General features: G+C 41.1%; 9 protein-coding genes across 20 annotated transcripts; 4 read left to right on the top strand and 5 right to left on the bottom strand.

Annotated features, from left to right (window-relative positions):
- Window positions 1–9,928: 9,928 nt before the first annotated feature.
- slc6a1a (solute carrier family 6 member 1a) lies at window positions 9,929–20,359 on the top strand. The gene is made up of 15 exons (XM_044038590.1): window positions 9,929–10,285; window positions 11,288–11,670; window positions 11,771–11,902; window positions 12,005–12,105; window positions 12,213–12,322; window positions 12,532–12,664; window positions 13,335–13,469; window positions 13,555–13,658; window positions 14,612–14,736; window positions 14,952–15,064; window positions 16,187–16,318; window positions 16,422–16,524; window positions 16,743–16,843; window positions 17,013–17,180; window positions 17,970–20,359. The coding sequence occupies exons 2-15, from the start codon at window positions 11,436–11,438 to the stop codon at window positions 18,402–18,404; spliced, it is 2,127 nt and encodes a 708-aa protein (XP_043894525.1). The 5' UTR covers window positions 9,929–10,285; window positions 11,288–11,435; the 3' UTR covers window positions 18,405–20,359.
- A 17,508-nt stretch (window positions 20,360–37,867) lies between these two features.
- vgll4a (vestigial-like family member 4a) lies at window positions 37,868–44,448 on the bottom strand. Its single transcript, XM_044038794.1, has 6 exons — window positions 44,366–44,448; window positions 43,713–43,863; window positions 41,952–42,114; window positions 41,409–41,631; window positions 40,972–41,086; window positions 37,868–40,089 (listed from the first exon to the last, which is right to left on the bottom strand). The coding sequence occupies exons 2-6, from the start codon at window positions 43,792–43,794 to the stop codon at window positions 39,890–39,892; spliced, it is 783 nt and encodes a 260-aa protein (XP_043894729.1). The 5' UTR covers window positions 43,795–43,863; window positions 44,366–44,448; the 3' UTR covers window positions 37,868–39,889.
- A 3,096-nt stretch (window positions 44,449–47,544) lies between these two features.
- On the top strand, window positions 47,545–66,082 carry syn2a (synapsin IIa). The gene is made up of 11 exons (XM_044039239.1): window positions 47,545–48,021; window positions 58,919–58,976; window positions 59,077–59,168; window positions 59,403–59,559; window positions 59,651–59,740; window positions 59,868–59,930; window positions 60,903–61,045; window positions 61,131–61,205; window positions 62,216–62,318; window positions 62,417–62,563; window positions 63,986–66,082. Exons 1-11 carry the CDS (start codon window positions 47,666–47,668, stop codon window positions 64,118–64,120), a joined length of 1,419 nt encoding a protein of 472 aa, XP_043895174.1. The 5' UTR covers window positions 47,545–47,665; the 3' UTR covers window positions 64,121–66,082.
- Window positions 66,083–72,633: 6,551 nt separating this feature from the next.
- On the bottom strand, window positions 72,634–88,934 carry raf1a (Raf-1 proto-oncogene, serine/threonine kinase a). 3 transcript variants are annotated; one of them, XM_044037496.1, is made up of 17 exons: window positions 88,631–88,934; window positions 82,422–82,648; window positions 82,230–82,342; window positions 82,012–82,114; window positions 81,765–81,922; window positions 81,273–81,362; window positions 78,969–79,122; window positions 78,186–78,210; window positions 77,544–77,659; window positions 77,323–77,440; window positions 76,793–76,877; window positions 76,489–76,665; window positions 76,360–76,406; window positions 76,134–76,252; window positions 75,859–75,990; window positions 73,944–74,078; window positions 72,634–73,837 (listed from the first exon to the last, which is right to left on the bottom strand). In XM_044037496.1, the coding sequence occupies exons 2-17, from the start codon at window positions 82,620–82,622 to the stop codon at window positions 73,697–73,699; spliced, it is 1,914 nt and encodes a 637-aa protein (XP_043893431.1). In that variant the 5' UTR covers window positions 82,623–82,648; window positions 88,631–88,934; the 3' UTR covers window positions 72,634–73,696. The 3 variants fall into 3 exon arrangements, with proteins under 3 accessions (XP_043893431.1, XP_043893430.1, XP_043893432.1); XM_044037495.1 differs by lacking the exon at window positions 88,631–88,934 and adding an exon at window positions 86,292–87,077; XM_044037497.1 differs by lacking the exon at window positions 88,631–88,934 and adding an exon at window positions 78,374–78,493 and having other exon boundaries at window positions 82,422–82,637.
- Window positions 88,935–91,133: 2,199 nt separating this feature from the next.
- On the top strand, window positions 91,134–95,675 carry cnbpa (CCHC-type zinc finger, nucleic acid binding protein a). 2 transcript variants are annotated; one of them, XM_044037499.1, is made up of 6 exons: window positions 91,151–91,214; window positions 92,220–92,280; window positions 93,742–93,880; window positions 94,093–94,158; window positions 94,371–94,569; window positions 94,688–95,675. In XM_044037499.1, the coding sequence occupies exons 3-6, from the start codon at window positions 93,745–93,747 to the stop codon at window positions 94,809–94,811; spliced, it is 525 nt and encodes a 174-aa protein (XP_043893434.1). In that variant the 5' UTR covers window positions 91,151–91,214; window positions 92,220–92,280; window positions 93,742–93,744; the 3' UTR covers window positions 94,812–95,675. The 2 variants fall into 2 exon arrangements, with proteins under 2 accessions (XP_043893433.1, XP_043893434.1); XM_044037498.1 differs by lacking the exon at window positions 92,220–92,280 and having other exon boundaries at window positions 91,134–91,214.
- Window positions 95,676–97,608: 1,933 nt separating this feature from the next.
- On the top strand, window positions 97,609–105,148 carry LOC122777377 (haloacid dehalogenase-like hydrolase domain-containing 5). Its single transcript, XM_044038580.1, has 8 exons — window positions 97,609–97,866; window positions 99,758–99,961; window positions 100,616–100,728; window positions 100,818–100,911; window positions 101,007–101,040; window positions 101,152–101,326; window positions 102,203–102,391; window positions 103,629–105,148. Exons 1-8 carry the CDS (start codon window positions 97,759–97,761, stop codon window positions 104,023–104,025), a joined length of 1,314 nt encoding a protein of 437 aa, XP_043894515.1. The 5' UTR covers window positions 97,609–97,758; the 3' UTR covers window positions 104,026–105,148.
- On the bottom strand, window positions 104,708–107,600 carry gp9 (glycoprotein IX (platelet)). The gene is made up of 2 exons (XM_044038581.1): window positions 106,910–107,600; window positions 104,708–106,265 (listed from the first exon to the last, which is right to left on the bottom strand). Exon 2 carries the CDS (start codon window positions 106,241–106,243, stop codon window positions 105,500–105,502), a length of 744 nt encoding a protein of 247 aa, XP_043894516.1. The 5' UTR covers window positions 106,244–106,265; window positions 106,910–107,600; the 3' UTR covers window positions 104,708–105,499.
- A 1,173-nt stretch (window positions 107,601–108,773) lies between these two features.
- On the bottom strand, window positions 108,774–228,167 carry LOC122777375 (IQ motif and SEC7 domain-containing protein 1-like). Of its 9 annotated transcripts, XM_044038570.1 has the most exons (16): window positions 227,868–228,167; window positions 207,305–207,334; window positions 194,984–195,091; window positions 127,946–128,225; window positions 125,998–127,280; window positions 124,470–124,631; window positions 124,064–124,186; window positions 122,933–123,099; window positions 122,133–122,272; window positions 120,092–120,121; window positions 119,565–119,690; window positions 119,256–119,355; window positions 118,850–119,011; window positions 117,230–117,406; window positions 115,360–115,409; window positions 108,774–113,084 (listed from the first exon to the last, which is right to left on the bottom strand). In XM_044038570.1, the coding sequence occupies exons 1-16, from the start codon at window positions 228,128–228,130 to the stop codon at window positions 112,548–112,550; spliced, it is 3,738 nt and encodes a 1,245-aa protein (XP_043894505.1). In that variant the 5' UTR covers window positions 228,131–228,167; the 3' UTR covers window positions 108,774–112,547. The 9 variants fall into 9 exon arrangements, with proteins under 9 accessions (XP_043894505.1, XP_043894506.1, XP_043894507.1 ...); XM_044038571.1 differs by lacking the exon at window positions 207,305–207,334; XM_044038577.1 differs by lacking the exon at window positions 115,360–115,409 and having other exon boundaries at window positions 112,883–113,084.
- Window positions 228,168–241,046: 12,879 nt separating this feature from the next.
- On the bottom strand, window positions 241,047–274,040 carry nup210 (nucleoporin 210). Its single transcript, XM_044038811.1, has 40 exons — window positions 273,414–274,040; window positions 270,412–270,551; window positions 267,981–268,112; window positions 267,253–267,349; window positions 266,844–266,994; window positions 266,340–266,472; window positions 265,639–265,797; window positions 264,758–264,826; window positions 264,554–264,660; window positions 263,976–264,116; window positions 263,739–263,876; window positions 263,425–263,580; window positions 262,773–262,971; window positions 261,752–261,897; window positions 260,478–260,690; window positions 260,210–260,383; window positions 259,416–259,608; window positions 259,042–259,148; window positions 258,756–258,860; window positions 258,262–258,363; window positions 257,978–258,106; window positions 257,587–257,714; window positions 257,357–257,492; window positions 257,203–257,265; window positions 256,317–256,496; window positions 256,145–256,225; window positions 255,500–255,631; window positions 255,093–255,251; window positions 254,649–254,740; window positions 254,314–254,488; window positions 253,204–253,379; window positions 251,516–251,736; window positions 249,614–249,750; window positions 248,793–248,907; window positions 247,811–247,957; window positions 246,143–246,393; window positions 245,849–246,053; window positions 244,363–244,482; window positions 243,850–243,930; window positions 241,047–242,255 (listed from the first exon to the last, which is right to left on the bottom strand). Exons 1-40 carry the CDS (start codon window positions 273,566–273,568, stop codon window positions 242,152–242,154), a joined length of 5,649 nt encoding a protein of 1,882 aa, XP_043894746.1. The 5' UTR covers window positions 273,569–274,040; the 3' UTR covers window positions 241,047–242,151.
- Window positions 274,041–281,188: the final 7,148 nt, after the last annotated feature.

Raw genomic sequence — 281,188 nt, 5'->3', positions numbered from 1 at the left:
ATAGGTTAGTATGTCGTCCAAAATTAGACAAAAATGTCATAGGTTAGTATGTCTTCCAAAATGTGACAAAAATGTCATAGGTTAGTATGTCGTCCAAAATTTGACAAAAATGTCATAGGTTAGTAGTAGTAACTTGCTTGCACAAGTTAAACTCCTGGAGTAGTTTTTCCCTTGGAATAATTTGACTTCATTAGACTATAAAGTAATCTATGAACTTCTTCAACTTTCAAAGTAAAAATTAATTTATTAGGTATTACACTGATGATGTGTTTTTGTCTGAATTGAGAAGGAAATTGTAGGTTAAGAAATGATTACAGTTTGGTCTTGATGTGAAAATGGATCTAGATTCAGGATTTATTTATTGTTTTAAACAACTGCTAAACATGTGAGATATAAACTACGAAGCTTAGATTCTGTACAATATTGAAAATTATCTTAGGGAACAATGGCTCATATTTTAAGCACTGGATTTATCAGTTTTTTATAAATTATTTTAAAAGTTTTCATCATTTTAGAACATCTTTAAATGGCCTATTATCATGGGTTATTATTTCACCTGATGTATATTTTCTTCTTAGTTCTTTCTTTCATATTTGAGTGTGTGAAAGGAATAAATAAAGTCCTGACTACAGAAGTTTGGACACCAGTGTTTAATTTCAACCCATTTTTTGTTAGAAACATGCTATATTTAAAATGTGTCTGAGTGATGTGATTTTTCCATTTTAATTGTGTGTGTAATGAGTTGATTACTGAAGAGTTCTGCTGGGCCACAGACTCTGGGACCCAAGGGCCCGTGAAGCCCAAGAGGCAGCAGCTCCTCCTCATATCATCGATGTTTCTCAGTGAAAAGTAGAGAATTCCATTTAATATGAATAACTTCAGTGTTTAGATTAGATTCTACTTTATTGTCATTGCACATGTCACAGGTACGAGGCAACGAACCAGAAGTGCATAAGCAGCAACAGAATAAATATAATATACACAGAAAGTGCAGGTATATACTATAATATGTCGCACATGAATGTCTATTATATACAGTGGGCTGTAACTATATGGTATGTAAAGATGGAAAGTAATGAGTATTATTGGATGAGGAGTTCATAGGAAGCCACCAAGTTTAGATTTTAAAGCTGTAATGTGTAACTTTAGTATAAATGAATGTCTATTACAACAGACTGCCGGCCACTGATTGGTCAGAGAGTGTTGTCACTGGAGGAGTCATGAGCACGACGTCTGAAACAAGATCAATCAGGAACTGTAGATCAGTTAAAAAGACTTAAAAAAATCCTGAAAACGTGCGTTAATCTCCAACATTTAGCAAGGACATTTCTAAAATCACAATATGTAGGAGATCTGGGAGTCTGGCGTATTTAGCGACAGCTCTGCTGAAAGCCGTTGTTGTAATGGAACAAAGTACAAATACTTTGTTACTGTACTTAAGTACAAAATTCACGTATCTGTACTTGTTATTTATATTTCTAGCAACTTTTACTTTTACTCTTCTTAGTTACTCGTTACTACCAAATAAAATCAGAAGAAGAATCGTTGGTATTATGATCTGTATTTATATAGAGCTTTTCTAGTCTCGATGAGCTGCTTTACACTACAGTTTTCACCCATTCACACGCTTCAATGTGGGGTTAAGTGTCTTGCTCAAGGACACATATAGACTAGCAGAGCCAGGAATTGAAGTCAGAACCTTCAGTTGAAAGACAACTCACCCTTCCACTTTTTTAACGCCTCACTTTTTTAATACTTTTACTTCTAAAAGTTAAGTACATTTTATATCAGAATATGACTTTGGTTACTTAAGTACAGTAAATGTCATATACTTTAAGACTTTTACTTCAATAATATTATAAAAAAGAAGCGACTTCAAGGTCTACCAAATTCATTTTCTGGTAACATACTTGTATTTTTACTTAAGTATTATTTTGAATTAACTGATTCTCATGATTCAGTTCACTGAAAACAACTGCTTTGCTCGTGTACGTCGCATATAAAACAACATCACGGCACTTTCGTTCAGCCTTGTACTACAGTAATGGAAAACCGTGCTATTAGTATCTCAGTCTTGCAGTGTCTTCTGGTGGTTTTGTGTCTCTGGTTTTACGTCACAAGATGGAAAACAGCAGTGGACTTTAGGTTAAGGTATTAACCCTGGTTCTCTGAAACATGAGTGAGGTAGTGCGATACTGAAACAAATCACTCTTTATCAGGAATCCTTCGTACCAAATACAGTGGCCAGTGAGCGTATCTGGGCATTATTGATTAATAATTCCATAATAACTGTTATTGGAGTATTATTCCACCCCCGGTGGAAAGAATGCTCAACCAGTATTGGCAACAATTTCCCTTTGCTACATTGCAATTTAAAAAAAAATAGAGTTGCACAGAAACATAATAGCATTTGTGTTGCGCCTCAGGACATCTGTGGCATTATGAGGAAAATCTGTCAGTAGAATTGATCCCAGAACACTCGACTAAGGCCACAGGTCCTTCATTATTGCGGCTGCTATAATAAACACGTTGTAAATGTTATGTAATTGTCATAGATTAAAGAAACATTATTGTTTTTTCACGTCAACCTCATCATCAAGCCTCCGTTTCTTTTAGAGTTGTACAGACGAGTGTTCTCAGGATAACCTTTTTTTTACTGTTTGTTATGAGACGGATATGAGGTTATTTGATTTGAAAATGAGTGATGCCACACACAGTTCCATCAGGGTCAAGTTTGAGACAGAAACGCACCCAGGCAGGTAATTCATGTCATGGCCATCATGCTTTTGGTCTTTTGATGAATAGATGTAAGATGTCAGCAGCAACACGCGAGACAAAAAACCCCATAGATGAATGTTTATGACAAGGCTTGTTTCCCTGGTTTATATCAGAAGGCTTAAGCCGACTCTCCAGAGATGCATGTTCGTACATTCTTCATTTTCACTTCTCTGTGGTTCAGGTTCCCGACGGACAGGGTTCTGATTCAATTTCAGTCCACCAGTGTTAGCACTGACCGGACTGAAGGTGCTGTGATTGCAACCTTTATTTTCCCAGTAATTAGTAATTACTGGAGCTCTTCTTCCGAGATGTTGAGAGGAGGGGGGTCGGAGAAGAACGTTTTTCGGGACGGATTAAAGGCTGACGTCAACGGCAAATGCAAATATGCTTCTCCAAGCTTTCTATAAAAGCTCTGAACTGGGAGCTTAGTTGGGGGGAAATTTGTCCACGCGCTACAGGCCATTCTTGTCAGAGCTGGAAGGATCGCGCGGGCCTCACTGATGGTTTGGACGACCGGCTCCCTCCGCTTTGAAGCTGATAAACCTTTTAAATCCATGACAGATATTCTCCTGCAATTTTGCCAGAGGGAAAGGAAAGTAGGTAGCAGGCACAGGGATGTGGAAATTTGCTCTGTCTAGCTCAAACTCACTTCCTTTTTAAGGACTGAGTGCCACTACAAGCTTAGGTAAGAGCTTATTCAACGGTCAATATACACTTCCATGCGGAGCGACTACTGTCTTTATCCCAGTGTGCAAATAGAAGCAGAGTTATGTTGTTAACTTCACATAGTTTGGCGATTTGCCTCCTTTCACCGCGTTAGTATTAGGTCTTTTCTGGTTTTCTTCCACCCTCTTGGAGTAGCTGGTGCTTGACTACTATTTATACAAATGTAAGACTATAAATTGCATTTATTGTAGTTGTGTCGTTTACACCAAACCAGTGTCACTGTCACTTTTAACCTAAGGCGCCATGGTATTCATTTGCACTAGCATATTCAAAGTGATGTGCAGATGTGCACATGTGCATTAATGGAGCAGTCTTCAACCACAAAATAAACCCAAATCACTTAAGTTCAACATTATTTAGATATCTAAATATACCAAAAGATATCTGTTTGTTTCCAGTTAATGTACAGTATCATAATACACATATGCATGCCTTTAATCCTCTAAAATACTTTTAATACTTGTTTTTTTTTAAATATTCACACAGTGTCTCCCACAGAGTATGTGCTGTGTAATTCTAGTTGTCAAGTCAAGTCAATTTTATTTATACAGCCCAACATCACAAACACAATTTGCTGAAGGGCTTTACATTCTGTCTGTACAGCAAGTGACATGTCCTTACAGCCTCTGTCCTTAGACTCTCTGCCCCTAGACCGTCTGTCCTCAGCCCTTCTGTCCTTAGACCTTCTGTCCTCAGACCTTAGACCATCTGTCCTTAGACCCTCTGTCCTCAGACCTTCTGTCCTTAGACCCTCTGTCCCTAGACCCTCTGTCCTTAGACATTCTGTCCTTAGACCCTGTGTCCCTTGACCCTCTGTCCTTAGACCCCGTTGTACAGGGGGAAAATGCCTCAGAAAGAGCCACAGAAGAGAGACAAACGTGCAGTTGCGATGCTATAGAAGATTTTCTGTCACAGCTATAAAAGTTTTCAGATTAAGATTCTGATTCTGCCACAGACCAAAACAGCTGTAGCTGGTGGTGAGTTAGCCCTATGTCAAATACCATTCCATGTCTTCCAATCATCCATTAAATAAAGAAATAAAAATTATTTAAGCTGACAGAGCATACATTTGGTCTCGTTGTCAGTTTCAAAATGGATTTTGTCATGTTTTTCTTGCTGCTGTACCAGTTTCTTCTATTATTTCCACGTCAAAGCCTGAGAACAAGAACATTTTTGATCCAGTTGAACATATACGTGTTATTTTAAACGCCAAACCTCATTATCAAGTTTCAGTTCTAACACAATGCAGTGATATGTGAACATTGTCTCTTTCAGGTTTCAAAATAAGCCATTAATGATTCTGCATCAGCATACAGCAGCTAATGACATCCAATAATGTCACAGCACGGGGGGGCTGGCTGCACAGTGGGACAGTGGAACAGTGATCAGGCAGCATTTTACTGCACAACCTCCGTGTCAGTGGCGGACATAGCTGTGTGGTACAGGTTACGCAGCAAGGGCGAGATATCCAGTCAGTTTCCATAGTGATGTGGTTGAATAGAAGGGATTAACAGGGGCAGTGTGTTGAGAAAGGTTCCTGTCAAAGCTTGCATTTAAATAGCTTCTTGCCGCGGCTCCATCCTTTTCGGTGAGGATGATGATGGTGGACTCTTCATCTACCTTCAGTCCCAGACAATGGATTGTGTGCAGTCTTTTGTGTGCCGATTCCTCAGGTATAAAATAAATATAGTTTACGGCAACATACAGTGCAAACCTCAGGGTCAGAATCTGTCAGAATAAATATTTAATATATAATATATATATAATATAAATACCCTCAACCAAGGAGGTTACGTTTTCAGCTTTATTTGTCTGTCTGTGAGCAGCAGAATTGAACAGTAAAAGATTAATTTAAATTACATTTCCTGGGTGGCCAGAGCTAGAAATGATGAGATATAGGTGGTGATCTGGCTGGAATTGTTGCCAAAAGGCAATGAAATAATCCACCAAAAACAAACTTTCCTAAGTTGATATATCAAATCAAATTTTACTTCTCTCGCTCCAAACTGCAACATATACAATTTCAAAGCTTTTTACATACTGAGACAAACACATTTATGTTGGAAAACCACATGCAATTGCTCTAAATTGCTCATTCTGAGAATCAAACATCAGGTCACCAGTTTGTGTACCATCCACATAAAAACATATAAATATTTACAGTCATCGTTTAAAGCTGTTATTGCTGTTACAACCAGATGCATATATGTATATATATATAAATATATATATGTGTGTGGGGTCATTCATTTCAAAGGCCCTATTAGTCTCTGACATCCATTTGTACGTTGGTGCAGATTTGTGCGGCGCCTCCGTGTGCCTTTTAACCCCCGTGCACCTAATCTGCACCATTAATGGACTTTTTTGTTGAAGTTAATTAACCACTTTCAGTGATAGCGGCACAGCAATCCCAGCAGAGAGCCATATAAGGAGGGGGAGACGGAGCCCGATTATGCTGTTGCCTAGCAACACGTGTACAAAATTTGAAGCGATTTAGTCCCCACTGGTTATCATGGAGGTCATATGTTTACTAAACCCACAGCGTGTGCTGGCTGTCACACACCACCGTCAACAGATCAACACAACGTACCTGACACTGACGCAGTGATGCTAAAATGTCTCCTAATGCCATGGATTTTGTGGGAACTGGGTGGCAAATGCTACATCACAACACAACACGGGGAAGCTGGTGTTTTGCAGATGTGGGATTTAACTTCTTTGCATAGTTGATCCCTCCAGGAAGGAGGAGGGAAAAAAAAGGAGAAAAGAAACAGAGCATGCTCCTGATTTTTGGCTGATGATTCACTCAGTCTGCCTGAAATATCATTGGCCAGCTCACCTCACTGATTCCCACATCCCACAATACTTCACTACGCATGTAGATATCTGGCAGAAGACGCTGATTTCTTTTTTTAAAAACTGTCCACTCAGCTCGTCTAAATTGTATGTGTGCATGTGAGCGAGAGAATGAAAGGAAAGGAGAGTTCTTCACAGAGACAGAGGGAGGGAGGCGAGACAGAGCTGCTGAGGCACTCACTTCGCAGCAATTTAGGTCATGCTAAACAAAATGCTACACACTAAAGAAGCGCAGACAAATGGGAGCATCATTGAGCCTTTAGGTGATGTCAGTATAAGCTACAGTAGATCCCAACGTATAGTGACGGGGAAATGTGTGTGTACATGATGTAAACGTCTCAGGTGTCTCTCTGCGTTCAGGTGTGTGTGGACGAAATCCCATCCATCAAGCAAGGAGGGAAGTGGATCACACAGATACAGTATATCAAGTGAAAGATTATTAGGTTACATGTTACTTTCCCCCGGTGAAATACGAGTGTTTCCAATGCCTCCATCACAAAAGACACACAAGTGGTGCCACGCACTCTCTACACTCTCTGTGCTTATAAGTCGAGGAGGAAAAGGAATGTACAGCAGCAGCAGCAGCAGCAGCAGCAGCAGCAGCAGCAGCAGCAATCACGGTGAGAGGCTGATGAAAACAAAGAGCAGGCGACAGCGGAGCAGAAGCTGCACATCCACCGTGACAGTACGACTCTGTTTGAGCCTAATGTTTAATGTTTCCATGGTGAAAACAGCCGTGCTGTCACAACCGGGGGTTTTAAAGCATATTTGCACTTTGCAGATTTACACAGCACATTTGAACCACAACAACATTTAACTACTTTTAGTCTTCCAAGGGAAAATGCGCCACATGGTTAAATCACCAGGTTGACTTGCATGTTTACAATAAAAAAAAAAATAGAACAGGATGTGTACACAAGTCTGAAAAAACAAGTCTGGCGACAATATGAATAAAATATGTGAATTGCCTGTGATTAGCATACTAATGACTAATCAACATGCTAATCAGTTCACTTTCGTGTCCTCAAATTGCAGACAGGGCATGGAGGGATATGAGTATGTGGAATTTTTAAAAAAAAAATAAATAAATAAAGAAAGAAACTGTCTGTGGAGAAAATTGGACAAAGACAGATTTACCAAACATTACTAAAATTACACAGGGGGCAAAAATAGAGGGCAAATGAGTGCAGAGTGAAGGTGATTTGTTTAATTTGATGTAAAATATCACAATATAACGACAAACTATTGTATGAATAAAATGTTTTATCAACAATTTGTAGTTTGATAAATCAACCTATATGTTTTTAATGTACCCTGTCTGTATTCTATGTATTTTACTTTGTGATTCCATATCTGTATTCCTCATCTGTGTCCATATAAGCCGATAATGAACCTGTCATCATGGAATGAATTGTAATCCTGTGCATACAAAAAAACCCCTCTCAAACAATAAGATGATTTCACAGCCAATGGTCCAGTAAAGAGGGGGAAATGCAAGATTCAATCAAAGTCACACACTCTCACAAAGCTACTGCAGGAATAAAAGAGTATTCCCAGCCTCATGGAGCACGTACAGGATCCATGAGGAGCCCAAACACAAAGCTCACACGCTGAAATCAAGAAGAAAGATCAGTGATCTGCATCAAACCAAAGCCGCGGGGTCAGGAGGTCACGTGCAGCCCGCACGCATCCGTGTCACCAGCAGCACGTTTGGACACGGCCGCATACACAATCAGCAGGTGTATAAATATGTGTCATGTTTCACACTCCATGTCCGCGGGGACGGCGACCCAGATGGGATTTTAAATGCCTGCATTTCATGTGGTATCATTTAGTGGGTTAGTTCACCCCTCATTGCTCTGCCATCTGGTGCCCTCTCTCAGCCCGCGATAGGAGCATTCACACCAGAGCTTAAATGATCCTGATTCTCCTTCTGCCTGAGCATCTCCAGCAGTTTCACACACACACACACACACACACACTTCTCAACTTCTCTTCATTTACCTGCTCTCTCCAACTGACACGTGGAGGTTCAAAACAAAACCACAACAAGAAAGATGGAGAAAAACTACAAAGCCTTTTTTTAAATGAAGAGGAAACACAGTGTCATACACATATTTATATCATGTGTGTGTGTGTGTGTGTGAATGATAATATTTCTTATTATTTCAATGAACAGAAACAGCTAAAGCTAAAGTTGCCAATTTCCCTCAAAATTATTAGAAGTTGTGTTAATTCAGGGTTTTTAAAAGACATGTGACATGCATTGATTTTGGAAGTATGACTTTGTTATGGTTACTGTCTCGAATGTATTACTCCATTTTTGTTCCATTGAATTACAATTTTTTTTTATAAAAGACAAATCGGCACCCATGCAAGTATTTGGTGCATATGTGTGATCAACAGCATCACTTGTCAATTAAAAGTGAGTCATTTTCCCCAAAGATGACCCATCTGTGCAATAACTTGTCTTGTAGGCCTGTTAAACATCTTCACAAGTGGTTATTGGAATATTAATTTAGTAACTAATAAATATGTCACAACAGCTTCCCCTGGAGCCCCTGAGCCCTGAAATGTGTGCACACGCCAGTGCAGTGCAAGTGGGGGAAAATCACAGTTGCCCTGAAGAAAAGAAACTTTCACATATTCAGGCACATACAGTATATATGGGCCTATTTAAAGACACTTACCTTCCACTTCAAATTCACAAACTTCTCCTTAAATAAATGAGAGTTTTGGTTCCACGTTGCTTCATGTCCTCTGCGGGAAAAATAACAAAAAATATGTACAATTTAAAAACAAATCCAGGTCTGACCGCACGTCACTGAGTCTCTGAAACATTTGTTTTCATCAGTCCTCACAGTTTTTTTTCTGCAGTCCACGAGTTTATTCCTCTCATTTATGGAAGACGTTGGGCTTTGGACGATTAAAGGCAGGACTTAAAGACAAGCAGCCAAATGTTCCCTCCCTTTATTGATGGCCGGGCTCTCTTTATCACAGTTTGGCAGACAGACAGACAGACAGACAGACAGAGAGACACACTGACGTCTTTTCAAAAGCACAATATTGTGCCGTTTTGGAGCAATACAATAAATACAATAAATTACCCAATAACTCCACTCCTCCTTATGTTTCCATATTCTACCTCCACAATACATTTTATAAACAGTGAGGAGGAGGAGAAGAAGAAGAGGGGGGTGTATTTTTTTTCTTTCTTCCTGTTTTTAGGGGTGGGGTTGATGGAGCAACACAACACTGTTAAAAGAGTTGACTCAAATCAATATTTATCACTTTTTTTTCCCTCATTATGTGATTAAAAAAAGAAACTTATGCAGGAGATGATGACAACATACAAGCGTTACTTGTTACAGTGGAGAGTGGGTGAAAAAGAACAATTGGGAATTATGTTTTTTAAAAAACAACAACAACAACAAACACGTTGGCAAGTGTGATTTCAGTGCAGCCTTTCGATGAAGGGGTGAGGAGGAGGAGGGAGAGGAGGAGAGGAGAGGAGAGGAGGGGAGGACGACTTTGAGATGACATTGAGGCTGTTTCTGTGTGGATGGGAGTTGACTCTCTTGGTTGTTGATGTTAGACAGTCGCACAAGGCGAAGCGGCTGCTGCTGCCCGTGTTGATTCAGCCTCCTCCTCCTCTTCTTCCACCACCACCACCACCACCACCTCCTCCTCTTCCTCTTCCTCCTCCTCCTGGTCTTCAGCACTGGACAGCTCCTGCTCGGACTCCTCTGACGCCGCGTGGTCCCCGAAAGTCTTTTAATGGAAGTAAAATCTGTTTGTGTTCCACGAAATATTGGGAGTTTACAACTTCGCCCACTGGAGGAATCCACGGATACCTCTCTTGGAGGAGATTTGTGGCAGCCGGCAGCAGCGCATCCTCCTCGGCGGAGCAGAGCACACATTCACTGTGAGTAAAACTGGGTTGTTGTTTTGTTTTTTTGCAGGCTGTGAATGTGTGCGCGGCGTCCGCACTTTCACACCGACGAGTTTGCTTAATGCACGAATCCTCGAATTGTTTTTTTTTCTCTGTCTCATCCGTGTCTTCGCAGCGACAGTGTGCTTGTGATTAAATTGTGAATGAGCCCATCGATACGTCGCTGCATCGGCGCGATGAGCTCTGCGCCTCGCACGCTCCAGCCAATTAAACGTGGGATTGATTACTGTTTGCTGTATAGTCTATTATTGGACGGCACAATATGTGGAGAGCCGTTCTAATGCGTTCAGTGACGCCTTCGGTTCTCACAGGATCGAGTGGCTGTTGGCGCAGACCGGTGCGTAATGCTTTTACGCATTTGGATGTCCCCCCCTTTGTCTCCACTGTGCGTTTTTCTGTCTTCCAGTTTAATTTGAGACCTCTCTGTGTCCCCGCTGCGTCCGTCCCTGTGTTTGGAGAATCTGCAGGTGGTGACTGGTGTGGACTCCACTTTGTTATGCATAATTCTCAAAGGGCTATTTTGCTTTTTCTGCGGCGCGTCTTGCGCGTCAAGTGCACGGTTTGGATCCAGAAATGTGTCTGTTAAAGTTTTCACATTTTGTGTTCATGTCCATTTCCCATTTTATGAATATTATTTGTGTCTTTTCCATTTGGTAAACAGCGCAGACTTTGTATTGGCTGTCGTGTGCGTGTTTGCGTGTGTCTGTGGTTTCATTTGTGCGCAATCTGCTTTGGTTTTGGGATCAAGTCCAGCATGAGCTCGTTGGTCTGATATGAATGAAAATATTTGTCCCAGGGCCAAAATGTTCATGTGACGCTTTGGTGTGACTTGCATTTAAGGAATAATGTGGTTTGGGCAGAATGTGCATGTAGAGCAAAAAAATAATAATAATATTAAATGTGTCCATGACCACATCCTGTGCGTCTCCAGGGAGGAAAAAAAAAATCGACCAATTGCTCTATTCACGATTCCAGGTTAAGGCCGTGTGCGCGCACAGGCTTCATCTCCAGACATTTTGGTCCAAAGGTTAGGGTCTAAAAACCAACCGCGAAGCTGCTGTCTACGTGGACCGGTGCTGAAGCCTCCCGTCCGACTGTCAGGACCTCTGCCAAACCCAGAGACATGGCGACGAACGGCACCAAAGCGGACGGACAAGTCACAGAACTGAACGAGGTGGCCACTAACAATGACAAACCCAAGTCACTGGACGTGAAAGGCGAAAAGAAGCAGAAAAAGGAGGTCCCTGACAGGGAAACATGGGGAGGAAAATTTGATTTCCTCCTGTCGTGTGTTGGTTATGCAATTGGACTGGGGAACGTTTGGAGATTTCCATATCTGTGTGGAAAAAATGGTGGAGGTAAACATGATTTTTTTCTCCGTTTTGTTTTTGCTGATTGTGTGGATGATGTGATGTTTGTGCAATCCGTGTATAATCTGATCTACCTCTGTCCATGCAGGAGCCTTCTTGATTCCTTATTTTTTGACCCTCATATTTGCTGGGGTCCCCTTGTTTCTACTGGAATGCTCTCTTGGTCAGTACACCTCCATTGGAGGGCTTGGTGTGTGGAAGCTGGCTCCTATGTTTAAAGGTATTGGAATTGTGTTAAGTTTATTAAGCTCAAACACGTGCAGGCCACACCACTGATGCTCTCTCTTTTTACTACGCTGCCTAAATCATTTCTGTGTGATAGGTGTGGGCCTTGCAGCAGCTGTCCTGTCCTTCTGGCTCAACATTTACTACATTGTGATCATTTCCTGGGCCATTTACTACCTATACAACTCATTCACCAGTGTAAGTATGACACAGTGTCAGTGATTCACAATAAAGTAGGAAAAACAGGGTTGTTGCAGCCTGTGCAAAATTAAATAAATAAAACTTGTTTTGTGTGTTTTTTTTAGGACCTTCCATGGAGCTCATGTGACAATCCATGGAACACAGACAAATGTTACACAAACTACTCCATTGCAGACACCACCAACCTCACCAGTTCAGTGCTGGAGTTTTGGGAGTAAGATATCGACCTGCTATCTCTTATACATATAAGTACATATATACATATATATATATATATATACATATATATATATATATATGTATATATATACCTATATATTCTATTCATATATATATATATATGAATAGAATATATAGGTATATATCCTTTGGCTGCCAGCCTGCGTGTATAATAGACTTACTGTTGCTCACTCTGACTTGTAGGCGCAACATGCATGAAATGACCGATGGTTTGGGAAAACCAGGCCAGCTTCGAGTGCCACTGGCAATAACACTGGCCATCGCCTGGGTCCTCGTGTACTTCTGTATCTGGAAAGGCGTTAGCTGGACAGGGAAGGTAAGCGAGGCCAACAAGGATCGGTGTGTGACAGCGATGCAATATTCATCAGTCTAATATCACCTCATCAATCATTCACATCGCAGTCAACATTGTCCAGATGGATTTTTAAGATAAGGAAGAGACGACGTCAAGGCGCTCATGGCGGCTAATCTGACTCTCTGACACATTTGCTCACACCGAAGTGTGGATTCATAAGAGGAGGAGCAGCCAACCCAGCACATGCCTCAGTCATGTGGTTTTGTCCCCTCCTCTCCTCACACCATTCGGAGCTTCTAAGCCCCCCTCCCTCGCTTGTGGTGCCACATTTGAAAAAGTCGACTGCATCATGTGACCGTGGCAAATAAAATTGGTCTTGGTCACAAAAACGCCCACCCCACCCCCCATCCCCCCCCCTGCACGTTTGGCTTGCACACGGCTGTCATAAATGAACGGCGAGGAGAGCTGATTCAAAATGTAGTTGTGCTGCTGCTCCATATTTGGTGTCTTCCATCTGCTTTTTCTGGAAGATACCATTCGTGGTCAGCGTGTCTTTGAACTGTGGCCCTCAGGCAGACGTTAGGTCAGCCAGAAAGTAAGAGAGTAATCTGTACATTAAACAGAAACATACAATAAATATCCCTATCATCCTGCTACCCAGCTGATAACTGCCTCACATGTTCTTTTATAGGTCGTTTACTTCTCAGCCACATATCCTTACTTCATGCTGTTCATCCTCTTCATCCGCGGGGTGACTCTGCCCGGAGCTGGGGACGGGATTCTGTTCTACATTACCCCCAACTTTGAGAAACTCAAAGAGTCTGAGGTAATGACATATTATTACATGAATCACGGCGACCTGAGTGAGCACAGCTCGGTCTCACGCAGGTAAAAATGCTTTCTTTTGGCAGGTGTGGCTGGACGCAGCTACGCAGATCTTTTTCTCCTACGGATTGGGACTGGGCTCCCTTATAGCTCTGGGCAGTTATAACCCATTCAATAATAATGTGTACAGGTAAGTGTGGTGACGATTCATGGACAGAGAAAGTCATATATATCTGTGTAAGAGGAGCGTAAACTATAACTATATTAAAGACGTTATTCATGAAAACACTGAAAGAACCATTCAAGGGTCTTTGTATTGTCAATTCCCGGATGAAATAATAATAATAACATTAACAATACAAGAGGAATGCTGACATTTTCATAGTTCTAGGTAGGGCTGAATGATTGGTGTTAATATCTAACTGCAATTTCATTGCAGATATTGCAATTTGATTTACGAGATCATTTTCAAGGGTCAAGGTTCAGGTCAATATTCCCTGTAGATTTAAGATGTGACAGAGCATTAGCACATGACACAATAAAAATATGAACTACTCTGTAATTCTTTTGCAAGGCTATGGAAGAGTATTAGGGCCATGTGTAAAAAAAAGTCAGATGTTTTTTTTATCAGAAATCTGACTTTTTTTGGGCCACAAAGAAAACAGCATTAATTCTGAGATTAAAGTGAGAATTTTCAATCTGACTTTAATCTCAGAATTCATGCTGGTTTATTATTCTTACTGTCTTTCTTCTTTTTTTTTTTACATTTGTCGCTAATACTCTTCCGTACAAGGCAGATAATTTAAAGATGCAGATTGTAATTGTATGAGTTAATTTCACAAAAATAAATGAATTGTTCGGCCCTCGTTCTAGGTCACATGAACAATTATTCTTTTAATAAAAAAAAATAGATACATTTTGTCTGTACCACCAATGCAACATCTCTGATAAGAAGTTTGTTTATGCCGGTCATAAACAAAGAAAAAAATGGCTTTCCACCAAACGTTTGTTGATCAAAAGGAAGAAAAATTGCAGCTCATAGTTCTTCTTCTGTTCGGGGGAAAGTCGATACGGGGGGGGTTAAAAAATGCAAGTCAAATGAATTCTTTTACAACAGGCCTATTTTATATTTCCTCTCCCCAGAGACTCCATCATAGTGTGCTGCATCAACTCATGTACCAGCATGTTTGCTGGCTTTGTCATCTTCTCTATTGTTGGCTTCATGGCACATGTGACAAAGAAAGACATTGCCGATGTAGCAGCTTCAGGTAACGGCACATCACATTTGTGTCATTTTCCCCTTCTGTAATTGTTCTTCCCTCTACACACACACACACACACACACACACACACACACACACACAAAAGGTGCTCTGTCATTCATTGCTGGCTGACTGCTTCTGAACAGCTTTTGTCATCACCTCAGAGTGTGTGTGAGGAAAAGAGAGAGAGAATAATTCTGAGAAAATATGATTTTTTTCAGGTCCTGGATTAGCTTTCCTTGCCTACCCGGAGGCAGTAACCCAGTTGCCTATGTCTCCTCTCTGGGCCGTTCTGTTCTTCTCCATGCTGCTCATGCTGGGGATCGACAGCCAGGTAAGGGGCTCGGGAGATGATACGCTCATGGGCTGACCTAAATATTTAAATGCCGCTGCACATATCATGCAGCTCGCCCCTGCTCCCTGCATGATAAGCATGCAATTTGCTCCTTTTTGGACAGATATGTAGCAGAGCTTTGACATCAACTGTCAAGTCTCTTTAACGCAACTTTAACACCTCCGTGTGCCCGCTGGTGCCACTGCCTGTGTTTCTCGAGGTCATTTGTGTTTAAATAAGGCAAACACAAACAGTCACACATACTGTAGGTCATTATTGCCACAAACAGTGAACATTATAACGCTATTTATGGCTTTATAATCATACTGCAGTGTCTCGTTTACGTGTTGGAGCCAAGATGGCCTTCTTTCTCATTTTGTCCCATGGTTTTAAGGCACAACACAATTGTACGACGGAGTATTAGGGCCAAACTGAATTATGAGATTATTTTATCATTATTTAACTAAAAGTATTATGATTATTAAATAGCAACAGAATGCCTTGCAGTCGACCACTAGCAGACATTTAATCCTCCCCAAAACGAGATGATTTCCTCCAAGTCTGAGTGATTCTTTCTTCAAAAAAGACTCAGGTCCTATTCTGTTTCTATTTGTGCGGCAATATAACAAAGCATAAACATAACAGCTTCCACGTGAGCCTGAGAGTTGAGTTAGGATGAAAGTCAGGGGTCAAGTCTAAATCAATCCTTCTCTGATTATTTAAGACACACTTGAATAAATAGATTCTCAAGTGACGTCTCTCTCCTCTTTGTCCAAAGAAAACCTTGCTACAACTTTGTACAGAACCGAAATAAAACAGAATTCCTCATCTGGACACATCTGAGATTTAGCTTGAATAATAATTACGAATTTATTCTCATAATATTACGAAAAAAAAAACTTCAGTTTGGCCCTATGCTCCTAATACTGTCATTAATATGAAGCTTTTCCAGGAGATACAACATTTAACCAAATATTCAACCTGGTAGAGTAAAACGAAACAAAAATACTGAACATATCTACACACACATGCAGCATCTATATAAACAGCAAGGTGCATTGACAGCGCAGATGTCCGTATTTCCTCCCTAATGTTGTTTTTCCCTGTGGTTGTGTCCCTCAGTTCTGCACGGTTGAAGGCTTCATCACTGCTCTGGTGGACGAGTTTCCCAGAGCTCTTAGAGGTAGACGAGAGATCTTCATTGCAGCTGTCTGTCTGGTCTCGTATGTGATCGGACTCTCAAACATCACACAGGTAATAACGCGGGCAGTTCTTGTTACTTTGAAAATGAAAAATAGGATGTTTTGCATCTGTGTTTCATCTGCACATTGTCCTTGTTCCTGTTTCCTGTAACCAGGGTGGAATCTACGTGTTCAAACTGTTCGACTACTACTCCGCCAGTGGGATGTGTCTGCTGTTCTTGGTCTTCTTTGAGTGTATCTCCATATCCTGGTTCTACGGTGTGTATACAAAATTATCCTTAAAGATTAAGAAAAAAACGTGGTGAAATGCAAAGGTGAGAAAGTGTCACGTCTACACAGAGACAAAAACACCGTCAAGGTCACGGGCGCTCGTGCGTTCCACCTCGACGCCCTCGTCGCCATGCATGGCAAACCAGCCGCAAATTGAAATCAATTGGACGTGAATATTTCTGACCGTGGACTCATTTGTGCCGCAGGTGTGAACAAGTTCTACGACAACATCGAGGAGATGATCGGCTACAAGCCGTGTATATGGTGGAAGATGTGCTGGGTCGTGTTCACCCCTCTCATCGTCGGCGTGAGTATCCTCGCACTAATGCAACCGTGCGTCCGTCTAAAGTCAGGACATGAACAAATGAAACAATAAATAAAGTCAATATTAGGTGCCCGCAGGCACGTCAGGCGGAACGAATGCTGCCCCTAGTGAGCGCTGTCAGGATGCATAAAGCGTCTCATGTCTCCCACAGGGGGTGTTCCTGTTCAGCGCCATACAAATGGTTCCTCTCAAAATGGGAGACTATGTGTTCCCACGCTGGGGTCAGGGAGTGGGCTGGCTCATGGCATTGTCCTCCATGGTTCTCATTCCGGGATACATGATCTACATGTATCTTGGACTCAAGGGCACCTACAAAGAGGTAAGACGTTCACGGTGTGTGTGAAGCTGAAGCGCTTCTTTTCTTACAGTGCAGTTTGTCAGTCTTTGACGCTGGACTCTCGCAGATCTTGAGAAAAAAGGATCGACTTGACTTCTGGCTAATCAAATCACATTCATGTGTTTAAGCTCAAACAACACACACCATCCAAATCACAGACTGTATAAGAAATGGACGTAGCTTTCTGATTTCAAAAGTGCCTAGGTGATAGAACAGAGGTAGTGGCTCGCCACCAGAGGGCAAATACTTAATCAGCAGTAAATGAAAGGAATGGAAGTCAAAGATGTGTCTTCTCACTTGATTTCTAACATCATTACACTTTTTTTCTGAGGTGTTAAAGGTCTCAATCACTAGTCTCAGGTCTTTTTCAATTGAACATGATGTCCATCCATCTCCGACAGCACTGGTGCCAATCCTAGCTGACATAGGGTGAAAGATGCTAGTCCATAATAGGGCCACATAGAGACAAACAACCATCCACTCTCACACCAACGGTCAATTTAGAGTTTGCCTAATCCCCAAATCTAGAAGATTCTAGAGGATTAGAAAACCGAAGAACCCAGAGAAAGCCCACATACACACATACAGTACAAGGGGGGAACATGCAAACTTTTGACGGACAGAGTGCATCTATCAACTGCAGAAACAGCAGACAACAGAAACACTTAGTGTTCTGCTAACTTACAAGCACCCGGCATGTCCACTGTTGTAGTCGTGTAGCCAGATTCCAAATCTCATGCTGCAATTCTTTTGTTCTCCTTCCCTCAAAAGCGACTGCGGATAATGCTTCAGCCCCCTGCTGTCATCAGGCGATGTCAGGAGAACGGACCTGAGCAGGTGGAGACCAACACCGCCAACTTGTCCAGCCCTGCTAACCCAGCTCCCGCCAACGCCGCCAGCCCCACCAATCCAGCTCCGGTCAACTCAACCAGCCCCGTGAGCACCATTAACCCTCCTCCTCCTCCTGCTGTGCCAGCTAACCCGGCCACTACCGCTAACCCGGCGAACCCAGCGACTAGTCCCACGACCACCACCTCCACGATGGCCAGTCCAGTTAACCCCATCACCACCACCACAACCACCACCACCTCAACTGTGAGTCCAACCAGCCCACCTCCCAACCCAGCGAGCCCATCGGAGCCCGTTAACCCCCCTAACCCAACAAGCCCGACCTCTACCCTGACCAATGCCGAGGCCAACGTGTAGACAACAAAGAAACCCTCATGGAGCATGTAGACAAAAGAGAACATTACAAAGGACTTCCAAGATTTTAATTGATCCACCTACCTCCTGGGGCAATATGTAATCAAAACAGATTTTCAAAACCATGTTTAATTTTTTTTCTGCATTTGTAAAAAAAAAAGAAAAAAACCAAGCCAGTGTTGGTTTGCATTGTGGAAAAACAATGTCAAAGACTGTTAGTCACGAAAACAACCATAAATCCGAGTAAAAAAAAAAAAAGAAGAAAAAGAAAAAGAAGAAATGTAAACACTGTGTAATACTGTGAGAAAAGAAGAAAACATAGAGATCTAGGTTAGAAATTTGTTGAATATCTTCATGAATCAAGTAAAAATACCGTGTGAATATAGTAGATGAAGTAGTGAACAAACTTGACATCGTTGAAGAATTGCAAAAAGGGATGGCATCAATTTCTATTGTGGATGTTTACTAATCCTCACACAGTTGTCTATTTTCCAAATGTTGCACTCTGTGAGGTGAACCACGGGCCGCGAGGTGAACGGGAAGCTCTGAGAAAGCACAATGCCAATAGGAAGTTCACGACTATAGGAGCTTCTGGAGAAAAATAAGATATCGTGTGTGTGTGTGTGTGTGTGAGAGAGACTGTTACTTTTTGTTCCTTCTTTTTTCAGACAAGAGAAAACTTTTATGTGATCAAAACATTTTTAGAATTATTTTTAGGGATGTTTTATACTATATGTGTCGTGATGGAGGACCAAAATCAAAAAGGCAGACAAAAGCAAAAACTATGCCATTTATTGTTCGGTTGGCAAAGCACAGGGTACGAAGAAGTACATAAAAAAAAAGAAGAAGAAGAAGAAGAAGAAGAAAAAGAAAAAGCACAGGGTTAGAAAAGTGATTTACAAACATCGACTATCCCTTAATGCTGACAGTCAGTCCTGTTTACGTTTTGCATGCATTCCTCAGGAACATCAGTGAAAAACTATGTCTCCTGACAAACAAAGAGAAAACAAAAGAATAACGGGGGAAAAGGCCTTAAGCCAGAGCACCAATTCCAACTTAAGCCTTAAGTCTGTTTACACGACTAGGCCCGGACACAGAAACACCACGTTTTTACACGAGCACAAAACCCTGGACCAACTCTGTGTCGAAAAACACACTAATCGCTAATCTTTTCTTCACGTGTAAATGATCTGTTGTAGTTTGACCAATATGTATTCAGCAATACATATGTAGACGTATAAGTGCGGGCCAATAAGCAAGCGGCCCGTTTGTGTCGTCTTTGGTTTCACCACCGAAAAGCACAAAGCTTTAATTTCCCCTTCCCCCCCCCCGCCCCCAGACTTTTGCCATCCATGGTGTGTTAGGACAAGGTTAGTTTGCTTCTATGGCAGCTACTGTGAGAAAAAAAACAACAACAACAACAACAAAAAGGCATCTGGTCGAAAACAAGAAAATGTTTACCTTGAAAAGCAAAACAGCTGAGCGACAAATGTGAAATGGCTACAGTTCATGTCCTGTGAATTTTGTATAAAAGTTAACTCTACCACAGTTTTTCTCTGGAACTTTGTCGTAAAAAACCGTACCGTGTGAAACATGTAACTGTGAACGTCTGTACTACATTGGAAGTTCTATGTCTAAGTGTTTGAAAAAAAAAAAAATGGAGTTGCTGTTTTCTGCAATAATATTTTGATCACAGAAGCTAAAGCACATATCTTTACAGAAGTATACGAACGACGACGATGACAATGAAGATACCGACCGTTATATTGAAAAGATAGAAACTATGTCTAGTAAAAAAAAAAACAACGATTATATTGTTTTGTATATTTTTAACTGTCTCACTGCCTAATGTAAAACATATAAACATGTATCTAAATGGTGTCACATTATAAAGCACGATTGTTATGTTATACAAAGAGAAAAAGACTGAAAAAAATAAAGAGTTATAGAAAATATAAGTACAACACACGTCTGGCATACGTCCCTTATGTGTTTAAAGTAGCAGCCCTGAGAAATTAGGTCAAGCCCAGCTAACTGATGAAAGGATGAATCCAAAGATGCAGTCATTATCTATAACCCGCTCTTTCTTTTACATTACATTACATGTCATTTAGCAGGCGCTTTTATCCAAAGCGACTTACAATTGAATTGAGTACAATCAGCCAGGGGTGGAATCGAACTTGCGACCATTGCGACTATGATGAACTCTTAATAAACTCTGTTGAATAACAGGGTTTATTAAGAGTATTAGGATCACATGTAATAAAAATAAAGTCAGAATTCTGAGAAAAAAAGTCAAGAATTATGAGATTAAAGTCAGATTTCTGAGAAAAATGTGTGAATTATGAATTCAAATCAGAATTATGAGGAAAAAAGTCTGAATTAAGAGATTGAAGTCAGAATTCTGAGATTTAAATCACAATTCTGAGGGAAAAAAAAGTCAAGAATTCTGAGATTAAAGTCAGAATTCTGAGATTAAAGTCTGAATTATGAGATTAAAAACAGAATTATGAGGTAAAAAAAAAGGTCAGATGAGATTAAAGTCAAAATAGATTAATGTCTGAATTGAATTAAATCCTCAGAATTTATGCTGGTTTATTTTTTTTCTATCTATTTTTTTACATGTGGCCATAATACTCCTCCATAATAAAACTATAAACAGGGATAAAAAAAAAAATTAAGTTTTTTTTTCATTCATTCATTCATTCTTGTTTGGTTAGAACGAGGTCCAGGTGGGACATCTACTATAAAATAAATAAAAGTATATCCTCTTTGGGTTCAGGACAAAGACGACATCCAGCGTACCATGGAGGGCGGTATAACTATAAACGGAAGAAAACACAAGTGTGGATAAAAAAAAACACATTAAAAGGGAAGGAGAGAAAAGCGTCTGAAGCCTTTTCTTTGTGGTTTATGGAGTGTCAGAAACACAAGCTGATAGAGAGAGGAGAGAGGCCTCAGCAAACAAGAAAAAACATCACCACAAAACAGCTCTGGCCCCGGGGCCTGATGTGCCCACCCGCCCCATCTCCATCTCCCCTGCCTCTTATGGCTCTGTGTGTGTGTGTGTGTGTGTGTGTGTGTGCCTGAATCTTCTTCTCCCCCCACCTCCTGCAGTTGCTGCTTCCATTAGCTTCCAGTGTGATAAAAGAGACAGCACCAGCTGACACCACCACAATGACTCGCTGCGGACAAAAGAATGAGATGTCCCCTGTGAACTGTGCATGTGTACGTGAGAGAGAGACAGTAAGAGACGAGGAGGTTAGAGACAGAAAGCTATGTGTTTGCGTGAACTGGGGTCTGAATAATGCCCCTAATGGCAGGTCATATCAACTAGCCCCTGATGGATGACTTACTAGCCTCCGTTATTCCCAGTAGTGCAATTTAGCATCATTACCTACGAAAACCAGTCGCCACAGAGACAACCCAAACTGATGTGCTGCGTCCACGAGCGCGATAGATCATCATTTTCGGCAGGGGAGGACAGGATAAGGAAGCTCTTTATTAGCTGTGAGCAATCTAGCAAAACACAATTAGTCTCAGTTCAGAGCCAGATGTTTTCAGCAGCTTCAGCACTAATAGATTTTTCTTTTTTTGTGTTTTGCATACGTTGCATCGCTGGGTTTTTGTGGGATAAATAATAGTTTCTATTCATTTTAGTCATTTGCGGTCAGGTCATATACAGGTCAGCCTGGCTGCTCTATCTTTTTCCCGTGGCGGTGTCTTTCTAAATCTAAATCTTCTGAGTCCAAGTCAAGTCAAGTACCAGAGTCCAATTCCAAGTCATCAAGGGTTGAGTCTGTCAAAATCAGCTCCATTGCTCCACGAAACTCAGCATAAACTGTACAATTTAAACCCTTTTCTGACCCGTTTTTCATTCATTTTCAGCTTCATCAGTTGTACTTTGTTGTGCGGTGCACATGGGGAGGACACATCACTTGCTCCCAAGTGGACGTCCATGCATAGCTGGCATGGTAGAAATTTTGATTTGGCTAAAGTCAGACTCTCGCACAGTTGATGCAGAGCCACCACGGAGACACAAGACACTGGACGGACACAGAGTGCCGAATCAGCGTTGCTGTCTGTCAGCGAGAGGGATCGCTGTGATTAGGAACAAAAAGAATGAGATGTGACACGGAAGCGGCTTAACAAGCAAATACCAACAGAAAGATGGCACACACACACACACACACCAACGGGCTCATACTGTGTAGATGAATCTCCTTCTATATGTTCATTATTTCATTTGAATGCAAACACCAGCGTCGTTTCCATCTTCTGCTTCAGAGGCAATATAAATGTGATGTTTCACAAGTCTGTGCGATGACAGAGAGACAAGATAATCAAACACTGCAGCTGATGTGCGCCACTGCCAAATAGGTCTTCCAGCTTCCATTTTTCAATGACAGATTCAGACCACCGCCAAACACAATGATAAATACAGACTATCTGCTGCTAGGGAAAATAATTTCCTCTCATGCGGACACACATGAGGGGAAACTACACTCAGTTTAACATTCAGACGCCTGTTGTTCCTAATCTCTCGTTGAAGGGAGATGATTAGGTGCAGAAACTGTGCGCTATTCAAGGTTGACTCCACAGAAATCAGAGCTTTAGATACTGGTGGAGCCAAAATGAGGACATTTAATGGAGTTTTTCCATTTTACGAGCATGACTCAGCTTGACTCTACTCTTTTATTGTTTTGCTTTTCCATTAGGGATAGTACCTGGTAGGGCTGCACGATAAATAGTTAAAAAATCTCAATTCACAACTACACATGATCTCATTTCTACATGACAAGGATTCGTCTGCATTTTATTTCATGAGCTGCATCACAAATAAACAATCCTATGTTCCTCCAGTTTCTCACCTCGAACGCAGCCGTGTCGCTGCCTTCTCTCTCAACACATGAAGCGCCTGTGCATCACGTGGTTCAGTGGAGGCGGACGCCCATCGGCAGTTCAGAGTTTACAAGCAGCGGCGTCGAGTGAGAGCGACACACAACATAGTGTGTGCTAAGGAGAAATAAATACAAAATGGATGGTGATGAAAACCCAGGTGGTAGAAACGGGAATCACACAACCACCCGACCCGAGCTTGTGCTCGCGATCGCAGGCTCTCAGCAGCTAAATACGCCTTTGTTAAATGATGAGATTTTAGACATTTCCTTTGCTAAATGTTGGATTTTTAGTCTTTTTAACTGACTGGTTCATGAGTGCAATGAACATTTTGATTTGTGAAAAAATCGTGCCAGAGAATCATGATCTCAATCCTAAGCAAAAAAATAAAAAATTCCCAGAATCATGCAGCCCTAGCACCTGGTACCTGCTGCTTTTGTTTTTTGGTACCTGCTCTGGTGAGGTTCCAAGCGAGCTGAGTTGATGTGACTGCCGGCCACTGAGTGTCGTCAACAGAAGAGCCGTTGATGAGCACGACGTCCAACACAGGAGTCAAAACTAGACAATGCCAAACTGTAGATCAGTTAAAACGACTTAAAATCCTGAAAACATACCTCACACACATGCGACTGCCAGCTACTGATTGGTAGGAGAGTGTTGTCACTGGAAGAGTCCCGAGCGCGACATCCAACGCAAGAATCTAACCCGACATTCTTTTAAAAACCAGCAAGAGCGTTACAGCGATCAACCATGGCTGCAAAAAATACACAGTGCACCGTCGCCGCCATGTTTGTGTCACATATAAAGGCATTTTCACGCCTATGTTGATGAGGTACTATGAAGTAATGGAAAACGACATGCCTGATACCCAAGCCGAGCAGAGTCGAGTAAATTCTATATCACTGCCAGCTATTGAAAGTTATTCTGGAAAACATTTTCTGGCCCTTTTATGGTTCAAATAAGCTTCGGTGTTCAAGGGTTTTAAGCTTTGGTAACAGACAAACTCCTCAACAGCACAGAGAAATGTGGGCTCGTGGCTCGTCGGCTTTGGTGGATGAATTCTCTGTATGTGAGTGCAACATGTCAATCTGACTGTCTTTGCATGACCGATGTGCTGCAGGTAGACCAGGGAATGACTGGCTGGGTTTGTCACGGACACACATTTGTCTTACTGATGGCGATCTGGACACGAGGAGGATAAATTACAGATCCTCGCTTTAATGGCAGCGGTGACGATGGTGGCCTGGTTGGCGCAGCCTGTATTTTCACTCCTGCTCTCTGTGTCTCTCTCTCTGTTTCTGTCTCACTCTCTCTCTCTCTCTCTCTGCTCTGTATAATTGAGTTCTCATTCTGTCAGCCCATGTTCATCAGACAATTTGCCCTTTTTTTTGCCTTAATGGGAAAATAAAGGGACCAATCCACTGAGGTGTGGCTCGTGTCATTTTCATTTCCTGTCTCGTTACGTGGATGATACATAGGTCTGTGACTGTGTCTGACCATTCACTGACACCAGCACTGTACCAGCTGACTCATTAATTAAAAATACATGAATATGGCATTAATCTTCGTGGTAATGCCCCCCCAGAGTCTCAGCTCCATTTTGTGGCCACATCAGACCAACGGGAGGCTGTTTGGTGTGAAGCATTTCTTGGCACTTCGGTGTGGCGAGCCTATTTTTAAAGTTAAAAAAGTCCTTGCAGTGTGGCCGCGAGAGAGGACACTGAGGAGGGAAGCTGGTGATCCGTGATGCTTTTATGAAAGGATGACAGAACAACCACAGCTTAGGAACTCACACAGGCTGCAATGATTAATCCTCAAAGCCCAGTTAGCGCAAGAAAGACTAATTCTGCTGTGAAGATGAAAAGGCCGATAATTATGTGCGATATGTACTCGCTCTCTCTCTCTCTGTTTTTAACCCCAGGATTTTTCATAATCATTGGGTTTGTGCTGTTGTGGGTCAGCGGACCTGCATATTTTTGTGATCATTTGTGACATTTGTTGTTGTTGTTGTTGTTGTTGTTTCCCTGTGATGCATTCAGTTTGCCCCAGACTTTCTGTCTGAGGTACACTCACCCGAGGATTCAAAGCAAATACATTAATGAATAACTAATCTTTGCAGATGCATGAATCTACATATCAATGTAATCAGAGGATGTTGTGAGCTTGGCTATTTCCAGCAGAGGGGCTGAGAGGATGTCAAGCATGCAAAGCCTCTCTGCATATATGCTAATCGGGCCCCATTTTCCAATCCGAATGTGAACCTTGCTGAAATGAACTTGTTTACCGGTTCACTTTTAAAGCTACCAGCGTCGTCTACCTCTCACATGCACACACACACACGCTGCACTGCTGCTGACATGTCAAGCACATGCACTCTGTGCACGCTGGGACAATGTCAGGGAAAGAAAAACAGACAGATTCAGCAGTGATTTTGCTGTTTGATAGTGTGACACAGCAAATACTGCAGTTATTCCAGGCAGCGAGGCTTGCAGGCAAGCGGAGTGAGTGTATGATTTCAGCAAATATATGCTGAAGAGGTCGTCCTGTCACAAATCATCAGGGTTTATCTCACTCCCTGCGCTGAATATCTGTGTTTGAATTAACAAACCTCTCTTCTTTAGGAAATTATACAGACCCTTCAAAGGGGGCTCTCATTTACATTACAGTTCCCTTCCCCCCACCCTGTCTCTTTCAACCTACAATAACTTGAATCTGTACGTGGTTAAAAAAAAAAATGTTTTTAATAAAAATAAGGGAAAAAAAACTGTGAATATAATGAATCTGTGTGAGAGTCAATCAGAGAACAATTGTAGCTCACCAGGGCACTCTGTGACCGTGCTACTTTCAGTTTGCACGCGCGCTTCATCTTCGTCTTTTTGTCAAAACTCATAACAATCTCGCCAGTATGCCAGAGGCTTATCGGGGAGTCGCTGTAGATTATAGCACTTAATGCAAATTAGGCTGAGGTAACAGGCAAAGTCAAACACTCAGTACATTTCCATGTACAGGTGAGCTGCTTCAGTACAGTTGTACTGTAGACTGTGCTTGTCCCAACTAGTCGAGTATCGGCGGGGGATCGATTTATTGAATGAAGTGTGTCCACCGTGAAGTCGTTCAGCATCTTCCTACCATCAATGAACATTCAATTCTTTAAGCTGACAAAGCATAAAATGGGTCTCCTCATCCGTCCAACAAATCGACTGACCTGATTATCACCATGATTTAGTTGCTGTCTTATGTCTGTGTAACATCCTCTTCCTTTTGATGAGTGATAGTTTGCTTTTCCTGAGAGAACATCAGGTTGGATCTCAAACTACTGAAGAAATCCACCGGGAAGATAGCCGCAGCAGCCAAGACCAGATCCATGTGGTTGTGGCTTTCGACTGACCGCAGTTGGAACCTTTTGGAGGGTGAATATCTGGTCTTCCCTGCCCTACTCAGGCGAGGTGTTCAGACTTAAGGGGTGACACACCTGGGACCCTAAGATATCTTCTGAAGATGTGGAAGGGTTCCTGTCAGTGCACTTGCTCATACCTTCTCACCGGAGAAAGATCTCACGGTGCTACATCCCAAGTTGCTCCTGCAGGATCTGCTTGTGACAAAGCATCTTTGAAGCCATGAGTGGGAACTGCCAAACTCAGCTTCAGTCGAAGCTGGACTCCCAGAGGCATAATCTGGGTGTGTTAGTCCGACTTTGAGAAATTTGATTTAGTACCGTTTCTGTAAGACTAACATGTTTACATGTGTTATAAAAGTCCAGTTTTAGTCTGACTAAGGGCACATTCACAGCAGGATAGTCCAGGGAACTAGATTGGGCAGAGATTGTCGAAAATGTTCACTCCTTATATGTAAGCAAACCAAACCACCCGGACAACATCACACAGTTATAACAGCTGCTTGTTTGGGGCGAGTACTAACCAGGGAGTAAAAAAACATGCAGAAGTAGAAAACCTGGCTCATCGATTGGCCAGGACTGATAGTGGAACTCCATCGCCTTCAGCCGGCTTGTTCATCACAAAAACAAACAATGGAACAACACATGTATGCAGTCTAGGGGGTTCTGTTTTTACTTTGGTGTTCAAACCTCCTCATCTCATCTCTTTGGTTCTCTGAATTGCCCATTTGCATTTCCCACAGTAAGCTAACCGCACCAGGGTTCAAGTGAGACCCACGTCTTCAGGTGGACCGGAGTTCTGAGGAGCTTTCACACCCGTCCAAACGAAGCAGACAATCCAAGGAAACAAACTCTGGTGTGAAAGCACTAATCCTTTTTTATTTTTCTAAGGTCATGTATTGAAAAAGGAATCAGGGATCAGCAAATATCCAGAAAATAAAGAGCAATCTCTTGTTCATCCTTCATATTATCTCATGCAGTAGATGCGTGTGACTATTTTAGAATATCTGAGCAAATACATCCTATTATTCAACCAGGTGCAACAGCAGCTATGTCTGAATTGCTCAAACCAAACTTCTTCCATGGAGAGAAACTCTCCATGTTACACGCTGCCTGCATGTCATGTAGAGTGGGTGATCATGGATGATCTTGTGCCCTGATGTGACGCCAGTGGGAGGAAGGGTGAGTTCTCCAGTGAAGCTCCTCTAATAGCTTCCTCCTGGATCTGCAGCCCAAAGGGTTTCAGCATGCAGGGTCTTTGCTCTAATCTGGGCTTCGTCTTATGTTGGGGTTAAGTCTCTGGGACTTTGATAATAGCTGGAAATCTCTGTTGACATCAAATGGAGTTATTTGTTTGCCTGTTCTTACGCACAAATGACAACAGAAAAATGCCTGTTTCACTGTATAATAATAATAACCCACATGGACTCTCAGTTCTTTATATTCAAGCACCTGCATGTTAAATAAAGTTAAAATGTATTTCTAAAAACAACCTCTGTTGTTCAGAGTGATGTACAAAAATGACAATATCAGAAATTAAAAGTAACCTGTGTATGCATAATAAAAACCAAGGTATCTGAGCTGAAAGCCAGCGAGAAGAGAGAAGTCGTCGTCTATAGTTTCACAGCTATGGGGACGCCTCGGGAAAAAAGGGTTCCTCCGCCTCTGTTTTTTTTTAGCCGTGATCTTGACATGAGCGAGAGTAATTGGACGTACTGTACTCAGTACTCTGCCTGGAGTGTGGGGCTTTACGAGCTCTGTCAAATAAAATGGCACCATGTTATTAAGACTTAAAGAAACAAATGCTACAAATGCTAAAATGAGTTCTAAAATAAACACAAAGCCAGGTGAGTACTCTTCTCACATTTCCAACACAGTCGCCTTTTTAAAGGTTCAGTGAGTTCACTTCCAGGTACACTTGTAAAAAAAGAAATGAAGAACAATTATTTTATGTTTAATTTCTAGCAAATTAAAATAATCCCCCCTACATTTTACCTTCTGTGGCTAAACATCTACTTTTATTTTATTACTGCATTGAACTCACCCTCTACTAGAATCCTTCCTAGAATTCAGAACAGTGTTCAGCCACAGAGCAGTGCCCACTGAGAGATGGGGGATGGGTACCTTGCTCAGGGGTAAACCAGTCTTTCAACCTGGTGGGGACTCGAACTGGCAACCGTCCATTTAAAAGCCAAGTTCCCTTTCCACTTGGCCGTGGGCTGCCCAGGAAGCTCTCCCCATAAAGTGCAAACACCCAAACAATGCAACAAGACAATAATTCCCATGATCCCACACTGCTTCCAGATGTCACCAAACTAGGACTTTTGTTATCGTTTTGACTGAGACGCGCGACATTCACACATACTGTGATTTCAACCTGTAGGTGATGGAGAGACGACTGCTCCAGACCATCATACAGAGAATTGCAATAGTTTAAGAGGTAATAAAGGCATGTGTGTGTGTGTAAGTGTACATAAAAAGGATGTTTTGTGCACACAGATTTGCATAAATGCTTGTGTTAACATGGGCATGGATTTACTGTGTCTGTGTGTGTGTGTGTGTGTGTGTGTGTGTACAAGTGCTCTCTCTCCGAGTGCAAAGACAGGAGCAGCTGCTCCAGGCACGGCTTTAGTAAAGATCTGCATTCTAAATAAGTTCTGTCAGATTACGCCGGCACATACTTGGCACTTTACTCCTCTGGATGTTTGCTGAGTCTCGTCCAATTTGTAACAACAGCAAAACGTAGGTAATGTGGGAAAAGTGGCGAGCGAGCGAGCGAGTGATGAACAAGGAAGCTGAGGATCCTCAAACTGTTGTCAGTTTCATTTCAAAATAAACACGACAAATGATCACCAGTCTGTGATCGCTTGTGTGTTAAAACAGATCGGATTATTTTTGGCACACAGTTCTATGCAAATGTGACCGAGTGACCTCCACGCGTGTTTGCATGAATTATCGCTGCTGTTGCACGACGAGTGACGCCCTTGACTGTGCAGAATAAGACACCGATATTGAAGGTGACCCACATACACAAACACTGACATCCAACAAAAACAAACTGGAAACTGAGACGACACACACACACAGAGGATGCACGCGGCGCTGTGTCCTGAATGTGTCCTGTTGAGACTCTTTCTGACTCGCTGAAAACATATAGAGAAATGAATATGCATTCATTCACACATTCCAGAACACACACACACACACACACAGTGATTAAGAGGTCTTAGGGCCTTCAGGACATGCTTGGACTTGGGGCTGCGATGACTCATATCTGTGATGTGCAATGCTTTCTATTCTGATCTGTCAGTGAGGTTTGGGAACTGTGCTCACTGATGAGTGAGGCAGAGCAGGTCAGGCCACAGTGGCCTGTCCAGCCTGTCCAGTCTGTCCTTCGTCCTCCTCCTCCTCCTCGTTCAGGCACTGACTGAACAGCCTGCATGGAGCAAGAGGTCAGTAATATCAAGATGGAGGAAGTGGAAGAAACTGAAGATTGTCACTGGTGTAACCTCAGTGAGACACACATGGAAGACAGCACATATGTCAAGTGCTCCAAAAAAGATCAATAAGAGTTTATGGCTCAAACTCACGTCCCATTAGGTCTTTTATTTTGAAATATATCACTTGCATCCTCTCTCAAGGTTTGACAATTGAGCATAAATCAAAGTTATGAATCAAATGCTTTTTTTTTCTAGTGATTTATTCACATTACACAATGACATAATCATGGGATGTCTAACGTATTCTATTGTTAATTGGAAGAAAAGGTATCTACTCTGACTTCAGGCCAGAATTTGATTTCAACTGGTTAATGTTTTGTTTTTCTTCTTCTTTTGGAAGGGAAAGTAAGAGCATGTAACACGTTTATATATGATAACACTTCGTCCTGTCAGTGCTAACAATGTTTGGTGAAATCAGAGTAAACAAAAGTCTCCTAAACACATTTTTGTGTGTGTAGATGCAATTTTTTAAAAACTAACGTTTGTGTGTGGTGTTTAGGTGTGTGACTGGGGGAGGAGGAGGAAACTAGGTCAAAACTGCAGTGTTGGGGTAATTACTCACAGGTCCACAGGGGGCAATAGAGGTTCCGCACTGGAATTTTTAAAACAAAGCATCTCGTCCAACAACACTTACTTTTCTTTTTGCCTAATAACCAGTATCATTTTACGGTTATTTTTGACTAAAGTTTGAAAATATGGCTGTTTCTTTTTACGTCACATTGCTAATATCCTCTAATGCGGATGGAAGGTGGTGAAGCCTTGTATATGCTGGACTGAAGTTTGTGTGCCGTGTCAAACACGTCCTCGAGGCAGCAACACCTAATGTGGCACGTGACACGCCACAGCCGATCACTCTGCCTCACAGACGACCAGCCGCTTACGTATGCCGTGTGCACCACTGGACACCGAACCAGACACTGTCAGGTGTGATAACAGCTTGAGCGCCGAACCTACTCTGAAGCCGTGCCCTCTCCCATTCCCCTTACGATTCATTTAATGCCGTGGCCACAACGTCGCTTCTGCACCACTGAATGCATGTGCCCATGTCCTAAAGATGCTTTCATTTTTGGTTCACCTGCACATGCTCCTCTCAGGCTGAGGGCCAGCGATAACGCTGCCTCTCTGGGGTTAACACAGATAAGGATGCTGCTGCTGATCCCAGCTCTTTGGAGGGAATCATGGCAGCCAGAGACAGTGCACAGCACATCATACATGTACAGTATAGCCAACATGCAACTATTATGACTTATGTCACGGTGCTTTAACAGCAAGATTATTTTTCTCCAATGGCAATCAAACAAATCGTTAATATATATCGATAGAGTTTATGTCTTGAAACTGCCATTTGCCCCCAGAAGTGGAACAGTGTGATTCTTGCAAGAATCAAGCAAAGTTTAAATCAAGCAAGTTACAAGTCTGAATATAGAAAATGAAGATGACTTCTGAGATATTTTGCATTAAAACGTGCTAAAAAAAAAGACAGTAATTTTGAACTGCTATAGTTTTATGCTGCACGGTTCCAAGCCTTAGTCAAGGCCTGAAATTTCCTCCACCTCTGATAATAGCATGTCGAAATTTGCAACGTCCAGCATCAGCTCCAGCGTCAGCCAATCAAATCATGTTTAACTTCAACTCAAACACCACACAGCCCTAACAGCTCTTTCATACAAGGTTGTTCCACCTCTTCCTGCTGGTTTTTGTTGGTCAAAGGGAACTGAACAAAGGCAAACATGGCAGACATCACATCACCTTCAACAGAACTGATATTATACTGTAGCTAACAGGTCCCTCCAGCACCAAGACGGCCATCTTGTGCCATCATATTTCCACAGTAGCCCGTTTTTGCATTTTAAAGTGCAGCTTACATCACAAACAAAGACCAACATCCTTCCTGTGTCTGTGAAGGCCACGGTGGTTCTCTGACGTGCTTGGGAAAGGGAATACATTTCATCTTTGATAACTACGCACTAAAAGCTTGAAAAGCTTTTTTTTATTTGCCGTAGTTTGTCATTTGTGCCCTTGGGTTGCAAAATACACTGCCTGCCCTTGGCATTGGAGGTAAATCTTCTCCCAGCACACACTCATTATTTCAATTCTCATGAGGATGTGGACAGGCCCCGGCCTCTCTGACAGCATTCGATGCCGTTTTCTCTTTCTTTCCATCTCTATCTCTGTGTCACTATTTCCTACACGTAACAAAGACCATTGTTTTTTTTTAGTGAATGAGTCAAGCTTTTTTACAACTCATTAAATTGTAGCTAATGATATATGTGAATTTATTTTTGGTTGCACATTATAAAGAATAAAGCATAACAATTCATGTGAATAAGCAGACAACATTCCACACAATATAGTCCAATACAACCACTAACCCAACAAAATGGAATAGGTTTTTGCTTCTCTTATACAATCTATTACAAATCGCAAAATATCAGCAATATGACAGAGAAAAACTGCACGTTTGCACAAAGAGAATTCTGCAAAAAGGCTGACAAAGCTGAAACTAATGGAACTTCGTTGCTGTTTTTCTGTGAAAACGCTCAGTTTTTCCTACACGTTCTTGTATTTTTTTTTCCATTTATTTTATTCCTGACGGGGCTAAACTTGAATTCCTTGCATGTGTGAGGTACAAAGCAAGGTAAATGAAAGAGAGCACATCATAAAAAAAAAAAAAACGGTGTTAGCTTCTGAAACCTGAACATATTTCTTTATTCCTTTTTCTGTAAATTTCATTTCAACACGCGTCACCTCTGATCATTCCCGCTGTTTGTTCGCACCGTTTGGTTTTTCCGACATGAAGGGGAATACTGAAGCAGATAATAATGCAGCAGTCTACTGTATACAGCCTCTCGCTACTGAAGTCGGATAAAGCAACGTGATGGCGGAGAAGAAGAATAGGAGGAAGAAGAAGAAGACCACGGCGATGGAGGGGGGAAAACAGCAAGGAGCAATTTTTCTGTGCTGGTTTGTTCTCTTTGATCTGGAGTGCCGTGAAAGGAGGGAATTATGTAACGTCTTCAGCACACACATGGCTGACTGTGTGACTGCCAAACACACAGGGGGGGGGGGAGTGATGGTGGAGGGTGAGAGGGTGAGGGAGGGGGGGTGGGGTTGCTGTGGCAAAAAAAAGGGGGGGAGGCAGACAGACAAGTGAAAAGAGGTAGAGGCCACAGAAGAGTGTAGTAGTAGTAGTGCACTGTCGAGAGAGGAGAAGCATCGCCGCTCACGTTGGTGTTGGGTCACTTTCCTTATTAAGGCCGCTCGGTCATGCAGCTGTAACATCAGCCCTAACAAGCCTCATTATGAGACACGAGAATGCCCGTTAGTGAAGGTTCAAACATTTATCTGCTGCTCGGCTACTCTTCTAAATCAACATCCTGTGGTTACGAGAGGGAAAAGTGAAACGTCATGTTGGGGTCCTGATAGTACTGTGCAAAAGTCTCAGGGCTCCAGTGCCAGCTTTGTTGTTTTTATGTCTGTCAAAGGACCTTTTTCACAGCAGATATATGCTGACACAGATTAGATACAGGGTTCTGGGGTTTTACTTGACACAAACTACAGGTTTGTTTCCGAAAAATGTGTTATTTTCTGGATATGTTCCAATGAAGTGATTGATAATTATACTGTAAGGTCATTTCAGCATTGCTAAAGCAACACATCTAATGATTTTTGCATAGTACTGTAACTAACAGTGTGTATGTGTGTGCCCTAATTGGAACCGATTCATTATCTTGAAGGGGGACAACACAACGGCAGCACAGTCGCTCAGCTGTGCAAGCAGATGGCCCTTTAAATCAATCATTTACAAATCAATCAATAATATATTTAAGTATCAAACCCAAGTCAACTGTATTGGAAATGGCTGGCCGTGTTAAAGGGCCATACGGCCGGGCAGCAAAAAGCCAAGAGCGCACGGCAAGACCTTGGTGGAGCTGAGACAGAAAGCAACATAAAAGGAGAAGTGGAAGGGTGAGTGTGTAAGTGACATCTAATGGCGAGACTGTAGATTGTAACAAAGGGACAAACTCTACATCTGGGAACTATAGTTGCCTTTGCACACCATAAAATATGGTTAATTTAGTAAGATTTTTCAAAATGTGAAAACGCTTGTTTGTCAGTCAGTGTCACACTGAAGTTTAAATGTAGCAGACATTTGTTTTTTACCAAAAAAACAAAAGCAACAAAGCTTTATGGCTACGAAAATGTATCTTTAATACAAACATGGTTATAAACCCTGCTAAGTGTTACACACCGGATCTTTAACAGGCTATTGCCAAATTAGAGAATAACTTACAAACCACACAAGAGGGCCTTATCAAGACAGGGCTGTTTTCACACTGTCAGAGGGAGGACGTAAGGATAAGGCAAATAGCAATTGGTGAGTGAGTGAGTGAGTGAGTGTGTGTGTGTGTGTGGTGGTGGTATGCAGCTGAGCACTGATGCTGAGACGGCCTGACAGGGTCTGTTTCTGTTCATTGCAAGACTGTGATCCAGAGTGACCGTGTTGTCTTCCCTTCCCCTGCACAGAGGTTGTGCCATTGCCAGCAGTCTACATGACACAATGGATGAGCCACTGTTGGCTTGAGCGAGAGACGCTCATCAGGTCGGTCTCAAAAGTAGCAGCAACCTTGCTCTCCATCCATGCCTATAAGTTCAAGAGTCAAGCGTTACAGGCTAAATCGGCATCAAATCTCAATTTTTCCCCCCGTCTCTCGTTTGTTTGTGACCTATAATGATGCCGTGGATGCATTTTAAAAATGACATGCTTGGTAATCGGGTGTGTTGGCCTGTCAGCTCAGGGTGCATGATCCTGCCAGCATGACTCAAGTCTGCCCGTGAGCTGCTTCCTGTGCCTGTGCATCTACTCCACTTGCTTGTATGATCTATTTTAGATTATTTTGCCCAAGGATGTGTGTGCATTCTCACAGCAGAGAGCCCACAGAAGAAGAAAAAAACACGAGAGGGGAATAGACAATGTTCAAATAATCTACAGGCAATCATGCAAATTCCCCAGACGTTGTGCACCCGGGGATGCTCAAAGATATGAGTGAAGCCTTACATCTTGTTTCGGCACAACAAATTTGGGATTATGCAAACAAAAAACCACGAGATGTAGGTGATATGTGAGCTGATACGCGGGACTTTCTAATTTAGCCTACAGTAAGTCATCCAATTACACTTATTAACCATGGCTTCCAGAGTGCACCGTGTTAAAACGCCACCATTGGTTCATTCTTTTTACGTAACACAGAGAGGGAAATCAAAGAGGACAGTGCTTGACAAATGTGTATCTTGACCATGTCAGAAAGCAACAGAGTCGTCAACGGTGCAGACCAGTCCGCCACAGCGAGTGCAGATGTCATGCTCCTCGTGGCCTTCACACACTGAAGGAAGAGGCTGAGCTGAATTTGGCGTGACCCTGATGTGTCATCCTGATTTCGAGCACTAATTTCACATCGGCCACGATATATGTGCTGTGTATGAATGCTAGTGTGTGGATATTGCAATTGGTTTTTACAGAAAGAAAAAACGTGGACCTCCTCTCCATAATCCCACAAGAGCAGGCAGGCAGGCAGGCATGGTGCAGCAGAAGCAAGGGGGCATTGTTGTTGGTCAATAGCTGGATCTAATCTTGTGGAGGCAGTGGTCTGTTGGAGAGGCTTTTGGAGCCTGAGGGGTGATAATAACAACCAAACTAAATAAATAAAATAAAAGATTCAAATTAGCCAAACTGAAGTGGAGGTATGTACTCATCATGTATATTTTCATTTGGCCTATAAGGATTGGAACCATGTTGAATAACGTGTGATAATAATAATAATAATAATAATAACAATAATATACAAGTTAAGTCTTACCTTTTCACGTGACTAAAAAAACAAACTGAAGAAATGCTGCATCCATAATCAATCTTCCCAGGATGACTCAAGTCTTTGTTTGATCTCCAGGGACAATCTGAGGGCGCTCGTATGATGGTTTCATAGCGCCATCTGCTGGTTCAGACAGAGAAGAGAGCTGGTCTCTGAAAAAAAAAAAAATCACATGCTCCTCATAAGAATTATAAACCGTTTTAATCCCATTACCGCTCTATCACAATAACACGTGTTGAAATGCTTTCCAGGTCAACGCCAAGATGTGCGTCAAATTGCCCTCACTGCTGACTCATCGATCATATGTTTCTATTTTCTCACTTTAAAAATAATGGATTTTTCCAGCAGCAATTTTTCTAGTCTTTTGTTACCATGACACCGAATCAACCAAACACTGTCTACAGCCAAGTAAGTCCAAAGAGGTTTGAGCAGTTAATGTCTGAGTAAGGACATCAGCTGCTCCTCAAGAACACAGTGACTCAGCTCTAGAAATGTCCTCATCTGTTCCTGTCATAACCCCTTATCTTAACCTTGACCACCACAACTTGACACCTAACATTAAACCTTACAGTTGCCCAAACACTAAATTCAAATTTGAACCCTCAAAGGCAGTACCCACAGAGATCTCAATTTTACATCGCCATGGTGACACAAGTCTCAAGGTGAGGGACAATCACATGTGCAGATGGATGATTAAATCAAAGAAAAGCAGTAATGCAACATTTCTGATGACATCCCCTTAGAGCCATTATTTGTATAATTACTTCTAAATAAAAACTGTAAGCCTGTTATATGCACTTCAGGAAAGGACCTTGCCTCGCAGAGGCCACCATCTCGTGCTGCCGTGTTTCCAGAGCAGTCCGAGGAGACTGGTAGTGTATATACACATCCACTCTGATCCCATACGTATAGATGTATAGATGGATGGATAGATATATACATATGGGATCAGAGTGGATTAAGTATATCTGAGATAGAGGATGATGAAACAGCAAATTATCTTATTGGGAATAAATCTGCCACCTGTGAAAAGTCTCTCGTCGACTTTACTTACACCACAGTATTTTAACATTGGCGATAATGGTTTTACTTTGAGAGCTCAATATTTTCTCAGGTGGTACTTGGTTTGAGAACCACTGCACTACACCATAAAGTACATAATGAAAGATGTTAAACACTGATGTTAAAACTGAACCTGCAAATGGGAAGTCGACACAAGGACATTATAAAGCAGTGCAACACAGTTTCTAGACTTTTCCCTCCTACAGTGTGAAGTTTACTTTAGATCTCAGCAGACCAGAGTATCCCTTAAAGGTGTGCATTTGATATTCAAACATCAACATAATCATCAGACAACCAAGAGAGACGTCGAACAGCCAGAGAAATTTGTTAAAGAGCAAATAAGAACACCCAAACCAAAGGGATGAAGGAACCAAAGTTGATTCAGGAAACTATTCAGCATCATTTTCCAACCTGACGATCTAATTTTAAAGGACATTTTCCAGCCCTTGTTGCTCCAAGCCTAAGTGGTCTGGCTAATGTGCTAACAAATCACTTCATTTTGTTGCTATGGCAGCAAATGTCCAGTAAAACAGAGACTCTACAGTGAGCACTGATTGTTCGACCTTCTGTCTCAAGAGTCTGCAACACTGAAAGGAATAAAATGTTTCACAACATAACACACGCACACACAAAACAAACTGTTGCACAATCTGCGATAAGACACACAAACTCTGGACAGTTCACAAAGAAACACGCTGCCGTTCACATTCTATTTGGTGGAAAAAGACGAGGAACACAGCGTAAACTGTTGTATGTTTATTTGGAAGAAGTTAAGTACAAACAGTGGCATTTTCTTCCAGAGAAGTAAGAACAAAAGTGAACATACAGTATGTTTTCCATTTTGGAAGACACCTGGAGCAGGTCCTTTCATCTAACAGCCTTTGAGATACAGCTTGTCTAAATACAACAATTAAATAACAACGGACTAATAGTACTTAGAAAAATCCACTTGTGTCAAACAAGCAGATCCCATAATAATCCCTAAATTCCACTATGGTACACAGAGTCACTCCTTAAACTTGTTAGTGTAGAGGTCTCGCTGACACTGCACTGAGAAAAGTCTTTGATCTAAAGACTGTTGTGTTCCTGCACTTTAATCGTCTGATAAATGTGTAATCAACGTTTAGAAAAGAAGACAGAACGCATGGTGGAAAAGATAATGTGCGTCCATGTGACACGAGTACACTACTCTGAATAGAAAACAAAATATCTATAATCATTCCGCGCGGCGCAATGATAGTCTTACATGGGTAAAATAAAATATAAAGACAGGAAAGTGTATGTAACAACAAAGAAAGTGTAAAAATATTAATATAAATGTATATGTTTTCACAGACGAGTTAATCGACAATAGAAAAGTCTGAATTTACAATACTCTATCTTAATCAGTGTTGACCAATAGGTTATGCTACTACAAGTAGACAATTTTCAGGAGGGAAAGAAATTAATTTTAAACAAAACTCAACTGCATATAAAAAAAAAAGAAAAATCTGATTTTTATGGCTCTCCCCATGATAAATTCATAATCACATGACAAGAGTCATGCTTGTAACAGTATTTGATAAACTCGTTTGAAAACGTGTGCCAGGCAGTCGTGGTGGAATGTTGACACCAGAATTACTTCTGGGTTCAAAATTAAAGGGACATTAAATTGTCACTGAAGCAAAGTAAGAATTCTGTTGTCAATATATAAATGTGCTGAGAATAAATAAAGCCACTGCGAACAGACTGCACTACAGTCTCACTACAGAGGGTGAGAATTTGCTGCATTCAGCCGTGTGTGAAGCATACAGCACTGCAGAATAACAAAGCAACCGGACGCTTTTTTTTTTCTTATTAAACTGCGTTCAGACAACCTGTCCAGAGGCTGCGGTGTGTAGATGGATACGACGGAACTACATATAGTCATGAAAACCAGATACAAAAAAATATATTGAGTACAACTGTACCAGCAGTGAGTATTTCTAAAAACGTTACAGATAAAAAATAAATTCAGAGTAAATATATTCATAGTATAAAATAAAGGATTGTAATAGAAACCAGCTATTTGAAAACATGCTTTCTAGTTAGCAATATGTACTATGATTGATATTAGTTTTACTAAGTAATTAGCCTCAGTGAGTGTATAGACAGGAAAAATAAAACTTAGGTGTTTACTTTTTTTTCTTCTTCTTATAAATCGACAGTGGATACGTCCAGTTCGGGATTCGGCCTTAGACGCGTTTGTGATAATTCCAATACAACGTGAACTTGAACGGGTCACCAACTACCTCACCGGTCAGAAACGCAATAGTGCAAATGAGACCTGGCTGTCACTTTCAAGTAATACAGACGGGATAGCAGTGAACGTGATATGAGAATGACAATCATGAAATCCAGATCTATGGCTTATTTGTTGATATAAAAAAGGCAGGGGATTTCTTTGGCTAGTAAGGCAAGTGAAAAGCAGGTAGAAAATAGAACCTAGACTAACCAACCACCTGCTTTGAGAAATGTCGTCATTAATGCAAAATAAAAACTATGATTGTATAATTTCCACAAACGACGCTGCCGGTCCAAAGACGGCATCTAATATTTACTTTTTTTTTCCTTCTTCAGTTTAGAGACTTTCAGAATTTTAAAGACTTTTCTACAAACAAGTCAACCTCAGTGTCCAGATGTGAACAGCCGTGGAGCACCAGAGTATTTGTCTTTCATTGTTCTTGGCTAAGGGAAATTGATGCTAGGCTAAGAAGGTGATTGTATCGTTTACTCCCCTCTGCTTCATGAATCCGCCTCCGGTGTCTGATGACCGCCACCCTTGGCCTTGATTTGGAGCCAGGCGTCTCCCAGTGCCTTGGCAAAGTGGTCATCCACCGAGCCCGTGATGGACACCGAGTTGGACACAGGCTCCGCCTCTTTGTAGTTTTTCCCCAGGCTGCGACGGAAGTGCTCCTCGATAACAGGGTCACATACGGTATTAGCTAAAGTAAAGTTGCGTGTGGAGGGAGGAGATCAAAAATGATTACCATGCATGTGAACGTTGTCAGAATATCATAAATCATGGATATACCCTGTTAAATTTACTGTAATATGTATGTATGTATGTATAATGGGATATTTAAAAAAAATTCAAAAACAAACACTCGAAATAAAACAGGGTTAAACATGGTGTAGCTACACATTACATGGTTGTGGGTATTGCTGATGACCATTTGTATCCCTTTGCAGCCATGTTTAAAGGCTACTTCCAACATGGTAGCATGCCAATATAACCTGAGATGGAGCTAATTCCCCCAAAGGAGAGGAGGAAGAGTGTTGGAGTTTTGTTTCAAGAGGTTGGTGCGTGTTTAATGAATGCTGAGAGCATCTAAAGTGACTTAATAAATTTAATTAAACACTTGATAGCACATGGAATAAATATGAGAGCAGAAAGAAAGTTGCTCCATGTTTGACTTAAAAACAGATTTCATAAAATTGGTATTTGAAAAAAAAAAAAGCCCTAGTTCAGTGTACTGGTGATCTCTTCACTCCAATGCAACTCCTATGGAATGACAATGACATAATGAATGTGCAGCTGGTAAATTATGTGATGCAGAATCTTAGAAGTTTGTTTTAAATATATTGTGCTTTGCAAAGCAAAGGGAAGCTCCACTGACTATTAGTTTGGTGTTATTTATGAAGTTGAAAGTCAGATGCAACCATTGTTTTAAATTAAAGAGTACTTAAGATAACACAACAAGAGATATAGTATGCAGCTATTTCTTCCCTTAGCTTTGATTTCCACCTGACAACATTAGAAAAAGAGAAGAATCCTGTGCACGGGTTTGGACTGCACATTGTGTGTGTTGTAATTACAGGCTTACCATTGGCCTTCCTCTGATCAGCAGGTGGGCTGGGAGAGGAGCCATTCATGTGGCAGTGAGAGAGATTACAATTGCGGTTGCTCGCCGGGGCACAGATAATAACGGAGGGACGATTCTATAGGTGGGAGAAATTACATAAGCTCAGCTAACAGACAAGTAACACCATTATCTTGAGGTTTACAGCTCTAACAGATCTCCTCCACAGAGACTTGATATATAACAACATTTAGAGAAGCACAGCTAGTGTTTATTTCTACAGGCTATGAGCTTTCACTTGAAGATAACATCTACTTATAATGTATATTTAAAATCGAAAATCCAAACTTAAAAATGTTGGTGTAACAATAATAATGTGACTGCAATGCATTATGTAGTACATACTTTTTTAGAAAATAAACAACACTTGAATTACTAAAATATCTCCTACGCAGACATACCTGCTGCCGCTCAACAGTTCCACTTATGACAGACTTCTCTCTGCCACCAACTCCACCAACATCGTGGCTGCTTTTGGTCAGAGGCACAGGCTGATCCACAGCATAGTCAGAAATGGAAGCAAACATTTGAGTCCCATGGAGACCATTAGAGGAGGATGTGACATGGTCCACAGGACTGTGGCTCCAGTGCTCAGTACTGTTGTCTCCAGCAGAGGGACGGGCCCTTAATTCAGAAAGTACACATAACATACAATATAAACTACTTAAAGCTTCACCTTTTAATGCATCATGCCATGGGTGTTTAAGGCAAATAAAGTACCACCCTTATCAAATGTCACAAGAAGATAAAGACATACAAACATTCAGATGTGTTGGTACTGATTGAAAACTATACACGCAGTGTTAATTTATTTAAGAGAAAGAAAATACTCAAAGCTGTCAATGAAAATAAATTTGAGCAATCCATATTTGGCACATCATATAGCACAAAATATAGTAATCAATGCCATTAATGCTACTTTCAACTAAGTGACATATACTTACAGCTGAGTGGCAAACAATCTGCTCATTTTGGTCATGTGGTCATCATCACAGTTGATTCGGTCATCCATATGTTCTTCACCATATTTTCGCTTGCTTGGACAGTGTGGAGGGGGCCCGGTTATGTTAGACATAGCAGTGGACAGGGAGGGTGTCCTGGACTCACCTGTAGAGAAGAATCAGCAGTGCAAGTTACGTAGTTGTATTTAAATTCAACCTAAATGCAAATTCCACAAGTTTAAATCCCAAATAATAAGTCATGATGCACACTTAAACCACATAATGCCATTTACATGTTATATGGCTACCGTGAAGATTAAACCCAGCTAAAATATATTCTGTTAGCTTTTAATTAATATTTTCTGCAACTTGACTGGATATAGATTGGATAACAGGATTGTGGGAAATGAAGTGTGCAGCTGCTAAATTAGTTAATTCAGGGAATTGATTTGTGGCAAAGCATTCAAATGACATACTTTTATAACCTTTGGCCTTTAAGGCATCAAGTATTTTTAAATCGAAGGGCTCCAGTCAAAGTGAAGTCAAGAGTCATTTGTGTCCAAGTCTAAATCGAGTTGCATGTCCTTTTGTGGATTGACAAATTCAAGTCGGGCTGAGTCCAAGAGTTTTTGTAACATCAGGATGTGATTTACATGCAGTTTACAAGTATTCAAATGTAGATGTTTCATTGTAAGGACACACAATGAAATTACATCTTTATTTATACCAATGGTTATCTTAAGAAAAAAAGTTTTTAATATAATTGTTTTGACATTTTAAAACTTAAACATGTATAGCCTTCTGTCTACACATGTGCTGGTCAGAAACCTTTTAACAAGATCCTAAAAAATAAACCACAAAAATTTGTGGAAACTAAGAAGTTAGTGAGTTAGAAAGGATTTTCAAGTCACTCACGTGAAATGTTAACGTTTATCTCCAGTCACAATTATCACAATAATAGAAATTCCCCACAAGTAACTTATTGGTAGTGCTTTTTATCACAATGACCTATAATATCCTCTATTAGTGGTGATTCTGGGTCATTCATTGTCACTCTAGTTATGGTAGTTAACAATAAGTCATACACCATTTGTATAGCACCTTTCATACACATCACATCCCCACACACACACACACACACATTAATACATACAACAAACACATTAAATGTACACATTCAAAGTCCAGAATAACTCATTAACCAACGATTTGGCTGAGGAGACACCAGAGGCAAAGTTATCATTAAGTACTTAATATAATGTTGTAATGGATACACCAAATAATAATAATGTGTCATTCAGACATAAAAACAAAAAAGTGAGGATGTGTAACAATGTCCTTGCTTTCCTAACATGTCTTCAAACGGTGTGATATCCTAATAGAATTTGGTCATAGCAATCTACTTTCCATTCATGTGTACATACTGTTTATTTTTGTACATGATCTACAACTCATATTTATCTTTTTTATACTCTAGTTTAGAGCATGTCTTTACAACAGAAATAGACAAAGTTGTCTTGAGAAAGAGAGAAAGACAGAGATCTCCACATATTCCACAATCACCAATATCCCTTTAATAGGCCACTGTGTATATTTGAGGTGTTGACTCTCGCCATAACCTAGATACAAGTTCAACGAAAATCACAAACCAAAAACTTACTCAAAGTGGTTATGGGGTGATAAGGGAAACACAGAGAGTATAAATACTTCCACAAAACAAGTCAATTAACCAAGCCATGTCGAGACACCTTGGGACAAACTAACCGTCGTAGTGCAGTCTCCCGATGTTATTGTTCATCTTGTCCAGGAACTGAGAGTTCAACAGGTCCATTCTAGTGAAGAGCATTTACGCGAACAAGCTAGTTGCTAACATCGACGTTAGCAGGAAACACCAGCGAAGACAGCAGGCCAGATTCTATGTTGAAGAAAAGAACCAAGTTAATTAAAAGAACACTAATTTATTGATAATAGTTGACGGCGCGAGTCAAATATTAGCAGCTATGTGAGCTAAATACGCTCAGCTAGGCTAAGCACTAGGCTAACTTCAGCTAGCTGGGTTCCACTGCCTTTAAAGTTAAGGCAAAAACAACATATTCACCACAATTAAAGCAACATATGGCACAACAATAGACGCCAATATACACAATATAACTGCTGTTAGCTCCCCCTCGATGTTCACTTGTTTACAGTAGCCACGACAGTCGCTAGTTAACTTTAGCTACTTTGTCTACATGGCACAAGCTAACGTTAGCATCGCCAACTTTGGAGTAAGTTTGACAATTCGGTGACTAAATGTCGAATAAACGCCGTCCTGAGACACACTTTAATGACAACCTGTTGTTGGGTTACGTTCAATGACTTTACGTCCGTCCACAAAGCGTCACAGCAGTGAAACGTCAAAGTCAAGAGTTACTCACTCCATCGACAAAAGTTAGCTTCTCCTCCACAACAACACCATGGCCCACTTTGACTGTCTTCACTTTCTCACCACAGACAAAAGAGAGGAGTGCGGCCCCTAGCGGTGACAAGGCGAATGGAAACTAAGTTAGTAGTTAGGCATGCGACGATACAAACATTTCCCACCACAATTATCCCGACCAGAATAATTGCGATTTACCATATTATTGCTATGACTGAAAATAAAAGGTTTTAATATATTCTTTTTAGATTCTTAAACTGTATGAGCTGCAGCAGCGAAGTGACAGATATGAAGATATCATTGAGATACAAGATCTCTTCCAGGGAGTCCTAGCGGCAGACATAGTACAAATAGTTGCAGAAACAAGACAATTTCAGATATAAAACCCACAACAGAATATAAAAGCTAAAAGGAGGTAACTAAAAGAGTAAATAAAGAGAGATATAATACAGTTAAGTGCAGACGTATACAGGCAATATACATCACCAATAAGATCCTTAATCCGGACCCCTCTAAAAGGTTATGTTAAAGAACAACATGCCTTTGATTGTGTTTAAAGAAGGCAGTGTCTGTAGTGAAATACTGTGGGTGCTGCAGTCTTCCTTCAGCACAGAAGTGTTGTGTGTGGGGTGAGAGGAGTTGTCCATCACTCACTTCCTGTGTGAGGTCCACAGACTGAGCTGGCTCTCATCACCAGCTTATGGTCTGTGCCTGTCCCTCACAGTGAATCCACTCCCCCAACAGACAATGGCGTAAAAAAACACTGCTGACGCCACCATTGTGTCATAAAAGGTTCCAGCACACTCTGAAGGACCGCAGTCTCCTCGGCAGTTTATCGTTAAGGTCAACACCCAGGTATCTGTAATCCCCAATGAATTCACTGTTCAACACCTGGTAGTTAACACTGAAATTAATTACTTAAACTCTATTTGTATAGCACCTTTCATGCACATCACAGCCACACGCACTTATGCACTTATGCTGGTGAGAAACGTTGCAGATGGGATACATTATTTTTTCTAATTAATTAGATCATAATAAGTCACAAGGAAAGATTTGTCTCCCCATTGTGGTACATAAAAAAAATTGATTGTATGTTCGCAATTTATAAAGCATTTTCAAGTCACTAACATGAAATATTAATGTTTACCTCCAGTCATGATTATCACAATTACCACAATTAACTTACTGTGAGTTATTTTTTATCACGATGAGCGATAATATCCTCTATCAGTAGTGTGTCTGTGTCATTCATAGTCACGGTGGATACGGTACTTAACATTACAATCAATCAAACTCTATTTATATAGCACCTTTCATACACTTCACATCCACGCACTCACTCTCACATTAATATACACTAAACGTACACATGCAAAGGTCAGAATATATCATTAAACATCGATTTAGCTGTTGAGAAAACAGAGACACAGTTATCATGAAGTAAATAAATGTAAAAATTAAACACTAAGGAAATTACCAAACTAATAATTACCATAGATACTTAATATAATAATACTATGAAAAAGGGGAATTAAAATGACATGGAATAAATAAACATAAATATAAAGAAATAAAAGAGAGTAAATAATAGCAAACAAAATACAATTTTATATATATATATATATATATATTTATGTGTCACTTTAAGCTACATGATTGTTTAGAATGAAAGGTGTTTGAATTCTTTTTTGCTTTGCATCCCATACGTGTGTGTGTGCCAGACTTAAAGCATCAGACTTTGATTTGTTGTGACCTCTGAACAGCAAAGCTTAGGGTTAGCTTATTGATTTATTGATGCGTTTCCTGGCTCTTTTGAAAACATCCATTTACTACCTTCGTTGGAGACACGGTGGTCTTCAATCCTCCCCATATTACACCATATTCTAACATTATTAAGCTCATTTGGCAAATCAGTTGGACCACAGACAGTGAGATGTAAGAGAGCAAAATGAGGAATAAGAAAAAGCTTCTACTGCATTTCATATTGTTTACATGTGTCATATCAATATATATATAGCACCATTTGTACATAAAAAGCAGCTGAATCAACATTTAAACAAAGATAATTGAACACAGAAAAAAGGTAAGAAAGCAGAGACAGAGCTAAATATAAAACATGCACTAAAAGGCAGATGAGGTGAGATAGAATTTGTACGTATGAAGTAGCTGCACATTTGCTCAAAGCAGTTTTTTCCATTTATTTTTACTAAAACGGGAGTGAAGGGCACTTTTAACTTGTGTTCATTTAATTAAAACATATTGGAGTTGCTAATAGCAGAGGCGATTTGTCATATAGATTATTTCTTAATGAAATGTCTAGTGCATAAGATTTAAGAGAAATTATTTTTCATTTTAGCAAGTGGAAAATAAAAAAATTGCACTTATAATAATTATTATTATTATTATTAATAATAATAATAATAATAATAATAATAATAATATTAAATTGTAATTTAATCACTTGTCAGTTTGGACCACCATGTTTTTACAAAAGCCCACAATGGACAAACTTAACATCTTTTGAGTTTTGATGCTACTGAAGGCACCTTTAAGATGAAAGTATGCATTTAGTCATAATTAATGTAAATAACAGGCTTGTAACAGCATTTAAAAATCTGTTTTTATTTATAAATGATTATAAATTAGTTTATAATAAAAATACTGAGGTGAATTGTGCCTGTAGTGTCTGCTGCTTGCTGAGCTGCTGCTGCTGCAGCCGACACTACCTCTCATTCAGCATTGCCCACCACTACTAACAGCCATTTTAGATTTCATGGCTGCATAATACACACAGACAAGTGCTCTGCATGGACACCGGACTGAGAAAAACACACAGGACAGACAGGGGCAAAGAGGCGAGAGAGAGGCATTTATGATGCACTGTTCGGTATAACCTCATGCACTTGCACTGGAAACCCCTGTATTTACAATGCTGTGGATCAAAAAGAGCATGACGCCTGTGAGGCAGGAGAAAATGGGGGAGGGGTGAGGGAAGGAAGGCAGGCAGGCAAGTGAGTGAGGGTGGAGAGAGGAGAGAGGAGAGAGGAGGAAAAGGAGGAGAGGCATGGCTCAAGCATCGTTTGCAATGATGCAGGAGTGCAAGGGGATTGGTTGAGACGGAGGAGCGTGTCACTGCCCATGAGGGGGAGCTCTGAGGATGCTCTGATGAGCTGGGAGGGAATACAGTCGCTGAGACTTTGCATTGGGAGCTCAGCCATTATCAGCTAAGAGAAGAGACTCTGCTGCAGAATCGTTTTCCACACCCAGCAATCGTTGCCTCTGCCAGCGTCCAGCCATGAATTACCTGCGCCGCCGTCTCTCGGACAGCACGTTCATCTCCAACCTTCCCAATGGCTACATGACAGACCTCCAGAGGCCTGACCCTGCTCAGCCTCCTCCATCTGCTTCCTCCAACACCACCACGACCCCCACAGCCAAGTCTCCCACAAGCGGGCCTGCACCTGCAGCCACTTCCCCTGCACCGGAGAGGAAACCCCAGCAGTCTCAGTCCACGGGAGCGGGCTTCTTCAGCTCCATCACCAACGTTGTGAAGCAGACCGCTGCCTCAGCGGGGCTTGTGGAGCAGACCCAAGTCACGACACCAAAGAAGTTCAAGATCCTCCTGGTCATCGACGAGCCTCAACAGGAGTGGTAAGATGATATGTTGCTCCATCATATGAGTAATATGTATACATACATATATATACACATATATATATATATATATATATATATATATATATATATATATATATATATATATATATATATATATATATATATATATATATATATATACATGTGTGCTTTATGTTGGTTTATTTCATTTTTGGTGCTGATTTGTCTCATCCCTCATGATTCCTGTGTGTGCAGTGGTTACAGAGCCACTGGAAGCAACATCTGTATGAAGCACCCTGCAGAGGTGAATGGGCACTGCTGCTGTGGTTTGATGGCACAACATGCCTCAGTTATAGACATACACAAAAGGCAGCCAGTACTTAACACACACGCGGTCCATCGATTCTCAGCAGTGATGACATTACACCAAGATGGAGGATTTTTGTCCTCTCTTCCCTCTGTTTCTGAATTATCTTGAATATAGTGTATGTAGATAATTAAAGAACAGAACAGAACATACAACTTGGTTACTAATTACTAAAAAAAAACAAAAAACATTTTTAGTGTTATCCTGTAATGTTGCATTTTACCGTTATTCAAATGAGAGTTCCACAGGTTGTGCAGGATTGGGGTACACAGAGGGACTGCAGTGTTTTCCCTCCATCAGTGGGATTTCCCTGTTGCACAGTGGTAGAGTGGTCACGTGACATGCTATGCACATGAAACAGGAATGATTAATGTAATTTACTGCAGAGAAAAGTGCACGGGTCTCAGTCATGTGCAGGGACGGACGTGCTGGAGAAAGATTACTCAGCCTGCTCGGTGAAATAGACACCATCTCATCAGTGATGTCAAGCGAGGGCTGAGAAGAAGGAAGCGTTTAGGGAATTACAGAGAGTCAATGCCCCAGAGAGTGGGGGCAGCTTATAGCAAGCGTGTTTGTCAGTCTACTGTGGTAAAGAAGAAGAAGAGACAAGTGTTATACGCCAAAATCTATCTATCACCTCTTCATGATTAACATTTGTTTACCCAGCTGCCGGTAGATTTTTTTCCACTGCAATATGAACTGGAGCTGTGCTGCTGTATTGTGGATAACTCACATTATTTTGCACACTATGTTGTGTCTCTTGTGGTACATTATTATTACCCTTTATGGTTAAACCTCAACCCTGCGATGCTTTAAGCACAGAGGGATTACTGGGGCTGACTTGGTACCAACAGTGACTTTTATTTGAGGAAATTCAAACATTGGTAACTCATTATAGGACAGATATGAAAGAGCACAATCAGGAATAAGAATAAGCCTGAAACAAAAAAGCCTTCACAACTGGCATTTAACTCTGCAGTCTGTTGTGTTGTTTGCATGAGTTTTATATCAGGATTAACAACGTTAATAAAAAAGAATTGTAAACCTTTATGTACAAAGCACCTTTCATACATAAAATGTCGCTGCAACATTTTAAGACAATAGACACGGAAATAAGATCAATAGTAATATAGAGATAGTGCAAAATATAAAACACATTTTAAAGCATAAAGTATATGTAATGTTTTGTTATTTAATTGGATGCAAAAATCAGGAAAGCTGAGAAATGATGATGATGAAAAAGGTTTTTGGCTTCGATTGAATTTGCACGTCTGGTGTAGCGAGGCAGGGTCTTACAGTTTCCGGGCCCAGCAGCTAAAAACAGTTTCTCGTGGGCAACGTTGGAACCGGTTCAAAAACAGGCACAGCCAAACAAACAGGCTCTCACTGAAGGACCTTCAAAATTGATTCTTAAAAAAAGGGAGTCAGTGTGCTCCAGCTGGAAGAAAATATTGAGCTCTCAAAGTCAAAGGTGTTATACAGTAGCCGGGCAAATTAAAGCTACAGTCTTTTCACAGGAGGCAGATTTATTTATTCCCAATAAGATAATTTGCTCTCTCATCATCCTCCTCTTCCTCACATATACTGCACACACAGGTATAGATAGAACATACAGATAGAACAGTATTTCTGAAGTGCCATCAGAGGATGCTTTTGTACCTCAGGTGGTACAAAAAAATTGAGAACCATGGAGTTAGATTAGGATTCAAAATGCAGGATTTTAGGAATTATTGACAATGAAATTAAAAGAAATGAAAGACTAATACACCATATCACATTATATTATATAAGGATATTGCATACTTCAGACAGCCTGTCTTATGTAATTGTGCGGGACTGGCTTTTTTTCCATTCAATAGAAACTTTGATTCTCTTTAATGAGATTAGCCTCTCGTCAGTGGGATGGATGCCAGCCTTAAGAGGTTGGTAATTCTAAGAGGAAAGGAAGTGGCTTGTTTGGGGAATGGAGATCACAGCGTGACGTGCCAGTACACCGACACACACAATGCCCTTCAGTTCTGGCAGAGAAAACACAATATAGTTCATTAAACTAAAAAGCACGTCAATCATCAAAGGCTCGTTCTAACTGGTATGGGAATAAGATAGTGTTTCACACTCATCTGATATGAAGTAGTTTCTTAATATTTGATTAAAAAATGTCAAGTGATTTCCTGTTCTGGTGCCTTATGCAGGTCTTATCTTCGTTGTATTCGTGATCCTTGCAGACTGTTATTGTTCTGGTGGTTTCTAGCGTCACATATCCAGCACACACACACACACACACACACTTGGGAGATCAGGCTTTCTATGTCCGACTGCTCCATGTATTTTTAATGACTGCTCAATATCACTGAGACGGCAGCCGTTGTTGTTTGTGTTTGCTTGTAAATTGCAAAACCTTTGACCAGGTCGCAGCCGCTCCTGACGTCACAAATGGAGGTTCAGAGGCATCACCAGGGCACTGACTGGACAATACTAGCTGTCAGTGTCCTCTCATCTGTGCCAGGGTTTTTGTCCTCTAAATAAAGGAAGGAAAGGGAAGGATCTTTACTGTCATTATACCACTGAAATTGCAAGGTCAGATGGAGGCTTGATGAGACCAAAGGAACCCGTAGGAGACCCATGCAAGCAGACACTGGGAGAACATGCACAGAGAAAGGTCCCAAGACATTCATCATCTCTGATCCTATTAAATGATATCTTAGAGAACAATACGTATCTGCATCTATCTGCGACGTCTCTGACCACAGACAGAAGGCTGCATCTGTTTAAGAATCTAAAAAATAATAATATCATAAATGGTAATTATTTTGTGATAGTTGTGATGTAAAATTTGTAAAAAATAAAAAAATCTCCCCATGCCTAACTGACATAATCTATCAATTAAGAAGCAAGTTCTTTTTGTAACTAGCGGAGATGCCCCCTGGTGGCGAGTCAATTTATTATTACTTCTGCATTGGCTTCACGGAGTAAAAAGAAAGAATATATGTATATTTTTATTTATTATGGCTCTGACCCAGCAGTTCTTAGTTACAACAGGAGAATTCAGTCTGTGTTTACTCTGTGGAGTGTGGGCCCGTTTGTCTCCTGTAGCTTGTAGGTGTAGGTTAAATATGCCAAAAAGAAACTACACTGAGACTGACTCAGAGAGGAGGGAAGACACTAATGGGTTTGAAATACTGAGTGTTTTGTCTTCAGCTCTCAGAACCAAAACCCATTAAAAAAAAATAAATATAGCTGTTGGCAAACTCCAAGACTCTGAGCCTTCTCTCTATTTCAGTGCAACTTTTTTCAGGGGACCCATTGTTCTCTGTAATGTTGGCACACTTTTGCTTCTGAGGGGTTTGTTTATGTGCCGTATCTCATTTCACAATAATCTGATTTGAGACATTTTTTTATCGGCCCACTGCTGAAAACTGAAACCGGCTTGACGAGCGCTGCAAGCCGCCAAAAAATACGCAGGAAAATAAAAAGAGTCTTTCAGACACACAGCGTCAGCTCTCAGTGCCAAAATATGTAGAAGAACAGGCCTAAATATTATGCAAATATTTAAAGAAAATACATATTTACCACCAGTTAATATTAATTTGTTGTAATATTAATATTACAACAAAATAACAATATGGCAATAACTTTGTAATGAGTAATACTATGGTAATACCACCGTATTTATATAGTAATCACCAAGTAATATCATGGTAATAATAATGAAAACATTTATGTGGGATATTAGGGGATGCATCTCAACTGTATAATATGAAAATGTCCTGTTTTTATTTATAAATATTTTAATGTGAAGGTATTGCACTGATCGTAGTCTGTAGTAACTCTCATTACTTTCAAAATAACATTGTATTAATGTAATATTATCTCCTAATTACTACACTATTACATTTGTTAAACAACAATAAAAATATTAAATATTTACATTTAGGGCGGTTTATTGGCAGAGATTGAACATATTCCACATAAGTACACTCGGGTAAGAATATAGAATATATGTAGTCACTTTAAAATAAAAACTATTTGGATTATGTAGATATGTAGGTGAGGATTTTTTTAATTTGCCATACGGAGGTTACCATCTGGTGCCACCATGTTTCTACAGTAGCCCAAGTGGACAAACCAGCTACTGTGTGCGATTTCTTTTTTTTTATTTTGAAGCTGAAACTGTTATCTTTTTCGGTACGGAGCAGAGGAGTCCTTTCTACCTTTCCATTTCTATCTTGTCGCACCATCTCACCATTAAGTACGGTGGCCGAGAGGGCCAACCCACTGCAACGACCCAAAACACATGCAGGAGGAGAAACGAGCTGCATATTCACTAATGCTGCAGAGTCAGAAACACACACAAACCCCAAAACGCACGCAGGACAGAAAACACACACAAATCCCAAAACACAAGCAAAAACGAAACACCAGCATCTTCAATAATGGAAGTGGGTCTGTGGGAGTGCTCGTTTTCGTGCAGCTCTACGACCAGCCGTAATTCTTACTTTATTAAAGGACCTTTATTAAGAGGTTATCGTCCTTGAACAAGCAGTTTTTATGATCAGTGCCTCAATTTTCGTATTAAAAGAGCGAATCAGACTCTTGCAGATGCTTATGTCCGATTAATAGGTCTCTGACACATAGCTACGAGGAGAGGTGCTTTCAAACGTGTACACAGATACTGAATGTTTTATTTTGAAAACCAAATGTCGATGTCCTTAAAAATCAGCTTGACTGCAGGCTTTTTACCAAAAACAAGCGCTCCCGCAGACCCGCTTCCGTTATTGAATATGCTGGTGTTTTCGTTTCTGCGTGTGTTTTGGCATTTGTGTGTGTGTGTTTTCACTTCTGCGTTTTGAATCTGCAGCATTTGTGAATATGCAGCTTGTTTCTCCGCCTACATGCGTTTTAGGTCACTGCAGTGCGTTCGCCCTGGTCGGCCACTGTAATTAAGGCCTATTTATGGAGGGAGACGGACAGAGCCTTTCATTTCGTCCGTCACTGTGAGCCGACGGTCAATTTAGAGTGTCCAATTTGCCTAATCCCTGAATCTGCAGGTTTCTGAACTGTGGGAAGAAACTGAAGAAGAAACCCCACACACACACACACAGGGAAACATGCAAACTCTGTGCAGAAAGGCCCCTAAAAGCAGAATTTATACTGTCTGCTGTGTGTTAAAAGAGCACATAATGGGTTATTTTAAATATTTAAATAGATAGCTGATTAATACACTTCATAATTCATAAATTTCAACTAAAAGTGCATGTGGTGGTGGCTCAATACCACGTTTGAGTCTAATACCGATATCAAAACCCTTAAATTCCTACTGATGCTCCTACTGTTGATAGATCCATTTACAAGTACAACAGGTCACATGACACTGGTGGTGGACATCTCTCTTTACAGCACGTTTAGGGTTTACATATCGTATTTTTCTTTTTTCTTTTTACGATATCCACGGCTGCTTGTTTTCCCGGGGCATGGCGCGTAACTATAAAACTTCATGTGGAAGACCAGACTAGACAAAGTGACAAGACAACAGTTGGTCAGGATCTGATCTGAGTCTGATCGGAAAAATCCGTTTTGAGGCGAAGTCTAAATGAGACCTAATCGTCACAAACACACTGGGCCTTTAAGCTTAATATACCAGAGTAAGAGAAAGTACTTGAAAAACTGCAGACGGTCACATTCTGTAATAAAGCCGGTGTTTTTACTTGATAGACGAGGCTGGCGTTCATCCACAGAGGGTTTGTTTTATACCAGGAATGCTTCGCTATAAATTGCTCCGGTGACAGGAGGAGCAGATGGTTCATGGTTTTACTTATCAGACTAATGACAGAGCGCTACTGCCTCAGTCTTCTCCACCCCATAACACAGCTGAAGTGCAGAAGCACAGAGGCAGGTAGACTGTTCATTTTCATTTCATTCAAATTGTTTACATTTTTATTTAGAGCTTCTGAAGTGTGTTCTTAAATAAATCAGAGACTTGAGCCGTTATCACTCAAATTATGTTTGTATGAGCCGAGTCTGACCTAATTAAAAATTATACCCACACATGAGATTGAATGCTAAGCAGGCTAAAGAATGATGAGACATTAAAATTCAACTCCAGCTGCTGGAGCTCACTGTGCCCACGGGTGAATCCTTTGAACGATAAACTCTTTTATGTCAATATTTACATTTCACTATAACAATAGAGCAACATATTTTTCATCTTATTGTTGTTACTGTAAAGATTTTATTATGAAACACTGCTGCATTACAATATTAAAAACAACAAAACTAATGTTATTGTTTCACTGGCCAAAATGTTTCCAATCCTGTTCTAATCCAAATTGTACATATTCAATTTAGTGGATCATTAGATCGCGAACCCGGGTCTCAGGAGTGCTGACCAGTAACACCAACCATGTTATTTCATTTTATTTTGTATATTTGTCACTGTGGAAAACAATACCCATGATCCCACGCTGCTTCCTTGTTGTTGTTTTGACTGAGAGGCAGAAATAACAATAACCCAGTGATGGACAGGTGACCTGTCTGCCCCGCCTTTCGCCCTATGTCAGCTGGGATTGGTACCAGTGCCCCCTGCGACCCTCATGCGGAGGATAAAGTGGTAAACAAAGGATGGATGGAGTTTAAATAATTCAATAAGAGAAGCTGTAATGCTAATTATTAATGAATGATTCAGGTAAATACTGTATCTCCTCTTGTATTCCCCCCTCTCTCTCTCTCGGTGGGCCAACATGAGCATGAGTGCTCAGTAATTAACTCACACATGAGACTTCTTTTTTTTTTTTTGCTCTTTCCTAAAACACTGGAGCAGATTTCTTGAAATATTGACATTCTGAAAAGGACAAAAGGACTCTAGGGGTGGGTCAAAATATCAATTTGGTCATATATCATCGCGCAATACGATAATCGCACGCCAGGGTAAATATTGATATTCTAAATCACAAATGAAGGCGCTCTAAAGTAAACAGTCCCTGCCAGTTTCACTCGCCGACGTTAAGAGATGCCCCATCCACGTTCAATATATAGACTTTAAATGCACTTTGTTCTCTATGTTGTGAATAAATAGAGAGATCCTGCACTTTTCACGGGCATGTTTTCTTCAGTTAAGACAGATATCGTGATGTATCGCTAAACGATGATTATCACAGAATCGTTGTATCGTGATATTATTGGTATCGTTGACCATGTTGATCACGTATCGTATTGTATTGTGAGGTAACTGCACTGGAGGGGTCAACCAAAACACTTCCCATTCACGTTGAATTGTGGGTCACTGCATTGTGGGTCTGGAGATTCGCTTTGCTAACATTGAGTGCGACAAATGTATATACAGTATAACAGACACAGACGCTATTTAAATCATGCTAATACGCTCCAGCCTCACACGGCTTAATCTCCTTGCTGCCAAAGTTGTTTGTAGGACAAAGTGTGCCCAACAATGGCAGACACGGTGGACATCACGTCTCTTTAGCAACTCTATATTTCATAGTCGCCCATGACAGACTCTGCTCTGCTAACCTCTGCTAGCCACCGGGCATTAGCCCAACTACTGTCAGGTATTCAAGTGGAACATACATGTAAATCCAGCATAATTTATTTTATTTAGTGGCATAATTCTGGTACCAGTGGTACGTGAGCTTCCTCTGGTGGTACAGAAATACTGTTCTACAAAAACAAAATAATAAATAAAATCTAAATGATGATAATTAGAGTCCCCTTATCTCTCGCTATCGAGGAAGATGATGACAGCAAATGATTTTACTGGGATTAAATAAATCTGCCTCCTGTGAAAAGGAGGCAGATGTATTTTTAATTTTGCTGATAACGTTTGTTGATTCGAGAGCTCAATTTTCAATTTTCACAGGTGATAAAAAGTTGGAGAACCACTGAATTAGAGAGGACACGGCTGCTTTGAACACATATTCATGCATGTTCTTGACAGATGTTGGTGAACAGACTACAGGGAGATGTCCTTTTTGAATGAATCGTACTCGTTGGTGTTTTTACAGCAGTTGATAACCATAATATCGCAGTATGCTGTCCTTCTCACTTATTCTTATCTCCATTTCCTTCAATGTACTTAGATTTCCACAGCACAGAGTGGTTTACCGTCGCATGGATCGATGGAACAATGCTATATTCCCTCCATAAAGCTATTCCTCATGTCAGATACATTTTTTAAAATACTAAGAGTGAAAGCGAGGGTCTGTTTTTTCCCTGCCTTGTCTCATCAGCTCGGATCTGCTCTCGATGGAGGGAGGGGCTGTGTTTTGCAAACACACATCTCTCATACTGTATTCATGTCATTCATCACGGAGCTCAGCGAGCTTTTCATTTTCACAGCAATGGGGAGCGGTGATTCATATTTCAATGTCTGTTTTCCTCCACAGCCAAATAGGCCCTCTTGTGGTAATTAGATTGAGGGTGAATTATTCATCTTATACCTCCTCGCTAAATAGACGGGGAATAAGAAGGGGTGAGAACTTGAAAACATGTAGTGACAAAAACAAGCAATGCACACTCATATTGAAAGTGTCAATTTCTCAGTATCTTCATGTTGCACCGTCACGGCCAAACTAACAATATACAAACATGCTCATTCGACAAAATCCATTTAGATAAAGAGTTTGTTATGTTACGCTCTGCAGCAGTTTCCCTCCCTTGCACTGCAGTAGACTGTTTTGTGCTATTGTTGTTGCTCGAGTGTGGAACTGCAAAGTGGAATGGTTCCTCAGTGGCTACTAAAGGAAACAGAAGTGAAAGGTTCCCTGTTAACATTGATTTACAGTAGATGACCCTCTTCCAGAGTTGAAACCTCGGGGTGTTGCCTCTGTCAAAGCCTATGTTGCCAAGCCAAGTCCCTTTAATCTCTGCGCGCTGTCACTTTCCAGACACTGATCCATCTTAATCTGAATCCCATCGGACAAGATTTACTCTTGGTTCAGGAGGAAAAGATGTTTAAGGACATGCAGCAGGTGGACTTTTTATTCAGGCAGGAAGAAGAAGAAGAAGAAGAAGAGACGGGTATTAAAAAAGCGCTGAATCAGCGGTGCTGATGAAATCTGGAGCAATTTTCTGCAATTGTGAATTGAGTGTAATATTACCTCACCTCATCAGTCCCCCGGCATAGTACTACAAATGGATCAAGCACCAGGAAATCATTAATAGCACTTGTATAATGTGACCTGACTTTAAAAAGTCAGACTTTAAATTATTTTTTATTATTATTATTATTATTACTATATGTTTTTCTATTGCTGTTGCTCTATGTTGTTATTCTGATTATCCCTGGTTAGCATGTTGATGCCTGAAACGTTATGTATATTTTTACATCTTTATTTATCAGTAGTCTGAGGAAGAGCCTGATGTGTTTTTATTTTTTTTTGGGGGGGAGGAGTTGCTTGTCCTTTTTCTACTTAGACTCAATCACTCTTTGACTTGGGTGTGAAACAACTTGTAGCCATATCTCCGAATTCTACATTAAAATCTTAATTTAACTGGCAGATAAAGATAGCAGAGCACAAAGTTCATTACCACCTATGATTTTAAGATAATGACCAGCCTAAAACTATAAAACTAAAACCCTATTGGCTACAGGAAACACTCTAGGGCTTAATCGAGGGCCTATAATGATAATGGGCAAAACATCTTCTGGATTCTGGGTTACACCAATGATGACGATGTCTCCATGAAATGTATACGATAAAACCTTCTTCTAATAAAATATGCTGATCATGAAACTAGTAAATAAATATTTAAATGAGTATATAAATTGGCGACACATTTGGTGTTGTGGTTAGCACTATTAACTTATCGGTGGACAGGATACTAACTACCAATATCTGTGACTGAAATACAGTTTCAGACACGTGCATTTGAGTTTTTACTAGTCAAAGTGACTTCACCTTTGACATACTTGTGTATCGGGGGGTTGTCATTGTCGATATCTCTAATTCCAGTTTCAGATATCTACAAACTCATTACGACGAGTCACAATTCAAGTTCAAGATAGCTTTTATTAATATCCTCATTTGAACATAGATCAAATAAAGGATGAACGTAGATCCTCATTTGAAGATCTACGTTGTCCTTTCTAGATATCAAGGGTTCAGCTGCAGATAATGATGTTGTAGACGATAAACCCCATACACATGAATGGCAAAGGTGACATCATTCTGACTAGTAAAAATTGAATTGCAGATATATTTAACTGTAGTTCTGACGAGTCAAAATGACATCACTGATTTCTGTAATGATAAATCCAGATAGTCAAACTTGGCGACTGAAAGCTTGCCATAACCCGGCCTTTCTCCCTACATCAGCTGTTTTATGTTTTAAAAACGTATAATATTATCACTGTCCTTAGGAGAACTATAAGAAAGACTCACTGCATTTCTGCAAGTGGGTGTTTGTGCAGCTTGTGAGAAATAATTGGTGGTTTAGACTTCACTTTATTTCCCAAGTTCTTGCAAAGTGACAGTAGCTTTTCTCTCGGGGTCGGGAGTTTCTGAATTGACATTCAAAGTTCACACAAGTCTGTGTCTCTGTTTCAACCAGGCCCAAATTATTCAAAGGAAAGAAAATATACGGGGACTATGACATCAAAGTGGAGCAGGTACGTTTGATTTCCATTTTGAAGAGCTTGTGTGACACAGAATAAAGATAAAGATAAAGCTTATTCTGTTCTTGTATTCGTTTCAACCTAAACTCCTCAGGCTGAATTCAATGAGATCAATGTTGTGGCTCACGCCAACGGCTCCTGCATTGTCAACATGCAGGTTTGGAGGAACAGTACCAAGGTTGTCAGGTGAGAAACATACACACACACACACACACACACTTTCACACAAGAGAATTTATACCTCAGTGTTATTACAGCTGTAAAAAAATAACTGCTTTCATCAGTAAAATCCGACATAAAAACAGCTACAGTGCTGATTCATAACTTCTAACGCTCAGAATTTGCCGCCGGTTGCAGTTTTTCTGGTTAGATTTTTATTTTTTTTTATTTATTTATGTCGGCTATAACTTTATCTTCTAGGTCATTCAAGCCAGACTTTGTCCTCATTCGTCAACACGCCTTCAGTATGACCCAGAACGAGGATTTTCGCAACCTAATCATCGGTCTGCAGTACGGAGGCGTCCCGAGCATCAATTCCCTCGAGTCGATCTATAACCTGTGTGACAAGCCCTGGGCGGTAGGGAGAACGTCACTGGATTTTATCCTCCAGCTAACACTAATTTATAAACTGCCATATATCTGATTTATTCATCTCTTTGTGTGTCCAGTTTGCTCAACTAATAAACACGCACAGGAAACTGGGTGCTGAGAAGTTCCCTCTGATTGAGCAGACCTTTTACCCAAACTACAAGGAGATGGTGAGATTGTGAAAAAAACAACTATATATTATATATGTATAAATTCCTGGAGGTTTGAAAATGCAAAATTAAAAGCACGGAGAAGAATAAAAGGCAATTACTCACCCCGCGTGTTTTCATATTGTAGGTAAGCATGCCGTCATTTCCTGTTGTCGTGAAGATTGGACACGCCCACTCCGGTATCGGAAAGGTAAAATGAAAAGAGTACACATTTTTTGTTTAGTTGCGATGAATAAACACAACATGGACAAAAGTATTTGGACACCTGAGTATTTATACACAGTACTTTGATATGGAATTGTTGAACAGCTTCCACTCTTCTTTGAAGAGTTTCCACAAGATTTTGAAGTGTTTCTATGTGAATTTGTGCCCAGTTATTCTGTAGAGCATTGATGAGGTCAGGCACTGACGTTGGACGTGAAGGCCTGCCTCACAATCTCTGTTCCAGTTCCCCCTAAAAGGTGCTCGATGGGGTTGAGGGTCAGGGCTCTATGCGGACCAGTCAAGTTCTTCCACACCAGTCAAACCACGTCTTTAAATAAGAGACCAAAGCCTGAATAAAACTTGAAACTCAATACTTTACAGGTGTGGCCAAGCACTTTTGTCTCAAGTCTTGTGTCTCCGGGAGTTTACAAGCTTCAGTTTCCAGATTAAAAAGGTTGTCTGGTGGTGAGACAAAATATAATGATATTGTAGACCTAAGCAAACTTGGATTCCTTTTTAGATTAGTTTTTTGAAGTGGCTAAAATCCATGTTGTACCTGCTGACAGCTACAGCAGTTAAACTGTTGGTTCTGTTGGTTCTACTTTATTATTCTTCTTTATTCTTCTTATTTGCTGGGCCGACCGGGTTCTGGAGAGACTGATTTTCGTTCTGACCTCATGTCTAATGTGTGTTGGTATGACAATAAAGAATTCTTGAATCTTGAATCTTGAATCTTGAATCAGTATGTTCTCAAAAGCAAGTAAGTGTCCTGGTGCCAGGAAAAAAGGTTTCTAGTCAAGTTAATCTAGCCAATTTACAAAAACGTCCTCGTCTTCAACCTTTGATGCCGTTGTCCCAGTCCGAGTTGAGACATGAGCCCCAAAAGCTCTGGTTTAAGACCAGTATAAACAGATATGACCAGAATGAGTTAATTCAGTTGTATTTTCTCCGTGTCCAGGTGAAGGCGGACAATCACAGTAAGTTCCAGGACATAGCAAGTGTCGTGGCTCTCACCCAGACATACACCACCACAGAACCTCTCATCGACTCCAAGTACGACATCCGAATCCAGAAGATCGGCACCGACTACAAAGCCTACATGTACGTGTAACTGCACGATGTCTGATGTACAGCACGAATGAACTACAGCAAGTAAACGTTAAACTGTGTGCTCTACATACTTCAGGAGAACATCTATTTCTGGTAACTGGAAGACAAACACGGGCTCAGCCATGCTTGAACAGGTGGCCATGACCGACAGGTAGGATCTTTTGTTTATAAACTTTAGAATGTCATTTTTTTTTAACTTTTGAATATGAACAAATGTTTGTTAGATTCTAACAAGGATGATTAAGCCCATCAGCTCCACACAATCCCAACCCTGTGCTGCTGGGCTCCCTCAGTCAGGTCTGATAGTATTGCCTGACAGAGCCCATCCTCAGACGAAGGAAGCAGAACACAAATAATGTTGCATTGTTTCTGTTCACAAAGAGGCAAGAGCTGTTGTGACAGTGTGTTTACATCCTTTCTGGTATGTGGAGGCCACACTGTTTCCCTGGTGAGCTTGGTAAAGTACTCTGCAGTCTCACCATTAGGCCTGGGTCATATTTGCTGCATTCACATTTCCTCCTGTGTGTACACACATGGCCACAGTTGGATCATAAAAAGGCCTCTGTGGACACGTGGCTGTGGAAAATATGACTCGACCTAACAAGTAACAAGTACCCAATCCCCATTGCTCATTGCTAATTGGCTGCTTTAAATTGACCCCAGCCACAGGGGGACCACATCTAGTGGATCTAGCCTTTTTAGCAAGAAGACCCGGGTTTGCGACCCGGTCGGAACAAGGGTCTTGGTTCATATGGGTTTTTCCAGGTTCTCTGGTCCTCACGCAGCCCAAAAAAAGCAGAAATTGTACACTCTATTAAACATTACATGTCATTTAGCAGACGCTTTTATCCAAAGCGACTTACAATGGAATCAAGTACAATTAGCCAGGGGTGGAATCGAACTTGCAACCATGATGTCTTTGGTACACAAGGTAGGGTCTTAACCACTGAGCCATTCCACCCCCAAACACACTCTCAAACACAAGTGTGAGAGTGGATGGTTGTTTGTCTCTATGTCTCTACCCTGTAATGGACTGGCGACCTGTCCAGGGTGTACCCCGCGTCTCGCCCTGTGTCCACTGGGATTGGCACCAGCGACCCTCATGTGGAGGATAAAGCAGTAGAAGATGAATAAAAAGAATGTGTTGATTGCTGTGTTTAGGTATAAGCTGTGGGTTGACACTTGCTCAGAGATTTTCGGGGGCCTGGACATTTGTGCAGTTAAAGCCATCCACGGAAAAGACGGCAGAGACTACATCACGGAGGTACGAGTCTGTGATTATACCCTTTTTGCAGGAATCAACACGCAGAATTACAAATGCGTGACTGTTAACTATCCGTACAATTACAAACTGTCCGTCAGGTGGCAGGCTCCTCCATGCCTCTGGTGGGGGAGCACCAGGCTGAGGACAGGCAGCTCATTGCTGACATGGCGCTGGCAAGAATGAACCAGTTAGCAGAGATCGAAGCTAACGCTCCACAGAGACCCACCACCACACAGCCATCCCAGGTACAGTCACGCACACGTCACATGACCAAATACAATCAGATCTCAGAGCTGAGAAACGAGAAGCTGCGTCTTGGGATTATTTAGATCAGAGACAAGATCTCTGGACCCACATATGGGATGGGAGAGATTTGTTTTGAGGGGTTGCCAAACATAATTTGAAGAGTTTTTGTGTGTATGTTTTAAATAATATACAAAAAATGAAACTGTAAATTATACAGAGGCTGTTAATCACAATCTTATCTCTTGGAACATCTTCAATGTCCAAAGAAAGGAATCTTAAATAAACAATCTTAAATAAACAAAAGTTGTCAATGTTCTACATACAGTTCAATATTCTAATCCTTCTGAGCAAACACATTAGTATTAATAAAATACTCTAGATGAACGATGAATCGATTATTAATCGATGACTAAATGTGAATATTTTCTTCATTTCTTTGCTCTGGATAACAAAGAAATCATTAAAAGTGAATCATTTTGGTTTGTGGACAAAACAAATCATTTGAGCACATCATCATGTCCAGGTTTGACGAACACTGATCAACATTTCTTTAAGGTTTTCTGATATTCTGAACACCAAATGATTCATCGAGACAATAATCAACAGATTAATCAATTATGAAATAGTTGCAGGTCTAAAATACTCGCAACAAAAATTCGAAAAGAGTTGGATTACATTTATATATATATATTTAAGTTTGTCCTGGAGAGACAAACCTAAATTAAAAAATATACCAAACAGCACAAATGACATTTACCCAAGACTAAATGTATTGAATTCTGTTCCATTTCTCTCCCAGAAACATTGGCCAACATCTAAATTCTTTGATTTATTTGCACGAAATGTCTTATTTACCTATTTAATATAACACTAGGTGTTACAGAACTGGCAGTAAATTAGTCCGAAATGTTACGTTATTGTGAATTTGGTCTCGGTCCCAGGATATAAAGTTTGTGAACACTGATTTATCCCCCAATTTAGCGAATGCAAACAAATTAGAAAGCTACAAACGCAAACACAGGACATCGACATCGTTTATGTGATTTAACGAGACGATAGAGGTAAATACAACAAGACTAAACCAGGCAGAACAAAGCGGGGGTCATTAAAATAGAAATAAACAAAAAGAAAAGAAGCAGTCTATAGGGAGTTTGGTGCGTTTGGGTTTGCATTTAAGTCGAGTACGGCTTGATTCACACTGCTTATTATAATTTTATTTGATTTACTTTTAATATTTATATATTCGTGTCACGTTTTATTGTGAATTGGATCAAAAAAGTTTTTTATCTTCCAAAAATGGGGCCCCTGTGAAAAGCAGTGTGGGAAACACTGATTTATATCTTTGTATATATGATTATATTTCTGTATGTGTTGTTATTTTGAGTTTATAGTCGTCTTTTTATCCCCTCTGTCTTTCGTAGGGAGCCGGTCAGAAGGGAGAGATCGTTGGCGAACCCACCAAGAACGGAGCTGGGCGTCCGCCTCAAGGTTGCCTGCAGTACATTCTCGACTGCAATGGCGTGGCCGTGGGTCCAAAACCGGTCCAGGCAAACTGAGTCACCCGGCAGAGCCGAGGATTCAAATCTCAAGAGTCTAGATCACGACGACGTGACCTTGGACGGAACACGAGCGCAGACGTGTGTGTGTGTGTGTGTGTGTGTGGATGCTGATAGCTGTAGAATTGGATGTTGGTGACATGGAGCTCGGTGCTGCCCGAGTTCTGGCCTGGACTGTGTTTAACTCTATGCAGTGTCAAACATGTACTGTCTTACTCGTTGACCTGTTGATTTGTGTGCTTGTATAGGTCACCTATGTTTCAGTAGCTGTGTTTGTTTTTTTTCCTTTGGGGCTGTTGTCGATGACGTAAAAAGCAGATTGTGCCTACACTGATATCAGTGCTGCTCTGTGCTCTCCCCCCCAGCTGTGACTCCTTCACTTTCTGTTTTCTATTTAAGTGTGTAGATATTGTTCAAACTGTGGACTATTGTGCAGTTTGGACACACTTTGTGTGTATCTCAATATGTATACAGTGTGTGTGTGTGTGTGTGTGTATGACTGTGGTGTAGTGGTGATTATTTTTCACATTTTTTACTAATAGATATTTTTTATTTTGTTTGGGTTTTGCATGATTGATACAAACGCAGGTGTACGTCAAGTTCTAAGTGTCTGATGAAGTGAGATCGCTGTTTTAACCCCTCGACCTTGAGGTCACTTACTTATTCACTACCAAACATTAACCATCACACAGCGACGGTGTGCGCGCGCGCGTGTGTGTACGTGTGTACACGTACAACACAGAAAATGCAGTATGTTGCCTTCCATGACGTTCAATCCCTCATTTCACAGTGTTACAAAAAAAAAAGATATTATGCTCATTAATAGACAGAAATATAAAGAATAACATATGTATTAAAGATATTTATGATGTAGGATCAGGAAAGAAGAGTTATAGAATCTTGAACCAAAGAGTAAATGATTTACTTGGAGTGAAGGTCTAATGTAAATATCAGCGGAGAATATAATATATACAATAATCTGTGGCAGTGACCCGTCGTTTTTGCTATTCCGTCGCGTGGAGAGCGGACTACATGATAGGATAATGAAAGAGTGTATAATGTATAATCTAGTCCATCCCACCCCCCCCCCACAACCCCATCCCCACGGTGCTGCCATGGCAACAAAGGGAAACGCTCGGTGGTTCAGTGTGCGCTCACGTTACTGCCATGTTCGCCATGATCACACTCTTCCAGTGAGCAGGTGGAAAGTGCAATATCATTTTTTTTCCTCCAATAATTTATGAAAAACATTTCTTATGACTTATTTGATTTGAAATCAGATCTTCCATCAAATTCAAAAACAATTCTAAAAATAAAAAGAACTATATTCCTACATTCATTCATGTTTTAATCCAACACCCGACAGGTGAAGCAGCTAAAGAGCAACCAAAATCAACTGTCAAAAACAAAAAAACGGAAAAAACTAAGAAGAAAAACACCCCATCTTCCAACAAAACCTGTTTGTTTCTCTAGTGTAAAATATGTTCAGCAAGCTCTGTGTGCAGTTATTTTCTAAGCTGTGTTAAAGTGCCATTGTATCTGTGGACGTATCCTCGTACAAAGCCATGCCTGAGGCTTTTATGGACGTGTTGTTCTCTTCACTATAGGAAAAACGCCATGACATTGATCACCAAGGCAGGAAGAGTCTCAGTATAGCTGCATGGTTACACACACCTGGGGGGTCAGTGATTGTGATTGAATATTTGATCGGTTGTACCTGGGCGTGTTCATTTGGCCATCGTGTTGAGGTGAAACCTATATCTTCAGACCTTCAGGACTGTAATTATTAAAGGGCAAAACGGTAACTTGCTAAATATATATGTACATTTAAAAAAGGAAAAAGAAAAAAAAAAAAAACCCGGTGTTGGACTGTTCAAGATCAGAACACGATATGATGTGGAAAACATTCCGGTCTGGATATTTCCCCTCTTTCACTGGCAATAAAGCTTCATTTGCAATATACTATATTTGGTCTTTTATTATTGTGTTGTTATTCTGTACATTTATGCTCGACCAGGTCACGTGACACTGAATATCCTTCATCCTTCCCTTCCAAGTGAGTTGGAGAACCTATGTGGCCGTCATTCATTCATTCATCCATTCATCCATTCATCTTCTACCACTTTATCCTCCACATGTGGGTCACTGGTGCCAATTCCAGGTCACCAGTCCATCACAGGAACACATATAGACAAACAACCATTCACTCTCACACCTACAGTCAGTTTAGAGCCGGGGTGTCAAACGTACGGCCCGTGGAACAGTACCGGCACACCACAGGGTCCAATCTGGCCCGCAGGATGAATTTGTATACATTTAAAGACTATATTATTAGTTTCAGATAGCTGTGGCTAAATGTGTTTTGCCTTTGTAGATCCACTGTGATCTGTATTAAACTAATATTAATAACGATTATTGTTGAAATGGCATTTATTTGTCTCAAGAAATGTCAGGTTCTTCATAATATATGTAAAACAAAGGGAAAACTTTGGAGTCCTCGTTGTTTTTAGGTTATTAAACTATTATTATAGCATTATTTTACTGTTCCAGCTCACTTGAGATCAATGTATGTGGCTCCTGAACAAAAATGAGTTTGACAGCCCTGGTTCAGAGTGTCGTTGTCGTCATATTTTCTAACATGTTCAATGCAGCTATGTATTATTTTATTCAAATATTTTAGGTTCTTTCCATCTTGTGTATGTAAATGTGTGAGTGGGCCTCTTTATACTGTGTTAAAAAAAGATGAGTCTCTTAAAAAAAGGAAACAAACGTTGCCACTGACCTGTGAAGTACCTGCGTCACTCTCAGGCCAAGCAGGAGCCGACAGCCCACACACACACACACACACACGCACGCACACAAACACACAAACACACACACACACACACACACAGCACCACACGAGGAAATTAACAACCGCCGTCTCTGCTGGACAATTAAACCCCTGCGGAAAAAAACACAGGCATGTCAGCACAATTCTCTTAACACCTCTGGATAAAAAGCAGTGCAGCAGCAGCAGCAGCAGCAGCAGCTTTAAAGGTAAAATCGAAATAAATGACTGAACAACAACAACAACAACAACAATCTTTAGTATTTAAAAAAAAACCTTACTGCAATCCCAGTTCAATAACTTGTGCTTCAGCCAAATGAATGAATCTGGATAAAGTATATTCGGCGATGAGATCTCAGAGTCATATTATAAGATTAGAGGAAGCAGCAAATTATATCGTGGCTCATAAAGTCCAGGGAATCAAATGTGATTAACCTTTCACTGACAAACACAAACGTAATAACTGACATGTTTTATTAAAAATAATTTGTACATCCTGATGCGGAGCACAGTCATCCAGACTAGTCCGTGTTGTTTGGTTTAACATTTAGGTTTGTTTGATTTTGAGTTTGTTGTTTTGTACTTTTGCGTCATTTTCACTATTTAATATATTCCTTTTTGTCTGAGTTGTTGTTAATATGTTACTTTATCTATTTATCGTCTGTCTTCATTGTTTCTGTTGCAGATTGATGAGATTAATTGACGCCTTATCCTCAGTTTGTGTTTTATTTTGTGAGCGGAGTCTCTGCTTCTTATGTGAAGCACTTTGATTTACGTCACATTGCATGATTGATTCGTCATTAGTTTATTAAATCCTTCACGTTCGGTGTTTAGTAATCTCTTCACGCTGCTGCCACGATGATGAGAGAGTATCGAGGAAAATTGCTGCCAAATGCCGTCGTGGTGTCTTTTTCCTATTACTATGAATCTTCTGCTTCAGTGGTTCAACTGTGTCCGCTCAGAGGAGACGGAGATCAGTAATGTGCAGCCAGATTTTCATTTTGTCACCTCTGACACTCTCTGTAGCAGCCAAACACGTCGCTCTGTACACAAACTATAGTCTCAGAGAGAGGCGGCACAATAGGACAGGAATCATCCTCTCACATGTTCAGTGAAACGCTGGAGTTTCTGTTCTCTCTCAATGAGGTGACGAAAGAGTGATAAGAGGAAAACTGATCTGACAGAAGAGGAAAAGTGTCTGCAAGAGCAGGAGGTTTTCCTTTTTTAAATGTGATACATATTCACTCATCACGCACACGGCAAAACACATGGGGTATTTCTGTTTTCTTCCTATTAGAATACAGAGATGTGTTTTTGAGAAAAAAACAGCATCGGGTGCTTATCAAAACGTCAAGATTTATAGTAAAGACTGTCCTTTTGAGTTTAAGGGAGAGTACACAAAGTATACATGGCTTTAAAAATAAAAAATAAAAACCAGCTACAAACCAACATGTTTCCACTGAACAGTAAAAAGTGGACACACAGCAGGTGGCTAAACAAGGTAGGTACAGCAGGTGTGGGATCAATAAAGTCTAATCTAATCTAATCTGATCTACCCTGCTAGAAAAACCCTCACAGCTGGTATGCTGGACCAACATCCCATGCTAGACCGGCACCAAAACAACAACATATAAATGGTTTTTATTTATATAGCACTTTTCTAGTCTTGATGACCCCTCACAGCTGCGAACATATGCTAGCGACCAGCTCTTCTGATATGTTGCTTGATTTTCTGGCAGGGTAATATAATCTAATCCAATCCAACCTGCTAGAAAAAACAGCATATCTGGAATGCTGGACCAAAATCCCATGCTAAACCAGCACTAAAACACAACATATGCTGGTGCCAACTCTGCTGAGCTATGACTGTTTTTCTAGCAGGGTAATCTAATCTAATCTAATCTAATCTAATCTAATCTAATGCAATCTAATCTAATCTAATGTAATCTCATCTAATCTACCCTGCTAGAAAAACCAGCGTATCTGGAATGCTGGACCAAATTTCCATGCTAGACAGCAATAAAACACAACATATGCATCAGCACTGCTGATGTATGTTGTATTTCTAGTAGGGTCATCTAATTTAATTTAATTTAATTTAATTTAATTTAATTTAATTTAATTTAATTTAATTTAATGCTTAAAAAGTAATACATTAAATCCATAATGCATGAAAAATGTATCCTATAGCTGTTCCATGCCAGAATATTGGGGGGTCAGAAGTCGGAACAGCATAGCAACAGAACTATGTGCATGACTGACTTAATTCTAACAAATAAGACAGACGTACTAGTCCTATGCCAGGGATTATGAGGTTGGTAATCCGACTACAGCTGGAACACAGCTCATTCCTCTCAAAAGTCCTTGCGACGCCTTCAGACGTAAACTTCACTGATTCATACCACAAAGGGCCAGTCAAGTCAGCAGCTGTCAGAGCTGGCACTTTCTTCCCGCGGAGGCCAATCTGTGTCATAGCAGGAGCAAAAGACGAGTGTCATATATCACAGCTACTTGGCTGCGAATCAAGACAATCACATCTGTTATTTGTCCTCGAAAAACACGGGATTCGTCGGGCGGATTTGCGTCGTTTGCTTGAACAAATATCAGCAAACGTCTCCCGCCGATGGAAATGTGTTCAACACTGGAGCACCGACCTGCTTCCAGATGGTGCCGATGTTACTCTCAACCCCATCGTAACAAACTCGCTGACCAGGCCTGGTGAAAGTAAAAATACGCTGAAGAACTCAGAGTAATGGCACTTTTGGCAGCTGAGGACCTGACGTCTAGACTCCACCCAGCTGTCTGCCAAGCTGCCGCACTGCACCGCCCATCTGCTGAAGACACCTAACTCTACATCCACGACAACTCAACAGCAGAGGACATTTATTTAAATCACCCAGTTCTGTTCCATCAAAGGATGTTTAGAGTTTAATGGTATTCGAGAAATGCAGCAACGGTATAATAACATTAAAACAGTTGTAGCACAGCTTGGCTTCACTCGAGTCTCACTCTTCTTTCCAAGCGAGCTGAGCCGATACTAAAATGTGACATCGACAGACTGCCGGCCACTGATTGGTCAAAGCGTGACGTCACTAGAAGAGTCATGAGCGCGATGTCCGACAGAAGAATCAAACCAAACAATGTTTTTGGACTAAAGGTTAGGTTTGAAAAGAAGTTTTGGTTTGTTATTTTTGGCATTGAGCCTCTCCGAAGATTAATAAAACTGCCACACTTTTGAACAGACTTTGGATTTATTTTGGCTTTCTTTGGAAAGACCAAAGGCGAGCCGAGGCGCTACGTGCATGTTACACAGTTCCCGTCCCCCGGGCTGTGATACAGAAATAATAGAAAAAGCAAGAAAAACATGGTGAAATCCAGACCAATGATGAGGAGGCAGAATTTATGCTTTGTCACCTAAATAATTAAATATTCCTGAAGTTAGTTTGAACAGCTTAAGTTGTTTTGGTAATGGTCAAACTGTAGAAAGCTACAGTTTTGCCATTCACACTTTCATACAGCACATCTGCTATCACACATCTTTCATACCCACTCACACACTGCACACAACACAGCAGCAGAGGGGGGTTAAGTGTCTTGCCTGGGGACACATCAGTTTGTAGATGAGCAGAGCTGGGAATCCAACACACAACCTTCCAGTTAAAGGAATACTTCACCGATTTGCATTTAGCTTTGTATGACTAGAATAGGGGTAGTATTCGTATCACTGGTGGGCACGTAACAAAAATACTACCCCGTTCTAGTCATACAAAGCTAAATGCAAATGAAGTATGCCTTAAGACGACTCACTCAAATTAAGCTACCGTCACCCACCTATGATGTAATAGAGGAACTAAACAGGGGCATATTACCATCTTGCATATTGGAGACAGACACCATTCAACAAACTGACAATAGTCCAATTAAATGGCATAGGACTGTGCATGGAATCATAGTCTTGATAATATGTCAATACCTCATACAACCACACTTCAATGATGCTTGAAAATAATACCTACATATTATCTTTTCCAGTTTTGATGGTTTCAGTTACATCACTGCATTAATGACTGCAGTGGCGGGACACAGCAGACGTGCAGTAAAGTCCACGTCTCCGTCCTTGTTGCCATCTGGTGGCCACAGCGAGGAATAAGAGGCGTGAATGCAGTGTCTGTGCTTCTGTGGTTACATAATCTGCAAGTGAAGCAGCATGAGTGAGCATTTAATCTCAAATATAGGCATTTTATTAACAAGACAAATATTTACAAATAGCCAAAATGTGTAAATATGTATGTACACTTTCACTTATGAAAACATTCCATGGCTATAATCTGGTAAATCTGCATTTTAATGTTGACTAATCGACTAAATAATTAACAAATAAACACCTTTATTCTGTGCAATATGATTGATAAAGTTACCATTTCCTGACCAACACAGGAAATTCTGCTTTATTAGGTACACCCATTTAACTAAATCTATCAAATGGCAGCAACTCATTGCGTTTATACTGGTAGACATGGACAGGACGGGCTGCAAAAAAAAAGCTCAGTCTTTCAGAAACTGCTGATCTGCTGGGATTTTCACACACTACCATTTCTGGGTTTCTACAGAATGGTCTGGGAAAAAAAGGACAAAAGGAAAATCCAGTATGTGGCAGTTCTCTGGAGGGAGATAATGTTTTGTTGATGCCAGATGTCTCAGGAGAATGAGCAGACTGGTTTGAAATGATAGAAAAGACAGTAGTTACTCAACCAAGGTACACAGACTGAACTACAGCAGCAGACCACACTGTGTACCTAATAAAGAGACCAATTAAGTGTATATGTGATATATAATAGGATATGTCTTACATTTTAAAGTCTATATTCTTCTGTTTGTCATTACGCAGGACTTACTTGGAGGCACAGCCACCAGGTGGAGCTACTGTAGGCCAAGGGAAGGGAGGATGTCTCTGGCCTCTGATGATTTCATCTTGGCAAGGCGTGTGTGGCTTGTCAGAATGCAGAAATAGAACAGATAAACACACAAGGCAAAAAAAGGTTATAAAAATAGAAAACTAGTGGTCAGCCGATGGCTTCACTCTTTAATGTGCTGCTCCGCTTTTGATGACCGGGCCCATTTTACCCTGGGACAGGGCTGGTCTCAAAGACATGTGATTCAAATGCAAGACAGTGCATAAAAAAAAAAAAGCTTCCATCATGTTTCTCGCCTTGGGCTGAGTCATCCATACAATATAAATCCTGTCACTTATATTTAGATCACAGTGTATTTTCCCCATACATATGCTGGAAGTTGCACTTGGGACTGAACCTAGTGGTGCGGTCCTGCCAAGCAGGAAAAGCACGTTGTATGTTTACACTAAAACAAAATATAACTGTCCTCTCTCTTCCCACCGTGTCCCTCCCTTGCTGAATGACGGTTGTTCCACCGAGCGTGCCAGTGGCTGTGCCGCGCTCGGTGGCATCAGCCAATGGTGGAATCCCCTGGTTGCGTGTCTGTACTGGATCCCCTGTGAGCTTACACCACGTTGCCACTGCTACAGCAAACATCACACCCCGCCACAAAGTCTCGCACGTGTGTGGGATTTCACTGTTCACAGAAGCAGCATAATCTGGCATCAGCTGCCCGTCTTACCTGCACACATTAGTGTATTTTTAGAAAAAAAAAATTTGACCAAAACAACTTTTCTGGCAAAGAAAATTAACTTAATTTTATTAAAATATTGAATAGACACCTTTCTCACCAAGTTCACAATAAAAATGTTTAACCTCCTCTGAAAGAGACACGATAAACCAAAACAAAAATTAGTTTCCAAATAATTTTAAATATTTAAGACAACCGCCAAATGTCCAGCTCATGATAACAAAGCCATGGAAGGACTGATGAGAATGTGTGGATATCTTACGGTTTGCTTCACTCGGACGTATGAAACCATTATTTAGACTGCTAAAACAAAACCATTGCTTTTTGCTACAATGTGCAAAGTTTTCCATCATCACTCATGCTCGCTGTCTGACAGGCTAATTCCTCAAAAAACAAAAGACCCAAATAAAGTAAAGACGATAAACAACAATGACAACAAAAAAAAAGGACAACAAATTTCCCATATCTACTCCATTATCGTGTAAGACAATGTAAAAATCAACTACTACTGTGCAACTACATCCAACGGCTTTGTTTTGTGATAACTAGAGGAAATGAAGTTGTGCAGGATCCGAGTCCAGGCTTAGTTTCCTCTTAAGGCAGGTAAGCTTTAAAAAAGGTCCTCTTCATCGTCAGAGACGAGGACGACCGGGCGGAAGAGTGTGCTTCACAAAACCCCAAAAAAAATCATGTGTCCTTCTCTTGAGTTTCCTTCAAAGTCCATTTTTCACCGTCTTAAGTAGGTGTTTGTGTGTGTGTGCGCACGTATTTACAATTTATCCAAACGCACCGACACCACGGAGCCTCAGCGTACTTCAGCGGAAAGCAAGGCACCACCTCCCGTATTACATCTCATGCCAACCTCTTCATGTGTACATGCCACTCACTATCATCCTGAGATAAATCTCAGATGTGCTTCTCTCCTCATATCTTATTGATTAGCATTGGTTTACGATTGATTGCATGTACTGTACATTTGTTTTATGTCTTATATTGGCATCTCCGGGTGGAGAATTTGGTTGTACTGAGTATTTGGACGATTGCAAAGAGGAAGAGGTGGGGACACGTAATAAGAGGAGGAGGGGGCGGTGCTGTGTGGGCCTCTAGAATACAGGCAGTCTGGTGGAAGTGAGAGTGCAGACATTGATGTCCTCAGTGTGAGAGGCTCTGTGCAGGGACGGTTCTGAGGTACTGCGGTTTATCTTAGGGAGGGCATGCTGCAGAAGTTCAATGGAGGACAAAATCTAGAAAAGTGCATAAATGAGAAGAAAAGTGCACATTAGTTTGCTTTTTTTGAAGCACTCATAATTCAACTTGATCCCTAAAATTACAGGGAGAGAAATAGTTCACCTGCGGGAAGAGCGGCCTCTCATCCTTGGACTTCTTAATGCAGTCAGCGACCAGCCGCTTCATGGCTTTGGGGCAGCTCTTGTAGAGTTTACTGAGGTCCGGGGACAAATAGCCTCTTCCCACCATAAAGATTATCTGGGGGTCAGAACAGATCAGATGAGACTACAGCTACATCCACATTACACTCCGCTGTATATCTGCTTCACAACAAGCTGTCACACCACATTGTTACACTCCATTTTGTTGAAAAAAGGGTCATGAGCAACATTCTGTACTGTTGTGTGTAATGTGCTATTATTTTCATATATTTGAGATTAAATTAAAGAAAGGACATCTGTGAAAATTCTTGTGTGCAATGCAACAGAGAATATACTGTACACCGTCTGAGGCAAGCTTCAGACAGTGTATATATGAAATAATGTAGAGTTAAATTACTGAGTCAGGTTAGTGCGACAGTGGGAGACACCTGATCAATCCTTGGCGAGCTCAGAAATACTTTATAAATATGGCCAGTGAGTCTAAGGTGACAAGCATTTAAAACACTGGAGTTATTATATCGGCATGAGAGCATGATGCTGCGGAGATAAAGGATGATAGGAGAACTCTCTGTGCTTGCCAGGTCAGCTGAGTACAAAGTCATTCTACAGTATCAAGACCAGGGGTACAGCAACTGGATCATAACAGTAGTCACAGGCACATTTTTTATAGCAACTTAAGCCTGTTTCAAAACAGACCCTAAACTGAACTGAACTGAACAAGGAGCCAGGCACGATCCAAAGCACTTCTTGTGGTGTGTAAGAGGATGAAAAACCACGGACCACATACGCATAACCATGCACCCCTTTTCTCACACACACATACAGGGTTGTGTTACGGGGTCTAAAATTAGGCCACTGGCTCCAGGGCGTCCGCCTCTGTTCCATGGTGGGCCTTAGGCCAGCTCCACAACCCCCTTCAGACAGCGACCCAGTGTCTTTCCACCACCTTCTGCCCTGGGTTTCTAAACCGACAGCGGGACCAAGGCGAGGATCATAGCTCAGACACGCAGTACATTTCCATGCACAATTAATTCCAGCTACGACCACAGCTCGACTTAACTGTGCATAAAAACGTCAAACTGTCCTTGTTCCAGTATACAAGCACTAGCAGCGAATTGATTTTTAAAAAAAAAAAATTTAAGTCAAAGTGTCTGACTCCATTATGTTGTTGCCTCCCAGAACAAGAAGGTTGCAGGTTCTGTCCCGGTTTCGACTAAGGGCCTTTCTTTTGGAGTTTGTACGTCGTCTCCAGCTGTGTGTGGGTTTTCTCGGGGTACTCCATGACACAACGATACAGAGGTTAATTGGACATCCTAAATTGACTTGTTGGCACTGCAATGGACTGGTGACCTGTCCAGGGTATGACTCCACCTATTTCCCTTGGTCAGCTGGGATTGGCTCCAGTGCCCCGTGACCCTCGTGTAGAGGATAAAGCGGTAGACAACAAACGAATGAATGACTCCGCTATGCAAGGTGCTTTCTGGTTGACCAAAATAACTTCAGCTGACAGCTAGCTGGTACCGTGTCATGTGCCATTACACATCTTCACGCCTTAAATTGTTTAAGCAAAGAGTATAAATTTGATCTAGCTAGTTACAAATTTGTTTCTTCAGTGTACTGGCTTCTTCGATTATTACTGCATGCGCCAAGTGCTTGAACAGCTTAGGTCCAATTAGGTTTGGAACAACTTTGACAAATTAGATTTTGTACAACAGTCCAACTAACATGTTTACATGTATTTTAACAGCTGGGTTTTGGTCACACTACTGATACACTGACTGCTATGACAAAATCAAGCAAGGTAGAAAAACTTGTTCTTATTATAGCCTGTAAGAATTAATATACTGTTTGAGCTGTGTAAATGATAAAGATTTTACCTGATCTCTAATTGCTATCTGGGAATACGGGAGCTCTCCCGTCATGAGCTCAAAGAGAACAATTCCATAGGAATAGACATCCGACTGGAAGCTGTAGGGATTCTTATCCTGCATTCGGATAACCTCAGGAGCCTGTGGACATAGAGGCGGAAAAAAACATCAGCACAAAATGACATTCTCTGGTTTATTATACCTCTTTTGTTTCTGCCTTTTTCTTGATTTTACATGACTCAAATTTCTTATTGCTTCAGTGAAATTAAAGCCGCGTTACTGACCATCCAGAGAATGGATCCAGAAGGCTGCTCCACCTGATGAGAGCCGCTCCACCTCGTCTTCACTGTAGCAAGACCAAAATCCCCAATTTTGACAGTCAGCCCTTCATGCAAGAAGATGTCTGCACCACTGTCAAGGAATTTAAAGCTTCAACACATAAACTAACTGTACATTTAGTGCACGCAGAACAAGTACAAACGCTAAAGACCGCTGACGAAAAAAGGATACTGTTGGACTTCATGTCACGATGAATGATGTTCTTTGCATGCAGGTAACTGAAAATGAGACAGAAATCACATAAGGTTAATATTTTCTAATTTGTTTGTCGTTAAAAAGTATCAAAACTTAGGGACTTACTCCATGCCCTGTGCCGTCTGCCTGGCAATGTCTATGAGGTGGATCATCTTAAAGTTTGTCTCCAGGACATGAATGTGTTTGTAAAGGCTGCTTCCCTCGCACCACTGGGTCACAATGGCTAGGTTGTCCTTTGTCATGTAACCCATGAACAACAGGATGTTGACATGCCGTGTTTTCCTGCGACAGCATCAGAGGGGAGGAAGAAATCACCACCAAAACAAAGATAGAAGTTTGCAATGAATAAATGAACGATCAAACTTCAGCTGTTAGATAAACAAACACTGCAGCCATGCTTGACTCTTACCTCAACACAGCCACCTCATTCCTGAATGCCTGGAACTGTTCTGGTGTTGGATCAGTCACCTTTAAAATCTTCACTGCTACATCACCTACAACAAAAAATACTCTATTGTAAGCAAACATTAAAACCTAAACACACACTTATCTTCCTCACCATTCAATGTGTCAATTAGAACAAGTAGTTTGGGCAGGTTTCACCTATTATTAACATGAGCCAATTTTATTGTGAAAAGGTGTGTAGCACCAACAAATGCATGGCTTCAGACTGAAGAGTCCCTGCATTTAGTTTAGTTTAGAGGAGTATTTAAATGTATCATTTTCAAACATAGCAGACACTCCCACAGCAGCTCCGCGGCAAGCGAGCAAGAAGACACACGTGGTGTTGAATAACAGATACACGCGAAACACGGCAGATCAGCGCTGCTGCCGTCACACACATCCAGTGTGAAACCGGCTTTAGGTATAGTTTGGGAATGTGAAAGTGTTAGTGGTTACACCTGAAAGTGCCCTGCCTCGTCTAAAATGCATTCCTACCATGCCATTTCCCTTTGTACACAGTTCCAAAGGAGCCTGAGCCGATGCAGGAGTTCAGGTACACTTCACTGGCCTCAATCTCCCAGTAGTAACTTGAGTCCCGTTTGTCCCGGGGCCTCTGTATCAAAAACGTGCAAATTATGTAAATGATGTGAGAGGCGCTTAAAACTGATACGTGTGTTTTAAACCAATATTCTTACAATTATTCAAGAGTGACTTACAATTTTATTCTTTTCGTGCGTGTTGAAGGAAGGTGCCCTCTCTCGCTTATCTGGTGCAGGGGCTTTTGATTGAGACTGGGTCCAGCCTGTGGGGCTTTGATTGGGGGAACTTCCCGCTTTAGGAACACAAAGAGTAAAAGAAGGAAAGGATTCAGGATGGATGTTTTTGGTTGTATCCATTATCATTTGCTGTATAAATGAAAAGAAAATCACACTAGAAGACTACAGTATAATGTGTTCAATTATTATTATTTTTTTTTTACCATCTGTGCTGTACTATAGTACATTTTGTACTACTTTTTAGGGTGATTCTTAGTGGACATCACATTAAATGATTCAAAAGCAACGGAAATGGGGGGAAAAGATTGATAATAAAAGACTGCAGGGCATTTTTTAATGGCCCATCACATCTTTAATAATCTCACTTTATTACTACTCTCCACTACAGCAACAGATTTTAATGCCCATTATGTAATGGGTGGACCTCACAGTGAACTGCTGTGAGGGTGGGGGTGGTTATACCATCAAATCACAAGTTTGAATAAAAAAAACATAAAACTTTGCACTTCATTATTCAAATTCAATGATAATCTTTATGGGGTGAGGGTGAAGTGAAGAATTTGTAATCATGCAGGTACCTACCTGAATCATGATCACGCATTGCATCCTAGAATGACAAAAACACACAAACAGCTTGTCAGTTTGTTTTCACAATCAATCATATGCAGTGCTGTCACTCATGTTAAGCCTTCAAAACTAGGATGTGAATGCAGATAGCCTGTGTGCGAGGCATGCCATTCAGACCAAACACAGACAATCTGCTCTCTAACCTTTTCTGGTCTCTCAGGTGAGGCCTCAACAAAAGACTGGGAGAAGTGCACAATACCTACTTTCCTCTTCAGCCAGAATCTATGGCACCAGGAGCTCGGGAAGGTATTCGGGCATTCTAGCTACTCCCCAACAGGGTACAATACAACAGGCCAGTGGGGAAAGGAGGGAAAGGGACAGAGTAGAGTAAAGTGAGGAAGGAACAATGACAAGAGTGATGCTCAGGTTTCTACCAGCTCAGAAAATATGGGAAATATTCTTTGAAACATGCAAACCTAGTGACCTAGTTGTGCAAATAAAGTCGCAATGAAAAAGCAGAAACTACAACTCAACAGGAGGAAGTTAAGAGTGGGACAGTTTAAAAAAATTGCTACAATATAATACAGTCGGGGTAATAATCAAAAAAACAAACTGTCCATTTGTGGATTATTTAACACAGATTTAGGTAAGAGACATGAAGAATAATGCATGATGCAGAAAAAAGGAATGCTTGAGATGTGTGAGGGAGAGAAAGATCACTCTCAGGCAGGAGATATTTTAGGAGTGGCTGCCTGAACCTACAGAAGAACCCAAGGGGCCCATATGGTGTGTAGTTACCTCAATCATGCTGCTGTCTACAGGCAGGGTAGTGCTAACCATGTGGACGTTGGGCGTGGAAGTGGAGCGCTGTCTCTGGGAGAGGCCGACGCCTGTGGGTGGGTAGGGTGTGGTGTAGTTGAAGGCATGAGGGGTGGAATAGCGGTGGGCTGAGCTGCAAGGGTGAACAAGTACCGAATATTAAGATTGAGCAGCGATAGTTTGGCACTGCGTCAAAATGGCACACGGCACTGACATTTCACAGAAAAACAGATGCTGAATTCAGTGACTTCTTTAAAAGTGGGCCGCTGTGTGGGTGTGGTGCTGGTGGTTGGCACGGGGGTTTTCTGGTTTCATTTCTGTCATTTTCTCTCACTTTCCTCATTTAATTTATGTTGTACATAGAAAAGCTACTTGCACACATGCAATTTGAAAGTAAGACAAAGTGGTTATGTGCCAATTTTATTGTGGTGTTGCCCTTATTTCAAGCACTGGCTCAGCTGAAGGGCACCACGCTTACCAGGAATGCATATTAATAACCAAACAATCCAAGTATTGACCTATGACATTCACTTTTACAAGCACACACACTTTCATTTCGACAAGATTAAATATTCAAAATAATTTTGCACAAGAACCATGTATCTGTACTGGGCTGGTTAAAATGGGGACAGTGGGGATCAAGCTGAACAGGGTAAACACAGATCATATTACATCACACTTATGACTGCACTCCTGGAGAACAATCCCCTTTTGCCAACACAGAACTTTTAAGCATTTAAGCAACTTGATACTTTCTGAGTGCTAATTTGGCAGCTCTGTGTGCTTTTAACTATTTGAAGGGCTCTTGAAACAACAGACTCTTTTCACGCCTCTCCTTACATCAGCTTGCTGATTGGTAAGCCCCCATAATGACGCTGATGACGTTATTAAAAGCAGGATTTAATTCAATTAAGATTAAAGGTTCTTTAGAAATGAGATCATGACTGCGAGAGAAAAAAATTGCACAGGGTTGTGTTCCTTCTTGACCACAGTATTCCTCCGTCAAACACTATTTGGCATTCACATCCCTACTCGCAGGACAATTTCAGTCCAGACTGCGCTTGTTTGTGGTTCGCCTATGGCGGAACAAGTCACCAGACATTACCAGAGCAGACGTGTCCCTCTCTATCTCCAAGAATCTCTCGGAGATGCACTTCTGCCTCCTCACAAATCAGCACTCCCCAAATTTAGTTCTTACAGCAAAGTATCCCACTGTGCCCAAACTTGAGTATCTCCAAGTCTACACATGGTTCACCCACCCGCACTTGTAAATGAATTTATACATACATACACACACATATACATACATACATATATATATATATATATATATATATATATATATATATATATATATATATATATATATATATATATATATATATATATATACATACACATATATATATATACACACACATATACACACACACATACATATATATATATATATACACACATACATATACATATATATATTAGTGCTGGGCCGTTAACGGCGTTAACGTGCTGCGTTAACGCGAGACTCTTATCGCGCGATAAGAAAATTATCGCCGTTAATCTATTCTCAAAGTTGGGTCTGGGACCTGGGTCCACATAGTGAGCAAGCTATGAATTTCACTTTGATATGTTAGCGCGGATGTATACCTGGCCCAGAAGGCTCTGACCTGGCTGAGCGCGGATGTAGGTAACGTTACGTTATGTAATTTATTGTCATTTTTTGTTTTATAACGGTCTATGTAATTTACCACGGTGAAAATGGTTTCAGGTTGGATATCCAACCGTCGCGTCCGACAACTGTCTGAATGAATATCCAACCTGAAACTAACTTCACGCGGTATAGCTTTAGCTAACGTTATCAACGTTTTGCTGATTAGTTGCTGATAGTTGCCTACTACTACTAGCAATCTTACTCTGATATACTTTTTCTGTCCTACTCCTAATGTTAGGTGTGATGAAAACAGAGGAGCGCCACTTAGCAGAAGAAGAATTCAAATGAGCCATTTTAATCTAGATTAATCTAGATTAACTCCAAGATTGCAGTGAGATTAATCTAGATTAAAAAAATTAATCTAGCTGCCTAATATATATATATATATATATATATATATATATATATATATATATATATACATATACATATACATATACATACATATATACACACACATATATATATATATATACACACACATACACATATATATATATACACACATACATATATATAAAAACACACACACACACACTTGTAAGATAGAGCACAACGTTATGTCATGTCACCTTGGAAACCGTGTTAGGGATTCTCTCATTCGCCGGGATGTAAGCGGTGGCAATGATGGGCCACTGCCGTCGCCAGGTGTTGGACATAGCCTGAAAAGAGGAATAGAGAGATTAGGGTTTGGGTTTGGGTTTGTGTGTGTGTGTGTGTGTGTGTGTGCATGCATGGCTGCTTAACTCAAATAACTGTCATTATCACTGACTACTGACCACTATGAATAAATGAAAAATAACAGTACAGGTACACAAGATCATACACTATATGAAGAAGCTTTAACTAAATCAGAGGGCTGTGTTATCATCAGAATCTGTTTTTTTTTTCCCTTTAATATCTTAAAAGCACAATTTCTGGTGCACTATCAGTTAATTTTCACATTTAATTAGCCGATGAACGTGCTAAACGGGGTTAAAATGTGAAAATAAAAGATACTATATGATATACATGTTTGATAGCCCTTTTACATGATGCTTGCATATCAACCTGAAGGCACTTACAGGAGTTGTCTGATATTACTCCAGTCCACACACATCGTGGGCACTTTGGTGCTACAGTGCTCATGGAATTTGTAACCGCATGTTTGGCAGCGGAAACCATTCAAAAGGAACTTCTGGCAGATATCACAGAAAGCCAGCTTCAGATATGTTTTCCGAACCTGAAAATAAGAGGAAAAGAAAGACTTTTAATTCTTTGGGGAGGCTCTCTTTGGGTACCGAGGGTATCGTAAGTGCTTCAGGTACTTACAAAATTGTGTGTTGTCAGAGGAACATGATCTAAAACCTCCACCAGCAGCTCTTCCCCGATCATAGAGGTGGAGTCAGTATTCCAATCCATCCGGAATTTTTTACTGTCACAAAAACAGACAAAAGATTCTCATGAAAGGATATCAGAGTGACTCAAGCAATTAAGAGTATGATCATTGTGGATCTCTGGTTTCAAACCCATAACAGTAGTGAGCTCACCTCCTCTGTCCTGGAAGCAGCCTGAAGACAGCACAGCACTGAGGCTGCAGCCCTCGAACTTTTAATGCTTTAATCAGGCAACTGTGCAAAGTCATACCTGGTCGCACATTTACCTGACAAATGACAAAACAAAGATGTAAGCAGCTCTATAACAATAGGGCTAAATTCTACCTGAAGTGGAAATCAACTCACCACGGTGCGTTGCTGGTTCGGGAGGTAGACTCGAATAGTGCTGCTCGTCTTGGAGTCGGGCATTTTGCTGTCATCTGAGGAGCGGCGCTGGCAGGAAAAGCCCTGCACCATGGTCGGTGAAAGTAACGGGCCCTCGAACGCAGAGTCCTTCATTCCGAAGCCGTTGCTCAGAGTCTTCCACGCTCCCTGGAGGTGCTCCATTAGTAAGGCCAAGTGCTCTCAGTGGTCTGAAAAAAAGGCACACATACACAAACAGTATTAGTGCTCAGAAGGCTTGAAAGCACATATCACCATTTGAATCCTTAATTAATATTACATAAGATCTCTTTCTGCTTTGTATGGATATTCATGTTGTGCAGAACCAGTACAAAAGTGTAAATCAAATATATGGTAAATGTTTTCCAAGTCCACTCTCACCAATCTTTGAGTGTTGAAAATAATTACCAGAAATGAAATGAAATCTGATGTAAAAGTCAAAATTTTGCAGGAGGGGGAAAAAAAAGCAGTGGAATAAATGAAGGTTTGGTTAAAGGGAAATTTCTATAATTTCATTTTTTTTTTTAAGTGTGGCTCTATGAGATAGTGATACATTATCAACACTGACTTTGCCGATTGGCTGCTGTTTTCATGAACCGGCCTAAGACCAGGACACTCCCTCTCAATGAAAACATAACAACCTACAGGGGCAGAAAGAAAAACAGCTTTTCAGAAACTTAGCAAAAGGCTAACATGCTTGGGTCTACAAAATCTTAAGAATATGTCTGCCACTTTAACTCACTATTAAGACAGCCTTTTGTGGCTAAAAACATAAGTCTATAAACTGTTCACTCACCAAATATTTCAAACACCATAGTCAAAAAACAACTAATTTTCTCTATGGCCTTTGGTGCAGGGAGTGAGCAGATTACAAGCTTGGAAAAGGCTGACTTCGACAAGCAGTATTCTTAAAATATCATGGATTTAGGCAGGTGTAGATTTTATTATGTGGGCCTTGTGGCATTAATCGGTTTTCCCTTCTGTCCCTGCAGGCAGTCACATTCTCAGTGACATTGAGTGTTTGGGCCCCAGGGTCAGAGTTGAAAATGTGACAATACCAGAATAAATCACCCTTTAAAAAAAACTTGAGACAGTGAACTTTTTGGATGCAATCTCCAAAGAGAATCTCAATATGGAGGATGACGTGATTGCAGCCATTCTCTGGATCAAGAACATGTTGACGTTTTGATCCAGTTAGTAGTCTTGTGCATAGCAGTTTATAAAAATTAGTTTTATGTGGAAATTATATCCCGATAACTAGACTGCGGCAACATTTCTTTCATCTTCCACTCCATTTAAAAAGCAGCAGCAATGCAGACAAACTAATCCACTCAGACAAAGAAATTCTCAGACCAACAATGGGGTCAGTCGTGTTATTTACAGACTATTTGTTCTGTGTGGTCAGCAATTAAAACACACCAGTTTATAACACACAAGGGAGGATCACAAAGTCCCCAAACAATGTCTGATTAAATAAAGAAATATACATATGAAGAACACTCCACAGGGAGAAAAAACATTTGAATAAATGGAGTAGTTGCCTAAGGGGAAAAAAGGTTTAGCTGTTACAAAGCAAGCTGCACCTACCCATTACAAACACTATCCTCCTCTTGTGGTTTGTTTTCAATACAAACTGAAAAACTACACACACAAGTTTCCCTTCTTGGTGTTCACTTTCAATGTGTTTAAGTTTCCCCAGCTTAACACTCATTTGTCTCAACTAAGAGATGCTACCACTGAAGAAATGATAACTGCAGATTATGGTTAGGTGTCACAGCATACACATACCCGTCTGTCACAACTACAAAGAAACTGGAACCTGAAGGACTGTAGGTCTGCCAGCCTTCACACACCATGCAACAAGGACTGTGTTCAAAACAAGAGCCGCGATCCGTCCAGAAAAGGGTATCAACAGAAGAAACAAGAACTACACAATAAGTATTAGACTTTAGTCCATTCTGCTAAGACGTGACTCCCAGTTGGTCCCTCTAAATACCACTGTTTGTAGAGACTACACTTAAGTGTTTGGAGTCGGAAATGTAATTGAGGTCAGTGTTTGTTGCAGGTTAGCATATTTTGGCACAGCACAGCTCCGAGACTTGTAGGGCTGAATGATTTGAGGAAAATATGCAACTGTGATTTTTCTGACAGATATCACGATTGCTTTATGAAAATATCTCAGTTTAAAATTCACGTTTAAAAACATCAAAATATCAACTACTAGTAGCATGTTTATATCCTTGCTTATATAGGATGACAATCTATTAAGCAATTAAAGTCAACAATTTATATTATATAATATAATATATATATATATATATAGATATACACACACACACATACACATATATACAAATAAATAAAACATATGCTTACTATAAAGGACATACATACTAGTAGTAGTTAATATTTTCATCAAATTGGTCAGTTTTCAGACGCATTTTGTGGAAACTTTGATTTTTACAAACACCTTCTAAAAACTTGTGGAAGTTGCAGAAAGACTAAAAAAAATGTTACATAATAGTATGGCATTACAAAACCTTCTTGCAAAGAAGGCACATATTGTTGAGCATTAACATAAAGTGCAAAAAACAGAAATCTTAAATTAGATCATTATGCATCATGAGGTCCAAGAATGACTGGTAAGGTGCAGGCTCCACTTTATGAAACTTACTAAATAAATCAGCAGGAACTAGAGTCAGCAAATTTGATTATTATCCACTATTATCCTACTACATTTGCAACAATATCTTTTAAAAAAGGCACAAAAATAGGTAATATCATCTGGAGACCTGGTCCTTGGAAATAACATTAAGGTCCCTGTTATATTTTACACGGCCAATTAAAACATTACAAAAAACAATACATATCTAACTTGTGCCAAGAATCATTGACACTGAGCAACTCTAGCACAAACCCTGCCACTTCACTGCTACTGTTGTTTTTGTGCAAAAAAAATATCTACAATTAATTTCCAAAACATTTAAAATCCCAATATTTTACGTATACAATGCATTTAGAGTCTAACTCTGTAGACAATATGTCACCTTTTACAGCAGAATGAGCCCATGCTGCCAAAGTCACTTCAAATTGGTCATCTTTCAGGAGCATTTTTCATAATCTGGAAGCTTTTAGATTTACAATACACCTTCTAAAAGCTTGTGCAAGTTCCAAAAATAGTACAATGTTACAAAAACTTCTTCCAAGAACACATATTTTGTTGAACTTTTTCAACATTTAAATGAGATCATTTAAACATCATGAGGTCCAGGAAAGACTGCCAAGTTTCAGGCTCCACTTTGGGAAACTTACAAACTTAAGTCGGCGAATTAGACAACATTTTTCAAATCACTCGCGTGGAATTTTGACCGATTTCCCACCATTCACAATTATCCTAATAAAGAAACTTCAACGCGGCCAACTTACTGTGTGTGCTTCGTTTTTTAAAAAATAAAAAAAAATAAAGAAAAAATCGTGATGTACGATGATATCGCTTAACCGCTAACACGGCTACTGCTTATAGAAATGCACCATTAGCACAACTGTAGGAAATATTGGTAGCTACGCACATTTCATTAAGGCCCGGTAGTGCCAGATATTACAGTGAAATTGTGGCTGTAGGCCCAAACAGAGGCCAGCTATATGGTTAAACTCCCCAAGTACGCGGCTCTATTTACCCTCCGTTCACGTCTCACTCGTTCAAACGATACCTTATCTCGGTCGTGTGCCTTATGGGGCAGCTGTGTTAGCCGCTGTAATTAGCATTAAACGCATAACCGGGATAGCAGCCATGCTAAACGCCGCGTAGCCTTGTGTGTGTGTGTGTGAGCTTACCAAGAGAAGTTACAGAAGTTGTGCTCCGCCATAACTTCAGGAAAAAGTGGCGTCGGTGACATCATCATATCTGCAACGCATTCAAAGAAGAAAAAAAAGGAAAGAGAGAAAAAAGTTGCCAAAGGGAGAGGGGAAAAAAACGCTGAAAATTCTGTGAACTACTGTTGTCGCCGGTGAGTGAAAGCAGTTGCAGTGGGACGTCGACGTCGTAGGCGTGTTGAGTTTTAGTGGCCACTTAAAATAATAATGGAGGAAAAGTTTGTATCTTCCAGACGTGCTGCTGTGCTGAATACGGGAGGAAGAAAAAAAATCCGCCGGACCCTCAAAAGTGACACGACGAGCGATACTCGCTTTAAATCTCGTGAGGCGACTTTCAAAGTAAAACTCCCACAAGTGCCTCCACAACAACGCTGCGCTCTCCTGGCCGATATTTACGTTGTCGGTGGAGAAGGTGAGAAGGTTTGAGTGGTTTGAGTCGTGCGTCCGTCTGACGCCACTGATTGAAACAGGAGCTTACAGTCATAACATGAGTTACAAGCATCACGCGCACGAGCGCGCGCACACACACTGACTGAGCAAAGCCCTCCCACTGCAATGTTACTGCTGTTAAAGCTGATAAAATTATATATAATTAATTTCAAATTAGTTGCACATGTCCGTGAATAATAATGTCTTATCAGTATATAATGCATTTAAATTCTTGAGGGAGGATGAGCTCATATAAGTGAACGTTTTAGCAAAGATATTGATAAATATTAATATAAAGTTTATTTTTCTTTTCTTAAAGCACTGATTTTGCAATAATATCTTTTGGAAAAAGAAAAAAGGAAAAAAAAGGTCACTACCGGTTTGGAGTCGAAGATGATTGACTCCAAGTGCACCATCATCTGGAGACATGGGAACAGTGCAACACACACAGAGAGAGAGTCCTTGGCAATAATCCTGATCGTATTAACAGCAATGTTAATGGGTTTTTTTTATAGAGGAAAAATACAATAAATGAGCACAAACTGTTACTGCTTACAAAAATAGACACTTGATTTCCAAATTCTTTTACATGAGAACATTGAACATACTGTATAAGACACATCTCAAGTCTACTTCAGTCTACTACTACTTATGTAGCTTACGTATACATATATATAATTGTGTATATATATATATATATATATATTTATATATATATACATATATACACACATATACATATACACATATATCTATATATATATATATAGATATAGATATACATACATATACACACACACACACAGTATAGATTTTCTTAAAAGTTTAGATTGCAACAATATTGTTTTTTTTTGTTTGTTTGTTTTTAAAAAGCAAATAAATAGGCCTACTACCAGCTTGGAATAAAACACTACTGATGAAGTACAAATTTGACTCCTGCCTCTTCACTGTTACTACTTACAAAAATATACAATTGATTTCCAAATTGTTTACATGTCATTATGTGATAACATTTTACGTATATGAAGACATCTACTTCTGTAGCTTATATGTCACAGTTTGGGGGAGAATTACGCCATACTGCCAGCAAATGAAGCAGTACATGTTTAAATATATGTATATATACATCGTTTCAGCATATAAAGTATGGCTGCAATGATTATCATTTAATTAATTAACTGACTAAGAATCAATTATTAAATTAACCATCAACTTTAAAAAAAAAAAATTAAAATAGCTTTAATTGTGAATATTTCCTGGTTTTCTTTCCTCCTTTCTTTGTGGACAAAACACGATATTAGAGCACATTTGGGAAACAATGAATTTAAATTCTTCAACATTTTCTAACATTAAAGAACCCAAACTATTTATAAAATAATTGCAAAAAAATAATAATAACAGATTACTCAATTATGAAAATAAATGTTAGCTTAAATTTAAAGGCATGCCCAAGCAAAAAATACTGCTAGATTTATTTCTTTTGAAAAGCAAAAAGTGGGCCCTCTATAGGTTTGGAGTAAAAGATTATTCACTCCAAGTGCACCATCATCTGGAGACATGGGCACAGTGCAACAATGAATCTTCTGAAGACTTCCTCATTGTTAAACCAGCAATGTTAGGTTTTCACACGAGATGAAAAAGACAATACATATCCAATGTATGATAAAATACAAAAAGGATATATTATGCAGGATAGAAAGTCAAAGATAACAAAAAGTTGCACATAAAGTTCATGTAAAACTGACTATTAATTTACATGGATTTGAAATGTTTCCATTGTGTCAAAAATCAGGTTTGGACAAACACTGTCAGGGTCTTCATCGTCAAACTCTGAACCAGTCACCGTGTGAACCTGTAACCTCCACACTCACCATGTGTTCACCATCTTTGTAGCATCCTAGTCTGGGTCCCCTGAGGTCCCCGAATCACAGATGGCTCATAGCTCCTCTCAGCAAGCTGTATAGGTGACACCGTCTGAGAATAAAAAAACAGCCTCACAAACAAGGCAGCAGAGCCAGCAAATGTCAGATAAAGATCTGATCCATAAAACCATTGTCGGTACTTATTATTTGACAGCAAACTGTATTTCCAGCCTTCAAACACAGCGTCACCATTTCCCCCTACATTTACAAAAATAAGTATTTTTACAGTAGATACAGTCGTCTAACAGATAACATAAATACTGCTTCTGTGAGGATGAGGGCAGGGCTTTGTCATCGTGGAGCTTTTTAAGGTACTCCGCCCCAAATGCAACTCTTCCATTGTATTTCATCCACAGTGGGATGTTATGTTCATGCATCTGTCAATCCTTTCAGGTAATTTCCCCCCTGCTTTGCATTTAACAGTTGTGACGTACAAAAACGGTAATCGCAGGAGTGAGAAATCACTGTGTTCAGAGCTTTGTACAAAAATCCACCTTAAGAGTGAGACGTATGCTGCTTCCCCACTTATTGATCTGACTGAGCACTCAGGCCAGTTAGCTGAGACACAGGTCCCATGGATTTCTGTCTGTATCGGTCCTGTACTGCATCTGTATATGTTTTCCACCAGGACGACAAGAATCTGCACCAGGATTATGTGTAATAATCATTTTAAACAAATACATAGTATGTTCACCATGTCTTTTTCTCTCTTTTTTGAGTTACACACTCTGTTATTGATTTGCCAAAGTTTGGACAAACATTCTGCAATCAATAATAATAATGATAATAAAAATGCGATAAGACAGAACACAAGATAGCTATTGGAAATTTGATTAAAATTAGTTGTTTTTTTTTAAAAGTGTTTGTTTCCTAATGGTAGATGAAGCTGTGAGTTTGGTACAGACATTAAGTAAATAAAATAAAACTACTGCCTATAAATATATACTGTAAATGTTGTTTATTATGTATAGTAATTGTATTCCCTTTTCTTATTCAACCCAAGTGATCAGGTAAAGAGCATGGAAAAAAGATGAATTTCATTGCAGAGATAACAGGTTATTTTTCCTTAAAAAAATAAATATATGGAAAATAAAGCTTTTGAATCCTTTGAAGCCCTTTGAATCCTTACCAAGGCTGTATGATGTGGGTAAAATATCCAGTCACGATTTTTACTTGTTTCTGAGATACCTTTAAAATATGACTACTACAGTCTAATGCAAGGATAATAACTTGAAGATATAAATTGTTTTTTTTAACACATACATGCTGTGTTTTTAAACTGGCAAAGGAAATAGAACAATCTAAAAAGAAAGATTGCGATTTCATGATTTTCAACTGAAGTTCAACCCAGAGACATTTTGTGTTTATTTACTTGCACTAACACTTTTAATTTTATTTTGAATGTATATTTATTATGATTGGTGTTTTTACCATGTCTCATATTGTTTGCTGGAGGTCAGAAAATAAGTAATTCATTGAATTGGGTGACGTTGCCAATAATACACATGACAATAAAGTTGAAAGTTGAAATCACACTGCTAATTAAAAACTCAGCCAAGGACTTGTTTGTATGTTGAGCAGGTGAAATTCTGCAGCCTTGGCACTTTTCTCTGAGGCAACTGCCAACATTAATTGTCACATGAAAGCATTTGATAACCTTTGACCTTGTTTATATTCAACTTTCATGATATACAGTGCTAAACATCATTTATTAGACCATCACTCCAAAGCCACATCTGCCCTAAATGAACAGCATTGGCAATTATAAATACCAAATCGTTATGTTTCTGTAATGGTTAATACACATGTAGGTTGAAGCTAATAATTATTATTGCTATCCAGGAATGATCAAATTTAGTGTTGTACAAAAAACAAAACAGAAAAAATAGCAAAGCACATTATTATTTCTCTATTAAGATGTCAAATTAGTTATTTATTTGCATTCCTGAAGAGAACAATTAGTTTTAGTGGTTGAATGTTATGCTTTTGATTATTTTTGACTTCTCAGAGAAGATCTCAGTGAGTCGACTCAAAATGGGTATAAAAATGTGAATTCAGTTCAGTTCAGTTATTTGCTAGATAAGTTTTTCAAAGATTTCTAAAAAACATAAAACCGATAGACCCCCTGTTATTTTACATTTTTTAAGCACTGTATATCTACATATTTTCCTTATCTTTTGCATGTATAAATGTAATTTGTTGTCTATTATTAGCTTATGCGTAGCTACTGTTACGTCTCAGTAGCGTCAGTACTGTCGCTTTTAATGTTTGTATACATCACCCGATATCTGTGTTATGTTTTTATGTTAAAAATTCAAGGGGAGAAAAAAAGAAGAAGCTAATTTCACTACCATGATTGGCTGATTCGCAGAGGCGGTGTCCAGGCACGCTCGCGTCTGATTAGCTGTTCGAAGAATAGGTGGCCAATGACAGCGCAGCTTTTTAGTGAATGACAATTCAGGAACTCCTGCTCCCACCGCATGTAGCGCAAAGAAGGAGGCGTAAACACTGATATTGCTAACTATCCAGCGAGGTAAGCAAATAAAACCGCACTGTGATCTATTTGTTCGTAAGATGTTGTATATTTGCAAAGTTTGACGCTACGACGCGTCCCAGACACCTTTAGTGTCAAACGCGAGGTTTGCTCGGTTTTCCTTTGTGTGAACACACCGCTTTGGTTCGCTCACGTTAATGGAGCCGTGGCTCCGCTGTGCGGCCTGCTAAAGTTAGCCCGTCAACGACTTTGATGTTTGCGTTCTGCGCGGGAGATTTTGTTTTCGTGCCGTATTCGCTAGATTACTCGTCAAAACCCATCTACGTTCAGCATTTACTATCATGAGCGTCGTTTGCCCAATTTTCTTGGCAGAGAAAGGGAGCGATCGTCGACTGAAACGTGCTTCTTGGTTGCGTTCGCTTGATGGTACGCTAGCATATGCTACCTAGCCAGCTAGTCCACGGGTCTCGCGAGTGCGCAGTGAAATCAACGTGACTAGGCCAACGCTAGCGTAGCCTCAACCTATGGCATTTGAGTCCGTTTAGTAGGAATAATTCTTTTTAGGCAGTATATGTAGCACATGATGAGCCTTTTGAAAACTAATCTCTTGGTTTGAATTATTACTTTACCCGATGCCCGTGGTTCGGAGGAGGTTTGGTCTACATGGCACGAGGATGCGTGCCTATCCCCTCGAGTTAGCTTTCTAAGTTAGCACAAGAACCACGACATGCTCTCATGTCCATTCCTGTAGCAGTCAACGGCGTGTAGCTTCACGTGGAAGGAAAAGTCAGTTCGCTCGGGCAGACTTTCAATACTTGGGTGAAAACGAGCTGTTGTGAGGCTCGTGGGGCGTATTTTGTTTTCAATTTTTTGATATTACATAAGCTACGACTTCAGATTCCAAAGTGTTACTTCTACTGCAAATAAATACAAGCAACAAGTTAGCCCAATTACCATCACCCAAAGCCTGGAGTTGTCATCTTTTGAGTACATGGGGCTTGATTACTGATTAACTCTCATTCTCATTGGCTTAATTGTCCTCAGCACCATCAGCAAACAGAAGTTTGGCCTGTGGTGATCTCAGCATGATACCACTGAAGAAATTGTAAGTTAGTTAGATGCCCCCAAATAATACACCCTACAGCTGTTTTAAAATGTCCCTATACTGTAGATTAGACCCCCCTCTGGTAGTCACCATGTTTGGCTGTCCCTTCAAACATTGATGTGAGTTGTGTGCTTTAATTTGCCTCAGACACAAGACTAGAAGTAGAAGAATTGATTGTATTGAAGTTTGTAAAACATAATCTGTATTATACTATAAACTGAAAATGCAAACTGCAGATTAATTGTCAATAAATGTTTAATTCAAGCAGTCTTCTTTATCTTTGTTATCATTTTACTGTTATATTGTATGAGTTGGCAAAGATTTGCATTGGCTGTAGAAAAACCCAACATAAGTCTCCACAAAAACTGCTAACACGATTTAAAAGCAAAACAAGTCAAATGGTTCTCAGGATGATTTGTTAATCTTGTTTAAAAAAGCTTCATTAGTTATCTCTCAATCAGGTCAGTCTTGATGGCACAGTGTTCATTCCAGCAAAGTAAAAATACACACCATTGGCATGTCAGCTGTTGTCAGTTTCAGTTGTAAACAGTTGCATCACTTAAATGTTATATGTATATATCAAAGGAGAAATTTCCTTTAATGTATTCAGTCCTTTTAATGTCAGTGATTCGGCATACTTTATGAACAATGCCACATTGCAGGTGCAGTTTGTCATAAAAAGGGACGCTATAGATAAACTAGCAAAAGAGTACAGGGGGCATGTACAGTTATCGTTCTCCAAACCGTATGGTGAGTTATTGTGAGTCTATGTGTGGCAGTTACACCCACAACGTCTGGAGATGCAGCTAGGTTTTATACTTAACAGCGAGCTTGTGTCAAAACTTTGCATACAGACTTGCAGGCCATTGACAAACCGGCTACAGCACTTTGTAAAAGAAAAGGGAAACTGTCTCTGAGTAGAAACCACTGTCACACATTCGGGTGGATGTGTCATGTCATTCAAGATGAGCGTCTTCACAACAACGACAAGTTGGATGCGCATAAAAGGCACTGTAGTCTGAACAGGTTTAACCACCAGTGGCAAAATGAATGTGCTATTTTAATGTTATATGGTTTTAACCCTGTGCTGAAAAGGTTGACACTATGAGACACTACTTTCTACAATTTAGGGTCAGGGTTTAGCTGGTATGTCAGTGATTACTTATATTTGTGTGCACTAGAAATTCAACATCACACAAATGCCATGTAATGTCTTCCACCAATTTCATTGCAAATCATTCAGCAAGAGGGTTGCGGTTGAAATAAGTCAGCACAAAGACCTTTCAATTAGTTATGGCAATTTATGTTGGGAAAAATACAGATTTTGTTTGTTTTTAGTGAATAATCCTGGAGGTGTGTCTGTTGCACTGCACACAATGTAACAGTTCATATGAGCATTAACGGAAAGAATAGAGAACAATTCACTGATATTCATTGTATTTTTTTGTTTATGTTGCTTAGGTCATGGAGATGAACGTCAACAGTGAGTGTTTTGGATGTGGCCGTTCTGGGCATTGGGTCAAGAACTGTCCCCAGGGCCGCGGTGGTGGTGGTGGTGGTGGCGCACGTGTAGGTAGCAGGGGCCGGGGCCGATCCAAGGGTAATTACACGCTACACGGGCCATACCTTCTACTAGATAAATATTGCAAAAATATCTGTGCTCCACGTTATTCTATTTAACTTCAGTTTGTGTGCTCATTATTTGTAGGTTTGGGACTACAGGCAGGATTCTAGCACTTGAATGGCTCAGTGCCATTTATTTTTGAAATCTTGTAGTCCTCTTTTCACACTGATCTGCCCCTGTCATTTCAGAGATGTTCTGCTATCGTTGTGGAGACCAGGGACACATGGCCAGGGATTGTTGTCACTCTGAGGATGGTGAGCATTGCTTTTCTTTTATATAATTAATTTCCTTCTACTTGTTGTGGAGTGGTACTTAATAAGGCAGTTGTAAAGGTAATTCATCAAGAGTTCAATTTCAGTGGTGGATGAATCTTTAAAATACAAATGCATTTTTATAGCAAAACAATTTTCATGTGTAGAACACCACATGATGTTTTGTTAATAATTTTCCCCTCCCTTCTTAACAGCGTGCTATAACTGCCACAGGATTGGGCATATTTCCCGGGACTGCAAGGAGCCCAAAAAGGAGAGGGAGCAGCTTTGCTACAACTGTGGCAAAGCTGGTCACGTGGCCCGCGATTGTGAACATGCCAACGAGCAGAAGTGCTACTGCTGCGGTGGGTTTGGTCACATCCAGAAACTTTGCGACAAGGTGAAATGTTACAGGTGAGTGAGTTTTCATGTTGTTTTTTTTTAAGTTTTGAGCTAAATGGGGGGCAGCACAAGACGGTGCTTAATTAAATATTGTCTTTCTAAAGAAACTTGTGTCTCTGGTCTCTTTCAGGTGTGGCGAGATTGGTCACGTTGCTGTGCGTTGCAGTAGATCCCAGGCCACTGAGACTAACTGCTACAAATGTGGAAAGGCAGGCCACATGGCAAAAGACTGCTCCATTGAAGCCACCGCATAATCAGTGCCCTCTGTTGCCCCTCCTTTTTTTCAGATTGATGGTTGGTTGTATTATTTTCTCTGAATCCTCTTCACTGGCCAAAGGTCGGCTAACAGAGGCTAGTCCCAGGCCAGTGAGCCTCTCGACATGTAATACAAAGAAAGGGGTGAAAAATATCTTCTGCATTCAATACAAAAATGTTTTAGTTTGGTAGCGGTGTTATGTATAATGCTTTGTTTAAGAACCCCCCCTTTCCAAGCCACTGGTGATCAGAGATGAATAAATGGGACAACACATATGGGCATCTATAGGACCTCTGAGCTTATGGACGTGAGTCTCAGTAAAATGAGATAGCAGAAGGGAGTAAATAGAAACCGAACTTCCATGTATTGGTTATTTTGGTTCGTTTTAGTGGAATGAGTTGGCCAAGAGAGTATGACATGGAAACATTTCATAACATGATGCATTTCAGCCCTACAAGCAGCAAAGAGGGTGATGACAAACTACATGTTATATTGCTAAGATATAAATTTTCTTTTGGAGGTAAAAGAGACATGTTCTTTTATAGAAATCTGTTTACAATTTAAATATAATAGTCCAAGGTAGACTTTTCCTTTTCAAAATGGCTTTGGAATTTTTGTTTTTTTACCTTGGCAAAATTGAACATCAAGAACAGTTGTTGGAACAGCAGAATTAGGAGTTATTTGGGAATGAAAAATGTTTTCACAGAAATCAAAATGTTATTTTTGTACAATATCACTTAGACTACTGTATAAATACCATTTGCTTGTACTCAGTTTTTAAGTCGGAAGGAAAGTGCAACTGAAGTCCTAGAAAATAGAAATGTAATTTTAAACTATCAATAAAGCTGGAGGAGCACGGGGATGACATTTTGTCTGATTTGAGTCCATACGTTTTTATTTACAGGTGTTTGCTCTCAAGTGATTCATTCACGTTTTATGAAGAAAGATCATTTTGTTCTTCACTTGGGTTTATGGATGACTGGGTGTACAATTATGTTTTAGGGTAACAGCTTACAAAGTGGACCCTGCTTTCTTTGTAGACATTTTCTGGCTTTGTCCTGTGTTTACCTTGGCAGGACACCTGCAGAATCTGCATGGCTGATTTAACCAGATTAAGACAATAGTTTGAAGTGGAAACTGTCACTTAAAGAGTATTTTTCTGATGAGTTTAAACTGAATAAGGTTATCTCAAGTTTTATTATGTATACATGTTTATCAAATTGTGTCCCATTGGAGTTAAAACAGTCATGGACATAATGGTATTAGTGAGTATTGACTTTTGATCCCAAATTAGTGAATTATGGTTATAGTAGCAGTCACACACTATATATAATACAGAGTTCAGGCAAAATGAATGTTAGTATGAGAACTCGACCCACAGCTGTACAGGAACTAGGAACATTTTAGAATGACAAAGCTTGTGCAGGGAATAAAATATGTCTATAAAAGGATAAATCCAATCTATGCTAATTGATATTTACATAGTAAAGGCTAGAGTATGTTACCTCATGTAAATATAGTCCTAGTTATGTCTCAGAATAAACTCACTAGTGTATTGGTGTGTTTTTAGCCACCTCCGTGCATGCTTTGAGGATTCATTTTCAGAGAATGCTGTTTAAACCTGGCAGGGTGTCACATTTCTCATGTCAAATTCCCGAAGGTTTCTTGCTGCACAGAATCTCGCCGCGAGGCACACACGAGTCACTGGACTGCACAGCAAACCAGCAGTGCACTAAAGATAGAATGGTGGAGGAGGAGGAGGAGGGGGTTTGAAATGGGACAGCTAAATATGAAGTCATCCACCAGGATCCATGTTGTGCCTTCTTGCCTGCGAATAAGTGACTCGTGGGTGGAAATGGAACACCTTCACGGGAAGCTGCAGTGATCGGTGAAACATATTGATGATGAACACGATGGTCATTTAAACGCATGAAGGCGAGTCACTGAAACGCAGAACCCGTGCTATGCCATGCTGTGCCGTACTACAATGTTTGTGTTTACAGTTTTCACCTCGGTGTCTAAAATGGCAGCAGGGGTTTTCTCTGCTGCTCCGCTCCGCAGCTGCACGGCTCCTTCCGGCGGAGCTGCAGCAGGAGACCCCCCACCCCCCCCCCGCTCCATTTTAAAATAACTTTATTGAAAACTGTTGTCACGTACAAGAATAGGCAATAAATAAAAATTTGTAGCAATAAATAAAAATAGTAGTAATAATAATAGTAACATACAGAGTAATTAAAAATATATATTAAATACATAGGCCTATGTATTTATACATACAAACATTAACATAATTGAGAGTTTTAACCAAAGCAGTAAAATCAGGGAACCTTTTTGATAAAATTGTATTTGTGTATGTGCCATGATTTGCCATACAAAATCAATATATTGACGACAGAATCTTTCTCGTGCTTCCCATGTGAAAAGAACATGATAAAACATTTAGTTGTTTTAGTTGTTTGTCATTTCAAGAGTAACTGGCTGCAGCAATTTATTTATGTTTAAACCGAGGTTTAACACACTAACATTAATGCATGTGATTTTACCCACTTGTAAAATTTGAATGTATTAATAAAAAATATGTCTTATCTTCAAAATACATTTTCACATTTAATATTTTCCATAGATTCACACGAGCGTAGCAATTATACGCATCTGTAAAATCGACGTGGTTCAGTTTCTCTTTCTCATTTTAATACAAATAAAAAAATTAAACATATTTATTTTATTTTTTAATACTCTGGCGGGCTTGTGTTTCCGCCTCCTCATATGACGTCATCACGTCTCGCCCAGTGAAAATTCAGGCGAGAAAACAACCGAAAACAAGCGGAGAGGAGCCGGAGTGAGCCGGCTTGTGCCTTTACGAGGGGGTCGCGGTGGTTCCTTTTATTATTTATTTATATTTTTTTTTATACAGCTCTTTTTCGTCCGGCGATGAATAAAAGGAGATGAGGGGACTCGTGTCGCTTTACCGGGGCTTAGGCACCCTGAGTAACCGCCAAGCCGGACGAAAAACCGGGATTTGGGGTTCTCGGTGCGGGTTTTGCGGAACTCAGGTACGGCTCATACCGCAGCTGCTGCTGCTGTTTATCTCGACTCAGATAAACAATGCGCTGCTGTTGACACAGTCAATACTTTCTCAGTGTGTTTCACCTGTTTAGTGTAGCAGTGTGAAACAAATGGACGTCGCATTTGAAACTTAGTCAGATGTGAATGTGTTGGAACATCACATTGGAACATATTGGAACAGCGACCAAGGGCAGCAAAACAACCAGTCTTTGTTTTGTTTTAGCCTCAGTTACAGGGAAATAAAATGCACAAATACCATAAAGTATATTTGTGATAAAGGCTTTAGTGTTATATGTTTTTTTTTTCTCACAAAAAATATACATATAACTGCTAGTCTTACACCTGGATGGATAGATTGAGGATTTCTTTGTAACTGTGAGGGGACAAGTTGTTTTTTTTTTTTTACATGAAATAAAAATATTTAATAAAAATATGTTGAAACATAAAATAATGGACTACTGTTCCAAAGTAAATTTCACATTAATTACAGTATATATTCTCTCTCACAAGTAACTGTTTTAAATGCAACTTTCAGCTTTCTTTTTTAATTTTACATTTATACTATTCTTCTGTATTGTATTGCTGTTCTGTACCACTATTTTCTTGTATATTATATAATAATTCACAATTGTCTACCTTGTCTATGCTGTTTCTGTAATTTTTAGTCAACACTGAGCACAAAGAATTTTCTTTTATTATCTTGTTTTTAAAATGTAGCACTTTGAGGTTTGTTGTTCAAATGTAAAGTGCAATACAAATAAAATCTACTATTATTATTATTATTATTATTGTTATTATTAATAATAATAATAATAATAATAATTTCATCACTAATAATAATGTTGGATTGTTACTTGTTACATGACAGTGAAGGATCTTGAATCTATAGGCTACCTGCAAAAGAACATAAACAAAAACATTTTTTTTGTCAATCTCAAAGCAGGTAAAACGGCAATGCTTGTAAGCACAGATTGTAAGAAAAAGGGGAGGTACTAGATTGTAAACATGAATCCAAGACTAGACTAGAATATTTAGAAGTACCAGAAATAATTAGCATAGAATAATATATAAAGTGTAAACAGACTTACAACATACTTTATGTTCAGAGTGAACAGTGTCATGAGTGACGTTCAGTCAAAATCAACAGGAAGAGCTGTTATCAACTCTCACATAGATTAGACAGGAAGAAACTGAGGGGGCCAAAACCCCTCGTGCCTCCTCGTGACACTGGAGCCTCTATGTACGGCTGTGTCACCATCCAATCCAACTTTATAAGACTAAATATATGAAAGACACAAAAGTTCACACAAGGTGATAAAATATATCTAAAGAAACAACAACTACAATAAATTAAAAGACATACAACGTGAGTAAAAGAAACAGCCGCACAATAAAACCAAAAATAAAATACATATCAACAGCTTAAATAATGGCACATAAATCTGACGATCATTTGCATAACAGTGGAATGAAATGCTGTGCCTCCTAAAAATAGAGACAAGTGGGAAGAGAAGAGGGTCTAGAACTGAGCCTTGAGGGACACCAAATGCTTTCCACTGTGGGCTCACTTATAATAAAGGATCCATATTGTCCCAAACTGAGAAGTTTAAATCACAACACACAGATGATCCTGTAAAATTGCAGTCTGCATTCACAGTGTGCTCAGACTAATCCTATTTGCTCCTCTATCATTATGAGCCACATCAAAAGCCCAGTGAGTCATGTTTTCACTCTTATTTTAATCCCCTTTCAACCACACATGTTTCAAATCATTCTCTACCTGCATTAAAAAAAGGGAAATTGTGCTGTTTGGGTTAGTTTGTTTGTGGTTCAACCAGTTTAACTCTAACATGCCTGTGCTTCTGTCTACGTCTACAGCCACAGCCAAGCTTTGGGCTGTTGTTCGACATTGATGGCGTGCTGATCCGGGGAAGGTTGCCAATCCCTGCTGCAAAAAGGGCTTTTGAGAAGCTGGTCGACTCTCAGGGACAATTTGTGGTGCCAGTTGTTTTTGTCACAAATGCAGGGAACTGCCTCCGACAAACAAAAGCAGATCAGCTCTCTCACATCCTGGGAGTTCCCGTGAGTTCTCAAACACGAATATGCACAGTTTTTCAGGTATAAAACTGCAGTGCGTCACTTTTAAACATTAACAAATGTCCATTACATTGGCAGCCTTGTCAAATGAGTTCACACAATAGTGATTGAGCCCATCAGCTCCACAGGGCTCTCTTCGTCTTTTTCAGTGTAGCGGTGTTAAGATCTCGTATCGCATATGTTCTCGCGCTGCACACAGGAAGTGACTTGTTTTATATATAAGACAGGCAACGTTGTGCTAATAAAGAAAGATGCCCGCAAACATTTTGGAGTATGACTGAAAAGGCAAAGCTTTCAGTTTAAGAAGTGAATTCTGCTCCAAAAAAAATCTGGTCATTCTGCAGTTTGATGGGGGAAAACTGTTCTTGCCCGTGCACGTGCACACACACACACACACACACACACACACGCACACACACACACACACACACACACACCCGCTGTCAGGTCTGATCATTCTGCTTGACAGAGCATGTTTTCAGATGAACGATGCAGCACACAAATAATGTTGCACAGTTCTGTCAACAAAGACTAAACAGAGGCACAAACAAAATAAATCACTAAAAGTGACGCACTGCAGCTTTAATCTCCCTGTCACATCTCGTATAAAACACTCACTAACACTTGACCTGCTTTCAGATTACACAAGATCAAGTCATCATGTCACACAGTCCCTTAAGGATGTTCAAGAAATTCCACGATAAGTGTGTGCTGGTGTCAGGACAAGGACCAGTCCTGGAAATTGCTCATAAGTATTTTGGAATCTTGTTATTTTCACGTTTTCATATCTATTACTTATTTAAAATTAAACATGGGTAAAGCTCTTGTGTTTCTCTTTCAGTTTGGGGTTTAAGAATGTTGTTAGTATTGATATGCTGAGGGAGTCATACCCACTGCTGGACATGGTGGACCACAACAGAAGACCCACACTGCTGGTGAGATGTTGTCACAAATTACACACACATTGCAGAAATGTAAGCATATTTAAGTCTTACTCTGCAGCACGTGTTCATTTTTACTTTCATTTCAGTCCAGTCCTGTTGCAAACTACCCTAAGGTTGAAGGTATGAATATGTAACTCTTATTTTAACTCAAATGTTTTACAGTTGGCCTCGAGTTACTTGTCAGATTTTCTCTAATATACAATATTTTCCCCTGTATAATTTCTCATACAGCTGTGGTTCTGTTTGGGGAGCCAGTTCGATGGGAGACAAACCTGCAACTGATAATCGACGTCTTGTTGACCAACGGTAACCTCAGCAGTATTCACCAAACCCAGAAGAAGCCCCACCTTCCCCTGCTCGCCTGCAACATGGACCTCATGTGGATGGCCGAGGCACATTCTCCACGGTAAGCTATAAAAAGATAACTGCCGTCACAGATAATATACAATTATACGTCAACATAACTAACTAGAGCACGGTCGGGGAAGCTGACGCACACACTCACAGACTTTGAGGGTCAGTCAGTCAGGAGTTATTTCCAAAGTCCAATGCAATATGTAAACCAGATGTAAACAGATGTCTTATCAACAGTATTTATATCAGTATCAGACACAAAAAAGTGGTATTAAACCACCACTAAATGCACTTTTAGTTAAAGTTTATTAATGATAAAGTCTATTAATCACCATTTATTAATTTTTTTTTAAAAATAGCCCCTTATGTCCTTTTTAAACACAGAGTAGCTTTCAGGGGTTTCAGTTAAAACAGGAACAAAAGACTTAGTTTGATGATGTCAAAAAGAAGCATGGGATTATGGGAATAGTTGGAATAGTATTTTTTTGCTTCACACAATGAAATAAAAACAAAAGCAAAAGACAAAACTCTTTCCTCAATTACAGGGGGTTTGCAGCTGAACTTATAGCAGAGATGGTGTGAAGCGGATGACGATCAAAACAAAATGGTCCATTACTTTAAATAGAAATACAGACTTCAGTTGATTCAAAGCTTATTGGACTCTCCTCAACAAAATATGTACAATTAGTCTTATTTTGTTAGACATTTTAATGCTCAAATGTTACATATTGTGTCTTTAAATCAACTGAAAATAACAAAATAAAGTCCCCAAATCACCAAATTAAATTTTGGTTGTCATCAAGGTGAATTAATAAAGCATGTCTGTGTATATTATTTACAGCCAAGTCTGGGAGAGTTGAGGGCTTAAATGTTCAGCGGGGACATTTGGTTTGGGCCTAACAGTGTATGTCTCTGTTTTTTACCACAGGTTTGGCCACGGAACATTTATGGTCTGCTTAGAGAACATCTATAAGAAGATAACAGGTGAAGATCTAAAGTATGAGGCTCTCATGGGGAAGCCCAGTGAGCTCACCTACCATTTTGCAGAATACCTCATCCGAAGCCAGACCATGCAGCGCCAATGGAAACTTCCCATTACTTCTCTTTACGCCATAGGGTAAGACACCAAGTTTCTCCCTGTCTTGCAAATGTAGATAATGTCGGTGATGGGAAACATTAGGTCTAAATGATCAGCATGTTTTAAAAATGAGGCTGTGAGCTGCAGACTAATATTATTGAGATGTAAGAAAGAAAAGTATGTGTGGAAAAAATGGAATCTTTCCCTTTCAGCTGCCCGTAAGTATGAGAGTGAACGCATCACACTTTCATTTCAGACCTTGAATGTTTCACTTCAACTTTTTTCTTTTTTTCCATTACAATTATGCTGCTGTCGTGCTGTCACAGCTGTTGTGTGTTGTCCTGCTGGCTCTTCCTCATCTGTGAAGACGCACCCTGCAGCAGAAAATGCAAACTTTCTCACGCATATGAACAGACGTAGGTCTGGTGTGGTTGTTTTAAAGTGCTGACACACAGTGGCTGTCTTACTGACTGAGCTGTGTGCATTCCTAGAAATCCACAAGAGAGAGGCAGGTATGTGCTCAGTGAAAACATGGCTGCCAGTGTGGACACCGGGAAATACAGATTACTCACCTGTGCCAGCTTAAGTGTACACTTTTTTTACCACACTGGGACACTGGGGTTGTTGCTTCATTTGGTAAGTTTGTGTTACTTAGATAAATCAAAGGATTTTAAACACCAAGGTTACAAAATAACAGCTTTGAACGTATTGATGGAGGCAGCAGTGGATCAACAACTCGTGTGTCGTGATGTAAAATCACTGATTTTCTCTCTGGACTCTGGTGCAGGGGTTTACAAAGCAACACAAACTTTGTTTTCCAGTTGGAAAAGGTTGCCAAAGATTAAGTGTTCTTCAAACATTGTATACCGCAGGTGGTTTAGATTTTGGGTTCGATTCTGGTTTTTAGCACTGCAAAAGATGCCTCTAAAAAACAAGAAAATATAACCACGATTAGGGGAAAAATTACTTGTTTCAAGCAGAATTATGTGGCACTTGTTAAGTTTTCTTGCAACAAGAAAAAATACCTTTTATCTTATACCAATTATCTTAAGTATCTTCAGCCTTAATAAGTAAATAAGTCCAAAAATGATTAGATGAATTTAAGTCAATTACATTTTTTTGCAGTATACTGAGCACACACGTGCCTCTGTCCTGTTGTAGTCACAGAGTGCAGTGAGCTTTGTATGGGATAATATCTATACGTGAGTGCCTCATACAGCCACGCTGAATTATCACTTTAATATCTTGCCTAAGCTCTCTCCTCCTGCATTCTCAGGGACAACCTCATGACTGATATCTACGGCGCCAATCTATACAACCGCTACCTGGAGGAAAGAGTTGCTAGAAAGAACCCCAAAGCTGTTGCTAAGATGGTGGCGGCCACAGGATCCACTGCTGCAGTGTCCCAGGACGAGGAGATGGACAACCTGTGGGAGAGCGAGCTGGCTCTGCCCTCTGCGACCTCCTGTAAGTCTGTCCTCGTCTGCACTGGGGTCTACAACCCCAAAGCAGAGGTCCCCTCCGACGCTAACCACTGCATCAAGGAGACCGTGTTTCACGGGCACCGCGACTTCCGATTCGACCCGGCGCTGGTGGAACCAGGCCACATCGTGCAGGACGTGGCCGAAGCTGTGGACCTCATCTTTGAGCAGGAGAAGTTTGTGCCTCAGTAGAGTTTTAAAGTGACATACAGGACAGTAAGTCATCACGCAGGCTCTAGCAGAGAAGGTGTGGAGCATTGTTCCACTTCACGCATAAGGCACGGGTCATACTTTTACGCATTCCATGTGTCCGCTCAGGTCCACGTGACGTAATTTCCATGGTGGTCCACATGAAACCTACTCAGTCATTGGTGAGTCATGGCCTTTAAGCACTGACTGTACACTGCTCCCTGTAGCACAACACTTTCCGGTCCAGTTGATCGAATGCTCTTGTTTTGATCTACACAACCCAGTTGTCAAAGAATATGAGGACAAACAAATGCCAGCGTGACACAGAACTGTGGGCACATGCACGAGCATGTGGAAATGCGATGCTACACAGACACAGTGCGAAAAGTGTGACCCAGGCCTAAACCTGTAGGAGCCTAACACTGTGCACTATGTTTTATCACCTGACATTTACAGCATTTACAGAATAAAGGTCATCATCTAAACCTTCAACACTAAAAAAAACGGAGGAGAAATGAATTGGGAATCTGTTACTAACCTTACCGCTACCTTTTTTTAAAAATAGTCTTAAACAACCTATTTGTCGTTAAGGAAAAGTGTAAAAAAAACAAAAAAAAAACAGCCTTATTTTACCCCTAGTAAATATTTTTTATTATCTAACTAACGTTTAGATTATTACAAATCCTGAAATCCTCTTATATTTATTATGACAATTTACAAATGTTTTACAATTCCCATGACATTTTAGTTTTGTCACTTGTAATGGAAAATCTATGCATGGATGTGAGAGTGATACTGTACAAAAACAACACTTAGGTGTGCAATACTGTCCTCTAATAGTACTGTCTGTCTGTCTGTCTGTCTGTATTGTGTCCAGCTGTGAGAGCCTTGAACAGTATTTGCACAAATCAGAGACTGCCATGTTTGTCACGTGTTACCATGTCGTCCAGCCATAACCCATCCATGATGATGATGATGATGTTGTAGAACATTTTAAATCCAGGAGTAAAATTTTATCAGATTTTATCAGTTTATTTAGATACGAGGACGATGCAAGGACAAAACCTTTCACTGCTCCACGTTTGTAATAGTCCACTCGTTGTAAATACAGGAACAGATACTTGCAGACTGTGTTGTGTGTGTTTGTGTTTTTTATTTTAGTCAGCAATGATCCATATCCTGTTGGAGATTGTCAAAATATGAATTGTCTCCATGTAACTCAAAGTAAATGCTCAGTCCTGTCGTGAGAACATGAACAAAAGAGTCGGAATGGTGTCTGTTTTTTCCCCCTCGGTCAGTTGGGGGACGAGCCCCAGCTCCCTCCCGTGATGACCCATAGGTTTGTTTGTTGTCTCCATGTGTACGTTGGTCCTCCTGCCACACGCCACAGACACAGAGCTTCAAACAGCCTTCTGTTGGTCACCTGCGATGTTTTATTAAAACCTAGTCCCTGCACCAGACAGCAAGGTCTAGTCCATTAGGTAGCCTTTATCTTTATATTGTGCTTCCTATGCAACACATCAATAACTTGAGGCAGTAACTCCATGTTGAGTGCAAGTGGCCTTTCCAGGTCCTCCGCACCATTGATGTCCAGGTCCACACTGGCTTCAGACTGCACCGTGTTCAGCCTCCTCCGGTACCTCGGCTTCAGTGACTGCAAAGAGCCGGCCTCAATCCCAGTGTGTCTCTTCTCTATGGACAGGGTGAAGGTGGACATTTTGGCCAGTTTCAAGCTCCACAGAAGCAGCACGATGACGCAGCACAGCATCGCCGCCATCACAGTGTTGTAAGTGGCGCCGGTGCAGCTCGCCACGACGCATGAGGTGAAGTGGTCGTCTGTGAGGTCAGCGATGGCTCTCTGGGCCACAGAGCTCGGGCTGGCACAGGTGGGCTCCTTCAGCACCATCTCTCTGTTCTTCAGCAGCCAGTTCCTCAGGTACTGGATCCCGCAGTCACAGTGGAAGGGGTTCCCATGAAGGGAGACCCTTTTAAGACTGACCAGTCTCTCGAACAGGCCCGGGGACACCGAGGTGAGACGATTGTCCTGGATGTGGAGCTCGGTGGCGCCGGAGGACAGATGAGGCACTTCCACGAGGTTCAGCGAGCTGCAGTTCACTTGCAGAGACGCATTCTGGACTGAACAGAGACATGACGGACCCACTGCATGTGCACATGATGTGGTGAGGAGGAGGAAGACCGCTGAGACTACACCTGGGGGCATCCTGCAAGGTCAGGAGAGGATGCTGCAGCAAAATAGAATAAGGTTTGTCCGTGAAGACACTGATAACCTTGGCTGTGTACTTTAATCTGTTTAAATAGGATTCAACTGATTTAACAAATGACAGTTTTTATTGCATTTTTAAAATGCAGAAAGTATTCTATACATTCTGTGTACCACAGTTTGAGAACCATGGCACTATAGCATCATTACTCCCTGGACGCATCACTGCAACGCTCTTTCACAACTCAATGCTTCACCTTTCCACATTTATAGAAATAATCCATCGTTTAATCTACAACAAAAATTCTGCCACTACTTCAGTTTCACACTTTAAACCGTCATTAATACTGTTGAAGATATATAGATATCATTCATGTGACACGCCATATTGCTCATTTGTGCTTGATCGTCTTGTTTTCTGGATTGTTATGTGTATTCGTTTTTATGAGCTGCTGTAAATCACTTTTAATCTCTTCCAGTAAAATAATAACATGAAATCATATTTTTAAAAAAAAACAAAAAAAAACTGACATGTTAAATTAAGACTAAGTGCAGAATGTGGTTTTAATGTAGAGTTGCTGAGCTGCTGATAAGAAGGAAACAAACACATCTCAGTATATTTAAATAAATAAATAAAATAAAATAAAATAAAATAAAAACACACACCTTTAAGAGTGAATCCAACCTGGCCGTTACCTCATCCTCACAATCTCAATACGGCTTCACTGCTCATCAAACAATGTCGCTTTAAGAACATTTCTGAACGTTTTCCTGACCTCAAGGTTTCCCTTCATTTTGTACCAGCCGTGGCAGAATAATCACACACCCAGTGCAGAGCGGCGTCAGTCTGAAGAAAGCACCAATGACACTGCACGGTTATGGCGCAGTTGACATGAGGGAAATCCATCTGCTGTCAGGAGATAAGAGCATATCACTTTCATGACCGTCGTCCACTGCAGTGCTGCAAAACACAGCTGGGAGCGTGTTCTGTGCAGCTCTATGTGGGGACTTGATTGTACCTCTGAGATCTTGAATAATGAATAAGATCAAGAGAAATGTGGCGCTGCAAAGCAGCAGAATGGACGCGGACGTGAGACAAAGTCAAGAAACGGCTTTCACGCAGAAAGGTAAGTGTGTATGAATTCACACTGTTGTCATGGCGATGCACTGACACAGTGTGCAGCATTCTCACCCACAGGTGGTGTAACGACACTGATTTTCATTTTTCATTTTTCTAGAATGCCCTCTGGTGGAATTGCTGCTGCAACACTAGAAGAAATGACTGGAGAAACATGGAAGATGAAGACTGGTGGCTGGCAAGTTTATATCTTCCTCACAGATATTTCTTTTTTTAATAGTAACTAATTGTGTAACAATTAGTTACACAATTGTTTCAGGTATTTTCTATCTGCATTTTCTACCTTTTAACAACACAATGCATGACAAAGACAGTACACCATAGGACACAGGCAAAATAAGCAAAATATACCGTCTTTTAATGTTTTTCAGCTTCTATTTATGTTTGTTTTGTACTGATTTTGAACCAGGACAAATTTAATTGCCTTTTTTGCATTCATTATAACGACCGTCCTTTCGACCGCATCAGAAAAATCTAAGAATCCTTTTTCGTCTTTTTTTAAATCCGTGTTAAACATGAGAGCTTATCACTGGATGAGTGTATTTAGACGCTTTTCTGCCCTTGTACTCTTTCACAGGTTTAAACTCAGATGCTTTTCTTTCAGACTGTTTCTTGTACACTACGCTCTCCCCTAACTTTGATTTCTCTTGATATTTCGTGACCACAGGCAGCACTCTCCTTTCCTGTATTTCTGCACAAGAAAATAACAACAACAACAACAACATCAGCATGGAGACTAGAAGAGTAGGGAATCAAACCTGCAACCTTCAAGTTGAAGGGCAACTCACTATACCACTGTGCTACCACCATCGTCCGTTCTACTGCAAATCTTTATTCACCCCACTGGGACCACTTCATTTTGAACAGCACTCAAAAAAACAACAATACAAGACACAAGGGATCAGTGTAGAATCTGCATTTACTGGCCACTTTATTAGGGACGGCTCTTTGAATGAGCCAGTCCCCATAATGGCAACATGATTGAACGGTGATTTACGCGGCTTTGAACGTGGCGCAGTTATAAGAGCTGGTGACAGGCTGGTGTGATTATCCACACAGATTTTCACACTCAACCATCTCCAAAAAATGAGAAAATATCTAATGAGCAGCAGCTCTCCGGGGCGAAAGTGCCTTGTTGATGCCAGATTGGAAATAAAAAGAAAGGAAGAAATAACGGTGACTCAAATAACCACTCGTCACAACTAAGGTATGAAAATCTTCTCCAAACACACAACACGTGGCGTCTTGAAACAGATGAAAACCACATCTCGTGCCCCTTTTATTAGGTGTCCTGTGTGCCTAATAAAGTGACCAGGGAGCGTATAAGAACAGAAGTGATCACAGTATGAGCTAAACGCTTTCCTATCATGGAGAGAAAAGAAAGCACACGTGTACCATAAGTCATATATTTGTTTATTTTGCGTTCTCAACATTGTCACAGTTGAAGTTTTACAATAACTGGGGTCTTTACTGACTCACTACTCACTGTACAAACAGAATGCACATATAAATGAGGCCATTCTTGACTTTCTCCTTTTTGTTTTTAAAAATGTGTCTCACGCCACACTGAACAGCTCGCAGCAGGATGTGTGTGTGCGTGTGTGTGTACGTTTCACTGCGTGTACAGTATGTGTGTGTGGGTTTTTTTTGCATGTGTGAAAACAGAGGTGAGTGTGAATGGCAGCGGACTTTCTAACAGTCTTGTGTTTTTTTTGTTTTTTATTCTACAACAAATGTCAGTTCATGACAGCCGGAGGCTGAGACAATCGATATGTTCACACGTCCATCTATGAGGCGACGTATATACATCCTGATGTTGACTGCTGATATCAGAATAGAGAGCGCTGATCGTATACACAGTATGTACAGCTCCTTCAAAACCCCCCCCTTGGTCCCTTTACAGCTTCCTTCCTTCCTTCCTTCCACACATTTTGATCAGTTCACACATCGAAGTCCTGTATTTACACGATGAAAGCCCTCAGCAACAAGAAGTGCAACGCTCTCCACGTTTTTTTTTTGTAATTTACACGATGGCTTCTGTGGGTGAAATGCATGCTGAGCTTCGACGACAACGACCAGCCTGACATGGAACAACAAGGACGACACGTCAACAACAAGGAAGTGACAAAAAAACAAAAAAAACAAAACAACAACAAAACAAAAATCTAAATTTACAGGCTGATTTTTTTTTTCTTTTTCTTTTTTCCTCTTCAATCAGCTCACAGTGAAAAGGATACGTGATGCATCAGATCCATGCAGTGCATTGTTGGGGTACTAAAAATAGACGTTGGAAGCACTACAACACACACACGCGCACGCGCACACACACACACACAAATAAAAATGACATAAACAGACTCCTTGGTTTTTACATTGTCCCGAGATTCCGGGAAGGTAGAAAAAGAAAAGAAACTAAAGATGTGGAATGGACAGAAAGACACATTCATCTGAGCGTTACTGTGATATGTCTGCTCTCGTGAACCCTCTTTGTTAATCCACACCGAGCAGATTGAAAGCCTGACGTATGATGGCGATGATGAGGTTTGTTTTTTGTTTTTTTTGTCCTCCGTGAATGTTAAAATACATGTACAACCTGAATACTGGGACGAACAGATTACTGCCACTAATTTTACACACTTAGAATAGACTCTTATTTGTAGAATGTAGAAAGTTAAATCTTTACACAGACCCAGTTCTTGTTCAGTTTGCATTATCGTAGTATTATTATTATTATAATATATATATATAACTGCATTTCCTGAAGAAAATTGAAAGTGTTTCTTTCATTATGTGCTTATCCAGCAAAATATTTTTGTCTCAGCCCTAGGAGAAGCGTTTCTTTGTTTTTTTATTATTAAAATATATACACACATTCCTCTTTCCATGGTTTATTGTATTTAAGTATTTATATATTCCCTAAATGAAAAAAAGAAAAAGAGAAAGATATATATATATGTGTGTATATATATATATGTATATACACATATATATATTTTATTTTTTTTCACCTGAATCTCATCCTGGACAAGACGACAGACTTACTTCCACTTTCAGTACAAGTCTGGATTTTTCTGAACATGATTGCACTTTAACTTGCCATGGTAACACTGATTCTGTTATACAATGTGCAGAGGATAGCCTCACATCAATAACATTACATGCAAAAAAGAAAAAAAGAAATTTGCTTCGACATTCCACCGAGCTCCGAGTCTGTCCCTCTCGCGAGGCGGCGAGGACAGGCCGCGAGGACAGGCCGCGCGCTCATTTTTTAACGAAAGACTCTTAAGACAGGGCTTCAAAAAAACAGCGGAAAAAACCCTAAAATAAATAAATTATTATTACATGAAAAAGAAAACGCGGGGACACCTTGCTCTCTCTCGCTCGTTCTTAAATGTAGAAAATCAGTACAAAGATATTGCACACGTGATAGAAAAAGGATGAAAAAAAATACTTCACTATGTAAGAATTGATTTTTTTTTTTACGTCTTTCCCACTCACCAAAGTGTGTCGGTGAAGTAAAGAAACATAAACAAGGCAAAAGAGGATTTTTCTTAAAAAAAAGAAAAGAAAAAAAAAGTATTTCTCTTTTTTGATGTCGGTTTTAACGCTGGATTCACACGTACGATGTTTCGGAGGGTTAGTGAACGCCATTGTTGGTGCACTTCTATGTTCTTCTGTTCTATAAAAGCAGAAAACGGGGGGAACAACCTTTTCCAGAAGACTCGGGTTCGCGACCCGGTTGGAAAACAAGGGCCTTTCTGCATGGAGTTTGCATGGTTCTCCTCGTGTGTGCGTTTAGGTAAATCGGACACTCTAAATTGACTGTGGGTGTGAGAGTGGATGGTTGTTTGTCCCTGTGATGGACTGGCAGACCTGTGTCAGCTAAGATTGGCACCAGCGACCCCCGCGACCCTCACGTGGAGGATAAAGCGGTAGACGATGGATGACTGGCTGCGTTATTTGCATAAGGTGTTTTGACTGGCTGACAATCAGACAGTTGAACGTTTCTCGACTTCTGTCACATGCAGACGCTGAGAAAGGTGAACGCGACGCAAGAGACCTCCGCCGCGTACGCGTGAGTCCAGCGTAAGAGTCGAGAGCAGCTGTTGTATATGATAAAGGCAAAAAAGGTTTCCTCCGTGACATGTAACATGAACCCGCACACGCGTGTGTGTGTGTTCTCAGACACGGCGCGCAAAGTAAACCGAGATTCAAACAAACCAATCAGCTTCAGGGAAAACATATGCAACAGCTGCCGTCCAGAGGCTCCTCCCTCTGATCCATTTTTAAAAGGCAAATCATCCAGAATGAATTCTAGGCCGGACTGAAGGGGAGTTCAATCCTTTCAGGTCTACATGCCGTTACCACAGAGTCAGTATAATACTGATAAAATTCATTTTTGCTGATAATAATAATAATAATAATAATAACTGTAAGTATAATCTTACAAATTACTTTACGCACAATATACTGTACATGAAGTCTGGACTAAATAGATTATGCATTAATAGTTGGCACATTTAATTATGAGAGCTAGGAGACAACACGTACAGCTGTCAGCTACAGTAAATACAGCACTAGAACTACTATGACTGAAATGGTCGCCTCGCTCGTTCACCTGCCCCTTGACTCGTGTCGGCGTGAGATGTTTGTACCCAAGGTTTTCTATCAGCGTCCACATGACGGAGGGAAATCAAAGAATCGAGAAGTCGCCTTCTGTGCACAAGGAATGACGCCATTCTTCCTCACGCCTTCCCACCTGATTATGTGAACTTAAAGACAGGCCATTGGGAGGAGGGGCGGGGGTGAAGCAGTGGGGAGCCACGGCCCGGCGGTGTGTGTTTAAAATATAGAGCGTCGTCCTGTATAGAATCCAACCCCCCCACACACACACACACACAAGACCCTGATAGGGCCAAGCCCACAAGCCCACTATCATCAGGCAAACTATTAAAGGCCCCTTAGTGGATGATTTGAGTCCCGTTTCCATCCTGCATATTAGTTGGACCTGGAGGTGAAAAAAAGGTGACCGCGTGTGATCGGCTTCCATCACAGCAGCAGTAAAAACACAGTGGACAGGCCATAGAGTTCTGCTGTCAGTCCCTTTGGTGTAAGCAATTGTCCCTTTCCTTCACTGAGTTCCCTCCTCTCGGTTGTTTGAGAGCATCACACTACGGTGCTGATGCCACTGTGTTTGGGTTTGGGTCCGCCGGGAGCCGAACCCGCCTGCTGACTGTGGTGGTGAGTCGCCGCGTGCTGGGAGTGCGAGGAGTGGGAGTGGGAATGCTGGCTGTAGTGGCTGTGCTGCGGGTGGGCGTGCGGTTGGTGTGCGTGCGAGGCGTAGGCCGGGTGCTGGTGGTACTGCGTGTGGGGCGGGGGGTGGTAGTGGTGGTGGTGGTGGTACGGCGGTGGGTTCTGGGGGACCTGGCAGTACTGCGGGTGGTGACCTTGGAGCTGGGTGTGCACCACCTGCGCCGTGTGGTGCAGGTTGGTTGGGTGGGGCTTGTGGGATATGAGGGTCGGGTGACCGCCCTGCGGGTAAGGCGGGTGACTCTGGGCGGGCGGTTTGCCTCGCTTGCTGCCAAAGAGCGACCCGAGGATGGAAGTCGATGCGGAGTTAGGGACGGGGGCTTGGCCGCGGGGCGCGCCCTCACGTGGCGTGGTGGCCCTCCGTCGCGTGTGCGGGCTGCTAATGATGGACCCCTGCAGGAAGGATACAAAAGACACGTAACAGCACTGAGCAAGTGCTACTGCACGACACACACCTGCACTACAGCTGCAAGGCACCAGCAGGACTGAGTGTTTCCCCTACATTCATTCAGCAGCTAAATTACTGAGCACCATCAACGTGATCCTCACTCCAAAACCAACTGAAGTGACGACCAACCTGCTGCAACTTAAAGGGGCTGTACGTAAGTTCCAAAGACGCATCTCTGTCGCGCTCACTGGGCGTCACAACCGTAGATATATTATTAGATGCTGCATTGCCTGTTAAAATAAAATAAAACAAGGAAACTCTGAATTTTTTTCAGAATAAAAGACACTGACGTTGACATTTAACTGATTTTGATAGATTGCTTTTATATTTAATGATTTATACTAAAAAGAAAATGTAAATGTGTAAATGTTTTCAGCACAAGAGTAATAGTCAGTGCCACTCCTAAGATGGTGGCAACCCTGACACAGTCTCCATCAGTCAATGCAGAGATGACTCATTTATTTAATTTTATTATTATTATTATTATAACAGCCACAAGTGAACATCCTGAGCTAAGCTGCACACTGATGAATTAACACTCTCACTCTTCATCTGTCACTTTCCTGTGTGGCATGACATGACTTGGAGTCTGTGTTGTGCTTCTTGATTTAAGCAGACTGTTCCGACGCAAACTACAATTGACTCACTGCTTCAGTAACAGTGGGCGGACGCTAACCACTGATGTTTACCTGAGGCGTGCGGGTGAGTGCGTCCAAATCCAATTCCTAAGAGTCAGAGTGTAAGCAATGATTTGTTCATTCACCAGAATAATATTACATACAGCCCCTTTAAGACAGAAAAGACCAAACATTAATCTACAATCCCAACTAGTGTAGTATTGTTTTCTACTATTTTTATTATTATTGTTATAATAATAATAATTATTATAGTTAAAAATCTATTTTGACTTAAATGAGTACGGGCCATCACGGGTACAACAGAAACGCTGCTGAAAAACATGTCAGGAGAAACACTGGGACGGTGTCGCTGTCGTCTTACTTCAGATAAACAAGTAGCAAAATGTTACAGGGCATGCAAATGAGAAACTAAAGATGTTTTCATGATAGGCAGCAGCAACATTACAAATCATTCAGCTGGGAAAGTAAAAAAAAAAACACTTCATGATGAAAGGATCCTACACTGATGTCGAGAAACTGTAAATCTGTAACAGGAGTCGTTACGTAAAATCATAACAAACAATAACAATTACAGGAGCAGGAAAAGACAACGTTACTTCATCTCCATCGTCAGTCAGTGTGCCGGAAAACCCTCTGAGAGTCACTCATGCAACATGTGAAACTCAACGGAGGCACAGTTTCCACATGCAGAGGATGTGACAGGCAAAACTCGTCATCCACACGTGAGCATTCAATTAGGAATCAGAAGGCAGGAGGAGCTAAAGCTCGTGTGTGCGGACGTCACACCTTCACCCTACTCACTCGCTATCGGCAAAGAAGACGATGATCAAAACCGCGTCACAACTTTTAATAAAAAAAGAAGCAGAGTGGTGACATTTCCAGGCTCCCAGACCAACGCGTGACCTCATGAGCACATGAAATGAGTGGAAAAAAATGAATGAATGAAATCCACATCTTTATTAAGACTCGACTGAAACGGACCAGCAGAGCTCTGACTGGGAAAAATCTACACTGAAGAGAAGCTGTGGATACGAGAGGAAAAAAAAGAATAAAAAAAAAAAGACCCGGACAGGAAGAGGAGAGTGAAGGAGGCGGACTGTTTTTCCTAGAGTCTTACACATCTACCACCCTGACACAGAGGAGAGGAAGAACCAAATGAAAACGGACGTGATTGAATGAAAGACAGAGGACAGGCGACAAAGGAGGGAGGGATTAGTACAGTCATGCTTGTCTGAAGGTAAAAGAAGTGTATCGCGGTCAGATCACATGACCAAAACAGGAGATCTGTGGCTTTCCAAAAAAGGGGGAGGAGGAGGAGGAGGGGGCACGATCAGAGGCAAGGCAACCCATGCATGCACACTAACTGAGGCAGGCAGGTTATATAAGGCATCATCCCAGGAAGGAAAAATAAATAAATAAATAAATAAATAAATGATCCAAACACATGAGCTGAGTCTATGAAGCAAAAAAAAAAAAGTGTAAGACCATAAAAAATAAATAAATAAATAAATAAATGGGTGTGTTTTCACAGTGCACATCATCACATAGAGAGTAGCTTGGGTACCAGCTGCTTCAAACTTACTTCCATATTGCTGTCTAGTGATCCTGCACTGCTGCGACGCCCCCGCTTGCCTGCCCGAGACATGCAATACCACAGATTAGAGATCGACAGCACTCCTGGATCGACTACACACGTGTTTGGTTTGCCCCGCCCACCCGTCCCGTAGGGGGCAGTGTAACGGGATTGTGACTGTGAGTTAAGTCCAAATAAGGGTGGTGGGGGGGCGAAGAGGGGGGATTGGGGGGGAGAGAGGACTTCCAGGTCCCGGGAGTGTGGTGGGTGACAGGTGGTTAAAAACTAAAGCTCGACTGAGATTTCAGTGAGTGAAATGTTTTAAGACACTCTTCAAACTGGATGCTCATTCAAGGAGTATTTAGTTTTCATTATTCGACACTTTTATTTCCACCTACCAACACTTTCCCTATGAAACATAAGCTTTAATACTTTTTAATCAAACAAGTTCAGCCTCGTCTTTCTGCCAACTTTGCAAAATTGTGCATTTGATTCAAGGTAAATGATGATTAATAAAATGAGTCCATTCAGCGGATTTTTGAGGCTTCCTGTTCGGCTTTTGTCTTCAAATAAATGCAGCCTTTCTTCAGCTCATCATTAAGCTTCGTGTTATCTACACCAAGTTTTTTTCCGTTTATTTTCTGTATTCATATGAATCTCAGTCATTCATAACTGCACTTTCTAGGTCAGATTGTCTTTTAAAATAAATGTAGTCTTAATGAGCATCAGGTTTGAAAGGCCAAAATACTGCGGGAAACGTTGTTTACACTTTTTCTCCCCAGATTTTTGTCCAGATAAAATAAGAACTCAGTCGTTGCCACAAGATGTGGATGTTGACACGTTGGTCATGTGTTGGCAAAAAGGTCCGTCTCAGTGAGAGTCACAGAGGAGGAGACACATCAAAAGCAGTACAGTGGTTGTTTTGGCACATGGGATGTTACAGGCATATTCAAGTCTGAGGGCTTCTGCCGTTGTTAGGCACACTCAGCCAATGATACATGACCGATAATCACACATAAACAGGAGAGTACCTGATGTGTATGGGAGGGAAAAAAACACAGTAAATACACATGAAATGGAGAATGACTGGAAAAACAAAGAGAAAAAACACTGACCCCACTAACATGCCACATCCTGCGTCCAATCCAACAAAAGAAAATACAAAATAAAAAAGCGACACAGGAGACAGGAGGGCGGAGGGAATGCTACCGACACTGTCTGACCGTTTCCCCTCTCATCATCGTAAGAACACAGCGTCAGCAGCGACGCAGAACCCTGACTGGATTTCATTTTGTAATCCGGTTAAATCACCCGATTACTTCCCATAGCTGTTATTCTTGTGATGTAATGAAACGTGTCCGCGCTTCAGAGACACAGGCGGCGGCGGCGGCGGCGGCCGCGCCGAACACTGGCGCTGTCGCCGACGTGAAAATGACAGAAAATAAGCTGCTGTGGAATGGTGAGCATTCGTCGGGCTGGGATTCGGTTCACAGATATACACGTGAGAGGAAATGACAACGTGGGTTAATTGTGAATTAAAAAAAGGAAAAAAAAAAAAAAAAGAGGAGATTTTCATGAAATGTCACAAATAACTGGGAGTGGAAATATAACGCTAAGTAGAAAAAAAATGATAATGATAAAAAAAATATCATTAAAATGGGAAATAGGCTAAAAAAAAAAGCTCATTAACCTCATTCACCTGAAATCCCTGAAACTCCATCAAACTGTCCAATCATGAATGATTAGATATTGGATGTAAACTCACAAATCATCGCGTGGTGCCGTGAAATAACACTTTGCTATTTTTATCTCACTCTCTTTCTTTCTTTCCCGCGGAGGAGAAGGCGGCCGGTGGAAACACAGGCGTTTAAGGCTGTACCTGCTTCGGAGAGGTCTCGCAGCGAGCTGCTGAGGGCGCTCCTCTTCAGGCCCTCGCCCATGGCGTAGGTGTCGTCCAGGCTGGCGCGGTTCATGCTGCCGTTGCCAGCTTCCTTCTTCAGACCGGAGCTCTGCGACATGCTGGGCCTCACCACCCCCTTCTGCTTCTCCAGCTCAGCTGTGGGGGGGGGGGAAGAGTGAGGTAAGTAGACAGTGGCAGACTTTAACAAAAAAAAAAGAAAAAAAAGTGAAACACGGGCTTGTGCCAGACCTGGTTTTAACATCTGTCCTGAGTGATCCTACACATGCAGACAGCTTTAAGTAGTTAGACTGTTCCCCTGGCATTAAGATGAGTCCTGGATGCAGTCTCATGAAACGTTAAAAACTAATAATGTCTCTACAATAACTTTGTTTTCTGTATGATTCCAATAAGTTTGATAATCAACGTCTCTGAATTGTCTCGGTTGCTGTCTCTCTGTATGTCCCAGACAGGTTTATTATACACCCGGACTTTCCACAGTCTGGCTATTATCTTTAATGAGCGCGTGTGACATATTTAGACATAAAATCGCAGTGAAAAGACACAAGCTGAGGCGGACAGTACCTCCCCGCACTGAAAGGGGGCGCAACATGTGGTTGTCGCTGCTGTTCTCTGAGGGCGCAGAGTGCTCTCTTTCTCGAGGTGGCAAGGACAAGAGCAGAGTTAGTTCTGGCCAGGACTCCGCGAGAAACTCAAGTGCAGGGAATGACAACATTAACCACGCCCACTTCACATTTCTGGCCAATAGCACAACAGTTGTCGGACACCACACGAGAAAAAAAAGATCTGCCCGGGTGATAAGTCAAGAATAAGCTGCAAAAAAAACTCCCATGAACCTCAACACACTGATCACTGATCTCCTGTGATCACATGATCAGACCGGACGTCCCCGGGGACCTAAAACTGTTTATACAGTCACATTATGGGGACTTGTCTTCCTTGTGGGGACTTAAATGACTACATTTTAAGGTGAAGATATGTTTAAAGGTTAGGTTGAGGTTAGGGTTAGGGTCTTCTCATGCTGCTGTAACATGAATTAAGATTTTAAGCCACCACGTCAGTGTTGATATGTTCTACATATTAATCAACACATGAGCAGGGATTAGTGTGAAATACAGCATCTGCTCAGAGGACTGACCTGTAAGTAATCTAATGTGTCCTGAGGACAGATTACGTTCATGCATGCTCAGGAATGTGGCCACATGAGTCCTTAAACCACCTCCAAATGTGGGTTCTGTGTTCAGATCTGAGGACACATTCAGGATGAAGTAGGTAGCGACTGATGTTAAAAGCAGGTCTGAATAAGGCCTCTTAACTCATTAAAGTCCCAGTATTGATTTTCCTTTATATCCGACATCCTGCTCTTGTGCGTTGCAGCAGGAAGAAACGCTTTGCCTTCTGTTTGCCATCATGTGAACTCTGTAAACACTCTCCCTCATAAACTGCTGCAGTTGAGGAATGAGAAGCAGGCCCTGTTTCTACTTTACACAGCCTGAGGTAGAGGGAGGAAGAGGGGGGATGGGAGGGGAGAAGGAGAAGGAGAAGGAGGAGAAGAAAAAAAAAAAAAAAAAGGCAACTCACACTCTATTCTGTATTTCTCCATTTCCTGGACCTCGGCGATGGACTCTCGCAGGTCATCTGTGAACTTTTTGCGGTCCTGGGGATTGGGAGCGTTAAAGTTGATGAGGACTTTGATGTCTGCACCTGGTATCGCTGATGTGAGCCGGATTCCATTTGGGTAATCTGGGGCGACACCAAGAAAAAAAAAAAAAAGAGGAGAAGAGAACTTCACTCGAGGGCCCATCCATCAAACCCACGTTAAAACACATTGAACGAATCTGTGTGAAGTTCGGAGAGAATAAACAACGTCACAGGCCGTCGCTTTGGCGTCCCATCTCTGCTCAATCAAAGCCTGCGATGTAAACACTGTCAGCGAACGCGCCGCAGACGGAGAAGGAAGAGAAAAAAAGCGCCCAGTGCCACTTACACTGATTTTCAAACAGCATGACTTGCATCCCATAGAGAGAGAACGACTGCCTGAAGCTGTACGTCACCGAGTTCTTCTTCTTCTGGAAGATCTTGGTTACCTGAAATAAAGGAGATGAGATGTTGGTTTTTGGAGAGGAGAGGAGAGGAGAGGAGAGGAGAGGAGAGGAGAGAGAGAGAGGGAGAGGGAGGGAGGGAGAGAGGAGGAGGGAGAGGGAGGGAGGCGAGGAGGAGGAGGGAGGAGGAGAGGAGAGAGAGGAGAGCGAGAGGAGGGAGGAGAGGAGAGGAGAGGAGAGGAGAGGCCTCTTACCACTAAGAGGTCATTGAACAGAAAGATCTCCCGCTGGTGCAGGCCCAACTTCTGGAGCTTGTTGGGATCTGGCACTTCAAACAGACGACAGTAACAGACCAGTCGGCGATGGGGAAGCGACAGAACCTACAACAAAAAAAAACCCCGTCACAAGACTTGAAGTGAGGCCACTCTCTGCCGATGTCACATCTGATGCCAAGAATCTCAGAAACCTTCATATAAAATGTAATAAATGTAATAAATCAAGCTCATATTTTTCAAATAATCTGGAATCGCTTTCACTTCTTCCTGCTTGGATGATCACTGTGCATTTGCCGTCTAGATTAACGCCGCAGCTGATTACATATTTAAGCCGTAATACCTGATGATATCTTGCACAAAAGCAGTAAAAAAGGATTTTCATCCCATAAATGTCTGGGAATGACACTGAAAACCCACTTTAGAAATCCCTTTAAATGTAATATCCAGTAAGATAAATGAACAATGCTTAAATATGAGTGTGACTTCTGGATATTTATTCTACTTACACATCCCAGGCCGTGATGGAGCGATCCAATCTAAAAGAGGAGACAAAGTGAATGTTTTAGCTTCTAAAGAACCTCATAACGTCCATACACAAGAAGGTGGTCTTTCTTCTGGACTCGTGGGAGTGTGTAATAATGTTGGAATACAAAAAAACACTCTCTGGAAAATTCCTCCCATGGAAGCCAACACTGTGCAGCATTATTATTATTATTATTACATGGGAGAATTCCTGTGTGGTTTCTCTGCTGCAGCGTTTTAATCAAATGTCCTCGTGGGCTTTTAATGCTACAGCTAAACGGTGACAACAGATCCTTTTTCAGTATATTCAATTAACGCTGGCAGAACAGAAGATTCCAGCTGACTGGAAATGGACTGAAACCAAGTCCTCAGAACGAGGCTGCATGGGTTAATCCCACTTTTTATCGTTCACACATGAAAGCAACGTCATCACCTGCAGAACAATGCGGGGATTCTGTTTCCCTGTTGCCGAGGGGCTGGAGCAGAACTACATTTAATATTGGCTCTGTTTTCATTTTATTAATCAAAAAAACACAGCTGTGTGCCGCCGTCAAACAGTCAAACTGCCGTTTTAATTTTTAGACTCAAACCATAGAGAACACATGCAGGAAAGATTACAGGTATTTAATTACAGTGCGAAGTGTATGGTTTGATGTGTCCTAAATGGATTTATCTCAATGATTATCTCATGATTTTTGGAGCTTTGTTGTTCTTATCGACCGTATTAATGTGCAACTTCAGTACAGTAACAATATGTTGTATTGTTTGTTGTTGTTGTTCTTCTTCTTCTTCTGATGTACAGCCCTTTGTTTCAGCTCTTGCCGTTTTTATAAATAAAGTTGGATTGGCGTCGATCAGTGTTTGTCAAACGTGGAAATACCGATGTTCTCAAATGTCTTGTTCAGTTTTAATGATTTCTATTCACATTTATGGAGCTGAAAAATCAGAAAACTGGTTTTAATTCTTCAAAAAAAAAAACACCGCTCAGACCAATTAGTCAATTGTGAAAAAATAGTTGACGATTAACTAAGTCATTATTTCAGCCCTAAAGCAGATTATTAAGTGTCACACGTTCAGAATCCAAAATGAACCAAATGTAAAATAGGATTACAATTTACCTTTAAATTTTCCGAGTTATGGTGTTAAAAAAATCAATAATAATCAACTAAAGGTGCTCACTTAACCCTAACCCTGATAATATATACATAATATAACACAATACAATCAAAACTATAATAAAAGGCTGCAACTAACAATTATTTTCATCATTGATTCATCTGTCGAAAACTTGTTTGTGCCATAAAATGTCAGAAAATGTTGAAAACCTGGAAATGACGACGTTCTCAAATGTCTTGTTTTGTCCACAATCCCAATATTTTCAGTTTAAATTATTTCTTGGTCAAATGGAGCGATGGAATCACAAAGAACTGACATTTAGGAAGCTGTAAAATCTTGAAAACTTGATTTAATTATTGAAAAAAAAAAAAGAAAAGAATAGAATTGAATAGAATAGAATCGGTCTGTTATATTTTTAAAGGCTGGTTTAACAGAGAACCCTGATTCTACTGCAACATTTACCCTCCCACCAGAATCTAATCAGCTGGTTCTAGCGACGACACAACTGTCTATTAACTGAAGAATCTATAGCATCCTCGAGTGTAACGTATCTATTAAAGACTCGCAGAACTGCTGCATTTAATCAGTGCAACAGCTACACCAATAAAAGCTCGGCGTGTGGACAGCTATTGTACTTAAGTGGCACCGAGGGCCCATTTTTCATGAGACTGCAGCAGCGCCGGGTGACTTTGGTTAGTGTTAAAAGTCTAAGTCCAGGAGTGAATACCCATCTGAACGTCCCTCTCTATTCCTATGTTTTGAGGTTGTTGTTGTTGTTTATACAGAGTGACTCTGGGAGGATAAAGCTGTGAGAACATGGAGTGCATATTCAGAGGTTAAACTCGTGCGTTGTCAGGAAAACGCTGCAGCATCTTCAGAAGTCAAACACATATACAAAGTGTTACTCACCGGTTTCTTTCCCACAATCAGCTTCTCCACCTTCTGCACCTGGGAGACATGGTCTTCATTGGTCTTCAGCTCTCGCTTACGGATCCTCTCATAGATGCCAACCAGAGTCTCCCTGGGTATGTCCTCACCATCGTCCACACCTGGACCACGGGGAGACAATAACAACCACATTTATAACAATTGTATTGCTGGAGCTGGAAAAATCATGCGTCTTCTAATGAGGAGACAAGAACTTCATAACCTTATTCATTCAAGTGACAAAAATCCAATAAATGGAGAGAAATTTACACGTGTGTGCAAATATTATATGACATTTTCATCACGGTGAGATATCTGCAGAATCACAAAATCTGTCATGAAACAATTTCGTCTTATTTGATGAAATAATAATAATGATATTCATTCATAGAAGCAATTTTCATTACAAATTGTCATAATAGTATTCACAAATAACCAGAAAGTCAGTAAATAATATTAATAAGAGGTATATAACATAATATTATTATATTCTATGTCCATTTACACATTTGTATTTATATTAACGCATAAAAAGCAACTTAAATATGATTTAAACCATATTATTTGAATTTGTGTCACTCATTTTAAGCAAAAACTAAATTAACAAAACAAAAAAAACAGTGTAAACAGTTTTAATGTGTGATATAAATCAGTTTTTTCCACTCCTGCAATAATAAGACTGATACATATTTATGTACAAATAAATAGTCCAGTATAATGTTAAACACATCCTAGAATAAAGGTACAGTCAAAAATACCACATATAAAACGTCAGTATTCACCTCTTAAATTCTTGATGAAGTCCTCCAGCTTCATCTTCCTCTCAGGCTTGACGTTGGGACTGTACATGTCGGTGTTGAGGAGGATGATGGCAAACGCCAGGATGAAGATGGTGTCAGGGTTCCGGAACTGACGCACAACTGTGGGGTTGCAGATGCAGTAACGCTGGCTACAGACACAACAGAGAGAGAGAGACAGAGGGAGAGAGACAGGGAGAGAGAGAGACATGTTCACAGTGAGGATAACACAACGCTGAAAACAACAAAAACTGTGTTTTCCCGGCAAGTTCTGGATCAGCAACTTTCAGGCAACAGATGTAGAAATGAGCATGACATCATAATCATTCACTTTCTGCCTGAGTGAGTGAGTGAGTGAGTGAGTGAGTGAGTGTCTCTCTGTGTAACTATCACTCTGTCCTCAACATGTTAAAGGGACAGTTCAGGTTTTGTGAGGTGTGGTTGTATGGTACCGACATATCACCAGCCTGGGATGCACGTTATTATCTGCACAATATCAGCATCAGTATCAGCAGATATTGGCTTTAAAATGGTTTTATCGGACACCAATATCTGCAGATATGACTAATAATGACTACAACACGTTTATTTATTTTACTCAATGAAGTACATTTGCGACAAGAGCAAAATAGGATGTTAATTCCACTACAGAAAAGGCTAAATGACCTCTGCATTTGGGTGCAGGGAAAACCGTGTATATAATCGACATCGTGTAGGTTATCGGCCCAAGCACGACCGATATATCGGCATATCGGATATCGGCAACATCCCTATCACCAACACTCACTCTGTCGTGTCAGTGATGGATACTCACTACTAACAGAAGGAACAACACAACACTTAACAAAAGGCTGACTGAATAAAATATTACCTCGCTTAAGTTAATGAAATCTTAGGTTTATAAACCACTGACTCTCCTGCACCAAAGTCCAGAGCTCAAAAGGTCACAAGACTTGAGTGTAGAGTGAGCGGTTTACAAACTTCAGCTCTCTAACAGTGGGAAAAAGCAGCAGGTGTAGATTTGAATGTTTCTTCCTTCTAACAACAGTCACAGTCACATCAGTGAGGGTGAGAGAGTGATATGATGAACACATGTGTGTGACCGGGCGACCTCACCTGAAAGCTTCGATGAGTCGCTCCACCTTCTGGGCTTCGCCCTGGACACGGATGTGGTTCTGAAATTTCCTGAGGGCCTCGTCCAGCTCCATGCTCTGGAAGTCCATTTCATCAACCACACAGCTGATGCACAGAAGAGAGAGAAAGTGAAACAAAAGACTTCCATGTCAGTCGGAGCTCAGTGGATGTAGATTATATCATTACAACACTTTTATCTTTTTCCTCAGATCACATTTTGCTAAAGCAATAGCGCTGATGTTTTGGGTACATTCTGTTTCTCTTTGTTTTGGAACATGCACACAAGCAAGGACATTATTTACTCAAACTCTTATTTTAATCGCTTCCTCTCGTTGCTTTTTATCTAACAGCTCAGGAAACCAGGAGGGAAGAAAATAAACACACTTACTCTAGAACATCTCTGTTGAACTGTTTTTGTCGATTCCCCAGAAATTCTCCAATCATCTGCCTGCTCAGGCCCTTCCTCTGCAGCAGGAAGTGAGCCACACCCACTGGTGTGTCGGGGATGAATCCTCTCTCAGTCAGGTACTGGATGCCTTTTTCTGGCTTCCTGGAAAATCCAATATGAACAACATGGTTAAGTCGGGAAAATGTGGTATTTTGAGAAGACAAATAGTAATATTTTCAATACTAATGTCATTAAAGCTCAACTAACACACATTTATATGACAGATGTATGTAGACATGTAAATGTCACTGATGTGCTGAACAGCTGACAGAGCTATTCTCATACTACGGCCAAACAAGTAGGTCAAACAGATTGTGAAATGACCTTTGAACATCCATGACACAGATAAAGCTCCTGAATCAGTTGGGGAAATTCTCCGTATTTGCTTCAGCTTTGAAGGACAAGATATCAACGGCGAGGGAAATGACAGTTTGAAAAGTTATAGTGAAGGCAACAGTAGCAACTTCACATTTGTCTCAACAGCTCCTGGGGTTTGGTTGCTAAGTAACAACAGATCAACACCTTGGTCACAAACACCTCATGTGAACACGTCCACAAACAGCTACTATATAAGTCATTGTTATTATATGAATAACTGAGCGACACTGCGTCATATTTTGGATAAATGTTATTATTCATCTACTAACATAGGTCGGGGTGGGAATCACATGGTAGCTCACGATACAATACATGGGCCACGATACCAATAATATCACGATACGATGATTCTGTCATGATCAATCTACTGCAAGACAATCATACAGCGATACATCACGTAACTAAGTCCTGTTCAAAGTGCAGGATTTCTCTGTTTATTCACAACATAGAGAACAAAGTGCATAAAGTCTCCAGCTAGAGCTAAAACAATTACTTTATTAACCGATTACTAAAGTAATCGTCAATTTTGTTTTGATAACCGATGAGTTGATTAATCGGTTTGAAGCTTTGTTCATTATTAAAACAAGATCTCTGAATAGTTTCTTCTTTTCTTTGCACCATATAACAAAGAAATCCTTAAAACTCAATCATTTTGGTTGTGGACAAAAACAAGACATCATCAGAACGTCATCATTTCCAGGTTTGACAAACGCAGATCGACATTTTTTTAATGTTTTCTGACATTTCATGGACCAAACGATTACTCGATTCATAGTAAAAATAATCGACAGATTCATCGATTATGAAGATAATCGCTAGTTTGTTAATTAGATTATCGATATTTGCCCCGGCGTATCGATTATCGTATAGAACGATGAAGGACGACTATATATCAATAATGACAGATAACTCTACATGTGCATTAAATGATGTTCCTAATTTCCTCTTCTGTGCAAAAATAATCCTTCAAAATGCAATTAATCACAGCTCATTACAGTTTCCTACTGCAACACTGAGTGAATGAATGACTAACATCTTGTTCATTAATTGGGACATTAATCATTGCGAAGCACCTGCTTCCACCACTTACTTGTTGAAGAGGTTCAGGCCGATGCGGTAGTGTCTCTTGCGAATGACGTCGTTGCTGAAGATGGGCGAGTCCCAGCTGTTGCGAGTCTCCTTGTGGTACGTCTGCTTGCTGAGCGTCTGCTCCCGCAGGCTGTCCCGCGACGACGACTCGGAGCTGCAGTTGATGGTGTCGTTGGAGTTGGACGTGCTGTTGATGCTGTCGTTGTCCCCGTCGGAGAAGTCGGACTCAGACTTGCTCTGCCGGTTAGCCGAGCCGTTAATGGCCAGGTGGCTCTCCAGCTGGCGGTGCCGGTGGCGCAGAGGTGCGTCGTCGTCGCGGGACGGCGCCCGCGGCGGGGGGCCGTGGGAAATGTGTTTGGGGCTCGCTTGGGACGATGTAACAATGTGGCCGTGCGGCGGCTCGTACACAGGCGGCCGCTTGACAGAGCCGCGGTCAGAGCGGTCGCTGAGCTCCACAGAGCTGTCACTAGGAGGTTCAATGGTCAGCAAGGGAAGATGGTCCATTCTAAGACGCTGCTCTTGGCACTCCAGGGAGGGAGTGCTGCGGCAGCTTGTGTCAGTGTCACGACCCTCATCCTTAGGGTCAAGAGGCCAGTAATCCTGGGAGGAGTTGACTGACCGCAATCGCAAGTCTGATTCTGTGCTGGAAGGCTGCTCCCCCGACCTGGACAGAGCAAGAGAGGGGGACATGTCCTCCTCATCTATGAACAGAGTAACATCGCTATATGACGCCATTGTTTCATCGTGCATGCGTCCAGCTCCCCTGCGGTGGGCCTTCACCTGATAGGGAATCACCCTCTCCACCTCGGAGCAGCCCATGCTGTCCGGGTCGGGGCCTTCGTCCCCCTGAAGGCTGCGACAGTTCAGCGCGTCATCTATCGACTCCGCCAGAGACTTGACCTGCCGGGAGAAGGCGTCCTCCAGCTCCGTGATGGTGTCGGTCAGGTCGCCCTGCGGAGGCGGGTGAGCCGCCATGTTGGCCTGTTGGTGGACCTCGATATCGCCGCACCCGGACTGCACCATGGACAGCGGGGAGCCGTCCTCTGTCATGGACACCTGCCGCCCTTCAAAGTAGGAGCTGTGCACTTTCTCCGGGCCTTCAAACGACAGCTGCATCCTCATGTTGGACAGAACGATGCGCCTGGACATGCGGTTCTCAGACATGGAGCTCCGGAGACGTTCAAAGTTCTTGTTCATCTGATACTGGCGGAAGGCTGTCTGGATGGTGCGCGCTGCATGCCGAGTTATGAATCGTCCGCCATATTTGCGCTCCAGCATCTCCACCTACCGAGAAGATGGAGTGGATTAATTCGGACGCGTAGACACCACTGGGGAACAACCAGGAATCTTTGTTTATAGATGTGGGTGTGCGAGTAAATCGTGCTTCCAAAGAATTGGTCCAGAAGATCACTTCTGTGACACGTTCTACGTTATGTTTTCACCAATAAATGAAATCCACTGTCTCGCTCACAGCAGTAAATGTGAGTCAGAGCAAGAGGAAAATCCTCGGATGTGGTAATAATACAGCGTGGTGTAGTGTCTGAGGTTTTATCAATGGACACATCACAACCACTAATTTCAGGCATCGACACTCACAGGCATTCTCCCACCGTGGGCATAGAGTCACAACACCCACAGAAACACCAGCAGTCTCCGCAGCTTCACATCTTTGCAGCAGCTGCTGCTGCCCCACATCCACTCTTCAATTTGTAGACGCTATTATTCAGACGTGATAATAAAATAAAAAAAAAGTAATAAAAAAAAGCAAATACATCTAGACTCCAAAGTCCTCTCTCCAACTCTCTCCAAGAGAATTGAATCCATTTACTGGTGAAAAACAAGCTTTTCAGTGGAACATAAGGTAGAATGAAGTATCGTTCACGATATATTCACTAAATCTGTGAATCCTCTATGTGTAGACGGTCTACATGTTCAGTGCTGAGGTGTACCTGTTTGTCCTGAAGGTCAGCAGAGAGCTCATAGCTCTCAGAGAGCGAGCGCGACCGTTTGATGGCCTCCTCCTCAGCCTGCTTCCGGAGGATGGACTGCGAGTGCTGGAGCTTGGGCCGCCGGGGCCTCTGAGGCCCGGGCTGGACCCCGTGGCTGTAGAGAGGACTGTCGAATCGGTCGGGGCTGATGGCCGAGCCGTGAGTCACCGGACCCTGACCATAGCTGGCTCCGCTGTCCAGGGAATGGCCACCGTCATTGGACCGTCCATCCCCTTCGACACTGCAGAGAGAGAGAGAGAGAGAGAGAGAGATGATTAGAATTTTCATCTTCTTGTTAAGAAAGTCAGATGGAGATAATTCCATTTTTGAGTCAGGATTCAGGTGAGGAAGAATAATCAGGTTAATTGCAGCTGTCGCCCTCATCCATCATTTAGAATGTCAGAGAAAAATGAGCTGATCTTCAAGAACTTTCATCTCTATAATTAAAAAACTAAATAGGGAGAGAAACAAGTGAAGTGCAGCTTCAGGATTCAGCTGTGACACAAATATGACATGAAATGAATGTCTGATTGGCACATATTATTGTTTTTATTCATCTTCATTCATTTTTCTTGTTGTATCTCTGTGGTCATGTCCTTTCAGTCAACTGCTTGTTATCTTTTAACCAGTTTTAGTACTTCTTGTGTGAAAGATTTGGGTAAAATATCCATTTAGATCATTTCTTCTTTTTTTTTGACATATAATGCGATGGCAAAATGACCTGCAAAAACAATGTCAACATTCCCTCCAATAGTTACTCTAAAACAAGTTGAAAAGTATTTACTATTGTACTGTATAATGCAAAGCAAAGAACATTAACACAAATCAAAATAGAAGAAACTGCAGCCTTTTCCGTTGCGTCGAATTGCGATTTGATTTGAAAAGTCTTCAGATCCAAATACTGCAAACGTCCAGTTGTGTGAAGTCGGCGTTTAATTCCCTCTCACACAATTTATATACAACCAAAAGTTTACTCACTCCCTCTCGCACTCTGCCGCTTTACAGGGCGACTGCTTACTGCGGAAAGACCGTCTGTTTTCTATGAAATGCCAACTCTTCCTCCATATCTTGTCCACCATACTTTCAGGCGAGTCACGAGTCCAGAGTGCACGGTCTCCTCCAGGAAACACAAGCCTCTGCCACGTTATGAGCCAATCAGTGACCGCCGGGTTGCGTCATGTTTGCCAGAGTGACGACGCGCTGCTGCTGCTGCTGCTGCTGCTGCGATGCAAAGTCCAGAGTGACCGAGCAAACACGGCACGAGTGGACGTTCAGAGGAACGCACCCGTGGGTGTGAGCGGTGCCAACACCTCAGTTAACTGACTTCACACTCACTGTGGTGCGTTCACTGCACACCGACTGGCAGACTAATGTGTTTGAACTGTGACTCGACACACCCGTGCAGTGTACACAATCCACTTCCTTCACGAAGGCAGCCGCCAAACAACATCCAGTGATGGAAGCGTGCCAGAAAACAGAAAACAGAAAATAGAAAACAGCACTGGGTGAAGAAGAGGAACTGAATGTGGTCAAGACAAGTGGAGACTTATTATTATTATTATTTTTTTTAGTGTTTGTCAGCACCAGCTTTTTTGTTTTTATGTGTGTCGAATGATGTCATCATTGGAATGAGTGAAAGTTGGTCTTACGACATAAGTGAAAAAAATCACATATGTGTACTTTACTTTGTTATTTATATTTCTGGCAACATTTACTTTTACTCCACTACATTTCCTAAATAAATCATCTCATGTGGTGATGCTCATCTTGTCACAGTAAATATTGGGGGTGAATCCTGACTTCGCAATATGTAAAAGAAAAAAATCTTTCAGCTCTATTGCTTTAAAAGAAGTACTAAAACAAAGTGAATGAAGAAGAATAAAAACAGAACGTGGGGCCCTTGTGTCTTGTTCAAGGACTAGTGAGCAGGGAAGTGAACCCACAACCTCCTCGATTTTTTAACACTTTTACTTGTAAAACTTACGTACATTTCATATCAGAAAATGAAAATAAGGGACTTCAACTTCTACCAAAGTCATTTCCTGCGTAAGATACTTCTATAAGATACAAGGCGAAATAATATTCATATATATATATATATATATAGGTCACACTACACACTTGACACGTTAACCTGTAGAAGCTTTTTCTTGTGAAAACATTGTTATTTTAAAACTACATGCACGTTTCCTGTATTTTCTGAGTGTGTTCCAACAAAGCCATTGAGAAATAACTACTCTGTCGTTATAGCGTTACGGAAACAACTGATGAAAAAGAGACTTGCACAGTGTTATAGATTTACTGATGAGGAAGCACAAATCTGCACAGCATGACAATGCAATGTTTACGGAACACATCAATACAAGACTCTCTTTGGTCTTTGAATTCTAAAAGCCTCCAGCATAAATAATACTCTGCTGCAATGATTCACACATTATGTGAATCCTATGACTTATTACAATGCGGGATGTGATTTAGGTGACGCATGTTTGTTTGTCTGTTTGTCTCAGACTGGATTCCTTGAAACTTGAGGAGGAGGAAGAAGACGAAGCCGTTACATGTTTGAGAACATCTGATGAAGGGGGTGGATACAAGAAGAATTCTGAGACAGGGATATTTATGAAAACAGGAAAAGTGCACACTGGTGCTAGTATCTCTAAAAAAGGGAAACTCTGGTGTGCATCTGGACAAAAGCCTGTATTTTAATGTTGGCAGAGTTCAGTGTACTCGGAGAACTTCCCAGTTCACAGTCTGCAACTTGGCGAGTAGAGGCCAGAGGAAGAATCAATTCAGATTTTGGATCTGATAAAAGGACATGGCTGCGGGACTATTGTTTCACTTTCTTTAACGTTTTAAGATGGAGCCGTTTTTGTGTAATTCCAAATAAATGATGCAGATATCATGTGAAGAGTGATAATATCTCTGATCTGGTTAAATTTGATGTGGATCCGGATTGAGATTCACATTTTAGTGCTAAAGATGCAGGTTCTGCGACTTTTTTTCTGTTCTGCCATATTTTAAACTGTAGTATTGTAGTGTATTGTAAGTAATTCACTTACACGTGACTCTTGTGTGAACCACTTTGCTTTAAACTGATCCGTTTCTAACACAAAAATCCTTTTTTTGACCTTAAAAAAAAAGGACACTGCTGTTTTTCAAACAAATATTGGAAAACATATCACAATATGAGCCAAAACTTGCATCCAGACTGCCAACGGTTGTTGGTTCCAACATCCGGGACAGTCAAATGTTAATATTATTACTTAAACCCTGTCAAACTAAAAATACAGAGGAACTGGAAATGGGAAGTATGTTATTCACATGTTACAAACGCTTAAATCATTTGAATTGCATCTAAATATTTAACATTTGTTCTAATACAATAAACAGGCTTTTGTTTTTCTTTGCCTCCGACGCCAAATAAGTCGCGTGTGTTGATTCTACACAACCATTTATGCCGCAGTGTTTATCATTTTCAAACACCGCCTCACAAACCCGCCGAGCATTTAATCCATTATGTCACGTTGATTTGTTGTTCCGTTGTGTAATTACGGACTATTCCGTTTGCGTTGTTCTGCATTAACGCTCGCGATTATTTCACAAACAGACGTCAATTAGAATGTAAAGGTTTACGCCGTTATTGACAAGACAACCACGAGTGCTGAATCACTGAGAGCACAACGAACTACGAGCTGCTTTCAGTAGATACCGCGTACGACAGTCGGTCCTCTGCGGTCTCCAAAAAAACACATTCAGTGTACACAGTAATGACAGAGACCCAGAGCAGCATCTTTCCCTCCATTTTGTCTATTCTGCTGCTCTTTTCCACCGACTGTGTGAGTAATAGTGGACGTCCAGCTGGAGTAATTGCTGCAGTACTTTCTGCTCTGAGGTCAGTGAAACAGACAGAGTCAGGAAAAAAGCAGCGTTTTAAGTGCTGTAAGGATTTTAAAGGGGGGAAAAAAAACCAGAGGGAGTGAACGAGCCGAGCCGAGCCGAGCCGAGCCGAGCGGGATGTTACAAGACAGGACTCACAACCAAAGCCAGAACTGAGTCATGCTATCATTCATATCAAGACATTGCTGCTGTTGTTGTTGGAGTCGAAAGACGAGGTTGTCCGAGGATAGCAACGGCACCCTCGCTTGAAATGCGATATTAGCAACAGCTACCTAATATTGTCTGTCGCTCCGTCTGGGTCTTTATCCAGCGGGAGCCCGCATTGGTTCGGATGCAGGCATGGATAAGTATGTTAGCTCAGCTGGCAGTGATTTTCAGCCATGAGATCCAGGGATTTGCGGGTCGGGGGTGTGAGGTGGGGAGAGAGAGAGAGAGAGAGAGAGCATCTCGCTTATTCTTCTCTCTGAACACATCCTGAACAAACAGGCCCAGGCCCCTGTCCAGGCCTCAACCCATTCCATGAGTCGGACCTGAGGGAGAGACATTCCTCCATCCCGGAAAAGAGGAGTCACATCTACAGGGAATAGAACAAGGCTAATGAAGTGCAGGCTGGAGTCACGGAGGAAGAGAAAGCCACAGTGTGGAACCGACGTAACTCCCAAACCAAGTCGCAGAGCAGACAATTCATTTCAAACTCCTGTTTTGGGATTTTTTTGCTTGTTCTTGTTCTCCCAAGTTTTAGAGACGTTAACAGTTGAATGGGACGTGACAGTAAGCTGGTAACTTAATTTAAAACATTAATGTCAACTTAAAATTAAATCGCCTTTCTTGGGTTAATGAAAATAAGACATAAAATGCACAAAGTCTTGGGGTCGGGTTGGTTCACACTACTTCTTACTTGATTTTTAACACCAATGGAACTTTTTCCTGATGGGTTTATGGTCTGAATCACTAGTTTACATTAGTAAATTATTATTATTATTATCATTTTGAGTGAAACAGACTCTTGTGTCTACTTTTCCATCAAAAATCAAAAAAAGCCACATCGGTTGCTGCTGACAGGTTTGTACACAAAGTTCCAAAATATGTATTCCTTCCATTCCGCAAATTTACTCCAACCCAAAACAATTATTCTGTCAAAATATAATACAACAAACCATTAAGCAACAACCGCTGAATGGAGCACATCCTCCTGCTAAGTGGGAGGTTCCAAGAACTATGAAAATGGTTTAAGATGTGGCTACAGGTGGACAAGCCCTCAGTCAGGCACACCCCCACCTCTTCCAGGTATCTGTTTCCAATCAAATCAAAGATGGCAGTGGCCAACGTACGAAGCTTCAAAATGGCCGTTCTCAAAAGACAACTTATCTGTCTTCTTCTTGTGTTGCTGTTTGTGTACTTGAACATATCCGGAGAACAGACTCTTGTGATCGAATCAAACAGAACATCCCTGATCTCACCCCACATGCACTGACAGTGTCGGCGCCAAACCCAACAAAAGCAGATGTTTGCTCAGAGAGCTCATAAATACAGATGTGTTCACCAGCCTCTGCAACACAGACGCAGGTGAGACTGGACCACACGGTAACGAGTTAAAAGGTAAACAAAACCTGCCAGATGCGTCGGCCACTTCGGCTGCGACGAAATGGATCATTTTGTGTAAAGGCTATAAAAAGAAAGCGAGGAGCAGGTCGGGGATTTTAGCGTCTGACACAGCTGCGAGCTGGAAAGCTTCACTGGCCGACAGACGGACAGAGTCACTCCTGAGAGTCTGCAGCAGGCGAGACACAGTCGACTGGAGCCTCGTAAGACTCGTGGACGTGGAGGCGCGGCGACTACTGGAAGTCGTACACTTGAGGTGCAGAAGTGTGCGACTTGAAACTGTCATCGTGGAGACACACGAGTTATCAAAGTGACGCCACACATCAGAGCTCTAACCTTTCCCCGTATTATTACATTCTGAATAAAAGTTGAATAATTAGTAAATACAAAATGCTTTTCTGGTCTTGAGGAGTACTTATAGTTTGGATTTCCATATGCTGACACATACGGAACACCTAAAATTATACATCTACACTTTAGCATCCAGGGATCATACATGCAGCCTTCCTTTTGGTGAGAAGACAACCTAATGTTTGTGATTGGGTGTACTAATGATTCCCTAAAGCCTTGTTTCCACCAAGCAGTAGACTTTGGTTTAGTTTGGTACATTAAGCAATTATTTGAGTTTCCATGACTTGTGTTATTTTGGTGCCCACTGAGTAACGTAGCGTTTTTTCGCACCCTTCCATTGGTCCAGCTCCTGGATGCTGGAGCTTGAAACACTTTCCAGGACTCAATTCCATCTTGCAGCAGGTTAAACACAACAGTATATTGCGTCACAGAGAGCAACAAAAGCCATTCTTGGACATTTTTGAGAGGAATATTGCATTCTTCTTCTTCTTCTTCATTGAAATGTGAAACACACCTGCAGTGGAAATGTCAGCAAGTTCAGGACGTACCTTTCCAAACTAGAGATGGGAAGATACAGTACCACGTTTTTGTGTCCGATACTGAAATCACAAACTCTGACATTTTAGACCATTTATGAACTATGAAGCACATTTGTATTGTTCTCCCAAAACAGAAGAAATAAACAGCCCAAATATGACTCTGCTTAACAATGTTGTTGTCTACATCTTTACAGGATTGTATTGTATCGGCTCTGTCCAATATCCAGTGATTTTGACCAGTATCGGACCGATACAGATACTGACCGATACCGATGCTGAGCTGAACTGTATTTTACTGCTTGGTGGGAAAGTAGCTTAAGTTAAGCTTTGTAAACTGACACCGTCATGTGGATTGATTATTATTTATAGATGATTTATAAAGAGCCTCATTATCGACCTTAGATGTGCAAAGGCTTGATTCAAAATTCCAATGTTACCTTTTGGCTGCTTTAAAAAAGAACGACTCCAGTCTGTGTGGAAATACTTGATCCTGCATTCTTGTGAGCTTTAAAGTCATTACAGGTCTTAAAGGTCTACATTTTGGGTTGCAGTATGGTTGCAGTCGAGCCACATCTGCCCGTCAGGTTTCATCCTAACGTTCTGATTAATGAATGAAGGAATGAATGAAAGCTGGCGGAGAGTTCACCATGTTCATGAGCGCCGATCTTTACAAGAACAAACACGAGCCATATTTGCGAAGCACAGACGCCGCAAATTAAAACCCACGCGCTTCACTTCAGTGCGAGTGTGAGGAGTCTCTGACGGATGTTCCGCGGATTACTTCCACACATTTACTCAAAGTAATCGGAAATCAATACAATTCCCCCGGTGACTGCCAGGCCTCTTTCTGTCTGAATCAAAGCATTCCTGCTGTCAAGACTCTCATCAACAACAACAACAACAACAACAACAACTACTACTACTTTGTTATTTATTATGTCTCCATAATGAATAATTAAACTCTGACACAGTACACTCAGCACCTGGCTTTGAAATTTCATGTGAAATCAACACACACAAAGTCACAGCCAGTAAGCGGGAGGGCCACGAAACACCACAGGAATGCCCTTCAACTGAGCTGTGGTGGTGGTGGTGGTGGGGGGGGTGAGGGGACCCAGCTCACAGATGGATTCTGTACAGTAAGACTAAACACACCATGATATCGCTCTCTCTCTCACACACACACACACACTCATACAGTGACTCAGAGAGGGGACGTGATCTGTTTTCCATTGAAAAGGAGTCACAGTTGAAATGGCAAAACCTCCTGCTTCATGATCTTAGTGACTTCACTCACATTAATCCCGTCATAATTCCAGTGTGGATTATGTAAAGCCGTCTCAGCCTGGTGTAACCTCACTCACAATGACAAAATGCACTCAAACACACACACACACACACACACACACACATTTCCCACTCTCCCACTATTCCTCTTACCAGCCGTTGAGCTCCAGCTCCAGCAGTGACTGCGTCTTCTCTGAGTTACACTGCAAACACCACATGCTGGCCGGCACTCGTACAGACGGTGGAGTCCAAACATCAGTGTTCCCACTCACCGGTCCCCATTACTGCCTACAAGGTTTTCCTCTCACAGACACACAGACCTCAGAAGTGTCATCTCCCTCCTGCAGCTCGTGGCTCTCCGCTCCTCACAAACATTCCCATTTCCTTTGCTTCCTAAGGACGGCCGGCGAGCATGGTGAGTGAGTGAATGAGTGAGTGAGTGAATGAGTGGCAGTCTGCAGTGTCTGACAGACAAGTCAAGCTCTTTTTCTTTTTCCTCTTTCTTCCTCTCTGTCGTCGGTGTGCCGGGCTAGTGGGAGTATAAGGGGGGGCGGAGGCTGGGAGACTGGAGTGAGGGTTTCTGCTGCCAGGCCGTGAGCAGTATGGAAGGGGGGCGGGGTGCAGGGGAGAGTGTGTGAGTGTTGTAGCTGGGTAGAAGGAGGAAGAAGGGGATGAAATGCCTCCTGAACACGGTTCGTAATATGAATTGTGCAAGGGAGGGAGACTCGTATGACCCTGCGGGGGGGGGGGTTTGACACAGAAATGAAAATCACATTTTCAGACATCAGGGAATGGGAACAACATGTAAAAAGAAGATGGCGAGGGAATGAGAGAAAGACATTTTAAGGCGTTAAAAGCAATGAGAGGATGTAGAGGGGAAGAATAAATATATTCTATTTAACTTGACTGTTGTCGTTGTCCTACGACACGAGCACTAGTGGAGAATCTAAAATTTGACACCCTCATCAGTCCAAAAATGCACTGGTCTCGATTTCAGGATGCTTTTCCTCGCTGCTGTCTTCTGTGTACCAGTTTTCTTCTGTTATTGCCGGTTCAAAGCCCAGGAGCGGGAACCTGGGCCAGTTTGTGTCCATTTCGAACGTATACAACTGCATTATACGAGTGCGTCAGTCTGACTTTGAGAAACTCGATTTAGTGCAATCTCACTCAGGCGAGCATGTACCCGATTTAGTATCCAGGTACAGGATGTGACATAGACGTGAGGTGGAAACACGTAAAAGGACCAAGCGTGGGAACAAGTGTGGCACAAGGAGAGATAGTTGTAGAGGAAACTGAGTTTGGGAGTGTTCAAATGTCAAATGCCTTTTGTTGGCATTTCTGTTCCACACACAGGAGACAGCACCTCTAATAATAGAGTCTTTTATGGCTGAGAAGTGACTGTAAAATGGTCTCTAAGAAAAGCACCACCGAGGATTCTGCCGCTGAAAGTCACACTAATGAAGAGGTTTTTCCTCCTACCGCCCTTTGATTTTCAACCTCCTCCAAATCGGCTTTCTTTAATTCCGACGCATAATGTTATACCGTTTAAAAAGAAATGCCACCCATACGATGCCACGGCGGCTAAACTCGCCCGGCAGTTCCTTGCATCCAACTTTACGAATGCAGCCGACTGAGCCTTGTCTCTGTTTCGACAGGCCGGAGACTAATCACCCCTTTGAGAGGAGGGGGTTGGGGTAAACTGCCCTCCAGTCAAAGGTATTTTCTATCTAATGACAACAGGCACAGGAAACAGAGGAGAATGGCTCCCACATGGAGCCAGTTTACAGGGACACCAATCATCTCCACACACACACAGAGAGTCTCTGGAAGGAGATGTTGATATCCTCTAATTACAGACGTGAACCTCTAAAATGATCACCTTCCCTGGACTGTTTTCATCTGAGCCTTCAAACGAGCGATGCAGAGAGAAGGACAAAGCAAAAGAAAGAGTTGCTCAGTGAGGGGAAAAACTTGCGTACAGTATCTCCACATGTGCCATGAATCAGAACAGGGACTCGCTTGCCATATGTGACTCAGGCAGAATCATTATGAGCACACAGGCAGACAGGCGGACAGACAGACAGACAGACAGACAGTCCATGACCGGGCCAACTGGTCTATTTCAGTTTGAGACCTTGGCGCTGGACTCTGGTGACTACAGCTGCTAATGTGTTGTGGAGCTGCTGACACTTGTCTTTACTTACAGAGACTCAACTATCACGCAAACCTCTCCACTCTGACTAAAAGCCATTTCTTCCTGACTGTCAGGATATGATGCAAACCATGCTGTTTTAAATTATACATGCTTCAGTTAAATTAAGTGTTAAAGGTTTAATTACTGCAGAATCTCCACACTTCTGCGGTTTGAGGAGTAGACTTCACTTCAGAAACGTTGTATGGCTACTTCTTTGTGTTTTTTATGTCATACTCCAACCTCTTTGAAGTTGCCTCGCTTTACTTGCGCAATTTTGCTCTTGCCTCCATCTGTCTTGACATAAAACAAATCACTTCCTGTGTGCAGAGCAGAAGTGTCTCCAGGCGACACAAGATCGAAAACGCAGAGCCAGTTGTGTGGAGGTGATGGGCTTAATCAGCGTTGTGTGACAACAGTTTCAATGTCACGGAAATATCTTAAATTTATCTAAATGTTACGGACTGCGGCTTTAAGACAACCCTTTAATAAAACTTGCACCCATATTGTTCTGCCCCCTTTATTACTACCAGAGCAGGCTTTGGTTTTTTTTTATGGTGGCAGACCTCAGGGAGTGTCTAACAAGAGTTTATTGTTTGGGAGTCAGATATGAAGTAATATCTTGGTCTCATTTTGAAAATTAGCATGCAAAGCTTATTAAACCCCAAGCAATGTGATTGTTTCAGTATGAGGCTCGAGGGCAGCATCGGCATTTTAGCATCTAGGAGAGCTCTGCTGAAAATGTTGAAATTCGCTGAACTCCAGATAAAGCAGAGCTGTAAAGTGTGTAAAGTTTTTTTTTTTTTTACAAACTTTAAGACACTTAAAGAAGCCTGTGTAATTATCTCTGTCTGCCTGCCTCACAGTCTCGCTATTCCTCCTCTAGTGTTACGATCCAGTGCAGTCGTCCCGGCTGAGTGAAGGCCCACTCCATCTCCCGAGCCCTGGCTGCACAACGCTCAGCTACAGAATGATGTCATTGAGAATTCCAAGCAGAGGCCCACTCTCCGCTCATAAAATGCCATTTCTTCAACTCAATGCATATGTTTTCTCTATGTGTTTCGGCTCCTACTTCACCGCAAAAGCCCCTCCCTCCTGAGTTTAGCTTCTTTTTCCTCTTCGCCTCTTGAGTTAGCGTAAAGAAAGTCAGATACATTACACATTGGAGGGAGGCCAAAGAGGCATCCGCGGGTCAGCGGCACACTTTATCAGGTGCATTCCCACAACTGTACGGTCGTATGGGAATATTATCAGAAGAACAGGAAAACTTACATTTTCCCCTTGTAGAGAGAATGAAACAAGACAGAGCATAAGGGATGACAGGGGTGGGGGGTGGGGGTGGGGTGATAGCTTCCTGGAAAGTTGGTCACAAGTTTTTGGCGCCATGTGCTCCCATCAACATGACATCATGCACCGTTTCTCATTATCTGCTTATGCGGGATGCTGAGCAACTAAGACCTGCGCTAAGAAATGGAAAATAAAACAAAAACTCAGTCCATGCCTGGTCTGGAAACAATTACACCCGGGGCTGATGTCATAGTTTGATACTGCAGCATACTAAATGAGATGTAGTGGCCCGTTTTAGCTTTGTGAACACAGAGGACCTTGTGTGGGAAGAAAACAAAAAACAAAACACATCTTTCCCCCGGTAAATTCTCAGGAACAAATAATATCTGCGCACTAAATGGATCTGGCAGGACGATTTATAAATAGAGTCGACAGAAGAGTAATTAAAGGGATATGCGGCCTCTTCATCTCATGACATCCTGGCAGCAAAGCTGGAGCTAATGTGTTGCTGTTGGGATCCAATGGGAATGATCAAAGACCATCAGTAGCAAGTGATGTCTGAGAGGGTTTTTTTTCTCTCCTGTTCATAACCAAGGAACCCAATTGAGATCCAAACAATCTGTTTTTCCAGTCATATGGAAAATGAAAGAATCAAGTGGAGGAAATGACCAGTTTTTGTTGCCTCAAAACACAACTTAAACGACACTACCAGGTAGTACTGCAGGTAGAGCACTTTGTGTATGAAAGCTGCATTTACACTATATGGACAAAAGCATTTGGCCACATCTGGTAAGCGTTGAATTAAGGTGTGTCAATCTGGCTGTAGGACAAGCTCCAGACATACATAGGGCAGTTTGGACAATGCTACGCTTCCAACTTTCCCTTTTCTATTCCAACACGACCTTTGTGCCCCAGTGCACAAAGCAAGGACTGACCCCAACCCCGTCGAGCACCTTTGGGATGAACTGGAACAGAGATTGTGAGCCAGACCTTCTCGTCCAACATCAGTGCTCTACAGAATGAATGGACACAAAGTCACATAGAAACACTTCCAAGAAGAGTGGAAGCTGTTATAGCTGCAAAAGTGAGACCAACTCCATATTAGAGTACTGCATATGTCTTTGTATACGTCATTACTGTCCCTGTTGGAGTAATGGACAGGCGTCCAAATACTTTTGTCCATATAGTGTATAATTCCAAGTGAAATGGACTTCTGCATCTGGAAACACTGTTTCCAACCTTGGGTGAACCAATCAGAGGGAATTTGACAAAAGCCCCCATTTCCACCAAGTTTGGTACGTCAGGCAATTAGTGTACCAAAAATAACCAACCCATACTAACTTGTGTTGGGTTGGGAAGCTAAACAAACTGCAGTTCCTTCACAGGTCGACAGAGAATCATGAGTCTTATGTGTTACAGTAGGGAAAAGCAGCTGTGTTCTGTCTTCTTTGCAGCCTGCAGCCTTCTCTCAAACAAAGCCCGTCTTCTTCTTGCGATAAACAGCCACATGCCAAGAAGAAGAAACAACACAGAAATGCTGGATGCCCTCCGCCGTTTGCTCTCTGTGTTGTGTTCTTCATTTCTCTTCTGGTGTGACCTTACCCTATTTGTGTAGCTGACACATACAACGTAAATAGAGCTACGTAATTTGCGTATCCGGCACTCGCGCGCCCCGCGGTGGAAACGCGGGTCAGATCAGAGTATCCGGTTCCAAACCGTACTGTGGCGAGTGAAACTGCGCTGTGCTGCGGTGCTTGGTGGAAATGAGGCTAAAGCAGCTTCAAGTGCTCATGAGGTATCATGAGGCATCAATATCAGAAGAGCTTTATAAAAAAATCTCTCATATACAAAGTACGTGCCTCCGTCTGTGTTCATCTAGTGGGAGACGCTCAGGACGAATGTTAGCATTTAATGACACGGAGAAGAGATTTAACCAACTCTGCCTACTACTACAGTTTTTTAACTCCATTATCTTTTCTTTTTTTTGGTGCAGAGTGAAAAGTGTTTGCAGCTCAATGCATTGAAAACTGTGAAATGGCAGAAATTGGTTCTGAATGACTGGTTACGACTGAGGAGCTGTAAACGTCTTTCAAAGTATAGTTTGACATTTGGAAAATTACAGTAATTTACTTTCCTGTCAGGAGTTGGAGGAGAAGATGGATAGCCCTCTCATGTGTGTATAGGCTGCACTAAATATGGAGCTGCAGCCAGAAGACGGATCGCTTAAGCTACAATAAAAAAATGGGACAGCAGTCCAGGAAGTCCCCGTCGTCCAAAAACAGTGTCGACAACTGCGTTACAGCTGATCATGTTATGATTTTGTAATAATTGTAAAATATTGCTGATGTTTTCTGTACTGACGTTACGTTAAATTAAGGAAAACATGTATACATTTATTTAGTGAACATTCCTAATTATATAATTATAAATCATGAGAAAAGGGAAATTTTAAAGTTCCCTCATGTGGAACTTTAAAATTAAAAAATCTAGTTGTGAACTATAAAAGATGACTATGATAAGGATGACTGAGAACCTTCACAGACACTTTATTGTGATGTGTGATATTATCATATACTGGACATTCCTTCACGCAACTCTCTTGGTCGTTGCCCACTGAGGTTGCCTCTGGCTCATGGGGATAAATGGAAACATTCACTGTCCTGTTAAGTATGTGTTTGCTATCAAAACAACAACCAGTATTTAAGAAGCACCTGAGTAACTGTCACACAAAGAACAATTCAGGTCCAGGTTCTTGTCTTTTCTGGGTGGAGTTTTCGACTGTTCCTTCTTGTGTTTGCGTGGGTTTTCTTCTGGTTTCCGCTCACATTCCAAACACATATGCGAGTCAGGTGGGGCGGAGACTCTAAACTGCCCCAAAATATGAACGTGGGCATCCAGTGACTTCGTTCCTGGGCATTTTTTTTTTGTTTTTTTTTGCCCCGTCCTAGCCAGAGAAAATGCATGGAAATACAATAACACCCTTAGGGTGGAAACCGACGGAGACAAACCTTTACTTTACAACTGAACCGCAAGATTTCTGTGTAAGCAACTGTGAAAAAATACATTTCATGAGACAGTGGCATACGCAAGAATTTAAAGGCACAGTTCTCGCTCTCAGATAGAGGTCATACAATTTTAACATAATATTTTCCTCTCTATTACCAGGTACCATTATATTCTCTGAAGCTTTTCAGCACAGCTCCTCCCAGACTCGAGCACAGATCTCTTCTGCTAAAAATAGAACCATGTGAGGTGACACACTCTGGTAAACACTCACACAAAGACAGCTGAACAATACTGGAAAGAACAAAGAGACAGAATTGACATTAAGATGAAAAACAGCCACTGATTTCATCTCATTATCCGCTCCTTTGTGGCAGATTGGTGTGCCGCTCGAGTCTTTCAGTGACACAGTGAAATATGGAGGCCAGCAGGAAAATGGCAGAAGAATTAGGACCGTGTGTCTGTGGTGGTTTTGGTCTCAAAAGAAGCTCAGACAGTAAATGTGACAAAGACCACAGTGAGTATAAATACTCGTGGTCGTCACGATGGTCACAGGATCATGACGCCACGGCCTGGACTCACAAAACAGAGAGACCGTAAATGAAGAGAGCCAGTACACTGTGTGTACACTGTGCTTTCAGACGGACACTGCCACCCACTGGTGAGGCATAATACTACACGGCGGGGGTGGGGGGGGGTCAGACATGTGACACTGATGTCATTCAGGATGACTGAGGTCAGATGTTTGTGACCAGGATGCAACAAACCAGTCTGATCTGGTTTAGGGGGAGGGAGGACCGCTGCAAGAGTCTATTTGAGGCCGTGGCAGACGACTCACACCTGTCTCAAGTCACACAACGACACAGCACGTCTGTCTGTCTGTCATCACTCAACTTCAGTTCCAATAATAATAATAACAGACGTTATAAATGATTTGGTTTAATGCAAAAAATAAATAAATTCACTTTATTAGGTACACATATGTAACTGCTTGTTAATCACATGGCAGCATCTCAATGCGTTCAGGCATGTAGTTCATATACCTGAGTGTCCCGTTTGTTAGTCAACGTTTGAGACAAAGGATTCCAATCGAACACTCTGTTCATTTATTCTCTTTGTCCTTTGTGTTCAATTCAATGCATTTAACAAACAAAAAAATCAATCACTTGACGATGTACCGACTATCACAAAAACTGTTTTGCTTTGCGGGCGGAACAGCTGCCCAAGGTTTAGTTTTACTTTTTATAACCTCTTTCAATTCACCTGCTGAAGTTCAAACGGAGCATCAACAATGAGGAAAAAAGGTGATTTTAAGTGACTTTTAAATGCCGCATGGCTGCTGGTGCCAGACGATGAGCCGATCTATTGGGCTTTGCATATCTTGATTTACAGAGAATGGACTGAAAAAAAGAAGAAAATAGTGAGTTTTGCCCGGCAAAAATGGTGTGTAGATGTCAGAGGTCAGAGGAACAAGATCAGACTGGTGTGAAATTATAAAAAAGCAACAGCATCTCCCCCCAAAAAACACTTGTTACAATCAAGGTACAAAGAAGATCATGTCTAAATCCACAACACATCAAACCTTGAAGCAAACAGCAGCAGCAGACCACAGCGAGTGACACTTCCGCCACTTTAAAGCGACTTGAGAGTGTATATGGAAATGCATATACAATTAATGAATGCAAAAGCCGTTTATGCAAATTAAATGTTCTAATCAATGGAGCACATAATCATATAACACGTCACCTTACAATATAAACATTACAGATTAAATCTCCTCAACATTCTCTACCTAACAACACAACAGTGGCCAATCAATCACTTTGTAAAACATTTACCAAACACTACACACACACACACACACCACTCAAACCATGTGACCTAAACCAGACACACTCCTAAAATAATTATAGAAACATGCATATATGAGTGTGTGTGTGTGTGTGTGTGTGTGTGTGTGTGTGCAGGCGTATGCTTATCAATGCAGTCACTTTGGAGCCACAAGGCTAAATGACACCATTGAACTGAGTAAAGTGACTGGAAGGCTCACAGTGATAATCAATGCTGTTTCAATCAGATTCCATTCACCGACGACTGCATCAGTGATCAGAGACTGAAAAAACTGCCAATGATATTGAACTAATCCATGTGATGCTCCAACGTCCAAATCACTCCCCGGATTTCATTAGCAGCTCCAGCTAATCATTATACGGTGTCATGCTGCTGATAAAGAGCTGGATGTTGTAACTCCGAGGCACTTAAACACTCTGAACCTATTTTAGTTTGAATTAATCTGCGTTGGTTGTCTGACAGAGACAGAGGCTGAGAGTGAAGGTGTCTCTGCAGCAGCAGATAATTATCACGTGAAGACAAGGCAGTAAGAACAAAGTGTAAAAACATTACATGTGTAAAATGTCCACCAACAAAGTGCATGAGTGAGGGGTAGACGGGGAGTGTTGCTTTACTGTGTGGAAAGAAAATCATCCACAGCTGCATCTGTCTTCAACTTCCTCTCTGCTTTCACTCGTCTTCTCCTCTGGTAGAGACTTTTTTGAGAGGGGTAGTGAGGCTTTTTGGGTCTTTCTTCTTTCCTGCATCTAGGTGCTCTCTGGTGGCAATCTGTGCGTCACAGTGCACCAAGCTGCATTATTGGGTGGCTGGCAGTGGGCGGCGCAACAGACCAAAATAAAAAGATAATAAATATTAATTTGCAGTCAAATTTTCCATTTGTGCTTTTCCATGATGCAGTTCTAGCACTACACGTCTGGCACGTCGTATTCCATTACTATAGCCACCTCCCATGTGGGCGGGGTCGTTGACGTTGTTTTATAAGCGACACAAACACACAAACTAGAATCAAATTAGAATCAGTTCAGACTCCATCTGACACAGTCACAGCAGTGCTGTCGCTAAACACACCAGACTCCTCTGTTAAATATTGAGTGTTTAGACATTTCCTTTGCTAAATGTTGAAGGTTAACACACGTTTTCAGCATTTTTAAGTCTTTTTATCTGATCTACAGTTTGGCATTGTCCGGTTTGATTCCTGTCGGACGTCGCGCTCATGACTCCTCCAGGGACGACAGTCTGGCAGTCGGTCAACGTCACATTTCAGCTCAGTCGGAAACCTCACCAGAGCAGGAACCAAAAAAAGCACCAGATACCAGGTACTATCACTAATGGAAACGCAAAAACATGAGAATCGTCAAGTCGAGAGTTTTCACAAAGATGCACCAGCCTAAATTAGTTTCTCAGCAACACCTTGTCTATACAACAGAACCATATTTAATGTGCTGCCAGGGGAGATTACACTTGAGGGGAAACAGATAAAGGGAGGAAACACACATCAGAAATGCCACATTCCTACAATACTCAAACTGCAACGGCTTGCATAATAACACCATCACTCACCTCTCCACACACAGCTGTCTAATCAAGAGTGCACGCTTTGCTTTCCTTCAGCGCCTTCACTCCGCAGCCCGGACTCCAGTTACTAGCTGTGCTTTGCTGCCCTTCACTGGCAAAGCCAGCGGTGCCGCCGTGGAATCCGAGGGCCCACAGCACAAACACTGCGGCTATTGAGCCCTGAAGGGAGCCTCCCAGCTCGGCTGTCTACACTGGCACAGACCATTGTTTGCGTTGGCACCGTGCATAAAAGGCTGCATTTCTCATGTCTGCCGTTTCAGAGTTGGATTTGAGGCGCGTCAAACATGTCAGACTCAGAGCAAAGTTTTTATTTGTTGCTTTCTTGATGGGACGCACAGACACGTGGCCCATAAACCCCCGAGGCCTGTCGCAGTGTGCGTTCAGCATCATAAAGAACACTGAAGTTTTCTTTCAGTTTCTGCTCCACATGGACGTGAACGCGTATTTCATTTTAATGGCCCTCATTAGTCCGACAGTGACAGAATCATTCAGGAAACGTTATGTTATTTTGGGGAGAAAGCGCCTTCAAGTCGTGGATCACGGAAAAATGTAGTAAAAGTGGGGAAAAAAAAAACGACAACATTTTCACAAGAAATGTAATATTTCATTTAAACGTACATTCCACTTATATTCTGGTGATCATGCCGGAGCTGGAGCCAGTTACAGCTGATGCTCACAAGGTTATTCACACATTCAGACCGCCTACTAAGATCCATCCTGAGTGAATAAATCGAGTTCATCCTGTATTCATCCTCAAATCCAATCACAGGAACCACATTCAATTCAGAGGTGGTTCAGAGGAAACATGTGGAAACATTCCTGCACATGCATGAACACAATTAGAGACCACCTCGTCAGCTGAAGATTCTCTGTGTTTTTTATACGCTGTGTGGCCACTGATATAATATTGACACGGATCACCGGGGCTGCAACTAATGACTATTTTCATAATCGACTAATCTGTCGAAAACCTTCTCATTTTTTGCTCCGTAAAATGTCAAAAAACGTTTGAAAATCCTTAATGTTCTTTGTCCACAAAGCAAAATCAATGACTTTTAATGATTTATTTGTTCTATGGAGCAAAGAAACCGGAAAATGTTCACATTTAAGAAGCTGAAAAAACAGAAAGCTTGTTTTAATTCTTTAAAAAAAAAACAATTCATCAATGATCAAAACAGTTGACAATTATTGTAGTAATGGATTAATCACATAATTGTTGCAGCCTAACTGATCACCATGTGATTTATTCATATTTCATGTTACACAGCGCAAGGGACTTTGATTTTGAACGAATAGCTAATTATGTGGACTGAATTTGTGATTGCAATATGAGAGGGAACGGTCATTTTTACATAATTATGCTCATTTTTATTTGAAAAACATATTTGAAATGATTACGGTGTGATATGTGCGCAGATCTGTGAGAAACAAAGATGTTTTCTTCTGTCTGTAGAATATGACGTGTAAACACGTCAGTACAACATCAGACTCATTCATAATTTTGCTGTTGGGAACACACACACACACACACATGTGTATTTGAATACAGGGCGTGAGGAGCCACATCCAGTGTCATGTGGTCACAGGAGATGCATCGAGGACACATTTCACTGCCAGGTGTGAACAGCCGCACTTCGCACTATACACATGCAATCAGATTCCAGAAGACACATGCTAGTAGCACCAGATCTAAAAACCACTCTGACTGTGAGGCACCAGGGTTAACCACTGCACCACTGAGTGTGAACCCAGTATACACAGGCTTACAAGGCACCATGTAACAAATAATAATATAACATCAGATTATCCTTTATTAAGTCGATTAAATGGGACATTTATAGTATAGTATGTCATTTGTTATGTGCCACACAGTGTTTCAGTAACAGACATGGGAAAAAGTAAAGGAAATAAATTGTCAGCATACATTAAAAACACCAGGAAATGTTGAAAAAATCAGTATCTGGGTGAAACTGCTGCATCAGGTTCCCATGTGTCAAAGGAAATACTGCGTGTTTCCCCCTTTTTGTTTTTTATCAAAACCTCACATTCGAGCAAAAAACAACATCCTCTCTGAATCTCTCACCAACTCCCCAAAGAAGCGAGAGAAGAAAACTTGGATTGGCTTCCATGTCACGAGAACTTCTGCCCGCGCTGCAAATAAAAAAAACCCCGATCGTTTGCATTTAAATATTAATTGGAAAAAGCCACAGCTGGCCGAACCTAAACAACGAGAGCAGAATGAAAAAAGAAATAATTCATGATTCCCATCGCTCTTGTTTATGTCCTCACTGCTGACGGTGACCCGGGATGCATTGTGAGGACGTGAGGGGGAAACCAAGACGTTCACCAGAAAATATAAGGAAGCAATCAATCACAGAACAAAAGCGCGCCGCCGCCATACAATGTGATCTACATTCCTCTTCCTCGGGAAGCTGAGGGAGCGTTTTGTGCAGGTCACGGCAGAGCTGAGAAACGGCTTCGGGTTGACATATTCCAATGGAACGAGATATCCTGAGTGTGCAGGTTCCAATCGTACCACATTTCCCCGAGACCTGCTAAGGTGCAAGTCAGCAGATCTTGTATTTCAACATTTGCCCCCGTTCAGGAGGGTGAGTCAGGACACGGAGCCGGAGCTTTAAAACAAGCGGACTCAAATTCATTATATTCACCACTGGAACAAGGGGTTTACACAACAGCGCCGTCCGTGTTTATTGTTTCATTCCACTCAGTGACTCCCGCTTGAGAAGATGCCAGGGTATTAACGCGGAGGAATTTGGAGTCAGTTACCATCTCTATGACCAACTACTGAACAGCAGCGAATGCTGTTTGGCTTCCATTTCATATTCACACTTCCAACAGCTCACTGGAAGAAAACTCAGCACAGACAAGAACCAGCAACCAGCGTGACACGACATTAACATTTAAAACGTACGTCTGAGCTCATTAGAAATCGATTATTCTTCAGTATTCTCAAAAGCACAGTGTGCCATGTCTGCCACTAGGGGTCTCTAAATCAAAACAGTCACAGAAGTAAATTAAGTCATTAAAAGGTGACTAAACTGAATCTGTCCATTACCATGAATAGAAATACTGATTTCTATGGATTTAAAGATGGTTGGAAACACAAATCACATTAATTGTGCCACTTTTTTATATCAACATCCTTAAATATGAATATTCTCTGTTTTTTTTTTTAATAGTAATGGTTCAATACCACTTTTTAAAACGTTTAAAACATCACAGCCTTGCGTATCAACTGATACGGCCCATGTACAAAATTACACTTGTCACATGATTCACACTGTGCTTATAATATCGTAAATGTTAGATGTCGTTAAATGCGATATCTCATAGGTTTTCCTTTTACAAATATCCCATCTGGCGATTGTGGACCAGTACTGGACGAGTACTGATACTGAATATTGTATCTGCTCATCCTCAGAAAAACAAATTATCTTTGGTTTGTAAAACACAGATTTACATTTTTCACTATTTTCTGGACCAAAAAACAACAACAAAAGAAGACGAGTCGTTAGCTGCTGCCCTACTTACAACACACACACACACGCACACACCAGACGTGATTAAAAAGAATAACATTAATACAAACAAATAAATGAATCAGTGCAGAGAATGGACGTTAACTCTGCTGCCCTGTATCCTCTCTGCAGTTTGATGTATGCTCCATAACAGGGAGACTTTTATTGACTGACTGCAGGTCTCTGCAGGCTGCAGGGTCCATTGATCTTTAGTCCTGCAGTAACTTATTAGAGGAGCCTGTCGCAGCAACCTGAGAACACGCGATAACGCCACTGCTCCTTTATGCAGCCGGTTCTGCGTATCACACACACACACACACAAGCAGGGGCTCGTCATACAAGTCATGGGATTGATGATTTAATATGTCTTCTTTTCATATTTCTTATAAAAGTAAACACGGATGCACCTTGTGAAGAAGAAGGGATGGTTGAGTCCATTTTTGACTGCCACCTTTTTACACCAAATTCCACCAAAGTCGGTTTAAAACTGTTCCCACAGACGTGATGTGATGTTGTTTGTAAGTTTGACTGTTGTTGTACGCCTTCAGCTTCATTTGTCTACATTTAAACCACAGAAGAAGAAGAAGCAACAGCCAGATGACATCACTGAAAGACTTCCAGCGTCCCTTCACACTGCAGTATAGTATAAATTATGGTAATACCATTTTATTTCTAAAGCAAATTTCATCGCAATGGTAATAGTGGAACAATAGAAATGTGTGAAAGTTATTCCAGTAATGATATTTCCTAAGCAAATCCAGGTAATAGCATGGTAATGAGAATTACTGTGGACTACTATCAGTGTATCACCTCCACACGCACTTTTTATTGTTATTACTTGGCGATTACTGTACAGATAAAACCCATAATACACAATATTACAAACTGATGACCACAGTGCTACTGTTGTACTGTGACGTTAAGCAAATAATGAATGGAAATGAAGCGGAAACCGCGACGTTTCTGCTTCATCCAGACGTTTTTGTGAAGTTTAATGAATCTATTAAACAAAATAGTTAAATAATAAATAAGTGTGTAAGTCGGTCCGTTTTTAACAAGCACAGAGTTTCCATCAGTGTGAGAAACACAGCAGACGGTGAACACTGATACTTTACTTTATTGGTTTTTCTCTGCGTCCGCTTCCAAAATAAATGGGCTTGGTTGAGGATGTGGAAATATCAGAGGGCAGAGCGAGGATGTTTGTCTACCCGCCCATTTTCTGAGGTTCCTACAAATTTGCCTGAGAAGATGAAGATGTCGCCAGAAGACTGATGTGTGTGTGTGTGTGTGTGTGTGTGTGTTCTTAACAGGGTGGGTTTGGGCTCCTTTGATTGAACAAATCCCGTCCAAATTCTGTCGTTTTAATCACGCGAGACTTCCTCACAGCCTCAGGTATCAATAAAAAGCAGGAGGGAGTAATTCTCACACCCTCATGGTAAACTATGACTTCATTTGGCGGCGGTCGTTTCCTGCGGCCGCGTCTTTAGTGAAGTTACAGTTTGATTTCTGGGAGTTCTCTCGGGGTGAAGATAGAAACAACAGTTGGAGGATAAAGAGCCGTCATCTGCTCTACTGTAGGTGTCAACGTTATTCTCAATTTAAGGTGACACCACTGAATTCACGCTGAGCCCAGGAATTAAGACAAACAGTCTTCTGTTTATCTAACAGTCTGTGTCTGTGTCTCCCATCCGAGCATCGCACCTGAAACATTAATAAACTGTACAACATAAAACACAGATGTAGAGTGAAATGGCTCTGGTTCCAGAAGTCAATTTCCTATTCATTTCCTCCACTGATGCTTCAAAAAAAGTCCTTATAAAAAGTCCTTAAGACGGAGCAGCTGCGGAATGAATCTCAGCCATGAAACATTTGATTTGAAGCAACGAAAGTATTGGAAAAATAAAAAAGTACAAGTTGGATGGAGTACATAATTACTTCAACCATAAATAATTATTCTACGCTTGAAGAAACTACAGTTTTACAGCACGTAGCGCGGAGTGATCTGATCAAAGCAGACGTGATTTTTGCAGCTGTGGTTAGAGCGAGCGTCTACCAAACCGATGTCACGATTTCACTTCAGGGTTGAGGGTAGCTTCATATTCTTCATGACAATGTGACTAAAACACATTTTTCCTAATTTAATACGGACGTCCAGCTTCTACAAGAGCATTTACATGCAAAATATTAAGAAAAATATTGTGATAAATGGGGATAATGTCTTCTAATGAACCCGCTTTGGGTTCACTGCTAACATAGACATGAACAAATGTAATGCACCATTTCATCTCCAATAACATGGTTTGATAAGGGGAAAAATTGACATCTTAATTGATTTCCTCCATTTTCACAGCAAAACCTTCCTTCTTGTTTTTCTGATGCACAAGTGCGCCCTCTGCTGGACCATCCAGCAATGACTGCAAATGCTGTGATGAACTTCCAGGCTGTGTATTTTGAACTCAAAACATCTATTAAACATGACTTCATTTATCATAGCTGGAGCCGTCTTTTTCCAGATATCGCATGCCGACCTGGAACAGCTTCGTGATCTCCAGGCTTGCGGCGCGTCCACCTCGCGAGGCAACAATCTTACGGGTGATGATCACAAACCACAGCTGGGAGGAGCAGTTTCAGAGGGAGGAACGTGGAAAGTCAGCGACACAGCACAGTCACGTCCTAAAAAACAGCCCTGATAATAGGATGAGATCATTTTCCCCCTCGTACAATCCGTCCATGTGTTTGGAGCTAAAGTGGGGCCAGTGGTTGAGTGTGACAGGTCCACTTTATCGTCCGCCTCCTGTTCAACCCGCGTAAACATCTGTTCCAAATAAGGCGAGGGCGCTTTCGTTTTCCTCAGCGTCGCTTAAACACAGCTCCGAGACCTTACTTCAACTGTGGGCCGTATGGACACATGGCAGACTGATGAAACACTGAGGAATTCTTTGTAATAAATAATTCGTTTATAAAAAAGCTGTTGCACTGTGCTCAATTCTCCCCAGACGGAAATGTTTTATTTGTCACCACAAAACGTAACTTGGCAACGTCCTCCTGCACCAGGACAACAAGGTAGCATGTGACTTGATGGGAGTGTAACACAGGACACAGAGAGAGAGAGGGAGAGAGGGAGGGAGGACACGGACGAAGGGAGGGAAGGACAAAGAAGAAAGGGTGAGTTGCATGTGATGAGAGCAGATTGTGGATGCGTCCAGCACAGAGCGCCTCTGTATTCTCACGTATACACGATGACTGATCAGGGAGATGCCGCCTCACGCGCCGCGCGGTCTCATCGGCTCTAATGACGGCCTCGCTGAGCTAACAGGTCTAATGAGAGCAGGTCCACACACACACACACACACACACACTCAGAGCTCTTCATGAACTGACACGTCGTTAATCAGATGAGCCGGACAATCGGGAGGAATGTGCCGTGGACCACGGGCCAGGGTTTGGAAAACGGGAGGCTCGGCCCGGTTCAGACGCACAATAAATGATAAATGTGTATTTTGACTCCAACTGTAAGTCGCTCTCTCTCGTGTCTTGTTTCACAGCAACAGTGACATTGGTAACTCATCATTACGTCATCACCAACAGCGTACTGTCACACACTTTCCATGCAAAAACTACAACTGGAATAAAGTTTGGTGTATTATATGAAGACAAAGATGTCAAATAAAGAGCCCACAGGCCAAAATGTCGAGTTTTTTTTCACATAAAACCACTCAAAAGTGGTTACTAATCATCATTTTATAATCAAACTGTAGCTTGATAAATTACATCGAGAGGGCAGCAATAATTAATCGATTTGTAATCAGTTACTAAATTCATTTTAGAGTTTGTGTTCTCTGATTTCAGATTCTTAAATGTGAATTATATCTTTGCTCTTCTATGACAGTAAACTGAATATTTAAGAACAGGGCCTTTTATGGAGCAAACAACTAACATTTAGATTAGATTTGATTCAATTAGACTTTTTAGTGAATGACAAATAGGAATAGAATAAGAACAGAATATAAAAATAGATGTTTTTCTTTCACAGACAGAGACAGGATGATTATAAGTATAGATTGTCAGCTGCAGCTCTAGACATAACATTTTTCAATTCTATATAACTCAACATATCATAACATAATGTTTGTTGTTGCTGGTTTTTTAGGTTCTTTATGAGACTGGATCACATTATTAACTTCTAATGCAAGGATGAAAACAGGAATCGTGAAGTCAAGTAAAAAAACATACAACAGAACAATTAAATGGCAGCGTTTGCAGTGGAAACCAATTACTGTTCAGCTCTACTCTCTCTCTCACACACACACACACACACACACGCAGCACCTGTAGTGTCCGACCATGTAAACAGCAGCTGTAAACTAAAGAGATTACACACACACACACACACACACACATCCTCAGTCGAGACCACCTACCTGCTCACATCTGTCCGCGGTCTGGCCCGGCCAGAATAAAACCCCAGATCTGGTCTCTCCTGCTTGTTACACAGAGGTGCTGTGACCGTGTGCTTACTGGAGAGCGTCAACCTCCATCTGACTGATTTACTGTCTCCACTAATCAGCACATTCCTCTGAACATCAATGAAAAGAGGAGGCTCTCGTCACACACACACACACACAGCCCTCTCCCTGCACGGCCTCGCTCTACCTTTCAACCTCTTTCTCTCTTTCATTCTTTTCTTTCCTGTTTCACGACCAGCTGACACTCAGTCGCTCAGTCCCGACACGCCTCCGCACTCGTCCGCGCTCATTTATTCACCTGCAGTGTTGGTGTCTGTGGTTCAATGTGGGGAAACATGCGGCGCCTGCATGTTGTAGCTCTGCAAGGTCACCAGTCTTTCCTTCTTTCCTTTTTTTTCTTCAGGAAACATGGAGAGATCCTCACACACACAAACTCACAATAGATCAACACATCTGACAGAGAGCATACGGATTAATAATATGTCCGTGCAACTCCGAGTACTCAAGAAGGATAAGAAAGAAACAATAGGATAATAATAAATACGATATATGTTATTTTCATAATCGGTTAATCTGTCGATTATTTTCTCGATTCATCGTTTGGTCAGAAAACCTTAAAAAATGTTGATCAGTGTTCGTCAAACATGATGTTCTCAAATGTCTTGTTTTGTCCACAAACCAAACTGATTCACTTTTGATGATTTATTTGTTATCCAGCGCAAAGAAATGAAGAAAATACTCACATTTAAGAAGCTTAAACAACCGCGAACCGATTATCAAAATAGTTTTTGATGTATTTAGCAATCGATTCATTGTTTCAGCTCGAGTGTCACAAGATGCCATAAAATAGCCATAAATCATTCCTTACCCTAACCCCGGTCAAAATGTCCTCACAAAGACAGGTTTGACAGGAGACACGTACGCATTAGTGAGGACCAAAGCAGCCGAGCGTCGCTGTTCTTATTAAAGTAAACACTAAACGATATCACAGCACTTGTTTTACAGACGTGAAGAGAAGCAACATTTTGACCATTTTGATCAACAACACAGAGCTGGTTTAACTACAGTCCTGCTCTCTGTCTCCCTCTTTCTCTCTGTCAGGGGTACTGCAGCCTCACAGCAGGAGTCTTTCTCTTTCTTTTAAATGAAGTGGCAGAGCTTTTTGCATCGAGTGAAGACACATTTTCAGGACAAAGACGCAAACCAAAGGCAGTAATGTAGGAGCAGGTGCAGTGGCTCACGATTAAAGCGCTGATTAAGCGTGCTGAGAAGTTTTATATCATTCAGCATTAGGAGAAGGGAAATGCTAACGATAGCCCTGGTTCGTCATCGTGTCATATTTTTAGACATGCCTAAAAAAGACAATCTTTACTATTCACTCCATTTATAGTTGTTTTTTTTGCTTTAGTGTATTCTACAGGGCTACGTCTCTTTAAATATGAAGAGCAATGACAATCTATTATCACATTATTACACATAATTTATAGCATTTTATCTCATAAAATCCACCTGATTCAGTAAATAAGCCATTTATTTTATTCTGAGGAATAAAATAACCTTCCCACCTTCACCTCTCTGTGTTTGCTTTGCTTCTGTGTCCTGCTCAGACCACTTCAGACCAGTTCAGACCAGTTCACCATCGCTGACAAAAACATGCGTGACACGTAGTGGTATCCTTCTGAGGCAGATACTTTTGTATTCTGTGTATTTTGCACCTGACAAAACTCAAAACTCCACATCAAATGTCATGATTATATTAAACGTTGGCAGCAAATGTCCACAGCAGAGAATATGTGAGAGAATAGACAGACACAAGAGTCAACATCTGTCCCCGTTTGTCTCCTCTCTACACTCACCACGAGTGGAATTCAAGGCTTCTTATTTATTGGACATGAAAAGTCTCCCATTGTTTCATTTCTGAGCTCTCTGCCCTGGACTTTGGACTCATTTGGCCGTAAGAAGACAGAGACAACGTTTAATGGGTGACGTCTTCAGTTCCTTTATGGAGAAATTTAGCCAAAGCCACAGTGGGAGGTTGATTGATGTAAGACCTCTATCAAGTGGTCTCAGGAGATTTTCTCAGACCTTGAGGCTGCTCTCTGCCCTGAAGGCTCTTTGCCAACAGATGGCAGTGGTGCACAAATCCAAACACTCCCACATGTCTGTTTCAAGAGTGGAACTGGATGTAAAGTGGAGCAGAAGTGGGAGGGATATTGTTTTTTTTATTTTTAAAAAAAGGGGGAAAATATGAAAGACAGAGAGGGAGTGGAACTTTAATCTGTGTTTCCTTCCTGTGGGAGCTCATTTACACTGAAGGAGGACATGTTCAGGGTCTTTAAGATGTGACAGGCTTCATCACTTAGTCTCATCTGGCCCAAGACGGAGACGCCGCTTCAGTTGGTGCCTTGAGCGGCTCTCACTCTGAAAGACGACTGTCAAGTTCTGACAGCGACGGCACGTCTATCGCACACGATTTCTTTTTTCACCACCTCCAGAGCGATGATAATTATCAATAATTCAACTTGTGTGCACCGCCGATTAATTTCCTACACTGAGATGAATTACAGTGCTGGAAACACGAGAACCTGACTAATAGAGAGGCCTTACATGCGTCTCTGCGGACAGCACCTCATAGACCGGGAGCAGGATCTATCACAATTGCACGCACGTGCACGCATCTCCGAGGCCAGTTGTCAAGGCAACAGTGACTGTGGTTGGCTGAGAAAAATATTGTTATGTGTCTGTATCATGAGAGGATATACATACAGAAAAAACTACTCGCAGCCTGGAGCAATTAATCCACTCAGGATAAACATTTCACTTTAATGACTGTTTACCAGCTTCACAACATGGTTATTTCCCTCGTGTTGGGACATGAGCTTATTTCACAAGTCGTCTGCGAGCGCGACGCTCACAAAACAAACTAGGTCACGATCAAATATTTACTGATGAGATGATGACTCGTGCTTTTAATCTGCCTTGAAGAGAGCGCTAAGGACACACAGACGCTCGCTGATAACAAGGCTCACCTGTCGTATTAACCCTTTATCACCTAAGACTGTCCCGCGAGTGAGCGCCTTTGCCCATTTTTACAGAATAACTTTCAATATCTGGCAGTTATTTACAATTTACCTCACGTTAACATGGTGTAGTAAGAATTTAAAAAGAAACTGAAAGTTTTAGTGAACAGTACTAAACATATTTCAAATAACATTTGTTTGTACAGGTGTTTTTCTAACTCTCTCCTCTCTGGCTTTGAGAAAAAACAATCTCTCGCTGCACCAAAGTCCAAAGAGAAAAATGAGCAGCAAGTTCCAATCAGAGACACAAACGTTCCACATGAGGCAGCAGTAAACCAGCACCTCCTGTGTCCACATGGGCTAAAAACGCTGATTTTCTCTATGTCCAGCTGAAAAAGGCTCGTCTTACAGTGAGACAAAAATGGCAAACACACTCTTAAGATATGAGCAGCTGTCGGTTTTTATTAGGTGAGCTGAAACCTGTTGTGCCATCTGGAAAGTGAGTGTTTATCATCTGAGTCTCACGGCACAGAGACAGCGCTGTTCCAACGTTTCTGCCAACAGCACTATTCTATCCACTTATTCACCTGTTAATTGTGGACCGAGATGGAGCTTAAACGCTCTGTTGTGCCATTATCAACGCTCCCATCATTTGACCTCATCTCATCTCGCTAATTTACAGCATGAATCGACACACGCTGTGGACAAACGAGGTTCCGGTTTGTCACAGAAAGGGAGTGAGCGGACACTTGAGACGGCTCAGCTTGTTCACAGCTGAGCGCCTCCACAGCAACCCAGGTCCAGTGCAGGACGCGTTCAAAAGCAAAGAGAGAGAGAGAGAGATTTACGGTAGAGACGAGAGGGCACGCACGCCCGTCTCCAGATTCTGCAGCAGAATTAAAAAGCTGCTCTTTCTCATTCTGCGGTGCAGCTGGACGTGAACGAATCGGCGAGCCACATTACTGCACACGAACGTCACATGTGCATGCATCTGTGCACATGGCAGAAATGTCCACAAGGTGCAGAGCATGTGTGCAAGAGCTGCAGTGCACCAGCATGAGCTCATCCACTCTTCTCTTGGCTCCCCCTCCTCCCCATCACGGCCCCACCGTCCCACCCCTCCTCTACTCTCACTCGCTACCATTACATAAGTTAATGCAGCACACACACACTCATTATTCTCCAGGCAGGCGCTGCAAAGAGAAGCAAAGGAATATGTCATCAAAAAAAGAAAAGAGAAAGAAACGCCTGTTTCCCTCTGAGCTTTTAACACAACACATTATCTGGCTCTGCTACATAAATACAATCACTCAGATGATACAGAGAGATATATTATGGACTAACATATGGACTTTTACGTGAACTACTGAAGACGATTACGACCTGGATGACCTGGATTTCTGCATGTGAGGATTTTCCTCATCAAACACACGGAACATGAAAAGCAGGCGCTCTGCGGGGTGACATTCTCCAGCATGAGCGTAAACAAACCGCCGTCTTCACATCTACAGAAACTGTGCTGTGTGTAACGTGAGCGCAGCAGAGCCGGGTCTCTTGCACACACACACATTCACACATGATGTTGCAACTCTGTGCAGCCACAGTTAAAGGTTTCAGTGTGTAAAATCATTTCCATTTTAACAGAAGGTAAAATAATAACATAGGACAACTACACTACACAGATCGACCCGATTCAGCTCGGCTTGGCTCGACTATACCCGGGATAGTACCAGGTACCTGGTGTGATGTGGTTCCAAGCGAGCTGAGCCGATACTAAAACGTGCCGTCAACAGACTGCCGGTCACTGATTGTCGTCACTGGAAGAGTCACGATAGCGCGACGTCCGGCACTAGAGTCAAACCGAACAATTACGAACTGTAGATGAGTTGAAAAAGATTTAAAAATCCTGAAAACATGCGTTCACCTCCAACATTTAGCAAAGGGAATATCTAAAATCTAAAGTCTGGTGTATTTGGCGACAGCAATGCTGAAAGCCGGCGATCGCGAGCCGAATCACAACCCGTTCAGACAGAGTCCGCACCGAACTCATCTTTATGATTCATTGATTCGACTGCTTTGTTTGTGTCACGTATAAAATGACATCCTGGCAGTTTCCTGCAGCCGTGCTATGACGACCTTGCCCTCGTCAACAGTAGTTGAGGTATATGCAGCTGTAACACGCAGCTTCACAACATCGATGTTGCTGAATTTCACACAGTGTAAGTCCCAGAACAAAAAAATCAGCTTAAAAATGGTCTTTTCATAAGTTCAAAAACGCACCGGTCAAGATTTTTTTGCCATGTTTTTCTCTATTATTTCCAGGTCAAAGCAAACATGCACAGAGCGCCTAGGCCAGTGTGGGTGTGACTGAACGCACACACGCAACAGTAACGTGACTCCCTACTGCATTATCTGGGTGTGTTAGTCCGTCTTTGAGAAATTTGATTCCAGACCAACAAGTAAATTTTTTGTCAAACTAACAAAATAATTCATTTTTCCTCCAACATACTGATGATTGATCCATTGGTTACGATCATATTTCCTCTAAAAAAACAAACAAACAGCCAAACTACTGTATAAAAGAGACAGATCTTATCACAATGTAGAGAAGAAACATCCTCTGTGTGTCCATCTGGAAGAAACACGGCCATAAATTATTCAGTGTGAGTGTGGACTCTGACTGCAACTTAAGCACGGATCATAAAAAGCCAGCAACGCTTTACATGTCACTTCAGCCTCCGATGCACCGGGCTCTTTTTTCAAGTCATGGACACTAAAATAATAATAATAATAAAAAAAATAATCCATAATGATATATCATCCCATGCAAAAGCCAGACCACGGAAAAAATCCAGAGGATTCCGAATGTTACAGTATAAACCCACTTTCCACTGGACAAGCACGAGTGCCAGAAAACCCCAAAAATGTACGAGTCAGTGAGTGAGCAGAGATATGTTGACTCATAATTGGAAAAAGTAACTGTCATATATTTGAATCGACTTTGGAAACCAGAAAACAAGTTGTTAGGATGAACTGTAACACGAGAACCACACAACAGCCTCTTCACATTTCCATCATCTGGACGTTTCTGACCAGAATTACTGCTTCTGTCCTAGACACGTCTAAGCTTTTCCACCCTTTTTTTTCTTTACTTTTCTCACTCACCACAGTGGAACTGCAAGGTCGTTTTTGGCAGGACGCTACTGTTCCATTGCAAGTAGTTAATTCATACCCGTTCTCACAGAAAGTCTTGCTTGACATACAGCCAGCGTACCAAAACACTGGCCCAACAGAGAGGTCAGACCCTCGTCTCATTTAATCTGCATCTCCCTGGGCGCAGCCATAACAGCCTTAAATCATGTTGGAGCGTTTACCTCTATCACGACGCAGCGCAGCTCTGTCAGGAGGAGTTTAATACGCCACTTCTGTCAGATGGAGTTGTCCAGCTCTTCCCACGTACCCGAGGATTTCCACTGCGGGTGACGAGCTCCACGGACTCACACTTTAAATAAGTAATGCTCCTGTCCTCGTGCTCTCTGAGCCAGAACCAGTGTTGGATCAAATGTAACCCAATGTCTAAGGTGTCACTGCTAAAGGATGCCTGACATATGCCCACTGGCCACTTTATTAGGCACACAGGACACCCAGTAAACGGCACACAGTCTCTCCGTGTGCCATCTGCTGCACGATTCACACGTCGTGCGATATTGTAGTTTAAAGACTAACTTAAAGATAACATGTATGAGCGACATTTTCAGTAAGGTTCACTTTTTTTAACTTTTTTTTAAGGACATAATCAAATCACCAACTAACCTGCATGGGTTGCCATAGAAACAATTGTACGTGCACAAACGACAGTCACTTTACTCGGGCTGCAAACGCACTGTATTTTTAAGAAAAAAAGGTTCCTCTGAAGCCAAATATGAAGGGAAAATATAAGTAAGAGCCTCCAGGGGGCGACTCTGCTGATTGCAAAAAGGGTCTATGGGAAAAGTGTGGTCCTGTTTAGCAGCACGTGATGTCAGTTTTGTAAATTATTTTCACATTTGAGACATTATGAGTGGACGCCAGTGTGATTGACAGCTGGTATCGTCCAACGGGTCGTCAAGTTCAAGCCTCTGAACTTCCGATTGCTAAAACTGTGATGGCCAAATTGCGAATCTGGAGGCTTGAAAATAAGAGTTCAGATTCTTCTGAGTGACGTCATAACAAACGGTTGCCTCTGACTCATTTGACACTTTGATATGCGAGCGTTCACACCAGGATCTAATTTGAAATCTAATTTCAAACCATCTCCAAGTGTGGTTTCACTTCTAGCATTAATACTTTTTTACATTTGGACTTTATAAACTCTGGACACAATCTGCATAACAGCGTCTACTGCGCGCAGATTGCTATCAGCCTCAAACATGTTTACAACATCCTCGTAAAGAACATTGTAAGTAGTGTATATACTGTATGTTTCGGGTATGCGGACAACATAATGACTATGAACCTCCCTGATTGCTTATTTGCTTTGCCTGGCAGTGAAAAAAGTAAAATAATTTGGCCCCAGAAAAAGAAAAACAAACCAAAAAGGAGTCTAAAAAAAAGCAGTTAATAGGAGAAAGAGACATACGGTATTATATAAAGTGTGTAGTATGTGTTTGAACATGTCTACATAGTGTGAGGTACAGTTTAAATGGTACATGGAGCAGAGAGATACAATGGAAGGAACTGAAATGAGCAGGTCTATGGGATTTAAAAGGAATAATCTTTTTTTTGTGCATAACAGATTTAAAGACCTTCCTGCTGTAGCTGTTCATGGGAAGACAAAGATAAAAAGCTAATAAGGCTTAAAGGATGAATGAAAAGACTCTATTTCCTTAAAAAACGTGTCCCTGATTAAGTACACCGCCTCGGAAGACCTTGAAAATGACTTAACTGTTGCCCGTTCAGCTGTGCACTACAGTGATAATATATTTCCATGGTTCCTGAAGGGAAACCGCCAAGCTTGTGCATATAGACAGGAATGTTATTTGATCAGTCAAGACGTCAGAAATATCTGCACAGGCTGCTGCGGTCAGTCAGGGAAAAAGACAACCACCACTTACACGGCAGGCCACTGCTCTCCACAGTGGTCTCCACGCCAGATGCTCTCCTACCTTATAGTTCGGCTGGTAATGCAGTACTTCCACATGGCATTCCACACGGCAGTGACATCACCGGAGGCATGGGACATGCCCGAAAAAAATGTGCATGGCACCAGAGGGAAGTTTAAAAAAAAAAAAAAGTGAAGAGTTTTAAAAACACAAAACTGCAGTAATTTCCCCAGAAGAAGTACAGTCTGTGCTCACTCCCTTCTCAACCACAAATTACACCCCACATCCTTTACTTTCCATCGAAAACCCACAACGAAGCTCATTCTTTTGCTGCTAAAGTTACTTTGTCTGTTCTCCCTAACCCTGGTTTATGTTGGGCTCGGGTTTGCTGCTGCTCTAGCGAGCTGCCTGATGACCAAGTAAGGTAAAGGCCCAGTCAGTCAGTATGTACTCTATAGCAGAAGAAAAATCATCGCTCTTCTGAACAAAAGCTCTCCACCCACAATGAACCACAACTCCAGTCCTCTTTCTCCTCTCTCCAGACAGACACCCCTTCTTTTTTCTTTTTTTTTTGGTGCCGTCCAATACAATCTTTCACTCATCTGGTTCTCCCTTGATGTGAGCTCCCCAAAGCCTATGGGCAGGGCTTGTGTTGTGTGTTTGATCTGCCTATATTTATGTCAAGGTGACAAAAGCTGTTAGTTAGTTAGTTCTTGCATTCGTTACCTTAAGACCTTTTCTGGTATTAACACTGACCTTGTCAGGACCAGTCGTCCTCGTAAATTTCTGAGGAACTCGATGAGTTTAAAACTAACATTTTGAATTGTGGTGAGGTTAAGTTTAGGGCTAGACATTAACTGGTTGTGGGTGAGGTCAGTGTAGCATGTGTGTGTGTGTGTGTGTGTGTGTCTGGCCCGCGTCCAAAAGTCATGCTGCTCTGGATGGGAAGGCCACGCGGGAGGGAAGGTGAACCCCAGTTCAGCAGCTGGGAGAGGTTGTTTTGAGTTACTACACTAACCTTGTTGCAACAACACGCGCTCAGTCCTTCCCGGGATACAAAGTGAGTATGTTACAGTGTAGCCAAAGAAATGTAATGAGTTACACCCAATGACCGGCATGTTCCAGTAAATGAGGGACAAGTAATGAGCTGTTCATGGGAATGCGGAGGGGAAAAAAGAAGAAGAGAAAATCACCATGTGTCCGAAAGAAAATGTGAAAACAGAGGAACCAGTTTATCAGTGAACGAACGTTTGTGAAGTTGACGAAGTTAATCACTGATTACGCCGATTACTAATCTGTTCACCCATTCATTTTTTTAAGCCCTAGAGGAGCTCTGGCCTTAAAATAGCAATGAATGTAAAAAAAAGCAGAAATATTCACATTTAAGAAGCTGTCATGTATATATATATATATATATATATATATATATATATGTACATACACATGTATCTTTATATATATATACATACATAATATAATAATAACTTTCCATCGCACCTTTCACGACACCCAAGGCCGCAGTGTTGTCACGTACACTGTCCTTCTGCGATTAATTTAGCAGTTGCAAACTTTAGCTTCCTCTTCCCAATAGCAGTGAAAAATATTAAAATTATTATTTAAAAAAAACAAAAAAAAAAACAATAGATGATCAAGTTGTCGGTTTACTAGTCCTAAAATTATGAATACAGTACCATTTTACTATTATGGGCTACTGTACAGTGGATATATCATCACTATAGTATGATACCGTTATAATGAGGAATGAGGACGCACCAACTGGGATGGGAACTCCCTGAAGCTTACGTTCAAAGAGGAGTTGCCAGCTAAATATGTGATGCATTATTAATGAATCATAGTGGGGGCTCACCTTCAGAATCCCCATTAGCATAATAGAGCTGTGCCAGGAGGCAGGTGCCTCCAAGTTCTTCCACAGGTCCACACTTTTGACTCAACCCTAGTAATGTAGTGAGGTTTTCATGTTGTAGGAGGAAACTAACGGATGGAAATACTGGTAAAAGAAAAGAAAAATATGGTGTATGACAATTCTGAAATACACGTGTGAGGTCATGCACGTGGTAAATAAACAACATCCAAACATTGGCATCCACTCTGAATGTCTAACAACGCTTGTGTAATGAATGTGGAGCATCACACTTATCATATCTGTGTTTTGAAGGCAGTAAAACACATAAGGGAGCAATAAAACAGAGCGAGGGGGGGGTGGGATGGGTGGACGACTCCTTTACACAGTGCACCTTCTTTACATACCTGAAGGCTGCGAATAAAAAGGAACGAGGTATTCAAACATATGGAAACGTGATCGCTCAGCAGTGACACGTTCTAATTGGCGTCCTTCTTTGATTTCCCGCGATTATTTCTACACGCCACATTAAACGCGGCGCGTCGCACTGACACATTACGGATTCGTAAACTCATAAACTTGACGTGAGCTGTGAAGCTGCAGCACTCGGTAATGAGGCATAGATTATGCAGTGGGTGAAAGGTGAACGAGGAAAAAGGTCCCAGCGGGACGGAGATGAATGAATGTTTCAGGAGCACCAAAACATACACAAATGAGATATTTCCAAGTGCAGAGCCCACTGAGTAATGTTTCCTCCACACAAGCCTGTATGTCAGCAACACACACACACACACACTGCCGAGCACCACAACAGTTCCTCCATCAATCCGTCGTCCCTGTGTCTGTGTCGTTTTAAAAACATCACCGATTGCTTAATGCGCTGGAGTACGACTACTGCAGCAACACAGGAAGCTGCGTCGCTGCGTCGCTGAGCTGACAGCACTCAAGAACGTACAACAAATGAGCCCAGTCGGGCCCTTTTGCGATGCTTTCGGTGTGACGTACCTCTTGTAGAAGTTGTTGTGCGGGTGCAAACACAGCACGTGCCAGTAATCGAGGCAGAAAGCTTTGAACTTCCACATCCTCAGCTCCAAAAACAGAAAGTCGACGGGGAAGAAGAAGAGGAGCAGCGAAATACGGCGGAGTTAAAAGGCACCATGGCACCACGAGCTCGGGAGCCTGCTCATTTCTGTTTTTCCAGCTAGTGAATCCCTCCCTGACGTGTCCTCCTCCTCCTCCTCCTCCTCCAGCTCCGGCCCTGTCACACTGACACAGTGACAGCCCGCGTTGATGAATTAATGAGAACCTGAGTTTAACCCGCCCAGAACAACCACATCACCTCCTGGACCTGCCACAGTCATCACCATCCAGGGCCTGTCAGCGCAGGAACCCTCTGTGGGACTGATTTGGATCCAGTATTAGCGCTCAGGATCCACCTCCTCCCAAAAGCTCCACATTGGCTGCTTTGGCTCTGCTTTAGCTCGTATCCAGGTCAGTCTGTCAGTCCGTCCTCTGTGGCCAGTCCCTCTCCACACACACACACACACACAGTATGTCAGCCCAGGATCCTCTGAGACATCACGGCTACATCCGAAGCTCTGCACCTCTCCAGCCGGCACAGGTAGAAGAATGAGTGACAGCACAGAGAAATCCTCCAAAACTCACTCATGTCCGTTTGAACAGAGATCATCCGCCTCATCTCCTCCTCTTTCCTGAGAACAAACTTTCAGATAAGTCTTTTCTCGATTTACTTTATGAATGCAGCTCAGCTTCCATCCTCCTCCTCCTCCTCCTCCTCCACAGAAACCCTGAGCCTCCTCTCCTCCTTCCTATCTCTGTCCCCTTCTCCCCGATCCTCTCACTCTCACTCTCACTCTCGCTCGCGCTCTCTCATTCTGATTCTCTCTCTTACGGCTGCTGCCATCCACGCAGGACCTCCCAGAAATGTGCTGATTCCGGTTGCCGGGCAACACTACCACACGAGTGAAGCTTCAAATGGAAGCCTCGCAGAGCAGCCCTGCTGCGATTGGTCTGCCTTTCCTGTGGGGAGGGGCTGCTGCAAAATGTTGTATGACCACATGGGTTTATACACACAAGATGTGTTCAAATAAATACAAGCTTCAAGCGCTCTCGTTAATAAAAACAAAAAAAAAGGGTGAGGAAATTGAGCTTTATTTGACTCAACAAGGTCGTAGAAAAATATAAAAGCACCTAAAGTGCTTTAGTATATTCAGGTAATGGTCAATAAAGTGATTTATTCATGAATGGAGACTGTAGGGAAATTCTATTTCTGTGCAAAGGATCTAAATCTGGATGAAGGGAGAGTTCTGCAGTGCTTCAGTAAAACCAACCATACGACTCGTATATGCACACAAGCTGCTGCTGAATAAGAAGCAGGGTGTAGAGCGTCTGAACACAGTGCTGCTCTTTCTCTGCCTGGAGGTACAGCAGTGCCACTCCGCAGTGCCACCCAGTCCCGGCAGCCGTGGGAAAATGCGGCGCGGACGGGGGGGAGGGGGGTGTCTCAGGGGTGATGGTGCTCTCATCAATATTCAGCCTCTGTCAGTGTCCAAACACGACTTAATCCGGCAGATTTTACACAGACGAGCAAACAAACAAACAAACAAACATGCATATTTACAGGATAATTAGTGGAGTTAGATGGGATTCGTGTGACAGTTCATCTCCACATGAGTCTTTCCAGTGCAGCTCATGGCACAACATGCATTTCCTGTGTTTTCTTAAAGCCAGTGATATAGAAAAGACACAAAGGCTGATACTGTGTGTGTGTGTGTGTGTGTGTGTGGATCAAACTACACGCCATTCATCAGCCTTTTGTCTCAACTCAGGCCTCCTGATTTAAAGAAAATGACCTCACGCTCAAAGAGGCTTTTATCTCAGCACTTCATCTCAGTTTTGCCTCTAATGAAAAAAAAAAATCACTTTCCGCAGGTTAATAATTTTACATTCCCACTAACAAGTGTAATTATGTGATTATGTTAAACATTCAGTTTAGTTTCAAGTCACTGGGGAGACGCGCAGACAGATTGTTATCAGAGTTGAACAATGAGGGGAAAATACCTGATTGTGTTTCTGCTGATGGATTTTACAATTTGATTTTTTTTTTTTTAAAGTCAACATTCAGTTTAATATTCATTCACTGTGTAATAGAATAAAAGTGTGATGCAGTACTTCCAATTAAATTAAGAAAATGTATAATAACAAAATAAAACAGTTCCATTAAGAGATACATAATGAGATCTTTCTTTATTAAAAAAAATACATCTAATAAAAAATAGGATTCAATAAAGGGACAAAATAAATGTATTTGAATTGAAATAAAAAAAATAATTATAAATATACTATACTATGCAATAGGAGCTTTCTGTATAAAAATTAAAAATCAATAACACTAATGGAAATATAGTTCCACTGAGGGATACACTGTATAATAGGACAAAATCTCTGATATTGAATATAACAAAAGCAGCTCATTCACCAGGATTAACGGATGTCGTCAGTAATGTATAAATGATGTTGTTTTAAACTGTTTATTGTTCCGTACTTTTATGATCAGAAAATATTTAAGGGCAGAAAATTCATTTCATGTCTCGTTCTGATTCTCTCTGTGAGCAGAACGTGCTGAAGAGAAACGACTGTTTTTTAATGCAGATTCAAGCTCACATGACGGACAATGGTTACTTGTTGTTGTTTGTTTGTTGGATAAAGAGCTGCGAGAGTGTTAACACACAAACTCAACAGGATATGTCTTCATGAGCAGATGGTCAAACTTGGACTGGAGCAGTAACTGGATTGGACTGGATGGAGCTGAAGATGAAGGTATTTTAAGTTTATTCTTTAAACAAAGAAACTATATAACCTTGGCATATGATATTTAAATATTTCTCGTTATGTTGCAATAATGCTGCAATATTGTGATATTAATGATGCAACACTTGCCTGCAGCCTCAAATTGATTCCTTGCATACACAGATTTATTAATTTATTATTATTATTATTATTGTTGTTATAATAATAACAACAGCAATAATAATAATGATAATAATAATAATAATACTAATAAACAAACATATTTAACCAGGATAAGAATCTCTCGTGGCCAAGACAGACAGCAGCACAATTTACAAGTTACACCCATTAACAACAACATTGCAACAGCACCATAATCATCGTACTTGTAATAAATAAATAAATAAACCGTAAATAGATTCAAGTACAAGTGCTCAACAAATGTAATTAAAACCATTAAAACCATCGACAGCCAGAGGTTTGTGCCTCCAAGTCGTTCAGTGACATCATCAAACTCCAGTCACGCAGCAAATAAATGCTATGACAGTGACAACTGTGCCGTTTGTATTTACTGTCAACCGTTTTGTGTTTATTGTTATTAGGTGACGGGAAGTATGGTTACGCTTTAAAGCTGCACAGCAACGCTGCGCATGAAGTCCAGTGATTTGAAACAGTTAACCCTGATCTGTTTTGCAATTCCACAGCAGATAATTCAAAATATTCTGCTGTTTCTTGTTGTTGTCCTTGTATTTTTCTTTTAATCACACTGGGTACTGTACTGTACAATGATAATAAAGTATTTCTGGTTCTGATTAAAAAGACACACAAAGTGCTTGAAATCTTCTCTCTGTTGTAACGCACCGCACGCGATGATCCCATCAACAAATGAATGAACCGCAGTGTCATTAGCTCCACCCTTTAGTGACCAGACAACTGTGCTATCTCTACCAGAACTTCTCACAATAGAAGAGCAAATCATTGTAGCCTAGATTCATGAGAACCACACTGAGTTGACCATGTAATGTCTGCAGAGGTCACAGTGAAGGTCATTTATCGAGTGGAAACACAACAAAGCATGTGTTAGTTTGGCAAAGTCAGTGTGAAAACCTACAGCAAGGACATAAAAAGAAAAATATGATATGACATTTCTTCCTTTCTTGCTGAGAGGAAAAAGCTCATTGCACGGCACGTGGATCGATATCAATCCGCCCTCCGTGGTCATCAAAAGACCGTAAAAATGCAGACAATCACATCTGCCCCGCCGTAAATCTGAATGAATGACCTGATGTGAAAAGCCTAGTGGCGAGCTCTCATTGTCTGTGCTGCTGCTGCATCAGAGTGCAGCACAGTGAGACTTGCACATACTAAGCATTACTCTCTCCTGCCACTGACCCAGTCAATCACGGATAAGCTGCCCTGAGGATTTCACTGTGACCTGCTCTGAGTGGGAGATGTGCAGTCGATAAACACTGGCCCGCTGCAGAAAGAGCGCTACGACAGTGGGAAATGGAGCGTGGACGGGGAGGGGAGTCCAATTCAGCTACACAGATATCAACGTGTAAAATTCATGAGAGAAAAGAAACAAGTGAACCGTTTTAAAGTATTTCATCCCTTCAGACTAAGACTTCCTCTACAATGTGGTCACATATGTGCTGTGTTGTATTTACATTTCATTCGTTCATTAGAACGTGTCACTAGTCCGTTCAGAATCAGCCGTTTATCGCGCATGACGGATCGTCTTACGTTATTTCCGTATTCCCGTAGCAGCCTCCGCATTAAAACCACTTAAAGCTCATGTTCAACTGTTCTCTATGTGACGACACGGCGTAGGCTTTCTTTCACTGCGGTGAACTCGACGATGATTGCGGCAAAAATGTCACTTCCGCGGATGCTCAGCTTCTCCGGGAGTCAATGGAGCAGTGGGCGGGGCGTGGACGCTGGGCTTCTGCATGATGATTGGAGCAAATGTCTGAAAGGCTTGGCGATATAGACCATTTCCATTTGTATATGTACACTGTAAATAAAAACATCATTTTCGCATTTCCTTGTTCTAGTTGTTTGTTTGGAGAATTTATGTATAAATAAATAACTGGTCCTGAAATGAGCTTCCCCTGTTTTAGCGACTGCCACTGCTTTTAAAGGTCCAGTGCGTAAAAGAGTTAGTGACATTTAATAATGACGAGGTTACGGTAGCTTTGCATACCAGAAAAAAAAAAGGATGTCATTCTTCTACATTTGCATGGTAAAAATGTACCGTCTGGATGGTTTGTCCATTCAGAGCCTTGACTTAAGTACATACAGTATATGAGGGTTTATTCTAAGGCTACAAAAATCAAACAGTTTATATTTTAAAGGAAAAAAAACACAAATTCAATCTGGCATATTTATGAAATAGCCCGTACTACTGGGGCAAATTAAAAACCATATTTTTTGGCCGTACCACTGAGACAAATTCGCTATCTTCAGTCACTAAAAACTACGTTTGTTACTCTTTAATTCAACTATTAATTAAATTAGTAAAAAAAATAGCCCAATTAAAATGATAACATTAATAAAAAGAAATGACATTTGGACATAGAGCAAGAATGTAAAACACTGTGCAGACTAACACTAACATTTATAGATTGACCTTAAAATCAACAGTAACTCTGATAACTTTGATCTAGGCCATAAAAAGCTGTATTAACCCAAGATAAAGGAATGACATGAGAACATGAGCTCCTATTGTCATAGTGTGTGAAGGACGGCCTGTCTGACAGGATGTGTTGGAAGAGTTCCCCCCCTGGTGGCAGTTTGGAGTAACTTCGACCTCCTCAGCTTCTCAGCCAACGAGCTGATGTGATTTAGGGAGGGAAACGAGGAGGTCTGACAGCCGTGTTGATTCACTCCCAACACAATACATAATGAAAATCCATTTATTTCTAATCCATACCACATCAGAGAGGCATTCAATAAACGCCAGACCTCAGATCTCCAGAGGCAAATTCAGACATGAATACACAAAAGGCATTTTTGATCCTGAACCGCAGTTTATGACCAGCAAATGGAAAAGAGATTGATTTATATGGTCAAACATATACACTTAGTGCATATTTGTCATTTGTGTTTGGTGTGAGAATGAAAAAATCATGCAGTCAGCAGGACGTTACAGAGCTGCGGTCGCTGATGTCATGCAATCCCATCAATTCAGACATAAACAGTATATCGGGCAGCACGTGTACATGTGTCTTGAAGATGGTGGACGGCTGTCGTGCACCTGGATACAAAAACCAGCCGGGGTCGAGCAAAGGGAGAGGATTTTTACAATGGATTCCGCTCGTCGAGTGATCACTTCATAGAATGAATGGATCAATATCTTTGCTTTTATTGCCATATGCAAGCGTTTGCTCAGGGCAGCGTAAACAAACCGAGTCACGTGACGTCTACTGCACAAACCGAGGGAGGCGCAGTCACACTGACAAAGCTAACTAGATAATATGGTTTCACAGAGGACCTCTGCGGAGATCGCCTTACATGAAAGTTAGGCTCGAGCGAGCGCGAGCTCTCGTGTCACACAGACTGTACAGCTGTTTAGTCGTCAGCCTCAGGGCGACCATGCAGAGGATGAAATGGGAGAGAATAAAAAGAAGACTGAGGCGAAGTAAAAGACCAGGAGGACGGGGAGAAGAAGAGCAGACGACTCCCTCCTCCAGCTTTTGGCTTTTGTGTTCGAGCACAGGCAGGGACAAACAGTGCGGCGGAGTAAAGCGAACAAAGGAACAGAGAAAAGAAACATTTCTGTGGCTGGTTGGAGGTGGATCCCATCGTCTTCAGCCGCTGTCAGCGACTTTGAGGCCTTTTCATAACCCAGAGGGCAGAACTGTCGATTAAAAGCCGCCTCCGTGACAGAGAGGGAACCGCCGGCGCCGCGCGCCTGGTGAAACACAGCAGGAAGGTTTTGTCAGACGCACAGCGGACCGAAGTCACCTGTGTGCTGGATCCTCCTGTTGAACAATGTGTGCAGACTTTCTGTACGACTGTTAACACACTGACTGCTGATGATTCACCGCCGCTGAGAATCCCTGGTAGGATGCACAGGCAAGAAAAACACACAGAAAGTCCAAAGTCATGAAAGCGGGGGAAAAACACACACACACACACATATGCATGAGTCATGCCATACGCCAGACAGCATGTTCAAACGACAGTATATTCTGGTATGCGTGTTATATAACACCATTTGCTCAGAAACATAACCTCATATCAGTGTATATTTCTGCCAGAGGAACAAAATGTTCTGTACATGCACCCAGCTCTCCTCTGTGCTGTCGCCTCTCATGCCGCTGTTGGCAAAGGCAGGGGGATTATTATGGGCTGCTTCAAACCGCAGATGCATCAGCACTGTGTGGCCACTCACCCCTTAAATAAAAAACTGAGCTCCCTGAGATGTGCCCATGGGAGCCCAGGCAGCTCCCGCAGGAGGATGATCCGTGCGCACGGCTGACACGATTACGTTGGTGCCAGCCTGCAGACGGACAGATGCTGACGCTCCCGCGTGCTAATGACAGCCTTGGCGTCGATCGAGCTCGGCCGTAGCCCGCACTAGCTTTGGCACACACACAAAGTGTCTTCTGCTGCCCAATAGTGGGGAAACGGTGCAGCTGTTGGAGCTATTTTTATAGCTGCACCATAGACTGTATACAAAAACACACATGCATGGTATCCAGGGTCAAAAAGTGAAGCCAATGCAGAAGTGCATGAAACCTGTATTTGCTTCAATGGCCATAAAGGGGCACCTACAAGTAAATGACTCTACTGTTCACTCATTCATTCATGAGGAGTTTCTTCTTTAATGTAACAATATCATTAACCCTTGAACACCTAGGCTTCAAAATGTCCGTCTGGACTTTTTTTTTGCTTATTTTAACCATAAAAGGGCCAGAAAATGTCCTGTAACTAAGTGCTTTTGCCCATTTTTTGTCATCTGTGGTACACTCGGTGTTAAAGGGTTAACAATAAGAAAAAGTAAGTATATGGCACAATAAACAGGAGTGTTCTTTACAGCTGCGATCGTTCAGTCGGACCCTGAATTTCCGTTTGCAAAACGTCAATACGGCACCGACCAAGTCACAAAATCTCATGGCATCAAAACGGGAGTTCACATTCTCATGTTTGACGTCACGATCGGTTGCCACTTGGAACAGACGCTGCTCTGTGCATTAAAGCAGGGTCAAATAAATGATGATAAAGGCATAATGGCATGTCCACTATAGGTGCATGATTGCAGGTTGGGCTGTCGTGGTTCTGATTTTGCTCTTACAGCAATAATAGTCGCTGTGCAGTGTGTGAAGTATAAGCTGCACTGCTCATTTTCTCAGGCATCTGCGGTGTAAATAACACACGCTGAGAGAAAACAGAAAGCCCAGTCAGTGTGACCGAGTCTGAACCAGATCCTTTTCATCTCAAAATAATCAGCCATTTCTCTCTGTCACTCTGTGATCAGCTGTTTTGGCTGCGGCACAGGTAATTGGACGCGTCACGTTCTATACTCGTGTGTTCTTAAAACTGAGAAAACTGAAGGAACAGCTATTTACCGTGGGTGATCAAGGGAACTTCAATCTCCTTTTAAAGTAAAAATATAATGTGTCTATTTTAATATGAGATATGACAATGAAGTGCATGTAACAAGATGGACGACAGGCGAGTGAGTGACAAAGTCATTTAAAAAAGGATCAATAAATGCAATAAAAACATACAGTTCTTGGTATAAAAGCTGAAATGATGGCGCGCTAATGACTGTTATTATGTCCGTTTACACGCTGACAGCAGTCAATTTATAACGGAGGGCGGCTACTAAGCCAAGGGGTTACTTTCATGACAGACCTGTACATACAGTACATACTTTATGTGTCACGCAACGTCCGTGAATCACTGCCTGATCCGGAGCTTTGTGCCCTCATCCTCACTGATGCTAACTGAACTGACAGCATCTTGTATTGCAGCCAGTGTGCTGGCACTGCCATGCATTGTGTGCCACTCTTATGTAACAGCAGCTGTGTTTGTAACTGCGGGCTGAGTCCACGAGCCGAGGCAAACACAGAGATGTGCAAGCGGGTCGTCTTTGTCCCCGTCTCAAAGTGGAGGAATGTGCCGTCAGTGTTGTGTTTTTTTTTACAGCTCTGGTGGTGACGCACGCTGTTTTTTTGTTTTTTTATCATCAGCACCTGCGTCACTTGAACAGGAGCATCGCATCAAACCACCTCTCGGCCAATAGCGGAACACGGGCATTCCTGCTGTAACAGCTCCGCGTCACCAATGCCCTCTGAGAGCGCGTGACACGGACTCAACGGTGAAGCCCACTGATGCGTCTCGCCACCTTGTCCACGCAGCATTATGCGTGACAGACGAGTAGAGAAACGTGGGAAATAATCCATGCACAAATATCGAACCTCCTACAGTACACGGGAATGTCATGGACAACAGGATTACCAAGCATCTGGTTTAAAAAAAACAAAAAAAAACTCAAATCCAGTCAAAACACTGCTTATTTCCAGATCAGGTAACATAACACAACAGTGACAGAACAACAGACGCACTAAAGTTGTGCAGATACATGTCACAATGTGGACATCACTGTCCTCTGTGCCACACACACTAGTTTAATTGCCCCTGCTACAACATAAAATCATCTCTACTGCTTCTATTCAAGGACCATGTGGCTGCAGCATTAAAGCTGCAGTAAGTAAGATCACTTCAGATTTCTACGATTTAGGATGTTATTAATAATAATCATCATAATAATAATAATCATAATAATAATAAATACTTCATGCAACTTTACACAATTTGTTCTCATAAAATTAAAAAAATTCTGCACTAAATCTTTGACAAAAACAAAGTTTGAGTTTTTTTATGTTCTCCTGTTTCATGGATTTCACATTAAAGTAATTTACTGAAAAAAGAAAATGGTTGAGAAACCTATAAACAGCAGGCATGAATTAAGTTAACAAGTTATATGTGTCATATAATGTGCTAATTCCATTTAATTTGGGTGTTGCCCACTGTTTTCTTCTTCTTCTTTTTTTCTTTTTACAGTGTATGAATCAGGAACACAATCAGGAAGTGAATGTGGGTAACGTGAACGTGCGTCATCGTTTCTGGTTTTTGCACCCTGGAGTTTTCACACTAAAACGGAGCCAGCAGCATTTTCAATCTTCTCAGTTTTCTGGCTAAGAAATGCCAGCGTGACATTGATGTGTAAGTAAGTAAGTAAGTAAGTGTCAATGTAGCCAAAATGATTTTTCGAGTCCTTTTCCTGTCATTTTTCTTCATTTTAGCTTCATTTTCCAAGCTGCACACAAAGCACACGCCCACATTAGCACAACAACCTGCAGGGTTTGACTAAAATGTGTCCACAACAACCAAATCTCCTTAACGTATGACTGCACATTAACAGATATGGTTAATAACAAACAAAAAATATAAATTTTTCTTTACTGCATGAAATAGTCATTCTGCATACACTGTTGTATCCTAACCCAGAGTAACCTCTGCATCCCTCGAGGTTTAGAGGAGTTGAAGCATCTTTAAAGGCCAAGGAAGCCTTCAGTCAGACTCAGGATGTCCTGCTCTCGGCCTTCCACTGTTGACGGCACATCATTAGCATTCAGAAGGAACCGGCAGCTGCCAGTGATAATGAAATGACATTTTAAAACAAGAAAATGCTCGTCCCGCTCCAGAGGCTAATCAGACATTGGAGGGACCAGAAAATGCAAAACACGACTGCAGCAATGTGCAGCACGACACCTCTTAGTGGCTGTTTTTTATAAAACAACAGCAAATTTCACCACTTTAACCTTCGCTGCTCGACTCAAGTCACGTGACTTTCCCTGTGGTTAACGCTGCAACGAGACGGGGTGGAAATAAATCAGCTCCACACTCACGGACGGAAATGTTACACAACAACAAAACCAGGACCGATCGCGCGATGCTATTAGAATTATCGGTACGGGGAGGTAACACGAGTGGATCGGAGGGATGCATTTTGTGCAGCAGCTTGTGGAAATAAGGCAGAGAGAGTGGAAGAGGCTGCACGCCTTTGAAGGACTCAGTGGAGACCCGTGAAGGTCTCACATTCATTAAGACGAATGATCGCCGTGTACGGTATTAGATCATGACACGACAGGGTAATTCATCCCAACCAGCTGCTGAGTACATGTGTGAAATTTGGACGGTGTTGTAGAAGGAGTCATGTGAGGCAGAACACACACACACACACACACACACACACACACTCCACAACAAGCAAAACAAACTTGAATGTGCCTCTGCTGAGACATAAGGCAGCAGAATGCTTATTCAGCCAAATACTGTGTTGTGCACAGGTTACACCGTGTGCAGCGTGAAATACAACCCCAAAAAAAAAGAATAATAAAAAAATAGCATCATTTTTGTTCACCTTTTAGTTCGAGTGGAACCGACTCGTGGTTCACTGAAGGAGAGACGCATTTTACACACACACACACACACACAGCCTGTACCAATCCGGCACAGGAACACACTCACACCCATAAATATATGGCAGAAGCTGAAAAGGAACTCGTGTGCTCTGTAAGAAGCTCTGTATGAAGCTGTCACAGCAGCATCACCCAGCAATGAGTCATTTTCTCCACCCGAGGCTCTAAAAGCAGCACTCACAAGACCCTGCTGAGAGAAATCCAAGGTTTGCACATTTAAAAATAAACAACAATGCCTTTGTGTGAACGCACACGTGCGGTCGCCTGCTTGAAATGTGACACAAACAAACCTATGTTCCACCTCGCCGCCCCTCCCCGCGACTCTCAGGAGACCGACATTGTTTACTAGCAGAAGAGCAGCGAGCGAGGTCTGGACGCCATACGTGACTCAGCACAGACCGCGCGTTTCCCCCACCACCTCTCACTCGACACCACCTGTCTCCACCGCGTTCACAAAACATGCTACTCACATGTCATAGAGCCGGTAACCCATGGCGGAGCCCGGTCTGCTGGAGTGGGACCCGGGGTCCCGCGCTCGCCTGGGGTCCGTGCTGCTCACTACGGCACGCCACACGCTTGGCTTGTCCATCCTGTGTGCGCTGGTGAATGGGGACTTGACGGCAGGAACGGCGCGCGTGTGTGTGTGTGTGTGTGTGTGTGTGTGTGTGTGTGCGCACACAGACTCACTCACAGACTTCCCTCTCCCCTCCCGGTCACAAACACTGGCTGCCAGAGAGCAGCGCCTGTGATGTAACAAGGAGCGTCCAAGATGCTGGCGGCTGCTGGGGGAAGGATGGTGATGGAGGAGGAGGAGGAGGAGGAGGAGGAGGAGGGAGGAGGAGGAGGAGGAGGAGGGGAGGAAAATGAGGAGTGGTAGAGGGTGAGGAGTGTCCCAGAGCACAGGAGCTGAAGGAGCTGTCTCTTAAACACTGGTTAGAAGCCGGTGTGTTAAAAAAATGAGAGGTGACGGGTGATTCTTTACTGTCGGCGCCACAGGACAAGCTGTCACTCCACAATTAATGAAAGAGCGAGCACAGCCTGCACGAGAGCTGCGGGGACGTTTCACTGCTTCCCATAAACACGGCGGAGGAGCTGCCGCGTACTCACGTCTCCACCCTCTTATCTGCTCTCAGTAGTACAGTCCTCAGAAAGGCCACACGATTGGCTCCTTGGTCTCCATAGAAACAGGAGGATGTGTCAGAGGTAGGGCTCATTATCATGCCTTCTCTATCTCTCCCTCTTTCTCACACACACACACACTCCTTCCCCATTCTGCTTCTTCTCACATACTCCCCATTACCCACCCTCTCCATCTTTCCCTCCTTCTGGAATCAATGCACTTTTCTCTGTAGTGTCTTTCAAAACACACGAAGGCTCTTTCCAGTCAAGTGCAGAATGGAGCACAAAGCCAAAGATATCTTAAAAAAAAAACAAAGACACAAAATAATAATTAAAAAAAATGAAATGGTGCCGTTTTTTCTGCTCTTAAATATGCAAAGATTGTGAAATAGGAACTGTGACGCTTGCTCACACATTGCATCATACAAGAGTTGCTGAAAATCCAGATAGGAGACATGAAATATAGAGAAATAGATCAACACTACTTTCATTTTTAGAGAAAGTGGATGTTTTTGGCCACAAAATGAGTGAAAATGCAATATGTCGTGGTTGCAATGCACGGCTTCACAATGCAGGAACATATTGTTGACACACACACACACAAAAACAACACACACAGGGTTTAACAACTGTCATTGAATTCCAATTATTTGGACAGGGCGAACCAGAGTGTTATCCCTAACCTTAACTGCTGCCTCATTAGGACCAGGTTTTAGGTGTTTATGCTAGAAGACGTCCTAAAGAGGTAATAAACACAAGTGCACATACGCGACGTGCACTGATATCTCAGCGTCTCTCCAGGGGAGGATGTGTTTCACCTCAGGCAGACTTGATGGCACACAGCAGCGCAGTCTATATATCGAGTTTAAACACCGAGGTGACTAGAGGCGTTAGACCTTTTGCCGTTTTGTTAATGAACTTGTGTAGTGGTTAATTTGCACGCGTGCATCATCACACTGCGATTACTCCGGCTGTGTGGCCTCTAATTATAGAGGTAGGAGTGATTACTCGCGCAGCTTAGATATGCACCTGCATCTTTCTCGGCTCGCCGCACATCAGCACATCAGCACATCCACACACAAAGTTTTCCCTGAACTGAAAAGAGCTTCACGACGATGCTGCCGAGGTGAACACTAGTCGTGACGTCACCCATAAAATGATGAACTCCAGTTACTAGTAAAAATCATACTTCCTATTTGTTCTTCTTCTTCCTCTTCCTCTTACACGAGGGCTACAGACTCACTTTTTGTTTTTTAGATATCTATTCATCTGTTGATTATTTACTTATTTATTATGCATTAGGGCTGTAACTAACAATCTTCTTCGATTTATTTCAATTTTCTTGATTAATTGAGTTCTTGTTCTCGATGTCTTGTTTTGTCCACGAACCAAAATGATTCAGTTTTAAAGATTTATTTGTTATATGGAGCAAAGAAACCAGAAAATATTCACGTTTAAGGAGACAAAAACTCAAAATCAAAAAACAACCTGAAACCAAACAAATTGATTTTAATTCAGTAATCAATTATAAATTGACTTTATTGAACATGTCTTTTAGCCCTCATTAGCTCTCTTACTGTTGATAAAATTGGATTGGATTGGATAGAATGGAATATGTACTTGCTATGGAAGTAACGTGATGTCCTACCAGAATAACACTCCACAAAGAAGAAGAAGACTTCCGTGACATACTGAACTGAAGCAAACTGCAGCACTTGTCATGTCTCGTTCTCTTAATATATATATATATATAAAAAAATACCACTCAAACTGATTAACAAAGGATTGGCTGTTGCAGTTCTTCTTTCCATGTCATGAAACATGAAGATTACCAATTAAATGCATGTTCTGTCCTTGTCCACGGGAGGATTCACCTTCATTTTCCAGATTTCCAAGTTCAAACGTGTCCCTGGAGCCGCTAACAGGGAGACCTTCACGCGACAAGACCAGTTCACTCGGCGTGTCACATGTACGGTTGGAGCGCACTGACAGGTCATTAGTGAGCCGTTCCAGTAAAAGCCAAGGACAACGTGACCACGGCGTGTCATGTCATTTAACCGTGCCATCGCTTTGGTAACAGTCACCGTGTCCATCCTCTGTACAATAAAAGGTTGCGTGTGAATCTCTGTGTGTGTGTGTGTGTGTAAAGTGGAGCGTTAGCAACCCGAGCACACACAGCGACAGAGGCGAGCAGAGCTGGCAGAGCGAGAGACGCACAATACCCATAAATTCAGGGTTTTCAGAGACACTATTTTTCGACACAGACGTGCAGGTGTTGAACATTTTCATTTTGTGTCCTACACCGTGGACCTGACCCACATCAGGACATGGAGCCTTTTCATTGTTGCCTTTCAGGTGTACAGAATATTGCCTATGTTGTCCTTCTTGTGCCAACCATTGCTGCTCTCCTCTGTGTAATCTGTGTAGCCTGAGAAGTTGCACGTCAAAGCCGACGTGTGGTTATGACGGTAATTTCACTCCCGCTGTTGCAGAAAGCCGACGAATCAGCGTCTTTGTCACCAGAGAGGAGCGAGTGGGAAAAACACCTGTACATAAGTTTCCATTGATGGACATTGAGACAAAAGATGTTTTGTTTTTTATTTTAAATATGTTTTATAGTGTTAATATAAGTTCATGTACAACGACGGTGTCTTCTCTCAGTAAAAATTTTAAATTGTTAATACACTATTTTAACATGCAGTAAATTGTAAGTAACTGCCAGATATTAAAAGTTATACTGAAAAAAATGGGATCGGGATCATTTTCTGGTTCTTGGTTAAAATAAGCAAAAACAAAAAGTCCAGACGGATATTTTGAGGCTTTTTGAAGCAATAATTATTAAATAAGTGAGCCTTTGTTATCTAAACAGAAGGAAACCAGTCTGATAAAGCTTTAGTTATTCTGCAGCAGTATGATTTGCGATATAACTCCTAAATCACGCTTCAGTTCAATTGTCACTGCGTTGTAGATTTAAAACGTGACTGAGCATAAACACGTCAAAATATCTTGATATTCTAAGGTCACGGTGACAACAAGAGGATGTGAAGTGGCTCCAGTATTTTGTTTGTACTACATAAGAGTATTTGACAGTAGAGTATAAAATCTGGGATTATAATTTGAAAACTATTAATTGTTCAGGTGTAAAAAAAACAAAACAAAACAAGCAGCCAGATTTTTTTTAGATCTATCAGATTTACTGATGTTCCAATGTAAGAGCTGAAATAATTCACAGATTACATTTACATGGACACCAATAATCTGAATACTGAATACTGGAGTGACTTGTCTCACTCACCAGCATACAGTCCTATTTCTTCATGTGTGTAGGGAGCGGTATCTTTTCTCATGACTTATTATTCATTCATTCATTCATTTATGATGATCAAAAAAATATACATTCTATCTGCGATGTCTGACCCCTGTAAGGTCAGGAGAACGTCCTGTGCCTACTTCTTGCCATTTTATTCTGAGTATGGCGTTTTCATGACTTTTTTATTGAAACCCGTTCTTCAGTCTATCTGATTATTGTCATTTATTCAGACAAAGGCCTTAGAAAACGTCACTTCACACTTTTGTCATCTATGAACAAAGCCGACGATTCCAGAGACTCCATTTGCCGAGTTGGAAAAGACAAGTACACACTTTCCAGATTTCCCACATCAAGTCACAACATTGTTTGTCGTCGTCAGGCTTCAGATGTAAAAACGGCTCAGGGTTACAAAACTCCTGCATTTGTCAACGACGCAGCACTTTATTCCAGTGAAAGTCTTCCGTGTTTTCTCTTGTTCCCACAAAAGGCTCTGCTTCACCTTTGTTTCTTATCGAGCTCGATAAGAAAGCGCATATGTCTGTGAGCGTATGTTCACCACGGAGTGTTTAGTGTGCGTCTGAACGGTATAGACCAACAACAGTCTGTGGTGAACAGCGGGGAAGCTAAAGCTGCTCTGCGGGCGGCCCCGTCTCCTCTCATGAGACTCCGGCTCATTTTAAACACATCACACGTAAAGAGAGGGGGAGAGAGTGAGAGAGAGAGAGACGGGGAGATAAAGAGGGGCAGCAGTATAAGACAAAAACCACAAGATGGCAGTGTATCACCTCAGAGTGAGTAAACACCACCTTAAATGGCATAAATACCTTTTTACTGATGTTAGAAAACATTATTTCCCCTCAGGATTAACAGTTAGGCCACATGTGACACAGAGAGTCTTCATGTGTTTCTTAATAACAGACTACAGTTCAAAATGAAAAACATCACACCCCATGTGACCTCACGTTATTTCAGCTTCATCCTTTTCATGAACTCCCTCTGACGGTGACGCCGTCGTTCCACAAAAACATTTGTCTAAGCGCTTTCAATGAGCGTCAACAGCTGGAAAAACTCAACCGCCCCCGTGACAGTGACCTCCACCCACTGAATGAGCGGAGGAGAGGTTCTGTTCCCCCCCCCTGTTGTTATTCCCTGCAACAGTGCAGCCTTCTCTGCGTCGCCGAGCTGTGCAAAGGCTCCTTCTGTCACCGACTTGGCTCGGAGCCGGAGAACATCAGAGGCAGAAGACAGACGAGGCCTTTAACAGAAGGCCAAACAAAGAGGCATCTCTCTGCCTCCAACCACCAAACGCAGACACGACTATTTTGTGACCCCTGGAGCTTCCACCGCCGCCGCCGCCGCCGTTCCAGACGTCTCGATAAGCTGATGTCAGTGGCGCTGATGTAAAGCTACAGCAGCTCGAGCAATCGCTCACACAATCACAGGAGTAATCTGATTCTCTGCCTCTAAGTCACCTCTCACCAGCAGCACGTACGTTTCTGCATTTATCACTCTGAAACACAATAAATGAATAGTGGACGCAATCTTCCAGTTTTCTGTCAACATAAAGTGAGAATATATTGATGTAAAACACCAGTAAACATGTTCCTGAGCAGTTAATGGTCTCAATCCCCAGTTTTCAGATCGTCTTGAATAGAACATTGTGTCACTTTCTGAAAATGATGTTCCCATTTGAAGGAAAACAGTCGATAAAGCGCATTTAACACAAATCATAAACCAACAAAGAAGAAAGTGGAGACAACAGAGAGCGTGGCAGAGCGGAGAGAGTGGTGAAATTTGGGTTTTTATCCTTTCTGGACCACCGTAGTTCCCTGATGAGCTTCGGTGTCTCTCCCTTCATCTCAATTTACAGGAGAGGAAAAAAGTTTATTTTATTCCAACATATTTTACTGTAGGTACATTTGAGTTTGCTGCTCATTATCTGGCCGTTAAGAGCTTCCTGATGTTCCAGAGGTCAGGTCATTATACACTTTTATTTATAATACATGGAGTTCAAACATCCTTTCTCATGGATCAAGCCCACTTTAAAAGGATCACAAAATGAAAATGAACGACGACTAAATGAGGTTGAAAGAACAAGCACGAGTTCAGCCACAGTTCATATACGTCTCTCATCTTTGATTAGAAAACTGATCATTTTACCATTTCACGGGATAGAAGCCTCCCATCTAAATCCATCAAGACACTTAACAGATAATAAGCCAAAAGAAAGAGAAAGAAAAGAAAAAGAAAGAAAGAAGATTGAGAGCCAGTGGTCTAATCTTATCAATGCATCATGTTTAATCTTAATGAGGAAGACGAGTGCTCAGAACTCTGCCAACAACAAACCAACGACAGAGCAATAACGGAAAAAAGATCCTCATGATGCTTATTCTGATCATCTACCCGATCATAGATATTGTAATCATGTAATAATGAGTTTGTGAGAACGACCTATTACTCCAGGTTTATTAAAGACAGGCTCGAGCAATAAAAAACACATGTTGTATGAGCTAAAAACATGGACTTTGACTCACATTATTATAATCCAAACACCAATAATCACAGAATTTGACAAAACAAGACTTTTGCTTAAAGGTTTTATAGATTCTTTGTTCCCTTCAAGTCAATCATTGAAGTAAAACCTCCTCAGTGAAGGAAACTGGTGCTAACGTATTGTAAATGAGTGCAGTGTAGTATTTTATGACCTAAATAACAATAATAATAATAATAATAATAATACTAAGTAATTCATGACTCCATTAATGTGTCCTCTGAATTCATAGAGTAAAGAGCAGCAGAAAACATTAATGTATATTTTCTAATATTACACTGGTGAATGAGGTGGTGATTTAGTGTTTATTACGCCATCAGTGTGTGGCGCGACGCATCCCACATGCAGCATAATGAAGAGCAGGTCCATTCCAGAGCACTGCAGCTTTCATTTACTGCATCCTCATTACAGCCCACGACGGGAAGAGAAAAAACTTCCGTCATCTGCACTTTCTGCCCCTCAATCTCAGGAGATCACATCTCCACATACGCAGGTCCATCACACACTAAGCAGCAGCAGCAGCACAACGTTAGTGTCAATACATCAGCGAAATCCTCCTTGTTCAGGTACCTGAGCTGAGATTCTTCAATTCTCATTTCCCGAGGAAGAGTGCAATGTGTTCACTCCTTTTCTGTGACCTCACCTCATCCCTTCAAGCCTCTCCCTCCCTTCCACTCGATCTGAGCGGCCCGATACGCAGCTGTGGAAGTGCAAAATGTCTCCCGTCAGACTGGGAAGACGGATCTGAAGCGTTTGACGTTACTGTGGCGCGGAGCTGATGAAAAGGATAAGATGTGTGAAAGATCTCACACGATCTGCAATTTACCAGGGGGAAACGGGCAATGGGTTATCGAGAAGGGCCCGAGGTGAAAGCGTTCAATTTGACTAGCGCTGCAACTAACGATTATTTACTCGATTGATCGATTAATCGCTTGGTGTTCAGAATGTCAGAAAACTGTCAAAAATGTTGATCGGTGTTCCTCAAACCTGGAAATGATGATGTTCTCAAATGAATTCTTTGTTATCCAGAGCCAGAGAAACGATTGTACATGAAAATATTAAGAGTTAAGAAGCTTAAACATTCAGAAATCTTGTTTTAATCATGAAAAAAAGCATCAAACCGATTATTCAATTATCAAAATAGTTGCCGAATCATTTAGTAATCGATTCGTCGTTTCAGCTCTAAATTTAACAATGATGTGGTTCATGTTGCACCTGCACTGTCTGCTCATTATTACACGTTTAACACTAACAGCTTTCCAGAACTTTCCAGAGAGGTTGAGCGACTAAGCGGCTCTGATGGGACATTTTGGGAAGGGACACAAAGGAGGGACACAAAGGAGTCATAGATGAAGTCTTGGAAAGAAGTCCACTAGATGACAGAGAGTGAGAGTGCAGAAGTGGATCCAACTGCAGAAGGAGATGGTGCAGGGGAGGGGGTAAAGGTAAGGTGCTAGGACAGAAGATGCACGGAAATAGTCTGGATTGTCTTGTGCGGGAAGTTGCCACTGCCAAACGACAATCCTTTGATGAACAGTAGTTCATAGAGGGGTAAAATAAGCCTTTATGAGAGCAGTGTTTATAAGAATGTACAATATAGAGTGTCTGATAAAAAAATAAAAATACATTTCAACAACTATATAAACACACCTGAGCAGCAAAAAGTACTCAAAATGTTTAAAATTGGATTTAATTTGGAAATACGTCTACATAAGTTCACAGAGTGTTCAAAACACTGAATATGTGACCTATAAACACAACCCCCCAGGATGTCCATATAAGGAGGTGTGTATTATTCCCACGGCAAATTACCATGGGTGCACCTGCGGCACAGATCTGCACCACGTGAGCACTATGGGTTAACTGGACTACTGTCCTTGCCCTGGTTTACAAGCACAAGTGAGGAAATGTTGTTTTTTCCATTTGCTGGTAAATTATTTAGGTTTTTCATCATCGTTATCATCATCATTCTAAATTTAAAAATGCACGAAAGGTTGACCTCTAATTTGCATGCTGAGCCCTTCACCTGAAACAGAGCCCTGTCAGGCAATACTATCAGACCTGACTGAGGCGAGGCTGAGGGCAAGCAGACATAATGGCTTATACAGTGTGCCTGTTTATAGACATACAGTAACAGTACAGCTGTGTATATTACATCAAAAATATCACAAGGCGTCAAAAGACGTGCGACACCGTCAATTCTCTAACAGCTAAACGCGAAATGTGAACTGGAACATTATTTATGCATTACTAAAGGCACATAAACACACACACACACACACATGTTCCTCCCTCAGCCAAATACATTAAGAACTGGGTGAAGTGCAAACAGCCTCATACTCTCCTCCGTTACTTATCATGAGCCGCGTGGTCTGCACGCCCTGCAGAATCAAAACGGAGTGTTTCCAGTGATCCAGCTTCACAGCGCGGCCAGGAGCCTGTAATTAGCTGTGTGAGAATGTGATGACGTAACAGGAGCTGGGAAAACTTCAAAAGACAAACGAGAGCGTTCCCAGGAGTTCAAACACATCATGGAAGTGGAGCCACTGTGTTTCATGGGCCTGTTAAATCATCGTGCAGCTGCAATTTCCCATCTGGTGAAATCTAAAATGTTACAACAACACCAACAGCAGTCATTTAAAAAGGCCGCTAATAAAGACAATATTCATACTTCAACCGGCTTCATTTTATGGCAGGAGGAAGGTGCTTTCACGGCTGCTTTGTTTCAAAAACAAACATAAACTGACTTCCTCATTCGTCCGAGCACCGCTGGCTGCCATTTACGATAAATGTTTACGGTGTTGTCCGGCTCATTTTGAAATGACCTTGGAAAGTTTAACAGAGGGCAAAACACTCTGGTATTAACATCCGACCTCAGTGATCACACCGAGTAAAACTGTTTACACCTGCATTAATATTCCCTGGCCTTTATTTCACCTTTACTGTGTGTGTGCGTGACAATACAGAGAATAGAAATCATATGGCGGTCAGTGTTGTGGCGTTGGCTGCAGATAAATTGACTTATGAACGCCGATAAGTGGGAAAAAAACCCATAATTGGTCAGATTTCAGTTCCAATCTGGCTTTTCCGATAATTGTGGGTGTCTTCTGATTTTAGGCTGATTTGAACAGATTATCTGGCCAAATTATCCTGCAGTGTGAGGGGTTAACAGACCTCATTTCAAATCGTAAGTGTTAAACATGTTTGATTTCAACCACAGTTTCTCAACAGTTTATATTGTGAAGTCACGTTAAATCACATGAGATCCCTGGAATCTCCTCCCTGAAACCCTACGAATAAACGATGAAAGTGTGTGTGGTCCTGCGTCTCGACTGGATCGTCTAGTCTGTGCTTTCTCAGGATTAAAACTTACATAGTTGTGTCTGTGGCCTCCCACGTTTTGTAAAAAAATCAAGTCCGATTTGAAAAACCTCTCGTGGGGGGCAGGAATGTGGCCCCGCATGTGTGTGTGTGTGTGTGTGTGGTTTTTCTGTGGTGGTTCATACTTAGCATGACCCAACCGGATCACAGAGGACGGATGGATGTTAATACGAGGTCTGAACGGGGTCTGAACGGGTCTGAACGGGTCTGAACGAGGTCTGAACAGTCTCTGTGTGTCACTTGTTCACCACATTCACCAGCGCAGCACCGTGATGAGCTGTTCCTTCCTGCTGCCTCCAAGCCTCTGCAGGTGTGTGTGTGATGTGTGTGTGTGTGTGTGTGTGTGTGTGTGTGTGTGTGTGTGTGTGTGTAGTGCTCTGTGATCCTGGGAAGGCAGGCAGACCAATTCCCATGAATCAATGGGCACTGCAGTGGGAAGGCAGGCAGACCAATTCCCATGAATCAATGGGCACTGCAGTGGTATTATTAGAGGGGGCTTGGAGATAATCACAGGTTCTGTTGTGAAAGTCATTCACCATAATGAAGACCATAAAACATCTGAATTATTTATACACAAAATGGAGTTCTTGGTTCAGATCTGTCCTCATGGTCAGACGCCGCATGAGAACATTTCACCACCTTTGGATAAGACTGTGAGTGTGTGTGTGAGTGGGTTTACAAGATTTACACTGCACTGTAACAGCCAAGCTTTACCTTCCCTCAAGCCCTTGTCTTAATCCATTCATCATATCAGATGTGTTCTCCTAATTAAGGGGAAGAGAAAGAAAAGAGGCACAACTAGAAACAACTCCAGGAAAAAAAACGTAAAGGAACTGTTGATTTATTTGTTTAACCCGGAAAAGGCTCATCGAGTTAAAATATCTCTTTTTTTATGAGGCTGTCATGACAGGACGAGACAGGCGAGCGGCACGATTAGCCAAGACGACAGAGCAGCAGATGTTTGTTTGATTGAGTACAGGAAGACGGAGGATATCTGAAGAAAAAAGAAAACACAAGAAAAGAGGCTACTGGATTTTTAACAGAGCTAATCCAGCCTTAAGCCGGACTAATTCAGTACATAACGGTGCGCGAAAGTAACTAGACTTTTTGTTTGTGCAGAGAGGAAGTGCCGCTCATAAAGTAAATTGTTCTTCCTCTATTGATTGGGTGGATCTATTATTCCATCCTCATTTAATAGACTGTGGTAAAACTGTTTGTGTACTTGTGTTATTTTCAAGTCGCAGCCACTTGTCTTTAGAGAAGTTGTGATTCTACGTCCTTCAGTAAACGGTACAGAAACAATTATCTTTGCAGCTGTAAACTTTGCATCACTTGCCCGAGCTGCACTTCATTGATTCATCTATTAACTAACTATGTTGATAAAGGATTAATATTGTGTCGTGTGTTTAATTAAAGAGCAAGCAAAGCAAATGCAGTTCCTCCTCTTCACACTTTACACATGTTTAAAAATAGTGGCTGAGAATTTGTGAAAGAAACTGGAGTAAGATAAAAATGATGGGGCAAAGACTGAAAACTGTTCTCTCCAGTGTTTCGTTCAGGGATTTTTAGGTGTCATTTACTCCTGTTTAATGCTCCTACACCACTGCCTTTGGTTTGCTGGTTATATCTTTGTCTTAAAAATGCAAAAAGACACAGGAAAACTCTGCCACTTCATTTAAAATACGTAAAGAAGAGGAAATAAAGTAGAGTAAAATATGACACGGCTATATCAAACACAGGTGCCACTCCAAGTTCAACAAACAAATCTCGCCCGTCATGAAGTCAAGCTTTTTTTCAGCTAAGGCTCATCACCGAGGTGAAGTCCTATCTCCCTCGCCAGGTCTTTGAGTCACTAATCCATCCTCACGGCTGGATTAGTGTCTCTAAGGCACCATCTCACCTCTCGGAACTCCTTCATCTTCACACCCCATCCCGAGTTCTGAGGTCTTTTAGATGTGCCAAAAACGTAGAGAAGTAAAAACCTGGGGTGATCAGGTTTCTGGAGCTGCCCCTAAACTTTGGAACAAGTTACCCATGGAAATGTGAGTATCGTCTCTGGTGATGGCGGAGGCTCCGCGGAGGTATCGGGGTCTCGCTATCTCCTCCAGCTCTTTTGGGCTGTTATAATTACTCTCTGCAGAGTCTTCTGATCTTTTGAAGAGCAGCCAGAGTACCAGACTGTGATGCAGTACACCAGGATGCTCTTGATAGCAGTAGAATTAATAACACTGAGAGTTACGTATTCTTCAGGAGCCTCAGAAAGTGCAGGTTTCACAGCCATCGAATTAAAAATGTTAGTTGGTTCATCATTCGCTTTGAACAGATTACAATCATGTTCACCACCTCATTTATTCATTTATTCATCTAATTGTTTGTTTTTTGTTGACAACATGTATTATGAAAGGTGCTGCTCCACATTGCTCCTGGCAGCATGTGAACACCAGTGATATAAATACAAAGGATTACCCATTTACTCCGAGCTGGACATGTAAAAATGAACTTGTGAGCGCTCGCAGGTGCGCACAGCACACTGAATTGATTTGTTCCCATTTGCTGGTTTTGTGTTTTCTTTCCAAGTGATCCAAATACCATGTATTCTGGACATTTTACTAAGAAAACATTGATTCCTCAAGAAAAAGGTCAGCAGAGAAATCAATGAGGAAAACGCACATTAGCTGCAGCCCTGTTATTCACAGAGGCAAACATATGATGGCGGACAAAGTGAAGACGCTAGTAGAAGATGTAAACACACTCAGCCACATCATTCACACAGCCACACATATACACAATCCCCGTTTTGGATCGCATCAATTTGGTCGGGGCGGATGTAAAAAGTTTTTGGCAGGAGTTCCTCCTCGATTTACAACGTTGTCATGGACGACCGCTTTCTTTGCTCTCCTTAATATCTTAACTGTTGGCAAAACACTGTGGCTCAGACATTGTGTTGCACTACAGAGGCAACAGATGTATTATATCCTTCGCCGTGTGAAGAAAACGGTACTTATTCTTGTCTGAAACATTCACAGACAGCCGTTCGCTGTCCAAGGTGCTGAACCCCCACACCCAACAGGATTTCATCCCCAATATTTTTTTCCCACTTTACCATCTTAGAATCACAGTTTAGTGAAACAACTGTAAAATATTATAAAATGAGGTCAATTGAATGAAAGTAGCTGAAGCATTCGACCAACAATTTAAATATTTGATCTGCAGACAATCATTCAATTCACTCAAGTTTTACCGTCTGTTTTTAACACTGTGTGTCTATAATGCTTTTATTTTGTAAAGCACTTTGGTCACCTGTGGGTTGTTGTAAAGGGCTACAGAAATAAAGTACATCACATTACTTTAGGTAAGTAAGTTTATAGCAAGAAGGTCATTGGTTTGAATCCCAGTTTGTCAACCAAGGGCCTTTCTGTGTAGAGTTTGCGTGTTCTCCCCGTGTGCACTTCTCTCTGGTACTGTAGATTGGTGATTATTACGTTCACTCTATATTGACCACAGGTGTGAGGCAACAGCAATATTGCGCAACTAAAGTGAGACAGTTGCAAACAGGTTGGACTGGCCCATAAAAGGGAATTCTGCTGCTCAAATTTTCCTGCTCATTCAGCTTTTTGTCAAGATAAATGTGCCTTGTATACACCCATCCGCCCGCCCCTGCGCTGCCTCTGTATACACACAAACGCTCCCTCGGTCAGGTCTGATAGTATTGCTTAAAAGAGCCACTTTTCAGATGAGGAACATAGCATCCAAATACAGTTACATCATTTCTCTTCACAAAGACCAAACAGAGGGAGAACACCAACAAACAAACATCAACAACAAAAATCACCCAAATTTAAGTGCTGCAGCTTTAAAAGAAAGAATAATTCAGCATTTTCAGATTCACTTTTCCCTTAAACAATTCACTTATTGCTCATTTACTCTACTCATAGCCAGCAGTGCAACAATTGCATCATTAGTTAACTATTGATTCAAATATGCACAACGAGACATGGAAAACGAGGTCATTATTTAGCTGGAATCTAAGCTAATCTATTAGAGTGTCCGTGAGGCGCTATAAAAACAAAAATGCTACTTCTGTCTGTGACCTTTTTGTTGCTCGGACACAGAACAGAGAGGATAAGAGGAGAACAACAAGAAACAAAAGGTTAAGAAAAATATACAACAGAAGCAACTATTTAAGTTGATTTCGGGGGAAAGTTTCTGCTATTACAGCCAATGCAGCTGCTCCGGTTGCTTTGAATGTGATCCGTCGTCTCCTGAGATCGCCCCAACTCTGGCATTAAGGATGAAGCGCTGTGCCGGTTACAGCCTTAACACCAAAGTCACCCCATTAATTCCTAACACCTCCTTTAACTCCAAAGTTTCCAAAGTTTGCAGGAATCACAGAAACTTCTCAACAAGGACAGCGTCGAACAAAATGGTTGAAAATGACGTTAGGTTTAAACCTTGAACACCTAAGCCTCAAAGCTGGTGTATTAACAGTTTAAAATGAAGAAAAAGTTGAAAGTTTTATTGAGAAAAAACACTGTAGTTGTAAATAAACACCAGATTTTGTGTGTTGAAGAGTATAAAGCATTTTTCCCTATATGGTGACAAAGACGCTGATTTGCCAGTTTCCTGAAACAACACGAGTGAAATTAGGTTTTTTCTAACAGCACAAACCGTCGTGTAATTACGGTAATGCTACTTGCGAATGTGTTGCTGGTTAAATGATAAATGGGCTATAGCAAATAAATGCAAGTCATGTTTGACTTTTTCCGTCTCTCCCTCTTATTATTATTAGAGTTTTGTTCCAAAATTTCCAATAAGCTCATTGCTCATTCGATACATCTAAAACAAGTGCACACACACACACACAATCAAAGGCCCGGCATCTCGCAAATGGCATGATAATTAATATTTGACTTCCTCGGGTCCTGTTGGTGCCACACGAACAAAAAAATACAGCGACAGAGATCAATCACTCGCCGAGAGCTTCGGTGATGAATAATCACACCGCTGCTTCTTCAGGCATTTCTATTTGAGACACAATGTGAAAACTGTTGTTTTTGTATAGACTCGCTGGCCTACGGGCTCTTTAGCTACACGACGGCAACTTCCTGAGTTCAAATCTGGCCAGGGACCTTTGCGAGTCATGTCAATTGTGCTTCCTGTCTGCGAAAGGAAGTGCTGTCAAAAGTCAAATTACCACCCAGCGGTTGGGTTTCTCCTCTGTCCAATGTGGACACAACTTTGTTCACACTGGAAACAGAACTTATTGATCACGAGGCCAAACGCATTTTTTGTGAGGTCTAACCGAACCTCGTTCTCTGGCCACCAAAAGACGTCCTAGACCACGTTCAGACCTGGTATTAACATCCACCCTGAGTGATCTAATCACAGAGAGATCGCAGGAGCGTGCGGCTAAATCCACGAGCTGCGTGAACTCAATCTGTCCACAGGATGTACAAGAATCCGCCTCCTCAGCTGACGTCGCCTGATCTGTGGCACTTTAATTATTATTATTTTAAATAATAATAATATTTTAATAATATTTTTTCTTTTTCACACTAATCAGTGTGAAATACGTACTGCTGGCAGCATATGATTTCTTTTTTTTTCTAACGGTTAAAACGTATTTGATGTGACAGCAGTGTGAGTGGAGCTTTGATTCAGTTCAGAAACAGATTTAGAAATTCTTCACGTCTCTCTTTTCTCCCTCTCTCTACCTGTCACTCACTCTCTCACACACACACTGTGAGTGGGGGAGGGGAATCAGTACAATGAGATATTGCGATATTTTTACATGCCGACAGTATGTCACTTTTGATACACCACAAGTATTTATTATGATATAATACTTTATTTTTTTATTTTACAAAATAAATAATAGGTAATGCAAACATAATCTCACTAGGTGTCTCATCATATGACATATGTATCGTGACTTAAATGTCGATAATATTGTATCGTGACTTAAATGTCGCGATAATATTGTATCGTGACTTAAATGTCATAATATTGTATCGTGACTTAAATGTCGCGATAATATTGTACTGTGACTTAAATGTCGCTACGTTAAATGTCGCGATAATATTGTATATTGTGACTTAAAAAATGTCGATAATATTGTATCGCGACTTAAATGTCGCTATATATTGTACTTAAATGTCGTGATCCAAACACACGTGTCTTAAAACTCAAAATGTAAATATTGTACGATGTCGGCGTGTTTGTGAATAACAGGTCAGGAAACCAGATTTAATGTGGACAGACCAGGATAAGAGGAGTGAACAATCGCACTTAAGGTTCTCCACATGTGAGTGGTTTGGATTGATTTTTGGAAAAAGTAACAGGCAGTAAAAAAAAGTAGTTTAGTTACTTAAGGAGATACTCTATTGTTGTCACTTGGCAAAAATCAGTTCAAGTCAATATTTGTACCAATTTTGAGTCGACTCCCTGGTGTTTGTGAAATGTTGAGGTCAGGAGGAAGAAAAATAAGATTTGTGAGGTCACAGCAACCTTGACCTTTGACCTCTCACCACTAAATTTAAATAACTTCACCCATACGTCCATGTGAACATTTGTACCAAATTTAAAGCCATCCTTTGAAGGCTTTTCTTATGAGATATTTTGTCATGAATGGGACGGAACAGCCATAAATTACACACAGGGACGAAACTAAAGTGCCTGTCGTGTTTGACACAGAACAGAATATTCTCCAGCTGCAGGTGCAAATCAACAGAAATTAATTACATTTCCCATTTAATGATTACCTCTGGAGCTCAGTAATAAAGCAGCCATCTGAGATAAATCAGCGACGTCAAAACAATCAGGTTTTTGACCGGGGTGGGGGGGCAGGGGCATGTTCACTTGCACTGTCGCGGTGAGGTAATTAGCTGATTGCAGCAGTGTGGGACGAGAAAGCTCTAACAGAGGCACAAACACATTGCCGCTGAGCTGGAAAGGGAAAAAACAATCAACTTCTGATCAACAGCCATCATCTTGTTTACAGTCATGATCCATTTAACGTGTTAGCTTTCAGCTGTGCCTGAAAATTACCAACGGATCGACAATCACGCGAAGAGAAACAGCAGAGAGAGAGAGAGAGAGAGAGAGAGAGGGCAAAATGAACGAGGGATGTGAATTTCTGCTGAGTTACTGAGATCTAAAAACAACGCACTGAAGATGCTCCTACTCATCAAAAACTTTGCTATTTTTATAAATAGAATATGTAACACGATATGCAGTGGGATTTATTTTTAGGCCGCACATGAGCTAAAAGTAGGCTATGGATTAGGCACACATTGCTTTTTGATGACGAAGCACACGCGGCACTGTAGGAGGCGTGGTTTGAAAACCGTCTCCTGCCTTTTGAAGCCTCATAACAGCCTCCTACAGTCTGTGATTTCAGCTATCTTATAAGACCATTATAAATTACACTGTGCAAAAAAACTTGGCCAAGACATCCAAGCGCGATGCCTGCAGACCGTACAATGCTGACACCTACTGCATCGTAGGCTACTGTGCAAGTATCTCAAGAGAGACGTGTTTCAGACAGACTCACAAACCACAGTTGGTTACAGACAGAAATTAGTACAGTAAAATCAAAGTGCCAAGCGGAGCAGATTAGGATGCTAAGAACAGGAACAAGTTTCCAGAGATTTTTTAAGCGCCCTTAAACATCGTTTGAAGTCCCCCAATGGAATCAAACTTCAGATCCTGTTGGAAAGTGTTTCATGTGAGAGACTATTCTAACCTTCAGCCAACTTTGAGTTCCATTACTCACATATTCTTATAACCAGTGCTGCTGTTCAATATAAACAGTCATAACTTACGATACGACACAAACTTAGGCACCTTTCAAGGTTCCCTCCCTAGATACAGAGACGCCACACATCTGGACCAGATACACTATCTGAAAGGTTTGCACTAACTACATGTATCAGACCTGGCACGCTGCTCGCCATGACGCCTCACAATCTGTGAACTCGTCAATACCCCCCTACCCCCCTCAAACCAGTAAAACCAGTTGACTGATACCACAGTAGTCCTGTTTAGCCAGTGGTATGCGAGCTTCCTCTTGTAGTACTTGGAGGAAAACCAGAAATACTCTTCTACTGTATATAGCAGGGTATGTGATCGGAGTGCAGCTGAGGAATTTTGACCAGAATGCGTAGAAAATCTAATAAATTAAATAAAAATAACAAGTTGTCACCTTGTCTCCTCCTCCATCTTAATATAATGTCACTACACCAGTGACTGTAGTATATGTGAGGAAGAAGAGGATGATGAGAGACCAAATGACCTTGTTAAGAATAAATCTGCCTCCTGTGAAAAGTCCGTAGCTGACATTTTTTTTGCTCGGCCTATTTACGCCTCTGTATTTTAACGTTTTCTCAGGTGATATAGAAAGTTTGAGAACCACAGATCTGACGTGGTGGCAGTTATAGCGACACACGCGGCAATCGCTGCTCACATTCACAAAGCCCGTAGTTCATTGAGGAACAGCTTAATATGCTCTTGTTCTTTTGTAGGTCATTGTGCACATTAGGAAAAAAACAACAACGCAGCACTACTGAAAACATAAGGGCACAGCAGAGTCGTTGCCACCGATAACACGTCTGCCACAGAGAGGCTAATGAGCGGGGCTTGATACGAGCCGTGACGACTGTTAAAACATTAACAAGACAAGATCTGAAACGCTTGCTGACACAGTGTCGGGAACGCAATGATGCTCCTCGTGGGACAGACTAAACATTAAGAGACATAATCACAAAGATAACATCTTACTGTACCCAAAGGAAGCCGATTTCCACTTGTGGCAGGAGACGGCCCTTCTGCAGCCCGCAGACGCCAACCTCCCACGGTCCTCGGTGACTTCAACAGGTAGGGAGGCATGTCTCCTACAAGAGGACAAACTGTGTTAGAAGAGGACACTTCTCAGACGCTGAAGACACCGCTTAATGTAAAGCGACTGCTCTGAATGAAACTCAATCATTTTAACCTCACAGGGTTCCCACAAGAGCTTGTGATTTCCATATTTTTTACTTCAGTCTAATTCTTTTTCACCTCTTTATTCTAAGTGGACTGAATATTTTTCATCCATCTGATCAAATCAACCATTATCAAATTATTGGAATATTATTTGGGCCAATTTTTGCTTAAGTGTCCTGTCTGTCAATATTATGAACTATTTTAATGAAGCTGCTACGCCGTTCCTTCTTCACAGTGTCTTCAAAGTCACATTAGTGAGTGGCACAGTCAGTGAGTGAGTGAGTGAGTGAGGGCTTCATCTCTACCACACTCATGCATGTTAAAAGTTTGATTTTAGTCAGACTAAGACAATAATTCAGTTTTCTTAATGTCACGTGAAAACATTACGGTAGTCTGACTAAAATCGAGCTTGTCTTAGTCGGACTAACAGACCTGGATAATGCCATTCATAGTCCGATTACTCCTGCATGCATGTCCTTCTCTCTGACCCGGAAGTAGTAGGAGACAAAAGAACAAACAACACGATGGGGTCGGCGAGAGCAAAAGCTACGACTCGGCGAGTTGTCCGAGTTAGTCGGACAGTCTTAGTCAGACTACGGCCTTAGCTCCATTAAACTGTGCACGTAACTGGCTGTTATATTCTATAAAATGCTAGTCAGTTGAGTGTAATTTAGTTTGCAGCGCTATTTCTGTATCTAAATACTGTATTGTATTTGTACACGACATGTTCTCAATACTTAAATACACATTCCTACTTGGTGCCCAGTTTGCTGCAGTTGAAGCAGCTTCATCCTCCCTCTGATCTCTTTCCACTGGACACCATTCTCTGCAGAAACACTGCTTTCCCACTGCCGGTTATTTGTCAAGGTTTTCACTGATCCATGTCACCTTTGGGCAGCTTGTCTCATGACAGGCCAGACACATTTCTCTCAGGCTGTCAACTTGCAGCACATCACCAACAAAAACCCACAAAACTCTGTCGAAGCTCAGAAGATGTTCAAGTCTTGTTATGACACAAACTGCTTGTGTTATACTAAAATGAATAACTGGCAACAGTTCAGTCAGTTAAAACGAGACCCGTGTTTCACTCTTAAATTACAGCCGTGCATTTTGTTGAAGATTTATACCATCATTCATATTCTGACACAGCTTGTGCTCAGTCTCTGGATCGAAATCCCAGCACCGAGGCTGGACTGTGTGTAATATCAGCAGCTTAATTGTATCATGGCTGCTGCTATTTGCTGATGTTTTGGCAAACTGAATTATTAATTTAGAAGAAACTGCTAATGTTTCTGCTCCGACTGAGTTGGGAGCTGTGAACCTTGAATAAGTCAGACTCCCCGCCTTCGTGTCTCCCAATTAGTTACTTACATAATAGACCTTGTTTCAAAGCAGTGCAATGACATAAATACTGTTCATTAAAGAAATTGCGGCTGCTTTCCCACCAGGGAGAAATGTTTTACAACATGAAAACAATGTCGCTTTAACCGTCCTTTTTCTTTTAACGTATGCCGCACACAAAGGTCCAGCGTGTAATCCCGAGGTCACACGACAAGATTACACACTTACACAAACTGGACCTTTGGAGCCGTGGTCGTGTAAGACCTGACGTCCAGCGGCAGGCTCAATGGAGAGAGACTCACACAAGGACAAATATCGCAGGCGAGGTTGGCGTCCTCGTGTGAGTTAAGCATAGATCTCCATAGCAACAAGAGATGGCGAAGGACAAAGGAGGAGATAATAGGTTTGTGCAATCCATGCAGAGAGACCTGGTTGAGGATGAGAGTCAGCACATGACACAAAGCACCTGCCCCCCCAATTTTTTTTACTACTACTGCCCCAGAGGAGCGGCCAGTTCTTTTTAGGTCATATTTATGTGTGTATTAACTACAGTCCACATGAAATGTCCTGGTTATTGGTGGGAAAACTGCAGCTGCAAAGCTATTTCAGCGAACACCTCATCTGTTATCGGCAAAAGATGTCACATTAGTGTCGTCTCTTTGCTCCCATTCTGCAGCCAACAGTTATTCCTGGAGTAGCGTAGCTGTTATGAGACTCCAAACAAAAAAACACAAAGATTACAACTCGATGCTAAAGTTGACTGACCTTGTACAAAAAAAGTACAGCGATATTTAATTGTGACTATTTATTTTCCGTGGCACCATGAATTCTGTGCCGAACAAAATGAGTTAAAGTTCCAGTGCAGAACTTCTATTAGCCCTTGTGGACCTCTGTGTAATTCCCACAACGCGGTTACAGCTCTGATAGTTTTTCTTCCCTAGTCACACACACACACACACACACAGATTCAGACAATGGAGGAGTGTTAAGAAACGATGTGTGTGAATGAGGTGTTAAAATCCCTGCTCCATCCAGCAGTAGCGCTGCTGAGTACAATCACACACTTCCAAGTCCCCATTTTGCTTAATATTTAAAAAAATTCACCAGAGCGTCTTAGACATGATTTTAGGTTGATTTAAAGCATAACAAAGAGGGGACCTGAAAAATGTCCCTTGTTCGACATGGAGTCCCCTCTTTGTGAGTGTATAACGACGCCGAAGTCCCCTGGTTCACGAGTACACACACACACACACACACACACACACACACAGATTCAGACAATGGAGGAGTGTTAAGATACGATGTGTGTGAATGAGATGTTAAAATTCCTGCTCCAGCCAGCAGGAGCGCTGCTGAGTACAGTCACACACTTCGAAGTCCCCACTTTGCTTAACATTAAAAAAATTCACCAGAGCGTCTTACACATGATTTTAGGTTGATTTAAAGCATGACAAAGAGGGGACCTGAAAATGTCCCTTGTTCGACATGGAGTCCCCTCTTTGTGAGTGTATAACGACGCCGAAGTCCCCTGGTTCACGAGTACACACACACACACACACAGACAGACATAAATGCAGCCATTTCAAGTTTTTCCACAGCACTTCAGTAAGTTATGTGTGTTTTGTTTATCCGTCTTTTACCGTAGCATTACTTGTCTAGACTGCATCCAGGAAACATAGCGCTATGAGACACAGACGCGGGCAGATTGGCACAGGCACATAATCAGGCAGCTGTTCGGGGAGTGCCTGATTGCTGTTGGTAGAGCACAAATGTGAGAGGCTACAACTGTAACGCCCAGGTTTTTGTCTTTCGCTGTAAGAATCCACTCGTTGGTACTTCTCGGTGTGTTCAGCTGGAGTAAGACTGCCGTGTTTTACGAGAGCACTGTTGGCAGTTTTTTAATATTTGATGGTCACGTTTATGAGAGGCTAAAATCACGATCATGACGTAAACTCCTAGTAAATTTCCAGGTTTATCTTTAGCAGTAGAATCCACTTCTCTCTTTTTATTTTTCACGGCCGCAATCGTGTCGTACGCTTTACATGTAAATGTTTTATTGATAAACCTGAGCTGATGAGCTTCATCAGCATTATGCGACGTCATCGAACCGTGGTTTGAACACAACAGACTTGTTGTTGGTTGACTAATCTCAGCTTCAATCTGGGATTTTAAGAAAAACAACGTAGTTCTCAAAGTAACACCATTATCACGCAACGTTAAAATACAGTGGTGTAAATAGACATTTCACAGGAGGTAAGATCATTTCTCTCTCTCATCATCCTCCTCTTCCCTACATATACTTCACACTGGTTAAGTGAAATTAGAGTAAGATGGAGCGAGAGATGAGGCAACTCTAATTATCATTATTTAATTTATTATCATGAGTTTGTTATTTGTTTCGTCAAACTACCTCAGCTCCACTCCAATCTGATCAGTATTTCTGATTTTAAGTACAACCACAGGAAGCTCACGTACCACAGTTTGAGAACCATGGTGTCAAATAACACCTTTTTTTATTTTACAGAACATGGCACTGCTGGTATCAGTATTATGCAATTGATTATCTAATTTCAGATAAATGTTTAGAATTTATTGAAGTCATTTTTCTGACAACACTATCTAATATTATCTAATCCTACATTATTAGTGCAGTGGATGCAGTGAGAAGCTGCCCTGAGTTAAATTTTTCAACCGATTGGAAACATTTTGGTCCGAGTGTTCTTCAGAGACATTAGAGACATTCAGAGACAAACTCATGAGACGTTTTAACCTCCACAACAACAGCCGCAGCGCCGCAGAGCTTTATTCTCTACAATAACGTGGAAGCGTTATATAATCCCCACCTCTCAGTTTCCCCTAACTCTCTGCAGATTATTATATGGAGGGGAGGGGCAGGAGGGGAATAAAAGCTGCACACACCCTGCATACGGAACCCCTTTCCAGAACCCTCTCCAGTCAGTCACTATGAAGTGGCTTTTGTATGCATGGGACCAAACGCGTTCAATGAGAGCAGAACTGGGAGAGAATATGAACCACTGACAAAGAGCACGGTCATGGTGATACCAACACCAGAATACACACAGACAAGAGCAAAGTGTTTGTACGTATATGTATTATATGCTGCCTTTCTGAGGAGGATAACATAAAAAAAAAAACATAAACATAACATAAAAAAAAAAATATATATACATATATACACTTATATGTATATATATATATACAATGTATAAATAAATATATAAATAAAATAATAAAGCCATATAATGTACACATATACACAAACATACGTGTATAAACTTATGTATGCATGTAATAATACACTTTAAATCAAATTATATGATATTATACTCAAAAATAGCACCACAAAACAATTTTGAAAATCAAAAGCGAGGTCCACTTTCCTAATTTTTTTATAGTTTTCTGTCCTCTATGGCCTTCTGTAAAATTAAGTTAAATAATATCTGAATATTTTAACCTTTTAAACTTCACTTAACCCAGTTAAGTCTCCTTCCTTTCACCGCAACCGGTCGAGGCAGATGGCTGCACATCACTGAGTCTGGTTCTGTCGGAGAGTTTGAGTTCTCGTTCTACTATTGTAAAGGTTTCTGCGTTACCATGTACAGAACCTTGAGATAATATATGTATGTTGTGAGTCGGCGCTATATAGATACATTTGAATTGGAATGCGATTGAATTCTCTTTTACAAGAGAAATCTGGTCAACATGGCAGCACATCAAATGTTAAAATGGCAAATAATAAAAATTGTGTTCTATTATTTGCTCTTTCTTTTTTGCTCACGATTTAAAGGCGCCATAGACCGGAAGCTCCAATTAACGCTGCGTTTGTGTGTGTATCTGCGTCATTACCTCGTTTATGAAACTCTAAAGTAACCGAAGAAGAACTACTCTCGTTGTAGCTGCTGAGATGCAGAGCATCCACTGTGCCAGAGGGGGAGCTGTGTATCTGAGAGCTGGCCTACCAATTACGTCACTTCCAGGTACCTGGCCAATCACAGGACAGTGGTGGGGGTGTGGTTTTGGTCTGAAAACGTCAGTGAGGAGATATTTTGATCAGCTCCTTTGCAGCGATTAGGAGGTTTTTAACCATGAAAACAAGTTAATATATGTAAGAAGACCTCCATAACTAACATATATGTGTGATACAAGCATTCTATGTCACCTTTAACCTTAGCAGCAGCACATCTGAATGTTTACCAAGAGTCTCATGTTCCTACACTGTATTTCAGTTAGAAGAATTTTTACTCCAGTGCTAAAACTTTAAGAAAATATGAGTTGTTTTCCTTAAACATTGTGAACAATGACTTAATCTGTAAGCAACGATGAATGACTTAAACAACAAAAATCTTCAAAATCCCTTTTTTTTTTCTCTCCAACAGTAGCATTAAAGGTTATTTCACAGTTTTATATGACAAAATGGGTGCTCATCTCCCTGCCACAAAACAAAACAAACAAGCAAACAACAAAGTCTACCTAGTGCACCTTGGTAACAGCCATAATTTTGCTTTTAATGGTTCTCAGGTAATTAAAACTACACGATTATGCCCTAAATTTAATACATCTACATTTGTTAATTAAGAGTATTCTTCTGAGCAAGGTTTAAGGACTCTAACCTCTTTTTTATCTGAGACCTGAAACAGATTTATGCAACTCTGTGAGTCAAAAATCTGTTGAAAATCTGGGAAACTCAATTGCACGGTTGCAACAACACAGTTGGCAGCTGTGCGTCCCTGTTGTGCTGCTATAAAGCCCATGATTGGCTTCTGGGAGGAAGGTGTTGTCGACTTGTTCCTATGCAAAATGATGTTAAAGGTCCATCCTCTTCTCTATAATGTCGGAAGGATCAGGAGTGGCCATCGGGCCCGAATTGTTATTCTAAACGCCGCCGTTGGTAACGGCGCTATCACCGCATCATTAGGCACAGGTATGAATACCAAGCGCACACAATTGTTCAGTGACAGACAAGAGCACTTTCATCCCTCACTGAAATTGCAATTGGTGTGATGAAGTGTCGCACCACTCCTGAGCTGTGCCGGTCTGTGTTTCTGCTCAGCGAGAGAGAGCGACAGGGACAGAGAGAGCGTCTTATCATCAGACGGTCGCTGAAGAACAATCCAATAAAGAGCAGGTCACTGAGGCTGTTGAGTGGCTGCCTGCCTATCTCAGCCAGGTTATAATCACATCTGAATGAAGCCATCCATTCTGATTACAGGAGAGCTGACCAATTAAACACCACCGTGTTGTTATTCCTCTCTCATTAGCCACATGGAGAGTGTATGAGAATAAGTCTCCTCATCACCGGCAGCCTTGGCCAACCTCTACCGTCTATTTCACACACACACACACACTCAAACTTCAATCAAACAGTGCCAGGTTTATTTATTTATAGATGTAAGTAAGTCTGCCGCGCGCCGTCAGCAGAGTGCTGCGCTGGCTGTTACAGTGATTTTAAATCGCGGCGCCAAGACAAACCATGTGACGGATGCGCGGTAAATTCATTCACGGCAGTTTTGCAACTGGAGTGATGCTACGGAGTAAATCACCAAGATAAGAGTTAGAGGCAGCCACATGCCGCGAGTTTTCACCCAGGCAAACGGCTCCATTTAGATCGAGAGAATCTTAGTGGGAGAAGCAAGGAAGGATTCCAAAAACCATTTGAAAATAATCTGAGTTTGTGAGGTTGCAATTCATCTCTTTTGTCTCCAACACTTTCCACTGACCGATATTTAACAGACCATGACTTATTTAAGGCCTTTATGACTTCTGCTGTTGTTGGTGGAGGAATTTAGAAAATAGATTTTCCTGTTTAGGATCACAACATTATGTCTTTAACATTTTATCTCACAAACTGCATTACTGATTAAGACATTATGGATTTTATTATTCCAACTACACACACACACACACACACACATTTTGTTTGGTCCATAAAATATCAGAAAATCTTATCGGTGTTTGTCAAACCTGGAAATGCTGATATTCTCAAATGTCTTGTTTTGTCCACAAACCAAAATGATTCACTAATCGATTAATTTAGTAATCGATTAATCGTTTCACCTCTAGCATGCACACATCTCAACTAAAGGCTTATTCAGAACCAGAACTCTGACTTATCGGATTTTGCAGCTTCTTGAATGTGAATAATCTGTGGTTTCTTTGCTCCGTATCACAAAGAAATCATTGAAACTGGTTTGTGGACAAAACAAGACATTTGAGAGCATCATTGCCTGGTTTGAAAAACAGTGATGAACACTTTACGAACCAAACGATTACTCGATTAATTGAGAAAATAATCGACAGATGAATCGAGTTAGTTGCAGCTCTAATCCTGAGTAATCCAGGCAGGTCTGAACACTCTCAATCCATCCTGAAGAAGGAAGAGGACATGAGTGGCCACATTCCTCAGCTGCATGAATGCAGTCTGTCCTCGGGACAAATTATAAGAGACCACCTCCTCAGCTGACGTCCAGATTAGATCATATGAGGTCACAGGAGATGTATTTTAATGAGAGGTGTGAACAGTCGTACTAAGCTCTGCCCTGTTTTACATTTGATAATTCAAATCAAAAAGTTGATATTTGAATTCATTAATGCAAAATATTTAACATGTTTTTGCTTGTTTGTTATTTTTAATTACAGTTACATTATTGTTGTTTTTTTATGTGCAAAGGACCAACTTTATGATCCTTTATTCAACACGGTGTTGGAGCAGGAGCAGAATTCATGAATATAATATATGGGGCAATGTGGTTATTGTACTGTAACTACATGGGTCTGTGCAGTGGTTTACAGTGTGTTCTTAATGAATGCAGCACAAGTAAGGCTTTGTTTAGGCTGAGCCACTTCTCTCTCTGTGAAGAACACTGACCGTGACATTTCTTTCCAAACTCAAACTGCCAATTCCAATCACACAAAGGCTCCAGTGCCGGCAATTAGAGTGTACTAATTCGGCAAATGAGGTGAGAAATTTTTAATTGACCCAAACATGTCGTAAAATCTCCTGGTTGGACTAGTTTAAATGACTTTTAATACTTTAGATTTCACTCCAATTGCATGTGTTGGACTGAATCTGCAAAGTCATGTGGTGCCATGTTACATACTGTGCGGGACTATTTCTGACTGGACCTCGCTTCCATTAAGCAGAAGGTCAGTGGTTTGATCCACAGATCCTTCACTTCCGCACTTGAGCAGTGAAGTGACCTTGGGCAAGCACTGAACCTTAAATAGAGAATGGACCCTGACGTGTCGTCAGCGTATGATCGAATGATTGATAACACAATACGGAGCAGCAGTGTGGGTGAGTGTGGGTGAGTGTGGGTGAGTGTACAGCTGTCACAAGAACCTTGCACAGCTTACGCCCAGGTTATACTTTCCACGTCCGTCTGCTCATTCACAGAAGAATGCATGCAAAGCGACAACTTTTGACCGACCGCACACGCTGAAGCAGAAACTGCTCCTTCATTTTTATTACTGATTAAGCTGTAAATATTGTTTTTTTATGAAGCTATAAAGTGACTATAAGAGTTGAAAGTTGATGCGAGAAGAGCCTTGAAGCACATTTCTTATTCTGGCACTTTTTTAATTATCAACACCAGGAGCGGCGCAGGTAGATTGAACTCCAGTGATTGATGAAGACTAAGATTTAAAATTTGCCGGGGTGAAAAAACCCACTTCAGGGCTTATATAATTGAAAACAGAATTGTTTAGCATTTCAGGAAAAGGGAAAAAAAAAACTCTGCAAAGGCCAAAAGCAATTTCCCCAGAGGCAAAGTTTTGCTCTTAAAAACACTTTCTAACTTTCAGATCTTCACCATATTTTGCAGGATTCAAATGTTTTACAACATTTGATCAGAAAAACGGTTTAATCTTTTTTTTATTCAACTCGTTCTACACAGCACATATTAAAATGCATCACATGTCTTTCTCTTTCTCACACACTGAGGATACAGCACTGCCTTCCATTCACTTACACAGCTTTTTTAAATCTTAGCCCTAAACTTAACCAGCATTTCAGAAATAAGGTTCCCGCCTCATTAGGACTAGGTTTTGGTCCCTATGAGGACTACTGGTCCTGACAAGGTCAGAGTTTATGCCAGAAAAAGTTCCTAAAGAGGCAACAAGTCCACATAATACATTTCCGAGCCTTAACCATCACAACTACATGGCTAACCCTGAACCCTGAGGACAATTCAGTTACAAACTCAGTTGGACCGCATTTTCAAACCAAGAAGTAAACAGCAGGTGAGGGCACATTTAAAAAGTACATCAAAAATATAATAAAAGAACTATAATAAAGTTATTTTGTGTAAGAAAGTGCACAGTATTAACTGTAACTATTTTAAATGAAAAATAAACACATTTGGTCAAAAAGGTGCACTATATTAGCATTTGTTTCCCTTTGAAATGTAAACATATGTCATATATGACCCACAAACATCCCACAAAAACTAGAAAACACAAAACTATCATTGCTATCAAACCTATCAGACAACTGTAGGAAATATTTATTGTAAAAGTTGTTTCTCAGTGTTTCTGGTGGAGCCACATACGACCTTAACCTAATTCTAACCCTAATTCTAAAACCAAGTCCCTTTTAAAGGTGTGACAAAATGTGAAGAACAACTCCTCACTTTCATAAAATGTCTATTTCTTTGTGGTCCTTACACACACACACACACACACGCATTGGCTTCTATTTATTGACACAGGCTAAACAAAGCCTTTATCCACGATCTTAAACATAGCCACGATCCTCATCAAGTATACAGAGCCTAAGAAATGACGTTCTGCCTCATTAGGCTTCGTTCCCAATTCCTCCAGAAGAGGTAACCAGTCCACTCTGACACACATCCCTGCACACAGTCACAGAAAGTGGCACACTTCTCCAGGCTCTGGACTTGCCTCAAATGTGTAATGGGACATTTAGAGCAGAAGAGAAAGTGGCCAGAGGAGCAGCACAGACAGTCGAGCACCTACAGACGTGACCTGGACAAAAAACAGCACAGGCTTGTCTAGATCTTGGATCAGTAGAGTAGTGTGTTTACCAGTGAGAGACGTCCATGTAGTCTCCACAGTTTTAAATGAGCTCACATCTTATCGTCGGTTGCATTTAAATATGAGGTTTTTGGGATTGGGAAGTGTTTCATTCAGACACTTTATCTCCAGTGAAGGAGAATCTTAACGCTTTTCAGCATACCAAGACATTTTGGACAGTGTGATGCTTCCAACAGTTCGAGGAAGGTCCTTTTTCTATTCCAACATGACTGCCTGACTCCAGTGGACAAAGCAAGGACTATGCAGACATGGTTTGACTTTGATTTTTTGGTGTGGAAGAACTTAACTGACCCGCACAGAAACCTGAGCTGGAACAGAGAATGTGAGCCAGACCTTCATCAGCGTCTGACCTCATAAATGAAGACTGGACGCCGTTACAGCTGCAAAAGGGGGTCCGACTCCATATTAAAGTAAACGTTTGTCCATATATGTCACAGATAAATGAAGTTATCTCCCCAACTCCAAAATGCTCCACACACTTTGCCTTTTGACTCTTTTTTGAAAGATATTTCTTTGCACATTTTGCCCTCATGGACGAGAGCTGAGATTTTTTCCTCAGCTGCCCTGTAACCGGTCAAAGTCTTCTGTCTGGTTCAGATTTCAGAAAAGAGAAGAGAAGAGAAGAGGAGAACACTTCTCAAATCACTCGAGCTACATTATCCTGAAATTATTACAAATGTATTGACCAATTAAGACATAAATATGTTGCCTACCGCAGCTTTAACTCTCTCAGTGGACACTATAGACACAACAAAAGTTAAAACCTAAGTACATACAGAGGCTATAAGAATGTGCAGTATAGAGTGTCTTATATCCTCTTTTTTTTTTATTTGTGAAATTTAGAAATACTTCACATTTCAAAGTTCACTCGGCTCGTTTTTATGAACAAAAAAAAAAGAAAAAAATGTCTACTTTGACTCAACAACACATAGGAAGACAAAAAAACCCTGATTTTTAAAGCCTGAATATGTGACCTATAAACACACAGCCCAGGATGTCCATATAAGGAGTTGTGTATTATTCCCAGTTGTTATTTACCATGGGTGCACATGGTAAATAACAACTTAGCTGTCAATAAGACATTTGTGCTGATGCCTTAACCAAACAATTAAAAAAAACAAAATACACTGAGTGCGTGGTAGACATTTGAAGCCGTCACTCACGTTGAGGTGATGACGGTGGTTTCTTTATAGCAGGGGTGTCAAACATACGGCCCGGGGGCCAGAACCGGCCCGACACAGGGTCCAATCCGGCCCACAGGATGAATTTGTTAAAATTTCACACTAATCTAAACGTAATGTCAAATACTCCAGATACCCGTGACTAAATGTTTGTGCCTTTATAGATCCAGTGTGCTGTGTAAATAGTACATTTAGGCACGATATTGTTGAAATTGCACTTATATTTCTCAAGAAATGTCATGTTTTGTAAAATTATCCTTCAGTGAATGTAAAACAAAGGAGTTGTTCATAGGTTATTATTCTATTATTTTGCTATTTTTACTGGTCCGGCCCCCTTGAGATCAAGTTGTGCTGTATGTGGCCCCTGAACAAAAATGAGTTTGACACCCCTGCTTTATAGCATGATGCCTACATTTGATACGTCAGATTTAGGGTTTTTGCTGATCAGATCAGAGATCAGAGAAGTGCACACATGTTTTAGAAGTGTTTCCAGAGAGAAAAGCAGGAGATGACCGGAGCTGCACGTACCTGACCATTCTGGAGTCGTCACATTCAGACCTGCAAGACAGAAAAACACTGCTTCAATGATTTTGTTGAGCAGATGGAAACAGAGCCGCCGCTGCTGCTGCTGCTGCTGCTGCTGCTGCTGCTGCTGCTGCTGCACTGTGCCAGTATGCAGATAACGGCACGCCTCAGTGACCACCTTCACTTTATTCACATCACAGCAGCCAAGTTAAGCTGTTAGGCGCAGGTGCTACATGCTATAAAACGAATCATCAAACTAGGAAAAGAGAGCCGCACTTCAATTTCTCCCCACAGCTTACATGTGGCATTCAGAAAATGTTCTGCAGCGTTGATTAAAACGTTTGGTCATTTCTGTGACTACAGTGGTGATGACAGTGGGCGGGGGGGAATAAACATGGACAGCAATAACGCATCGCGCTGTCAAGATAACAAATGTCACAACTAAAGAGATATTCTTCATGGATATTTTGACACGGCGCAGTTATCAAAGACGGCAAATTGGAAAATTCATGATGGCTGAATTACTTTTTCGCTGCCTCCATTGCAGGGAAAGATGAAAGATGCTATTCCAGACACTCCGGGCTTTTTGGAGGTCCTATTTATTTCCTTGATAGACAATTTAAGATCGACTGGGGCTCTGCCATGCTGGCGTAAGACGGGCACAAATCTCTCCAAGTGCAAAAGATGCCAAACCTTTTTATTTTTCAATGAAACGTCAAACGCTCCATGTACACGAGAAGCGGTTTAATGATCAAAACTAATAGAAAATAACTTTTGTTTTCATTCGTTTTTAAACCATTCAACCATTAAGGGATAGCTAAACCCAACAATGTGCATGACTGATTAAGGGATTCTCTGATTTGGATATTGTGGATGAGTCCAGGGGCCACATCTCAAGTGAGCCGGACCAGTAAAATAACAGCATAATCTTTCCCTTTGCTTTTACATGAATGAAGTGCAATTTCAACAATATTATGCCTTAAGTTTGCCATTTACACACGTGCTAACCCTAACTACAAAAATACAGTATTATAATTCAATTCTCTACATTTGCACAAATTCAGCCTGCGGGCCGGATTGGACCCTCTGGTGGGCCGGTTCTGGCTCATGGGCTGTATGTTTGACACCAAATAATCAATTCATCAAATAAATATTCACCAGATGCTTTAATGAAGACAATAATGAGTAGTCGTTGTCAGAGAATACTTTTGGATTCTGTGGAAATACAGTATTTCCTTTCTTCCCCAATCTGCAATGACAGCTACAGCCGATTCTAAGAGAATTTGTGATAGACAGAGATGAAATATTTAAAACCTGTAGCCACAACATGGAGCCATAATGTGTGAGCGGGGGTAAAGTGAAAATGTCATTAAAAATAAAAAGGCACTTTCTGAATCAGTGGCACCTCCTCCAGGTTATCACATAAAAGTGTCTGCTGTGGGAAAGGTGCAGTAAAGTGTTGATTTAGGGATGTTTTGATGGCAGGACTCGCTGTAAATGGATATACTTGAATATTTTGGTGACAAAAGCATAATCAGGCCATTAGTCTGATGCATCCTCAGCTCTTTGTACGTTATGTATTCATGTTTTTTTTTTTGCTGCCATACATTCATTTTCAAAAGTTTGGAGGCTGCAGTAAAAGGTTTTCCAGCAGTGGGAGGACATGCTCTCTTCTCTGTCCACCGCACAGAAATAAAGTGCAGCCTGTTCCATGGACTCCAGCTCTGAGGAGCAGTAAAGTGTCAAATTTATGATCCACTCTTGTCGCATCTTCTCACAAGTGGGAAACAATGAGGTATTCACGGGGAAAAGACAGCGCAATGACGGGCTCCACCGTTAGGTAACGGGAGGGAGTGAAGTGCTTTTCTGATCCTCTGGATTACATCATTTGTCATCCCCCCCTCCTTTCTAATCTGTCCTTGTTATTTTACTCTTTGCTTTTCTCTTGACCGTCTTGCAGTTATCTGGCACCTCAGCAAAAAGAAAATGCACAGCCGTCCTGTAATTATGCCATAAAGCAGTGAGCGCGCCTCACAGCGCTGGTGTGTTTACTAGAGCAGACCACAGTGTGACTGTGGGATCCAGCTGGGGTGAAAATGAGAGCTGGGTCAATAGGATGCAGCGGCAGGATGAGATTCATTGACACACATTGCTGCAGACCACATCCAGCGGCAATTACCGAAGCTATCGATCGCTGCGTGTACAATGCATCACTGTAAAAAAAAAAAAAAGGATTGAACCAAATCTTTTGACTGATATTGTCATCTTTTAAGCCGCCTCCCATCCACTCACGCAGACCAAGCAAGGAGTGAAGACGTGGTCAGAACCCTGGACAGCTCCCTAGTCCTGCAGAAACAAGACACCTGGGCAGGTGACAGCTGGACATCGGAGGAGTTTCGTCTCTAAATTTTAGAGCCACAGGCTTTTTAAATTGAAAGCTGCATGTGGCAGATGGTTACTTAACTTTACTTTCTCTTGCCTTTATTATTATTATTATTATTTTTATTTATTTATTTTGTTTACACCTGCAGTGTAGCACAACTTTTAACAGTCGCTTATTTGAATGAAAGAGAATCAATAGACCTCCGGGAGTGTTATTATGTATCGGATTGGAGATAAATTGCGACGCATTTTGTACAAGTTTAGAGAAAAATGGTTTAAAGGCGAAACGGAACAGATCTTTCAGAATGTATGAATATGAATTTGGCACAAAAATTCATAATAATACAGAATAATTCACGATAACTAAGGTGTTTCCTCTAGGATGTTTAAAACTATTATTTTATTTCATTACCGTAACTCCTAGACCGTTTGTGATATCAAGAAGATTCAATTCTGTCCAGGGTGTGACCCCACCTTTCACCCTATGTCAGCTGAGATCGACACAGCGCCCCCCCACGTGACCCTCATGTGGAGGATCAAGCGGTAGAAGATTGATGGATTGATGGATGGATGGATGGATACCGGAAAGCAGAGAAAAAGAGCTTTGCACCCATATATTTGTCACTACAGTAGCCCCTCAGGACCTCCGCAGAACGACCATCCAATCACAGACGAGATTCACCGACGGGTCACACCTCTGCGACGTCAGCTTCTCAGTACCGTAATTCCGTTTGAATAACTGCCAGATATCGAAAGTGAAAGTTATCTTGGAAAAAAGGGGCAGAAGCACTCACTCATTGAACTTTTTTGAACAATTCTACAGCCATAAAATCAATAAAATATCATGATGGTCATGAGAGAGTCAAAGGAAAGTGAAACTGTGAAAGTGAAAGCACAAGTTTACAAATAACGTTACACCATGTTGATCTGATGGAACTCATAGTGGGGAAACTCCTTCACCCAGGCTTCTCACGGGTCCTTGAATTTGCCCAAAAAAATGCCCTCAATATGTACAATGACGTGGGTCATTGAAGGTGCTTGAATTGTGTGACATGTGACATCACAACCCTCTAAATAGGGAGCCAGACAAGTCTTTTAATATCAGCAGAGCATTTCAGAGATGCTTTGGTTCATCTGTTGTATATAAACGTGTGTATCTTCATGCTCACATCTAACGGGAGCGGCATTCTGTTTTCTCATGACGCCCAACAGAATAAAAGTCTTCCACCTGTCCTGTATCTTAGTGTGTGAGTGTGATATTCTGTACACTGTGCCTACACTTTTTCTCGTGGCTCAGATGATGTAATGAGTACAGTTTCCTGTTATCAGAGAGGAAACATAGAGGACACACCCAGTACAAAAAAAGAAAAATGCTGACTCCCGAGTTATCAGCCCTGCCTTTCTGCCAGCGTAAGTGCAACTGGACACAAGCGCAGAAATGCACCCGTTTGCTCGTTTCATCGCCGCTTCCTGTCTCGCGTCAAATGAACTGGAACATTATACACCACGGGCCACAAAGACGAGCAGTGATTGACATGTCAACATCTTCATCTCCCCGCCCACGCCCATTTCTGTCAGAAGTCTATTTTTAGTGCACGTTCATGGTGCTCGTACCGTAAATCGTCCACGCCTTCAAGGAAAGACTTGCTTGCGAATGTAATTATAAACCCACTGATTGTTTTTCCCTGTTTAATCCTGAGTACAGTTTACACCACCATTCTATACTAATAGGTCACTGTTGTTGTCTTTATGTAAACCGACCCTTCTGTTTAGAACAAGGGTTTATTATTTACTGCAGCGCACACTGAACACACAGGTTATTTAAGCCGTCCACAGCGGACGATGTGTTTCTTTCTCCAACAACTCAAAATAAACCACGATTGTTGGTTGTTGATTGTTGGATTAAAGAGGTAAATAGTTACCTATTTAAGGATCTGGGATAATGGGATTGTTGTCAATATTTTCAAACAACACTTTTTAAGAAGCAAATAAAATATCGATTAAATCATTCAAAAATATAAAAAATATTATTGTTTTGAAAATACACTTGTTCTTTTCACTCCCTGATCTGTTTTTGTTTGTGGGCGGGCCTTAGGAAGCTGCCTGCTGATTGGCTACTGACCGGAAATCTCCACAGACTTGGAGTCGGTGTCCGTCTGGAAGTTATAATCTGACAAACGTTAGATATTTGTCGAATGTCGACAGGCAAAACCTGGAGAACGAGTTGTTTAAATCTTAAAAAGTGTTGTATTGACAATGATCTAATTCCACAAGCTTCCTCCTGGAGGTAACGACGTGTAACTTTCCGTCCGTTGCCGCGATCCTAAAAAGAGGCTGCAATCACCTGCTCGGACAAATAAAACCAGCACGCTCGAATGAGCAGTGACTTGCAAGAAAGTTTTAAAAGGTTCTTAACATGTAATTCTCTGGTTCTTTTTATTTTTTCAACACAAATCAATAACATTCACTTTCTATTCTACAATACCTCAAGGCCACAGTAGTGGAGTAAAACAGATGAGGCCAGGTGCTGTGCTGAACAGGAATGATTGAGTCCTTTTCCCTATTTCTTATTTATTGTTTTTTTTGTTGCTGTTATTCTAGTGTTTAAAAAATCAATTTCCATGACGCTTAATTCCATCTAGGAACGCATTATTTGATTCTGGTTTTGTCTTCAACACAGTGTTGATTATCAAAGATTTCATTAGATATACAAACAGTATTTATCCGTACCATGTATGTGGGTTTTACTTCAGATTTTCAGTTTTTTTTAATGCTGCATTGACTCGTTCTGATCATCTTCTTTTACATTTAAGTGCCAATAAAACCAACCAAGTTAAAATGAGGACGTCTGCCTCATCTTTGACTATAAAACGACCTCTATAACTACTAAATGTCCCTAAATAAAAGGGCTTAAATGCAAAGCTCTGACCCAAAACAGTCACAGGCTTCACTGTACACAGTACACTGTGCCATGTGCAGGCAAAAGTGACAACCACGAAAAAACTTCAAGCAAACAAAATCCTTCCAGCTGCGATGAGAAAGAATAAATCACATCTAAACTGTATTTACATAACTTTCCTGTGGGAAACAAAACAAACACGCGGCGTTTCTTGTCTCCGCTCGCGACGACGTCACCTGAATGATGAATGGCTCGAACCCCACAGTCTGCTACGACAGCTCACTCACACTGACGGCTTCCTCAGAGGAACAAGAAGCCTGACATTCTTGTACAGTATTTCATCTTCACCGTCACCGTTTCATTTCTTTCTTTCTTACTCTGCGGTGTGTGGACTTTGTTCTCGCTTCTTTAAAGACATGCGTTTGTGTGTGTTTAGATCTTTTTTTTCCCCCACCAGTTTGGTGTAAGGTTCCTTCTCTCGGTCTAGTGCATAAATGAAAAAGCATTAATCATGTGTTAGGCTCCTCAGTACTGGTGTCCATATTACTGAGACCTAAATGATCTGTATTAATCAGCAGCTAATTACAGGCAGAAATGTGTCCGGCTAAGCAGATCTAATGAGTCAGCGCAGTCGTCTGTGTCGTGGTTTGCTTCTTACGGTGCTCGCAAATTATGAATCTTCAAGGAGTTACTGGTGCGTGACCCTCCTGCTGGCTGTCTGTCCCTACATACAGCACACACACACACACACATATACTGCTGGAAACGGACAAATAAAAAAAAATAAAACTCCACTGTCCTCCTTCCACCATGCCAATATAGTATTTATAGACAAATACCATGAAATGCACCAGCAGGGGAAGTTGAGGGTTTAAAAATTGATATACTGACTCTCATTGTTATTGTTTTCCATAGACGGTAGACAAAAAAAAAAAAAACTGGATGTAGTCTTGCTGTCTACGAAGTGATGAGAAAACTCTGTTCTCAGGAATGGCCAGCAGGGGGCATCTCAACTGGTCAGTTTTTAAGCACGCCTATGAGAAAAGTAGCTTAGTTTCCATCCATTTTCTACCACTTTCTCCTCCACATGAGGGTCACCATATCTTAGCTTCTTAAATGTGAATATTTTTTGGTTTCTTTGCTCCATACGACAAAAAAATTCATTAAAACTGAATTTTTGGTTTTTGGACAAAACAAGACATTTGAGAACATCGTCCTTTCCTCGGTTTGAGAAACCCTGAACCAAACAATTCCTTGATTAATTCATCGATTGTGAAAATAATTGTCAGTTTGCAGCCCGAGGTCACAATCTCAGCGGACATAGGGCGATAGGCGGAGTGCACCCTGGAGACATCGCCAGTCCATCACAGGGCCACATAGAGACAAACAACCATCCACTCTCACGCCTACGTTAATCTGCATAATCCCCAAATCTGCATGTTTTCGGACTGTGGCAAGTCCCATGCAGAAAGACCCTTGTTCCGACCGGGCCTCGAATCCCAGTCGCTTTTGAACTTGGCCGAGGAGTTCAAATTCAAACCTTTTATCCAACAATCATGCATCAAGTGATTATCATGGGATCACTAAATTCAAATCACTCTTGCTTTTATCCATTTTTTTTTGGCTTCTATTATGAAATATGTGCAGCCCTGGCAGATGTGTGGCTCTATTCTGAAGAGACATGGTGTTTATTTGAGTACAGAGGCTTATTTTAAAACTATATTATGGCAGTTTTAAAGATAAACTTCCGTTGTAAAACAGAGTAGCAGCAGCAGCTCTGCAGCAGACGTGCAAACAGTTTCAGGAGACGCGACAAATCAGCCACGCGGCCGTCACACGCTGCACACACACACATGCCCACTGTGTTGTCAGTATCAGACTTACCTACTAAAAAACGGCAGTGTTAAAAATGATGAACCTGAGGCTGCAAAACAGCCCGACGCTTTGCCAATTGTTGTTATCAAGCTGACAAAAGGCACCTTTGTTGTTGCTGAGCATTTGAAAGACATTTCATTTACGCATGACAAGCTGCAATCTGAAATTGGATTTTGAACTAAATATGACGCTGTTATTTCTGGCTGATTTTACCAAAAGGACGGCATTAAACAAACTCCCGCTCTGTCTCCGGGTGTGAAAACAAATTTAGGACTTTTTAAGTCTGACCTCAATAAGATCGGAGTTTCTTATATCTGATCCTTAAAGCTCTTGACGTGCTACAAAGGCGGAAAGTCCTCTCTCCAACCTTGACTGCAGCTGACTGAACAGAGGAAGTGGAATAAAAGGGAAGTCTCACTTTGCATTCCTAAACATATTGTTGGATTAAAAGTGTTGCACACAAAACCTCTTGTAAAGTCAGAGTTACACGGAGCACGCTGGCAACCCGGCGTGGAAACAAATTACAGCTACGAGAAGCAATAAACGTGATCCACTTAGAAACACAACGTTAAAGCCACGCAAAAAACACTCGAGTGCATTGTTTATGACTCCAAGCTGCAATTCGGCCTCGACGGCGGCTGCCAACGGCCTGAGGAAGTCATGTGATTCACTTCTGACCCCGATGACAAAGAAGATGTGTGTCCACATCAGTGTTTAGCTGTTGACTCAGCCTCCAACTCATCAGTGATACACACAAACACGCACGCACGCACGCACACACGCACACACACGCCCCACTCCCACTTGGCAGAAAACCCGTGGCAGCCTTTCAAACAGCTCTCCACAGGTACGGCGCTACAAATTGCCTTCGATTCAGCTGCTGCATCAGCTGGTTTTGACAGCTGCGAGGCGGATAATTGGTTCAACTGTGAAGAAATATAGAACAAGCAGGGATACTTTGGCCTTGTGGGCCGGCCAAATGCACTGTTTTATTGTTAATCCCAATTTGTGGCGATAAAAGACGGGGAAAAGGAATGAAAGGGAAGAAAAGGAATACCGGAATCAGATAATATAGTAAATGTTATACAGTATGTGCCTATCAAAGGAAGTTGTCTTTGTTGCTTTGACTCATTTATTTATTGTTTTTGTTTTTTTAAAGAGAGACAAACCATAATACAAACTATGTAAAGGAAACACTGTCTTCTCTGAACTTCTCTTAGCATTAAAGCTGCAGGACGAAGGCGTTAATCAGCGTTAATCATATGTCTTATATCTCAAAATGTCAGAGGTGCGGGACTCGACTTAGACTTGATTAAAATAACTGGAAATGACTTCACTTATATTTACGTTACAAACCTGGCAACCGAGTAACACCACTATCTGACATTCAATTCAACACTTCAAATCCCACAAAGGAAGATAAGACAGGAAGTCAGTTGGTCGCTATTTTAATCGAACACTAGTAAACGTTTTGGTGGATGTGCCGTTTTACTGATGTTAGTTTTATATAAATTATTCACTTGTATGGAACCAATTTGCCAAAAAATTGGAATAATAATAATTAAAGCCCTTAATTTCAAGCTTTTTGACACATTTGTGTAAATGATACAAATGTCCTTTTATAGAAAACAATTTTTTATAATATGTCTCTTAGTACCACTCGACTAAGCAGCAGTATTATTAGACTGTTGATACAGTACATACTGATACTGCTTATCAATGCTGGTACTTTATTTATTCTACTACTTCTCTATAATTTGGTGCCGAGGACACCTGAATGCAAGAGCGGTGAAGAAGTGTGTACTTCTAATCTCACACTTCTCTGTAATGAAGGGCTTTCTATCTTTTACAATAACCTAAATTGGATTTATCTGCAGAAAGTGTTGCTGCCAACAGTGTCGTGATGAAGTAGCAGCAACATTTAACCGTAACAAGTGTCGAGAAGTTGCCACAACACTGCCTCGCTCTTGTCGTACTGTTGTATTTGTGCGCGTCTTTGTGGCGCTGCTTGTGTTACACACTTCACCTGCAACTACACTTACAGCCCTTGCATTTAGTGACATTATTTTTAGGGAAATGTTGACACTGACAAATACTTGTGTGACATAATACAGGAATGGATTAATATTGTAGATAATATCTATGTTATGAAAGGATTGCCTAAAAAGAGGGTTCCTCTCCCACCGCGTTTTAGTTCTTCTCATTCAAAAATAGGACTGCAGAGGACAGTTTGTCCGTTTCTTTACACCATTGTTCTAATATGTCTGCTGTTCAAAAACTTAAATAAAGCAAAGACTCTGTGTTTCCACTACATTTAGCAAAGAGAGGCCAAAGTGAGTCACACACACAATCTTCTAATGCTGGTAAATTAAAAAAATTAAATCAATAGGGAAGATGGGAAGCTGAAAATACAAAAGAGTGTAGTAGCAACCGTACCAATTTAGTACAACATCCAGAGGGAACCTTTAACATCGTAAAACCATTTAGATTCAAGCGAATCTGCAATTCTTTCCAATGACTTGCCATTTTTCTTTGCTAAAACCATGGATGTTTGTCAAATACACACAAGCAGCTGTTTATCCAGCAAGTCTCTGTTTGCAGATCGTCCACGTGGAATGACAATGAGGCTCAGAGATCCTGTTTTTTTTTTTACTTTTTTGATTTCTCTCTCAAGCTCGGCGTAAACGCTCTCACGCTGATCGCCATCTAAAGATCGGCGCTTTCTTTTGAGAACTGAAATGACGCCGCATTATCCCGCAAACGTCCTGTAATTTGAAAATCATTATCATCCAGTGCCACGTTGAATCATTTGCAGGTCTCGCTTGTTAAAACTTTGCATCAGTTTGGCTGATTTAAACGTTATCAGTGTGCCCGCCTATCACTAAAGACGTTCAACCCGACCCCCCCTCAGTGTGGCCTTTACCAGCAATAGAGGTAACGGCGCTCATTAAAGCTATCATGATCCTTTCTCTTGGGACAAGCAGCTACATGAAAGCTAAGAAAAACAACCTTAGCTCACTTTTAATGGGGCTGATTGGGGGGGGAGCACTGTCCATGACAGACCAAGGAAGGCAGCCTATATTTGTTTTCCAGTGCGAGTTGCAATCTGCCTTTAGCCATTGCGTGAGATTTATAGGGGGACTGAATGCAAAACATTCCCGTGAAGACGTTTATTTATCAGGAGTATTTCATTAGAGGGGGGATTTAGCTGGAGAGTGGGAGTTCATGCGCTCATAAATTTAGTTTGGCACACTGATTGTTCAGCAGATCGTTGGGTAAATGAGTGAATGCCGGCAGCCAGAAGAAGCAGCAGCAGCTCTCTCCACCGCGCTATTATTTCCTGCCGAGGGCTCCCTAAACACACGCTAAAGCTGGCTACCTTGGCTTGGGGGTGAACTATTTATGAACTTGACAATCTCCACTTGTCAAGAGTCCATGCAGGAGAGGCAGCGAGGGCAGTGGAGGTTTTCCTCCGCAGCAAATTAGAGCAGCAAAGTCAAGTGATGGGCACTATAAAGAATACAGGAGGGCGAAATAAAACCACCAGTGACTTAAGGGGGATAATTCACCCTGAGCCAAGATCGACAACCTAAAGAACCTGTATCAAGTCCCTCAATATCTATTGATTTAATCCTATGACTATTAACTCCACTGGCGTGTGTCCCCATTGTGTCTGCGTAAGTCAGAGATTCAAAGAGATGAATGAACTATACCAAAACCCTGAAGTAAGACATACACTGTACTCCTAACCTACAAAGCTAGAAGAAAATGATCTTATAGGTCCAGCAAAAGACCAAGAAAACATCCTAATGTCAATCCAAAACCCAAAAATATAAAAATAAATCCTACGAGGCAAGGAAAAGCAGCACATTGTGTGAATCTCATGTCACCAGGTGACGTTTACGCAAGCACACAGGAAGCGATGGAGGCACCAGCAACATTGTGCTAGTAAAGCGAGGCGGCTGCAAACATGACGAACAACACAAAGCACCGCCCATGGAAAATTGGTCTTTAAACTGATTGATGAGACAAATGCTTCTTGGCCCCTCCCACCACTGTGCTCCCAATGTCCTTGTTCTGTGTAAATGTGCCTGTATGTGACGCTCTCTGCCTTCTCAATTGCCCCAGGGGCATAAATGAAGTTTCCTGAATCGTATGCGCACAGACGCTCCCTCAGTCTAGTCTGATAGTATTGCTTGACAGATACCTGTTCAAACTAAACTTTCATAAATCATCATTCATCTTTTATCGTGTCAAACACCAGTGCACTGAATTCAAACCATTCTAAAAAAACATTTTTGGCCAAGAGAAACCAAGTGTGAGGAACTTTTACTCATAATTTTCTGAGATTTGAATGACACATTATGTCCTGAGCAACACACCTGGTCCCACAATGTCCATGTTGAAAGGATCATCAGGAAAAGTCCAAATATTTTCTGCAAACCGTCTGAACATCTAAGACTTGAAGGAAAAAAAAGAGGTTCAATGATGGATTACGTCAAGGTTCAGTGACTGGGTGTGTTTGACAAACGTGCCTTTAGGCAGAATCCTCCCGAGTGTGCAGCTTAGGATGTATATAAATATGTGCCATACAAACTTCCCCCTGTAATTTTGAAGAAACGAGTAGCGCGAAATTCCTCCACAAAAAGAGACACGACAAGTTCTGGCCACAAATCCTGGCCAAGCTCTGGCAAAGAACCAACAACTCAAAAGCTTTTGCTGCTTTTACATCAGCACTAAATTATTCATTATAGCTCCATCAATGCATTAAGAGGGTCAGTGTTGGCGTTGGCTGTGATTTGTCATTCAATAAAGATTACTTGTACTTTATCACTTACTGGGATTTATACTAATTTAAATTTTATATATTAGCAAAATGGCAACGTGTTTAACTCATACAACATGTGCATGTAATGTCTTGAATAAACCTGGTTTAATAGACCTTTTACACAGCAGATATTTATAACCCCAACACAAGTTTTACCAATAACATTATTTAGTTATTAATTAGGGTTCCACTCCAGGTTTTAAGTATAATTCCTTGACATGGTGACTTTGACCTTCTTTAAACGCCGAAAACTCTGTCAAGTCATCTTCCAAGTCCAGGGGATGAAAAGGAATTTCCCCTCAAGGTGTTGAGACAGATGTCGGTAACTTAAATTTCTCAAGGGATTTCAGGTTTTCTAATCTCAGCTGACAAAGGGCGATAGGTCCCCCTGCCCTAAAGCATAACCTGATTTATCATCTATTTTATTATAAATAAAATAGAATAGACCTGAAAGTATTGACTGGGACGAGAGCTGCAACTAATGATTATTTTCATAATCGATTAATCTGTCGATAATTTTCTCGATTAAATCGATTGGTCCATAAAATATCAGAAAACCTTAAAAATGTTAATCGGTGTTGGTCAAACCTGGACCATGTTCAAACCATGTTCTCAAATGTCTTGTTTTGTCCACAAACCAAAATGATTCACTTTGAATGATTTCTTTGTTATCCAGAGCAAAGAAATGAAGAAAATATTCACATTTAAGAAGCTTAAACAATCTGAAATCTTGTTTTAATCACGAAAAAAAACTTCAAACGGATTATCGATAATCAAAATAGTTGTCGATTAATTTAGTAATCGATTAATAATCCATTAATTCAGCTCTAAGTGAGACCAGAAACTCTTTTATATGTAGAGTTATCTACGGAGTCTCCCCTGTGGGCCACTGAATGCGGGTTTCGGGCACTTCTGCATTTGCTTCACTTTCCAAACCAAAACATCACATCCACTTTTTTTAAACGGTCTTTAAACCACAGAGGTCACGACTGATCGACCTCTACTGACTTTAGCCAGAACGTCCTTGTGCTATTCATTTGTAACTTGTTGTTACACTACACTACATAACAGCCGTCACCACTGACCAAAAAGTCTACTGACATGTTTAAGTTGGTCTTGACTTAAGTGCTGAGACGTCATTTATCACTACTGTGTGTTGCTAAACTGTGCAAGTCTATCTTGCACCTGTCATTTAATTCCAACGTGAGCGCAAGGGATTTAAGTAACTGCAGAGGGCTGTTAAATACAAAGACCATTAGGAGGGAAACCTGCATATGGTCAGCATAAATACTGCCGGTCTAAAGGGCTGACAAGGCATGCGACTCAGGAGCCATGAAGAGAAGAAACCTGATATGTGTGTGATTGCTAATTCTTGCCTGAGTGCTACATCCACCATCTGTTTACGCTGACTTACACTTAAGCTTTAGAGAGTGTAAACACAAAGAATGTAGGTTTTTGTGTTAGACCCACTTTGGTTAGTCTGACTAAAATAGAACTCTTAAAATGCATGTAAACACTGAGATCATTGCGATTGGGAGCTGAATTACTACAACATGGACAAGAATCTGAGTCACAACAATCAACACGACTGTCGTGGGTCTAGTTCCACCCGTAACATACCGTAGGGGTCAGTTATTTTGGTCCCGAATGGAAACGCAAAAAAAAATATGTACCATACAAAAACAAAACCGTTCCACTCGATGGAAACACGCCCATAAGACAGCAGCAACAAAAACATCAGGAAATTCAGGCAAGACCTCTTTGTATGCTCTACCAGCTTCAAGGATGGAATATTTTATAAGTTAAAGGATGGTAGGAAGACTTCAAATGGCGTGCTAACAATTAGCCACAAGCTAAACAAGAAACCAAACGATTTGGGCAAACTTACACAGCCAAGTTAATCTGACATTGCATATTTTTACTTTAAAACAACACGATTAAATAAAGTTGATATAAAAAACTTGGGTTTTTGAGTAATAAGAATATAAAACTACGATTTAAAGCCAAGAATAGTGACCTATATCATTTTCTTGAGTGCAGAATAGCAGAGGTGGACACACTTGAGTCAATAAATCAAAGCCCGACTAGTGCTTGTATACAAGGACCAGTTAAACAGCATGATCAAGCTAATCAACTTGACTGTGCGTGGAAAGTACAAAGCTGATTCTCACTCTGCCGGTTTAACCACATCCAGGGGATTCTGTTTTATCACCTGGCTAAATAAGTCTATCGATCCACATGAGGGTCAGTTCACATCAAGATGATTTCCATTGACCAACAACGTTATCCAGCAACCTGTTCTGCAGAATTCTACAGTCAAATGTGTTGAGTTTGCAGCACAGGTTTCACCATCAGTGGAGCATCAAGTTTCATTCTCGCTGCACGTTGTGTCTAAAAACAAAGCAAAGGGACAAACTGTTCAAAATACACAGGGAAACAAAAGCCTTCTCTCCACAGCAGACGACCGAATGTATGATACCGAGGGTTTATTTCATCCACGGTCAGTTATTGTGAAGCGGAACAACTTCCTTTACCTGTTCCGTTCCATCACTTATTACTGACTTATTAACTGACAGAACGGCTCAAATCTGTCCGTATACAGTATTGAACAAACAGCACAGGATGACTAACGTGGAAAAAAAGTATAGAGTTCCTGCATGTAAGCACTTGCTGTCAGCTGACAAACAAGAACTGAAAAGAAAAAGGAAGCAGAGAACAATAAGAGCCTGAAACTGACGCAGATATGGGAACTTGTACGAAGATCCCCTTTGAGAGTGAAACATAATATGACTACGAAGTTCACCACAGGCTGCGTGGAAATCTGCATGCGCCGACAAGAGAGCGCAAGTAATGGATTTAAAACTGGCAAAAACAGGCAAGAAAAGGCAGTGTGACAGCAACAGAATCCCAAAGATATTCGACATCACACGCGCCTGAGAGTAAACATGCCAAGACCAAAACAACAAATGCTAGTACCTACTGCACACAGGCTGGATTTGCACAGAGGTTGTGTAAGGTAACCTCTCTACAGTTGATGGTTTTCGGGAATGTGGTTGTCGGAGATTCAGACACAGATTCAACATATTATCGCACGGCGCCGAGCGCAGCGATGTTTCCAAGAACCAGCTTGAGACCGGACACTTGCTCTGCACTGCCAGCAGGGACAGAAGGGAAAACAGATTTTATCCACTTTAAACGGCTCATGTAATACGATTCTAAGTCTGCTCCGGTCTATGACATTATAGGAACATTCTCACTGTTTCTTCTTGCCGTTAGACAGCCTTTTCCAGCTGGACACTCACTCAGTAGAGTCGCACCAGAATCCACAGGGAAAATCTGTTTTCACTGCTGCCTCCATCAGTTACGTTCATATGTGTTATTTTGAGATTTCAGAAAATTCTTTGTTCAGACTTAACACAAGTGGCATAAACTGACCAAATACAGTACACCTGTGAGCGGTTTACAACGTTTACTGTATAACTGAGGCCTCAGTGGACTTGAGAGTGTGTGAAAATTATCCTGTAAGGACTAAATAACTTTCAATATCTGGCAGTTATTTACAACTGAATGCATGTTGAAATAGTGTATTAACAATTTGAAATAATAAAAAAAAAACCCACATGTTTCAGTCTTTGTCTAAATGTCCAAAAACAGGCCAAACTTTTTCCAACTCTCTCCTCTCTGGTGACAAAGACGCTGATTCACCGGCTTCCTGCAACGGCGCGAATGAAATTGCCGTAATAACCACACGCTGTGCTTTGACTCGCAACTTCTCAGCTTTTCAGAAAGCATCGCGTATTTACGTTGATGTTGAAATGCTCTCGTGCAAACGTGTCAAAGGGTTAAAAACCCTGAAGGTCTGATGTGTGACGGTTTTGTGTGCCTCTGCTGTTTGCAGAAATGATTGATATTCAGCCATACAGCCTCCCATTTCCATAACAGCCCTCCTCAGCAGTTTGGTTTTTCTTTTGGTCAGAGGGAGCGTCAACATTTACTTTACGTGAAGTTGTGATTGCTCAAAGGCGTCAGCAGCAGGTGGACTCGGTTCGTCTAGCACCCAAAATGAGATTTCGCCCTGCTCAGCAATACAGGATGACCCTGTGCTGAAGCTGCATGAGCATAATCCTCATTGTGCATCTCATGTATTACAATATATTAGGGATGCAAAGTTTCTTAAAGATAAAAAAAAAAAAAACCTGGGGTAAACAAAAAAGTGTAAAAAGTTATCTTTGAGCAAAGTTTCATCAGCCGAGTTGCAACTGTTTCCTTATCTATGTAGAAAACAACTCATTAGCTTTGGTTGTTATTATTATTATGGTTCAGGCGGTGAGCATTATTTTCATTCAGTTGAGACTTTAGAGGAGTCTTTGAGGATTTGCAGAGCAATTCATAACAAATTCAGGACCATGTAAAGCAAACGCAGAGATTCTACTCTTCACACATTATATATGAGACTCTCTTGGGGAAAAGAGTGTCTGTGAAAATGTGAAAAAAAAAAAATGACAACTATGGAGTCTAGACTGGAAACAGTTTCTCTCCAGTTTGGGATTTATTAGGTGTGTCAAAAAAATATGGCTCTATTGGCCTGTTTGCACCGGCTCTACACGCCTCGGCACGGCAAGGCACAGTTAAGTTGTAATTCCACTAGTATAATACCTGGTAAGAATCAAGCCGAACTATGCCGAACTGTAGATCAGTTAAAGGTGACATAGAATGCTTGTATCACACAGATATGTTAGTTATGGAGGTCTACTTACAAATATTAACTTGTTTTCATGGTTAAAAACCTCCTAATCGCTGCAAACGAGCCGATCAAAATATCTCCTCACTGACGCTCTCGTCAGCCGTGCTGTTTCAGACCAAAACCACACCCCTAGAATGTGGACTGTGTTGTGATTGGCCAGCCAACGAGAGCTTTCCCACTGTCCTATGATTGGCCAGGTACCTGGAAGTGACGTAATAGATAGGCCAGCTCTCAGATTCACAGCTCCCCCTCTGGCACGGTGGATGCTCTGCATCTCAGCAGCTACAACGAGAGTAGTTCTTCTTCTTCTGCGGTTGAATGTACGCAACCGGATGTGCCCGGACGAGTGCCCGCACCAGGAGGCGCTACGGTGGTGAGAGGAGTGGTGAGGATTTCTGATGACGACATCAAATTAAGGAAGTGCCGATCCGCTTCGCAGAGCCCAGGAAAACAATACAACACTATTTTCTCAGCAGTGGCTGAACTGTTTGTTCTGAAACTTTAGGGTTTCATAAACGAGGTAATGACGCAGATACACACACAAACGCAGCGTTAATTGGAGCTTCCGGTCTATGTGGGCTTTAAAAAGACTTAACAATCCTAAAAACGTGGGTTAATCTCCAATAATTAGTCGCGTGTAAAACAAAGTCACGGCAGTTTCATGCAGCAGTGCAGTAAGGACTCCTCCCACGTTGAGTAGGTACTTTTTTGTAGTGGAAAACCAACCTAAACCATGCCATGCCGTGCCGAGGCGAGGCGAGCTGGGACCGTAGGTGGAAAAGGGGCTTATAATGCACCAGAGCCACAGTTAACATTACATTACTCCAAAACCAATGTAATATAATGATATAAAAACACATTCTTTATCAGCGGTTTACCCATTCACTCATGTTCACTACACTACTGTCTTACCTTGATGCAAAAACATGCCGAAAACTCACCCAAATCCTCAATAATCTGACAATCTTCATAATAATTATCTTTGTCAAGTGGTTTGAACATTTTGCAAATGAATTTCAAGTATTAAGGCGTTAAACCAGAGTAAATTGAGCGGATTAACCAACCAACTGGCCTTTGCACACACAAGGCACTACTTCAAGCTCTCAGAATTTCAATGAGCAATCAGGCATTTTGTTTTTTTTAGTTAAATTAGATTTTTTTTCTTTTCACTCACAGGACCAGCCAGCATGGATAAAAACAACAAGTCAGCGGAGCTCAAGATGATGTCAGTACATGATTTTTAAACTTCCAGTAAATGTTCAGAGGACATCTGCTCTGATACGCCGTTCCAGCTGTTCCCTGACCTTGGTATTTAAGTGGCAAGAAATGAGTGGCGAGACAGTCCCTAACATTTGAATCCCTCCCTTGCGACAGCACTGTGACCTTTGCGATTCTTTAAATTCATCTTGAGAATACTGCATTCTTCGTCAACTGCTCTCCGCTCAACAAATCTGAAATCCATATCTTTCACAACGTAACGCAATTATTAATATTCGTCACATATCGTAGCGTTCATTGAGGTAATCACAGACTCCTCCCTGTGTGTCAGTCCACCAGAGCCATGGACTAAAATACAGTTCAGAAACTGCAACTGAATGTGCAAAATAAGAGATGGTGACGGAATTATTTCCAGGGAAATTGGGCAGAAAACTCCTGAGTGAGATTTATAAAAGGGGAGTGCACTAAAGGTCAGTGTTACAGTGGCTCGCCTTATCTCATGAGTCTTGTTTTATCAGCCGGCAAAGACATACAGTCCATGAGTCATCAGCATTGATTTCCTGTCACTGATCTCCATGATACTAACACGCCCCCCCCTCCAAGAGAGAGGTCAAGCACAATCACCCCGAACCTGTGGACCATCAAAGCTGAGGCGGTTTGGAGACACTGCAAACACGGACTCCAGCAGAGACCTGGTGCAGGGTCATTAATCCAGATATCGATCGTGTTTGCATGAATGGCGATATTCTGATAGCATCCAGATTACAACAAGAGTCTGAATAACACACTGGCTACCTCTACACGGACACACTTTAGATCTCAAACCTGTGGAATCTCCTCCCTGAAACCGTTTGTGTCCTCCTGGTGTTCTGTCAGGATTAAAACACTGAAAACCGTTTCCAGAGTTTGGTGTGTCTTTTGTCGCCTACCTTTTTAAAATCAAGTCAAACTTGAAAAGTGGGGCAGGCGTCAGACATGAATTATCGGATTATGATGTTTACAAGAGTTGTTAAAAGAATGTTCCTTATGTAGTCCTGAATCTAATCTATATTATGTCCATTTAATGCGACTAAAACAGAACACTCCACATGTCCTAATCTGTTTAGTGACTTAAGTTTACAAGGAAAAGTATGTTTAAATGGCGGTGTACTATTCAGACTATTATCTTAATTTGGTTTATAAAATAATCATTTAAATATGTTTGTCTTTAAAGCTCTTATCGTAAAGTTGCCATTGCTATTGTCAGAAATTCTGGACCTCTTTTAAAATTCTGAATTCAGATTATGTTCTGTAACATGTCTAAAGGTCAAGTGAACATTTTAAACTGAATAATCAAATAATCTCTATGCTTCAACTAACAGTAATATTCTGATATCCCGAGTTGGACAATAATCTGATTAGGACACTGCCATATGAATGGCATATCCTGATTAATTTAATTGGATACCCAGGGCCATCAGTAATCAGATTTAGAAGTGGAGTATTCTGATTTTAGTAACAATATGTAAACGTGTGTACATCTTAATCAGATTATAAGGACCATTATGATCAGACTATATTCTATAACATGTCAAAAGGTATACAAATGGAATATTTTATGAACAATCTTTGAAAGTGATTAAGAACAATAGTCAGATTATTGATGTCGTTTAAAGCATAATCACTGACTGAGTTTGTTTTAATTAACAGAAATATTCTGATAACAAACCAATTAAGACACTAATCTGATTAGGACTTCTGATGAATTCAACTGGAACAGGGTCATACCCGGGACCATTAGTATTCTGATTTTAGTAGCAATATGTAGACATCTTAATCAGATTAGAAGGACCATTTGGAGTTTAAAATCAGATTAGATGTAAAATGTAAAAAATAAAAGGCAGTAGTTGGATTATTGGGATCCACATAAACATAGTCGCCGTGTTTAACTATCAAGGCTTTTACCTGCGACAGTGACATGATGTTTTATGACGTTACGTATCCACCTGCTCTGCTCTGCTCTGCTCTGGGGCCTGCAGACCGGACCAGACCTCAACATACCTGCATAACACATCCACCCCAAGTTCCACTCCTTTCTCCCCAGAGGTCGGGAGTTAGCATTCCCATACATCATGGATTAATGTGCCTGCCAATGCACATGAAACCTGAAAGACCACAGAGGGCTGTATATAGAGCAGGGACAGCAGCGCGTATTCACTTCTGCTTCAAGTTACAGAACCTTGTGTCAGATAAATAGAAAACATGACAAAGCAGAAATCATCACATACTATCAGATGTGTAGACCTGATGGAGCCTTGGACGGGTGCCTCAGTGGGTCAAAATAACAAAGCACATGCCAGCTGATCTCACAGATGTTTCAGTGACAGCTACAGTCAATCAAATCGAACGATCATGATAAGAGTAAGTAAAGGGAATACAGTGTACGGTGTTGCTCTCTCTGTGCTCTTCAACATTATTACCCATTTTCTCCTCCAATCAGTAGAAGGAAAGGACGCAAAAGTGCAAATGCGGATCTCTGCTTTAATCTATCAACTGCACTTTAATTAATAAAGGGAACTTTTCTCTGGGTCTCGTGAAGGGAAACTAATTATCATGAGATGTTGCTGTTGTTGATTCTTACTTGTCTGGTGTGATGTGCTCGTTGATGGCCCCCAGTGTGAGCAGGCTGTTGCTGCCTCCCTGCAGCAGCCTGCAGGTTGCCAGGTGCCGCTGGTACTGCTCCTTCAGACACACGTTCTCCGCGCACAAGTCGGACACTTGCTGCTCCAGCTCCTCTATGCGTCCCCTCTGCCTCTCCAGCAACTCCTGCTGCGTCTCGATGATCCTGTTCAGCTCCTTCAGATATTCCGCAGCCCTGCTCGGGTTCTCCGTCGGGCTCTCCATGATTTTTTATGCCCCCCCCTGCCACCCCCTCCACCCTCTTGTTAGCTGCGGTTCCGTGTGTGTGTGTGTGGTGTTGGTGTTGGTTCCGTGTCTTCTTCTTCTTTTTTTTTTTTAAGCGAAACAAATCACAGGGTTGCACCTTTTACGCCTCGCCATTGTGTTTCACGAAGCGCCGTGAGTGTGTGACAACACTCCCGGTGACACCACTAAGTCTCCCCCGCGCGAAACTAAACAAACATGTCCGTGACAAGCTGTGAATGACAGGCGCGCAGCTGTCCCTCTGTCCCTCTGTCCCCGTCTCGGTGTCTGCGTGTGTGTGCGTGTGTGAAGTCCGCCTGCCGTTGGTGGTGGCACCGTGTGACATTTTCCGTGGACCCAGTCCTCGCTCCACGCTGCTCCCGTGACTTTTCGTAAACAGACGCTGTCTGACTGTCGCGGGGGGAGAGGGGGCGGGGCTTCCAAGTTTTATGAACCTGCATATTATCATGGCACAGAGTGAGACACTGAGCTGTGATATCATCTCAGTGTCTCTGCTTGTCTCTGCGGCTCATGGAGGACGGAGAGGACTGGAGAGTGTCTCTTCATGGTCTTCACTCATTCATCTGATAGAGGAGAAAACAGCATGAAGATTTAGACTTTATTAAACAAGCAACTTACACCAAATATCACTGTTTTACAGTCACAGGAGCTGAAAACATTAAACAGGTTAAAGCTGCGGTACGTAAGTTTTGCTTTATTATACTAGTCATACTCGTTTTTTATTATTTTTTTATTTAAGCCAGGTTAAGCCTTGGTTTTTAACCCTTTTCCCCCCATTACTATGTGAAAATGTATTTTTTTACAGAGGCTATAAGAGAAGAATGTGCAATAAAGGTCATTTGTCAATTGGGGGTTGCACCATTCCCCTTCTCGCCTGAGGTGGCGCTGCATCAAGAATTACTGAAGGAGAAGACAAAGCAAACAATGAAGAAGAAAACTTCTGTTGGTTAATGCAAAACAAATTCTGTTTTCTTTCGCTCTTGGGTTTTTTTTTTGTCTGATGTGAACATACTACACATACACTGCAACAATGGGCTCCACCATTTCTCCCGCCTATCGTTCTACATGTGCGTATGCTTTGGTTGTGTTCACCCACAATACACCTGCGTTGTAGTCCATTTCCACTGCATTTGGTTCGCTTGAAGTGAACCGACACCTACGTTTTTAGGCGGACCACAGTTCTCTTTGAGTAACTTTGACTCAACAACACATAAGATGAAAAAAAACACACGCCCGCAGGATGTCCATATAAGGGTTTGTGTTTTTATTACACCCTTAATAAAATATTTAGCAATTTACCAAGGGTGAGGCTGTGGCACAGACCACAGACACAACCAACTTTCTAACCGATGCACTATATTGTTGGCACGATATCAGATATCTGCAGATATTGGCTTTAAAACGTATTATCGGACTAATGACTACCTCCTTGCACAATAACAATATATACACTTTATACATATATATACTGCTGCGACATAAGTATGAAATATTATGTTGGGCAAAAGAAAAGATGTACAGTTATATTGGTATCAGTGGTACCAAGCACTCGGTAAAAGGTCGAATATCGTACAAACTTGTGACCCGTCACTCTATTGTGGGGAAGACTTTAGTCCATTGAGATCTCAGCTCTCTTTTTACAAGGGAGACCTGGCCAAGCAGCAATACAGTTAGAGTATTTAAAAAAAGACAACAAATAATGAACCAAATAAAAACACACTTACATAAAACACAGACAGTCTAGACTCCAGAGTTAAATGCTTTCTTTCCCAATGCTGTTCTTACTTTTGGAACAGCCAATTACAAAATGTGCATTGAGGGGCAATTGTGACCTCCATGTTTCCAAATTAAAAGAGATATTCTTCTTGCCTCAGTCACAAATATTTGATGATGACCAATTTACTTGTGTGAGAAAGTGTCCAACATACAAAGACAATAAGCAGATGCATTCATATACAGCATGATGTCCACAGTCCTGTATTTATTTCTGATGCAAGCACAGCTTCCTCATTTATAGCCTCACTCCAATGGCTGCCCATACAAGCCATTTACCATACAATTCCATTTGCTTGCTTATGATCTTTCCCCGCCCCACCTCTTGTGAGCTGCTACACCCTCACACACCCTCCCGCTCTCTCACGTCAGCTGATCAGCTGCTCCTGAGTCAGTGTGCCAGAGATTAAACCCGAGCTCAGAGGAGAGTGTGTTTTCACTGCTGCGGCTCCTGTGGAATGATCAGCCTTCTTCCTCGTCCTGTTTTTAAAATCCATCTCTTATCCATGACTTTTGACATAGTTTGAGATGCTGGGCTGTTATTGTTTCCCATGTTTTATGTCTTTTGATTTATTTTATTTGTTTTACACATGTGTGAGCGTTTATGTCTTTTATTGGGAAACCGAGAAGGGAAAAAAAAACCCAGCCCTTTGGTCCACTGTGGTTATTTTAAAGCGCTTTACAAATACAATTGGATCGGATTGTTGTTGTGCCTGTTTAGCACTGTGGTTGTAGCCTTTATTTACGGCTTATATGCTTCATGTCTACACCTGCCCTGCTGCTGTTGTACACAAATGCTCCCTCAGTCAGGTCTGATAGTTTTGCTCGACAGAGCCCTTTCAGATGAAGTACACAGCATCATGTCTTAGACCAAACAGAGGAAGAATAAGACTTTAAAACAGTTGTTTTTACACAAACTTACTCTGTTAATGGCTGCCTGAAGGCAACAAACATGGGAATTATACTCTATATACTCAATATGTATACTCTATATACTCTTATACTCAACAATTTCTGCTTACTGCAGCTTTAAAACACAAAATGATTAAATGTAACATGACACTGTGCTAGAGTAAGTTTCCCAATTTCTCTCATATTGAGTTTTTGCAGATGCAGTCCTTCCATTTTCATAATCAATTAATAATTTTAATAATCTCCTTGAGGCAAAACAAGGTGGAGAGTTTTATTTAATATTTTCTTCAGTGCATTAGGATCCATAAGTCAGCGCGGGAAACTCTTCACAGCGGCCGTTGATGACATTGCATATTTCACTAACAACACTGTTGCACAGTCTGGTAAACACAGAGGCAAACGTGTTTACTATGCTGTCTGTGTAGAGCCATTTCACCAGCAGACGGCTGTAGCTCCCCTCTGGTGAATTGATCATGATAGGTGGGAGCAGTGTGAGCTAGCACTGGAATCAAAAATGACTTAAGCGTTCAGTGGATCTGTAGGTGTAGCAGGAGGCCGAGTCCCAGGGGTGTAAGAAAGCAAACTGCGGCACTTTCTCTGTGCTGTAAAGAGGCCGATACTTAAGTTTGATTGGTGACCGTTTCATTTCCATCTGCCCAACTCTGAGATGAAGACCTTAAATTATTTCACAAGTAATAAAATATGAATTGTTGTTTGATTACAAATGTGGAAGTGAAATTGTATCTTTTTTTTCTTTTCTTTTTTTTAACTGAAGCCCTGAAGGGCGAAAACCATGGCCCTATAGGGTTCAACATGTCAATAACAGAGATGGGAGAGGTCTCAAGCAAGTCCAAAGTCGTTCTTGCAGGAATCGAGCATGTTACAAGTCAAGACGTATAAATATAGAAGATGAAGATGATTTCCCAGATGTTCCACATTGAAATATGCTTAAAAAAAGTGTTTATCCATTACAGAAACACTATATTACTCATACTATGTAAGGACGACTTAATGGTCTCATACAACTGAATTGTTAATAATCTATAAATATAAAAAAACGGCTAATTCCGTGCGCCTATCATAACTAGCTTTTGACCCAACAAGATGTTCACTAGCATTAGATTAAACCATCATCCAACTGATTTCCTAGTTTACCTTCCTTTGTGGGTTGCCAGGTTTGTACACAAGGCAGCAAATTGTAAAGCTCACCCCTCAATATTTGAGAAAATATAAATATTCCATAAGTCAAGTCATTTCAAGTGGAGTCGAGTCTTTTACCAATGTCGGTCGAGCAAGTCCCAAGTCCTCATATTTGCGACTCAGACTCGGATCTAGTCACGTGACTTGAGTCCCCCGCCTCTGGTCAGCGCCGTTAAAACAAACAAATCCATGAAATATTATCAACAGAAAGACACAAAAACAAACTAACAATCCCAAGTGAGAAGCTACAAAACCAGCAGTCCCTACACTGGACGTCACCCCCCTCTAATCATGGCACTGGACATTTTGACGCATGGTTGAGTGAGGTATTGACACACTGTCAACACTGACTTCCCAAAGTGCACTGCTGAACATGTTACAATGTCCATGAATCACCCAGGGAATCGAACGCTCACTGATAACACAGCTGCCAGACAGATGGAAAAACAGATTTTAGCCTCTTAACAAAAGGATCACCTAATGAAGTCCCTGCCTGGTTAACTTTATGATTTCTTACAAATACAGTTTACTTACACTTTGCCACTTTATCTCACCATGAGACAGCCTTTCTCGTCTGAAAACTGAGGTTCGACTTTCAACAGCCTCCGTTTGCTCTGAAAACACCCCCATTAGCACTTGGTACTTTCCTCCTGATGAAATTAACCATAGACTGTAAGAAATTAACATGGCAAAACATCAAATATTCTTATGTTATTAACCATTGGTTAAATATAAATGGGTCAGCTTTTCTCTTACCTACTGTTACTTTGCATATGCATATTTGGACTGTGGGAGGAAACCAGAGAACCTGGAGAAAACCCATGCACACACAGAGAGAACTTCCTGCTGCAAAGGCAAGAGTGCTAACCACTACACCGACCGTGTAGCCCCTGTTCACAATACTATTGTTTTGTAATTTGACCACTGACCAATAAAATCGAATCCAAGTGAATGTTTGCACCACATATGAAGACATTCCTTCGAGGCGTTCTTCAGATATATTATTCTAAAGAATGGGACAGACCAAAAACACAGTCCCTTGTTGCTTGGCTGCCGTGAGTTGCAGAGGAATAAAAAGTAGCACTCGAGATGAAAACTTAAAGCTGAAACAGTCGCTGACACCGAGCAGTGGTAGCTTGTGTTATTTGTGCTATTCCCAGCTGCATCTGGGGATTGGTCAAAAGCTAGAAACGCACTTTAGATATACTAGTTGTCAAAAACTCACAAATGCTCCATCATTTTCATATCTACTTGTCTCACAAGACTTATTTTCCTTTTGATCAGTTTTCCAACTCCCTTGTCCATGAAATTGAGAGCTTTACTGCCACGGTACACCACCTGAGGCTGCACTTGGATGATCTGAGATAACTTGTTTTTCATGTGGAGGCAGAGCTGGAGCAAACCAAAGACAACGGGGAGCAGTCTCAGGACACAGCATACAGATGGAGTACATTAATTTTTTTTTTCAGTGTGGCTTCCTAATCCACGTGGCAGTAGGCCAAGCAGGGCTGCATGAACCTCGCAATGCCACCCAGAAGGATACACAGCACACAGGCATTAAAGCTTAGAGTCTGTGATTTGTTTCTGAAACACTTTCTTTGCTTATTTGTTGAAATCCTCTTTGTGTCATGATCGCCACTAATAAGATGACTTACAGCCAAGAAGAAAGCTGGTGTCTGTGTATAGACCTCGCAACGCTATAACAAATGTGACCAATAGTTTCATTCAGACCAGTGTCACTAACCAACCTGCATTGGTATCACTAAAACATTAAAAAGGTCCTTCAGTCCATACTAAAATAAATGAAAACCGGTGTTTCAAATTTTGCCAACTTTTGTATTTAGATTATCTTTAACAATTCTAACATTGTCCATTTTATTTGGTGTCCTGTTATTATGCCTAATACAACTAAATATTAGTGAAAACAAGACTTTTAAAAGATATAAAGCTGTTCTTCTTGCGGCTTCTCCCTTTAGGGGGCACCACAGCGGATCAGCTGCCTGATATTGTTCTTGTTTAACAGTAAAACATAAAAACTCTGTAGACATGAGAAACAAACTAATCTTCACTTTTGCATCCTTATAATGGGTGAAAATAATGAAATGAAATGAAATTACCAGTATCAGCATCTTGTGAGAAGTGCCAGTACTCAAAATAGTAAAATTAAGAAGAACTGGCCCACTTCAAAAACTGCCTTATTCCAGTTGTCCACATGAGGGTTGCGGGTGTCGGGATTCACTGCAATTGAGACAATAAACTGCTCAGGAAAATGTTACTGGTGTTATAAATGTAGTGAGAAATTAGCTAATTTCCTTTTTGCAAGTGGCTATTCAGTATTTTTTACTAGCTTCAACTGGCAAACCAAAATGCTGAGTCCACTTTTTAAACATGGTTTATGGTCTCAGTATGAATTAGACTGATTTAAGTGTCCTTCTGTGAGCTGTTTGTGTTTCCATACCTAAATTGCCGCCATAATCTTCTCAACATGATTGAGGTTAAGTACGCCCACCTTGCTGGGAGCACTTCAGCTAACAGTAGCCACAACATTAGCATAAGTTTGAGCATTATGTAGATTAACAGCGGATTTAGTATCAAAATTTACAAAGAATATTCAACCCAAAATATATTACCCATGTCTGTGACGACATTGTCGTTCCAAAGTTGATCCAGTGGCCAAAATAAATCATCTTTCTTTCAGCTGTTTATTCTGAATCTGTGTTTGAAAAGCAGGGGATATATATATATATAAATACATATATATGTATATACATATATATACTGTATATATATTATTATTATTATCTCAGCCCCTCATTCTAACTTTAACCATCACAACTAAATGCCTAACCCTGAATCTTACCCTAACCCTAAAACCAGGTCTTTAAAGCCCTTTAAAGATGTGAGGATGAGACAATGTCCCCACTTTTCCCAAATGCCCTCACCCCCCCATGGTTTATACTTTCTTGGTCAGCCACACACACAAGAACACACAGGCAGCCCAAACAAATCCTTATTTATCCTAACCACAACACAAATCTTACCCCTACACTCAACCAGTTCCTCAAAAATGAGGTTCTGCCTCATTAGGAGCCAGGTTTGGGCTCTGTAAGGACCACTGGTCCTGACAAGATCAGTGTTTATGCCAGGAAAAGTCCTGAAGAGGTAGCAAATATACACATCTACACACACACACACACTTGGAACTTTTAAAAGTCCCAGAATTTGTGACCTGCGAATGAGGTATGACGGCACCCACAGGATATTAGCCACATCAAATCATATGGCTTGTCGTTCTGCTGTTGGACTCTGTCCTTTGCGTCTCTCTGGGTGACCAGTCGGACGCTGGTGCCAGTGTGAATGCCAGCCAGAGAGATTTACTCTGTGAAATCTCATATATATTTGCACTGAGGCAAAACCACTCAGAAGCGCCTGCAAAAACATTTGCCAGCTGTGATGGAAGAAGGGCCTTAATCATTTAACCAGCAGAGTGGAAAATCTTTTTTTTTTCTTTTTCTTTTTCTTTTCCCCCCGAGGATGCCAAATAGTCTCTGCTGAGCCAACGAGCACCTCATATACACATGCACATGCAACGTGATGGATCTGAACTGAAACACAGGAGGGATGACTGTTGGCAATAAAGTCAATTCTCTGATATTTATATACTGTTCTATATAATTAAAGTCATAAATTCCAAATCCAAACAGGTTAGGGGGTTTCCTCCGTGGATCCTCGGCAAAACATCACAACAGCAGGAATACAGGAGCAGCTTGATCAGGTTTGCATTGACTTGTTATTTTCATGGTAACAGCCTGTGGCTGGAAAAATGATGTTTTCAGGTTCTCCATCTGTCCGTCCCAATCTTTTGAACAATATCTCGAAAGTTCCATGAGGAAATGTCTTCAAATTTGATACAAACGTTCATTTGGACACGAGGAGGAACCGATTTCATTTTGAAGGAAAAAGATTACTCTGACCTTACGGAACTATTATTTTGGCTTTGTGTCACAGTATCTTACCAACGTCTACAGCGGATCCACCTCAAAAATGAATAGATTTTGATGGTCAAAGGTCAAAGACTGCCACGTAACGCCATCTCAGGAACATCTGGAGGGACATTTTAATATAAAAATACATTAGGTCACATGTATCACATTATCAAATATATTAAATTAAACATTTAATTATATACAAGCTTGTTTACGTGTTGTCATCGATTCAATATTGTTTTTGTGTTTTATAGATTTATTTGTATCATTGCCATGTTCTACACTATCAAAACAAACACTTTTACTATGAAATGATGTGCATCATGATCCTATTATGATAATAATTTTAAACCACTGAACAGTTTTTCACTTGTTTTTCACTTGACCAGCCCCCTCCTGGCCAGACTAGAAGTTCACTTTTGAGTTTGAGGCCTTACAGACATGCTGGCGGTGAGTGTTTACAGGTTCTTCAGCCTTTAAAAGATGCATTTTTTTGTCTTCTTATGTGTTGTTGATTAAAAGTTATGATTTATTTTATATCACATATTTGAAAAAAAAAAAAAAGTGGGTAGTGATAGTTGTACAGAAGTCATAAAATAAGCCGCTTTTATTTTATCTTTGTTGAACCAAGCGAACTGTGAACTGTATAGTTGGTGAAAATGAAAAAAAAAAAACAATAATTTCATCACATTGTCTATTGGTTGTGGTAAAAAAGAGGATATAAGACACAGTAATGGGGGAAAAAAGCAGCGTAAATGCTCTGTGTTCCATTAACATTAACGCTCATTTTACTTAACAGGAAAATAAACTGATTGAAACTGTGTTGGTCAGCAGAGGCACATAATCAATGAGGGTTTTTCTCAGAAAACGCTGGAGGAAAAAAACCTCTGAATCTACTTTTTGTTGGATTCATGACAGCTGTAAAAAAACAAAAAAAAACATTTAAAATAAATGAGGCTTTTAAGCTCCGACCTTCGTCATGCATGGACTTTCCCTACAGATCTTCTGCCACAGACCTGAAGCTCCCATGAGAGCCACCTGACCATTCTTGTCACTCTCATTCAGTGGCCTCCCCCCTCCTCCCCTCCTCCCCTCCTCATTGATCCTCTCCACTGACAGTGCAGTAAAGCATCTGGAACAGTGGCAGCTTCCCTTCGCCCGGGACGAGCCGTGACGGCTCTCGGGCTCGACAGGCTGACAGGTTGGGGCCTACGGTGCCCCGTGTGCCGTAATGAAGAGAATAAATTGAGTGTCATTTTAGCTTAACATGGATGAGCGCCTTAATGAGCCACACACGGTCACGTTTAAAAAGAAAACAACACAAAACAACAACACACATGCCTTATGTCATCTGATGGAGTGATATAAATCACACATGTGGAATTCATCACTTTCTACGCGAAGTCTGACAACAAATCAAAACAGCCTGCTCGTGTGGATGCTTTCACACAACACAACACAACACAACAGGTAGTGTGTAGTCTAGTGTGTTTTTTCCTTTAGTATACCCTCGAGCCTGTGTTGGTGGCCCATACCCTCAGCTCCATGCACAGCTGGTCTTCCTGCATTTCCTCATAAACACCTCATGGGCATGAGTTGGAGCTCTGTGTGCCTAACACCACTCCTGAGAAATACACAGCTTGTGGGGAATAATGCAAAGATTGTGCACTTGTTATATGTATGAAATTATGGATGTGCCCCACTCTGGATCGCTTCTCTACGCAATAGTGCATGATTTTTATGGCGTTTTATGGATATTACTTCAACAGACCCCTGTGACTATTCTTAAGTCATGTGCAAAAAACATACAAGCAGATATTTTTCTAACATAGTTTTCCAAACAAATGCCCCATTGTATTATCCCTTAGAACACAGAGTATTTAGGTTGCTTTTTTTCCCAGTACTGTGTTCAAACAGAGACCATAAGATGCATTTATTCTCTTTTTCAGCACAACGTAAAGACAATCTTGTTCATTTTCATCAACTCCGTAAACACACCTGAGCAAAAACGACTCACTGTTTAAAATCGGATTGAATTTGTTCGCTTACCTCGTTTTTATGAACAAAAATAAAAGAACAACGGTCTATTTTGTGACTTCTGTACAAATATTGATCCGCCCGTTTGTTTTTTTTATAAAAATATGCAATATAAAGTTAATCATAACTTTGACGCAGATCTGTGCCGCTCGAGCACACAGGGTAAAAGGAACAGGACAATCACCTTTTTTAATAAATCTCACTTTTCTTTTCTTTTTAAGTTTTGCAGCGTATTGTCTAGAAAAAATAGGTGGGTTAAAAATAAGAATAAACAAATATGTAAGGTCCAGTGTGTAACAATTAGTGACATCTAAGGCCTCCTAATGTGGCTAGTTATCTTATTATTTTGGATTAATTTGTTCATTTTATTCATTTATTTTTACTTGCTGCAACTGTACGGCACTTTACATTACTCCACCTGACAGTGTATTCATTTACTAATCTGTTTTTAATGTTTTCTGTTTTGGTCCTACTCGTTTTATTTTTTATTTGTAATATTTAACCAGGTAAAGTCCCATTGAGATCGAGATCTCTTTTTTTCGAGGGCGACCTGGCCAAGAGGTCAGCAACACGCGTCGTAATAAATATAAATTCAAGAAGACAGATTACAAACAATAAATTAAAATAGACAATGATTTTGATTTAGATTTAGTTACAAAGTGCATTCATTGAAAGAAACATAGTTCAATGGATTCTCGCTGTCTTACTTTTAATGTCTTCAAGTGTCTTGATGCCTGCTGCTGATCAAATTCCCTTCATGATAATAATAACGTTGACAATTTATTTGGTTTTATTGCTCATATTTAACAGGAATTGGGACAATGCCACTTTTTTGTGTCCATCACCAATATCAAAAACTCGATAATAGTCCGTTACAGTGGTTTCAGACCATTTATGAGCGTATGTGGCTGTTAACGACACATTAGTGCTGAGTCATCTCAAAGACATAATTCTATCTGTGTGACAAATATTGCTCCCCCCAAAAAGAAGAAATAAACATCCCACACATGACTCAGCTAAAATGGTCCTGCTGATTTTTATTCACAGTGATCGGACCGATACCGTCACTTCCACATCATGTTACCTAATAGGACCTGAGCTGAAAGAGTAGTCTTTATTTCCTCTACTTTTCTACCTCGTTATGATTGTTGGCTGCTGTAACACTGTGCTGTAACAAATGTGGGACGAATAAAGGATTATCTTAAATGATAGATATAAAGTGTATCGAATGGAGAACAATTTCACTTTTTTGGAAAGAATATATAAATAAATAAAAAAAACACAATATTAGAAAATGAACATCCCTTGATTTAATTTAGAAAAACAAAGAAATATCTTAAGTTTAGCTGCTGTAAGAAGGATTAATGCAAATGCACGGAGGAAAATCCATGTAAGTCAGACAGCTGCAGCCCTGAGGTGCACCTGAACTGATGTTTGGTGCATTCTGGTCTGCTCACCTACCTGAGGTTGTGTAGCTGCTGCTGACACGCCGGGCAGCTGCTGGGGGCATACAAATGAGCCGAGTGACTGGAAACCACCGCAGGAGCGCAGAGCAGAGTCACAGACAGATGGGAGATATTTGATCAGTGGTCGCAGACCTTTACTCATCCGCAGGGAGCTGCAGAGCGAGAGAAGACACCCTCCTTTATCCTCTCGGTTTTGTCTGTAATGCACAAGAGTGTGGGGTTTTTCACTGGCATTTGGAAACATGGGAGTTCAGCCAGTGTCTGCACTTGGAATAAACAAGGTCTATAAATGGGAGCATTGCTGCCTGGAACATTAGTACAATTGATAAATGATGGATTGATTCTTTTTACGTGTGTCAAATGTGCCCAATTGAACCATTCAGCAAGGAGGACATAAATTACAACTAAACTGTCCTCATATTTTCCCACAGGCTGCATACACATAGATAGCAAATACACATACATATTAAAGTGAATGTGAAGTCTTGAGACTTTTTCACCCCACAGGAAATGACTCACTACAGTAACCACCTTATCAAATTTAAATGAATTACAAAAAAAAAGGTGTTTAAAAAATGAGGTTTCACATCACGTTAAATTCAGCAGCATTCTCTGCTCTGAGACGCTGGGGGCATGTCCACACACACACACGTTTGGGTTTCAAAGGGTCAGAAATTGGCCAGAAACTTTCCATGGAAACTTTGGTTTGATTGGTGTAGTGGTTAGCACTCTTGCCTTTGCAGCAAGACAACCTGGGTCAGAAGCCTGGATGTAACAAGGACCTTTCTGCATGGAGTTGTTCAGCTTCCTCCCACAGTCCAAAAATATGCCATATAGGGATTAGGTAAATTGGACGCTCTAAATTGACCGTGAGAGTGGATGGTTGTTTTTCTCTATACTGTATGCGGCCCAGCGATGGACTGTCAATCTCTCCAGGGTGTGACCCGCCTATCGTCAGCTGAGATTGGCACAGCACCCCCCCGCGATCCTCCTGTGTAGAACGGTAGAAGATGGATGGATGAGTCATATACCAACATAAATGTAAACATTTTGTATTGTCATAAACACACATTGTTGCAAAAGGACACAATTTTTGCAGCATTCTTCACATTATGTCTTTGCACAATATTTACGCATAACATTTGTGATAGCTAGCACCATGGTATGCTAGCTTCTGTTAGCTTACATTTAGCATATGTGGTTTACCAGTAAGCTAGCAATTAGAGCTGAAACAATTACTTGATTATTAATTGGTTTGAAGCTTTTTGTCATTGTTAAAACAATGATTCAGCTTCTCAAATGTGAATATTTTCTGGTTTCTTTGCCCCACATAAAGAAACCACACAACATTTTCCGACATTTTAAGGACCAACTGATTACTCGATTCATCGAGAAAATAATCAACAGATTAGCGATTATGAAAATAATCGTTAGTTGCAGCTGTAGTAGCAATAAACAGAAAACTGATTCAACACAGTGTGAAACATTCAATACATGAACAAATGAACATAAAAAGTAAAAACTTTAATTAGCAAAAGGAAAAAGCACACATATACAGCATATATACACACAAACTCGTGTCAGTATTATGTGCTGAAAGCGTTTCCGGTTACGATTGTCAGGCACGACAAACAAAGAAAAAGCAACAGTTATCGTCACACACACACGCGCACACACGCACTCCCGTCAGTAAAACTGAATTTCAGTGGCTAACATAAATACCATTCATCGCCAACGTTTTTCTTTCCGATACAGAAACACCTAGTTTAAAACTAAGTCATGCTGTTATGCCCCAGAAACTCAGCAGTGCTACAGTAATCTCTTTGTGGAGACGTGGGCAGGTGAGAGAAGAAGAAAAAAAAAAAGCAACTGAGCAGTGGATCAGAGATCAGGTCACATTGTGATTGCTTTTCGCAAAATGGAGCAACACTGGGATTAAAAACTCAACGACGCTTCACATTCCTCAAACGTTTCACATTGATGAAATAGATAAGAGCTGCATGTGTTGTGGCTCAGAAACTCAGTAAATTTAAATAATCGCAAGGAGGCTAGATTCCATCCCAAAAAACAAAAATGCCCAGAAAAGATCAGTCAGGATTATGCACATTTGAAGGGTTCATCACTTATGAGGACGGCGTTTCAGTGGCAGACATTTTCACAAAATGACAAAGCTACACAACCTAACAAAGGACGGTTTCTGTTCAAAAGAAAAGGAGGGAGAAGATTATCAAGTCGTTTTTCTGTCATAAAAGGCTGTGGTTACATCCTGAGTTATTACATCTCACATCAAATATGTTCAATCGTACACAAACCAATGTCACACAAACAAAAACAGAAGCTTTTTTTTTTAAAGCACAAACAAGTGATTTGTTTTTTTGTTTTTTATAAAACAAAACAAAGTACACACAAAAAAAACAGCGCTATAATAATTCTTGACTGATCTTCTATTCTGAAAAAAACAGGCAGACAATGGAGGCGACAGTTTTGCAGTCAGACGCCGCGGCATTTGTCCGCAGTGACAGAGGCACATTCAGTGAACATCAACTGGCTTTAACTGTCATTCTCCGCTTCTGAAGAATAGAGACCAGACTGAACAAAAGGGGCTCCATCAGGTCTTGTAGTCTGGAGAGTAGAGACGAGACCTCGGGCTGCTGTTCGGGTCAGTCCTGGGTATCGAGTGGTTGAAGGAATTCATCGCTGGAGAGCCTAAACCTGAAAAAGGAGCCAGATATCATTAATAATAATAATAATTGCCTGGGTGAGTAGAGCAGCTACAGCAGAGTAAAGATTCACTTTATCATCATCACGATTGCACCACACACTACAGGATATAAAAAACTACAAGATTGAAAAAACAACAGTACATCACACAGTGGTGCAGTTATCTACACTTCGCAAACGAAAGCAGAACAAACGAGTGTGCATGAGGAAACGTGGTCGACACCGCCTGTCACTCGTGTGTCACAGAATGACGAGACTTTCTTCCAGCTACTTTTGTAGTCGCCGTTTTCAAAGCTCGGCTCGTTTCTCACTTTTGTTCCTCTCGGAATCGTCCTGACATCTTCGTACAGATTTTCAATCACTCAGAGAGCTGTTTCACAAACGCAGAATTAATTTATCCAGATAAAAGCAGGCTTGATGTGAGTGGATCAGTCCATCAGTCACAATTTTGCATAGGCCGAGCCAGGATTAGAACATGCAGCTATATAAAGTCAAAATTCAGACACATACATGAACATTTACAGCTTTCAGTTTATTATTATTGTTATTATTATTGTTATTATTATTATTATTATTATTATTATCTATTCATTGGCCAATTTCTTTTGTATCAATTGTTATCAGTAGATAATTATATTTATCATAGGGCTGCTTGAAAAATCATAATCATTATTTGGGTCAAAATTTAAATCACATTTATTTAAAATTATTATCCGTAGACTGGAATTAAAGTGGCTCTGAACATGAAATGTTGAATGAACCATATGTATTTACCCTATATTAATATAGGGTAATATAATATTGTGTATATTGTATATATCTTTACTCACACTGCGTGTTTAACCCGGGGATTCCTCTGAATGCCTGTGTTCTATTGCCGGATGACGAGCGGGAAGGAAGTCAGACACCGTTACAACATTAAGCATTATTTTTATGTTTCCCTATAGGAGGAGATTTAAAGCCCATGGAAATGTTTGTGTAAAGATGTTGTTTCTGTTTTCTCACTGTACATATGCTGTTTTACAGTCTGTACTGTACATGTGTTTATGTTCAGTTTTTTTAACTAAACTGTGGCCAGCTGTTTTTGAAAGCCCCCCCCCCAACTAATTTTAATGCAGGTTAGTTAATTTGATAAATAAAGTGGGTCTTAAATAACAGGGAACAGGTTTAGTTTGTGATCAGAACGATGGCTGACTGAACAGATAAAACACCAGGATTATTTAAACCTGGCTGATAACCTAGTCTATAGTCTAGGGCTGGCTGCACAGACAGAGTAAATCTCCATGGCAACCTGAGCCACTGCTTTTGTGAAACCTGGGGCTTAATTAATACAAGATAAGAGGGAAATCCCAGCTTATTCCATGATCTATGGTTTTGCGGAACAGCCCTCAGAGATGGCTTCAGTGATTGAGCAGAGGTTTAAGAACAGTAAAAGTTCCAGACCAGGAAGGAGAAACTGTCATTACCTCTTCATAACACCTTCTCTTTATTAGTTTAAGTAAATAAAGACTAAAGTTTGCTTTAGTCTTTATTTACTTAATAGCCGAGTTGGGGAAAGTGTTGCTACAGTATGACGGCGTCCTACCTGAGATGGACGGCGGTGTCGTCGTCTGGATGAAAGCAGGGTGATACGTTTGCTGCCTCGGAGTGAAAACTGAGTGAAGAACTGCACAGAGGGAAAAATAAAACAGCTTTAGAACCGTGGAGAGCTTCAAATTGCCACTGCAGCCTACGGACACAAACAGATCCTGTCATGTTTTGACTGCACTTCATTTCTATTTTTTAATAAACCTGTCACAGTCTCTTTCACAAACTGACCCAGTGCTGCGATGAGATGATGCAAGTGCCCACTTTCATCTACACAGATGAGATATGCATTATTTTTTGATGCTTCCTTTTTAAATAAAGAGTGGAGAAAATACTACAAAAATAATAAATAATAAACCCACAGAGCCTTCTTCCGTTTTCAGTCCGAGATGAGACTGAAAACAGTTACATTTACCAGTGCTGATTGTTAACCATCACAACATTATACTTATTATATTATTATACTTAATCCAATAAGCATGGCGCGTTGAACAGAGACGACGTGACTCACCGATGACGATGATGGCTGTGCCGGCCAGCAGAGCAAACAGGGTGAAGAACATCATCTGGTAGCTGTTGATGAAGCTGTGCAGTGAGTGGTCTCCCTCCCTGTTAACAACTGGAGGAACAGCTGCTGAGACAGAGCGGCAGAAGAGATAACAGGCTGTCAAAACCTCTTCCAATTGCCCAGAACATACGACACCCTAACACACATGAGCTATGGCACGGTGGGATAATGAGGAGTGTTATGGTCACTGAAATCTGGATGGAATGATGGTTCATACAGATGGCAGACATTCAGATTATTGAATAAAAAGCGTCGCTTGTTCAGTTGCAGTCTTCCCTGGTGCAAAAATTACAATGGCTGTGGTAATCCATGGGGAAAATGAGTGTGTAACTTTGAAATATGAACAAATGTCTTCTTACATTTAAACCAAATAAGTTCACACAGAGCTGATTACGTGACTGTCAGCTGCACAAGACTCAAGCGGTGCTTAGATCTCTGACATTTCAGCATCACTGTGCTGGTAAAGTGACATGACTGTAAAGACGCTGGAGTTTGACCGTAACGCCAAGAGGTGACCACGAAAAGTTACAGAAGTTAATTCTAAACGCTCCCTCAGTCACGTCTGATATTCCTGTGGCTGAATGCTGTGGCCCATATGTTTAGATGATCTTTCTTTCTTTCTCTTTCTTTTATCACTCCATCTGATGAAATATAACTGTTTAATGACAACAATACAGACAATTGCTAGTTATTGAAGAATAAAGAATTTAATTGTATTAATCCCCTTAGGGATCCTAGAATTAGGAGCAGTGGGCTGCCACACTGAGTAGCGCCCGGGGAGCATTGGGGGTTGGGTTGCTCAGGGGTACCCCAGCCCTTTTTGACTGGGTGGGGATTTGAACCGGTGACCCTCAGGTTACAAGTCCAGTTCCTTTTCCACTTGAACACAAGCTACTGAACAACACTAATAGTACGTCCCCCTAATCTACATTTTATGTCTGCACAGCGGTATTTTCAAAAAAATAATGTACAAACTAAACATTAAATACAAGAAACAGATCATCAAAAAGTAGAAAAAATAAAGCTATAATGACAAATATCAAGTTTCTGAGAACAACAATGCATCATTTGCAATGATTGAAAGATTAATAACATTTATCCAATGCAATGATTAAAAAAAAAACAGTAAATAACGGCTGATTAATTGGCCTACCTGTACTTGACAGTGCCCGTTTTTAGTTGAAGGATGTACCTTACAAATAATGTTAAATTGTCTGTCTATCTATCCAATATTAAATCTAAAATGTACTGCTGTAGGATTGGGCAACATGGATGGCAAATTAATGACCTAGATTACAACTTTGCTCAAACAACTTTTTCAAAAGGGTGAAAGCCGTATTCATATTTCCTTTAACGCTGCACATTAAATACACACAAAATGGCTGCTGAAGCAAATGTATTTGTCATATGCAATGAAAGAATATCTGACCTTGCAACGGAGCGCTGGAATCAGCTACATGGATCAGAGTGACCGGGATGAGGAGACTCTGGCCAGAGGAAGTGCTGCTTACGGATATGGCAGCGGAGACGGCAGCCTGGGGGTCCACGGCACTGACGGTGTACTTTGAAAAACTGGGGAAACCAGTATGTTGCTCCCTCTCTTGCACAGCGATGTTGGCAGAAGTGGACACCACCTGCAGATGGCAAAAAGTGAATGTCAACTTTCCTCTTTAAAAAGCAACCGTTCATAGCTTCTCTTTTGGTAACCGTGTTATTGTCTGACCTCCATGTTGGAAAGTGTGGCAGTGTGGCCGTACACTGTGAGCTCAGCTGACGGATGCAGGTTTGAGAGCAGCAGCTCAGTCTGGTCAGAGTAGAGTCCTGGCTCGACAGACAGCCTGGCACTGACTTGTTCCCCAGAGAAATCACAGCCCTCCAGGCCTGTTTTCACCAGCAGGTTTGTCATGGACATGCTGAGCACACGGGTCTGTTGGTCAGATATTGGCTGCAAGGTCATGGAACATGTGTAGAGACCTGGGGGAGAAGAAACGACAGAGGCAAAGGTAATCGTTCAACATGAATTATCGTTGCGTGCGTCTGGGACAATGGATGTGTGGGATTCTAGTGTCAAGGTGGACTAAAAAAAGTATGTTCTCTTAATCTGTCGGGGAGGATCGTTTCTCAATGACACCCTCCCATCAGGATCTCAGTGGGATTCAGCCGAGTGGTCACAACCTTGTACTCGCACAGCAGTTGCCCCCTTTGAGATAAGCCCACAACTTAGTGAAATCCCAAACCCCAAACACAATTATACCAGTGCTTTCAAGCATTAGGGAGTCTCCTCAGCTCAATATGTCACCCAGACACCTTTTATAGGCCTTCCTAAATTAATTCCACGGTCAATGCAGGTATTGATTATGCCTTTGTAAACAGCATTTCCCCGCCCCCTGTGATGAGCATGCATATGAACTCTGTGCTGAGGTTTAAAAATCCTTTTATTTTTAAAGTTTAGAAAAAATATTCAAACTAAAACTAGTGTATATACATTGGTTTTGTGAACCCAGATGAACTCTCTTTTTATGAGGGGGGCTTTCCACCAACATCGATCTCAGTGACAACGTCAAGTGTTGGTGGGTCAAAACATCGCTTTGGTGATACATCGTCGTCCCCCCTTGTGCAATATGATAATCGGTAAGGCAAGGCAAATATCGATATTTTAATCAATAAATCAAGGCACTCTAAAGTAAACAGTCCCTGCCAGTTTCACTCATCAGGTGTCGCTACTTCATGTCACCTCAGGAAACTTGGACGGAAGTTACCTGGCCAAAGAAGAGGTAGTTTATAAGGGATAAGGGCATAGAAAGCTACATTAAGAGATGCTCCATCCACATTCAAAACATAGACTTTATGCACTTTGTTCTCTATGTTGTGAATAAATAGAAAAATCCTGCACTTTTAAATTTTCATGGATGTTTTGTTTTCTTCAGATATTGTGATGTATCACTATATGATTGCCTTGCAATGGATTGATTATCACTGCATCAAGTGATTGCCACCTCCTAGTATTATGGTGGTTACTATTCTGTATCTTTTATATCAGTCAATCAATCTTTTAATAGATCCAAATGATAAAATAAAAAAAATAGTGGACAGTGTTCCAAGTTGTTAAACGTAAGGTTTGCTAAAAACACATGTGGCTAACAGCTGTGCTAACATCCGGGAGATTGTCACGTATTGTGCCAGAAATGATGCAGAAACTTGCATTGCTACAAAAAACGAGGAATACAAAGAACACGTCTTGTGTTGCCACCAATGCAGATTGAGGTCAAAGCCATTAAAACTGGCGTGCATTGCAAAGTAATTTGATCTGACCTGACAGTGAAAACCCGATAAATACATTCCGACTGGTCACAAATCAGTTTAAACCCTGATTTCAGTTGTATAGTCTTACCTATGCTGGTGTCAAAGCTGATGTGTGTTTTAAAGACATCGCTGACAGGGAAGTCAATGGCATCGCTGGTGAAGCTGAGTTGGCAGCTGACTGAAGTCTCTGGCTGTAGTTGAGGAATGGCTTCAATCTGAGCAGACGAACAGGTTCCTGCAGGGCACAACGCGCTGGCATTAGACCCACAACACATCTGTGCTTCATTACTCACGTTTGTAATTAAACACAAACGGTGTAATGAATATTAATAATGACTGACATCAACTTGTTTATTATTCATGAGATTTTAAAGCAGAAATAAATTGACATTAATGGAAATATATACTTGATTAAAGAAAAGACAAGCCAGTTGATGAATAGACTGGAAACAAGGGGGGGTCATGGGAAAACAACTTTAAACTTGCATTTATACAGATTGAGTGAGGTGTTTGTTAGTGATCTTAAGAGGTGTGGCAGTCTAAACTAATATGCTGCTTAGTAGAGCTTTATTTTTCAGTATTATTTTTCAGATTGTCTGGATGATGGGAGGTTCAAAGCTTACTCTAAAGTAGACAAAAGAGCAGCTTGACCCACTTCTTTGGCCAAAATATGAAAAGGCCCTCCCTAAATTTTAGATTTATTTCATCATAGTGTGATGCAAACATGGCCATAACAATGGTCTCACTCTCACTTCTCCATTTTAAAATAATATATTTGTGTACAAAAGACACTGCATGTGAAAACCCCCTAAAAAATGCTGACCTATCCCTTTAATTACAGTGTACTGATTATTCAGTTTGACTTATTCAGTTTAGTAGTTAATATAAGCCACTCCACCAGGAGGTGTAGTGGCTCAGTGGTTAAGACCGGTATGCTGTGTGCAAAAGAAATCATGGTCGCAAGTTCAACTCCACCCCTGGCTGATTGTACTCAATTCCCTTGTAAGTCGCTTTGGATAAAAGCATCTGCTAAATGTAATATGTAATAGTAATAGTAATAGTAATAGTACCAATAAGGTTGGTTCCTCTTTCTCTTGTGGTGAGTAGGACCTTTGCCTCCTTGCCGGTTCTGACCGGCACGGGCTGTGCCATAGCCGTCGTTCTTGTAGCCACGCCCACCGTCACCTGCAGAACCGTACAGTGACAGAACATAAATAAATCATAATGCAAAACATAATTTAGGTGTGAGCTTATTACAAATGCATTACCATTTGCATCCATAACTAATTGGTTACATCAATCACAAACTGTCAGTGAAACAAACTCATTAAAAGACAGTCGAGTGTTTAGAACGCCATTAGTGCCACGTCTATTGGTCGTCTTCTTTCACACTGATAAAAACGTTCAAAACTCATGAGCATAAAACGCGGCAAATCTCATTAATTCTCACTCGAGGGGGAGGAGGAGAGGAAACTGGACAAAGTGCAGTGACTCTCCACTGCTCGTACCACCAAGGATGAGAAACACAGTAATGGTAATGTTATGCACACGTTAAGACAGAAATATGTAACTGAAAGGTGATGATGAACACAACGTACACCTGCTGTACTTTGATTCTCGTTATGATGAATTGCTGGAGGACTGATGCAGTGGGAGAGAAGATTAGACTCTCTGGAGAATTGAGATGTCGTGCGTGGAAATAGAGAAAGCAGAGAGATGGTGCTGCATGGATAATTACAGAACTCAGAGCTCAGGCTTCTTGGAGCTCATTCATCAAACCCGTGAGTAAAAGAAAAGAAAGAAAGAAAGAAAGAAAGAAGTATACATACAGGGATATAGCATGCTTTATCACACTTGTTAAGACGGCAGTCATTATCTACAGAGGACATACCTCTCTGTAGGTTTTCAAAACACCAGGTATTTCATAGTAAACCGTGACTGTCCCAGAGTCTCTGGCCACGGCGGCGCCACTTTTAGGATCCAACTGAAGAATGCCATTAGCTGACGAGCTCCATGTCCCATGAACACCTGCAGAGAAAGAAAAGATTATGTCCAGCTTAGGGGGAAAAAAAAAAATAAGAAAAAAATAAGAGTACTCTCTACAAAAACATCCCACAGGACTCCCCTCTGCCAAGTAAAGCACAACAATTCTATTGTACTTGAGATTAGAAGGTGTTTTATCCCTAAAGGAAAGCAGACCCAGAAATACAGATATACAAGAACACAATAGATCATACATAACTACAAAAAAAATTGTTATGTTACAGCATTAATCATTGCAATTAGTTAGAAATATTTAATGTGCCCTGATCTCCATCTCAAATATCGGCTGGGAGCCTCTCTGTGCATATGTGTTTGAAATAATTGTTCGTATTATACGCATGTTTAACGAACAGGTAGAGAAGCAACATTTCAACATTTTGTTTGCAGTTTGACACACTGTGTACATACACACTGGTTTTTAGCTACAACCCTTCACTTCCTCTCCCTCTTTCAGTGGTTTCTGCAACCTTACACACCTGGTGTCAGGTCGTCTTTGTCCTCTGAACTTCAGTAAAGATTATTTAAATTAAAGATAGTGCAGCGCCATTATCTTGGTAAATACAAGTATCTGATCAGGACTCGGTATCCGCGAATACTCAAAAGATTGGACACAGTGCATTATTAATGTAATTAATGCAGCTCCTGTTTTGTTAACTTTCTGTGGCGGTGTATTCTGGTGGAGAACAGAAAATGGAAGAGCTGAACAATGAAGTTAACAGAAAAGAACAAACACCAGAAGTTGGTATTATATGACAGGTGTACACAGTTTCACAGGATGTGTGGCTGGCTACGACAAAAAAAAAGAGTAGGTGCTGTGTTACATTAAAGTGTGCACATGATGTGGTTTAGTGTTGCAGGTGAAGAAGAGAGAGAGAAGCACAGCAGCAGATATAAGCCCTGCAACCTCCAGAGAGGACAGGTAGAATTGATTCATGTAATTCATGGATATGGGGACAGGGTAGGAGAAAGGAAGGGGACAATTAATTATTTTACATTTGATGTAGTGTTTCAGAGAGGTAGTTAAATTTACACTCACACTCAGAGAAAAGAGGGATGGCAGTGAGCTTAAAAACAGCCAGTAAAGACTTGGAAAGGAAAGGAATGGTGTGATCACTTCAGGAGGTTTAATCCATGTTTTCGAGTCTCAGATGGTGTGGATTGGCTACAGTGGCTGAATGAATGTGTGTTTCACATTTTGAAGCAGGGGGCTTACAATGAAAACAAGGACGAATGGCTCCGCCCACATACATCGGATGCATAAACAAATGAAGAGAGAGTGGGAGAGTGGAAGTGTGAGAGTTATGAAAGAGTGTTTACATTCTTTCTGGTATGTGAATGCCACTGCAGTTGCCTGACACAATGAAGTAAGGGAGGGGTGAGCCCTATTTGTTGCTCCCTGCAGTCTCACCATTAGATGCTACTAATCATTATGCACTAGACCTTTAATATTATATATAATACCTTTAATAAAGTATTTCTATTGTATTGTATTGTATTGTATTGTATTCTATTCTATTCTATTCTAATAATTGGCCCAAAATAGAAAATATGAGTGATATGATGATGTTGTGCGACAGCCCCCGGAGCACTCACCTTCCCGTGCCCATGTGACAAGATACAATTAATTGCACTTAACAGCAAATACTGCAATTAGTGAGCTCATTTTTTTTTTTTTTCCAACAGCCCTACTTGACACACATAAATTTAAGTGCAGTTGATTTGGTGCTGCTTATACACGTTAAGCTCTCACCATCTGGGCTGGTTAATTGGGCCGCGAAGCAAACGACGTCTCCCACCACCAGCCTGTGGGCCTCATGGGGATTAATGGCGTGCTCGACGGCAAGTGGTACGTAGTCGGCGACGCCCATGTTTTCACTGTCCCACACTGCAAGAAGGGTGAGGCCAACGTTGACCGTCCGCACGGTCAGAGTGTGGTTACTCGGCCCAGCGCCGACTTGCACCAGGTCATCTCTGCAGGACAGAAGCACAGTTTTTAAATTATGGAATTATTATGCATCCATCTTCTAACCCCTTATCCTCCACATCAGGGGCACTGATGTCAATCCCAGCTGACATATGACAAAAGGCGGGGACAGGTCGCCAGTCCATCACAGGACTACATAGAGACAAACAACCACCCACTGGGTCACAAACACCTACAGTCAATTTAGAGTGTCCAACTTGCCCTAATCCCCAAATCTGCATGTTTTTGTACTGGTTCTTCTTGCAGCAAAGGCAAGATTGCTAACCACTACATGAACTGTGTGGGGCGGAATTAATATCCATCATTCATATAACTAATCACAATCCATTTTTATCCGGAACTTAGAAGTCAAAGATAAAAATAAAAAATACTGCATTATTTATAATTTCTTTCTAAAAAGAGATAATTAGAAATAAACACTGGAAATTAGTGTTTCAACATTATTTGTTCATCTTAACGCTTCAATTTCATGTTTCTTTTTCCCCAAGAAGAAATATCTTGCTTTACACCTCGATCTCCAGAGTACCTGCTCTGAACAAATGATACCAAATTGCTCCAGACACAGATACTGGTAAAAATCCAACTGGCTGCTTGGAGACTCAATAGGATCTAATTGTGTTTTAGTCCCAAGACCATCAGCCCTTTACTACTGCTGCTTTTGATACGTTTCCCCTTAAATTGCCTGCTAGCACCTGGAGAACAAGGTAATAGAATCTATTTATTGTGCAGACAGATGAAGGAGTCCCTCAGTGGGAGCGGAGCAGTGCTGCTCTCTGTCCAACACTCCCATTAATTTAGCTCACTCATTCAGGTGGAAACTACTCCATCTGAAATGAGGATCAGCAGAGTAAATTAATGTTGTGAACTCCACATACAGTCTGCCTCCAGCACCAACCGTGACCTTCGACTACCCTGGTTGTACTATTAGAGCTTCTGCTATTAACATAGCGATGCACACAATATGGGAAGTATGATGCATCACAGTACTGGCTGTAGAAATCGATATCACAAAAACAGACCATGTGAAATACAGGCAAAAACTACATTTAAAAAAAAAAATCAATATTGTGTCACAAATCCACGTTTGCCATGTTTACAAACAGATCAACGTAAAATAAAAATGTCACTTTTCAACCTTTAGTTGTAGGCATGTCATTTTTGGATTGACCCGACTTGAAATAGAAGTCATTAGGTTATGAGGGTGTGTGAGAGTGAGGGTGCACAAATAGACCACTCAACAGAAAGGCCGGAGTACTCGCTCTCTATATATAGCCCAGAACAGCAGGATAATAGCTTCTCAACCTTGAGCAACTAAGCAAACTGAAAAACATATCCTCCTTCCTCCTTTGCCTTTCTCAAAGCCAAGTGCCACTCATGGTGAATGCATGCATTCAACTAATTCAGTAAATGGCAGCATCTCTAATGAGAGGTTGTGCAAAGATTGTGAAACCGACCTGTTTGTGGAGAACATAAGGTGAGAGCTGGAGCTGTGCAGGGCTTCTCCAGTGCTGGCGTGGAAGTGGACAGTGAAGGTGAGGACTGCGCCCAGTGGGAAAGCTTTCAGACTCTCTCCGTTGTGTGTGTGAAGCATTGGACTGGTACTGAAGTGCACATAGGACACGGGCACCACCTGAGAAATAAAAAGCAGGAACCAGTGTGAGGGACAAGGTAAACTGATGTTATCCAGCTATGAAATCTGCGATTACCATATTTGTCCCAGTAAACTTTAATTAAACTTTCAGTCTTTTGTATTACTTCCTATTATTACATTTTCTATAGTTACCATAATGAATTAGAATAATACAGCAACAAAACACAGCTCAAAATTAGCACAGATGATACATGGTTACCATTCAACATACTGACAACATTCTGTACAAAGATGCAATATAAAAATCTATAGCCTCATTGACTTTAAAATTAAGCTCAAATTCTAAGTGAATTATCAAATTCAGTTAAAATTCACATTTATGCGGTTCCATCCACTGCTCTTCAGGAAAATATGGGAGTTAGTTCACCGTTATAAGCAGTAGGTGGCACAACAGTGCAGGTCACCACAAAAAAAAGGATAAATCTGCACTTCCTAGTTACTATCGTAGTAATACTTGCTTCTTGCACTAAGTCCAGGAATATTGGGTTTCTCTCAATAGTTTTTTTCACTGAAGTAAGCTGAAGTGATGTTGCACCCCCCTTTATTCAACAAATCTATTTCCGTAGCTCCGATTTACATGTACATTTAATCAATACACCCAACTCCTCCAGCTTCCTCGAGCATAAAAACCTTTAAGCCAATATTTTGTTTCTATTTATGTTTATTAGGCACAAATCAAAAACGAGCATAAAAACAACATAAATACCCGCGTTATGACAGCAGAAAATGTCTCTTGTGATTTATCATCAGTGATTTTGTTATTTATCCATTTACAAAACAAATTCAAACACAAAGTCAAATTGGTGGCTTTAATGCTTACTTCAAACTCTTTTCTAGTCAGAAATTTATAAAAGGAAAAATACCTAGATAAACAGTGGGTGAAAATGTTCATGCAGTGGCTCTTAAAACTGACCTTCACAGCGAGGATGAGAGTTTGATTGACACCAAAGGTCTCTTGTGAGGTGATCAGCAGGGAGGAGACGCCGGTAAGTGAGCCAGAGAAGAGGAAGCCTTTATTGTCCACTTGAGCAGTGACAACCTGGTCAGGACAATTCAGCATCCGATAGGAGAGTCCACCCACACCATCCCTGAGACAAACATTCTTTAAAGTTCTTTCATTTTTCATTGCTGAAGAAGTCCACATATTCATTTGAGCATGTTCAAGAATGTTGTTTATGGCAGCTGCCATCCGTATTGTTTCACTACTTTACCTTGTACGTGACATTAAAGGAGGTGCTTGTGACTCACCGGTTTGTTTGGAGTTTGAGCGCCGAGTTGGGAGCCATCAGTAACTCCCCAGCCTCTACTTCAGGGTTAAGCATCTGCAGCTTGTCATAGACCTTGATCAAAGTGAAATGTTGAATCTCCAATTATTAGAGATTTGAAGTCAGAGGCGCTTGGCTCTAACTTATCTACAGTCTTATCACTTCACAAAGTTTACAACTCCTGATATTACAACGCTCAGCAACTTTGCCACTCTGCTGCCTTAAATGTCACTTGTTGTTTTTTATTATGAAGAAGTAGCGAGGGGACAGGATCAAGATGAGCAAAGAAGTCCATAAACCAAGGCTGTAGAGTATATCTACATATCATATATTGAATTTATGATACTGGTCATCACACAACACACACAGACACAATATTCACTGAGGTTTTTGTCATGTATAGCCTCTGAGAGCCACAGTGTTGTACCTGGATCTGGATCTCATCTCGGAGCTCCTGAAGGTTGCCTATGATCTGCCCAGCCTCAGGCTGCAAAACTCTGAGCACCACCTTCAGCCCCGTACGCCCTCGAGTTCTTCCAGTCACCCTCATGCCAAAGTTGTGCTCTGACTGGAGCTCCACGTTAGCCTGGAGGAGACCGGTGCCATAATGAGAATTGGAAAATATAGCAGCAGCAGCAAATCAATCAAAGAGACGAGAGTGACACAAGGAAGCAGAGACAGGACAGATGCTGCTTCCTAATCATACTGTTATGCAGGGACAGCTCATCTAAAGTCAATTTGAAAAAAAGTCAACAACACAGAGCAAAAAATAGGTACGGTTGAGTGGCAGAAACTGTATGAAATACAAGAGCAAAAACCCTACATGAATGGTACCTCAATGTGTCTTGACTGGACATCCAGGATGTCTCTCTTGGTGGTGGACCAATGGAATGTTAGCCCGGGTACAGCATTACCAAAGGAGAAGGGTGTTTGACTGTTGGTCAGACCCATCACATATACAGGCATCTGGAGAAGTAAACAAGCTTAATCAATGCAATCAGAGTACAACCATCCATGAAGGCCCTGTCCAGACCTGGTGTTAAAATCCGTCCACAGCGTTAACAAGTGTCCACACAGATCCGTCTTCCCTGTACTCAAATAAACACTGACTTCACGTTTTGGTGTGTTTGCAAGGACAAAATTATGTTTAGAATGTAAAAGATGTGTCTTTGGCCATTGTGTTTGTGAGTCTGTGTATTAGTGCAAGTGGAAGAGACAGAGAGAGGAAAAAGAAGTCAAGATGAGCCAACTGTCTAAGATTGTAAGATTTTAACCATTAGGAAAAAAATAAGTGGCAGTGGCTACAAATAAATTAACCAATGGGCACCGACTACTGTAAAACATTTCAGTTGGGAAACTGCAGTATATCAGAAGACATCAACGGTGGAGGCAGTTGAGATCACTCAGGACGGATCCTAATACCAGGTTAGTTAACTGCAGTACCACTATAAGACAACGTGTCCTGAAAAGAAGTCTCACCTGTGTTCCCGTCTTCATTCTCGTAATGGGCGTTCTGATTCGAATGCCTGTCAAACGTACAACCTCAACTTCGACTTGATCCTAAAGAAACAAGACAATGAGCTTCTCTGAAATGGAAAAATGGAAGTGAGCCGCACACATGTCCACGTCCATCTGCATGTGCAGCACTTACCTGAGACACAACAACAAGCTTCCCAGTTTCTGCATCCACAGCTTGGACCAGTCCAGTCACTGTGACATTACCAATGTCAACACCCCTGACATGTCCGATGCCATTAACAGAGGCGATGTCTCCATCAGAAATAGAGAAAAGGATATTGGACTGAGGCTGAGGGCCACCCTCAGATGTGATCTGCACATGCCCCAAGGAATGAAAACAGGAAGGGAACCGTTTAGAAATTGGATTCAACAATGAAATCTAATCTAACCCTTAGTTTTAATCTAGTGCAATTTGTGTGATTAAACATTAACCATTCCAGAAATGTTATCATTCACCAACTTCATTGACATATAGGAAAATCCTAAATATGAGTTTGAAGGCTGACCGGATAAATTGTTATCATTAAACACGTTAAACGGGGCAAAAAATATTTTAAAAAAGGGACAATTATTCTGAAAGAGAAATAATTGCAAATTATTCTTTTCCAAAAACTTCCAGTGCATCCTTTCATGCATGTATCTCATGCAATACAATATGATCAGACCAATTTGAGTGAAGATTTCCATGATAAAAGCAAGCTCTACTAATCAGAGACATTGCCAGTATTACTTCTTGACATTTTTTTAAAATATCAGAGACTTGTGACTTCAACTGCAGCATATAACATCGTCACCAATATTCTTTTCTTACATAACCACACTGCTATGCTCTATTAGGGTGCTTCTTGGATAAATAGCAAATGGTTGCTAATTAGAGCTGGAGTTGAAGTGAAGTTGATATGGACGTTTGAACCAGGAGCAATTAGGCTAATGTTATATTCTAGAAAATTACGAATTTGGAAAATAAAGTGAAGCTGAGGTGAACTCTTGTGAAAAGATCAGTGTTATTACGCACATACCTGCATCATAGCTCCAATTAAAAGGGTCACTTTCCTTGGGATGAGTTTAAAAGGTGGAAACACCTAGAGATAAAGAAATACAAGTTTCAGTATGTGCAACACATTCAAGAGTCAAGAATTGGAAGTGTTACATAAGGTCAATCAAATATTATACCTCAATTTGCTGAGGTGGGGATGAAATTTTTCTCCCGTTTTTATCCAAAACAACAGCCGACAGTGTGGTCTGACCTATTGAGACACCTTTTACCAGGAAAACGGCTGTATCATTTTCTGCAGACTCTGCTAATGGTCTGCAAAAAAAAAAAGAAGACATTTAAAACTTAGATAATCAACTTACACTGCAAGTTCTTAAATGTTTCACCATTTTCCCTCCCACCAACTTACATTAAAGAGACTATAGCAGACGCTGCCTTGAGTTTTAGATTCATGAAATGGAAATAGCTGGCAGGGAAGGGCTTCTTGTTATCGTCCAAGACTCTGATGTAAGCTCTCACAGATTTGCCGATCTCCACCTGGAATCGAGATGAATGACAATCGTCACTGGGGAGATAAATAATTTTGCAAGCAGGGCCAAACCTTATGATATTAATACACGACAGGGTATCTGACATAAAAACTGAGGGAAAAGGAGCGTGAGAAGAGGACAAGCATATTTAGTGCTTCAATTTCACTGAGGCATTTCATAAATGTGTGGTACTAATAATAGGGATCACACCTAGTCGAGCCAGTGCCTCGGACCATCAGACATGAGGGATTTATGGGGATGAAAACTGACCTTGTCGACCACTCTCACGTAAACCTCCAGGATGTCAGAAACATGCACTGTGGCTTTGGCTGGTGCCGGAAAAGCCAGACAAAGGTCGTGAACCATCACCTTCACCACTCCAGGGTGAACAGGAGAGACCTGGATACACACAGCGAATCAAATAGGTACTTACATTTCCACAATCAAGCTCAAGAAAACAATCATTGGGTTTCATAATATTCATACAGCATATTTTTCAGTGTATTCCCCAGACGTAATCACGCACAAATCCCCGCCCAGATGTTCTTTCTTACTTGAGCTGCTCCTTGGGCCTCTTGGAACACCACATCCACCATCCCATTAACACTGGTATTGACAAAAAAGTGTCCTGAACCCTCTCGCAGGGCCAGATGCGCCTATAAGACAAAACATATCAGCGGCTTGTGAAAGAGCAAAAAAAAAAAGAGAGATAAACGACTAGAACAATTTCATATCTGAAAACTGTTCCAGTTCATGTTTTGTGTGACATCAAAGGAGACCTCACTCAATCGGTAAAATCCTCTTACACAGGTCACTAGCTCTTATTTAACCCTAACACCTGCGACTATATATCACACAGGATTAGTAAAGGCACACTGAGCAAAGTTTCCACTTTGTCTCGAGCCAGAGTCAAACAAAAAAATGTATGATCGTTCAATAGTAAGCTTCACTAAAAGGTGCATCTGTCACTTCCCATACTAAAATGTAGAAATATGATGCAGCACTTTATTCATATGAGACCACAGGACTGATGGAACCCATTTCTTACCCGCACGTCAGGGTGGTTGTATATGGTCACTGTGTCAGGAGAAACTTTCACATCTTCAACTAACAAGAGCTCCAGAGTGGCAGAGACCGGGGTCAAAGGGTCATACTGTGCAGAAGAGGAAGAATCAAGATTATGGTTACGTAACAGATGTGGAGCATAGGCTTCTTGGGAGCCTTTGCAGTAAGTCAACATATTTTCAATTATGTTTCATTCAGCCACTTCTGCTTTTAACAAGGATGTTTAAAAAAAAAAAAAAAAAAGATATTGAGCCACTGTTTTCACTTACTGGACTCGGGACTTTGGCTGCAGTTAGGTGAGAAACCTGGTAACCCACAGCCGTCACTGTAATGTCAGCAATGCCTGTCTGATGATGGACAAGAACTGTCTGACGTCCTGCAAAGGATGAGCAGCAAATACAAAAATGTCAACCCAACTTATCATAACAAATCTACAAAAACACACAACATATTCCCAGTTTGTCATCTGCTCTTCTCTTCTGCTGCCAGTTGCCTGTCAGAGCTTTTCTCCTCTGTTTTTGCCTCATTACTTTTCAAAAGTTTAAACAAAAGTCATGTTAAGCAAACAGTCCACACTCTTTGAAAAACAAAACAAAATGAAGAAAAAAAGATTTTTTTTTTCTGCCAAGTAAGAATGTTTCACCATGTAGTTTCATCTGTTTGTTGTTATCCCTGAGCAGCTGAAGCTCCATCGGCATCGTGGGCTCAATGCTGGCCAGCGAAACCTTTGTTGATTCCCACAACAGGCTCAGTGAACTGAAGTTGTCAAACTTTCTCCCTTGTTGATCAAACGCAGCCAGGTCCAAAATAGGGTTACGGTAATTTGACACAGGTACCTAGAAAATAAGAAACGCATCATTTAAGTGCATTTAAAGCAGTATAAATATGTCTTCTGAATTTGTCACCCCGGTGGAAAATGTGTGACTAACCCCCTTGCCTTCACGCTTTAGTGTGGACCAAAGCAGGTGAACGTCACTTTTGTCAGTGTTTGTACAGAATATAAACGGAGGCAATTTAATAATGTACTGTACACGAACACAGAAAAACTGCAGCCTCACCGTTCTGTGTCATCATCTCTTACACAGTGAACCTTTAAATGACACACAGACTGTATATCAAGTCTTAAGGTATAAAGACTAAGAGCTCTCGCTTGATTTAAGTCAGTACACATTATACTGGTCTCAATCACTAGTTGCAGGTGTTCTTGAAGAGAACATGATGTAGGTTTTTTAAATGAGGTTTCCATTTAGAGGACAACAGATGATAAAGAGCGTCACTTTTGAGGTGCCTGGTTACAGGCGACGTCTATGAATTCTCGGTTGCAAAAGCTGTCATGACGCTGCTCAAATTGCCGATGTCAAGGCTTCCATAGCAGAAGACTACATTGACTTCTTACGTACAGTCTCAGCTTGGTGTCGAATGACAGTGCATACATACCACTTGTTTGTTCTGCTGCAGCAGCGGGCAGGTCAGGTCCAGCTGGGGACTGGTATACACTGGGACCAAGGTGAGGCGGGATGGAGGAGCACATACAAACTTAACCTTTGCCGACTCCACGGCAGGATAAGGGTTGGTTAAACTGGGCTTGTTCCCCACCATCACCTCCAGCACCTGAAAAAAATAAAATGACATTAATATAGCAAATAGATGCCTATTTGATGGCAGAAATAGAAGAAAATAGGATTAGGATTTAAGGAGATCCCACCTGCTCGCCCAGGGCCCTGCATGTGGCTCTGACCCAGTGCTGGTTGTGGGCTGAGGGATTGGTCAGCATAAGGGTGACACTGGCCTTATCTTCTGGAGCCAAGTCATAGAAGAACTTTGATGGCTCTAAAACCCACGGCCGTGGCCCGCCCTCGAATAACATGTCTTTAGAGGATCCCAAAGTCACCACCGCCACAGATACGGGGTCTATAGCCTGCAAAATAACAATTCATTCATTCATTCATTCATTCATTCAAACCTTGTATTTATACAGTTGCAGTTAGATAGAATAGAAATAATTTATTCATCCCCGAGGGGAAATCGTTTTAACACAGCAGCAAAAAAATACAAAACAAATATTTAACATAAAATGTAAAATGTACAATAGTGAGAAAAAAAATATGATGATCAAGACCATCAGGAAACCGATTTTAGAGAGAAAATATAATGGCATGGGAAGAAATTCTTTATAAGAGTGGTTATTTGAGTAAGAGTGGCTAAAAGCAATGTTAAGCTGAGAAACACAGTTATTACACAGCTGAGAAACAAAACTGGGTCAACCTTTAGCCGCTGGGGCACTGCAATTGAAGAAACATCTAACACATGTCTGCAATATTTTGAAAGACACTACACAATCCCATGATAAACAATATAAAGCCTAAACAAGGTATGGAACAGTATATCACTACCTGAACATAACGTGCAGGAATTTCCCAGCTTTTGCTTTGCAAAGAAATTATGTTCCATGATAGATTTGATCACCTCATCATAACAATGTTATACTGTTAAATTCAGTAACTACCACGAGAGCTGAAGTTGATTTAGAGCCTTTGCCGAACTATCACCAATACATCAAAAGCAGAACAGTGTAGAAACTGCATAATTAACATGCATATAATGCAGAGGAAACCCAGGAAGAAGGAATGTTAAAACGACCTAATCATCCCTCTTCTGCACATGTATGACTGTGTGGATACAGTGTGCATTTGTGTTCATGAGTGAGTTTGTGTTCCTCTGCAGACAAAAGCAAATTTGTGCTTTGAGACGATTTAAAAGATTAAAAGCAAATCATAACAAAGACTCACGGCGCACTTCAAGATTTTCACACCTTGCCACGTTGCCAACAGCTTTAAAGACTATGAACAATTCCCAAAGGAAATAAGCAGTGGGAAAATAAACTGTGGGGGCTTTGGGAAGAAAACATTATGTGTATAAGTGTTTGCCTCGAAATTCATGGTGAGTTAAATTCTGGAAGGACAACACATTTGGACTCACTTTGAGAGGAAGAAAGGCAGCAACAGTGATCTTGGCACTGAGGTGGACGTTGCCATGGGTGTAGCTGACTGTAAGCATAGTATACCCAGGAGCCAGGGCCTTGGCTCTCACCCCGCTGCAGTGGTCCTGGCCGGGAGCAAGCCTCCCTGAATCAAAAGAGAGAAAGCCACAACGTAAAGAATACATTGTGACACATTGTCATTTTTATACACGTTTTTTTAAATGTGCGCATTATAAACCCTGGAGGTTTTCCTGGATGGAAGCAGTAACAAAATGCCACTGTGTGTGAACAGCTTCTGGTGCTCTCAATTTAACAAGCAGTGCCTTATTTTCCCCTTTCTGTGGTGACCCACCTCTTTTAGATTTTTAAATGGCTTGTATTCTGGCTTGATCACAATGTCACACAATATGTGGCATTGAGTAATTTTCTCATCAATGTAGAGATTAGATTACAGGATTTATTATTGTATTCTCTTTAGTGTGAAACTCCAATAGAAGAGTTTGAAGGATGGGATACCTGACCTGAGCCTGGTTTCTGACAGAAATGTTTAATTTATAGTCAGGTCAGGTTCAGTCACATTGGCCTAGCCAGCTTATTTGACACACTGTGCAGTGTAAGAAGGCAGCAGCCAGCAGGGATTGTCTGAACAGGTAGGATTTATTTTTAAAGCTGTGGACATAATCTTCATAATCTATATCTTTGTATGATTAAAACTGAAATAATGTAATTCAATCGCAGATTATTTTAGCCGGAAGAAGAATGGAAGAGGTGACTGTGGTGGACTCGGGCTGAGTTTGAACAAAACAACCAGTCAACCAGGTTCAGACAGAAAAACACGACTTATCTGTGCACTGATACAGCTCGGAAAGAATTACATGAATTATGTTAACCACACCAGCTTAAAATCCAGTGGCCAAAAGATGTGATGAGACATAACTCATATCGACTGACAGTGATTGAGGAATGAGTCCTTCACTCAGCGCTCGTCAACCTGGGATTCATGAATGACTGAAAATGTACCGTCCAGTAGTTGAAAGACACCATGGGTTTCCTCTTCAACCTGCAGGTCAAAGTGGGAGCAGTCGCTCAGCATAACTCGCTCTTTCTCCGCCTCCCCCAGCAGACCAAAGATCCTAAGAGGCAGATTCAGAACCAGACCCACTGTGGCCTCGACTCTGCAAGGAGCAAAGTCCATGGCCACAGGCTCAACGACGTACACCTGAGGAGAAAAGAAGACATGAAGAGTGAGAATGACTGTCACTGTTGTTACCTTTAGGCTATTGGTTTTTAATTCCATATCATGGACAATTTTCTACACCACAGACATACTCAATTAAAAACGCTGCTATTCTGCTTCTTCAGATCTGTGTGGGTGTAAATTTCATCAGATCTGAATGATAAAAGTCTTGCAACCCCACAACTCTTTTGAAAACTGTTGCGACAGTGAAACAGCTTTCAAAATGTTAAATCGCTTCAAAGAGGAGTAGAAATGTGAATTCATGACAGACCCATGGCTTGTACCATAAAAAAGCAGCAATGGTAATTAGTGTTTTTCGAGGCTTTTACAATAAAGAAACAAGAACTAAATAAGTTGCAAAAAATAACGTATAACATTAACATATAAAATAAACTTTAAAATGACACTCACTCTCCTCCATCCAGGTAAGCTTACCTTCATTTGGCCAAAGTGCAGTGGGTTGCGTAGATCATGAGCATAAACTACACTGACGCCAATGTCACTGACTGTGGTCATCACTCCTTTCACAGTCACTGTGGCGACAGCCGTGTTTGAGGAAGACCAGCTGAAGTTTCCACTGCCTCCTGTCGCCTGTTACAAAACAGACCAGAACAGAAGTCGTCATGTGCGCTGTCATTTAATTTTAAAGACACAGTGGTAAAAAAAAAAAGAAGAAGCCACTTAAAAATATCAACATTTGACAAGATAACGGCAAACTTTTTCATACATGATACAAAGGGAATAACTACCTTTATTGTGTACTGATAAGCTCCAACCTTCGGCTGCCATGGAAATGTGAGAATACTGGGACTAAGGATTATAGGGTTATAGATTTCCACATCTTGTTCATTGTGGACTGGGTTGGCGAGTGCATGGATGTTTCCACGCTGAAACAGAACAGAGGCAACAGTCGACAGAGAGTTCAAGCAACAGTGATGCTGCAAATGGAATACAGAGAGATGGGTTTAAGTTGCAAATGGACTCACTTCATCTACCACGTTTTTTAGCGTTGCATCAATAAGGGTTAGGCCGTCTTTGAGAGCTCTGACCCGATGGTACGATCCATTCAGGGAAGACTCCAGGGGTTCAAAGTACTCCGCGGGAAAGCCAGTGTCAATGCGGACATTCTGCAAAATCAAAATAAACCACTCACAGACTTTCACACTCATGTATTTTTATCAGTACAGATTGATTTAAACTTCACTGGTTGGCTAATAAAACATTTAAAACAGAACAGAAAGGCTCTTCAATGCGTATAAACCCTATATCAATTATTAAGTTGCATTTGTGTAAACAATGTCACTCATAACCAGAGCAAATAAAAGTGAGCAAACAAAAAAATGATGTCAGTAAACCAAACAAGAAAAGATGTTCGACAGGTTATAGAACTACAGAACGTGCTCTAAAATGTGAAATATTTGATTTTATCTTCATGTAAAAGCAACACAGTACTGGTCAGAGTATTGTGTGTCAATCCATGCACGTTCTCTGGCAACTGACAAAGCTTTAACTCTTCTATAATTCTTTTTCCTTAACATGTGTGAGTTTTGTGAAGCACACTTACATCAGAGAGGTAAATTTTGTTGCCGGATTTATCAAACACTTCAATGGAGATATCATATATTCTGCCTGTTTCGAGGACCCAGCTGTCTCCAGGATGAATTTTAAAACCTATGAAGAAGAAGATTACTTTTATGCACTGACACCCCATGAAACACTTCATCTTATCAATTGTTTTGTTTTGGGATTCTTTGGAGTGGGTACAAACCTAGGTAACCTGGTTCAACCACATAAAGAGTGCTGTTGGGAAGGCGAGACACTCCTTGCATTCGAAGGCCTAAACAAGTGCTATTAAGGAAACGTTGGGTATATTTGTTGAAACAAAAAAAATAAACAAGAACTGACTAATAATTCCATTAGTACCTTTCAAGATAAGTTTAAGTTTAATCAAGTGCTCTTAGAGAGAACTAAACTTGGGCACTGCCTCCAGATTTTGGGAAATCTGGCCAGTGAGAGACTTTGACCTATCACATGGCAGTATACAGAGAGTGAGAGTGTTTAATGGGCCAAGTCCTGCAGCTAATTTGTGGTCAAAGGGTTAAATAAAACACAAAACCTTTTGTCAGGAATATGTCCACTATATGTTGATACAAGCACTTCATTTAATGAAATATTGCCATATTTTAGTGTATTGATCTTTTCCTACAACCCTACTAAGGAGCTGCACTTACACGGCCATTTGAGGAAATGTTGAATTGCTAGAATTGGCATCTACTGTCTATGCTGCAAAGAAACCTAAAAAAGAAAAAACTAAGAGAGAGTCGGACAATCAAATGCATGTCCAGAGATGGAGCGCTAGCTCTGCGTCCTCTGTCACCTCAGAAAATGTGAACATGTGTCCATGCTCATCTGGTGGGAGGGACTCAGGTCAAACATCCTTAACGCCAAAATGCTTGTATATAATGACAGCAATCGTCACCAATCCTGACGACTGCCGCATCAATTTTACCCAAAAATCACAATTTTGGCTAAAATCGCTGGTATTTTAATCTGATTCTGTGTTCCTAGATTAAAACCAAGAATATTGAGTGCTTTACATTGTGCCATTGTAATAAATGCTATGGAAAGTGCACTTCATCAGAAGGATACTCTTGTGATCCAGCACCACGTTGATGTGTCCCAGCTGAACCGCTGTAACCGTGGAGATGCTCTGGTCCAGACTGGCTATGGCAACATCTGGGTTTCCGTTCGGGCCGATCACACTGTTCTGAAGGTGCAGCTCATATTGATCACACGGCATCGAGAGCTCTGGACAAACATGAGAGAAACACAAATTAACTTAAGTATACTACTTAAATACGACTTCATGTTTGAGTGACGAGCTCAGCATTCTGTAAATATTTTTTTTTACTTTTATAACTAAGCTTAACATCTTTTTTTTTTTAGCTAATGAGATGTGCGTACGTTTGTGAGTGAGAGTGTGTGTGTGTTGAGAGAGGGGATAATGGCATTGGGTGACTTACGAGGAGTATTAATGGATATGTATCCTGCTTTTTATGACTCTTATAGTGGTTTTATGCATATTTTACTTTACGTAAAGCACATTGAGTTTCTTTGTAATGAAATGTGCTCTGTAAATAAAGTTCCTTGCCTTGCCTTAAGAGATGACTTCTCTGCTCTACACAGAGATTTAAAACTGGAAAGGAAAAATGACAGATACCAATAACTCAACAACCATATTTCCTTTTTACATATTAAAAAGGTAGTAAAACAGATGCTTGAGCTAGGAGTTCACCAAAAAAAACACTTAAACATAAACAGTTCGACAGTGAAACTAAACAGAGGCAGACCTGCGATCTTGCCCTGTCGTATCTTCAGGACTTTGTATCGGATGGAAGTTCCCGCCAACAAGTAGACGTCGTGAGCAGGACTCAGCAGGATGTTCTCTAAAATCAGTAGCCTCACCTCTGCAGCGCCCACATCCTGTGACACAGAAACCATGGTTACAGTACAACACAGATTCAGCTTCCCACCAAAACAAACCACGTTATACCACGGTATATAATGTCACACATACGAATCTAAACTGCATATGACTGATGTTTATGTTTTTAATACTTCCTTTGGTTGGTTGATAGTAGCTTATTTGAAGGATTAACTAGGATAAAAAGGTTCATCTTGATGAAAATGCAAGCTACAGCTTCTTTAACAAGACAGAAATAAAAATAAACTCTCATTACCGTTTATAAGGCAGAAGCTATTACTTTTCTGCAGTATTTTGCTACTTTAATCTGCATCTTTGGAGATGGGCTATTACAAAGAAGGTATAATGTAGATACAATTTAACATCTTACCTTATACAGAGACTCTTGAATTTTGGCTTTTAACTTAGAATGTCCCGTTTTCAGTCCCGACACCAAAATAATGTCGCCTTGTTTCCCAACACGCTCCATTTCAGTTATGTACCCAGGGGGCGTGTAAGTGGACTCAGAGAATTTAAGTACCCTTAAGAAAAGAGATAAGAAAATACACAAGACACTCTAGTCAGTATAGGCCCTGGCATCTGACATGAACAATTACTCATTTTCATAGGAAGAGGAATCAAGAAGTAAAAGTAAATACGTCACACTTCTTAAAGTGTGGCAGGATTTATGGTTCAGTGTTGGCAGATGCACTATTTTGTCAACTTCTGCTTTGCAAGTAGTTTAAAAGTCCAGGCTGCTTGGTAGGGTTTAATTATAGCAGTAACACAGGGATGCTTACCGTAATGAATTGTAGGAGTCTGAGAATCCGTTCACATCAACATCTTTCACTAAGGTCCAGTCAAACACCAGACCTGCAAGGGTGCTGAAGGTGTTTCCTGTGATATAAAATAGCACAAGTTAGTAGTGCCATTTCCTTCAGCCATAAGACATAATGAAAAACAGAGAATATTTATTTATATAGACATCGCTACGTGTAATATAAGCCTGAGGTCGCTACTGTATGTTTGGGTGTATAATCGATGCTGTGAAAATTTTCTGAAAGCGCCTTGTCACATTTACAAAAAAAAAACAAAAACAAAAACATAACAAACAAACAAAACCAATAGGCATTTCATTACAGGATGCATGCTGTCCTTTCCCAATTTACTCTATCCAAGAAATCTAAAATGAACCTTTTAGGCCAATGCAAACAAAAACAAAACACCAGGCCCTGAAGCCATCATCAGAAAGAATCAGGCTGTAGCTACAGCTCATTAAACTAAGTATGTTTGCCCTAAATGGAGCCAGTCTAACAGAACAAACAGCCACCGCACAGTCAAAGACAGGGGGGAAAGAAAAATGCTGCCAGGAGCCAGTTCAGTCATTATGCTGTGAAGTCTTTAGAGCTGCAAATCAACAACACAATATGGACTCAGAGGAGAATGTATTTATATTATGGGTACTTATGTAAACTCATCTCAAAAAAGGTCTTGAGGGAATATTTATACACGCAGACAATAAAAGCACCTTCAGAGTCCAGTGCATGAATTTTGAGCTCCAGTGGCGAGTCCTCAAGATGCAGCTCTCTGGTGGTCGACACTATTTGTATCTCACTGATGATGTCGACAATAGCATCACAGCGCAGTACCTGTCCCGTAACTGCAAATGAAAAAGGGGAAAAGAACCATAAACAATAAATGGTGTGTGTACAACACTACAATATTGCACTTTGATTCAACAAGGAAAAGCTCAGAAAATAAACGTCTTGATATTATTAAAAAGGCATGGGAACAGAACTACAAAGGCAGAAATATTATGTTTATTTGGGTCAAAAAACACATAAATCTAAAATCCTGGCAAAAACACTTCATAAGTACGGGTGGAATAAGGAAATGGAGATTAAATGCTACAGCATCCTCTGCTCTTGGCAGAGTGTACAATGTGCTCAATCAAGACAAATGTGTCTTTCCTGGTCTGCTAAGTGAGCAGTTGCATGAGTGGCAGATTATATCAGATTAGGCTTTGATAAACCTTAAACAGCTGGAAAGAATAAGCCCCATTTAAAGTCAGTGACTCTGGTCACAGTCAGTCTGACAGTGATTATTTTTTTATTATTACAAAGAGACATTTGAGATGCATCTGCGAGGACCAGTGTGTCTGATTTTCCTGATTACAAAGTAAACGCACACAACGGCCGCTCATCCACAACAGACCAACCGTGCCACAGAGCAAAGAGCACTGTCATCCCTGTCTGTAACTTCCATGTGGCCTGTGTTTTAAACTAAGACCACTTCAATAGATTACGGATTTGAATAGATTGTCAGAGTTTCCATTTTTCACGAGATCAATTCTCCAGGCAACTCTATTTCACAAAAACTGTGTTTCCACACAACTAGGAGTGCAACAAGTAACCAATGTGAAGTGGCTATCAGTCAATCAATAAATGGACCACTGAATCAAAGATCAGCTCTACTTTTGATGTAATAAATTAGTTTAAGGGCGGTGCTATGTTGTTACATCCTCACTGCATTTTCAAACTCTCATAAAATACTTAAGACATAAGAAAATGAGAAAATGAATGTCTCTGTTTTACTTTATATTATATTACCTCATCGCTTGCTCACCGAGCTGACTCACAGAACTGTATCCACTTTGCTCGCCAAGTGAAATTGTAATATTCATTTTGCTCTCAGTGTTAGAGAGGCTTTGCAAAGTTAATACATTTCAAAGTCTGGCCAAAAAGAGTTGAGTTTTCTTTCTTTTCTGAAGTGAGGCACCGGGTCCTGGGTGTGTCCGAATGACTTCACTTTACATTTACAAGGTCAAAATGGTTTGTTCATAGATTAGGCCTCTTGTTTTTTTACTAACTGCCTAAGGAAACACAATGACAGGTGGATAGTTATGAAATGATTCATGTGTCATAAAATGAAAAAAAACAAAAAACATTATGTTGTCATCTATCCGTTTGAAGGTGGTTAGGGTTAAGGGTTAAACCCTTCTAAATCGTCATTGATAAAGAATGTCTATATTAAACAAATAATTGCATTGCATTAAAATCCTGAACTGTTCACATAATAAAATGTACCTTCCCTGAATCATATAGTAGCCAATGTATGTACATATGCAGTACATACAGTACTACCCATCAATCGTCCTTTATGCTAGACTCTCTTTGTGTCTCTCTTTGTGTCTCTCAGTGTAGTGGTGTTTTGTTTTCATGTTGCCCGGGCTACATTACCACACTGCACATTGGGAGGTGGGTTTTTTTTTTTTCAAGACAGATGGAGGCAATGACATTGTCGGACTAGTAAAGCGTGACAGCTGCAAAGAGGTTAGAAGAAGTCAAGACACAGACAAATTTGGTTGTGCCATCCTCTTCCCCGTGTCTCACTCACAACAACAGCATGCGAACGTTGAGTGAGCATTGGCGAGAATGAGCGCTGAAAGCGAGGAGATCGCTAGTAAAAAAAAAAGAAAAAAAAGAAGATACACTACCTCGTCAGTATGGCAGTCTTTTGGTTACTTAAAGTCCGACCACAGTCACACCAATGTTACCCACAAATTACGCCAGACGACCGTACCCACCAAGAGTTTATTACTTATAATCAACAAACTTATTCTAACATCTTTGTTGCTCACACCCCCTGGATTACACGTGCTGTACGGCACAACCATCAACATCATACTATTTTCCTCTGTGTGGTCTGATTGATAACTGTAATGATTAAAATAAGGAAGGAGGAAAGTTTATGAGTTTAGAATAAAAGTGTTAAAGTTAAAATATATATTTTAATTATTATTTTTATTAATTCTTCATTTTTAATAGATCATGAAAAATTATAAATAATAATCGATATCGATCAATATGAAGTAGTTATATCGTGATATGCTTTTCAGCCCTAAAAGAAACCACCAAAAAAGAAATATTTCTGGATTATTATAGTATTATTGTTCTTACCGACATCTTCAGCCAAGATGATGCTGGTCAGCCTGGAAGGCTGGGTGGAGAGAGCCTGGAGAACAGCTTTCCTGGAGCAGCCTCTGCTTCTATCTTCATCCACAGCCTGAACACTAGCTACCTCTGGCCTGGTAGATGACCTGGAACCAGACAAAAATAAAAAATAAATGATTGATAAAAAAAAAGGGAATACCTCAATGCGTATAAACATTTCATCCTTTGTTCTATTGTCATTTAAGAAAGTTATAGCACAATATTTTTTATTTAATTGTTGAATTGCCCTTGCCTTCATGCACACATTCAATATAATCAGCTGAACACAAGAATTATAATAAATAGATAAAGATAATAAATAGTGTCAAATATGAATGAACATTAACGCAATAATAACCAAGATGACTTTTGCTAGATTTGCCGTCACTGGCTACAGCAAACAAACCACAATCAATAACCTCCAAGTCTTTTTAACTGACCCGAGTTCAGCTTTACTTTTGAACTTGCTGGACCTGATTCTGTCTGTTTGACTCAAACACTATCAGTAAGTTACACACTTTTCATTGTTCACCATCCCTATGCAATGTAAAGACCGAGGTTCAGGATGCAGACAAGTGTGGAAGAGGCAACATTAGCCCCATTACAAGTCAATGAGCCATGAAAAGATTTGAAAGCTGTTATTCAAGAAAAATGTTGCATGGCGTTGCTCTACAGTAACGCATAATGTCAGATTTGTTCTTTGTGGAAGAAAGGAGATATGAACATCTGATGTATTTCTGGATTAATCAAATTTAAACAAGTTAATAAAAATGAGTAATGAATAGGGCTGGATAAACAACAGCGGTATGTACTAGAGACGATACTCAGAATTGGATATTCTGAGTATGTACAGGATATCAGACAGATAGACAGATAAAAATATAAAGTTCAATACAATTATATATTGCAGGCTTCACTATTCATAGACTGTAAAAATGTAAATAAAAATCAGTAATAGCATTTTAGCTGAGTCATGTTGTGGGCTGTTTACTTCTGTTTTCTGGCAGAAGAATATTTGTCAAACAGATAATTATGCTTGGAAATAGCTTGAAAAGGCAAACGTTTGAAAGGTTTTAAATGACTGTATATATATACTGTATGTATAGACTGATATCGGTATCGGGAGATACTCAAGTTTGAGATATCGGTATCAGACACGAATAAAGAGGTATTGTGCCACACCTAGTATTTATGCTTTAAGGATCATGGATGATGTGAATGTTATCAATGTTTCTGATTGGTACAAACACTGGGATCTGGGTCAGTCCAAGAGGAGAGCATTGCTCTTACAATCAGAATCCACGCCTAACGGCAAATTCCTACATTTTTTTGTCTATTATTTATAGTGTCAAACCCGAGTAAGGAATCTATTTCGGGTAAGACATTATGGATACTTGTAACTAGTAATACCAATGCATATGTTCTGTGAAGAACAATAAAACCATAAACAACTATAACGTTTCAGACTACAATCAAACTTTGCTCTATTCAACAGGTTAAAGGACAGACTAAAGAGAGACTTGGGTTACATTTGACAGCAGTTGGGTTACAATAATTTATCAGCTATTAATTTATTACTAAAGTCATGACCAGCTAAAAACTGACTAATCTGTCTGAAAGTTTGTAAAATACAATGAAAAAAAGTTAATTGAACATTGAAATTGCTTTTTAGTGGATGGTTGTTTGTCTCTGTGTCCCTGTGATGGACTGATGACATTTCCAGGAAGTAACCTGCCTTTCACCCTATGTCAGGTGGGTTTTATTAAAATGAGTGTTATTAGATGTTTATTCAAAATCATTCAGCCCTGTGTGGGGGGGACGGGGGGTGGACAGGTTTCTGCAGGTTCTCCGCCTCCCACAGTCCAAACCTATACAGATTTGGGGATTAGGCAAATTGGACACTCTAAATTGACAGTAGGTGTGAGTGTGAGAGTGGATGGTTGTTTTTCTCTGCGTCCCTGTGATGGACTGGCAAGCGGTCTAGAGTGTTCCCCACCTTTCAACCTATGTCAGCTGAGATTGGCACCAGCGGCCCTGCAACCCCTCATATGGAGGATAACAGTGACAACAGATTTATCAAGAAAATAACTGACAGGTATGTATGCAGCACTGGACCGCAAGCATAATACCTTATTATATTATACACTGCCTGGCCAAAAAAAAAGTCGCCACCTAAAAAAAGGGTCACATCATCGGCATTCATTCACTGTGGCATTGTTTCCATAAGCTACTGCAATGTCACAAGATTTATTTCCGTCCAGTGTTGCATTTATTTTCCACCAAGATCTTGTATTGATGATGGGAGAGTCGGGCCACTGAGCAAGGCCTTCTCCAGCACATCCCAAAGATTCTCGATGGGGTTAAGGTGTGAACTCTGTGGTGGCCAATCCATGTGTGAAAATGATGTCTCATGCTCCCTGAACCACTCTTTCACAAGTTGAGCCTGATGAATGCTGGCATTGTCATCTTGGAATATGCCCATGTCATCAGGGAAGAAAAAAATGCATTGATGGAATAATCTGGTCATTGATTATATTCAGGTAGTCAGCTGACCTCATTCTTTGGGCACATAATGTTGCTGAACCTCGACCTGACCAACTGCAGCAACGCCTTACCTATTTGCTTAGTTAAATCCAGGTGGTGACTTTTCTTTTGGCCAAGCAGTGAATATTAAGCTATTGACTGACTGTACGAGTAACCTCATTTAGTAAATATCAACTCATAAGTCCAGTAATGCAGTTTTGGACTCTACTGTACAACCTCACCATGTATTGTTTAGTGACTACAAGCCACTAACCGAAGGTGTACTGTTTACAGAGTGAGTGTACAGCACTGGTTAAGACATGTGGCGTGAACCACAAGCACCATGAAACATGACACTCCTTCACAAAGCATGCGTGACCCACTCCTCCTCCTCCTCCTCCTCAGTTTTACGAGGCAGACTTTAACCGTTTCACTCACTCACTCACCATCTGTAGCAGCCTTCAGTGGTTTCCAGTGTGAAGTTAATTCTTGTACTCCTGGCAAGCGGCAGCAGCACTTTGGGTATATTTAGCTTCGAGCTACCGTTAACTTCGGCGGCAGTTATGAATAACAAAAGCCAATAAACTAACACCGGCGTCATATTTCCGCTTCTTGAGATTGCGGGGATTGAGAGTAACGGTCGAATGAATGAATGAATTAACTGTTGAGTTTCTAGCTAAACTTTGTCTGTTATTACCATAGTTTTTCGTCTGTTAGTGTGGCGCGTGTGTAACGTTAATGTAAGCTAACATCGCCACAGAGGCTATTTCTTAATTCAAACCCCACGTTGTCTTCCTGCTCAGAGACAGCAGCCACATGATGATGATAATAGTCCTAGTGTCTGTCCTTCCTGTCCCTCTTGTCCTCCGCTCTGTCTGTCTGTCTGTCTGTCTGCCTGTCTGTCCACGAAGACGCTTTCGGAGCACGCGACGCAAATTCAAGTTAGCTTGAAATCTTCAAAGTTCTGCGTTAGCTCACACAGTTAGCACGCGATAGCTCAACTTCGGCATGTTTTGCACAAATACCCGCCATGAGCAATAATTGGACTTCCAGTGTGCATGCCGGGAGTGAGGCTACGTCATGCGCAAGGTTGCCACGGACGATGACGCTGTCTCTTAAAGGCACAATTCACACCAAATGTGTTCACGTCACAGAACCTCACTCATTCACCGAGGTATATCAGACTTAAATATTTCATGGAACAAGTCAGTAATCAAGGATATAGTCAGTCTTGTACTTTAAAGTGAGTAAAAGTCACTTTTTTTATATTACTACAGTAAAAGTCTAAATCTATATGACATTTACTGTACACAAGTATACAAAAAGTCATTTTCTGGTATAAAGTTTACTTAAGTTTTAGAAGTAAAAGTAAAAGTTGCTAGAAATATAAATAACAAAGCAAATACAGTTACTTTACGAAGTACTTGTACTTCATTACATCACAACACTGCAAGTAGTTTTTTGGGGGGGGTTTTAACCTGTATGTAACCAGGAAAAAAAAAACAATGAGAGTACAAATAATGCGTTATTTCTGTCTGTTTTTTGATATTCCTTGATTCACTTTGCATCATGAATGTGTTTTCATTGTGCACTTTTTATCATTCTATATCAAAACAAACACTCTGATTATGAAGTTCTGTGAAATATGATCACAAATGTGTTTTGGGTTTTTTTTGATAACAGAGTAACGTGATTTAATCTTAGCTCATATTGTCCACCCCACATAAACAGATTGGAGTTTTTTTCAGCCCCCTCCTGACCAGACTAGATGTTCATTGGCCCCCAGGTCTTTTTGAATTTGAGACTCTTAACTTAAGGACACCCTTTGGGACACTGTCATGTAGGGGCAGTTGAGTACTTCATTGCAACCTTTTTTGATTGGACGGGCACCCACAGAAACAAAGTTGCAGGGCACTGCATCACTTTTATCCACTAGAAAGGCAATCTTTTAGATATAATCCCTTTTGTAAAAAAAGAAATTTGCCTTACTCATGTTTTTACCACTGTTAGTGCACGCCACAGCATATAAACATACATATCCGCACATAAACAAACACAGTACTAGCAGAAACTCAAATATTGTAAGAGGATTGCAAAAACTAGAAAAGTTTAAAACAATAGTTTGCAGGGGTGTTGCAATAGGGTCAGTAGAGCAAGCAATTGCCTGGAGCCACAACCTGAGATGGGGCCCCTGATAAACAGCTGGGTCCCTTCTTAAGCTATGCATATATTAGAAATTGTGTTGTTTAACTCCAACTTGAACCATATCCTGTGACATAAAGTCAAAAATGATTTATGTGCTTATGTTGCACATGTAAAAAAAAACAGCGCGTCAGCTCCTGCAGACCATCCTGGTTATTGACAGTTGTCAATAAAGATTAATGAGAAAGCTCCCAGGCACAAGAGCAACAATGCTAACTAGGCAGAAGTGCGCTGTGCTGTTGATTTGTCAGCTGAAATCACTGTGACATTGAACCGACACTGCTGTGGCGATGTGTCAACAGAAACACAAATATTTTTATTCACTGTGATGAGATTTCACTGTTGACGACAAGAGTTCGCACAGGAAAACAAATGACTTTCCACATTTTAAACCTGTTTATGATTCACATGTTTGTGTGATTCTGTCTGATTGTTTGTTTGTTTAGCACTGACAAAAAATGTACATGTCACAATATTTATTCAACCTTTATTTAACCACATAAAAGACCCAAGACCTCTTTCACAAGGGTGACCTGGCCAAGAATGACAGCAGCTCACGTCATAGTTTATAAAAACAGGGAGATAACAGTTACAAAACAAACATTGAAATATAAAAGTGCAAGTAAATAGACAAATACAGTGCAGGAAAAATATGTTGCCTAAATCATTTATACTTTGGATCTCATCAGAGCAACCAGTCACTTTTTATTTTTAATGCACAGACACTGGAACTACAGGTTTATCTTTAATTAGTCAGTCCTATGTTTTCATGTGTGCAAATAATTGTTTTATTTATCTATACTCATGTTTGGGATTGTATTTATTGCTTTATTTACCTCTTTGTTTATTGTCTGTTTTTGAATCTCAATTATTTATGTTCTTTCATTTACCTGCTCGCCTGGCCGCTGTAATTAAAAAAAAAGGATGTTTTTGTATTGTATTTGTAAATGTGTGGTGGCAGATTATCAATTATCAACAGACATAAATATCAAATATCAAATACCCGCCTTCACTGCAACTTTGTATGACTGAAATTAAGGCATTTTAACATTTGGTTAACAAAGGCGACTGAAGAGTATGTGTAAACTACTGTAATTTAAAATGTATTTAACCATCATAATATTATTTCACCTAATTATCATTAAGATTAAAATCTTTCTTTTTCAAGGGGGAAACCAGGCCAGTGTGGCTCTCCATGACAAGGTAAAAGAAATTACACAACAGAAGAAATTAAAGGACAATAACTACACAATACCAAGTCCATCTTAGAGATATCATCTATCATTTTAACACATTTTTTTAATTACTGACAGGACAGCAGCTTCAACGAGGGGGAGAGAAGTGGGCAGACACGCAGCAAAGGACCTGCAGGGCATCAGCTTTGCCAAGAGAGCTACATGGTGCCCCGTCAATGTTTTTAACTAACACTAGGAGCCAACTTAATTTATCTGTATTGCATTTTTTGGATGCATCCATACTAAGTTTGGCTGTCTGGATCTTGGACATCATTTTTTTTTAAACATGCAATGCTCAGCTATTCACCTCTAGGTGTCACTGACAACTACCTGTAAGTTCCTCTCACCCAGGCTTTGATGGCAGCAATGAGTAGGAGTAGTTGGGCACATGTTTATTTTATTGCAAAAAAGAAAGGGAAATGGCATCAGTTCCCTATAAACAAAGCGGCGTTTAACAAAACAAGTGTGGCCGACTGAGAACAGGACTGAAAATGAGCTGAAAGGCAAACATGTTTGAAGTAGTAATACAGAGTGAAATCACAAACTAAGCTCTGAAACCATCTGAAATCTAATTTCCCCCGTCGTCTGTTTGTGAGTGAGGTCACTCTCTGGCATTAAATTCAGATTTGAGACAAAGCAGGAATTGTGAACAGTAATGTTTATTGAACGTTCCGAAATAAATTGGCTGCATACTTTCGGATCCCTCCTCTCATCCGCTTTGAACTCATTACAGCGGTGCCGAGCCTGCGCTTTCTGAGACAGGAAAAATGCACAGCTTGATTAGCAGACACAAATGTGGTCGTGGAAGTGTTTTTACACCACGCCGCTTTGTGCCAAATGTGACATATTGTTTGCGTCAGAGAGCATTAGTGATAAAAGCCCATCACTGAGTGGTGCAGGGTTCCATCGCATTACAGCATTCACAACAATACACACTGTATATTCACACTACAGCAGTCTATTCTAAGTCCGTTTCACTTTTTCTGAAAGGTTGAAATGAGTGAAACTTGAAGGGACAGCGCATTGTTTCTTATATTGTGACAGGGCCTCTCTGTGTGGGCTCCGGAGCCACTTTTGTTTTCATCTTTGTACCAAATCAATGGCAGCGTACGTACAATTGATGTTAGGAGTGAATGATGTAATGTCTGAGACTGTGGAAAACAATACCTGAATGTCACACACTGTGTCTGTGGGACTTCAGCGCCGGACGCTCAAGTCTAGACAACACACGGGGGCAGTGCCAGGCAGGACTCTTTACAGCTGAATAGATCTTTATTTGATTTCCTCAGTTCAAATCAGGCAAACGACGACTGTCAAAGGAAAGTCCTCCGATGGTTGCAAGACTTTCTTGTGTGTGAGTGTGTGTTTGAGGCAGTTAAATGTCATAACCTTTAAAAAGCAGTGATTATAGCACATTTTAATCAGCATGTTTCCCTTTAAGGTTGTCCATTCAAATTCCAGTGCATTCTTACTCACTCTTATCTTATGTTGGGTAATATTATACCATATAATACTATTTGAGGAATCAGGAATGTATGTGTCTGTATGATTATTAGTGAATAGAATAGAATAGAAATCAAGAAAGCAACTACCACAAAAATAGAGGTGCAACATCTGCTCAGTGCAAAAAAAACAAGTTTTAAAGAAACACTGGAAACAGTGAAACAGACAGAAGTGGAATATTGGCTCCAGGTCAAGTCAATTTTATTTATATAGCCCAACATCACAAACACAATTTGCTCTAAGGGCTTTACAATCTGGGAGCGGTGTCACTCACATGTACAGAAACAAATTCAGATGGTATGTACAAACTCCATTAATTAATTATTAATGATTTCCCTCAGACATTTAGTTTAACAAAAAAAAGTTTAATACATATATATATACATATATATACATATATATATATACATATATATAAAATAATAATAATAATAATAAGTTAAAAAAAATTCAAATCAAATCTTGTAGGTTCATCGTCCATTTTGAGAGCTTGGGCCTCTCGATGAGAGAGTGTCATTTATTTTTCTTTCATTTCTGATCAATCTAAATTGAGACTTAAGTGTCCCTCAGTAGTGGCCTGCCTTTCCCTAATCCAGCCTTAATTTCATCAGCTTCTGGGAAACTGACTCAAGTCCAGCTGTTAGATCTTCTAGATGTTAGTGTGTGTGTGTGTGTGTGTGTTGGAAGGACATTTCTATTGAAGGGAGATGGATGAAAAGAGATGGTGGTAGGAATATTTCACTAAATACTAAGAAATACTGTTTAAAAAAATACTCACTGTCCACTTTATTAGGTACCTATGCATCAAGGCATCAAGGATACATTTCTGCCCATAGAACTGCTGCTCACTGGTTATTATCTGTTTGTTTTTTTTTAAAACCCCAGAGACGGTTGTGCTTGAAAATCCCAGTAGATCAGCAGTTTCTGAAATACTCAGACCAGCCCGTCTGGCACCGACAGCCACGCCATGTTCAAAGTCATTTAAATCACCATTCTTACACATTCGGACGCTAGACGTCGCCTTCTTGACCGCGTCTACATGTCGCAAGTCGCTGCCGTCCGATTGGCTGAAGCCTGAAAACAACATGGGTCACGTATCACATATTTTTTCCCTATATCACAAACGGCTGCAGCTGCTTGGCAATTCCATTTAGTGTCTCCTCATCTGGTATGCATCAGCAGTCACATCCTTCCTGGTGTGATGTTGGGAACTTTTCTTGGCTACCATGCTTGGCTTGGTCTGAACAAGAGGGGGCAGAGGGCCATGGCGCTTACTTAAATGCTTACTCAGTAGCAATGTTCTCAGCTGGTATAGGTCAGCTTTCAGTGGAAATGTAATAGGCTTTGGAAGGGTCACCGCTTTAAATAGTTTTGGGAAGTACACAGCTTAACGCCCCCCCTAGGTGTCAGGCACAGTTAAAGCTGCTGTAGGTAGGCATAATAAAAGGTGTTACTATCCAGTGAGCTTCTGCCTCGGGGCGCTATCTAATGTGTTCCAAGAAATGTAAAAGAATGCAGGAGGTTGTAGTGCCTCGAATGATCACTGTGGTACAATTCTGTGATAAGACCACAGATGTCCAGAGAGACTGGATTCTGCAGTCTGGTGAACTTCAAAGCTGATAATGTTTTCATTTGATCAATTATAATGGTGGAGAGAATTATCTCCTTGGTTCTCCCTTGAGAAGTAATTCACTTTTTCTTCATAAAAGGGGGTGAAACTACAGAGAGGAAGTCTACAGAGCTGTGAATGTAAGTATGAAATCCCTTAATACAATTAAATCTAAGCTTTAAACTCCCCCCCCCACCCACCCCTTGCGTAGCATAGGTTTTAGGTGGTTGGAGCTGAGTGGGTTTGTGTTTGCTTTCATGATCATGGACAGTGGAGGCAGAATCTCCCAAAAGCGCTTCCATGTGCACCACATTTAAAGCAACAACTTCTTCTAACCTTAAAATAACAGCTTCCAAATCACTTTTAATGGGTCACTGACTCGTAAAAAAGGGGAGAATGGGGCCTTTTTAATTCCCACTCTGCACCCGGACCTGCTTTCATGGCGTGTTCGCTGCAGCTACAGCGACAGCACGAACCACAGAAGTGACATCGTGTTGCTTCCAGGGTGTTTCAAGAGAGTTTGGGGAAAAGGGACCAAACATTGAACCAAACTAGATCGAGCTAGTGGAATGATCGGACCCAGTTAGGGGACTTTTCACCATAGTGTAGCTGCGGTCACCTGTACTAAACAAATAATGACATTTAAAGGTACATTTTGTAAGAGCGGTATCACATTAAGTCAAAAATGACTGGGTTGTATCACTAAAGATCAACAGAGTTGGGTTTATTTTACAATTTAGAATTGCAGGTATGTCCTACAGTCTCTGTTTATGGTTTAGTTTGGTGTTTTTCATATTAATCCACACTGGTTTGCCAGGAGTGTTATTCAGACACAGGGAGCTGCGTTTGTGGGTCACAAATGTCGACCATTACCCAACTGTTTGTTCTTCAGTGTACATATTCAAACTCTAGAGGTTGATATTGTACATATTTTACAGACATCACCTCTGAGAGCTTCTTCACCAAACGCCATTGCTGCGGACTAATGTAATGAGTTGTTACTGGGGCCCCCGAGCAGACCTGTTTGGCCTCTTGTTGCAGCGCCCCTGCTAACCATTCCGCACTCAAACATATTTACACATCACATAAACTGTAGAATTAATAGCACACCTTGAGTGGATTTGTGACATTACCTGATATTACAACTGCCCCTCGACAATTTTACTATACACCATATAATATTTGAACGTACTGAGAGTATTTATTGCCACAAGCGAGGCGGTCTAACCCAGCTCAGAGCTGCAGCTCAGCCTCAGCAGACACGCCGTTTAACTGCGGCCTGGAAAGTCTTTACAAGGCACAGGTGGGAAGTCACTTTCACCACATTTCATTTGGGTCCTAATTTCCCATGGTGCAACACCCCCCGTGGAGCCACAGTGCCTTGTCTTTGCTGGTTTACTTTAAAGTCTTCCTTGCTTTACCTTCACATGGAAGGTCCACTTTATCCTCATGAGGGTCATGGGGGCCACTGGTGCTGATCGCAGGCGGGCAGGTCGGAGACAAACAATTAACCTATGGTCTATTTGGAGTGACCAATTTGTCTAATCCCCAAACCTGCATGTTTTTTTGGACTGTGGAAGGGAACCGGAGAACCCGGAGAAAACCCCCCCACCACACACACACACACACGGGGAGAACATGCAAACTTCATGCAGAGGGCAAGAGTGCTAAC

This window comes from Solea senegalensis, linkage group LG11, assembly GCF_019176455.1.
Source record: "Solea senegalensis isolate Sse05_10M linkage group LG11, IFAPA_SoseM_1, whole genome shotgun sequence".
NCBI classification, from domain to species: Eukaryota; Metazoa; Chordata; class Actinopteri; order Pleuronectiformes; family Soleidae; genus Solea; species Solea senegalensis.
This window is presented reverse-complemented; position numbering and strand designations above follow the sequence as displayed.

Excerpts from the sequence above, each read along its gene's own strand:
- slc6a1a (XM_044038590.1), top strand. The coding sequence starts at position 11,436 with ATGGCGACGAACGGCACCAAAGCGGACGGACAAGTCACAGAACTGAAC. Across the intron at positions 12,323-12,531 it reads TCAGTGCTGGAGTTTTGGGA|GCGCAACATGCATGAAATGA; the intron begins GTAAGATATCGA and ends TCTGACTTGTAG. Across the intron at positions 13,470-13,554 it reads AGAAACTCAAAGAGTCTGAG|GTGTGGCTGGACGCAGCTAC; the intron begins GTAATGACATAT and ends TTCTTTTGGCAG.
- vgll4a (XM_044038794.1), bottom strand. The coding sequence starts at position 43,794 with ATGCTCTTCACTAGAATGGACCTGTTGAACTCTCAGTTCCTGGACAAG. Across the intron at positions 41,632-41,951 it reads AGATTGTTTGCCACTCAGCT|GGCCCGTCCCTCTGCTGGAG; the intron begins GTAAGTATATGT and ends TTCTGAATTAAG. Across the intron at positions 40,090-40,971 it reads TGATCAGAGGAAGGCCAATG|CTAATACCGTATGTGACCCT; the intron begins GTAAGCCTGTAA and ends ACTTTACTTTAG.
- syn2a (XM_044039239.1), top strand. The coding sequence starts at position 47,666 with ATGAATTACCTGCGCCGCCGTCTCTCGGACAGCACGTTCATCTCCAAC. Across the intron at positions 59,560-59,650 it reads TGTGTGACAAGCCCTGGGCG|TTTGCTCAACTAATAAACAC; the intron begins GTAGGGAGAACG and ends TTGTGTGTCCAG. Across the intron at positions 59,931-60,902 it reads CCCACTCCGGTATCGGAAAG|GTGAAGGCGGACAATCACAG; the intron begins GTAAAATGAAAA and ends CTCCGTGTCCAG.
- raf1a (XM_044037497.1), bottom strand. The coding sequence starts at position 82,622 with ATGGAGCACCTCCAGGGAGCGTGGAAGACTCTGAGCAACGGCTTCGGA. Across the intron at positions 82,343-82,421 it reads CGAACCAGCAACGCACCGTG|GTAAATGTGCGACCAGGTAT; the intron begins GTGAGTTGATTT and ends GTCATTTGTCAG. Across the intron at positions 78,211-78,373 it reads CACCTGAGAGACCAGAAAAG|GATGCAATGCGTGATCATGA; the intron begins GTTAGAGAGCAG and ends TTGTCATTCTAG.
- cnbpa (XM_044037498.1), top strand. The coding sequence starts at position 93,745 with ATGGAGATGAACGTCAACAGTGAGTGTTTTGGATGTGGCCGTTCTGGG. Across the intron at positions 93,881-94,092 it reads GGGCCGGGGCCGATCCAAGG|AGATGTTCTGCTATCGTTGT; the intron begins GTAATTACACGC and ends CTGTCATTTCAG. Across the intron at positions 94,159-94,370 it reads TTGTTGTCACTCTGAGGATG|CGTGCTATAACTGCCACAGG; the intron begins GTGAGCATTGCT and ends CCTTCTTAACAG.
- LOC122777377 (XM_044038580.1), top strand. The coding sequence starts at position 97,759 with ATGAGGGGACTCGTGTCGCTTTACCGGGGCTTAGGCACCCTGAGTAAC. Across the intron at positions 101,041-101,151 it reads AAACTACCCTAAGGTTGAAG|CTGTGGTTCTGTTTGGGGAG; the intron begins GTATGAATATGT and ends TTTCTCATACAG. Across the intron at positions 101,327-102,202 it reads GCCGAGGCACATTCTCCACG|GTTTGGCCACGGAACATTTA; the intron begins GTAAGCTATAAA and ends TTTTTACCACAG.
- gp9 (XM_044038581.1), bottom strand. The coding sequence starts at position 106,243 with ATGCCCCCAGGTGTAGTCTCAGCGGTCTTCCTCCTCCTCACCACATCA.
- LOC122777375 (XM_044038570.1), bottom strand. The coding sequence starts at position 228,130 with ATGGAGAGCCCGACGGAGAACCCGAGCAGGGCTGCGGAATATCTGAAG. Across the intron at positions 120,122-122,132 it reads TGATTGTGGGAAAGAAACCG|ATTGGATCGCTCCATCACGG; the intron begins GTGAGTAACACT and ends CTCCTCTTTTAG. Across the intron at positions 119,012-119,255 it reads CATGCTGTTTGAAAATCAGT|ATTACCCAAATGGAATCCGG; the intron begins GTAAGTGGCACT and ends GTGTCGCCCCAG.
- nup210 (XM_044038811.1), bottom strand. The coding sequence starts at position 273,568 with ATGACGCCGGTGTTAGTTTATTGGCTTTTGTTATTCATAACTGCCGCC. Across the intron at positions 264,827-265,638 it reads CGTGGTGCTGGATCACAAGA|GCCTTCGAATGCAAGGAGTG; the intron begins GTATCCTTCTGA and ends GCACTTGTTTAG. Across the intron at positions 259,609-260,209 it reads TGCAGCAGAACAAACAAGTG|GTACCTGTGTCAAATTACCG; the intron begins GTATGTATGCAC and ends CTTATTTTCTAG.